Below are 236,992 nucleotides of genomic sequence, written 5' to 3'. Positions count from 1 at the left end.
ACATAATTAGACATGGTTAATTGGTTGTTTTAGGTTGCATTGGAAAAGTGACTGTCTGTCTGACGTTGGAAACTGACCTCATTCTGACATTGGGTTTTGACATAAACCCGATTGTACCACGACGTTGGGGTACAACGTCAATTTGACGTCAAGTTGATGTCCTGTGCCGGCTGGGTAGCACAGGCACATTGCAGAAAAAAACTTCTATTTGATGTTTGTTTAAAACTGGAAGAATATTTGCAAGACGTCTATTAGATATCAATTTCAGATGTCAAATAGAGGTTTAAAATAAGATGTTTAAAATATACAACGTTATCTGCAAAACGTCTGTTAGATGTCAATTTCAAATGTCAATAGACGTTTAAAATAAGATGTTCAAAATATAGAATGTTCATTCGGCACACCTTTTAAAGACATTTATCAGACATTTGAACACAGCATTTGCTTTCCAAAACAGACCAAACAATTTTTAAATTACATCTTGCATTTACAGTATGTGACCATACCCACATGGCAACATTTCTCTGGCCTAAACAATCAGCTTTTGTTTGGCCCACATGCTGCAGTGAATTACTGTACATGACTGGACCAAGTCTGAATTCTAGACAAGGGCCAAACATGGACCACATCTGGGCCAAGTTAATAACCTTTAAGTGTGCGTTAACAGGGCCAGATAAGTTGGTGGTGTGTCATGACTGCAATGAAATTGATAAACCCATGAAGCATTGCACTTTAGATCAGCTTTTTCTCAAAGTGACCAGATTGGTAGATTTTTTTTTCTTCATTCTAAAATTATTGAAATGTGGGTCAAGGTAGGCCAAACTTAAGTGGCCTACATATCAATTAATAACATCTGGGCCAAATACTACATTTGACATTTTGCCCAAGTCTTGTTTGCCGCCTTAAAAACAGTGCAACCTCTGCCAAACCCAAGCCATGTTTGCCCCTCATGCTGTATGCCAGTGCTGGATAAATGCCTGCTGTGCCAGCTTTATGCCAGATTTGGGCCAAAATTCTTTAATACCTGGGTAAAGTTATTGTCATGACGGAAAAAAAATCTCTCCTAAAATGTATTATTTGTTAAACAACATTACCATCTGAGGTGATTTGTTTCAGTTGTTTGAATAGAGGTTTTCAAATCCGATGTGCAATAATGTAAAACTCAGTCGTCACGTGAGGAAAAAGGAAATAGAATAATTGAACTGACTTGCATTTGTGTTTTGTGGTAGTAGCAGTGATTTTTCTGAGGTCAGTAAGTGCTGCAAACAGACTAATCCTGTGTCGTGTGTTAAAAGTAACATCCTCCAGCCGCAGAAATAAAAACCTTGCACAACTCTTTCCTCACTGGCCCACTTCCTCACAGAATGACTGGTAAGTTTACAAGGGCACAATTCACCCAACTCTTCGGTCATGGGATGGACAAATGAACAACTCTGTGTAGTTTGGAAATGATCAGGGGGGTATATTGGGAGTAAAGAGTGTAATCTCATTAGGAGCTCAAGCCGCTTGAGGCCGTGTGGAGAAGAGCTAGCGAGCGAGCAGAAGAAGCATTGTGGTTTACGCTGTGATTGTGTCTGTCTGTCATGTCACACCACTTTCAGGACAGGAAGGGTTGTTCTGGTGTCACTTGCGGTTGAACACCTCGACGCAATGCTGAAATGGACTGAAGTTGCAATGGGTTGAGGAGAAGTGGATTTACTGGGATGCTAAGATCCGTGTGCAAGAGTTGTTTCTGAGGTTTGTATGTTTCTGCAAAGTGCATTTGAGCAATTAAGAAAAGGTTAAATAAAATAATGTCAGCTTGAGTTATTTTAGAGTTACAGTTTTTGTAGTTTAGCTGAGATTGTGTTTTAGTTTTTTTATTTATTTAGTTGTTTGATCATTTATATAATCGTTTATATAAATACTATGAACTAATTATTTTAATGATGATGAAAAATTTGCAACTAGGTTTTTAAAAAACTATTTCAGTTCACGTTTGTTTTATTCTAAGAACATTTTTTTATATAAATATGTATTTGTTTTATTGGTTATGTAGCTACATTATTATTTTGTCTTTCGCTAAATTCAGATATTTATTATGACATTTATTAGTATTTTATTAATGTATATCATATTTAAGAGGAAATTTACATTAAAATGAATTAAAATAAAATAATAAAATAAAAAATGTAATTAATTTGTTAGTTATATATTTTATGTTATGTTATACATATTATAATATTATATTATACATTTTATTATATATCTTTTATTTACAACACATTTTTAATTATTTTAATGATATTTGTTTAAAAAGGTGTTCATATTTACTCAAAAAAGGATTTTTAATGCTTGTTCAAACAACTTATTTATATTTATACAGTAGTTGAATAAATAGTTGAATCAACACAATTATTGAGATTTTTTAGATAACTTAATTGTTTTATGTTCAATCCATTAAAATTTGTATAAACAATTAATTTAATTTAATTGATTTGTGGGTGATGTGGTGGTGCAGTGGGTAGCGTTGTCGCCTCACAGCAAGAAGATCACTGGTTCGAGCCTCGGCTGGGTCAGTTGACATTTCTGTGTGGAGTTTGCATGTTCTCCTGTATTCGCGTGGGTTTCCTCCGGGTGCTCCGGTTTCCCACACAAGTCCAAAGACGTGGTATAGGTGAATTGGGTAGGCTAAATTGTCCATGGTGTCTGTGTGTGAAAGAGTGTGTATGGGTGTTTCCCAGTAATGGGTTGAGGCTGGAAGGGCATCCGCTGCGTAAAACATATGCTAATAACATATGATAATGCTAATAAGCATATGATAAGTTGGCGGTTCATTCTACTGTGGTGACCGCTCATTAATAAAGGGACTATGCTGAAAAGAAAATGAATGAATGAAAAATGTATTTGGGACGATATAAAAGAATTTGTGTGGAACCCAGCATTTTTTTTTTGTGTTGTTTATTTCTGTTTAAGTTATTACAGTAATCGAAATAAAAATGACTATTATTATTGTTTTTAAGTCATTTATTTATGTTTTTAATTAATTATCATAAAATAACAATTTAAAAACATTTTAAAATTTAAAAAACTTTTAACATTTAAAAATCGAGTAAAAATATCTCATGGTTAAATGCAGATTAGTATTACTGTAACTAAAAGACACTTTTATAATTCTCATCCAGATGAATTATACAGTTTATTTTTCATTTGAAACTTTAATATATTGTATATGTATATATACAATACAATGTGCATATATTGAATATGTATTGTTTTTATATTTAATGTATTATTATTATTATCGAAATGTGTATGCAGCTCAATATTTTTTCTGATGTCATCTTTCTGATGTCTAAGAAAACAAAATATTCTCCACTGCAGAGATGCCTTTGTTTATAGTGGAGACAAGCTGCAGCCTGATTAGCTGGCTCTTTCTGTACCTGTTGCTGTGTCACTTGAACAGTGGGAGGGACTCTGAGTGGAACTGCAGGCTGGTCACTCTGTTTCATGGCATCCTGATTATCTGTCTGACTGCTTACATTGGCTTTATTGCTGGGCCATGGCCTTTCACACACCCAGGTAAGTTGCCCTATCTTGTGTGGAAGATTTATAATCAATGTTTGCTTATACACTCACTGGCCAATTTATTAGGTACACTTGTCTGGCAGCAACTCATAGCATTAGGCATGTAGACATGGTCAAGACGATCTGCTGCAGTTCAAACCGAGCATCAGAATGGAGAAGAAAGGTGATTTAAAAGACTTTGAATGTGGCATGGTTGTTGGTGAAAGATTAACTGGTCTGAGTATTTCAGCTGATCTGCTGGGATTTTCATGCACAACCATTTCTAGTGTTTACAGAGAATGGTCTGAAAAAGAGAAAATTTCCAGTGAGCGGCAGATCCTTGAGCACAAATCCCTTGTTGATGCCAGAAGTCAGAGGAAAATGGCCAGACTGATTCGAATTGACAGAAAGGCAACAGTGACTCAAATAACCACTTGTTACAATTGAAGTATGCAGAAGAGCATCCCTGAACGCAAACATGTCAAACCTTTTGGTGGATGAGCTACAGCAGCAGAAGACCACACCAGGAGCCACTCCTGACAGCTAAAAACTGAGGCTACGATACAACACAGGCTCATTAAATTGAACAATAGTAGATTGGAAAAACGTTGCCTGGTCCAATGAGTCTCGATTTCTGCTGCAACATTCAGATGTAGGGTCAGTATTTGGCGTCAACAACACGAAAGCATGGATCCATCCAGCCTTATGTCAATGGTTCAGGCTGGTGGTGGTGCTGTAATGGTGTGGGATATTTTCTTGGCACACTTTGGGCCGATTAGTTCCAACTGAGCATCATATCATCGCCACAGACAACCTGAGTATTTTTGCTGACCATGTCCATCTTTTTATGATCACAGTGTACCCATCTTCCGATGGCTACTTCCAGCAGGATAACACCCCATGTCATAAAGCACAAATCATCTCAGACTGGTTTCTTGAACATGACAAGTTCACAGTACTCAAATGGCCTCCACAGACACCAAATCACAATCCAATAGAGCACCTTTGGGATGTGATGGAACGGTAGATTCACATCATGAATGTGCAGCTGATAAATCTGCAGCAACTGCTTGATGCTATTATGTCAATATTGACCAACATCTCTGAGGAATAGTTTAAGTACCTTGTTAAATCTATGCCACGAAAGCAGTTCTGAAGGCAAAAGGGGGTCCATCTGGTACTAGCAATATGTACCTAAAAAAGTGGCCGGTGAGTGTATGTCCCATAATTAGAGACTTGGCAATAAATTGCATTATCATACTATTCACAACTGTCTGGAATCACAGAGGTGAGTTTTGCATGGGCATGGTTTTAACCCTTGTTTACTGTTCAAATTGACTACCCATTTGTTATGTTTGTGGCTTTTTTTGCCCCATTGACTTCCATTATAGCCATATTTTTTTTATTGCAAAGCCTTGACCTCAAATAATCATCCATCCATTATTGTAGGTGTTTTTTTTTCTTTTGGGAAGATGTAAAATGTGTACTTTTTTTGTTGATCATCAGTTGGCACAATTAACCCTTTAGATAGACCAATGCATAAAAGTTTCTGGCTGGAGTTTTGTGGCATGAAACAGCTAATTATAGTGTGTCTGTGCATAAATACACTTATTTTTGCTATGCTTTGAGAGCTGATAAACACAATATGTGTTCAAAATAAGATTGGTCAACAAAAATCATTCCATTTCCTGAAATACAGAGAATTATATGGCCAAATTAAGACTCAAAATCACAACAGAATGGATGAAAAACATCCAAAACAGCACACAAGGGTTAAACAAAGCTATAAATGAATTTCAACTGTCTGTCATATTTATAAACACCTTCAAGAATTATATGTGAATTTTGACTCTCCTTTTGTTGCCAGGCACAGAAAACACATACTTCCAAATCCTGACTCTAGTTCTCAGCTTGGGATACTTCCTCTTCGACATGGCCTGGTGTGTGTATTTCCGTACAGAGGGTCCGGTGATGTTGGCCCACCACACCATGAGCATCTTTGGAATCCTGCTGGCACTGGGACTGGGTGAGTCAGGCATCGAGACCTGCGCCGTCCTCTTTGGCAGTGAGATCACCAACCCACTCCTGCAGGCGCGCTGGTTCCTCAAGCGCATGGGATGCTATGACAGTTTAGCTGGAGATGTGGTGGACCTACTCTTCATTCTTCTATTTGCCTCTGTGAGGATCGGCGTTGGAAGCAGAATGCTGTACTGCGAATTAACATCTCCAAAGCCATCGCTAATTGTCAAAGTTGGTGGGGTGGCCATTTACACTCTCTCATGGATCTTCATGGTAGACATTGCACGGTTTGCTTGCAGGAAAACTTGTGGTAAATACAGGCGATGGAAGGAACAGTACAAGCTGGATGGTGTTAACGGACATGCTGTTAAAATAAAATAAGCCATTCTGTGCATTTGAGTTGAAAATAATTTGCATATGCTTCTGTGTGTATCTAGACTCTTTGCAATTGAACAGGATTTGTATACCTTTATTGCATTTCCAGAACTTTTTACTGCATATGAATATTTATATAGTTAGCAGTTTATATTCAATAACAACTATCTCAAAAAGATTTTCCATTATAAATAAATGTTTCATTCATTATTCATTGAAGGGGTGGTGCACTATGATATCATATTTTAAACTTTAGTTGATGTTTAATGTAGCTGTGTGAACATAAAAAAACATCTCTGAATGTAATACCCTCAAAGTTCAATGCAAAGGGAGACATTGGCTTTTACAGAGTTAAAAGCCTACCGCGAACTAAGTTTGAGGATGATAAAAAAAGACATCCGGATTAGTGAGATCACTAACGCTTCAGGTTATGCCCATTCACCATGAGCATGAAGGGGCGTAGCCAGAGGCGCTGTAATGTTATAGCAGAGAAAAGCTAAAATGCCATCCAAACACAGCTATTTCCACAGAGCTTCTTCTGTTTTTGTATTTGGGCTTCCAAAGGACACGACATAAAGAGTGCTAGGGCTAGGCGATATTGAAAATATGCACACTCTATATATTTTTTCATATTAAACAATAGCAATAAATTTCTAAATAATTTGTTAATGCTTCCAGCTTTAAAAGTTATTATGCCAACAATTACTGATGCAACAAAATTAGACGGTTTATTAAAGGGCCATGAAACCAACCTCTTTCACTTTAAGTCAATCTCAGAATTAAAAAAGGGGAAAAAGAGGGGAGCAAACAACTGTCACAAAATGAGACACAAACCATGAGGAGTGATTTTATAGCTTACAAAGTTAAAATGCAAAGAAATAAATAGCAAGTAACTTAATGTCCTGCTACATTTGTTATTTGTAATTTTGTTAACACATATACAATTTGTTAACTCATTATAAAGATGATCATGTTTATATAAACAAAAGAAATGAGAAAGACTTCTCTACTGTTGAATCCTCGAGTCTGAATGCAGAAACAGTGGAGCAGCAGCAGGTCTCTTTCCCTGTTTCAACCATTAGCCATGCCGGTAATCCAAAGGATTTTAAACATAGGCGAACACAACAGCACAGATATAGGCGATGTGTCTGAATGGTAACGAATTCAACTGATAAAAGACAAAGTCCATAATTCTCCAATTCTCGTACAGCTCTCCCGACAAATATGCTTGCTGCAAACCAACTGCTTTGCTGTATCGGCCCTGACAGCATCGTGGGATGGCTAAATATGCGAACACACCCAGTCATTGGGTCTCACAGCTTGGCAGGTATGTCTTGTCTTCGGAAAGCAAAAACTATCATGAATAATTTAGCAACAGGCTCTTCTCATAGGATAAGAAAACTCCACTATGAATAATATTGAGAAACCGACACGTCCTCACTCCACAGATGTGAGCTACGTCACCGATTTTGATCCTGCCCCAAAAATTATTTTAAACCCTGAAGAAGAAATTAGCTGACAAAAGCTTAAAATCATCCAGTTTTCCCCACATTTAAAGCTGATAGGTGCTAACGTTGTCTTAATTAATGCTCAACACACACAAATCTGTTAACATAAAAAGTACTCCAGGGTTTCTTGAACCTTTATATTACACTTTAAAAAAATTGTTTATAAATAAAAACTAATTACACATTTGACCTTGAATAAAACAAATAATAAAATACATTTTAAAAGACTAATCTGTTTAATGTCTGGCATTACAAGGTAAATTGAATGTGCAAAAAAAAAACATTACAAATTTTTGGGAGGATAACATCAATCATTGGTTATGCAAACTTTAACTACTTTCTCAAAAAATATTAAAGTGTTTAAAAGTAAGATAATATGAAAAAAAATATGTGACTTTTACATGCATTAGCACAAATTGCTTCGCATTTTGTTAGCACAACCAAGCCTTAAAAATACACCCCAGACCACCCCTTTAATTGATTTCTATAATTACTTTTACTCTTACAAGGCATTTATATGATTCCAATATACACATTACGGGTCAAAAGTTTGGGGTCTTTTTTTTTTAAGAAAATTATTCTGTTCATCAGAGCTGCATTTATTATATATATATATATATATATATATAAATATAAATATAAATATAAATATAGGTACTTTAAATTGATTCTTCTGTGACATATAAAGACTTGTATATATTCCATTGTTATTCATTTCTAACTATTTGTAAGGTATATTCAAAAAAAGTTTTTAGATGACATGTTAGTTCATATTCTTTAATTCCAACGATTTTTTTCCACAGCAAATCAAGATATTATTGTCCTTTTATAAATTCACATTACTATATTAAGATGTGGATCAATTTTCAAAACATTTCTGTGACATTTTACATCTATTCTATTAGTTTATCATGTCATGCTGTATTAAGATTGTGATACTTTGTATTTTCCATTAAATTTTTTTTTAATACTTTTGCATGACATATCAGGATTTAAAGCTTAACAACTTAGATTTTTATAAATTTAATTCATTTCAATTACTTTTATTGTGCATGTTAATGTATTGTTCACTTATGTGGCTCTCCATTACATCCAATAAACACAATTTAAGTAAAACAAATGCAACACATAAGTTCTCTGGTAAATCCTTCCACCTTGTTATCAAAGCAAAGTGCTCATAAACGATCATATCATAAGGATAAAGTGCATTCACACACAACAATAAAATGATGTTGTACTCATTTTATAACACCTTCTTCACAGTAATTTGATGCATTTCGGATTACTCCAGCTTCACACTCTTATCCCACATAGTAATTGGTTTAACAGGTTTCTCGCCACAACTTAAATTCACCTCTCACTACATAGTCTTTTGGATTTTTGGGTGCCTTTTGCTTCCTACCTGATATATACCTACAAATGCTTAAAGCTGCAAATTATCCTCACTGAATTTAAAATAAACATAATTTTTGAATGGATTTTAGTTAAAAAACAAATCATAAACACGAAACATGGAGCCTTATGTGATTACTTTTGCACACAGATGTACAGTACAAAAGAATACAGGTTACAGAAATGGCAAATTATTTTGATGCTGAGTAAATCAAATACACTATAGCTACTGTGTATTTTGGAGAGTATGCATGAATTAATAAAGCTAAATACTTCATTGAGATATTTTGATCATTAAGTGTGGTGTATAGTTTTAGAGAACAACTAGACAAACATTTTGACAAAACATATTGCCTAAAACCTATATAGCCTAAAACTTAGTATTTCTTTATAATTTCACAAATGCATTTTTGATTTATTGATTTATTTATTTATTCACTTATTGTAGCTAACAAAAAAACGCCAATATCTATGCAAAAATATATTAGGCATAAAACGTATAAGGAAAACAAACAAACAAACAAACAAACAAACAGATGTCAATATAATTTATAAATGTTTTGTTTTGTTTACGTGTTTTATTTTGTTTTATTTATTTATTTATTTACATGGCTTTATTGTAGCTAAATTTATTTGTTTTATCAGGAAAACAAACAAACAACCAAAAAAATAAATAAATAAAACCCTGCCAATATCCATTTATACATTATTTGTTTTGTTTAGATGTTTTATTTAGTTTTATTTATTTCATTTATTTGTTTATTTACATAAATTGTTTTATTGTAGCTCATTTTATTTGTTGCATCAGGAAAACAAACCAACAAACAAACAAAATACGCCAATAAATGTTCACACATGATTTGAATTACAGGGGTTACACATAAATATTGGGATCTCAACCAATAAGAAATACAATTTCCATTCACTGGATTGCAAATATTTGAACAAGAAACTTTTAAACCACTAATGAACCGCTAGGTGGTGCAAAAGATTTAAATATGCTCCTTCTTTCAATAAATCACAGGTCTTTATTAGTATCTTCCAAAACTGTTTTATTTTTTTAATTTATGTTTGTTTGATCTGATCCTAAAAAGATTCTGTGTCATACATATTAAAATATGCGTTTTAAATCAATTTACAATTCTTAATTCATATTTATTATTTTAACTACTGAGTTTGGTCAGAATACATCAAAAGAATGAATACTGTTTTTTTTCACTTTTTGTAGATCCTGAATTTAAAATGACTTATTAAAATGAGTGAATAATGTCCTTAATGTGGTCACTGACAACTAGTGGGCTAGTCTACAACATAGGGAGGTGATATTGCTGTTTGCGGAAGGATACGCCAAAATGTGGTGAAGCGCCGCGGCGTAGGAATCCGGGATGTGATTTTACCGAAAGTCAGGAATTATCTGGATTTTTGTGATTTTTTTTTCTTAATCATTTTTAATCTTCGCACAGCGCGAAACTGACACTTATGACAACACATATGTGTGTGCTTTCTTTATCTGCGTTTGTATAGAGACGGAATCCTTGGTGAGCACATTTTGGTGGAAAAAGAACGGCTAAAAACTACTGAAATTCGGAAAACATGGAGACAAGAAGGGAAGGACCCGACTAGAGCAAAGTTTCCAAACAAATTATTACAAGAAAGAGAGAGAGTCTGTGCGCGAGAGGAAAATATGTGTGGTACATCCGTCAACTTTGGATTGTATTTCATTGCCCCGTTGATACGACGCTGTTTTAAGTAGAATTCCTGAAATTGGGAACTACACCGCTGCTCCTAGCTCAAACAGCCAACTATCTGTAAAGTTTTCTCCCGGTGTTATAGCGGAAAATGTGGGAATTCTGGGAGTTGGACTAGGCTGTGGACAGAAATCACAATGATATGTTCAACACTTTGGATGCTTTAATCCAACCTTTGTACGAATTTTCCCCAGATTTCCTCACATTGGAGTGGTCAGGATACGTTCTTCTGGAGGAAAAAAGTCCATTCAGCGTGTTAGAGGCCTAAAAAGGATGTATTTTAGTTCACATACTTAACAGTTCATCATTTTGTTGCAAACTGACGTTTTTTGCAATACAAAATATTCCGCGTATGGGATTAGGTTCAGTTGAGGAATGCCGAGTTGGACGTATTTCGGTGAGGGAAATGATAGAAAGCCGTCGAGACGTACGAAGTAGCATTTGGGACTAAAATGAGCGTAGAGCTTTTGGACTGAAGCGAAATGCAGCCGGGCGGTCTCGTTTATTCCTAAAGCAACAAATTAGCGAAATAGTGTTTTTCTGGCTTGATTTACAGCGCTGGTTTGGGATTGAAAAGAGGCGACTGTATCCAGACAGAGGCGAGGGAAGCCTGTCGGTCTGTGTGGTGGCATTCTGGCTGGGAAAATGATGAAGCGCCTCAAACAGGCAGAAAGAGTTGTTCTCCATTGATCATCTGTGTTTGCGTTTCGCATCGATTTTCTTTCGCTAACTCTTGTGTTGTGTACGGTCAAATGACCCAGACTACTAAAACCAACTCAGAAAAAAACGTGGGAATATAAACCATAAGCTTTTATTTTTCATTCAAGAGGAAACATTCCCATACACATCAAGACGGAACTGTCAAAATCCATTCCGTTGTTTATTATTTTTCTTTCAAATACAAAGGTGTTTTACCATGGTAAAATGCTAATTGGATAAGAGCTGAAGAAAATCAAGAAAGGAAAGCCCAATGAGCGGCACACAGTCCACGCTTGCTGAGAGGTAAATGATGATAAAATATTCGCATTGTTTATGATTATGACAGTGGCTTGTGTATGACAGTGCTTATGCATATCCAAACATCATGTAGTTGAGCTGAATCAGATAGATATACAAATAATTTACTGACAAAAACACATTGAACATAGCAGTCATTTTATAACTATTTGAACACACAAGATAAACATTTACATACGAAAAGAGTTGTCATTTGTATCATTAGATATATCAAAATATTATGGTATTATCACGTGATCATGTAAACGTGTAGTACAGAGGGTTGGAGTTGTTACACTAATGTTTTTGAGAAATCATTTTGGTTACCATGGTTTTCATTGATATACACTGGAGTACCATGTACAGGAGCAATTTCATGCAAATAACAACCATGCCATGAAAAAAAATTTGGTTTTCACCAAAATAGAGAAACCATTTCTACAGTTTCCTGTAAGCAAGTATTTTACAGTAAATGGTCAAAATGTCTCTGTCAGTGTTCTCAAACTATTATATTTGATTTACCAAAGTCACACAAGTACCAATTTCACATCTGTCACATCCATAACAGAAAAGTGTCACATCCATAATGAAGCTTTTCCCTCATAAATGCAAAAAACAAAATCAACAATTTTGTTCTATAATAGTGAGCAACTCTTATCCTTTTGATTAGCATTGTTTCTTTTGGGTTGTGCAGTTTAATTCACAGAATTTCTACAAAGCATGTTGTATACAGTAAACTTGCATACTTCTTTGTCACATCCATGACACATGTTTATTTTCCTCATTTAAAATATAAAAAATGTTTACTGACTGATATTTTATGATCCCACTTAGTGGGTAGTTGTTTTGGAAAGTATAAACAGTTGCTTTAATATAATGTTAACGTATACTTTCTATGTGACTATGTTTTGAGTTTTTACTGAAAATATCACATCCATAATGCTGAAATCGCTCAAATACAATTATATGAAACTAGTTGACACCCATACAGCATAAGATTAATTTTAAATAAGTCTAATTTACAACACCGGTAGCACAGAAACACTTCTAAAGTGGCATTAAAGTGGCTTTACATAATTGTATTGCTCTTTAGTGGCAGATTGGTATTTTACAGTAAAACCATATACAGTGCTCAGCATATAAGTACACTCCTTATAAATCTATCTTTTAAGTTTTAAGTATCTTAATAGGAAGCTATACAGTATTATTTTTGTGAGCATGCATTAGATTAGTCAGTTTTGAAGCCAAATCTGGAGCATATCACAAAATAACTTCTGATAACAATCCAAAAACTAATACACCCAAATTTATACGTTATAGAAAAAATATTAAATACAAATTCTAAAAAAAAGAAAAAATCAAGAGAAGCAAAAAAAAAAAAAAAAATTGAAAAATTGAAAAATTTAGCTGAAATTTTGTAGGTTGTAATTTATTTTGGCAATATTTAGCTTGAATTTAATTGTATTATCTTTCAATTTGTAAATGTGTTTGGTGACTAAAATATTATTTTAATAAATATATCTGTTTAAAAATCTGTTTTGTTTAAATGCACCAAAATACAGTGCCTTTGTTCAATGAGAAATGGATAAAAATATTCATTTTCAAAATGGGGGGGGGGGGTACTCTATTATGCTAAGTACTGTATACTTAGTGACTATAGTGTCTCACACTGAATTATTAAAGCAAGCACAAAACATTGTCTTAATTGTGTACAGAAAGACATCTTTAGTCACCTGTTGAATGGTTCTGAGCATCTCCATTCAAATCCCAAAATAAAAAAAGAATATGTTTTGGATCAGCGTAATGTCAGTTCAACTTTTTCACAATTCTGATGATGCAGTTTTGTCAGTCAAGTCTTGTATGTGTTAGGCGTGCAGTCAAACCTGTTTCTCGCAAATGTCAAGTTGATGAGACGACTGATAGGTGACCTTTTGACCTTGCAACATAAACTTACTTCACTGTCTTTGAATGTAAAGTGTCAAAGTTATGTTTCTTAACAAACAAACACTCTGTAACCAGTCATTTTGCATGACAGTGTATGGTTTGTTTGTTGTTTTGGCGATGCATTAGTCATTCAGAAGCTGGAGGACTGACAGATGTGTGGTGATTACACACACCTGTGAGTGCATGCCTGTGACAGGATGCACTTTAAATATGTGGTCAGTGTGTCTGTCCCATAGATATTTAAGTTAGATGTCGCCTACTCTGTTGTTGGTTATTTGCAGGAATGCGTCAACAGAGACGCCATGTTCGTACAGGGTAGTGCTCCATTGAAATGAATGCGTGACCAAGGTGCAGTGTAGGACTGTGGCCATCCAGAGCCAGAGAAATACACAATAGATATGCATATATCTATGATCAGAAGTTTTCCTGGTGGTAATTATGCAAATATTTTTTTAAATTACTAAAATTATAAGTTTCCATCACTTTTCTATATTGATGGATAAGTGACCGCACGGGCATTCCTGACATAGAACGAGTGTTTGTGTGCATGGAAATGTACTATCCACCCTCCCTGTTAAATTTGCTTTAATCCGTGTCCTACAACCTCCTCTCCTGCTTTCACTTCTCATTCTGACGGAGGGAGAGATTTGTTTGTGAATGAATCTCCATTATGAACGACGCGTTCACTTAGCCGACAATAATACAAGTTTCTGGCACCGCAGCATCTCGTTGTCATATTTCATTTACATTTTTTGCTTATTTCATTCAACAAAACTACCATAAGCTTAGTATTTAGTGCAAGTTGGAGCTACTTTGTCTTATGGTGAACGCAGAAAGTGTCTGCATGATCAGCAATAACGCTACTTGTTTTGCACAAAACTCTCGGTTCATGCGTCAGGGCCTGAACAGGGCATTATGATGATGTTAAGTTAAACAGTAAGTAAATAGGCAAGCCAGGTTGTTTCTTTAAGAGTTAAATGGATATTTCACAAAAAAAAAAACAGTTCAGTTAAAAGAGAAATTTCAAAGAATGTTGGTAACATCAACATTTATTATAGGAAATTATATGAAAAATATACTATGGAAGTCAACAGTTACCAATGTTGTCCAACAGAAAATAAACTCATAAAGGTTTGGAACCACTTCAGAGTAAAGAAGTGGTTAGTTGATTTTCTGTTTTGGGAAAACTGTCTCTTTGAGAACAGGCCACCTTTTTTCAGGTAAACTTCACCATCTATCATCAGATGGGTCATATTTGTTTGTCATTAAGTTGCCAATTTGTATTTTTTTTGTGAAATTTTTATATGTCGCACTCAAATCTAAACCATCTACAATCACGCTATGTGACATGGATCTAATAAACATGGATTTGATTTACAGTATGTGATCCATGAAGATGACACATTTAATAGTGGAAATTGGCAACATCAACATTGGAAACAGTCTGATCTTAATTAGGGGTGGGCCAAAATATTGATAAACCATTCCAATATTTTCTGTGGCAATATTATATTTATGGACATCTATATAGATATATCAGCAATATTTTATTGCTCTGGTTGCTCTGGTTTCCTCCACAGTCCAAAGACATGCGGTATAAGTGAATTGAATAAACTAAATTGGCCGTAGTGTATAAGTGTGTGTGTATTTGTGTGTATGGGTTTTTTCCAGTACTGGGTTGCGGCTGGTGGGGCATCCACTGTGTAAAACATATGCTGGAATAGTTGGTGATTCATTCTGCTGGGGTGACTTCTGAAATAGAGACTGAACCGAAGAAAAATGAATGAATGAATTTTTTGGCCAGCAGACATACAGACTATACCGTCTGCATGAGCACCAGTAAACAATGCTGTCTTGTTCATGTAAATGTGTAGATTGTTTAAGAATGCATATCAACAGATAATATTATGTGGCAGGTTTACTGAGAAGAGTATAAACAGAGGTTGGAGTTGGACTTGTGCTGCAAGTGGGCTGGACAAACCTCCTGGAGTTTTCATTGATTTACTTCATGTATTGTACATGACATAGAGTTCAACCTGATGTGATATGATTATGATATAATATGGTGCATGGTACCAACAACTCAGGTGCAAACTGTGTTCAGACATGTTTTTTGGGATGTTAAATAATGGCGCAAAACAACAACAACAAAGAAATTGAACTGAGTCTAGAATGTATGAAATACACTGGTCCTGAAAGCCGCCCATGAGACCCAGGTATGAGGCAAAACTCCCCTCAGTTTAAAAAGCACAGTTCATGCCTATTATGTTTGACATTTTGTACATCGCTGTTCCAAAAGAGGGTTTGGATGGCATAGTTTGGAAATTGTTGTGACTTCAGCACCATTTCATATCATGTGATGCTGAATGTCATTCTATATTCATTCATAGCTCATGTATTCTCGCCATAATAAATACATTGACTAAACCAACTTGATGGGCTGACATTATGATGGTGTATAAGAGATCTTTATTTACTGGTAAACTGGTTTCCTCTTCTATACGCCTGGTCATGGTGGTGGTGTTTTGGCAGTAAGTTCCGTGGCAAGTTGGCATATTTGAGAAGAATTGTTCACCCGGCCTCTATTGAATTAAAGTTTCTCCAGGCTGTTTTCTGTAGATGTCTTACTAAAGCAAAGCTTCACTCACCTCTCATTGTTTGTCTGAATAACTGTCTGTCTGGCTGTAGCAAGTGAGTCAGAAGCCTTGTGCTTCTGTATTTCACCACTTTAATCTCCAGGCTTCACATAAGCTTTTTATGTTTTTAAATACAGTACAGATGTGAGAAGTAGGGCTGGGCGGTATATCGGGTTCTGAGGATATATCGATATGATTCCAAAACGCGTATTATTCAATATCGTTTTTACCGATATGGTTTAAGGCCACATGTGCGCATTTGCGCGAAACAGACCACTCCAAAGTACCACGCGAGCTACACTTGCACAAATGTGGGCATGTGAATGAATCATTCAAGAACGACCCATCACTGACACGACATGGAGGAACATGCAGTGCCGGTGTGGTGAGAAATCTATCTGACTCCCCGGACAAATCTGACTCCCTTCACGTGCTCACCTGTCACACAGTGTCTGCAACTGTCACAGCGGTTTATCAGAAACCTTTTATCGATCATTTCTTCCGCAATTGACAGCAAGAACGAACATAGAAGCCGTGTCAAATTGACAAGCAGCACCTGAATGCGAAAAAATTAAAAATGCCAAAATGGGATGAATTTTTCGAAAGTGAAACCACCTCATATTCACTGATTATCAGTTCAGCATTTATTACACAACGATTTCTTCTTTACATTTACATTATAACACATTTAACTCTGCGTTCAGGTCTGTTATAATGACTTTACAATGCTTAACCAGCATTTCATCACACTACTCTGAAACAATTTAGTTACTTCTCATATCTATTGTCTATTCGTTTTCATCTCCGTATTTAATATTTAGTAAAAACAAGTTTAGTCAAAACACAACAAAAGAGAAAGTGTAGGATATTTTTACATGGAGTGAAAGACTTATCTTTAGATATCTTCAGTATGTGCACTGGTTAATAATTGTGCACAATACATATATGTAAATGTGGAACTAAAAAACACATACAGCTGATTTAATTGTTGTTTGTAAATCACACAACTCTGGTATACAGGATTATTTATAACAACACTGCTATTGTGACGTAAAACACTGTTTCATATTTACATTCAATGTGGTTCTTTTCTATTCTACAATACATCTTGCGATACTATTTAAGTGTGTTCCTTTTTTGTTCTGACAATGTAGCAATGATTAATATGGTTCTGTTTACTTTGTTATTTGCACAACAGCACAGTAGTGCTGTGTGTAGTGTTAAGCAGGAAAAAACACTGTACTGTATTTATTTATCAAAGATTTTGTTTATAATTTGAAATGTTGTGCAACAGTTTATGCAGCTGTTATTTTTCTGTGCCGCTGTTTATTTGTAAACAGGAAGGGAAACCCCTGTGTTTGAACTATATTTTGCTTAAAAATGTTTAATGATGTTTTAATAACGACTTTAACTCCCAAGTAACCATTTATGGGAAAATACCGGATATATATCGTATACCGTCATTCCTCCTAAAAATACTGGAAGATGATATTTTTCCCATATCGCCTAGCCCTTGAGAAGAAATCCCAAGTTGGATTTTATAGTAATGCTGCCACTGATACTTAAACCTACGTCATTGATGACTTCACCGGTGGCAGATTTGTTTTAAAAAAGCAAAAAAACTAAATCAAATTTAATAATCTCCCAGAATTATCTAGATTACATTATAAAATAATGTAAGAATTTATGAAGAATATTGATTTGTCTTTACTTGCATGTTCTTTGTGCATTGATGTGGGGTTGGGTGATAAAATCGGTATTAGTATTTATTGATCAAACACCCCTGACAATTAGGGCTGGACGATATTGCAAAAATGCAATCTCGATTAATTATTTCAATAACTGATGCCACAAAAATTTATTAAATAAAATAACCTATTTTCAGTAGGCGATAATATTTGGTGGGCGAAAATTTGGTGCATCTTTAATATCAAAAGACTTCTAGATTCCCATTGTTGAACATTTCTGCTGTGTGTTTGGCTCTTAGATCAATATAGAGTAAAAAAAAAAGTTCAGAGCTTATCCATGTTATTGACATAAATTTTATTGCGATTTGATATAATATTGTTTATCGGCACAGCCTTATTTTAATATTGCTAAAAAAAGGTTTGGTATGAACTTTCGGTATGAAGCTCTATAGTTTATTTAAAATGTGGCTGATTAGCACGCGCCTTGGAAGCAATGCCAACAAGCTTAGGGTGTAAGTTTGTCACTTCCAATGAAGTTTGCGACTTGCAGACACACATATGAAAGCGACGCTTACATGTTTTGCAAGCAGCGTACATGTGACAGGCACACATTTTTTCAGACTTAGTTGAAAACATATGAACTTTTCTGAATGCGGCGAGCGCACCGCGGTTCATGCAAGTAGAATTAATCAATCTGCTTCACACTTTGTATGGAATATACACATTTCAGTATATGGCAGACTAATTACCTTCGACAAACATTGCAGTGCTTTTTACTTTAATCCATAAATTTGTATTTATGAGCTGCAATGGTTTGTCCATTTGTCATTCTATAAAATTTTATGGTCACCTAGTTTAGCACACTGAAAATGGTGAAAGAAACCATGCGCTTGCGCTTGTCACTTCAGGTCAGAATAACAACGCTCGTGACTAGCAGCAGTGAGTGGATTGTACATAAATAAGGATATATATATTTTTTTTTCGTGCATCCCAGCCACTTACACCTAATCGGTGAGATTTTTTTAAAGGATAAAGGATAATGTATTCATTTAAATTCAAAATTTGTAATGTTGCAGTATGTATTTGAATAATAATAATTGGTCCCTATACTTGAAAGCTCAGATTTGATTATCATAATTTGTTTTGTTTACTGTATAATTATTATTCAGACCATAACGTTTGATTTGACTGTTCAGCATTTACCATTACTCACACTTTGTAACATTTTATCAAGTTTTAGAGTCTCTTTAACACTGTTTATTTTATTTTAAAGAGATCAGATATTTTGTTTAAATATTTTTGTTTTTGAATAGTAAATGTATTGGCTTTAGTAATGTTGGTAAATGAAAGTAAAATGGTAAAATAATCCTAATATTCCTAAATGGATTCTTAAAATATATTCAATAATTATCGATACAGAATGATATGAAACATGATATAGGGATTTTTTTGTTGTTGCAATATCGCCCAGTCCTACATTGATGTCTTCCATGTACTTCCTATGAAGAAGACAGCATTTTTTAAAAGGTTTTGGCCACAACCAATGGTGTGTGAAATTGGGCAAGCATAGCACGAAGCTTAGTATGATATGCTTGTTTGATGGGAGCAGCAATTTTATTGCTTGTGAAATTCAGATGTTTACGGCTTCTTTGTTTAGATCTTAGATACAGGCTTTCCTTACAGATACCATTTTCTGTTTTAGAGTCAAAATTTTACTTGCAGACGGCACGGTGGCTAGGTGGATAACATGGTCGCCTCACAGCAAGAAGGTCACTGGTTCAAGTCCCGGCCGGGCCAGTTAGTATTTCTGTGTGGAGTTTCAAACAAAGACAGACTCCCATGTTCGTGTGGGTATCCTTCAGGTTTCCCACACAGTCCAAAGACGTGCTATAGTAGGTGAATTGAATTAACAAAATTGGCCATAGTGTATAAGTGTGCGTGTGAATGAGAGAGTGTATGGGTGTTTCCCTGTACTGGGTTGCAGCTGGAAGGGCATCTGCTGTGTAAAACATATGCTGGAATAGTTGGCGGTTTGTTTCACTATGGCGACCCCTTATAAATAAGGGACTAAGTCGAAGGAAAATGAATCAGTGGATTTTACTTATGGCAATATTTCCAAGAAGTAGTTCTCCTCAAATTTATAATTACCACCATGTCTTTGCCCTAGTGTTGTTCCAGGCTTGTATAACAGCCACATATTTAAAAAAGGAAAAGAAACTGGCTTGCCTTTGGGTTTTTTGTCACTCTCTATGTATGCATAATGCTGTCATATGCACTGTAATGTCAACTAATTAATGAGTACAAAACAATGCCAACATGGGCTTGAGTCCTCAAAGCCTCTTGGGGCTATAATCGTAGCTAAAATGTTATCGCCAGCTGCACTTATACTAACACCAACCAAACATACATTATATCAATAAAATGCATTTGTGTTTGTATTATTTGGATTCATGCAGCTTATGGCAACAAGCTGAACACTGAACATTTGCTGAAGGCTCTGTCGTACAGCTTGTTCTTTGTCACAGCATTTCGCTGATCTGTGGTCTTTTTTTTTTTTTTTTTTTTAACCCCCGAGGCCCTCTCGGGAAGTGGTGACATCACTAATAAACAATGTCTGTCAACTGGGCCAGACCACAGGCTCTTCCTGACAGAGCTGCTGGCCACCAGCAGTGCATCATGGGAAGGAATGGAGCCACTTTGTTATTTTATTTATGACATAGCCTAGTCATTCTTCATGAATTCAGAAGAGGATCATATAAAATGTTTTAAATGGGTTTTCAAAATTTTTTTAAAGCAAATTTAGTTGCTATGACTTTTTGTTTAATAAATGTAATAAAATAAAGTACTGATTTGTTTAACTACTGCTTTAATACAATTGAAATATTTTAACAAATAGATTTTTGTAACATTATATGAAAAACAATACCAAGCAGGAAGTTTAGCTTTTTAAATAATAAATTGTCTCTTCACATTCCAATAGTAATGATTAAAGCAAATAATCTACATTAAATGTATTTGTATGTGTTTTTATATTCTGGGTAAGGCATAAGACTAAAAAAAACATTTGTCCAATTAAATATTGTTGGGCCGAAAATTGCGAAAATTATAATTCTGATAATTAGCCCAAACTGTGTCAACATATGTTGATTTGTACATCTGCGCAGCAGTTCAAACAGATCCGCCATATGCGTTTTCACGTGCACATGAGGTGACAGAGGTAAAAACAAATGCTGAATCAAAACTTTTTAAAATACTGAATCAATGTTGGAGTTACTTTTGCACGCTGGAGGAAGGATGACACCATGGCTGAAGTATTTCTTTTAGGCAGGTAATGTTATGTTTTAAAACTATTTTATTCACGCAGAGCTGATGTAGATTTTGTTGTTCCGAATAGGCTGTATCATGTATAGAAGTGTTCTTCAGTTATAACACTCATAACAAACCAAAAAACTGTTACATTAAGTTAAAAATGTCAACCTTCAATGACTGTAAATAGCACTTTCCACGCTCATTTCGTTGTATAGAGAATATCACAAATAATTTTTGTTTTGCAAAACATATTCATGCCTTAATATATGGTGCAACAGGGGAACAAGTCAAATGACGAGTTGAAATACTTGTTCTCAAATTCTTGGCTCTAAGCACCTTTCTTTGGTGTGAATGTATAAGTGCGTTCGCACGCATGATCTTGCACTGATTATTTTTAAGCTGACAATGTACAATATTTAAAGCTGTTGTGAGAGAGCTTGTTAGAGGTTTTAGCTACAGCACATTTTATGCAGCTGCATTCAGCTTAACAACATTAACTCAGAGGGAGTATTAAGAAAAATAACTTATTGCTTTTTGCATTGCACTCACAATTTTTTTTAAAAAGGTTTGTGCATAAAAACAACATCTAATTATTATTATAATAGTTCAATTTAAAGCACACAAACATTTTAAATTTAAATCAATTCTTCAGATTTTGTTTGGAACTAAAGCCAATCATGAAATCAAGAAATGAAGTCTTTTCGCATGATGCTCTTATTTAAGATTTAAAGTACTATAATCCTCACAACCTGAATTTGACCCTGTATTTTTCTCTTGACTGTCTGATGTGATCTTTATCAGATAGTAAAGCTTAAGTTGTCACCAAAATATTGGGAAAACAGTTGAAGAGGGTCATGCTCAACAAGATTTTGAAAGATCACATCTCAGCACATGAGACAGGATTTGTGGGTAAGATATCATCAGGAACATACAGGTGCATATAAAGTCACATTGACACTAATCTTGCTGGTACCCAGTGTCTGACAAATCATTTTTTTAGACTCGTGTTCATGTGACAGCTTGCAACCAATCAGTTTAATCTGGCAGATTACAGAGGGTGCATGTATATCTAGTTCATCTTAAATGGGATTTTGTTTCTTCTATTTTTATGGATTTGCAATGGCATTGAGTGTAGCTGATATATTGAGGATGGATTTTCCCAGCTAGGCTGGTTTTGTTGGTGGAAGGCAGGCTTTACTCTGTTTGGTCAGCTGATGGTCAGAAGCCCTAGTCAGCAATTTATATTCCGCTCTCATTGGCTGTGCAGAAAACTGTGTGAGCGTGTTTGCCTTTTCCTGTGAGAGATTGAGAAATTCTTGAAAAACAGATGTGCTGAATAATGGCGTAATGGTGATCTTTTTAAGTGGCATGAGATCATCTTTCTCACTTTTTTGTGCTCCAAGACAGACATGAATCATAAGCTTGTGTTAGTTTCTGTTTCAACTCCTCTAGATTCTTAAATTTCTTTTCAAGCTTTTATTTGCAGTTTTGATAGCAAATAATGATATAAACTGGGCATTTATAGTTTTAATAAAAACATTAACATTCTTTAAAGCTTTATTGCAGTAGACTGTTTGTATCAGTTTCTATCACAATTATCATTTGCCAGAACAGACAACTATGGTACACTTCATCTTCTTATTGTTACAAAAAAATGGATCCCAAACAATATTACTACGAAACTGCAGCTGATTTCATTGGTCTGCTCAATCACATAATAGAGAGTTAGCACTGCAAATGACCAATAAAATCTTTAGAATTGTCTTTAAGGGTGGGGGTTTTGTTAAAACTGGTTCGGAAAAAATCCCAATGCAAATATTTTAATGTGACCATAAACATTTTAAGCCATTTTATAGGGCTGGACGATAAATTGATTGTTTTGATTAACTCAGAATGAGAAGTTTACATTAATCTAATTGAATGAAAATCGTTTTTCACTCGAACACGTGATGCTCCTCTTTGGGTTTTGGTAGTTCCCCTGCATTTGCCATAGTAACATACAAACAAGGCAGAGAGCAGGGAAAAACTCAGATAAATGTTGCACTGTGTGAAATTAAAAAGACATTCATCACTGTAAATATCAACACTCATTGAAAAAAAAAAAAAAAAAAAAAGACTATAAATCATCTTTAAAAAGGTCCTTTAACAATTTTTTTTTTTTTTTGCTTTTTTTTGGTAACAAAAATCTGGAATTTTATTAAAACGGTCATATCACCCAGCCCTACTATTATGCTGTCCATGTCAAAAATGTTGTCATGGTACTAAAATGCAGTAGTCAGTACTTTGGTTAATTCTATATCAATATATATAGTGATATATATATATATATATATATATATATATATATATATATATATATATATATATATATATATATATATATATATATATATATATATATGTATATATATATATATATATATGTATATATATATGTATATATATATATATATATATGTATATGTATATATATATGTATATATATATATATATATATGTATATATATATATATATATATATATATATATATATGTATATATATATATATATATATATATATATATATATATATATATATATATATATATATGTATATATATATATATATGTATATATATATATATATGTATATATATATATATATATATGTATATATATATATATGTATATATATATATATATATATGTATATATATATATATATATATGTATATATATATATATATATATATATATATATATATATATGTATATATATATATATATATATATATATATATATATATATATATATATATATATATATATATATATATATATATATCTTTTTTGATAATGGTGAATTTTAAGGATATTTCTGGTTTTGTTCAATATAAATGGAATGACATTCAGGATGCAGTTTTCAGACAGCTGTGACGTACACACAGACTCTTGCTATTGCTCAACAGCAGTTGGTTATAATAACTCTGAAACATTTTGGTTCTTTCACATATGACTCGAAATTAACCTTTTTGCTTGGCACCAGTGCTCCTACCTTTAAAAATGTAGGCGCATCAATCAAAATTGAGTATATATATATATATATATATATATATATATATATATATATATATATAYATATATATATATATATATATATATATATATATATATATATATATATATATATATATATATATATATAGGAAAATATGTCTCAACGAAATCCCGTTATCACAAGAAAATACATTTTATAAGATAACTGACTGACCAAAAGAAACATGGACCGCTCACCGGCCCTGCACGCACTGCTTGACATGAATGAATCTGTTAACAATATAACTGTGCTGTTCTCACAGATGGTGTCTGATATTGCACTGATGCTTTTGACATATACTGTACCTTATTATATGCATATGTCATGTTAATAGCAATAGCGGTCTTTTCATGAGTAGCGATATTAGTTTTCTCAGTGCAAGCCTGTTTTCGATGGTGTGGTGTTCAGTTTTACATATAGCTGCCACTTGCATGGCGGACAGCATCTGGCGATTATATGAAGGATTAAATGGAAGCTCTCATGCTAGATGTGACAAATAGTTACCTGATAATTCCATCCCACAGACTTTTCATAGCGGACTTGAAGCCAATGGAAGTCTTTTATCCACTCTTCGAAAAGTGTAGATGGTGGATTAACATTCAGCACATGATCACTAGTAAGATGTGTCATTATTTGTAAGTTTTGATGCCATGGTTTCTAAAACAAAATCTGTCAGTGTTGTCTTCATTCTCATCTTCAGCGCTTTACATTTGCACAGTAGAAGCTCTCCCGGTCATCCCAAACCAGAATGCATTGACTTAGTGATTGACAGACAGCTGATTTTAACCAATTTAGTTCTGGAGCAGTGGGCCAATATGAAGAGCGCAAAGGGGCAAGCATTACGAACTTGGCTTTGTTTACTGCAGCAAGTTGACATGAAAACTGTTTCAAACCATTCATGAGCGCTGCGTTTCGCGTTTCAAGTGCAAAGATGCATTCTGCGTGTCTCCCGAATCCGGCATGTGGTGAACATTTTGCAGTAAAAACTGGTCACACACAACAATTTTGTGCACTCGCACAAATGCTCCCAAATATAATTTGAGGTTGCATAGATAAAATTTCAGGCACAAATGTGACCAAAATGGTCGCAATTTCAAGCGTGTGATATCTGATTGATTACAATGTTCAGTGTACCACCAAAGCATGAATCAATGCTGCAATCAGCAGGTACCAAATAGCCAGATATTCTGTGCTATATCAGTACTATGATTTATAAATCTTTCGAAAGCTCCTAAATAAGTAATAAGCAACAGAACTGCGTATGACGACATAAAGATAGACCTGCATTTCACCTACAGTAAATACAAATGACATGAGAAAGGATGAGTAATGTATGAGCAGCCCCACAGGGTAATTTTGGCCCATTTAATTAAATACCCTCCTCTTAGTGTGTCTAACATGCCTCAGCTTGCTGAGCAGATTGAAACCTGTACTAATCATGGTTCACACAGCAGGAAGCCAGAGATTGGAATAGAAGAGTTCACTCACAAATGCTTATTGTTTATAGGTCATATTTGAATCAAGTTAGCAAGAAATGGTTCAGAAAGCATTTTAAATACTTAAGTATTTAAGTAAACGTTGTAATAAACTGTTAAAAACTGAGTTTTAATTTGTATCTGCATTCACCATACAACAGGATGTTAGTGCTGCATAATGTTGGAAATTATATTGTGATATATTATGTAAAAACAATTTCACCTGATGTATTGAATAACTCTATTTGAAAAGATTTCATTGTTTTAGATGGTTGGGGTGATTTTGTAAAGGAGCGCATCAGCGTAAAATGAAACAAACAAAGCATAGATAACCGGCAGGCCATTTTTACACAGATCGAGAGAATAAGGCTTCATCATTATCTACTTTCACTTTCGCTCTCGTGGATAGGGAAAGCTTGTACGCCCAGACATCAATTAGCCTATAATTAATATATTTTGTTTGTTAAGCGCAAAGATTTGTTTCAAAACTATTTCTAAATTCAGTTCTAATTTCCAGCAAACAAATAAATGAACAATAATAACGAAGGTCAAAAACACATGCATCCAAATACACATGCTGTGCCCCATATGCTCTAAAACCTGACAGGTTTGACATCTGACATCTAAGCTTGTTTTTAATAAAACAAATATAAATATGGATATAATAAATAATGCTGCTAATAACGATAACATTATACAAAAGCAAATTGTCACAAATAAACTGAAAAAACCCCCCGAGAAGAAGGCATGAAAGTATGGTTTTTATATTTATGTAGGCTAGAAAATAATGTTTTGTAATTATTTATTGCCTTATATATATATATATATATATATATATATATATATATATATATATATATATATATATATATATATATATATCCTTAATATTTAAATTATTTTTCATATGTAAAGGTATTTGCTTATTGCTCTACATCTTGTGTGTATTAAGCAGTGTGTAAGCAAGGCGCTCTGCGCTGAACAATAGACCGGCTTTGTCAAGTCAAGTCAACTTTATTGTCAATCAAACCATGCAACAGTACATTACACAGCAGACTGAAGTTGCGTTTCTCCCATACTCCAATGTGCAATCTAAAAACAAAAATATGACACACACTAGACATAAACTAAACATTTAACTAATATAGTACAAGATAAATTGAATAAATAGACAATAAAAAAAGTGTGAACAATTACCATATATCCTATTGTTCCAGAATATGACCAAGTTGAGGTATTTATTGTAGTGCAATTAGGTGCAGTATGGCAAAAGTGCAAAGTAGCAGCATAGAGGTAAGTGAATTTTGTAAACATGTTACACGTGCAAGGGATATCCGGTCTATTGAAAAATCTGTTATAGTTTCCCAAAATAGCAACGCGCCAGCAATGCGCCTCAACACGCCTACCTTTTTAGACCAGAACGCCTATAGGCCCCCATATGAGCGCAGATGCATTTGCTATTTAAACAGCGTGGCGCAAAACGACTCTTGCACCAAGCTAAAACTAGCAAACAACAGTTGCGTCACGCCCTGCACCACATTGCGCCGGGTGTACGATAGGGCCCATAATATGCAGAGCGCTAGACCTTTATCTATAAAGTATAATTATGGAAACTGTTCATCATAACTGAAAGCTACGTCGTGTTTGCTAGTCTCATGCATCACGCACCTGTCAGTCAGTCTGCACATAACCTTTAAGGGTTAAAAAAAATAGCGCACAGCACTACTACGATTACAGCAAAGTTTGCTCTGTTATAATTCACTTACCTTTTAATATGTTATGGTGCAGTTATAAACTGCTTTTAAAAAACACGACTGAATGTTTTAAATGAGATGCTGTAATGAAGCCGTGGCAGGATGAATTTTGATGTGACGCCCCACTATGGAGGAATGAATGTAGCGGAAACCATGGATAAATACAACAAAACAAAGGCACAAACGATATAAACAGTGCTTTTCTCGGGAGACTAACCATATTCAGGTATAGAAATGGTTAATCAAATAAACTTACTCTGTCTTTTTTGTTAAAGCTACAACTCTCATGAGCTATGTTACCATCCAAAAATGTGAATTAACATTATGGTCAAAACTGCAATGTCTCAAAAGGTATGTGTGAATAAAGCAGCGTTTCCATCCAACGAGTCAAAGAAAACAAAATAGTCACTTCCCGATAAACTGGTGCCAAATATCGGCAGCAAAAATTGAGTTTGCTGTGGTACGAGAAGCAGCGTGAATCTTTTCCTTATTTAATAAATGATTTGCACCTCAGAAGACGATGCAGACATGAACTGAATGTTGAATGAAATTCTTTTATGCACATTTTCAAAATTTATGTGCTTCTTGGAGTTTCTTTTGACTTTTTTTTTTGTGCATATCTGAAAATGCGCATAAAAATAGGTGGATGGAAATGAAGCTATGGATTGTTTACAAAGTGACAGATGAACATTCATTGTACTATGGTATAATAATAACAATTCACAAATGTTCCGAACTGTTTGCTTTGATTTCTTCTTGACATTTAACATCCAGGGCTGTGTGATTTGAGGATAATATCTAATTGCGATTTTGCTTAACAGATATTGCGATTTGGATTTGATTTGTGATTTCATTTTGTAGTCAAGCTTCTAATATTTTGTAAAGGAACTGAAAAGATATAAACCAACTCCAACTTCTAATCAAATTTGTTTATAAATATTCAGAAATAAACACAATTTTTCTCAAGAGCAAACAGCAGTGAGTTATTGGCATTAGTTATCTCCTGGTGCCTTCGTGATGTTTTTTCATGTGGTGTAACAGCGGCAAACAAAAATGCACTCTGCTGTTGCTTGCTACTAGATTGAGTGTCACTAGCAATACTTTTAGTTGACTTTTTAGCCACTCCTCATATAGCTGTCGCTGTTGCTTTTTTAGGTGCTGGTTGTTGTATTTCCTCGTTCTGTGGCAACAATTCTGCGGCAGCTCTTACAAATTACCATACTAATATACTATACTACTAGTATTGTATGGCTGGGGGATTAATCAAAACATAATAGAAATTGTCATTCAGAACCTATAATCGATTTAATTTTTCCAGGTTGATTTTTTTTTTTCGATTACGCTACCTACAGCGTGTGAAGTCAACATGTCGAGGATAGACAATGTAAACACTGAGACAACAGAGCAACAAGAGCAGCTTGGACCAAAATAAAAATTTATAGTTACTGTACAAAAATTGTCAGCAAAAATAAATAAATAAAGAAAATAATTGTTCATTAATCCTTATTAAGTTAAAATGTTCAATTAATTGAGATTTAGATTTTAGGCCAAATCATCCAGCCCTATAATACTACTACTAGTTGACAGTATGTGTTTGCGGTTATCACAGTGTAATTGATGCAAGTTTAATAACTTAACTAGTGGGTCTGTTTGAATTAAAAGCACTGTAGGATGTTAATCTCCTAAATGGCTTTGCTGCCTACAGTTCCCACAGGAAGTGCGGCTGGGAAGAGAGAGTGAACAAGAGAGACAGGGACAGGGTTAAAGACCCGTGTTGAAAAAGTAGGAAGTGGCTGTGGGAGCCAGTCTGCTTTTGGAGGCTGGAGTTATTGGGGCCAGAACAGCATACAGTCCTCGTGCTACACACACGTGACAGGCCTTTTGACTCTCCCAGCTGCGTCACCTTGGAAACTGCAAGTAATGTTGCTGTCGCTTTCCCATCCTCCTGTGCCAGACTAATAGTTAGGAAAGAAATTGACATCCTCTTATCCAGCCATTGAACATGCTTAGTGTCAACTATACGGCTGATCAACCTGCAGGCAATCTACAGTCATCGGGATGAGGTGCTTGTCTATGTTTACTATCAATCTAGAATTTTAAGTTGGGGGGTTTAAATCACTGCAAGAGCACAACATTCAGCATTTATGTATTATTCTTTTATTTATTTCAGAAAAATAACTGTTCAGTGATGAAACTTTGATCTTCTTTACATGTCATGTTTTAACTTTTTCACAATAGTGGTATTCCCTCAGCGTGCCAGACTTGTGAAAGGTCAGTTACGTCAGTCTTTTCATAGACTAGTCTTGTGTGTGTGACTAAATCTGATGCCTCGCTGTCTACTGTGACAGGATGCGTTCAGGAATATAAGAATTGAAAAAAAAATATGTAGCTTACCAGAAATGAGCTTTGAATTGCCACTTTTCTTGTCAGAAACATCAGCCTTAGAGCTAGAGGATTTACGGATTGGCAAAGGTCATCCATGCTGTATGAGACCCAAGTGCAGACAAAGCCAGAAGACTTTAGAGCCTCAGAATGCCACTATGCTGCCAAAATGACTCATGACACTGACTGACTGCATTATGCCGTTTTAGCTGTAATTAAATAGTTGAGGTCAAAACCTTAGCTTTGTGGTTACTTAACAGGGTGAGGATCTGTCAACAAGAAGCCCTGTTGATTTACTTGCTCATAAAACAATTCTTTGTTAACTCAAGTATACTGTAATTGACGTTTTCCCCTTTTAAAATGTGACATTAGAGTTTTTACATGTCTAAAGATGTGGTTTCATGGAAGTAATGCAACAGAACAACAATTTTAGGTTCCAAAAGAGTTTTAGGGGCTTCCTAAGAGACATTTTTACATTGTTTGAAGAACATTATAAAAATTCGTCAACTACTTCTAAAGGAGTTGAGTTAAAGGGTTAGGTTTACCCCCAAAAAAATTATGTTATTGATTACTCGCCCTCATGTCGTTTTAGTCCCTTGAGATCTCATCTGTTTATCTTCGGAACACAAGTTAAAGGGCATCTATGATGAAAATCAACTTCTGTAAGCTGTTTGGGGTAGGGAATAGGTATGGATTACGTTTACGAACAAAAATGATGTTCCAGGATCAGCATAGATGTTAATTCTTCATCAGATTGTACTTGGCAAAATCATGACGTGCTGTCACAGTAACCCTGTCCACACCATTAAACAGGCGGTTAAAACTGCCTTTAGTAAAGGCCCCCAAGTTGCTTCAAGCAGTCTGTCACAGTTATGAGTTCATGTTATTTGGAGACACTACAAAATAGTTATTTATTCCACAGACAGAAAAACTGGTTTCACATGTAGAAAAATGTCTTCTTTTGTTCATGCTTGAGGTGTTGATGTTGTTAGTTTTAGGTTCACCTGATCACGTTGACAGCAGGTTTTACAAAAGCATTGTATGTCATACAGGTAATTGCCTGAAAACGCAAAGCATTTTAACGGACTTAAGCTAGTGGTGAAGAGCATATTTTAGTCAACTTACCTTTGTGAAATATAGGGTTGTTATGATACTGGAGTTCGGTATCAATAGATAGTGAAATTTTAAAAACATCCATTACCTGCAAACATTTGAGGGCTCTTGGCATTGTGTTTACATGCTCAACAAAAATGACTGTAATTGGCCATGAAGGTCATCAGTTCACCAAACTCATCCCAGTTTACTATGTGTAACCACAGCTGCAGGAACACTGGAGTGTTTTAAAGCCACGTTTTAAAGCTGTGATTTACCAGCGGATCGTTCGTATGTCAGCTTATAGACAAACCAGCTGATCAACTTGACTGAAATGCTCCAATGTCCCTGTATCTGTAGTTACACCTGAGTTCAGTGAATCAATTACCTTCACAGCCAAATACAGTCATTTCTGTTGAGCATGTGAACACATTCGCAAATCAGTAGTGTTTAATAACGTGCTCCACAGCGCTTAAATGTTCAATGGACATTTTTAAAATTTTAGTACTGATTGGTATCGAATTCTCGAGTTGACAACATGACACTTCAAAACCACTGGAACATTTAAAGGAATTCACGCATTTAAAGAAATAATTAAGATTGCCATTTTTAACTTCAATTTTTTTGAGTCAACCGTAGATTTATGGTGAACATTTTAGGAAGCAGGTTAGACTTAAGTTTGAAGTTTCATAGAGGGAGAAATCTTATTATTTGTTTGCTCAGAGTATCTTTGCTACCTGTAGATTGGCCTGTAAAGCAGTAATCCTATTGTAGATTCTGCTTTTCCCTCAACCTCTCTGCTCTCCAGTCCACTGGAGCGAGTCTCAACAGGAGGCACACCCCGATCACTATCTCTGCTCCACACAGCTGGCAACATCTGCTTCTGAGAGGGAGATAAGAAGGGTTTGTCCACTCCACCCTGCCACAGATTTTGAACAACATCCGTGCCCGTCTGCTTCCTGCTCCAACAGACCATTACCAAACCCAGCCACAGAACCATAGCATTGCACGTCTGCCTGCTCCGTCACTATATGACTCTCCCAGATGACTGCATGACTCAGGGATTCAAAGTTGGCTCGACATCTGCCTGGATATCAGAGTGACAAAAATGAACAGGGAAATTTCATTGAGAATATCTACTTTTGGTTTAAGCAGCTTGTTGTCACTGTGTGAATGCAGATAAAAATGCCAGTGTACTGCTTTATGGAAAATTTGTTTCCTCTATCTTACTGCAATTATAAGGTGACTTAAATTACTTTTTGTACTACTTTGGTTCTTAGCTGCTTCTGGAACAACATTTTCAAATTTCAAGGTAAGGTATAAAGTTAGGCATTTCAAAGAAAGTTGCCACAGTTTTATAAAGATTAGTTCTAACCCTGCTTCAAAAATACTACACATGTAGTTGTCCTACTTGTTGCAGAATTGTCTTTAGATCTGGCTGAGTAGTATGTTTAAATTCAAATGCAGTGCCTGCTGAGTAGTAGGACGTTTCAAACGCAACCCATGGCTTTATCAAACTTGCCTCCAATGATTCTGAAGACTCTAATTAGTTGGTTCAGGTGGAAAATTCTGCAGATAGTGGGCTTCCAGGGGCTAGTAGTTCAGTAAGTTTAATGTGGATCAGAATGGTCTGGATTTGAAAATCCTATATTTTGCTATGCAGGATCGGGTGATTCTTCTTCATTTTGTGTCGGATTTTCAAAGTATTAATTGGTTTGTCACACATTCCGGATTAACACTTAAATTTTCGGATTTATAATACTCTAAATGTGATCATACTTCAACAGTTTTATGTTCTAGCTATGCTCAGTGGTTAGCATTGTGGCCTTACAGCAAGAGGGTCACTTGTTCAAGCCCCGGCTGGGACAGATGGCATTTCTATGTGGAGTTTGCATGTTCTCCCCATATTCAAGTGGTTTTCCTCCGGTTGCTTCGGTTTCCCCCACAGTCCAAAGATATGCGGTACAGATGAATTAAATCAGCTAAACTGTCCATAGTGTATGTGTGTGAATGTGAGAGTGTATGAGTGTTTTCCAGTACTGGGTTGCGGCGGGAACGGCATCAGCTGCGTAAAAGATATTCTGGATAAGTTGGCATTTGATTCCGCTGGGGTGACCTCTGATAAATAAAGGACCTAAGCTAAAGAAAAATGAATGAATGAATGTTCTAGCTATTAGAAAAACAACTGGTTGTACATGTTCAATGTGGGGTCACAAAGGTGTTTTTTTACATTAAATATAGTACAAATACAGTACAAATGTCACCTTTTTCAATTTCATTTCAAGATTCAAGCTTTTCATCAGATTTTAGATGACATAAACCGAGAATCTAATCCAGATCAAACCCAAGATTGGTTTGAATTCAGAATTTTTATCTTGATCAACCAGTTTTCAAGATTTGATTCAATTCAATGGCTGGAATCCGATTACTTTAGGCTCCAGAAAATGAATTAGAAACGACTGTATTTTCAGATGGATATAGATAAGAGTATGGAAATAGGTTTAGGATTTAGATAGTATTGTCATCTTCACATTGCAAACAGCAGAGAGAGAGTGAGACACAGTAGTGTTGCTATACCTGAATAGGCCCCAGCTGTAGGGCGCAGTTAAAATTTCAATGTACTCTCTCTCTAAGTAACTGGTGACAAAAGCAACTGCTGAGCCCAGCCTTTTGTTTTTGTTCTCTCAACAAAGTGCACAAGCCAACCTCCCCCGGTGTTACTGCACTGGGGACATGCCTGCGCTACTGAAATCCATCAACTAGAGGAGGCATAAGCTACTGACAGACCTAAGAGTTGCCTGGAAACTACTTCATAGCCTAGACGTGAACTGAGAGATTTTGGTATTCAGTGTAGCTCTCGCTGTTCGCAGTCTCATTCCTGCTGCAGTGCTTATCTGGTCTTGAAAGCATTATTTCCTCCTGCGCTCGGATCTCTTGCTCCCTCTTTGCTCCATCCATACTTAGGTTTTCATTCTCTTGAGCAGCAGTTGTTTTATTGGTTGTTGAAAGATTTTTTTTTTTTTGTAGTGATTTGAAACTGAATGTAATGACTACATTTTGTGAGGTCGTGAGATCGTGTTATAAAAACTAGTTAGGTGCTTCTTTGTATGCTGTGTTCACACTGTAGTATCAAAAACCATTCATCAAAGTTGTCCTAAACCTATTGATCAACCCCCATTCTTGTCTTAGGATGATCCACTTCAGATGTTGACTATTGTATACAACTGTCTTATAAGGAATGAAACCTGCTCATATGCAAAAAGCGAACAAAAGTGATTCAAAGTGCACAAGCTAAAATTAGTAGTGTAATGCAATAGAAGTACATGTAGCATTTGCAGCTACATTTTTTGTTACACCTATTTCCATTAGTTATCTAGTAAGTGTTAGGTTGCTTTCTCACCCAATAGATTGATTGTTTTCTTCTGAAAGAGGGATTAAAATTGTTACAGTGTTGCTCTTTGCTCTTGGAGAGGTTTGCTTTTACATGGCAGAGCTCAGCTGTCATGCGTCCTTATTTTCAATTATGACGATGAGCAATCAGACATTATAAGCGAAAAGTTGCAATTATGTGTTTGTAGATATTTAAGAACAATCTAGGTTATACTGCTTTTAAAATGTGCTGTTTGTGCTGGAACGTCTGTGTTGGTTTTAGTTTCTTTAACCCGCCCAATGCCAGCCAAATTTAAATATAGCCATTTAGAAGCACGGAATTTTTCACTCACTGCACTCCAATGAAATGGAAAGGTTTATGATCTAATTAATATATATTAAACCTCTGCAACATTATTAAATGTACTTGCTGAATCACTGATATGTGTTGGTTTTTTGTCAAAGATCTAAAGTTCAATTTCAAACGGTTTATTTTAATTTCATGATCTGAACTATCTGCTGCTGCTTTCAGTAGTATGGCTTTAAATGTCATGTAAAATAGCACTCAAACTCACATTGTTGGCATTTAACACTGAATAGAGCACATGAGGTGTACCTGAGGTGATCATCATTTTCTGTTGTTCAGCTGCAAGAAATAGAAGCTGTTTCTAACACAGAAAATCTCAGGTGTTGATAACAACAAAAACTCATTTTTAAAATGGAGAATATTCATTAAATTGTGTGCCGTTGCTTTTATTTAGAAAACAATTTAAATCAGCCTTTAGGCTCAATAGACAGGCACGCTCCTGTTCATGTCATCAATCTGGCAACCTGTCCTTGCGTGTGTTCAACTGCTGGGTGTCAAACTTACATACTGCACATTTAAATCCTCTGCTTTGTTAGATTTCCTGACCATGACTCTTCTTTGTTGCGTCTGTGTAGTTTTTGTGTGAGAGCGCCATCTGTCCTTTGGATGACATTTACTTGTGATCACAGAGCTGTGTTTCCCTGACAATATGTGCACAAGAATTACAGCTTTTTCTGAAACATGATCTTGAATTTATTTCAAACAATTGCTCTATTTGGTGCTGTCACCCTGTAAACAATACCTTCTAACTGTGACTGCAGTTGGCGGCTCGGCGCTGATGTGTATGTAGAATTTGTCATGTGTATAAGATGCGTCATTGTTTTGCTTTGTAATGTGAAGTAGCATTATCAAACACTTGAGCAAGCACTTTGAGACTCTTGCTTTCAGGTATGCACAAGGACACGACAGCGTCATTTTCAAATTTATGCAGTTTTGGTCACAAATATGGTGTTGTCATTTAAACAAACAGACCCAACATTTTTGACTGAAACGTTGTTGTGTAAACGGCCCCTCTATGTAACGTGTCATCTTCTATGATCAACTGTTGTGACAGACAGTATGAGAATGTTGCTGAGCAAGTCTGTTAAAATGAAGCAACATTACTAGGTAGAAATTCAGGGATGGCCCTTCTCTTAGAAAGATATATGTGATTCAGCTTTAGAACCTGGACACAATAAAATGTCTAAAATCAACATAAGCTGACTTCCTAGCTCTACTGTGTGAAATTGAGATTTATATGCTGTCAACATATGCTCCATGCAAAATCAGAGCAAATGAAAACTGTTTTGTGTTGTTGCCAATGTCATAGTTTATTGGTAATTAGAAGTAGAACATTTTTGATTTATCAGTTTTAGACAGAAGAGTTGATAAAACCACAGGACTCTAGCGCCAGGCTGTGAAAGGCCAGCGCTTGAATCACCCCTCAGGAATTGTCTGGTATTTTTGGCATTCAAGACATGAGAGCATTGTTGTTGTGCCTTTTTTTCTTTTTCGTAATCAAGCTACTATAAATAGAGCGGTGTCCTGGACACTCCTAGAGACTTTTGGAGCATTTGACTGCAGCCTCTCAGTTTGTCAGGACATGCTGGCAGGAGTAGAAAACGTTTTGGAGAATTCTGACATCAAAACCAGTATGGTTGTTTGTAGCGTTTCCAAGGGTCTTTCGTAGAATTGGCAAACCTTTTTTGACATCTTCATTCTTTGGATGTCAAGTCCAAACGTTGCAGCTTTCGCATTTAAATCTAGCCAACATAACAATCATAAGGATTGAATTTGCCACTGCGGGAAACTAGAGCCCTTATTCACTCTTTGTCCAACTGGTCATATCACAGCAAGATACAGTTATAAAACATGCATACTATTATATGACTTAGGGGTGTAAAAAATAATTGTTTCTATGCTGCGTCGCGATGCAGATGGGGATAATTTGAAATCAGTTCAGTAATAGATCATAACCGCTTATTACGTCCTGACGTCATTTATCTCCTATGCACAATGTCGCAGTAGAATACTATGGCGAAGGAGGTGAGGGCGACTAAATAAAACGTTCCTACTACTTAAAAGGTAGATAATTTTGCACAATTCAGCTGCTTGTTAGTTTGCTGGAAAGTCGTTTGTTGACACTAAAGAAGACACAGCACACAAGACGCTATTTCCCTACTAGGGAAAGATGCTGTAAAACTCCATCTCTGCCTCTCTCTCTCTCTCTCTCTCTCTCTCTCTCTCACACACACACACACTTTGGACATTTCACCCGCTGCGCTGGCCTGTTTGTGAGGTAACTTTTCTTCTTCTCTAGGCTGTTAAAGCAATACTTGTGGATCCAGACAGGAGCATGCCAGAGTTATGAGTTTTATAATATCTCTGGGGGCCCCCTAAATGTATGGGCCCTTACAATCATCCTAACTCAATTTATGCTGTGACATTCTGATGGAAAGGTCAGAATTTTCGTCAACAACATGAAAGCATGGATCCAGGTTCAGGTTTGGCCTGGGGGTGGTGGTGTAATAGTGTGGGGGATATTTTCTTGGCACACTTTGGGCCCATTAGTACTAATTGAGCATCTTTTCAATGTCACAGCCTATCTGTATTGTTGCTGACCATGTCCATACCTTTATGACCACACTGTACCCATCTTCTGATGGCTAATTCAAGCAGGATAACACGCCATGTCGTAAGTGTGAATCATCTCAGACTGGTTTCTTAAACATGATAATGAATACACTGTACTCAAATGGCCTCCACAGTCACCAACCACTGTCAATCCAAATAGAGCACCTTTAGATGTGGTGGAATGGGATATTCCTTCTTTAGATGTGAATCCGACACATCTGCAGCAACTGCGAAATGCTATCATGTCAATATGGACCAAAATCTCTCAGGAATATTTCCAGTACCTTGTTTCATCTATGCCACGTAGGTTTAAGGCAGTTCTGTAGGCAAAAGGGGTTTAACCCAATGACTGTAAAAAATATGGACGACGCGACAGCCCCTTTTCCCATTGAATGCCTTGAGGGCAAAACGCCTGCTTGACGGGCACAATCTTCCAACCAAACGCTTTATGTAAAATCAACCACGCCCCCCGAACTTCTCAGCATGCGTTTGCTGTCATATCAACACAAATGGATGTAATAACGTTAACAAATATGAGGGTTTTATATATTCAATCGCGCCAGCTCCGGGCCGCAGCGCATAACCTACTCGCGGCGTCGCGGGCTGATTCCGGCTCGCATGCGGCAGCGCCGGCTCGCTCGGCCGCCGCATCTGACTCGATTGACTCGGGCTGGAATCGGGCAGTGAGTCCAGGCATCCGGAGTAGGTCCAGCAGAGGTAAGTCAGTCTGAGGGGTAAGTCTCCGGCAGCCGAGAATCTAGCTGGAACTGGCCCGAGTGTATTTTGCTATCTGGGTGGTTAGGCGTGTATCAGCAAACTAATAAAGCCCGAAAAAAGCCCTGACCTTAGCTAATAAACAGTGTTCCACCAGTATCATGTATGTCAGAAACTATAGTTTACTGCTGAACTCATTTTGTCATGGTAAAATAACACAGAAACCGAATAATAACACTTCAGTCTCCTGCCGAAGCTCAGACGCGCTGCTTTGAGAAACTGTCAATCACAGCTGTCAATCACGATGACACGCCCAGCACTAAATTACTGCTAAAAACAAACTTTTTACAAAAATGAAGATCTGCACCTATTTCAGCACAATAACCAGTGCCTTAATCGACCAGAACCATCTTTCGGGACATTTTATTGCAAGTGTAATAAATTTTTTTATTTGGGCTCAAGTCTCCTTCATTAACACGGAGGAGGCGAGCTTTATGACTTGTACTGCAGCCAGCCCCCAGGGGGCGATCTAACGGCCGAGACCTTCACTCAAACGCAGGCTTGCGGCACACTTGGTTTAACCCGATTCTAGTTAGGTGTACCTAATAAAGCAGGGCTCGAAATTAACTTTTTTATTTGGTAGCACCGGTGCTCCCAACTTCAAAAATTTAGGAGCACCAGAAAAAATTTAGGAGCACCCACCAAAAATGATTGAGCACCGCTGCAAATTGTATTTTAAGGGACTTATTGTATTTTAAAACAACATCAATTAGGACTAACAAAAACCAGAAACAACTATCTAACTAATGCTGAGATGACATTGATATTTGTGTGCAATAATTCCAAAATGTGCATGTATTATAATTCTAGAATATTAATGATGATGAAAATGACAATAATAGTAACAATGAATTACATTTCTCATCATCATGCTGCCTTAAATGTGCTTGAATGCAAGTTTGGTGCTATAAAAAGTCTGTTACTTTATGAAAAATAAATGTATAGTTTGCATCAAAAAAAGAAGCATTGCAGTAGGAAATATTTATTTTGTACTGCTAAACAGCATATTTATGCATGTCAGTTTAATAAATATATTTCTGCTGCAAAACAAAAAAGATTATAATAAAATATTAAATTCAAGGCTGAAAGCTGCAAAACAGTCATCAGTAACTAAATAAAAAAAAATAATATACACCTCAAGAAAGAATAGGCAAAAGTAAGTAAGTAAAGTCTCACTTCTATCACTCTTTAAAAGTATTGGTTTCAGTTTGTGTCAATTTAAATGTTCCGTCTGAGCTGATTTTCATTTTTCTGTGTTTGTGGAAAAGCAGGCGAGTCAGCAGACCCAATTTATGAGCAGGTTGAGCATCGGCGCAATACCGCAGTTTCAGTGTAAACTTAGTAAAGGCGAGCTTCTTTGGCGATGATACAGTATTAGATTTGACTTTTAGCGGACATTTGCGCTGAACACGCAGTGAATGCAACGCATCGAGATTCGGCCACCTTCTCCGAAAAGCACATACCGATTGATCTCAGCTGGCGGATCAATATTCACCACGTGTCTTGATCGCTCTCATCTGCGCCTCAACTTTAGGTGGGGTTTGCACTTTGCAAACCTGCGTGCTTTAAGTTTTCACTCTTTAGCCGTTTGCATTTCCCGTGGACATAAAAGCTCCCTCCCTGTCATCTAACAGTGAAAAGCTGTGTGTGACAGCTAATATGAACTAATATAGCGGCAGAGAAGAGCGATTCAGCACGTTTTTAAAAAAAATCAAAACAGGTCGCACTAATGCGCCCAAATATATTATGATGTCGCATCGATAAATTTTCGGGCGCATATGCGACCAAAATGGTCGCAATTTCGAGCCCTGTAAAGTGACCGATGAGTGTATATAAGCATTTATAGAATGTTGCATTATAATCAGGAATTATAATCAAACACATAACATAATTATGCTGTTCTAAGAATAATTTTTAAGAGTAAATATGTTTGGAAGTTAGCCTAATGCTGCATTGCTAAATCCAAATTGATTGTTCCTATTTGTTCTCATTATTTATTATGTTGATCTGGACATGTTCTTTCTTGACATATTTTGTAAGATTTGGCCATTAACTGCATGGCATCTAAAATAGAGCTTTGTCTTCTGAAGAATTAATGTGTGTATTGTAGAAATGATATGGATTTCTGGCTTTGTGTGCTGTTGTTTGGATTGGCACTAAACGTTTTATTGAGCTCTTTGTCCTTCTAGTGACGGGTATCAAATTATTTCCCTGCTGGACACTCAATGGTTGGCTTGTCCAGTCGGTTAAATGAACCGAGCCAGTTCAGTAGGTTTGAGACAGATATAATTGAGCTAGTGTAATTGGAGCATGCTTGAAATATTGATCTGTGAGAGGATGTAGGGAATCCCATAGACTGCTGCCAACAACAGACACAGACAGCAGCACTTCTGCGACAGAGCCAGTGAGGATGGGAGCATGACTTTCTCACATTTTTGTTTCATCATCAAATAATAATTGAAAATTAAGTAAATTTAGTACATTTTTGAAGTGTATATATGAGCATATTATAAGATGTAGTTATAACTATTATTTATATCATTAAAAAAATGTATCTAGGGTAGCACCAACTAATCAACTCGTCTTGAATGCTCTGCCATAATGCTTTTTGATTGACGTTGACTAGTTGCGCTACACAGATCACATGTGTTTTGTCTGGAACTACAATGACAGCTTTACATACTTGGGTTGGATAACTGAATGAAACTGCCCTCGGATTATTTAAAGTAATTTTTTCATTGTTATTTTTCCTATGTCAGCGTCTAAGATTCACATGAACTTTAAGTGAACTTTAAATCGTCAAACAGATGCCAGTTAGATTCCTCCATGCAAATACCATAGAGCATATGCTAGCCAATCACATTTATGCATTCCTGGAAAAGTACTGTTCATAGCTGTTGCCCTTTGCGAAGTGTAGACGCGGACGTATTTTGTTAATAACCTGTGAGGCGCACAGAATACTTTAAGTGCGCAACCGCGAAGATGTGACCAACTTCACATTGTGTGTAAATATAATCCCCGGTGAACGCTGTGAAGATGTGCAGCGAGGAGACGTCTGATAACCAAGATGAGCTGGTAACCGCGAAAAACGCCTGACTTGAGCAGGATTTTGAGCAGCTTTCTTGGGCACATGACCAAAGTGGTAAAATACTGTGTGCTGAGGATGTACTGATTATTTATGCACTACAATATCTGATATTGTTACATTCTTACTAGAGCGTGCAGTGTTCAATGTGTTGACTAATGTCGTGCTAATGTTGCAATATAAATGAAATGAAAGTGTTGAGTTTTTGCAATGTGTTATGAGCTATCAAACAGCATGTGTATATATTTGTATAATTGTGGCATTGGTACAAAACATTTGCATCTTGTGTTTTATTGATGACGTCACCAGTGAGTAGTTAACGTTGAATCGACTTTGATAACATAAAAGTTGATTTCCAAAAATCTATTTGTTCATCACCTCTCTCTCTCTCTTTATATATATATTAAGTGAATGATGTAACGCTGCATTTGTAATATTGTAAATATTGTATTGTAAATAAAGTATTATATTGCAAATTTGTTATTGTTAACTAAAACAATAAAAAAAAAATATAAAGGGAAAGAAATATAAATAGTATACTAAAAATGGCAACAAAACAAACAGATTTAAAAAAAATAAATCTAATTAAAACAACTATATGAAATTGGAATTAAACTACAGTAAGGTTGAGGTATTCAAAATACCCAATATGGGAATGGTATACAGTGTTTTCTCTAGGATATTTTCCAGCTGTGGCGGCAGTCCTTTTTTTACACAGATCTACCAAATACCTGTGGAGTTATTTCATTGACAAATGTCGTGAGCGCAGTATTAGAAGTCAAGATCACATTTATGTGATAACCTATATGTACGAGCATGTGAATCTCTGCTTGCACGCCGATTTCCTTTGCTCGTGCACAAAACTTCTTGCACGCCACCTCAAATATAAGCTGCTTCAAGAGCGCGCAGATCTTCTTGTGCGCTCTCAACAAACGCTGCTGAGTGTGATTTAGTTTGTTTATGTAACGAGTATGTCTCCAGCATTTATTAGATTTGCTAGGAATGCTTATGAATGTCTCTAATAGACTTAGAGAGTAGCATTAATGTGTCCTGAAGTAAAGTGAAACGGCTGTTTGCTGGCCTCACGCATCCCTCACCTGTCAGCCAGTCAGTCAGTTAGCAAGTCACCTTAAAGGGTTAAACAAATGACGCACAGCACCACTACGGTTACAGATAAGTTTGTGCTGTTATTATTCACTTACCCTTTAAAATTTTTGGTGCGATTTTCACCCACTATTAAAAAATAAAATGTTTTGAATGAGAAGCTGTAATGTAGGATGAATTTTGGCATGGTGCCCCGCCATGGAAGAATGAATGTAGCGGAAACCATTTATTTCATGTATAATCATAATTTAATACTGATTTTTGTTCCTTGGCAATGTAATTTATCAGCACTATGAGATACTGCAATTTGTTTGCCGATTGTTTTTTTTTATGAAGACTGCAAGTCCTGTTCCAAATATTAGACACATTAGGCTTACTTTTACATAACTCACCATAACATTGAAATACCACATGATATTTTAATAACATCTCTGATAAAACCTCTTAGAAGTTTTATTCTGCTCTGAGTTGATTATTTTGAACTGTCTGATTTAATAGCATAGTGTAATTCAACTATCAATTTGTCATTACACAATTCACAGATACACTTTTTTTCGTATTTAGCACTTTTAAAGATTTTATCTATGCATCCAATTTTAACTAATAATTGTCTACCGAAAATGGCTGTTTTAATTATCTTTTATTTTTTGGCCAAAACTTCCAGAAATATGAGCCAAAAAGGCTTTGCTATGCCACATTGCTCAGTAATGTTCAGTGCTCTGATTTCACTCTCTTCAGCCATCGTCACTAAACAATGTGAAGTAGCTTTCAAACCAGAACCAGAAAGCACTGTGCCATAAAACCAATTCATTTTAATGGCTTATGCCGTGCAAGTGGAGTTTGTTGCTGCAGAGAAGTATAAATATAAATGTTTACAGTATAATTTATGCATAATACTCACATACTCAACAGACAAATGCTCAAAGTTTGCTCACGTAATAAGCAGACAGAACATTTTTATGTAATATACTTGTTCCTGCTGCTTACAGTAGCGCTGCTGTGTCATGACAATACTTGAAATAATTACGCTTCTTCATTGTCAATACAACTGACAATTATTCCCTTATGTATTTTTTTATCAGAATAATTTAAATTATTGGGTTAAAATTCAAGAGATCTTAAAAATTACTTTATTTAATAACTATCTATTTATTACAAATCACAAATCATGATTTACATATATAATAAATGATTATAACAAAGCATTTTCTGTTTTGGTTTTTGGCCAAGTGCATCCAGAATTTTTGGGTTTGACCCAGAATTTATGACCCAGAATACACCTAATGTATATATAAATGCATTTTTTTTTTTTTTTTTATCAGCGTGACAACTAGAATTTATTTTGGTTCTTTTAGCAAATATTAAAGTGAATGCATAATTAGTTTAAAAAGCATTAAAGTGGATAAACATAGCCAAAATATATTAGTTTACCTCTGTCGTCAAGAGAAATTAGTTGATTCTGTTTTACTCACTATACTGTATACTATGTTGTATAGTTGTGTAGATGTTTTAATTCTCAGAATACACTGGTGCTTTCTAGCTGTGAAAAGCTGAACAACCAACTTACAGTTTTTTTACTATAACATCTGATTATATTTGGATTATTGAACAATGATGTGAAATTGTCTTAGCTTACGTTAATATCTTTGGTTTCAGTGACTAACAGTAGCCTGAGGGCCAACATACAGTGCTAACCACAATGTGTGACAAGCTCTCTAATGACTGGCACACATGCAAGTCTCGACTTATGTCAGGCGTGTTTCATCCATGTACTCTGTCTATAGTGGAATTGATTAAGGCCTGAAGGGTCTGACCTGGGGAAACCTCTGGATCAGTCATGAATGCCGAGGTTATCATGCTCACGCAACAGTATAAATCTTTCTCACACCACTGTGACCAGACAGCAGCTTCAGAATTGTAAATCAGGATTGTTTGGAGCCCTGAAGTCATTTTTTGCACTCGCTCTTAAAATGAGTAAAGGGAGGAATTGTGTGAGTAAAGCGGGTTCGTGATCAGGGTAAAAATCCTGTTGTCTGGAGGCTGAATCTCATGTCTTAAACTGCACTGCTATGCAGCTGATGGGCAGCTCAGTTTAGCTGCTGGTGATTCAGCTGTTTGCCTCGACTTGTGCTCCTCCAGATTCTTTCAGATCTGACCCCCGACCTGCCATTAGGCGTGTGTATATTTTGTGTTAAAAATGCATTAATATACTGTTGGCAGTTTAAAATGCAATTGTAAATCATTCACTTAATGATTTTGACATTGTTAGTTGGGCTGCTCAAACATGGCAACAGTCAATACAATTTTTTTTTATTTCCTAGACTCATTTTAGTGTTATTCTCTTTCAATTCAACCAGTATTCTATTCAACCAGCATTATTACTGTATAAAAAATGTAAGATATTAAAATTATTTTGTTATATGAAGTAATTCTGATTTAAAGGGATGGTTCTTCCAAAAATGTAAGTTTCTCCAGAATTTACACACACTCATGTGGTTCTAAACTTTTATGATTTTTAATAATAATAATAAAAAATTGTTAAACGCAAAACAAAATCTTGTCAAATGTTGGGAAAGCAGCCATTAAGATCTATAGTAGAAAAAAAATGAAGGTCAATGGCTTTTTTATTTTTCAACATTCTCAAATGACCTCTAACCAGTTTTTAACAAGCTGAGGATGAGTAAACAATGACAGAATTTTCATTTTTGGGTGAACTATCCCTTTTATTCATTCATTCATTCATTCATTCATTTTCTTTTGCGGCTTAGTCCCTTTATTCATCTGTGGTTGCCGCTTATGCACTTATCCAGCACGTTTTACACAGCGGATACCCTTCCAGCTGCAACTTATTACTGGGAAACTATCACCTTTAAAATATGAATATTACATGAAAAAACTTTCAGAAAGTTTTGGAACAACTTGATAGTAATAATTTATTTATTTATTTTTTATTTTTTTGTAAAATGTTTCTTTAAATAAACAAAATGTTTTAAGGCCAATATTTTTGTTTTGTTTTTCACAAATAGTAGGTCAAATTTAAGTGTGTTCTATTACTTAAAACAAGCAAACTAATCTGCCAGTGGGTTAAGTGAAATAACCTTATTTCAAATAAAAAACAAGACTATATTACTAACCCCACTGACCTATTTAGCTTGTTTTAAGGAAAAACACATAGTCCATGTGAAATCAAAATGTATGATAGGGCTGCACAATATTTGGTTTCAGCATCGATATCGCAGTGATCATTCGCAAGTGTTCTGTGACTGTCTGAGGGTTTTAAAAGCATTCAGGCATAAGACATTGTACCGTTAGTTAGTTTGATAAATGAATAATTTATAAAACAAAGACTATGCAGTATTTGATTATTCAATTACTGTATATGTGATCACAGTTCGACTTTTTTGAAAATAATAAAATGGTGTTTATTTAATTTGTTTCTTTTTTAATGCATATAGAATGTATCTATTCTTATAGATTGTTTCTTATATTTTATGCATATGCATCCCCCTATCAAATCATCCCAATCAATCTAAAATTAAAAATTCTTTCCAAATAGTTATTTAACAAATCTAGTGAAATTGTATTGCTATTGCAATATGTTGCAAAATGAAAAAAATGTATCACAATGTTAGATTTTTCCAATATCATGCAGTCCTAATGCACAATACTTTTTCAAATTGTAATGATGGATAAACGATTAATCCAATCTTAACTGAATCCATTAAAAATGTTTGTTTTGGTAATTTTCAATCAAAATCTGAACATTGGCTTTCCCAATTAAAGTGGCATTCCTTTCTCTGTTGACGTTAGTTTCAGTTCCATTTCAGTTGCAAGTACAACATCATCATGCTGAAATAAATGTCTTGGCAAATTCCAGTTCAAGCAGTCTTTCAGAATTTTTCAGATATTTGGTCTAGAAACAAGACAAAACTCAAAGTAAGAAAAGCATTTTTTTTTTTTTTTTTTACAAAAAAAATTGTTTAAAGCCCTTATGTATCAGTGCTGTCATTCTCCACAGCTCTGACAAGGAGAACAAACTAAAAACTGTTCTAACAGAGTGTGCATGCCTCATTTACTTTTCACAGGCATATGGTATGTTAAAGTTCTTCTTTTAAGCATTTTATTGATCAGACTGCTGAGAACAAGACCTTTTAAATCTTAAACTGAATATTTTTGCTCTGTGGTCAAGTTTGTAGTTTTTGATTTGTCTCATACTGCTTGTTTTAATCTTAAGAATCTTAAAGTACCGCTTCATGTTCAGCGTCATACTCGTGTCTGTCTTCACCGTGGATAAACATTTGTTTCCTACAGTCAGAGATCTGAGAGTTTCATATAATTTCTTCAACTTCTTTCTTTATGAGCAATCCATTGTGTTTAAAATTGTTCTTGGATATGGTTTTAAAGAGTCAGTTTCTTTGAATGTGCTATAGTCACAGACAACAGCATTTAAATGTGTTGTTGACAATGGCAACAAAGGAGCTAGACAGAAAAAGCACCCAAGTCTCCTTTTAATCACAGTTCAAGTCCCAAACAACTGCCATGAGCGCATATCTAAATTCTCAAACAGTCAGTATCATGTCTAGACTTTCTCTTGCCCATTGAAAGTTTCTAAAATTCTGAAAACAGGGCAGAATCAAAAGAGCACGGGAGCATGAGCGAAATCCGCATAGTACTTTATTTTTTACAATTATTATAGGTGTTTTAAGGCTGTAACCCCTCACTACACACTTTGTACACTTTTCTCAGACAGAAAACTGTCTTGTTTAAATCCTCTCAAAGTTTAAATTTTAATAGAATAAGTGTAACATTATAGAATGAAACCAAAGATCAAAACCTGTCATCAGGCACAAACATTCATCGCTGTCAGCAAAAGGTTCATGAAGCTTTTTAGCTTTTGTGCGGATAATGTTGGTATCCATGTTCTTTTCCTGAAGTCACTGATCCACGAAGCAAAAGCAGACTCCTTACAGGGGTCGCACATCGGATGCACCACACACATGACAGTTGGAAGTAACACCCACCGGACGCGCACATTCACATGTTATTCAAAATTAAATTTTGTTCAGATGGCATTCTGTGGCACGGTAAAAATATGAATAGGGTCCTTAGTCGTAGCTGGGCACCGCAGACAGCCACCAACTTGCTGCACCAATGTACGCACCCTGATATAAACCTATGTTTAGGTCTGGTGTGCGACCCCTTTTACGATGGTCTTGGTTTGGACAGTTACAACCCTTGTTGGAACTCACACTGCTAGCGAAGATTTAAGTTAATTTGGCAAGCTGAATGCATTCTGTACTGTACAGGAGATACAGAGGAGATAGATTGACAGTGGTCTACAGACAATCAGGAAGCAGAACACAATGCACTGTAAAAAACAACAACAAAAAAAAGATGTTGAGGCTGCGCCGTTATAGTGAGGGATCACTGTACAACTATTTAAAGTGATCTCATTTTCAGTTGACCATTTAATAATGTTGCACAGCTGAATCTTTTAATTATCTTTATAATGTCTCTCTCGTTCAATCTGCAGCATTCTGGCCAAGCTCCACCTACTTAGACATTTAGCAGATTCATTTATTTTTAATTACAGTCATGCAATTACACCTATGAGTTTTTGTTAAAAAAATGCATAAGTTATGAAATGCAGCAGTTTTTTGTAGGTGGATTAAAGTGCAGACTTTTGAAAATGGAGGCACAGCTATCAACAGTCACGCTCACATCGGTCTTGAGAGAATCCTAAACGCAATAAAAACATCATTTCGGAAGAGAACCAATTATATGTAAAACACTATTTGAAAACAAAAACACACCAGTGTGAGTGTAATCTCAGTTTGCTGCTGTTACCTGATAGGAATGACACAGCTCTGCTCTTCTGCTGTTGTAGTTCATCTGCTTCAAGGTTTGTTGTGTTTTGTGTTCACTGTTCAGTGATGATCTTCTGTGGACCTTTGTTTTATAAATGTAATATTTGAGTTACTGTCGGCTTTCTCTCAGATCAAACCAATTTAGGGCTTTAAAATTTCATTTTTCATGCCTTTAGTGAAATCAATGTACCTCAGTAACCCGACTCGCCTCAGTAATGCTGTTGATTTATCATATCAAAGTTGCAAACAAGTTATGTTTTTTTTTATAATAAAGCCGTTGTAATAGGGCTGCCTGATATTGGAAAAAGTAAGTAAAATTATCATGTTTTTGTTTTGAAATGTAGATATTTGGACTAATAACAAGACTTTATGTGAAAAAAATTATATGTAAGAAATAATTATAATTTTTTTTAAATAAATTGTAGAAATGCAGTAACTGAATACAATTCTGCTGCTCCTGGTCAACTATAATCCAGATTCAGCAAAGCATATCTTGCGATGTGACTATTGCAAATACAATGTGATATTGATACTGAAACATAGACTGTAAAAGATATAGACAGATTATCCGTGACATCACCCATAGGTTTCTGAACAACGCAAAAAAAGCTTTAAGTAGGCGCGGCCAACTGACACCATTTTGTTTGTGCGTCATCACACTGACAGTGGGATACCAAACAAGGGCAAAGAGGCGGAGCATACAAATGCATGCATTTTGCTTAGACAGACTTTTCTTGGCAGAATGCTTAATACTTCATTACCTACAACTTGTTTGTGTTCTGACCACATGTGCTTGGTTGTATACTATATCAATGTTTAGACTTTTAAAAACACTGTTGTAATACATTGAACCACTAAACATTGTTTATGTTACGTTTTTCTACAGAAGGAAAACCCAAATCACTTCCAACAACTTCAGATATAGTCTGTTTTAGTAAATGTAAGGCTGTTTATAAAATTCAGGCATAACACTGTATGACAACTTTTCAGATGACTGTTCTATGGCCTACACCTAATCAATCTGTCAGATTCTGGAGTGCATTACAGGTCTAAAGAAAATTATAAATGATAAATGATCTTAAATAAAACAAATACATTTATAGATATGGAATATAGGTAAATAATTTCACTCCCCTGGGAAATGGAGGCAACCTCAATGGTTTGTGAGCACAATTAAAGGTGCAGTAGGTGATTGTCTTCAGAAACATTTTTTGTTGTGCTGGTTGAAAGTCTCTTCACAGTCGAATAGTAATGATTACAGTAAATGATCTAAATTTGTTTAAATGAATTTTTATATTTTGTTTAGAGCAAAAAAACTAAAAAATGTTTATCCAATTAAATATTGTTTACCTTTGCGTGAAATTCAGGATGATTCCCTGGTATGCTGATGTCGCTTTAGATTTGTTGTTTTTATCAGTTTTTTCCTATCCATACGGTTTACGCTCTTTTTGAAATCAAACCTTCTTGAAATCAAACCTGAATCTTTGTTTCCCTCAGCTGTTGCCATTTCATTCTAGTTTAATCCACCAGGAGCCCCTGTGGATGATGATGTAATTGCATCCTGTATCTACTGTGGATCTAATATGCATGTGCGTCATGCATCACAAAATAAGATTAATTTTTATTGGATATTTTCCAAAAAAAAAAAACGTCCCTCAATCACATTCTTGTTTAATTTTTTGAGTCAACGAAAATGTCAGCAATTTTTTTATTATAGTTTTTGTCATAATAAGTAGAAACTTGATTGTCACGAAAATTGTGACAAACATTTTTCGTTAACAAAACTAACACTGGTCTAGAAGAAATTGCATAATAATAATTGTGAAATAAAAAAAATATTTATAGTTGAAGTCAGAATTATTAGCCCCTTTAAATTATTAGACCGCTTGTTTATTTTTTCCCTAATTTCTGTTTAAGGGAGAGAAGATTTTTTTCAACACATTTCTAAACATAATAATTTTAATAACTCATTTCCAATAACTGATTTATTTTATCTTTACCATGATGACTGTATATAATATTTTACTAAATATTTTTAACACACTTCTATACAGCTTAAAGTGACATTTAAAGGCTTAACTAAGTTAATTAAGTTACCTAGGCAGGTTAGGGGAATTAGGCAAGTTTTTGTATAACAGTGGTTTGTTCTGTAGACTATCGAGAAAAAATATAGCTTAAAGGGGCTAATAATTTTGTCTCTAAAATGGTACATAAAAAATTCAAAACTGCTTTTATTCTAGCCGAAATAAAACAAATAAAACTTTCTCCAGAAGAAAAATATTATCAGACATACTGTGAAAATGTACTTGCTCTGTTAAATATCTTTTGGAAAATATTTAAAAAAGAAGAAAAAATAATCGGAGGTTGCTAATAATTCTGACTTCAATTGTATATATGGCAAGATAGGTATAACAGAGTATTTAAAGTAGTTTTAAAACCTTGACGTTTTCAAACCACAATAAACCTTGAAACCAGTTATTGTATTATGCTTATAGTCAAATAATCAATAAAATAGTCAATAGATTAATTGATATAAATATAGTTATTTGTGGCACCAGTCTAGACATTTTTCTTAATTTTCAACCACAGAACTGTAAACCTTATTTATAGTTTCTAGCACTCAGACAGGCCAGTCTGGGACCAACTATAACACTTAAATCACCTTTCTTCCTCACTCTGATGCTTTGTGTGAACAGATCTGAAGGTCTTTGACCCTTTGTAATGTAGGTTCATCTTTTGTAGTTTTCTGTTGTGTTGGAATCCTTTGGAGATTTGAGTGAACCAGATTCCCTCAAGTTGCAACAAATGTGCGCTCCTCTCACCCACCCTCAAACCCTACCCCCACCAGCCCATCCTAATCATAATAAAACACGAAGAGACAGTCTAGCGTGAAGAAATGTGCGTCCCCGAGCACACTCGTTCTGTCGCTCTCATCGGGTTTATTGGGGCAGAATGAGAGATCGCTCTGGAGACGAGACCCCATCCTTCAAGCACTTTGCGAGATTGAAAAGGGGCAATAGGACAGAAGGTGTGGCCGCTGTTACTATCACGCTTCAGGATTGTTCGGCTTTGATCATACATATTTTAAGACTTGCCAGCCAATGGGATTCAAGGATCTTGCTAGCCGCAAGATAAATGGAAACACAAAGAATGATAAACGAATCGATTCTTCAATTAAGAATTGTCCTGATGATTTAATTTGGAAAATATCTGTTGTGTATAGCGATGAGGCAAAGATTCCATCACTAACATGTTTATTACTTATGTGATTTACTGTACATGCTATTCAGTTATGTCATTTACAAAACTTACCTCGTTTTATAGGCTTATACCTTGGTAGTGTTCTATACAGTATTAAAGTATAAAGGGGTCCATGGGATGGGGAGAGGGAGAAAAGTTAATAAACAAGTGAAGTGTTCAGGTGCAAAAGCCGCTAAATGCTATTTCTGCCAAAAATGAGCTAATGACATTGAGCGAATGCTTTAGCCATGTAGTACATGTTCAACAAATAGTTTCGCTTCAAATCATCTAAAGTGCAGCGTCAGCACATTTAGAAATAACAGTTTGTTGGCAAAAGCCTCTAAACGCTACTTGCCTTTAGCAGCAAAAGCAGCTATGTCCCGAGAACCAATCAGAAGGCGCGTATTGAATCATATGTTTTTAATGTAGCAACACGCTGATACATCGGCTTTTATAAGGAGACCGATTTATTCCACTTTCGATTTTAAAAGATGGAGTTTGATGAACTGGATGAGCCTGTCCGACTGTCAGTGAATGGCAAATGAAAACGTCCCTTACCTCAAAACTATGTGCATTATAAAAAACAAAAACACACTGTACAGTCGGAAGTGTAACATCCATTTATAACGTTCTTTTGCGCTGTGACGCTACTTTGAATGAGTCTGATTTACTGTACATTACACCGCAACTCCATTTCACGAAAGACTACGTTAAGGTGCACATGGATGCTATTAGGATAAAAAAAGACAAAGACTGTGAGTTTCTAAAAGTGTCTGAAAGACATCCCCTTTTTGCCCAGTAGGCCTACCTTGTTTTTTATTTGCTAATGTAAGCAATTTTTTAAAAAGTAAATATAATCTAGAAATCTTTACATTATTTATGTTACTTTATATTACCTATACGTCTGATACGCTTTTCATATTAATGGACAATGCACTGATATTGATGTTTCACAATGTATTTACACTACATTATTCATAACTAACAGGCTTAGTTTACAGTATTTGCAATGTTTTTCATTGTTGTACTTGTATCAAATCTAAATATCAGAAATGACAACAGATTGTTAAGATTTATATAATGTCAATTTTAATGTTATTGATTAATGCTCTTGCTTGACAGATTTCATTCATATATTTTCCTTCTGCTGGTTTAATTTTTTTATTTTTTGTTTTAGGTGTTTTATGTTTGGCAAAATTATTTCTAATTGCATCTTTAGTGATCTTTAACTAATTACACTGTCTTGTCCCGATTGGTGGAATTAGAGTTTTTTGCAAAAACAGCACAAGTGGATTTAGCTGGTTTTGACGCAAAATAAAATTTAACCTGTTAATAAAAACCAAAGAATTGTCTAAAGTGACATTTAAAAAAAGCTATTTCATTTACTAGCTAATAAACTTATCATTACCTATAAAATAAAACTTCTGAACCTGATCAGAGGAGCCTGATAGAAAATGCTCATTTACAAAAAAAATAAAGGTCTGATGGATTTAGAGGGTTTTGCATCTGAACTCCTCAAACATACAAATAAATAATTATTTAAAATTAAAATAAATAACAAAATATTTTAAGAATGGTTATATATATATATATATATATATATATATATATATATATATATATATATATATATATATATATATATATATATATATATATATAAATATATATATATATATATATATATATATATATATATATAAATATATATATATATATATATAAATATATATATATATATATATATATATATATATATATATATATATATATAAATAAATTAAATAATACAAAATGAATAAATTGCATTCAAAATAAACACAATTTAATTAAAATCACTGAATATAATTTATTACAAACAAATATAATTTATTTCAAACAAAATAAAGTAAAAGTAAAAAAATATACCTTTAACAGAGAAAAATTACTGATAATGTAACTTAATTGAAGCTGTTTTGCAAATTATATATGTGAAACTATTTATTATTTAACTATTAACTATATTAACTATTTAATTTATCACAGTATAAACTGTTTGTATATAATAAACAATATATACACTACCTGACAAAAGTCTTGTCGCCTGTACAAGTTTTAGGAACAACAAATAATAACTTGATTTCTAGTTGACCATTTGGCAGTATTAGTGGCTTATATGAAAGGCAAAGGCCTCTTGATTACGCTTATTTTACCAAAATAAAATATGACCATACTTTTAATGATTTCATTCTGACATTGCTTAGACAGAAGTGTACAGTATAGAATATAAAGGGATCATGATGCAGTGGATAAATAATTGTTATTGTGTATGACTCCCATGAGCTTGGCGGACTGCATTTATACATCACTGCAATGACTCAAATAACTTAGTAATAAAGTCATCTGGAATGGCAAAGAAGCGTTCTTGCAGGACTCTCAGTCTTCATCAATATTCTTTGGGTTCATCTTCAATGCCTCCTCCATCTTACCCCAGACATGCTCAATAATGTTTATGTCTGGTGACTGGGCTGGCCAATCCTGAAGCACCTTGACCTTCTTTGGTTTTTAGAAACTTTGATGTGGAGGCTGAAGTATGAGAAGGAGTGCTATCTTGGTGAGGAATTTGCCCTCTCCTGTGGGTTTTTAATGTAATGGGCAGCACAAATGTCTTGATACCTTGTTGCTGTCAACTCTGCACACCTCTCACATGCCCCCATACTGAATGTAACCCCAAACCATGATTTTTCACCAAACTTGACTGATCTCTGTAAGAATCTTGGGTCCACGCGGGTTCCAATAGGTCTTCTGCAGTATTTGTGATGATTGGGATGCAGTTCAACAGATGATTTATTCAAAAAAATTATTTTGTGCCACTTTTCCAAAAAACTGGAAGTGAAGTTATTATTTGTTGCTCTTACAACTAGAATTGATGACAATACTTTTTGTCAGGGATAGTTTTTTTATTTTAGAGCAAGTGTCTTTCATGTAAGGAATGTAAGAGTAACTGTAATACTAACATTATACTCCTTTAAAAAAAGAAAAACATGATATAAACTTGGACCAGACTAAAGAGACTTGGTATTAACATGCTGTGTCCAGAAACTGTCATTTTTTTTCTTGCATTTTCCATTTATTTTTTACCATTCTGACATAATTGGTGCAAATTTTTTTTGAATTACACAATGTTTACAACTGCCTCTGTGTAACTTCATGTGTGCAACTCATTGATAACTTGTTTGGTTATAGTCCAGTCTCACACTAACAAGCTTAAGAGCTCAGAGAGGCAAAGACGCACAAATCATTTCAAATGCTCAAATGACTCTTTAATCCAGAGGCTGCAGTTGGCCATCAAATGCAGGAAAAATTAGGTGCTAAACGTTCTCTGAGCAGCTTAGCATAATAATTATTCCCGCTGTTACAATGGCATCAAATTACAGATCTACTGGCATTATGGAGTCATTAACAATGCTGCTATATCCGCTTGCTGATGGTGTCTTTGAGAGGGAACAATCTGCGCTTTAACTGATTTAGAAATAGTAATCTTTTAATTAAGATATTTAGATTTTTATCTTCCATTATGAGGAACTTTTATTTCAGTGTCAAACTGATAGTTTATCCCAAAATGACTGCCATTTGTAGGGCCAGACAGAACTTAAAACTTAATACTTATTCATTCATTCATTCATTCATTCTTTCATTTATTTATTCATTTATTTATTATAAGGTTTTCAATGTAAATCCAATTATAACCACTTGTTTGGTAAAAGTAATTCTTAATTCTTAATATGTCTAGAGAAGACAAAATAATTTTACAAAGTGTATTATACATAAATGAAATAAACATTTACATATCATTCAAAAATAATACAGAAATTATTATTATAACAGAAAAAAACATAAGTCAAGATTTTCACACATTATCTTAGTTACTGAAAATCTGAGGTTGCTGATTCCATATGGGTCCATTCCGACATGACTTTGCAAGCTGCTATTTGCCATATAGTCAAAATAGACTGTATTTAACGGACCAAAAAACAACCAGCAGTGGTCCATTTGTCTCGTGCAGTGTAATTCAAGGCTTGGGGTGTGTATAAATGGCACAAAACAAAAAAAAGATATGTTTTGCTTGTTTGTTTAAATGATATCATCTTTCTTTGGACTGGAAGTACATAGGGCTCTATTTTGACGGTCCATGCGCAGAGTGCAAAACGCAGGACGCAAACGCTTTCAGGGCATGTCAGGACGTGTTTTTGCTAATTTAAGGACGGGAAATCTGCCTTGCGCCGTTGCACATGGTCTAAAAGGGTTGAGTTTATTTTCTTAATGAGTTATAGGTGTGTTTTGAGAATAAACCAATTAGAGTCTCATCTCCCATTGCCTTTAAGAGTCAGCTGTGTCGCTCCAAGAGCGCATTTGCTATTTACAGGACGCAAAGTAAGTCTAAGTGGAAAAAATGAGCATTTTACAAGCAAACAGATTACAGTTAACAGGTTTTTAACAGAAAACTGTTAAACAGAGCATCTACTGCGTGAGAATGAGAGACAATGGATCACTTTCGCTCTTGGATAGGGAAACCTTTACACACAGACATCAATTAGTCTATAAAGAAATACTTTTGTTTGTTAAGCGCAAATATTAGTTTCAAAACTATTTCTAAATTCAGTTCTAATTTCCAACAAACGAATAAATGAACAATAATAACAAAACATGCTCAAAAACCTGAGTTATATCCTAAAACACATGCTGTGCCCCATATGGTCTAAAACCTGACAGGTGGGCAAATCTAAGCTTGTTTTTAATAAAACAAATATAAATATGGATATACTAAATAATACTGCTAATAATAATAACATTATACAAAAGCAAATTGTTATGAATGAACTGAAAAAACCTGCCGAGATGAAGAAGACATAAAAGCAGTGATTTTTCATATTTATGTAGGCTAGAAAATAATATGTTTTGTAATATTTTAATCCTTTATATTTATATCCTATATCTATTCTTATTATATCCTATATATATATATATATATATATATATATATATAGATCCTTAATATTTGAATTTTTTCCTATGTAAAGATAGCAGTGTGTAAGCGAGGAGCAGCTCTGCGCTGGACTTTAGACCGGGTTAGTTTTGGTCTAATGAAAAATCCATTTATAGGTTCTCAAAATAGCAACGCGCCAGCGGTCCGCCTCAGAACGCCTTCTTTTTTAGACCAGAACGCCTATGGGCGCACAAATGAGCACTAATGCATTTGCTGTTTAAACAGCGTAGCGCAACACCTCAAAACGACTCTTGCGCCAAGCTAAAACTACCAAAAGACTATTGCGCCGCGTCTTGCGCCACACTGCGCCGGGTGTATGATAGGGCCCATACAATGTAAAAACGCTGCCATTGTGATGTGCATTAACCACGAAAATTAAAGGCTTTGAAAATGTTGTGCGTGTGCATAGTATGTGCATAGGGGAAAGTAGAATAAATGGATGCATAAACACTGCATGAATAATTATAATAAGTAATGTGAATAATAATTGTGTATAATAACAGTGAAGCTGTTAAGTTTTTCCAGTCAAATTGCTCGCATTTTCCAGATGCACCAGTTGACAACCGCAAGTCACATGACAAGAACTGTCCATTCAGCTTTGTGCTTTGTTTGGAATATACACATGTGGTAGACTAACTATCCTCAAACACAGAACACCCAAACACTGGTTACAGGTATCCAGTTTTCTTCTAAATGTTCTTTTGTGTTAAAAAAGGCAAACAGGTTTGAAACAAGTGAATGATGAGAGAATTGAAAATTTTTAGGGATCTTAAGTGTTTTGAATATGTCAAGCTGCTGTGACCAACGCATTGTAATGATTTTCAGTGAATACTAAATAAATAATAGAGCTAGTATATTTTGTAATGTTTATAGGTATATTTTATATGATTTAAAAGTAACTTTAAAGTAAAGTAATTAGTAATCTGATTATTTGTACATGAATAATTAGTAATGTAATCAGATTACAATTTTCAGTAGTACTCAGTAGTAATTTGTAACCTATTACTTTTTTTAAGTAACTTACCCAACCCTGCTTCAGACTAGTCTTTTTGGTTAATAATCAGTGAAATTGTTTAATTAAACGATCAGATTCTGTTTGTTATTCAGTCTGAATCACTCAGACGAACAGCCCAGTAAAAAAGTAACCAAAGTAACAAGACATTAATTTTCTCTTTTCCTCTCTAATCTCTCCTGAACTAGATTATGAAGCATTTCCTGTTTCCAACAAGATAATTACAGATTTTACTTCTTATCAGAACTCTTTACTGTAGAGTCACTCAGCATTAAGGAAAAAAGTTTGGATTGATAGTCCCAGAGTATGTATAAGTTAAGATTTTTGTTTGTTTCCCACTGTAAGATGGTTTTCCCAAAAAAAGGGAGTCCGATTCCTTGGAAAAGAGGCTGAAGTAAGAAGCGCGAGGGAGCAATTCCCTAAGAATTTTTATTTTGGCCCAGTCCTGCCCCCTGCCTTCACTCTTAGCCACCCCTTCCCCCCTCCCTCCCTCATTCACACATTCAGGAAACAGGGGACCCTGCCAGAAGCCCTTTCTGTTTCCGGGAATCAGGCCCACAGGGCTGCTGTGTAGTGGGCCGGCTCTGACGTGAAGCCTATTGTTCCAGTGCGGAGCTCCATTGTGGAGGGGAAGGAACAGCAGCAAAAACAAAAAACACCCACGGAAGGAGCTGAGAGGAGGGAGGGAGGACAAGATGTCTGAGCTATTTCTGTAAAGAGGCTCCTTCCCCAAGAGTGGTGGCTTCGCTGATGAGATACGGCGGCTCTTGCGTGTTTGGCCGCAGAGTTTATCGCTTCAATCTATCTCTGGAGTCTGCCATGTTAAAAGCTGACGCACAAATTCAAAAATACATGTGACTCATGAGAATGGAGGATCTGATGTCCGTGGAAACATCAAAACGTGTGTGTGTGTTCGATGAAAGCCTTACTGTACGCAAGCAGTGTCTTTTCCGCTCTGTGGTCAAAGGCAGAAATCCCTGCTGGAAAAACCAGGTCACACCAGCTTAAAGTGTTCAGGCTGTTTGTGAATTGGTGAAATGCAAAACTGCAGATTTTAAAAACGGACTATCAATTGTTGTTGAACGAGACTTGTTTATCTAATGTTCAGACACCTTTGAAAGAGCAGTTGAAAATCATTTTTAACTTGACATAACTACGCTGTTTAAACAACATTGCATGATGTAATGAAGCAATGATTCTGAATGTTCGTTTGTAGTGATGTGCGAGCTGATATTAGTTGGGTTTCCAACACCCTCTGCTAATGCTCATTTTGAAGTATAAGTAACTAGTGATAGAAATGCAATATTTCAAATAAAAATACCGTAATTTGTGAAAGTTTTTACACTTGGTTGAGAGGGTTAATGTGAATAATGGGAGATCCAACACATTTCCAAAATTCTGATGTCTCCATCAAGACTGATTTATTCTTTTGCATAGTACATGTCTGCGTAGTACAGCCTTACCCCTCACTGTGGCTGATGCCGACGGTAACGTCGACGGTGAGGCACACCTTTCAAACAATGTAACTACACATCACGACAACGCGTAGTGCAAGCTCAGCTCAGCTCAACATAAAAACCCACTGCCATCTAGAATTTTAGAAGTTTCATTGCAGAGCAACACAAACAGAAAGCAGAAGTATAAATGCATGACTCTGCGCAAGACATGCGTCGTGGGTAATGGCAGTCATTCGACTCAAGAAATGTAATTCAGCCTTTATGCTTGGCTTGTTTACTGTTGGTTATTATGCAACACTACATCAGCTGCTGATCTAATGACTCAATCAAAATACACAGTTTGTCAACAAATTTTACTTTTCTAGTTTGCATTTGGAATTTTAATTTTTTATTTTTTGTGAACTTTGAAAACATTCACGTTAGGATCCAAAGCAGGCTATTAAGTATTATTATTAACATTGCAAGCAAGTTTTATGACTCTAAAAGCATTGATTAATCCTATTAGAATCGATTTAGGATAACTCTCCTGTATTAAACACCAAGTAAATCCTTTATGGGTTTTGTATTATGTAAAAGATATATGACTTGGTAAATTCATATCACACAAGCAAGAGTGAAGATGAGCATGAACTCAAATGTGATATTGATTTCGTACAGCAGTTCAATAGATACAAGTTAATACTGAGTAAATATTCTGTTTTCTTTTTTTCTGTTCTGTAATGAAAATAGTTCAACATTTGTGCTTCTCCAATCATAGCAGTCTTTCGTTCCTGAAAAAAAAAATTTTTTTTGATTCTATTATTCTAGTCAGTGATATTTAACTATGACTGTACTGCTACAGTACTACTGTAAGTTCTCACTAGAAATGACATAAGTGGGAAAAAGTTTACATGCAAAATTCAACTTTCAAATAGATTTTTATTTTTATGGTTAACTGACATGAAAGGAACTCAAAAGATTGTGGGATATCAAAGGAAGAAAAGGATACATCTGTGCTGCCTTTTCAATATCAATCTGTTGGTTTCTTAGGAGACAGATAGTACAGCTATGGGATTCAGACAGATTCTGTGTCTGAAGGATGTAATGTATCTTTTAAACTAAAGCCGCATTTTTTAGATTTTGGACACAGCCTTCCTTTGTTTCTAAAAGTATCAGTCATTTTGAACGGTTTATGTTAATAATACAATCAATAATTCTTTAGGACAGGGACTTTCTGCCACCCACTGGCAGTTTTAGTCTCCTATAAATTACATTATTAACCAATAAAACTCATGTCATAATATTGCTATTTTATTTTATTTTTTATTACTCATTTATTTTCTTTTCGGCTTAGTCTCTTTATTAATCTGGGGTCGCCACAGTGGAATGAATCACCAACTTATCCAGCAAATGTTTTCACGCAGCGGATGCCCTTCCAGCCATACCTGCCAACACTCCCCGGGAGTCTCCCGTATTTTAGACCCATCTCCCATTTTGTTCTGTCTCCCGGAAAACTCACAGAATTTCATCACCAGATTAAAGCTTTATTTTAATTCACACAAGATGATCTTTTGTTTCTGAGTGGGTTAAGATGCTCTTAGTTTAGACTTTGGGAATGCAAAAAGCATCAATAATATTCCCACACTTGTAATGGAAAGCACTTATAACTCCACTGTATACTTAAAGTATTATTTTATCAAGATGTTAAGTTTTCTCCCTGAATTATTCAGTCTTATATAATAAATAGTTTATCATATTCAACACATTTAATATTATTTCTCTCTTTTTTTTACCTTCTAAAGACTTGATAAGAATTGTTTATTGTCTCATTTCTTTAACTATTGTGTGTGTGTGCGTGCGTGTGTTTTTTTGTATATGTATATGTAGCAGTTCCACCTGATAGAACATACTGAGAGTCAGATGATGAGCATCATAAAAGTTTAAGCCAACCTGTCACCTCACCATCACTATTACCCCCCTCCCCAACACCGAAACCAGAACAGTCATAAGACATTACTGTTAATATATAATAGTAACATATTGTTAATAAGCTGAGTTTTTTTTTTTTTTTTTTTGATAGTATATTTCACATTTCTTGTTTGTAAAGGCTAAATACTAATAAAAGTGAAAATGATTTTTTTTGTAGTATTTTTATTTAAAATAAATGTTTTGGCAGTTTTTTCTTGGCTTTTTAATAGTGTCCATATTGATATTGGACTTATATCGTACCCACTGACATTAAGAAATATATCCTGATATCAGTTTTTGCCTTATCAATCAGCCCTAGTTTCAGTGCAATAACAATTGGAAATCAATCATTTTTCTTTCTAACACAAGACATCCCTCATAAATATTTGGAAACTACTCAGCCCTTAAAAAAAGCAAAAAAACTAATGTACTATTCCAGTCTATATCCTTTATTGTGTATAAAATGAGCCTGTAGTCTTTATTATTGACCATGTAATTTTGTCATTTAAAAGTCAACTGAAGTCTAACCCTGGTAAGACCAGGTCAAAAGGTATTTTCAGCTGATCCTGGTACAGCACATGAGGCAATTGGCAAGATAATTTAATCTGGGTAAAGTTTAAAAAGTTTAGGGTGATGGAAAGTCAAACACGCATTCATTATGCAACCTCACATTGTACATATTTAGTTACAACATAGCAGTGACATAAGGGTGAGCAGATTAATTCTGAAGTGTCATTTCTGCACAAACAAGACCACAAAAAGATGATGTAAAGATCCAAAAACAAATAATAATGCACTGCCTCTCTGTCTTGTTTGGAGATGTTTGGAAACAGTCATTAGTGGTGTTTGTTGTCTGTGAGTTTCCAATATAGTGTTTACCTTTGCTGCTGGATTTTAATTTATTAGAATATCAACACATAGTATGGCCATGGATTGCATAAAACATGTATGGGTTGTAATTCCTGTAGAAATAGGTTTATTTATATTTAATGTCATTAAAGTACTATATTGATAAAATGTTTTTTAGTTATTCTGCTCAGCTCAACTCTATATTAATATTCAGTGGGATGCATTTTAATATTAAATTAGGTTAATATTTTACGTTTTTACAAATTTACAAGGATTGTCCCAAAACATTCTGCTATTTCAGCTCATTTGAACAAACAGCAAACGTCATTTTTTAAGTGCAGTTTTCATAATATAAATAACCTTATCAACTGTTTTCAGCATTTATAGCAGGGTTTAACGCTAAGGATTTTTTTACTGGCCCGATTGAGGCAGTGGATTAGATTTTTACTTGCCCTGGCAAAATTTTCACTGGCCGCACCAAAAAAAATAAAATAATAATAGCTATTTTTATATTTTAAATAACATAACTGTATACATACACCTTTTTATTCAGCATAACTTTTTTTTTAATAATATTTGGATTTTTTAAAAACTACAGTTGTAATGTAACAAAATTGCAAATATAAATATATATACATACATACTGTACATATAGGGCTTGAAATAAACCCTTTTGCTTAGTAGCTCTCATATCCAGACCTTTACAATTACACGGCTGTAGCTCTCTGTCATATACATGGTCGGTTAGGCAAGGCAGGGCAAGTTTATTTATATAACATTTCATACACGTTAGTTAGTTAGTTAGTTAGTTAGTTAGTTAGTTAGTTAGTTAGTTAGTTAAAAAATTGCAGGATTCCTTACAATTATTCATGTTGTCCCAGCACAAATAAGTTAAAAGGTTTTGAACAATTTAAGTGCATTGAACAAAACAACATAGTTGTCCCAAAGAATTGTTTTGTTTTAGCGCATTCTAAATAAGTAGTTTGTATAATTATGTTTGATGGATGGATGGATGGATGGATGGATGGATGGATGGATGGATGGATGGATGGATGGATAGACAGACAGACAGGCAGACAGACAGACAGACAGACAGACAGACAGACAGACAGACAGACAGACAGATAGATAGATAGATAGATAGATAGATAGATAGATAGATAGATAGATAGATAGATAGATAGATAGATAGATAGATAGATAGATAGATAGATAGATAGATTGATTGATTTATGTATTTTATGTAAAAAGTATTCCTGTAAAAAAACTGTCATACCTTTTCATTGGTATTGTACCATCTTAAAAAAAAAACTGAATTGTTATTAAAGTATTATTAGCATTAACTAACTTTTTTGCACGCTTTTTTAAAACAACTCCTGTTTTTCTTCCAGGTTTCCCAAAAAAGCGAGCAGGTGAGTTGAGTGCCTCCTTCCTGTTGCTCTTCCCTTGTGAACAGCCCTCATTGAGGCCCAGAGACTGATAGATAGCTAATGGTGGTTTTCTTCAGACGGGTTAAGCATAGACACAACACTGATGCTCCCGCTGATATCAGCATGTGATGCAACACTCAGATTTTGATTTATTAAAAATCATACACAAAATATCATTAACAAAAAAATAAATAAATAAAAATTTCAACATGGTCGAAAATGGAGTGGGATGAAGCACAAGCTTATTATTTTCCCACCCTATTACCACATTCATCATTCGTCTAATACTTAAACTTATGTCTTCTTCAACTTATCTCTTCTTTTTACATGAGACAATTGTTGTTCTTTTGGCATCTTTGACATTATATGTTTGATTCCATTTGTACATTTACATTTTGTAACATAGACCCCATATAACATAGAGAAAAAAAACAAAAATAGTACTGCAATATACTTTTAAAACTTTTTAAAACACAACATCAACGTTTTGAAGGATAGACTGTGTATGTGTATCTGTCAACCAAAACAGAAAAAAAAGAAATCACAGGATGTTCACTTTTCATGTCCAATGAGAAAATGAAGACTTGAGAAATATATATATATATTTTTTATTAAAATAATTATGAATAATGAAACATAAAAAAATACATTGGTAACACTTTTCAATAAGGTTGTATTAGTTAATGTTAGCTAATATATTTACTAACATAAACAAACAACAACACATTTATTACATAGTTGTTCATTGTTAGTTCATGTTAACTCACAGTGCATTAACTAATGTTAGGAACTTAAGCATGAATTGTATTTTAATAATGCGTTAGGAAATGTTGAACAATGATTAATAAATGCTGCACAAGTATTGATCATCCTTAGTTCATGTAAGTAAATACATTAACTAATGAAATCCTGTTGTAAAGTGTGACCAATGTGTTTTCTTTTGCAGTTTTTTTCAAATTAAACCAGAATTTTTGAAGGGTTTTTGTTGTAAAGATGCTTGTTTCTCTGTGTAGAGATGTAAATGAAACAGCATCATTCATTCACAAAGAACCTGCAGACTTCAGACTATGTTTCCCTCTATGTTTTCAAAATCACATGACCAGTGCTTCCCATACATAGACTTGGGCGGGCAGCCCAATTATATTAACCGTCGCCCAAGTATATCTGGTGACATTTTTTTACTATTATTTTTTTTTTTTTACACTTTTTTTGTATCGGCCTAATAGCCAAACATTCACACTCGATTAACTAGTAAAAAATCTCTCATCCTACTTGTTTCCTACTTGTTGTGTATGCACAAAAAAACTGTCAACACTCCCACAGACAATCAAACAGGCTCTGCAGAGACCCACAGGACCCACAGATACATGCCTTTTTGGGACTTGCGTCCGGGGTTTTCTTGTGCGCTCTCAAATAAATGCTGCTGAAGTGCGCTTTAGTGCGTTTATGTAACAAGTATCTCTCCAACATTTATTAGATTTGTTAGGAATATTTGAATGCCTCTATTAGACCTACAGAATGGCATTGATGCATCCTGAAGTAAAGTTAAACAGGTATAAACTCCAGCAAGACAAAGTCATTGTTTGCATGAACCATAGACCTTTATCTATTAATAAAGTATAATCATGGAAACTGTGTTCATCATAACTGAAAGCTACATCGTGTTTGCTGGCCTCACGCATCCGGCAGCCCTGTCAGTCAGTCATTCAGCATGTCACCTTAAAGGGTTAAAGAAATAACGCACAGCACTACTATGATTAAAGAAAAGTTCATGCTGTTATAATTACCTTATATTTTAATACATTTTGGTGCGATTAAAATCTGCCATAAAAAAAAACAAAAAACGTTTTGAATGAGAAGCTGTAATGTTGCTGTGGCAGGATGAATTTTGGTGTGGAGCCCCGCCAAGGAAGAACGAATGTAGCAGAAACTATGCTTTTCTATATACTCGGAGAGAACGAAATTACTTCTAAACTGGCTGAAAAATATGTATACACTGTTAGAAATGCTTAATTAACTCATTTGACCTATTTAAATAATCTACACGTGTGATTCTTGCAATTATTATACTTTTAAGAGATATTGTCAATTTTTTTTGCTTTGTCATTTATTTATCATTGCTATACTTTTGTAATTTTATTATGATATTTTTATTATTTTATACATATCTAACATGCTTTGACAATACTGTACAAAATGTCAGCAGCAGGTTTTACCTGCCAGTAGGGCTGCAACAACGAATCAATTAAATAAATATAAAATCTGTTACTAAAAGCATTGACAACGAATAACATAATTAATTTGTCAGAAACGTTTGATTATTAAAAAAACTTTAGTTACCAGTCCAAACATCTAAAAAAATCCTAAATCAAGAACAGACAAGAAAAATGTCATGAGTAAATTAAGTGTTGCTTAAAACTTCTGTTTGAGATTATATCTCACTTAGATTTTTTTTCTTACCCTATTGGCAAACAATAAAGTTTTAAACAAACAAGAAATAAAGGTCACTAAATTAGGGTCACTTAATTTCTTATGCTATTTCATGTGTCTAGTATGTATCTTGAATATTTTATGTTAGATATTTGGATTAAAGACAGGACAAAACTACTAAGTTAGTTTTTTAATATTATTATTGTTTTTATTCTTATTCTTCTTCTTATTATTATAACTGCTCAGGGATGTTTAAGGACAACATGTGTGTGCCCTTTCTAAAGATTTTAGTTTTGTTTGTGAATAAAGGATTGGAAATTAATACTTTTCTTTCTTTTTTTTATTTGATTTATCAATTAATCGAAAAAAATTATCAACAGATTAATCGATTATTAAAATAATCTTTAGTTATCCCTTTCTGACAGTGGATGGACATGGCTCCTGAATAGAATAAAAGTAAAACAAATAGTTTCTTTGTTTTGTTATAACAGTGTCATAATAAATAAAAATATTGTTAAAAATCACTTTTTTTGTCGCATGTAGGTAACCATGTGTTGTGGGTAAAAGGTGTGTTTTAATCCGGCTACGAACGCAAGTATATATCAAACCCGTGGGAAGCACTGCATGACCATAATTTTTAAGTAATGATGAGCTTTATATTTTTTCAGAACAGCTAAATGATTGCAGTCATCTGGCCACCAGTAGTATTTATTTCAAATAAATGCTAAATAGTATTTATTTTTCAGTTTGCAAGCACTGTACATTATTAGCAAGCCACTCTATGAAGTGTCATCTACTGTATAAAATCATCTTAAAAGGTACTGTACAGTATTATAGCTACTCAACCCAAAATAATTTGAGAAACGACCAGTTGACCATACCTAGTAAAAAAGGCTCTTCACAATCATCAAACTTATTTATCATTTCATTAAGCAGAAATGTTTTGTCTACTCTTTCTGGGCCTGTTTTTGGACAAGGGGCATGAGTGTGACCCCTTGTAAGTGGATCCACATTTCCTGTCTAGTTTTTGTGTGCTGTTGGATAAGAATAGCATGATGTGGCGGTAATGGTGACCCTTTTCCCATTTGTGTTTACACAGGACAGGAAGTATTCTCAGCAAGGACCATCCCCCAGATAAAAAGGCCAAAAGCGACAAGGCGTCAGTCCCCCTCTCGCATGAGTTTGACCCCACAGGTAAGAACACGCCTGTTTGTCTTCTTTTAACGTGCAGCTGTTAGGCTTTTTCAGATATTACCCTCAGTGCAGTGTGTAATGTTGCTATTAAGGTATTTAAAAACTGAAGTCTGACTTTTTTTATATGTGTTTTTTCAGATTCATATCCTAAAAATTTGTCTGATGCGTATTCATTATTACACTGTGAAAAAAATAACCATGAAACAATTCCGAATCAATTCAAGCAGTGATGCTTTTGTTCTTCTCTCTTCTTTAAAAAGGAAAAAGAGAGAGATCATTATGTCAGCATTATTCCATATTTCGAAAGTTATTTCTGTTTATTTTATTAACTGTATACTGCAGCCACGTCACAAATGTCCATAAACTAAATAATCCTGAACAGAGAATAGCACCCCATTCACACAGGGCTATAGCGTCAACGTTTGACTGAAGTTGGGGCTAAAGCGATCGTTATAGCAGCTTTAGCCAATGAAATTCAGTCAGCAATAGGCTACTGTCTAGGAGGTGTATTTGCATACAGCACTCTGATTGGCTGACGCTTCCGTCAGCGCTTGAAAAGTTGATCTAGTCCCAACTTCTACAGCGAGCAACAAGTGGTGCTCACTGCAGAGCCATTTGGGCAGAGCTGAGCTCTAGCGAGGGGGAGCTTGAGCTCTTGCTCCTCCTTTCTTGCACTTCTTCTACGAGTGATGTCACTGGGGGTACGCAGTGTGTAAATGTGATTGAGACAAAGGTGAGTTTGAGTATTTTTATACATGCAAAAATGTTTATGTATATTTCGGACTTTAATGTGAAACGTTTGCAAGTTTCATAATAGTTTTAATAACTAATTTTCTCATAACTGATTTATTTTGTCTTTGCCAAGATGACAGTTAATAATATTTGACTAGATATTTTTCAAGCCACTTCTATACAGTTTAAAGTGACATGTAAAGGCTTAACTAGGTTAATTAGGTTAACTAGGCAGGTTAGGGTAATTAGGCAAGTTATTGTATAATGATTGTTTGTTCTGTTGACTATTGAAATAATAGTCCACAATAATAATAATTTTGTCCTTAAAATACAAACACATGCGTGTTGATGAATCTGAAGAGAAGCCCTTAGCGGATGTACCATGCTGTAATTTAATTCAAGTTCAGTTCAGTGTGGTTTAATAGTCACTACACAGAGTCCAAACACTGAAGAGCAATCCACAGATGCGCAGCTCTACAGATCCTGAACCATGCAAGCCAGTGGTGACAGCGGTGAGGAAAAAACTTCACCAATTGAAGAAAGTGAAGAATTAAAAAACGTCGAGAGAAACCAGGCTCAGTTGAGTACTACCATTTCTCCTCTGGCCTAATGTCTTTCAGGGGTAGCATGTATATTGTAAACATTAAAGGGCCTAAAACTGATCCTTGAGGCACCCCATACTTTACTGTGCTAACTTGTGAAGGCTGTCCAGTAATATTCACAAACTGGTAACGGTCAGCTAAGTATAACTTAAACCATTGTAGAGCCTGTCTCTGGACACTTGTAGAATTTAAGAGATTTATGAGGATATTGTGGTCAATGGTGTCAAATATCGCACTAAGATCAAGTAAAACTAATAGGGAGATGCACCCTTGGTCAGCAGCTAAGAGTAAATCGTTGATTATTTTCACTAAGGCGGTTTCTGTACTGTGATGAGCCCTGAAACCTGACTGAAACATTTCATAAACATTGTTCGTCTGCAGAAATAAACATATTTGGGCAGAAACAACTTTTTCTAGTATTTTAGACATAAATGGAAGATTTGAAATAGGCATATAACTAGCTAAGTTGCTGGGGTCCAGTTGTAATTTCTTAATAATAGGCTTTATACAAGTAGCTTGTAAGGACTTGGAACATGGCCTAATATAAAGAAGAGTTGATAACATTGAGAAGAAGTTCTCCTATAACAGGTAGCAACTCTTTCAGTAATTTTGTTGGAATTGGGTCCAACATACATGTGGCTGGTTTAGAGCTATTTATAATTTTAGCTCTTCCTGTTCTATGATTTAGAATTGGTGTTTAAAAAATTAATAGCTCCTTTTATTCTAGCCAAAATAAAACAAATGGACATTATTCCCAGAAGAAAAAATATTATCAGACATAATGTGAAACTTTCCTTACCCTGTTAAACATAATTTGAGAAATATTTAAAAAAGACAAAAAAAAATTCTAAGGGCGGCTAATAATTATTCTAACTTATGTGTGTTTATATATATAAAAATACACCCTCTGTAACATATTTGCATTATTCTGACCTATACTGTAACAAAAGGCTGAGTGGTTCCACACCATTGCTTCATGTTTTCGCAACAAAATTAATTACGTTAACTCAATAACTTTTATAAATTTATAAGTTATCAATAAAAATTTATAAGAATGCAATATATTGCGTTGTATAATTGTATTGTTTCAACTCATTTTAAATAAATAGTTTAAACAATCACCAATAGTCTTTTTGTTTGAGTGTACACTCTTCAGTGGCTGCCTGAAAACATGCCTGACCCTCCAACACTGTAGCTGGGTTTGTCTGCATCTTGTCACGGGTAAGCATTTATTTTTTATTTTAAATTGATATAGTTATATCAAGTTATAGTGATAGTTCATCCAAAAATGTAAATTTAATCATTATTTACTCATCCTTGTGTGATTTCAGATGATTATAAGTTTTCTTTTTATTTATTTTTTTTTTTTATTGAATATATTTTGAATAAAACTGAAAACCTGTAACCATTGACTTCATTAGTAGGAAAACACTATGGAATACAATACTATTGAAGTCTGTGGTTACAGGTTTTTAGCTTTCTTCTAAATATCTTCTGTTGTGCTCAACAGTAAGAAAGCTAAATATACCTTAAACAAGTGAAGTGTAAGTAAACGATAACAGAATTTTGAATTGGATTGACTATCCCATTAAGAGTAACTATCTACAGTCTTTGATGCCAAGTGAAGGAAACTGCTGCATATTTGATAATTGGCTTTCATTTCCAACATTTATTATAAGCAGTTGACCAATCACAACAGACTAAACTGTCTAACCAATCAAAGAATGAAAATTGAATGAGTCTTTGAAAAATTAAATGACCTTACATGTAAGTTATGAGAAAACGAAACTGATTCTATCCAAACCCATTGTGGGAGATTTTCAAAACAAAAAGATAAAAACAGGACTATATGGGTACTTTAAAAGTGCTTTAATCCTTTTCTCGCTTTGATATATTGTTTAAACAATACCATTTAGTCTTTTAAAGTTTAAAAACTGAGTAATTGGCTAATTAAATCAGGTTATTTATAGTGAAAAGGGAATATCCCTATTGTGACAGCTTTGATGGTGTGCAGATCTTGTGCGCGTTGCTCTAAAGAGCAGTGAACTACATGTCTGTGGATTTATAGTGGCTGAGAGATTGAACGCAGACCCACTGTGTGCTGTTGGACTGCCTCAGTGTGTATGTGGATGTTTGCATCAGGAACATGTCAAGCTGTGACATCAGAGGGACCACATGGACCTCAATCATCATTTGAATGCTGAAGTAGCACCTTATTTAAAGGCTTAACACTGACTTTGACTTTTAGCCACCACTGAGTAATGTTAGTGGTTTAGAGGCAGTGCTGCAGCCCTTATCGACATGAACTTCTGCAAAAACAGGCTCATTAATAAAGACGTGCAAAGATTTGAGGTCAAAATCAGGATGTTTGTTAAAGCAATACTAATAAAAACGAAATTATTTTACTTGTTTTTTTTTTTTTACTAAACCTTATCTTGTATTCATGAACAATGAATAGGCCTGTCACAATAATTAATGTCTTGACTTATCGCACAACACATGGACATGACCTCAATTATTTCTGGTGATGGAATATACACTAACCGGCCACTTTATTAGGTACACCTTACTAGTACTGTGTTGGACCCACTTTAATTCTTCATGGCAAAGATTTAACAAGGTACTGGAAATATTCTTCAGAGATTTCGGTCCTATTGAAATGATAGCATCATGCGGTTCTTGCAGATTTTTTCGCTGTACATCCATTATGCGAATCTCCCGTTCTACCACATCCCAAAGGTGCTCTATTGGATTGAATCTGGTGACTTTGGAGGCCATTTGAGTACAGAGAACTCATTGTCATGTTCTAGACACCAGTCTGTTATGAATCATGCTTTATTGCATTATCTTGCTGGAAGTAGCCAAGATGGGTACACTGTGGTCATAAAGGGATGGACATGGTCAGCAACAATACTCAGGTAGGCTGTGGTGTTGATACGATGCTCATTTGGTACTAATGACCCAAAGTGAGTGGTACTAATGACCCAAATTCGGTGTGGTCTTCTGCTGCTGTAGCCCATCTGCCTCAAGGTTGAACATGTTGTGCATCTGCAGCAACTGTGTAATGCTATTATGTCAATATGGACCAAAATCTCTGAAGAATATTTCCTTCTTGACAATATGCCAAAAAGCGGCAAAAGGGTTCCAACCTGGTACTTGTAAGGTGTACCTAATGAACTGTCCGGTGAGTGTATCATCCACATTGTCGTTAGATGGTCAATTGCTTAGTCTGAATGTTTATATCAGTGTGCATTTGCTTCCAGTTGTACATTCAAAATAATGATGTAAAAACCTTCTTATAATATGACTTAGTGCAAATTGGTTGTTCATGACCAAATTTTATTATTCTGCAGTAAAAAATGCACACACATCTGTGTTTAAACCTGGATTTGAAGTCATGACTCATTTATAATCTTTCTTGGGATTAACTAGACATGACTGAAGTGATCAAATCAAGCACATCGGAGCCCATGTTGCTATGCGGTATGGAAGTTTAACTCTTGAATTACCAGAGTGCTGGACTTTAGCAGCCTGGTTCAGCCATTATGTGGGAGGCCCGTCTCTCTTCCCAAGCTCCGGATGTTGTCACAGGGCTGTAATACTGTCTCTGCCTTCCTGCCGCAGAGACGCACAGCTGTTTGGCCACCAGAGAGGGAGATCTCATTTGAGGATGGAGGTTTATTTTAGTAAGGGATCTAGCCGAGTCATCAAGGAGGATATGCAGGGTGCGTCTCAGATGAGCTTGAGTCATCGTTTTATAAATTGATTCAGCAGGAAAAGGAAGTGGTGTCTGTTGGTCATAGATATACTGACTCAAATTTTGTGAAAGTGTCACTGATTTTTATAAAGTCGTGTAGGGCTGCTTAATATTGGTGAAGTGAAATGCGAGAATGTTGACATGAGTTGCTGTATCTGGAAGAAGTTCTAAAATAAAATGATTTTTGAAAATATTTTCCTTTTATTCCATAAACATCTACCTAATGTTGATTCATGCGAGTCCTCACACTTGGGTTTACTATTTATAAGAACTAAACTTAGTTCAGTAATAGTATTGCAAAAATGTTTTAAATAAAATATCTCTTCTGAGTTTACAAAATAATCATTCCTACTTGTTTTAACATATTCTAAATGGAATAATAATATTAATGGTAATATTAGTAGTATTAATAATAATAATAACATATTTATTATTAGTAGTAGTATTAGTATTTAAAAATTCTATATTTAATTAAATAAAAGTTCTATTGCAATACTGTAACCAGATAAGCACCTATACTAACTAGAGACGCTCATAATAACCGATTAACCTTTTACCAAAAGGGTGAGTTTTTCTGCATGAATGTGCAACACACATTTGCGGGATGGTAAGATGTGCAACCACATGTGCCTACAGACATATTTTGCCAAAGAAGAAAAATTAAAGATATTTTAAAAAGCCTCAAATATACATGATGTTGTCCAACAGCTGCAATATTTGTCAAACTGTAGTCCTCTGCTTGCCAGTCGTGTCGTCGGAGTAATACACAAGAGTGAAGAGGCTGTATGAGTTCTGATATTGCAGAATATTGCATAGCTATCAGCCAATCAGCAAGAACTGTTGTGTATATATATATTATATAAATAATTTTTGCTGTGAATTATAAATTAAATTAAATAACTAAAACATTGATCATAGTTTATTTTTTACAACTGCACTATACTAAAATTTATATCCTAATTTGTACATTTAAAAAAAAAAAAAATTCCGTTAATTTACATTCTAGGATGCATTGAATTCAATAAATTTGTCATATTTTGACGTTTTCTTCTATAAAATGCCTTTTTATCAGGTTTTTTTGTTTCATAATCGTATTATTTCTCTTGCTGTTTCCTGCTGTGTGTGTGTCTGTGCCTGCTTCATGTCAGATCTCTCTGTTCAAAGTATAGTAGGCGACGAGAGGCCAGAGTCATTGGTCACTGCTGCTGCTCTGGGTTTTGGTGTGGCGTTTATGTGTGTTTGAGCCTCTTACTGATGCCTGTTACTGACCATACTCGACCCACACTGATCCCTAAGCATGTCTTTGTGAAGGCAGGGAAATTGGATTCCCTCAAAGACATGTTTAGTCATCAGCCATCCTCAATCTTGTTCATTATTGAAGTGGTGTGGTGTGTCTTGTACTCACACACCTTAACCTGCATGTCTCTGTGTACGCACGCACCTTAACTTTAAAAATTATTCAAATTTTGCTGGAGGGCTTATAATTTTGCCTTCAATAGTAAGCAATTTATAAAAATCATATTTGTAGGTTTTTGATCCCTATTACAACCAATTATGACCTGAATTTTCTTGTAAAGGACTCTTTCCTTTTTTTTCTTTGGTAAAATTCATTTGTATGGTTTTGTTATATTAAATTAACATTTTAATAATATTACCATTATAATACTATTATTCAATTACTATTACTTTTTCTTCATATTGTGTCATCAACCTCTGACACATTTATACTGTGTAAATATGTTTAACAGCGCAGTATTTCTTAAACTATTTGTAGAACTTTTTTTTTTTTTCATTTTGATTAACGGGAATGAGGTCAATAGTATTAACCAATTTTATATTTATATATATATATATATATATATATATATATATATATATATATATACACACACACACACACACACACACACACACACACACACACACACACACACACACTGTTGTATAAACGCAATATCGCGTGAAGCAATGAGGCCTCGAGCCAACACACTCCTGCTCCCACCAGTGCCGACATACAGCCAAATCTCACAGTTACTAATGTGATATTGCTTACATATATATGTATATATGTGTGTGTGTGTGTGTGTATATATATATATATATATATATATATATATATATATATATATATATATATATATATATATATATATATATATATATATATATATATATATATATATATATATATACCAGTGCGATATGGCTGTATTTCGGCACTGGTGGGAAGAGTGTGTTGGCTCGAGGCTGCATTGCTTCTCATGATATTGCGTTTTTTTCAAGAGTTTGAAGGCACAATTGTGTAAAATCCCTTTTGCACTAGGAACTGTTTTCTTCCTTTGTTCATACACATCTACAGCTGACGTCAGAACAGCTGAAGCTGTTGCTACTTCACAGATGTCAGTTCAGAGCTAGTATTTGAATGATTCTCTACCGCATTGTCTAAAATGATGACAAAACAGGTGATTTTGCTCACATTTAACACTTTAAAGCTGTAGAACATGAAATGTCTTTAGTCTAGAGAAATGTCTCAGTAATACTCTGTTGAAATAGATCAAAATTATTGCAGGCGATTACAATAATTAACCCTGAAAAAGCCAGAGCAAAGCAGACACTACCAGATTACTATGGTATACAGTATGTACAGCACTACAAAATACATAAGAGAGAGTTTGACTTAGAATGTCATTTACCTGTTCTGTTGTGATTTGGTCAGCTGTAGTTTGCTAGGTGTGCTAAAATGCAATTTTTCTTCTCTAAGAGCTTTTTATAGGGTCTCTGTTGGCATTGTAGTGGAATGGCAACCGTCTGCTTAGTATGACAGGCTGATGGCCACCAACGCTTGTCTTAGAAATTATGAATTTTCTTAAATAGGCACTATTCTTATAAATATACTGCATAGTTGCTATCTAAACAACTACATTCTCCCCTTAAAAAGCTTCAAAAGTATATTATGTTGTCCGACTGCAATATTTGTCAAACTGTGGTGAGTTTATTGATCTGCTGTCACTCTATGTGGGCGGAATAATACATACGTATAAAGAAGTTAAAGTAGACCATCTAATTTTCGCAGTATTACCTATAATATTTGGAGAACTGTTGGCTGGAAGGAAAGCAATTTATAATTGAAAGAAAAAATATCTATCCAATGGTTAACTTATTAAACTACTTAACCTAATGGACTCTTTTCACAAAACGTGTTTATGACGCGTATCATATTCTTAAATCCTTGAAAGGTTTTATTATATTTATTTTCAAAATAATGTATTAACATTTATATGCATTTATCAGCATGTAATGTACTCAGTTTAGATAGTATTTAGTCCCTCTTTAAATTTAGTTAATGTTTCTCAAGTTAATGAGACAACAAAAAGGTTAATAGGGTGATAAAAATCTCAGCAGAGGATCAAATCGAACAATAAGCAACTCCACAAACAGCAGCTTTACTTATCACCAACCTGTTTGCCCTTATTTAAACAGGGACCAAATACTCTCTAAACTGAGTAAATTGTACTCAGAGGATTTTGCTGTGTGCTATATCTTCTTTGCATCAAGTTACAAAAAAACAAATTACCGCTCATGTATCTAAAGCTGCGTCTATTGGGCTAAGAGTACATTTTATGTTACTCTCTCTCTGGCTGTCGTTATTGGTCTCACAATTTTTTTTCTTTTTCTGAAAGTATTGATAACACCATTGTGCAGTTTTTCTTTAATTATTTCAGCAAATATGATTGTAAAAAAAATTTAGTTGTAATCTCCGATTCATTGCGCTTTAAGTTTACCCAACCATGACGCCTTCCGCTACTGAGAAACCCTGAAATGTAAAAAGGGTCTAATAACATAGTTAAGCTATTAATGGACTAAGCTGAATACTAATATCTTGCAAAATAAGTAGTAATGTTATGAACCGTCATCATGGCAAAGACAAAATAAAATAATTATTAGAAATTAGATATAAATGTTAAAATCTTTTAAAAACGAACTGTTAAACTGCATTTGGGCTAGAGTGTCACTTATTGTATCACTGTAACTATCCCTATTAAACACATGCTTTTGTGAAAGCACTCAAGTTCAAATTAGACACAATCCAAATATCAGTTAGGAAGGTGAATACTGTCAGTACAACACAGGATGTTTTAGTACATGAGAATGAGGAGGAATCTTTCTAACAGCTTCCAGGAGGTTTGATAGAAGCATTCCTAGAATTTATAGATCACATTTATAAAAAAAGCTAGTGTTGTTTTATTAAGTGTGCTTGTCAGACTTTTGGAGTCCATGGCTCTGTGATGTCTAGTATAATGACTCCACTCGGTCCAGGTGCGTGTGTGATGTTGTGTGCTTTTGTGTTCGAAGCACAAATGGAGGAAGATGCACTTTGTAGGTATCACACACATGAATGACTTCTGAGTGTTCCCTCTAAACACATTGCAGACAGATCCAGTCTGGTCAGATGCTTCTTATCTGTTGTTGTTTTGCCCCAATTTTTACAAAAGCAACAGTAAAAAAAAGTGTTACAGGACTGTTTGCTGAGGTGGAAAACATACTGTACATTGGCGTTAATGGAAGATGAATGACCATAAACCATAAAATGCTATTATTCATGCCTAATGGCTTTTTAATTTTTTTTAAATTATTACACAAGGGTTTTTGTATGTCCACAAAGCTTGTGCAATAACATTCAGTATGGGGGCATGCAAGAGATCTCCAGAGTGGATGGCAACATCAACAGCCTGAGGTATCAAGGCATTAGTGCTACCTATTACATTGCAAACCACCGGAGAGGGCAAATTCCTCACCAAGATAGCGCTCCTTCTCATACTTTAGCATCCACATCAAAGTTCCTGAAAGCAGAGAAGGTCAAGGTGTTCCTGGATTGGCCAGCCCAGTCACCAGGCATGAACATTATTGAGCATGTGTGGGGTAAGATTGAGGAGGAGGTATTAAAGATGAATCCAAAGAATCTTGATGAACTGGTAGTCCTGCGAAAACGCTACTTTGCCATTCCATATGACTTTATTAATAAGTTATTTGAGTCATTACAGAGATGTGTGGATGTAGTCCTCCAAGACTATTGCAGTCATACACAAAATTCTTTTCCCACTGCACCATGACTTTATATTCTATACTGTACATTATTTCTGTTCAGTGACGACTTTTGTCTAAGCAAAGTCGAACCTTACTGTCCTTATTAAATAGTTTGGTGAAATAAACATAATCTAGAGACATTTGCCTTTCATATAAGCCACTTCTGATACCTAATGGTACTTGAAGTCAAGTTATTATTTGTTGGATAGGCAACAAGACTTTTGTCAGGGTAGTATTATTGTTTAAGACTTGAGTGCTAATAGTTGAGGCATTTACTCATTTCTTGTTATGCAAACATGACAGTCATAGTCTATAAAATATCTCTTTTTTTAGAATATTTTTGCTTTTGACAATGATTGGATTTTTACATACACAATACATTTTAAATGTGTGGGGTCAGGGAGTACGAACCTTTTTTTCCTTTTTGTTTTTGAGGCATCATGTTCACCAAAGCTTTATGTAAATATAAATATAAATAATTTAATAAAATGCATCAAAACATAAGTATCTTAAAATATTATAGTTTATACATAATATTATTTTAAGTTTAAAGAAATCAATTGTTTGCCTGGAATTTCTGTATTTGTTTTAAAAAATGATAAAATAAATAAAAACATATGAATAAAATATCTTTCACCCCAGCCCCCATATATATTCATTTATTTTTTATTAGGGTTGTCAAAATTAATTGTTTTTTTCAGTTCACTGTGATGCAGATGCAGACAATTTGGTATCGGTTCAGTAATAGATCCTAACCGGTTATGTACTGACATCATTTATCTCATTCGCTATGTCGCGGTAGAATACTATAGCGTGGGAGGCGAGCATGAGTAATTAAAACACAGAAACTCAGCACAATTCACTGCGTGTGTTTGCTGGACAGTCTTTCACTGACACTGAAGTTACAGCAGAAGCCCCTATTTCACTGCAATTGAGAAACTCAATTTCTCTCTCTCACTGTGTCCCCATTGACCCGATGGCGTGACATTTCCTCTCCTCTCGACTGTTGTAGCGATATTTGTAGATCCTGACACAAGCGTGTCTTCAGAGCAAGTTATCTCCACCGTGTCTGTCATTGATCAGCTGTGAGCGCCACGTCCCTTTATCGAGTCTAACGAGTTTAACAACTCGATCGACAACGTTTAAATAGTGGGTTAATATTTCTGCTTGTTTGTTTGCTTTAAATGCTCATGTTGTTTTGTGCATGCACTTGAGTTTTTTTTTTTTTTTTTGATGGATTCAAAAAGTGTTTTCTGTGAGCAGGTAAAATTAAAGGTACAGTTCACATATCTGACTGCTTGTATTAAAGGACAACATTGTATAACAAATCCATATAAAATGTATTTTTAAAAAAATATACATTTTAATACAAGAATTGTGGTGCTGTAAAGTAAAATATCAAATTGTGTATAAAAGCATCGTCAATGCACTGTGATTCACAGAGATATCCAATTGTACTGAATCGATGGCTTGATAATCATAACCGAACCGTAAGACTAGAGTAGGTTCACACCTCTTTTTTTATACAACATAATATTTTTCATTTCATTTATTTTTATGAACTATTTATTTGATATTTATGGATTAAAATTATTTTTTGAATGTCATTTTTGACCCGCATGATTAATCTATGTGGAATAAAAGTACTAATTTGATAAAGAAAAAAAAAATCCCCATGACCCTAATCACTTTCAATACAGCCCTTATCACAACATTACTGTGTTCAGCTACTGTCCATCAACCATTACACACACAATCACTACACTGTGTGTGAGCAGGAATAGCACAGTCATCTTTATTTGAATCCTCGAGTACTACTTACCAAGTCGTCAACCTTTTCGAGTACTCCGTATCTGTCCATTGCTTTATCCTTGTTTCTCTCTCTCTTTCTGTGTGTGTGTGTGTCTCTCAGGGCTTGTGCAGCGTTGTGTTATCATCCAGAAAGATGAGAATGGCTTTGGGCTGACAGTGAGCGGCGATAACCCTGTGTTTGTACAGCTTGTAAAAGAGGGTAAGAATTCAATCAACATTGTTCATTATTATCCCTGTTTCATCTTTAATTTACAACTTTTTCACATGTGGCTTAAACACACACTTGTCTTCTTAAACTAGCTTGTCATCGATAATTATCTGGTTGTGTAACACCACACTACTGTATAATTGCGACACTGAAGGTGCTAAATACAGTACATAGTCGCTTTTTACAGTGACCAAAGTGTTTATTCAAGCTACATTTAATTGCACTCGCTTGCCTTAAATACTGTACATAAATTCAACAGTTTTATACAAATCTCATGTGTAGAATTTTTTTTCCAGAAAATAGTTATTTACTGAGTAACCAAGTTACTTTTCAGACAAAGTAATTTAATGATGCAATTAGCAATATATTACTTTTTAAAAAGCAACTTTTTAATTTCAGTTTGCTTCATTTTTTTTGCATGTAGATGGAGCTGCCATGCGAGCTGGTGTTCAGACTGGTGACCGGATCATAAAGGTGATGGTTTGATGAAATTCAGACTTATCAGAGTTTAATATGAATTTATTTCGTGTTCTGAGATTTAAAATGACAGCAGTTTTTTGACCAGTCTGTAAAACTGTTGATCAGGGATTTGAGGCTACAATGCACAGAATCTAACAGACTCACCTAATGCTGGCAGAATGCCACGTTCTGCCACCTGCTGGCTAAGAGCAGAAGTATAGATGTGTATTTTTAAATGAGTTCAGAAATCCAATTAGGGTATGGCGTAAATATTCATTTAAAAGTTTGGAGTCAGGTCCAATTTTTTAAATTTTTCTAAAGAAGCATTTATTTAATCTAAATGGCTATATTTTTATAGCAATAGTAGTATTATATGGAAATATATCTATTTTTAACATCATTTGAAGTGCATATCAAAGTGGTTGACAGAAATAAAAACATCATGTAAATCAAAAATGGTTTTGGGTTTAATAATCATAAAATATGGGAATTAAAATATAAATTTTTTTTTTTCAGATTTTGAATTGGAAAAAATGACAGTTTTATTGTTTTAAATAAATATAAGTATTGAAAGTGGTGTGCTTGGATGTAGAAATGCAAACAATAAACAGGTAAAGTATGCTGTTATAAATTATATATGCAGTGAATTATATATAATTGTATATAATAATAAAATATATATAAAATTATACAGCAGTGAAGTACTGCTTTATGTTTAGTATACAACCCTACCATATTAGTCAAACATTTTTTTATTTTAATATGATTAATATATACTATATATATATATATATATATATATATATATATATATATATATATATATATATATATATATATATATATATATATATGTATTATCATATCCTAATAAAGGTCTGAGCCCCTTAAATAAAAATCCTAGAATCGGCCCTGGTGTAATATATGATCAGTCATCCTTAGACGATATGATATTCTTAAAAACAAGATGTTCATCAAGATCAAATGTTTTGAATCAAAACACAAAGATTACAATCAAAAGTGTAGTAGACTTAGACATTCTTTTTCTCCAAAAAAAAAAAAAAGAAAAAGCTTGTAACACATTCATTTAAATTTGGGTGGTAATAGTGCCTTGCAGTGTTGCTCTTAATATTTCAATCTAACGTTTAAAGGGGACCAATTATGCAAATATTACTTTTATTAGGCTTTTTAACAGTTGTGTGATAACAGTCTGTGAATATAACCATCTTCTCATAGTAACAATATATTAATTAACTTTTTTATATTCACACTTTATAAAAACAATCTGCCAAAACACTTCGATTGACATTCTCCCTTTGTACATGTCATCAGAGTGGAAAAGCCCCACCCACTAGTGACTATTTCTACCTCATTAGGACATTAGTCTTTTATTGAATCTGCCACTATGCTGACACATTGTAGCTCTGCCCTGGGAGCCCAATCTCATTTAAATTTAAAGCGACAGTCACCAAAACAGCATAATTAGGATCAAAGCCTAAAAGGGGCAGATTCAAAGAGTTCTGAAACTTCACATACACACTCTAGGAACACCAGAGACTTGTTTTACATCTTGTAAAAATGGTCTACTATTGACACATTCTGATTTAAGCATCATCTATTAATTTATTGTGTGTGCGCATGTTTATTTATTTTTACATACAGGTCAATGGGACGTTAGTTACACATTCAAATCATGTAGAAGTTGTAAAGCTAATAAAATGTAAGTATGCTGCGTCTTTCATGTTTGATCATTTAACAAAATTTTACACGTTTACTTTAAAAAAATGCTGCGCAGTTGTTGATTTCTTTGCACTAAAAAGCTAAATTTTTGTTCAGCGGGCTCGTATGTGGCCCTGACGGTGCTGGGGAGACCGCCTGGCTTGCCTCAGATTCCCCTGTCAGACGGCGAGGGGGAAGAAGGGTCTCCGTTCTCGCTCAGTTCTCCTCACTCCCCAGGGCCCATCGGACCAGAGCGCTCCTGTTCCTCCCCCAGCCCCTCAGAGCGAAAAGCAGCCTCTCTGCCTGTATGGGTAAGAGATCTCTGATAAGTAGCTTTGATCTTCATCAGTCTTTCATAGCTCTTTATGCCTTTTACTACAGTATCTTTTTATGGGTTTCACTGGTTGTGTTTGAGTCGTCACAGCAGCAAAACTCCAGCAGTCACATGCTTGCATACATGTAACAAAACAGTCGATTTATTTAAAACAAAAGGTGATTTCTGGGTGACTAGATTAAGTATTTGGGTTAATAATTGTTTGACTTGTACACTACAATGTTAGTAAGACTTAATTTACTGTTGTTCAGCTGGAAATTCCTACAGAATTCATTGATATGATGCAGTATGTTAAATTGAAGAGTTTAGATGCAAAAAAAAAAACTCTAAATGCCATCTGAAATTTTTCTCTGGCTGTTGTGTGTAGGTTCAGTAATTTTACTCTTATAGCAAATAATAATGAGAAATAACAGATCATAAACATAAAAGGCTGAGAAAAATGCTTATTTGCTACAAAAAATTCAGACAGTACTTAGAGGTTTTTGAATTCTAGCTCTCTTTTAACTCTTCTCTGATATCTACATAGGATGTATGTAACATATTGCAGGTGCAAACATTCTGCAAACATATCTAATTACAACCCTAGAAGGTTTTTTAGAGTCTTCAATTCATACAAATTCATTTACATTGCATTTACATTTAGTCATTTAGCAGACACTTTTTTTTCCAAAGCTACTTCCAATTGAGGAGACATTCAGAAATTCAACTAATTCAATTTCAATAAGAATTTTGGCCTCTAAATAATCCAAATGTAGGCATTTCCAGCAGTCCACGTTCTCCACAAAGCACAATTTTATGTGATAAAAAAAAATCATGTAACATAACGTTTGCAGCATGCGACGTTTTGCGCGTTCATGTGAAGGGGTAGGGGTGTTTCAATTTTCTTTAGCTTGAAGGCGTAGGGCTAAGGGGAGGGGCCAGATAGCTCTTGAAACTGAGATAAAACAAAAAAGCAAAAAAAAAAAAAAACTGGCAACAGAACTGCCAACAAAAGTGATTTAATGTACAAAAGTGAAAACCAGAATAATGCCTATATATATTTATATATATAGGCATTATATATATATATATATATATATATATATATATATATATATATATATATATATATATATATATATATATATATATATATATATATATACATATATATATATATATATACATATATATATACACACACACACACACACACAAAAAAAGAGAAATTTTTACAATAAAAATTTTGGCCCAGCTCTTTCCCATTTATACTGAGCTATATCTCATCAAGTTCACTCTTTTCTCAGAGTAAGGTGGATAGAGAAGATATCTTACGATTTCCATTTTGCAAACACATAGGAAATTTGTTGCTAAAAACACCAGGTAAGAGGTGGATGGCATCTAAAGACTCTTGTTTTATTTTCATATGTTTCTTTCGAGGTGAGGGGTTATTCATGAGTAGGGTTGTAACAATATACCGGTATGACGGTTTACCACGATTTGAACGTGCACGATTATCATACCATGAACAATTGCATATCAACGGTTTTAACCCTTAAAGACCGAGACAGCCGCCCGCGGCTAAAAATAAGTATTGCTCTTAAATGTTTAATAACTTTTGATCCGCTGATCCGATTCATACAATTCAAAGATTGGCATAAAGAAGAGAATCTCAGCTTTCCAGTGCTGTATCACATAACATTCGCGGACTTTCAGAGGCTCCGGAATCAGTGCGGTTACGTCATCAACATTTGACAACGCTGATTTGACAAAGAAACGCTCGTCACTGTGTCTCCGGACAAATCAAACATGATACATTGATGCATAGTCCCTCCTCCATGCCCAGATTGGTTCAAACTCGCTATATCACAACCAATAAGTATAGGTTTCGCTTTTGTTTGTGGACCAAGCTTTTTGAACAACACGGAATGAGAGATAGGCATACATTTATGCGCGGCTAAATAAAACGCAAAAAAAAAAGTTTTTCATGAAATAATTCTCATACTAAGTACTTTTGCATCCACAGCAGCACAGAAACATGACAAAACAGTGACACAGCAAAGACGAACTGCTGCTCTTGCTGTTTTCAAAAGACGCAAATGAAGATGCAGCTGTTTGTCTGCATTGCAGACAACCATATCCAAATCCATATCGATAGACAACCATATCCATGCTGGCACATAAAACCTAAGGATGTTCCATATTGAATCTAGTTTCGTTATGTAACTATTTATAGTATAGTAAATATTTATATCTATTTTTTACTGAGGATTTGCACCATGTTTATTTGGACTTTTTTTGGACTTTGACACATTATTTATTATTTTCTTATTTTTATTTGTTCATTGTAAGTGGTGTTGTTTATAGTAACTAAAATATATTATTTGGAAAAAGTCAAATTTGCTTCACTGTTCTATTATTTTGTAACATTTGTAACATACCGTATACCGCGAAACCGTCAAACCGTGGTATTGTTTTAGACGATTATCATACCGTGAAAAATTCATACCGTTACAACCCTATTCATGAGCTAGAATTGTTTTGTTATATTTCTTTCTTTTTTTTGGCTTCACTATCGTCCTCTTACTCCGGAGAAAAGATTGAACTTAATGAGATATAGCTCAGTATAGAGGGAAAAGATCTGGGCCAAAAAGTAACAAACAAATCAAACAAAATATAAATGTACAAATATCACAAAATTCTCAAAGTGGGCAAAAGTAATGCAAAATAATTTTACCCAAACAAAGTTAATCAAAAACAATGAAAAACAAAATCATGTCTGCAAAAACACACAAAAGCTAGATCAAAGGAGAAATGCGCTCTCCCCTTCGCCCTTCCTGTTGTCCTTTTTATGTTACTGCGCCACATCGCTCAATGATGATGGACCGGTCTCCTGTCCAATCAGCTGTTGTGAAGGTGAACCTAACAGAAATGACAGGCACTGAGAAAGCGAAAGAGAAGGAAAGAGAGAACGGGAGACAAAAACACAATCAATATACAGCCATAACAACCACACTCGAAACCATGTACAAAAGATCAGATGTACAAAATATCCAAGAATACACCATCTACAACGACAATGTTGCTGCACACGGGAGTCAGGAGATGCATAAACTTTGTCATTATTACGAATTTTTACTGCAAACAAGCATATGTTTTAATACATTCAAAACAATGTTCATGTTTTACTGTCATGCTTAAAAAAAAAAAACTAAACTAAAATAAAAACCGCTAGTAACTAGTAATGTTAATGTTATTTTCTTGTATTTACATTGATGAATATGGTCACGGTGTAAATGCACAGTACAGTTACAATCTTATTGCAGCATTATATTGTTATGATAACATGATATCATTGCCTTCAGTGATTTCCTGAAGATAAATATAAACAAAATAACGCAACTGGAATAACTACAGCAGTGACGATCGTTGATCTCATATGAAGAAATTGCTATGACATATGATGATTTGTGCAGGTGTTGTAGTGGTTTCCCATTTCTTAAGGGTAAATTTTAAAGCTCTTTACCTTCATGGCCCGTTTCCACTGAGTGGTACGGTATGCTTTTATGGCCGTTTCCACTGTCAAAAGGAGTACCGAATCGTTACCATACCACTTTTTGGTCACCCTATGCAAAGGGTACCAAAAGGCAGAGCTAGAGGCACAGCTGAACGGTATTGTTTTACAGAGATACGTCATTCGCTCGCACAACAAGCCCCAAGCTCAACCAAACCTTGTCATTGTCGTGATAAACAGCCACAAAGCCAAGAAAAACAAAATCTGCTGTGCCCTGTTGTTGTTTTATGAACCCGTCTAAAAGTGCTAGCGGTTTCACTTTGTACAGAGAGCTTGCGATCACTTCTATATTTAAAATAACAAATTTTTTGAGCTCATATTAATAGCGTGTTCGTGATCATTGAAGTGCTTTGATATCCAATCCTGTCAGAAGGAGACAATTGTGAGAGTGAAGCATGAAAAAACGAAGGAGAAGCTGGAAAAAACAGCAGCAAATGATGCGTCTGCAACCTAAAACATGGACAAACTGCCATGTTTAACTATTATCATCACCTTTTGGACTATTATGAACTCAGAAAGATGGAATTACTTTCTAATAAGAGGCTACATGTGCAGCTGTAGATTACAGACACGTATGAGTGGTTTGCATTGACTGTGGGCTATATTTCATGTTGTTTTTGAACCTAAATAAGGACTAAATGTATGCTGTGTGTAGTTTTTCTGTAAGTGGTAACATATCGGAGACTGTAAGGGTCTGTATTTGTTCATATATGCTGCATTTACTTATTTATTTTATATAACTGCAGACGTTACAGTAGGCTATTTTGTCATTGATCTGCAGTTTTAATCAAATCATGTTCATAGAAAAGTTACTAATGGACATTTATACAGAAGTATTTATGTGTATAAAGCATCTGTTTTATGAGAAGTGCTTCTCATATGTGAACGTACAGCATTTTCTCGAGCGAAAACGATGTTGACTGAAACTGTCTGTCCTGTACACCATGCCCACCAAAAGAGTACCATTGGTACCCTTTTAGCAGTGGAAACGCAAGCCTGATAAAGGTGACCCATACCGACCCGTACCGTACTGTACCACTCAGTGGAAACGGGCCATCACACTCTGTTTCAAGGGGGAAGGCATATGGGTACAAAATAAAATTCTTGTTTTTAAAAGTAGGAAAGAGAACTTGTGCTGTTCTGTGAATGCACTCAGCTTCATAGATGGAACAGAACACAGTAATACAAAGTAATCTCAAGTTGTATGCGTACATGCAAAAATATGTAAAAAAAAAAAAATAAAAAAAAAAAATATATATATATATATATATATATATATATATATATATATATATATATATATATATATATATATGTGTGTGTGTGTGTGTGAGCAATATCACACGAGTAGTAGTTTGGTATGGCTGTATATTGGCACTGGTGGGAGGCCGAGTGCCTTAGTGCCCCCACCAGTGCCGATATACAGCCATAGCGCACTGCTACGAGTGTAATATTGCGTTTATACAACAGTTTGACTGCATAATTGTGTATAAAAAAACAAAATCAAACATGGAGAGTCTCAAAAACCCTTTTGTATGAGGAACTACTTTATTCCGGATTCAAATCATAAGCTGACAGTTAAACAGTTGAGTATGCATCTTTTAAACTTTAGATCTGTAGTGTCTGCTTTTTGCTGAATGTATGTGGGCGGAGTAATACACAAAGGGTAAAGAGGCTGTAGGAGTTCTGATATTGCAGAATATCGCACGGCTATCAGCCAATCAGATTTGAGAACCAGACAGAACTGTTCTATAAATATATATATACATATATATATACGTCACTTACAATTATTCAAATAAACTCTGGATTATGTAATAAATGAACATACAGAGTAACAGTAAATGGGAGCTGTGCGGCTTTGTGACAGTAGTCTATATTCCTTCTGCTGACTGTGCTTATCATTATTAATCACAACAAAAAACAAGGACAAAGTCAATCACTGCTCTTGGCTGAACAACTATTGATAAGACTAGCTTTAATGAGATGCAAATCAAGTTTATTTCTTACAGTGAAGTATTCTTAAAGCACAGTTGGTTTGATTTGTATGTTTTTAGTTTATTGTGTATAGACTGAGTTGAATAAACTAAAGCATCCGCTGTATAAAACATATGCTGGCTAAATTGGCGGTTCATTCCACTGTGGCGACCCCAGTTAAATTAAAGCGACTAGGCTTAAGGAAAATTAATTAATGAATGAATGCGTATAGACTTTTTTTGTTGTTGTTTTTTAACTTTTTTTATCTATTAACTAAAAAACTTAACTTAAAACTTAATTAACTTAAACAAATCTGTTATTATTTTAAATAACTTTACCTACAATATGGACCAAAATTATTGTAATTATCCTATTATTATCATATAATTTTTCCGTAACTGCAGCCCTGAAATGGTCTATTTTTACTTTATTTGGAAGGGTCATGAATATTAATTTCACTAATAATCATACATCAGTTGTTAAATTTAATTCATTGAAACGTTTAATTTCTACTTTATTAATAATCTTTGGTTTCACTTTTGACTTTGATGATAATAAGAAAGGCATAGAAAGCAAGAAATCAGACACTGGAAGGATTTCTGAGGGGTAATTTTATAGTGGACACTTTAAAATGTGTTTAAAATGGGATAGTTCCTCCAAAAATGAAAATTCTGTCATCATTTACTCACCCTTTGCTAGTTCAAAACCTGTTTGAGTTTCTTTCCTCTCCCAAACACAAAAGAAGATAATTTGAAGAACTCTTTAAACCTGTAACCATTGACTTTTATAGTCATTGTTTTTCCTACTGTGGAAGTTGATGGTTACAGGTTTTCAGCTTTCTTCACAACTTCTTCTTTTGTTTTCAACAGAATAAAGAAGCTCAGTTTGAAACCACACCAAAGTGAGTAAATGGTGGGTTAATTTTCATTTTTGGACAATGTATCCCTTTAAAATCAAAAAAAGTAATTTAATATTGGCATAATTATGTTGTCATTATATCATAATACTATTTTAATCATAGTACTATTTAATTATGTTGTAATTATATCATAAAACTTTTTTTAATTAAAAGTAAATGTTGCTTTTGGTGAGCATTTTCTTTTAGGGCAGTTCATAATTTTACTTCTCCAAAAAAAGTAGTACTGAATGTTATGGTGCGTATGTTTACTGTTTATTTTCGTCATTGTCCAAGTAGTTTTGAGAACTGAAACTCCCCCTAATAATGCTGAAATCATGTAGAGCTTACACATGCGCTGTGAATACTGCTATTTGGTGATGTGTTAAATTAGTTTAGAACATGAGGAAACTATTTTTTTTATAATTTGCAGAACTGAAGCTATTATTATCGACAGAATCATGCGATGTTAGGACTGAGCTCATACACATCATAACTGTACATGTAGCAACCACGACGGAAGACGTGTAAATAACCAGAGCCACTGTGATGTTTGATCAATTACAGGGCATAACAGAGGACTACAGAAACCCTACATCTAAACTACTGAAGGAAATCCAGGACATTCCACAGAACCAGAACCAAGAGCAGCTCAGCAAACCCACTGGACAGGTACATACATCGCTGTGTTCAGACATTTCGTCACTTTAGAATTATAAGGTTCTTTCTGACATTTTTGTCAAAATTTAATTATTGACATATTTTTTAAATGACATCTTATTTAAATCATGCGGTGTTTTTTATAAGTTGTTTACATTTTAAGACTTTTTATTAAAAAAAACAAATGTCACACATAATATTTGCTATATGTAATGCAAAAACTCTGAAGCTCATTATCTCAAAATCATTCAGAATGCAAATAGAACCTTATAATTCCAAGGTGATGATTTACTGAAAAAGTTTTTTGCATTACGCTAATGGTTCAGGGTTAAATGTGTTTTTTATACATTTTATAAAAATCTTTCATCTATAAATGTCAGTTCATCAAACTAGAAGCAAAGTAGAGTTCAGTACGGGTCACCTTTATCAGTCTTGTGTCTCCACTGCCAGAGGGTACCAAAATCTCACACAGCATACATTTAGGCCTAATTTGGGTTCAGAAACAGCCTGCAACATATAGCCTACAGTTAGTGCAAACCTTTCATCTGTGTCTTTAATCTTCGCCAGCACATGTAACCTCTGTTAGAGAGTAATTACGTCATTTCGAGTTCATAAAAGTCCAAAAGGCGATAATAGTTAAACATGGCATTTTGTTAATGTTTTAGGTTGCTGAAAGAATCATTTGCTCCTTTATTTTTTTCGGCTTCTCTTTTGTTTTTTGCGATTCACTCTCCCGTTTGTCCGTTTCTAAAAGGATTGGATGTCAGAAGCACTTCAATAATCACGCATTATTATCATCAGCTCAAGAAGTTTGTTATTTCAAATATAGACGCGTGGCAAGTGCTCACTAGAGAAAGTGAAACCACTCATGCTTTTAGACGCCTCATAAACAACAGGACACGCAGATTCTACTCTTCTTCTTGACTTTGTGGCTGTTCTTCAAGATGATGACAAGCTAGGGTTGACCATGGCTCATTATTATATGTGTATATTGTACCGGTGTAATGTCTCGGCTATGTATTTAAAAATGGCACTTTATTTGTTTTTATTTTTCCGGCTTGTGTACACGCTAGTGGCACATCTCTGTAAACCAATAGCGTTCAGCTTTTCCTTTTGGTACCATTTTGTTGTGCTAGGTATCCTTTGGAAAGGGTACCTAATAAGTGGTACGGTACGATTTGCTTTTAGGTACCTTTTGACAATGGAAAAGGCCATAAAAGCGTACCGAACCGTACCGCACCACTCAGTGGAAATGGGCCTTTAGATTATTTTTTTTCAGCAAAGCACTGTTATCAAGATTGTGTTATCTTTAGTTTGTGACATAATTGCTAATATCTACAATCAGTAATGCTTATAATGTAAAATGTTATTTGTATTATTAAAATATGTGGAATTTTAGACATACTGTGAAAATGTCCTTGCTCTGTTAAACATCATTTGGGAAATATTTAAAAAGAAAAAAATAAATAAATGGGGCTAATAATTCTGACTTCAGCTGTATGTCTTTAAAGCCATAGTTCATTCGAAAATGAACATTTAAATACATTAGCACATACAAAAACAGTCTCAGCTACCTGTATGCAGTAGAAAACAAATAGAACATTTACAAACCAGTAAACAGGATAATACGGTCAGGCTGGGAGTTAAAATATACACCATAGAATAGTAATCAGGTTGAATTATTAATGTTAGGCCAAAAAGGTGTCCTTAGCTGCTAAAGGTTATCTGAATTTTTATGTATGTCATAGCTGAGTTTGTCCTCAAGTGGTTTTAAATCTTTATGAGTTTCTTTCTTTTGTTGAACACATGAAGTAAGATATTTTGAAGAATGCTGAAAACCTGTAACCATTGACTTCCATAGTAGGAAACACAATTATTGTGGAAGTCAGTGGTAACAGATTTTTAGTTTTCTTAATATATATATATATAAATTTTTTATAATATTTTTAATTAACAGAAATAAGAAAATAAGGCAGGTTTGAAACAAGCGAAGGTTTACTCTCAAACAATGACAGAATTTTGGGTAGCACATATTAAACAGGAACTAGTGAAACTGTAAATAAACTATAAATAGGATTTATAATATGAAGTAAATATTAAGTATGAACTTAAATAAGCAACAAATCTGGTTTTAACCAAATAACTTAGACTTAATAAAACCTATATTTAAAAACTAATACAAATGACAAAGAAATTGTTTATAATGATCCAATTTTTAAATTAGATCGGAATGAAATAAATATAAAAGCCTAACCAAACATGATGGGATGCGAGTCCAGTCGTGACAAATTTGACACCATTAAATCAACTGCAAACGAGATCGTGGGTGAGTTATTTCTCTACAGGCACACTGCTGTCTTGATATAAATTGGATAAGTAGATAATTAAATTACTGCAAATTATACAATTTTAAAATTATACACAGACAGTTGCTGAGCTGTCAGACATGAAACCATTTCAAAAACAAAATCCATTGTTGCTAGTCGGGTCTAATCTGGTAAATATAAAAGCATAAAATGAAAGAGACACCTTTTACACCACGTCGCAGTATTGCATCATGTTTAATCTAGGACACTGTTTGTTTTGGTTTTCTCAGTCAGTTTTTCTATTTGACTTGTTTTACTTTCAATCCAGTTTTCTTGTAATCGTACGTTACAAAAGAATTTAAAGTAAATGTTGCATAAGATGAATTTTTATTATTTTTGTTTTTTACATTCAGTTGCATCAACAAATGAAGGCAGAAAATAGATAAAACCTGGCCTCTCTGGGCTTCAGTTATTATTTTTTACACTTCTGTTCATTAACCACTAGTGGTGCCGACTTTTCACTTCACTTTCTGGAAATATGTCATGATGCAACAGTCAAAACAAATGTTTGTTTATGTTGTAGGATGAATCCATATCTCCGAGACCAGGTGAAGGAGAGCTGGAGGATTTTAGTGGAGATGTGGATCGACCCCCTTCCTGGCAGGGTGATGCTGGGACGGAGCCATTATGGACCAACAATAACATGACTCCAGTCAGTACACCTCCTAAATATTTGATCTTACCACTAAGAGTTCTCCTAAAAAGCAGTAAAAGTTTTTGGATAAGAGGTTTCTCTTAAAACCTATTCACAGACAAACTTTTACCAAGGGAGAAATCAGAGAGAAGTCTTGGGTTACCGAACGCATTTCCTAAACTGCTTTTCGATTGGTCAGAATTAACGTGTGGGAAAATGCCAATGGAACTCCCACAAGTAAACAAGCCTGCAGACACAAAATGTCTGTTTTTACTATGGAGGGACGACTGCGCTGGACGATTGTATCCCTGGTCATAGTATACTATATAGTTTGTATACATCACTTTAGACAAACTATACATTTCGAGAATGAAGCGCTGCTGCAGCTGGAAAACAATGTTCTAATGCATTGCAAACGGCGAAGGTGCATTGCAAGTCACTTCAGGAGGCGTGAGTTAATTTTGCGAAACTGAGACATGGTCATCCTGCGAAAATATTGGTCTAAAGATATGTGGTATACAGGTAAATAGGGTAAGCTAAAATTGTCCTTAGTGTATGTGTGTGATTGAGAGTGTATATGTGTTCCCCAGAGATGGGTTGCAGCTGGAAGGGCATTCGCTGCGAAAAACATATGCTGGATAAGTTGGTGGTTCATTCCGCTGTGGTGACTGAGGATTAATAAAGGGACTAAGACGAAAAGAAAATGAATGAATGAACTATAATATGCAGACCCTTCAGGATTTTACGATTATCCAAAATATTTTTTTAATTTGCTGCAAATTTTCCACATATTTTAGACAGTCTGGACACTTCAAACTTCTGCTGTGCCACAGAGCAACATCTATGTAGTGTTACTTTAAAAAACATAGTTTTCACAAATAAAATAGTCTTGCCAAGTGTGCAAAGCATGGAGTTGTTAATACACGTTCATCATCTATTGTGTGATTCGCGTCATGTCGCAAAACGCATTTAAAGCCTGATTGAACTAGGGCATGTGAGTTGTATCACCTGCTAAACTTCTACATATTTTATATATGCATCCTGTTGTCATATGTGTTGTGTTGTCCCTCTCACACACACACACACACACACATTGTAAGCTTGCATGCTCTACATCATGTCCCGCAACATATTCAAATAGCCGTCAAACCACACTGAAGCATTATTTTTAAACAGTTGGTTTCATTTTCAAATGATGAAAAAGTCAAGGTTTTAAAAATGTCAAGGTTTTAAAACCGCCAAAATTTTCTGCTATACCGCTCAATGTTTCCTTTAGGATTATTTTTCAGCTGTGTCGGTAGACTCTGTTGGGCCTTTTACACAGATCTACCAACTAACTGGCGTAATTTTAATGTCAAATGTCCTGAGCGCAGTCGAGATCGCATTTATGTAATACAAGCTTGCGAATCTCTTTGCTTGCGCCCCGATTTCCTCTCTTCAAGCTCAAAACGTCTTGCATACCCTCAAATAGGCTATACACTGCTCAAGTGCAGATTTTCTTGTGCGCTCTCAAATAAACATTCATCTAAAGGGTTAAACAAATAACGCACAGCACATCTACGATTGCAGAAAAGTTTAAACTTATAATTCACTTACCTTTCTAAATGTTTTGGTGTGATTATAACCGGCCAATAAACAAAAAAATGACTGAATGTTTTAAATTTAAAGTTTAAAATTTCTCATTTAATTTCTCATTAAATTTCTCTGTAATGTAGCTGTGGCGGGATGAATTTTGGTGTGGCGCCCTGCCATAGAGTATTCAATGTAGCGGAAGCCATGCTGTTCCTACGGTACAGCAGGATATGTATGATTTTGTTTTGTTTTATTTTTTAGGACAACAGTATCTCCAGCAGAAGAATGTAAATGCTGTTTAAAATGATAAATAAATCAGTGTTTTTGAAGCTAAAAAAGACAGCAGAAGTCAATGATTAATTTGAATTATTTAGCCTGACATATTTACTGTTCCAAAATGTTTTAAATGTTTCTCAAAATAAAATATTTTGTTTTTAAAAATGGAAAAACGATTTTTTGTTTTTTACCCAGACAATTAAAAAGGCTATATTTTAGAGCAGGAATCATGATAACGTTATGTTTTTATCCAACGTTATTATATTGTCCGAATCTTATACCAGCCCATTCCTAATATAAATTACAGAAATCAATGATTGTTAAGGTTACAATATTAAACAAGTTTTAACGTGCACATTTGTGTATATTTTACAGCAAAACAATAAAATAAATTCCACAAATTTAGCAAAAGCTTTCCACATCAGGCACTAACTAACACATACTAATGAGAATTTAAGGTTACCTATTGTATTGTATCATCCTTTTTATTTTAATATTTTAATTTATATATTTTAAGTATTTACAGCCTTTGCCGTGAAGCTGTAAGTTGAGCTAAGGTACATTCTGTTTCCACTGATCATTCTTGAATGTTTCAGCAGCTTATTTGGAGTTCACCTGTGGTAAATTCAGTTGATTGGACATGATTTGAAAAGGGATACACCTGTCTATATAAGGTCCCAGGTCCCAACTGGAAGGCTAGTGAGGATAGAAGGAAAGATGAATACAGCAATGTACAGAGACATCCTAAATGAAAACCTGCTTCAAAGTGCTCTTGACCTTAAAATGGGGCGACAGTTAATCTTCCAGCAGGACCCAAGCAATGACCCAAAGCACACTGCCAAAATATCAATGAAGTAGCTTCACAACAACTCAGTGAATGTCCTTGAGTGGCCCAGCCAGAGCATATGCCTAAATCCTATTGAACATATCGAGAGAGATCTGAAAATCTCTCACCGTCACACACCGTCACTTCCCATCAAACCTGAGAGAGCTTGAGAGGTACTGTTATGGGCAAAAATTTCCAAAGCCAGATGTGCCAGGCTTGTGGCATCATATTCAAAAAGACTTGAGGCTGTAATTGCTGCCAAAGGTACATCAACAAAGTATTAAGCAAAGGCGGTGAATACTTATGTAATTGCTATTTTTTCAGGCTTTTTTTATTATTAATTCGCATTAATTTCAAAAAATCTTTTTTTCACATTGTCATTATTGGGTATTGTGTGTAGAATTTAGAGGAAATTAATGGATTCAATCCATTTTGGAATAAGGCTGTAACAAAAAATGTGGGAAAAGTGAAGCTCTATGAATACTTGCTGGATGCACTGTATATTTTGAAGTAAACCATCGAGGACAAAAACACAATAAAGCCATTGGTTTGATTCCTTTGTGGTCCTCGCGGTTAATAACAAAGTGTTGCTGCAAAGTACAGTTAATGCATAAACAGTACCTCCACATTTTAAAACTGGAACAAAAATTATTCATAATTCATGCTATAAATAAAAAAAGTAATAATTAATTAAAATGCAGATGTCTGCTGCTTTTGTTGAGTTGACATTTGCTGCCCTTTGCTCCCTGCAGGTTACTCCTTGTCTTTTCCCAGAGAGCCCATGCCAAAGAGAGACCCCCTGCCACAGCCCAAAGACCACACCTCGAGACAGCCTCAACTCCTGTCCCTCGCCGGATGCAGAAGACACACCTGACCTAGTGAGACATCTTTAAACTTCTTGACTTAATGGGTCGTTTCTCTGCACTCTGCTTAAATTGTGTATTTCTCATGTAGGATTCTCAGTCAAGTGTAGGGAGCCCTTGCTCTCGTCCTGTAGCACATATCATCGGTGCTGAGGATGAAGACTTTGGCAAAGAGCAGGAACAGGTTAGTGTGACACTGGCTTGGTTGTAGTGTGTGCTTTTTGTCCCCGCAGGATCTACTCTTAAGAACTGTATCATACACCCGGCGTAATGCGGCACAAGGCGCGATGCAATTGTTGTTTGCTAGTTTCAGCTTGGCGCAAGAGTAGTTTTGATGCTTTGCACCACACTGTTTAAATAGCAAATGCATTTGCGCTCATATGTGCGCCCATAGCTGTTGTGGTCTAAAAGAGGAGGCGTGTTATGGCGCGTTGCTATTTTGAGGATCTAAAATAAACTGTTCAATAGATCAGATCAAAGCTGGTCTAAAGTCCAGCGCAGAGCGTGTTATTTGTGTGCCTCGCTTGCACACTGCTTAATACACAGGGTGTACAGCAATACACAAAAATCTTTACAAATGCAAAATAATTAATAAAATAATAAAAGATAAATATAATGTATAAAACTATACTTTTTTTGTATTACTTTATAATACCCAAACGTCTGATTAGCTTTTCATATAAAAGGACATTGCACAGATATTGATATATCTTGATGTTTTTACACTACACATTATTTGATTCTAACAGGCTTAGTTTACAGTATTTGCTATGTTTACATTGTTCTACTTGCATTAAATCTAAATCCCAAATTTCAGAAATGACAACAGATTATTAAGATTAAGATAATGTAAATTTTATTTTATTGATTAAAGCACTTACATCCATTCATTTTCCTTCTGCTTTTTCCCTGGTTTATCACAGTGGAATGAACCACCACTTACATGAAAGATTTATGTATTTTTAATTTTAGGTGGTGTGTGTATTGTGTTTGCATCTTTAGTGATTTTCAACTAATTACAATGTCTTGTCCCGATAGGTAGATTTAGAGGTTTTTGCAAAAACAGCACAAGTGGATTTAGCTGGTTTTGACGCAAAAGAAAATCTAACTTGTTAAAAACCAAAAAATTGTCTAAAGTGACATTTCAAAAAAAAAAATTTATTTTATTTACTAGCTAAGAACCTTATCATTACATAAAAAATGAAACTTCTGAACCTAATTATAGGAGCCTGATAGAAAATGCTAATTTACAAGAAAAGAGGTCTAATATATTTAGAGGGTTTTGCATCTAAACTCTTCAAATATTAGATCACAACATTCCCACATCTTATCTGGAACACACAATGGCTCTAATAAAGCACCGACGATCATTCTGGCAGCCAGGAACAGTGAATAAAAATGTTCTGGAAAGCAATTTTTATTTTTGAAAGTGATTTTGTGTATATCCATTGTTTTAGAGGGGATGTATAATCATAAGAGCCAGGAAGAGGAGGGAGTTCTGTTTGCATACATCAATGTTTTGAACTTGATGTAGGCTGTTTGTTGTTACAGAGAGGTGTGACCAATGCCGAATCAATACAATTAACATAGTTGAACTATGCCTGAACCAATACTTCAAAAAAATAAAATAAAAATGCACAAAACATTATTGGTAAAGTTTAAAATAGGCATATATATATATATATATATATATATATATATATATATATATATATGATATATATGTTTAAAAAAATGTGAGTTAGAAATACAGGAGCATCCGATTAACAATAAAAAAATTAAATCCGCCAAGGTTTTGCCAAAAACACATATACACAAATTGAAACATCTGTTATTAATTACTTACTCTCATGTCATTCCAATTCCGAAATTTTTGTTTATCTTTGGAACGCAAATTAAGATATTTAGATACTTTTGTAAAAGTATTTGTATAGTGTTTTAGAGATCTGATCTCTCTATCCATCATCATGAAGAACAATAATAATACACAAATTTGTGCTTGTACTGTAAATAACTTTGTCTGTCTTCAGATGAATGGCCAGTGTAGCTGTTTTCAGAGCATAGACCTCCTGAAATCTCGACCTGCTCACCTGGCAGCTTTCATCCATCACGTAGTCTCTCAGTTTGACCCTGCACCGCTGGTGAGATCCATCACCCCTCTTACTCACAAACCTGAAATTTCCAGGCATATAACAGAAATGTTTATAAATGTTCCACAAATCACTCTTGCATGCTTATGGTTTGGTCTCGGATCAGATGAGTCACTTAAACGGTCTCTTCTCGCTCTGCAGCTCTGCTACCTCTACGCTGATCTTTACAAACAATCCAGCACCAAAGAGACACGACGAATCCTCATGGATACCTTCTTCATAGACAAAACAGCTGTGAGGGAACTTACGACAGCATCAGCTTGTTTTGAATGTCATAGATGATGTGGTTTCTGAACAGCTGTGTTTTTGTTTTGTTTTTTCGTACAGAATTTGAAAGTAACAGTACCTGAATCCATCATCGCTGACCTGGGTAAGTTGAGTCTTTTAAAGACTTTTTCTGTCAGTTAAATAAAAGATGTTTAATAATGGAATTGAACGCTTTATAATGATGTTTTGTCATCCTAAAACTTGACTTTCAACATAAACTGAGTCTTACAATGCATCCGGTAGGTATTCATAGCACTTCACTTTTTTCACATTTTATGTTACAGTCTTAATGCAAAATTGATTAATATAATTAATTTTCTCAGAATTCTACACACAATACCCCATAATGACAATGTGAAAAAAAGATTTTGAAAGATTTTGAAATTTCTGCAAATGTATTAAATATAAAAAAAACTAAAAAATCATGTGTACATAAGTATTTACAACCTTTGCCATGAAGCTTTAAGTTGAGCTCAGGTACATTCTGTTTCCACTTATAATGTTTTAGATGTTTCAGCAGCTTAATCGGAGTTCACCTGTGGTAAATTCAGTTGACTGGACATGACTTGAAAAGGCATACACCTGTCTATATAAGGTCCCAGGGTTGATGGTGCTTGTCAAAGCTCAAACCAAGCATAAAGGCAAAGGAATTGTCTGTAGGAAGCTGGGGAAGGTTACAGAAAAAATTCTGCTGCTCCAGTGGGCACAGTGGCCTCCATCATCCGTAGGTGGAAGATGTTTGGAAGCACCAGGACTCTTCCTAGAGCTGGCCGGCAATCTAAGCTGAGTGATTGGGGGAGAAGGGTAATCAATAATCCGATGGTCACTGTGTCTGAGCTCCAGCGTTCTTCTGTGGAGAGAGGAGAACCTTACAGAAGGACAACCATCTGTGCAGCAATCCACCAATCAGGCCTGTATGATAGAATGGCCAGACGGAAGGCATTCCTTGCCTGGAATTTACCAAAATCCATCTGAAGGACTCTCAGACCATAAGAAACAAAATTCTCTCGTCTGATGAGACTAAAATTTAACTCTTTGGAGTGAATTCCAGGCATTCCATTTGGAGAAAACCAGACACGGCTCATAACCAGGCTAATACTATCTCTACAGTGAAGCATGGTGGTGGCAGCATCATGCTGTGGGGATGTTTTTAACAGCAGGAACTGAAAGGCTAGACAGGATAGAAGGAAAGATGAATGCAGCAATGTACAGAGACATCCTCAATGAAAACTTGCTTCAGAGTGCTCTTGACCTCAAACTGGGGTGACGGTTCATGTTCCAACAGGACAATGACCCAAAGCACACTGCCAAAATATTAATGCAGTGGCTTCACAACAACTCGGTATATGTCCTTGAGTGACCCAGCTAAAGCCCAGGCCTTAATCCTATTGAACATCTCTGGAGAGATCTGAAAAAGGCCGTACACCGTCACTTCTCATCCAGCCTGATAGAGCTTTAGAGCTTGAAAAGACATGAGGCTGTAATTGCTGCCAAAGGTGCATCAACAAAGTATTGAGCAAAGGCTTTGAATACTTATGTACATGTGATGTTTCAGGTTGTTTATTTTTATTAAGTTTTATTACAATTTAAAAAAATCATTTTTCACATTGTCATTGTGGTGTACTGTGTGTAGAACTTTGAGGAACTAAATCAATTTAATCCAATGTTAAAATAAGGTTGTAACATAATAAAATGTGGAAAAAGTGAAGTGCTATGAATACTTTCGGGATGCACTGTAAAAATGTTTTCATCACACCAGACAAGACTGTTGATCCAGTAATATTCCCTACTTCGGATGATATGTGGATGTCTGTCGTGAATCTGACATGAATCTAATAAAAAACTTTTGTATAGGATCTGCTCGTGTTGAATCTTTGGCTGATACAGATAGGCTGATGATTATTTTCTTATTGTTATTTATATTATCATTGATATTAGTGCAAACAGTAATTGGTATGAGTGAAATATAATTCATGACACCACTAATAATTATAATTATCTATTGCCATATACGATCATAAATGCAATATAAATCCTAAAAAGACTGAAGCATAATCCAGCATACACAATATGCATCAGTACTATATTGGTTATCAGCTGATATTATTTGTGACCTTTGTTATTTTGTTTAATGCATTGGTATTCTCTAATTAGTAAATCAAGTGCAAGTATGGTGCTGATATAAGTATCGTGTAACTTATTTTAAGACAATCATCTCTTTTCAGTTGCATCAGTGTAACTTTTCATATGCATATGTTTGTGTGACCATAGAGAGGACCGCACACTCAACCAATGCAGAGCGGAAGAGGCCGGAGCAAATGTCTGAAGATGTACACCGACAATATGTGCAACAACTGCAGGACACTCTTCTAACTGACGTTCAGAAGAACCTAGAAGACTTTAGGTGACATGCACTCATCTAATACACATACACTGTTAGATTAAGGGCTCTGTATACTCTCTACTACTGTATGTACCAGTAAAAGTGAAACATTTTCCTGTAGGGATGCTCCGATCGTTCAGCCGAAAGTCACATTTCATGACTCGATCGGTACAATCTGGCCGATTCCATGAACCAAAAAGTTTTTTTTTTCTAATTTACAAGCTGAAGATGCATGTGCGCTCCCACATATTATACATAGCCTACAGCAGCCACAACACATGTGCATGTAAATGATGCGTGGGGGTGTGAGAGATCGATGCGCTCGCGTCACAACAGATAAAATATATACAGATGCGGTGCGACCTGTTTATAAAGTCTATTTTTGTGACTCGCGTAAGGGTCTTGCAAGTGCAAGTTGCAGTTCAACATGACAGGAAATTGGTAATCGTTTGCAAAAATCCTGATTGGAGCATCTCAATTTTCCTGTATGTTTTCTCATGTGTTTTTTTATGTTTCAGGCACAAGCGCAGTATGGGTCTGACATTGGCTGAAGCTGAACTGGCCCGTCTGGATACAGAGAGAATGAGAGATCGTGTGGCTTTGGAAAAAGAGCGATCCTGTGCAGAGCACATCCTTTCTAAGATAGAAGAAGTCCTGTAAGTGGACATGCCTGTGCTGGCTTGTTTATAAATATTCTTGCAGATAGTGAGACTTGTCCTTTATCTGTCACTTTAAGTACTCTTCTAACTCAGGGTGTCCCTCAAGGCTCGGTTCTTCATCCTCTTCATTTCAAAAGTTCAAGGTTTTTCCCAACAGATTATTAAAATAAAAGATAAAGTAAAGATAAAAGAAGAACATGTAAAATAAAGAGAAAAAAGAGAGTTCATTTTCTAAACTAAATGACTTTCAGAAGAATTTTGTTGTTATTTACGCAAAAGTATTGCACTATTTTGTCAGTTATTTACACACACAGAACGTGTGTTCCTGTTTGACTTATAAATAGGATTTATATGACGCTTTTTATATTTAGCTTTTGATATGATTTAAATTTTGGATTAAACTTTAATTATAATATTAATATTTTAAAATGTATATTTAACTAACCAGGTAACACACAGTCTCACTAGTAGCTACCTGTAGGTGCCTATTAGCATTCCTGTAAACTTAAGCATATTGACTGTTATTATAAATGACAATTTCTGCATAATCATATTTTACATCCTTAATCCTACCTTATATCTGAACTTAAACGGCGCCTCTGATGAAAATCATCTTTTGTAAGCTGTTTGGACAGAACTGTGTGTAGGTATTGTGTGTCATATTGGGATGTTATGAAGACAATAAGTCACTTTTTTATTTCCTGACATTAAAATAGGATCCAAATCTCTCCTATTTTGAGGCCCACCGCAATGTAATGTAGGAGTGCGGTTTCCCCACCCACCGAATTGATTGACAGCAGCGTAATAACATGTCTCCATAGTAATGCATGTTATCAAATCAACAAGACAGGACGTGTGCAAAGCAACTGGCAACTTAAGCAACTTAATAATCCGTTCAGCTCTCTGTGATCATCGATCATCATCAAATGTGATCAAAAATGAGTTTTACAAGTTTAAAACGGTGCATGTTTGTAATAAATTACAGCGATTTTACTGTTTTTGTCACCACAGCTGTATGTCAGTACAATTATAAAAGAAAACACTTCAATCCCAGTTTGTAGACATTAAATCAGGTTTATTTTGTACATGAACATAATGGATATCTATACAGTAGTGGATATTAACGTGTTTCCTGTCACATTTGTCATGCAAAAACAAAGTTAAACATGCAGACTGTGTGTTTTTATCTGTTGTGTGTGCGTTAACTGTGTAACAACATTGAGTGTGACTCATTGAAAGGCTTGAATTAACTCCACAACAAATTAATCAAATAATCATTGGTAAAGTTCTTACTGTAGTATTTCCCGCAAACGTTACGTGGGATCTGCTTCCTTTATGTCTGTCACTGTGCTGTTTATCTGATGCAGCTGAGAGGGGGAAATGAGGCATACTCTATCAGGCACGTGGGAACTGTGTGCGATGAGATCTAGCATTAAAGGCACAGGCAACAAAAATAATGAACACAGTGTGTTCAGAGCAGACAATTTCCAATATTCGGAAAGGTAAAATAAATAATCTGATTTGTGTTTTGAGCTGAAATTTTGCAGACACATTCTGGAGACACAAAAGACATATCCAGGGTGTCTGCGAGGTCTTAAAATGACTTAAATCTCAATAGCAAAATTTAAAGCATTAAATTCTTAAATCGACTGATGTTCTGTTGTAGATTTAAAATATTTTTTTAACAGTTCTTCATTTTCTGTAAATTTTTTTAATTTAATTTTTATTGTAGAATGAAGTCATTGACAGCTATGTTTTGTTCTATTCATGGTAAGGGTTTTAAGGTTTGTGAATGGATATATATATATATATATATATATATATATATATATATATATATATATATATATATATATATATATATATATATATATATATTTCTTTCTTTTTTTCCTATTGAAAAAGCTAAATTATTTAATTGTGTTAATACATTTTAATCATTTTTGATAGGGCAAGTGAAAATCTTTTCTAACTGGGATATTTCCCAAAAAAATCCTAAGCGTTTAGCCCTGTATTAGTTAAAACATTTTTATTCATAATGGTCTTAAAACAGTCTTAAAGTCTTACATTTAACTTAGTGAAACCTGCAGAAACCCTGTTATCTTAAATCTTGAAAAAGGGGTAAAATATTTGCCATTTACATACTACTTTTCTAACAACTAATAAGCAGCAAATTAGAGATTTATTGAGGAAAAGGTCATATTAAAAGTCAATAATTGAACCTTAAAGCATGACCAACTGTTTCTTATAGAAACATCTTTTAAATTTTAACCATAATGGACAAATAATATTTGCAGATTACTCCATTCAGATGAGCAGTAAATGTCACTTAAAGTTGTCTGTCTTTCTCACTTAAATAAACTTCAACTTGTGTTTCGTTTCAGATTGACGTCACAAGCCACAGAGGAAGATAAGTGGTAAGGGGAATTCTCATGTCCACTCCCTCTATAAACGACATGTTATATCACCCCAGATTAACCCCTGAAACACTGTCCAGCCTTATGTATTGAAACTAATTCCTATGTCATAGTGACAGTGTGAATATTTCATTAAATACAAATGTTTTTCAATGTCTTTTAAAGCAGAAAAAGAAAATCCCTATGTACTGAAAACTATCATTAAGCTTTAAATGCAGAACGAAAAGAAACAAATGGCACCAGCTGTACTTTCCTTCCCGGTTTTAGTTGCAGTCTTGTGAGTAGTGTGTAGTAGCAGCAGCATATGATCGGTCAGGAGCCCATATGGGCGGCAGCAGCAGGGACTGAGGCGTTGTGTGTCCGCCCAGATGGCGCGCAAAAGACTGGAGCCTCATGAAGCCTCTGACAGGAGCTTGTGAGGGCTATTTCTGCTCTGGCACTGACTACGGTTACACATTGTACAAGTCATCTGTTTGGCTTGTAAGTGTTTGTGAGAAAAGCTTTGTAAGTTCTTCGGATGGGGTCCTAGCTGTCAGAATAATTTTCTGCACACTGTAAAAGATTTCAGCATAGACTGAACTGTGATCTTGCTCCCCCTGGTGGAAATGACAAGTAAAGTTTTCTACAAGTAGTCTGTTTTAAGCACAGTTTAAGTCCGAAACAGGATTGGATCAAAAGATAAAAGAGCTTGTCTATTTTGTCTGAATTAATAATGTCTGGGTATACAGTGCATCCAGAAAATTTTTATAGCGCTTCACTTTTTCCATTTTTCCAACATTTTTTTAATGCTACAGCCTTATTCCAAAATGGATTAAATTCCTTTATTTCCTCAAAATTCTTCACACAATATCCCATAATGTCAATGTGAATAAAGATTTTTTGAAATTGCTGCAAAAAAACAACAAAAAAAACAACAACTGAAAAACTACGTGTACATAATTATTTACAGCTTTTGCCATGAAGCTCTACGTTGAGCTCAGATACATTGTTTTCACTGATCATTCATGAGATGTTTCAGCAGCTTTGTCAGGCCTTAGTCAGGGAGGTGATCAATACCTAATGGTCACTCTGTCTGAGTTCCAGTGTTCTTCTGTGAAGAGAGGAGAACCTTAGAGAAGGACAACCATCTGTGCAACAATCCACCAATAAGGGCCTGTATGATAGACTGGCCAGATGGAAGCCACTCCCCACCTGGAATTTACCAAAAGGCATCTGACCAAAAGGCAAACAAATTTCTCTGGTCTGATGAGACTGAAATTTAACTCTTTGGAGTGAATGCCAGGCATTACGTTTGTAGAAAACCAGACACCGCACATCACCAATTAATACCATCCCTACGGTAAATCATGGTGGTGGCAGCATCATGCTGTGGGGATGTTTTTCAGCAGCAGGAACTGGAAGGCTACACAGCATAGAGGGAAAGATGAATGCAGCAATGTACAGAGACATCCTGAATGAAAACCTGCTTCAGAGTGCTCTTGACTTCAGACTGAGAGGACGGTTCATCTTCAAGCAGGACAGTGACCCACAGCACACTGCCAAAATATCAATGGAGTGACTTCATAACAACTCGGTGAATGTCCTTAAGTGGTCCAGCCAGAGCCCAGACCTAAATCTGATTGAACATCTCTGGAGAGATCTGAAAATGGTAGTACACTGTGATATCCCATCCAACCTGATAGAGCTTGAGTGGTACTGGAATGGGCAAAAATTCCCAAAGACAGCTGTGCCAAGCTTGTGGCATCATATTCAATAAGACATGAGGCTGTAATTGCTGCCAAAGGTGCATCAACAAAGTATTGAGCTAAGGCTGTGAATACTTATCTACATGTGATTTTTCAGGTTTTTTATTTTTTAATAAATTTGCAACAATTTCAAAAAATCTTTTTTCACATTGTAATTATGGGGTATTGTGTGTAGAATTTTGAGGAAAAAAATGAATTTAATCCATTTTGGAATAAGGCTATAACATAAAATAATTTAGAAAAAGTGATGCGCTATAAATACTTTTCAGATGCATTGTTTGACTGTCAACATTTTGTCTCAAAAAATGTGTTTTGGTGTCTTGTGATCCTTTAAATAATATGTTTCAAATCAACGTTTTCTATTTTTTAAATATATATTCACACATGAATTTGGAAATTTTCTATGGGAAATTTAATGTAATACGATTCGATCTATTTAACTTCAGCCCACAGCCCTCAATCAAGTTTGGTTTTTGGCTTTTTATAAGAACAGGTTTGGGCATTACTTTTCTAGAGATTAAAAATACTTTCATTTATGCAAAATTATTACACAACATTTATGAATGACTCGATTAATAACTACAATTAATCTTAGAACTGGTAATCTGGTAATACACCAATTCTCACTATTACTTAGTTGCCTATAAGCATGAATGTAAACATTTTTCATTTTCATCTTTCTCACAGTAGCACCATGCAATTTGTGATACTATCGTATATGAAACAGCTCGGTGTGAAAGTGAAGGAGTTGCGAGGGCTGGACCACAAACCCAAGTTAATGAATCCATTCCACAAAATAAAGGTACAAACTCTAAGCAAACATCCTCACTTAGTCTTTAAAGGACATTAGTTAGACTAAAGAAACCAAACCAATGTCTCTCTGCTCCCTATACAGAAAAGTATGAAGCCTGAGAAGGATGGAATTGAGGAGAAAGCGAAGAAAACACGATTTCCTAATGTCTTTCCTCAGAGACGACCAAGCAAGATTGACGCTTTATCACGTAAGTTGATTATTCATTTCATTACGCCAATTGTTCCCAACATTTTTGACGAGGCAGATATTTTTTCTATCATTTCTTCTGCAATTAATAGACATTTACAAGTTTATCTTGAACAACTGGGAATTCTAAAATATGAATGAGTTGCAGTTCATTTTGTGACGCCAGATCTCATTTATTATGTTTATTTATTCCTCTTTTTTTTTTCATTTCAATTAAAACTTTTTCAATTATGAGGTATAGGCTCTGAATGAGAATCTCTGGATTCCACCAAAAAATGTATCTTTGTAGTTAAACTGTCATACACTCATAGACCAAACACAATGTTATGGAACACTAGATTCACGTTGGACTTAATAATATCAATAATTATCTGTGTTATCTTAATCTATCTGTCTCTGTCAAATTATTGTTGAATTTCAATGTCAGTACAACGTTAGAAACTGCTAGCTTATGTAAAAAAAATATTAGACTTAATCAAGTAAATAAGATCTACCAGTGGTATTTAGACAGGAAATTAGATAAGCTAAATAAAAAAACCTGCATAGCCTTTACTAAAACATAGTCAAATTTATTAGCCCTCCTGTAAGTTTTTTTTTTCCAAATGATTGTAGCAAAAAAAATTTCACAGTATTTCCTATAATATTTTTTTTCTTCTGGTGAAAGTCTCATTTGTTTTATTTAGGCTAGAGTAAAAGCAGTTTTTACATTTTTAAACCATTTTAGGATCAATATTATTAGCCTCCTTAAGCATTTTTTTCAGTGGTCTACAGAACAAGTGATTTTACAATACAGTGATTTTCCTAATAACCATAATTTGATCTGATTAACCTAATTACAACTTTAAATGACTCTTTAAGTTGAATACTAGTATCTTAAAAAATATCCAGTAAAATATTATTTACTGTCATCATGTCAAAGATCAAATAAATCAGTTATTAGAAATGAGTTATTAAAACTATTCTAAAAAAATCTTCTCTCCGTTAAACAGAAATTGGGGTAAAAATATAAAAGGGGTGTATTAATTCAGGAGGGCTAATAATTCTGACTTCATTTGTATATTAAGATGTACCCTTCAATCCCATCAGCCACAGTTCACAAAGTCTTTCAAGCTGACCATCAGCCATATTGTCAAGCCCTGACTCTCATTTTTATTTTATTTTTATTTTTTTGTCACACTCTAGAGCCGAAGCAGCGTACGCCAAAGCCTCAGCTGCCTCTGGGAACTGGAGAGCAGGCAGACGGGTCGTCTCTTCCTGTACGGAGCAGTCAGTCCAGCGAGGGCTCAGATGGCACCAATGCCCTGATCACATCACCGCCTTACAGCGCTCCAGCAGGACAGGGCACAGACGCCATCAGCCGAGAGACTGAGACTGGTGAGACACGCTTCACAAATCATTGCTCACAAGTGTCTGTGGTCCACTTTTTCAAGTTTTCCTCCTTTAAATCTTATTTATGCCTTTGTACACAATATGCTGACTATTAGCAAGCATGTAAGGATCAGATGAGAAAAAATATCCTATAAGTCTACATGGATGTGCTGACTTGTTTATAAATATTATTATTATTAAATGTTTGTTTATTAAAATATTTTTTTTTTTTTTGTAAATGTGTATAGTAGTTGGTTTGATTGTTTAAATCTTAGCTCACTGATTTCTGCTACTGTAAAACTCTTCTCAAACCTGACTATTGATAATCATTAACGAGTTCTACTAATAATGAGATTTGTAATAATCCTATACAATTGTAGCGTGTCAGAAACTGCACAAACATGATTTCCAGGCTACACTGTCAGATCTCATTTATCATAGGCCGCGTTTACACTGCACTGTTCAAGTGTTTCAATTCCGATTTTTTTGCTCCCATGTGGCACAAATCGGATATGGCCCATGTACGTGTAAGCAGGAACAAATCACATGGATTCCGATTTACTCAAATCAGATTCAGGCCTTGATCATATGTGGAAATTTATCCGATATGAATTGGATCTGTGTTCTTGTGTCTGCAGTGTAAGCAGGTAGATCAGATTTTCACCTGTCAATGCAAGTCACGCGTCATTAAAAACTGTAGCGATTGACGTCAAGTTTGACTCTTTCATTTTAGAACAGACATCAGCAGAGTCCCACACCTTAAATCTCATACACGAGGACTTAAACAGCTTTAATATTGTCATATAGCAGAGGTATTATAGCATGTTAGCGAGAGCGAGAGAGTGCAATGTCCGCCACGTAACCAATATAAACATATAAAACTAGTGCATAGCTACATCCCGTGCATAAACCACGCCATGGACATTACAGTAAGATTCCTAAAGGTTTAAAAAAAGCCTGTAGATCAAAAGAAGATGGACAAATGAGAACCTTTCTGTCATAAACTATAGTAAAACAGCTTGTCAATAGCTGCAAACAGATTACATACAGCAATAGAGAAAAGAGCACTCTTTAATTATCAGCTGTTAGTCAGCGCCTGCTCTTTTTTTTCCTAGTCGTAGTGCCTTCGCCGTGTGCTGTGTAAATGCAGATGATCGGATATGAGTTACTTTTAAAAGATGATGTAAGCAGGTCATCAAAAACGGATACAGTCACAAAATCGGAATTGACCATCAAAATTTGCAGTGTAAATGCAGCCACAATGTCACACTGAGGCCCTATTTACACTAATACATTTTAGTTTTAAAACGCATTAGTTTTGCTATGGTTGCGCCTTCCGTTCACATTACCCCAGAGTTTTCAAGCTCAGAAAGATGAGCATTTTGAAAACGCTGAAGAGGCCATTTTTATTTTAAACCTCTTCTGCTCCATATCAGTGTGGATGGGGGAAAATGGAGACAACTGATTGGGGCTTTTACCTCAATATTAGGCTAATGCACAAAGTTCAGTTTTGCATCCTTTCCTTGTAAGTTCAAACTTTGCAAGTTTGATATGGAAAACAAACTTTACAATCTCATTTACATTACCATGGCTATGCCGTTTCACTTAACAATAAAATAAAAACATAAAAAATTTATTTTGATATTAACAACTTAACAGACACCAAAAACGTTGAGGCGTTGTGTAGCTGCTTATTTATATGACCATGATCTTTACTGTATGCATATTTATAACAAAACGGAGCCTATGACATTAATGCCTCCTTTCATTCACATTAAAAAATATGAAACTTACCATGTCTCTTGCTGAATAGCAGTTTTAATAATCAATATTGGCCATTCTAAACGTATAATGTACAAAAAAATTATAGGCTACAATATAGGCAAGCAATCGGTCAAATTGGCAGAATCAGAGCGGTTACATAAATTTAAATATATTACCTTATCTATGCGCTATGCCAAAGAGTCGTTAAATAGAAAGAAGATTATTTAAATTAAATATCACGTTTAACAACTATAGTGGATTAAAATCTAGCGAAAGATCCTTGGTGAACTGTCCAACGTCCGTGACTCTCATCTGGGGAGGTGTGCTCAAAGCAGCCGCTGACTCCCTGGGGCATACGCTGCAGCACATGACTGTGTGTGTGTGCTCGCGTAATGTGCATTTTCAGCAGTGTAGTGTGGACGAAGAGCTGTTTAGAAATGCTTGGTGAAATGCCAGAGTGAACATGGATCGTTTTTGTGTAAACAGGCCTGAATGACTATCAAAATCCAGCCAGAGTTTAACATAATCTATCCGTGACTTATTCAATAAACCTGTTTTGAAACAATTTCTCACAGCAAACATGAACAATCTGTAGCTTTAATTTGTTTGCAGAAAAATCTTCTGCAAACACCACAAGAACTTCATTGAAGTGATTTATTATTTTTTGGCCAATAAGGGGCTGTCCGTGAACATCTCAAACCAATTATCAAAGACTACAAATTTTATCCTAGGACTATAGAAATCTTTTTAGGACTTTTCAAATTTGTCTCAAACGACCAAATCGTGGCTGAATTTACATTGTGTCCCTCGGGGCTCTGTAATTGTTCCTTGTTTTTTAACATTTTGAACCTTTCCCAACTGATTAATATAATTCAATTTAAAGATTAAAAGATGAAAAAGAGGATCCATTTAATAAACATTGAGGGCTCTATTTTGACGGTCCATGCGCAGAGCGCAAAACGCGCGCTTTCAGGGCGTCAGGACGCGTTTTTGCTAATTTAAGGACGGGATATCTGCCCTGCGCTGTGGTGCATGGTCTAAAAGGGTTGAGTTTATTTTCTTAAAGAGTTATCTCCCATCACCTTTATTAGTCAGCTGCGTCGCGCCAAGAGCGCATTCGCTATTTACAGGATGCAAAGTAAGTCTAAGTGGAAAAAATTAGCATTTCACAAGCAAACAGTTTACAGTTTTTTAACAGAAAACTGTTAAACAGAGCATCTACTGCGTGAGAATGAGAGATAATGGAACTACTTTCACATTCGCTCTTGGATAGGGAAACCTTTCCGCACAGACATCAATTAGTCTATAAGTAAATACTTTTGTTTGTTAAGCGCAAATATTAGTTTCAAAACTATTTCTAAATTCAGTTCTAATTTCCAGCAAACGAATAAATGAATAATAATTACAAAATGTGCTCAAAAACCGGAGTTATATCGTAAAACACATGCTGTGCCTCATATGGTCTAAAACCTGACAGGTGGGCAAATCCAAGCTTGTTTTTAATAAAACAAATATAAATGTGGATATAATAATTAATATTGCTAATAATAATAGCATTATACAAAAGCAAATTGTTATGAATGAACTGAAAAAGCCTCCGGAGATGAAGAAGACATAAAAGCAGTGATTTTTCATATTTATGTAGGCTAGAAAATAATATGTTTTGTAATATTTTAATCCTTTATATTTATATCCTATATCTATTCTTATTATATCCTATATATATCCTTAATATAAAATTTTTTTCATATGTAAAGATATTTGCCTATTGCTCTCTTGTGCATATTAAGCAGTGTGTAAGCGAGGCGCAACTCTGCGCCGGAGTTTAGACCGGGTTTGTTTTGGTCTAATAAAAAATCTATTATATTTTCTCAAAATATCGACGCGCCAGCGGTCCACCTCAGAACGCCTTCCTTTTTAGACCAGAACGCCTATGGGCGCACAAATGAGCGCTAATGCATTTGCTATTTAACAAGCGTAGCGCAACGCCTCAAAACGACTCTTGCGCCATGCTGAAACTTCCAAAAGACTATTGCCCCGCGCCTTGCGCCACACTGCGCCGGGTGTATGATAGGGCCCTGAGACTTCATAAAGGATTATGATGTACTTTTGTCTAAACACTTTAGAAAGGGGTGATGATTGACCTATGACATTGGCCAATTTTATCATCACTTACACACATGGGACACAGCTGGTTCTTATTTGACAAAACGTTGACTAGGAATAAATTAAGGAGTAATATGATAACATTAAAATTAAAGTATTTGTAATAGGAATATTTTTAAAGTTAATATAATTTTAAGTATTTTTGATCCTTTTCATTTTAAAGTAGATAAACCGCCCAGTTCAGTGTTATAGTTACTAGGGTCTGGGATCTACTGATTGATAATTTTTTAAATGATCAAATTTACTTGAAATGTGCCTTTTAATTGAAGATTTTCAGAGTGTATCCACATTTGGAGGATGTATGTATGTTTTTTGTGAGAAAAACTTTTCATTGTGTGCATAATTGAACTTTTTGGATTTTTGTAATATATATTTATTATTTTGATGTAGTGTTTATTGTCAAAACTAATTAGCAGATGTCAGTATTTAAGAAGCCTCTTCTGTCCAGCACTGATTTCAAGAGTTTTATTTTTTTATTATTATTTTTTTTTTTTTCTAACTGAAGTATATGTCTCTGGTTGTGGATTAGGGGGACTTCCCTCTTCTGCCCTGCCCAAATTGGGAGAGGGTACTGTCTCAGGGGATTTGCAGGACTCCTCATCTACAAACACTCACTTTGACTTCAGCAATTGCATGCTGGAGCATTTACAGGAGGAAGAAGCTGAGACTGAAAAGTGAGTAAAGCCATTACAGTCCAGACTCACTTTAAAGAAAATCACTTTTGACACCGCACACAATCTGTGTTTATTAAATGTATTTTTGCTTAGTCAGGAAATGACTGGGTTTGTTCAAGCTGAATAAATTTTTCATATGATCAGAAATAAAACTTTATGCATCTTTTTAATTTTATAATACAAAAATCTAAACTTCAGAGTCTTAACTGCAATCAAAAGTTTGGATCCAAAAGCTGTTCTTTAAAAAATACATTTTATTTTATTAACATAGATGATCATAAATACATTAGTATTGTTTGATGTACATATACAGTGGGGAAAATAAGTATTCAACGTGTCACCATTTTTCTCAGAAAACATATTTCTAGGTGCCGTTGACTTGAAATTTTCACTAGATGTTGGCAACAACCTAATAAATCCATATATGAAAAGAAAATAAAGCTAATTAGTTTACAAATTAAGTTACATGTAATAAAATGAAATGACAGAGTCCAACATCTACATTAAAAGGATGAGAAAAATGAAACCAGAGTGGACATTTCAGCAAGACAATGATCCAAAACACAACCAAGGAAACTCTTAAATGCTTTCAGAGAAAGAAAACGGAGCTTTAGAATGGCCCAGCCAATCACCTGACTTGAATGCAATACAAAATATAAAATAATGATCAGTTTGGATAGACGGGACCCACAGAACCATCAAAATCAAAATTTTCACACTTTGTTGAAGTCTGTGAGAAAACTTACACCTGAGCAATTCATATGACTTCATTCTCCATATAGGAGGCATCTTTAAGCTGCCAGCACCAAGAAAGCCTTTATTATAAAGTGTTACATACATTTCAGTACTTCCATTGTTATTACACACAACATTTTTTTTAGCTTTCATTGTTTTGTTTTATTTTTATGTTTGTATTGTTTAGGTTTTTACCAAAATCTGGTTAAATTTCATGTCAACAGCTTTTTTAGAAATTTTATTCCTAGAAAAAAAACATGACGTGTTCAATATTTCTGTTTCCCCACTGTATTTAATAGCTAAGGAAAAAAAGGAAAAGTTTTTGATATGGTAATTAGTTTGAGTTTAAAAAATCAGTTTGATTTTTTTTTTATTAAGTGATGCACTTTAGAGCTTTTCTGTTAATGGAAGAAAAAAAAACGTATCTCGCATTGTTTTCTCAAAAAATGATCAGCACAGCACTGATAATTAAAAGCATGTTACTTAAGCACTAAATCAGAATAATAAAATGATTTCTGAAGGATCGTATGATGCTGAAGACATGAGTAATAATGCTAAAAAATCAGCTTTGCATCACAGTAAAATATTAAAATTCAAAATATTACAATTGTAAACCATCATTTTAAATTTTAATTACATTTAATGGGGAAATTAAGCTCTCATTCAAGTTTACATTATATTGTACATTGGATTCCATTTTAATAGAAATATATTAAACAAACTTGATTAATGTATTCCTTTAATTTTAAGCGACATGTTTTACTATAGCTTTTAGATCCAGAGCACCGCCATCTTGGAATAATTTTGTCTGAAATCACGTGGTTCCATTCCCTCAGCTGAACAGATACAGTGGAAGTAATGGACTGAACACAGAGACTGCAAAGCCTTATTTAACCCAATGAGTGAATTTGTGGATGTAGAGCTGATGTAGATACAAGCATCAGATGTGTGTTTAATTTAAAAAAATATTGATTCTATTTTTCTTTTTTCCCCATTAAATTACCGATCATAACGGACTGAACACGGAGACTGAATAGCCTAATTTAACCCAATGCATAAAGTTGTGGACGTGCATCGCAGAGCTGGTGCAAATACAACAAATACAAATATTGAAGTGTCTTAAGTTGTGTATTTTTCTTGTGTTAATACCTTTCATGCACTGTAGTCCACTGTCTCTTGGTGCTCCATTGCTGCCTGACGAGGGGATTTACATTCAGACTAATGCAACAATTAAAATGATACATGACTTCACGCTATTCTGAGTGATTAATTTCCCCTTTAATAATTTAAATATGTTGTAATAAAAAATAGAGCTTTTTACAAAAAAATCTTATTTTCTAAGATGTCTGGATTGTAGTGCATAATATAATTTTTTATAAATCTTATAAAAGTTATATGAATCCTCTATTAAATCCCACAACATTCATCTGCATTAAAGATGGAGTTTTGTTCAAGGAGATGTTGAGCAGACTCTGTTTTATAATCGGGCTGTTCAGAGTAAGAGTGGTCCGTCTGTCTCAGTTGCCACATTTCAGGCCTCACAGCTATTTTTGTTCTTAATGTCTCTAGTGATGATGCTCATGCAGCGTCTGAAACAAAGCTTGGCTCTGTGGAGCAGTTCTCTGTAAATCATCCTGCTGGGACAGACAGAGATTAAAGTGCGTCATCACTGGGGAAAAAAGCAGTGCTGATGACATGTGCCTTTTAAGATATTGGGATGTTAGTAATGTGTGATAATTAATAGGAATGTGGTTTACCTTTACAGGACGCAGGACTCTGGCACCCCCAGGCCTGACAGGAGGTAAGAATTCAATGCTTTCATGATCATTCATTTTCTTGTCAGCTTAGTCCCTTTATTAATCCGGGGTCGCCACAGCGGAATGAACCGCCAACTTATCCAGCAAGTTTTTACGCAAAAAAAACTTGCGCCACTGCCTCGCCGCTTTCATGATCAGCCAGTGTTTTTTCTTTTTTTTTTTTCAGTAAATAATACTGATGTCTTTTGGCTATTGTGGACATTGATGTGGACAATACTCCTAAGACATTTTCAGTATATATATATATATAATCTAAACATACTGTATATCAAACCTGACAAAACTATATTCCAATCATTACAAGTACTGCAGAAGACCTATTGGAACCCTCATGGACCCAAAATTCTCACAGAAATCAGTCAGTTATGCGGAAGGAAAAATCATGGTTTAAGGTTACATTAAGTATGGGGGCATGCAAGAAATCCGCTGGGTGGATGGCAACATCAACTGCCTATAGTATCAAGATATTTGTGCTGCCCATTACATTACAAACCACAGGAGAGGGCAAATTCTTCAGCAGGATGTTGCTCCATCTCATACTTCAGCCTTCACATCAAAGTTTGTGAATGCAAAGACGGTCATGGTGCTCTAGGATTGGCCAGCCCAGTCACCAGGCATGAACATTTTTGAGCATGTCTGGGATAAGATGAAGGAGGGATTGAAGATGATTCCAAAGAATCTTGATGAACTCAGCAATGGTTTCTTTGTCATTCCAGATGACTTTATTAATAAGTTATTTGAGTATTTTCTCTATTTTTGGCTCGTGGAGTCATACACAATATTAATTCTTTTTCCACTGCACCATGACTTTGTATTCTATATTGTGCTGTATTTCTGTTAAGTGACAAGACTTTTGTCAAAGCAAAGTCAGACCTTACTGTCCTAATTGAATAATTAAAACTCAAGGCATGATAAAAATTTTATTAGCATGATCAATGATCAGGCATGATCAAAATTTTTATTTTGGTAAATTAATTTATAGGCCTTTGCCTTTAATTTAAGCCACTTCTGATGCCAAATAATCAACTAGAAGTCGAGTTATTATTTGTTGTTCCTAAAACTTGGATAGGTGACAAGACTTTTGTCAGGTAGTGTATACTTGCATAATAGCCAAGAACATTATTTGTAGTTTAATGAAGTACAATAAAATGTATTGCACTTATATTGATTATAAAAATCTATATAAAAAAATATTAATTAAATGGTGCTCTTAGCTAGCATCCATGTGACATCTCTTACAGTTTGTTTTAGTTAGTTTAATGGACACTTGGTCTGTTTTTGTAACGAGATGATTACTTTGTCAAATCTTTAAAAAATATTATTGCAAAAAAATTTTAAGTGATGAACAATATCTGTGTTAGGTGATATTCCTTAAAATTATAATTTAATGAATAGTGAAATTTTATTTGAATTTGTTTATTTACGTAGTAATATGCGCTACTGATAATACTACTAATATTAATAGTTTAATTATAACAATAATAATTATTATAGTATATGCAATGTTTAGTTAAATTAATATATTTTCATTCATTATTTAATGTATTAATAAACAAATATATAAAAAAATAGTTTGGAAAAGTAAAACAATATATATATATATATATATATATATATATATATATATATATATATATATATATATATATATATATATTAAGGGTGGATCCGAACCCGAATACGGTATTCGGAAAGGCACGAATAGCGTGTTTTTACGAATACTTATTTCGAACAAATACTTGAAAAAATATTTGTATTCGGGAGCAAGAAAAGCATTACATCAAAAAGCTGCGTTTCCTCCTGAGACCACAGTGTGTGAGTGAGAGAGAGAGCGAGAGAGAGAGAGCGAGAGAGAGAGAGGCGCTCAGTCGGAGGGCGGGGCGGAGGTAAAAGGTCTCTCTCTGGCACAAGCTTCTCCACAGCAGCAGACAGAGAAGGCTCGGCTGAGCGAAAAAAATACATCTCTGCATCACTATTTTTGTTAAATAGATTTTTGTACCTTAATTGGGTTCCAGATGCAGTTTATAAACTTGTAGCGGAGATTGTTCGGGATTTTCCATTACGCTGCATTTTTGACCTTTGCAACCGGGTGCTCTTTTTACGCAACATTAGCTCTGTTAGCGCGGTAATTTAGACAATAGACTGTTGACAGAGTAACGTTAACGTTCGTTTATAAAGGTTAAAACGATGCTTTTGCAGTTGTGTCAAATAGTATATACTTATGGGAGTTATATGGTACGTCTAAATAACTCTTTTGCAGACAGCAAGATATATGCTATAGGCTAGTTAACCTTAGCATAGCTTCCCGTCACTTTTTATAAACTTGAAACTCCTCAAATACATTTGGGCACCATGAAAAAGAGTGAGACTGCTGCTGAGCCATTTCTTGGTCCTCCACCAGTAAAAAAAATAAAACTTCATGTTCTTTGTGAAAGCATCTTACAGTCAGTGGTGCTGCAGATAAAACAAACAGATACTGTATAATGTGTGCAAAAGTGAAATCAGCAGAGGCAGAGATATTAAACATCTGTCAACATCTTCTATGCATAATCTGATTAAATCATTCATTTTCTTTTCAGCTAAGTCCCTTTATCAATCTGGGGTTGCCACAGTGGAATGAACCACCAATTTATCCAGCATATGATTTACGCAGTGGCTGCCCTTCCAGCTGCTACCCAGCACTGGGAAACATCCATACACTCTCTCTCACACACATACAATAGGGATAATTTAGCTTAACCAATTCACCTGTATTGCATGTGTTTGGACTGTGGGGGAAATCGGAGCACCCGGAAGAAACCCACGCCAACATGGGGAGAACCCAGTCGGGGCTCGAACCAGCAACCTTCTTGCTGTGAGGTGACAGTGCTACTCACTGTGCCACAGCGCAACTTTCTATGTAATGTATTATCACATGCACTAAAAGCATCCTCTCCTGATACTGTCTGTGAACACCCCACAATCATCAATCCCGTCAATCAGCACAGCTATGTTCTGCTAAATCCTCCACAAGCACCAAACCATCAACACAGCCACATTCTGCCCCAGCAAGTCAGTTTCAAACATAAAAACAAAAAAAACAAACAAACTTTGTGTCTGTTTTGTGGCAGGCAGATGACAATAGCAGTGCTGTATCTTTTAGTATTATATAGAATACTTTTGTTCTGCCAGATCTCCCAGGCAGGGTTTTATTTAGATTTATTTAGTTAATTTTAGTTTTTGGAATTCTGTGCATTGGAAAAAAGTTCTTTCAGGAGAAGAACAGTTTTTTTGAAGTATTATTTGTTTTTATTCTGTCTATTCAGTGTCCTTCAACAGGAACGGTGGTGGTGGGGTTCATAATATTCACAATGGTATTTTATTAGTTGTTGGTTTAACCATGGATGAGATAATGGCTTCTATGTTATTTTCTTTTCAATGACGTTTCTTGTCACATGTTCAATAACAACAACCAATATTGCATATCTATAATTTATATAATGGGTATAATTAAACAATACTTTCACTATAATGTAAATTAGAAGTGTAATAGAAAAAATATATATTTTTGCGCCATTTTGAATTTTACTTGAATACAAATACAAATACAAATACTTTTCCCCCCTCAAAAAATACAAATACAAATACCGGCTGCTCCGCACATCCCTAATAGATATATATATATATATATATATATATATATATATATATATATATATATATATATATATATATACATTTTTAAAGATTAAATAAAGTGTGATTAAAGTTTTATTAATTAATTTGAACAGTTTTTTTTATTAATCATAAAACACAAGAAAATTAGAACAAAATACAGAATATTGTGAAAAAACTGCATGAAATTTGGTTTGGACATTTGGCTTTTTTTGTTCACATGCTAATAAGTTATGTTGAAGTTTTCTACATTGCGTTAGGCCTGTTTTAATCAATTTGTGGTGTGTTTGAGCAGCAGGATGGATCCGCTGGGCTCTGGAGAGGTGCAGAGTGAAGATGATCAGTGTGTTGAAGCCGAACTCGAGCCTCCAAACTGGCAGACACTAGTGAGCAGAGACGTCCTGTCCACACTCACTCCTCAGGAAATTAAGAGACAAGAAGTCATCAATGGTGAGCAACTTTCTGAAATATTTAGTTTAGATTTGATTTATGTATAATTTTATATAATGTTACATAACATTTTATATAGACAACCATATATGGTGTACCCGCTTCATAATATGAACTATATTTTAGTTTATCTTTGTTCTTTATAAATGTCTACATGAAATCAAAATTCACCGTGTTCATTTTACTATCTGTGCAAGTAAGTTCACTGAATTTATTTATTTTTTCAGCGCTTAAATCAAAATCTTATCAGTGGCAGTAATCTTCTGATGATGTCAGTTTGACGGCTAGGGCGAAATATTCTTAGACACACCCCTCCAGCCATTAGTTTGCTGCGAATTAAAAATAAGAGGAGGTGCTCCGAAATAGCCCCGCCCTTACTCAATATTCCATCTCAGCTGGAAATGCGTCATCATACTTAAATGAAGATCTGCAGTATATCCGGTTCACACTGGAAAATCTTTAAATATGAGATTGCGTTATCCAATATTTGCCACAACATTCATGCTTATAATTAGTTTCATTTTTGTAGCTTTTTTTTTTTTAATTAACATTTTTTAGTGCTATTACAGAGTAAGTATATTTTAAAAGTGTATTTCAAATAAAGTGTTATAAATATTAGTACACTAACATAATGAACTTTGTCTTATTTAAGAATTCTATAAATTTCAATGGCATTTAAAGATGATCAAATTCTTTTTGCATACATGTGATCTCAAATAGTTTGTCTGACTTAATATAAGATGCATCTGGTCTGTTTTCATACCTCTGGCTCTATGATTTCATCTTCAGTTGTTGTTATTGTAGAATTCATCAGAATTGTTTTGTAAATTCCATAATTGCAAATGTGTGCCTTATTTGTTTTTGTGTTTATTTAAATATCAATTTATTGTTACGTATATTTTAATTAAACTGAAAAACTGTCTCTGTAATATCTCCCTCAGAGCTGTTCTACACGGAGCGAGCACACCTTCGAATGATGAAGGTTCTGGAGAATTTATTTTACCAGCCGCTGATCAGAGATGCCATCCTTCCTCCTGCAGACATCAAAAACATCTTCAGCAACCTGGAGGAGATCGTTCAGCTGCACTGTAAATCTTCTCAGAACACCGAAAATCAGTGAACATCTGAAACAAACACTCCTTCCTAACACAGTCTTCCTTCTTTTCTCACCTCAGTGTCTTTAACCGAACAAATGGCCGCCGTACGGAAGAAGAACGAGACCGCTCTCATTGACTCAATAGGAGATGATCTGCTTTCCTGGGTAAGACGGCAGAGAAACTGCAGCAAATATGTGTTAAAGAGAGATCCATGATGCAAAAAAAAAAGTTTTTTTGGACATGTCATATATTCTATGAACTGAATTAAGTAATGCAAACAGTAAAATAACTGTGTTTGCGCGAGCAAAAGAAAGCAGGTGAATACCGAATGAGAGGATGATGAGAGTATGACTGTGTACGTGATCATCCTTTCATTATGACTCACGGTATGTTTTTCACCTGCTTTCTCTTGCTTGCAGTTATTTTATTTTTGTAATATGGTTTAATTATTTTTTTTACAATAACATTGCTTTAATATGAGATTAACTCCTCATTTTTGTGTAGTAAACTGGTAATCTGGGAACTTTAGCCTGCTGAACAGATTGCTGTGCTTTTTTAATTGTAATTTTTTTAAGAAAAAGAGCATGTATACAGCTATATTTTGCTTGTTTTGACATATTTAAAATTTGTGCCTCAGAAATAATTATTTATTTTTGGTGTGGTCAGAGATACATTTGGTAAATCCTTAATTTTGAGCGCTGAAAAGTCATGTGAATTAAAAACTAATTGCAATATGACACATTTGCTCATGCACATTGAGCAAGCTGAAACACAACACACACAAAAAGTGTAATGAATGAGGGGGCATGTCTACATAACAAAATCTAAATCAAGTCATTTTTAGCATGCCTAAGTTTAATTTATGCATATAAAATATATTTTCCTAACAACAAAATTGTGGCTAGTAAAAATTGCGAGTGGCTAGTAATGTTAGAAATCTACTAGCTACAGTGGCTGGTGATCAAAAAAGTTAATGATGATAAATATTATGAAATAAATTGTTTTATGGGATAGTTCACTCAAAAATAAAAATGTACTCTCTCTCAAGTGGTTTTAAACCTTTATGAGTTACTTTGTTTTTCTTTTAAACTCAAACAAACCTTTTGAACAATGTTAGAAATCAGTAACTGCTGACTTCCATAGTAGGAAAAACATATATATAATGGAACTCTGGTTTTTAACATTTTTCAAAATGTCAGCCTTTGTGTTGAGAAAAGAATCGGAAAAAAAAACTACTTAAAAAAAAAACAATAGCAAACATGGTGTGTTCAAATACATGAAATAATAATACCTGTCTCCACATATCTCTTTATTTATTAAATACTAATTATTTTTATTGCACCACTAAAGTTCTTTGTGCTCTCCTTAAATTATCTTTTAAATTGCGAGTGAATGAACTTCTTACAGACAGCATGAGCATCATACTCGACTAAAACCAGTTAGCATTAGTTTCACATTCACCTATGTCTTTATCCACAGTTCAGTGAAGAAGAGGAGGATAAGATCAAGAGAGCGGTGGGCACCTACTGCAGTAACCAGCCCTTCGCCCTGGAGCTCATCAAGAGCAAACAGAAGAAAGACCAGCGCTTCAATGCCTTCATACAGGTCAGATGATGCTGGTTTAATTATCCTTGTGTTTCCTATCTAGCCATTATATCTTTAATGTCGAAGTGTTTTATTGTAGGAGACAGAGAGCAACCGTCATTGTCGCAGGCTGCAGTTGAAAGACATTATTCCTGTGGAGACGTTACGACTCACAAAGTATCCTCTTCTGCTGGAGAACATCGCCAAATACACAGGTTCATCAGCTTTATTTAGCACTCATTTGAACTTGTGTTATATTAAAAAATGTTGGTACATTTGTTGTTTAGTGTGACATTAATACAAGAGATTATAATTATTCATTTCATTTTCTAATATTGAAATGTCTCTAATTGTGGCAGATTTATTTTACGATGTTGTTTTTTCCATCAGTAAAAAATACACTTAATTATTAATAATATTTTATATATTATATGTGTTCGTTTTTTCCACTTTTTAAATAAGTTACACATAAATTTAAATATTGAAATCTCTGCTTAATTGAACTCTAGATTGAATCCTATACAGTGTTGTTTATTTATCTCAGCTAAAATGAATATTACAATTAATAATATTATTTGAAATATTACAGTGTAAATCTGTAATTCTGATAAAATAACAATTTTGTTTTGGATCCTATTTGAAATAATATTTCAAGCATTGATATATCTGCTACATTAACAACTATTTACTGCTGTCTTTTGATGATCACAAATACATCATTTAAGTAATGAAATATGTTCAAATATTACAGCATCTGTACATTTCTTAAATGTCTTTAAATAATATTAATAATAATAACAACAATTAATATGCTGAGATATTTTCCCAGAGATGGGTTGCGGCTTGAAGGGCATCCGCTGCGTAAAAACGTGCTGGATAAGTTGGCGGTTCATTCCGCTGTGGCGACCTCGGATTAATAAAGGGACTAAGCCGACAAGAAAATGAATGAATGATGAGATATGTGCTAAATTAACAACTATTATTGACCATGTCCTCAAAAAATAAAATGAGTAAAATTGCATAATTTGTTAAACTGACAAACTTCCTTCACGCTTTTGTCGTTTTCATCAGTAAAAATACAAATAATAAACATATTATAAAATATTAATATTGTCCCCAGTTTAATTTCATTTTCATTATGACTACATTATAATACATACTAATAATATATATATATATATATATATATATATATATATATATATATATGTGTATATATATATATATATATATATATATATATATATATATATATATATATATATATATATAAAATACAATTTTTGCATTATAATAAATAATATACACTATACTACTATATTATATTATTAAATAAAATATTTGATATATTTTAATCAAATCTGACATATTTTATTTACCATTTAAATCAGTTTTATGAGGAAAAAATGCATGGTGCCATATGAGTCTCTAAAACTAAAACTCGTCTTCTATTACAGTGACAGCACAGATGTCTGTATCGCGGTCTGTTTTTGCCAGATTGATCTTAAGACCCTTTTCACACATCCTGCATCACACATTCGCAGAAGTACTGATTCTAGTTGCCTTCAGAGGAAAAACTTTGCTAGTGTGACTGTGTAAGGAAAGACTTGAGGACATAAACATAACACATAACAGCCACCCATCATACAACTGTCATTTAAAGCTGTCTGGTAATACAAAGAACATGAAATAAAAAGAGAACAGATTCAAGAGCCATGTATATAAAATGTTAGATGCAATAATGCAAATTCCATCACAAACTTTAGTTTGTCACAATTTGTGCTAATAACTACTAGCTTATTACCTGCCCATTATTAAGATATAAACTGTTTAGTAATATTTATAAAGTATGATCTTAATCTACATCCCCAATCCTGCCGATTACCTAAACCCAACTACCACATTACTAACTATAAATTAGCAGCAAATTAGTAGTTTATTGAGCTAATAGTCTTAGTTAATGGTTTGTTAATAGTGTGAATTGTGACTTAAGATAAAGTGTTACCTAACATTGCGTACTGTTGAATGAAAGTATTCGATTGTGGATTTAAAACTTTTTAGACAGATTGATGTAATAAACTGATTGTGTAATAATGGTGGCAGGCTAAATGACAGAAATATTTAGCTGTGTAAGTCTGTAATCCTTCAATGATTCTTGTTGTTGGATGGCAGAGGACTCTGAGGAGAGAAGTAAAGTGAAACGGGCTGGCGAATGCTGTAGAAAGATCCTCACTCACGTCAACCAGGAGGTGAAGGAAGCCGAAAACAAGCAGGTTAGCAGATAATACAGTGGAAAACCTGACTTTAGCTCAGTCCACACAATCTGACACAATCAAACCATGATTCTGACTTTCTGCTGCCCCCAGAGGCTGGAGGACTACCAGAGAAGACTGGACCTGTCCTCACTGAAGCAGAGCGAAAACCCCATGATAGCAGAGTTCAAGGTCAGAGCACGCTTATTAACCTAGAACCTATAAAAAAAAAAAAAAATGTACAATAAGGTGCACAAGTGTTCTCCTATCAACACAATAATAAATAATAAATAATTATCTTTAAATATTAAGATATTTGTAAATTTTACCAAATTGTTGACTATACGACATATTTTTCTACCATGTTACTTTATTTTTGTGTTTTCATTAGCAAAAATACAAATATTATATCAGTAGTAATATTTTACATATTAATATCTACTGATCTGGCAAATATTATTTATTCTTTGTCTACAACTTACAGACAATAAGACTAAACTTAGTTATTTATATATTTATTTTTTTTTAAATATCAGTTTACATTTCCAAACATTAGCTTTGAAATTACCTACAGTGGGTGACACTTTAAAATGACCATTAACGCCACGGTATTAAGGGATTATGAATGTGTTTTAAGGTATAAAAGCAGTTTGCGACTATGCCGTCAGTGTGCACAAAGGGACGGGATGCGAATGGACAGAAATATACAGTAGCTGTATACACTCGTACTTGTAAATGAAAATGAAATAATGAAATAAAGCATTACAATTCCTTCATTAATCATTAAAACTTGTTAACAAGCTTTATTATCATTGTAAACTGTGCAATGTGCAATGAGGGTTATATTTGAAAATTAAAGCTAAAGAAATAAAAGACGTCTAAAATAAAAGTACAAACATGCAAACATACACAAATAAATAAATAAATAAATAAAGCTGGGTTTTAGCCTAATATAGAAAGATGTACGGTGTTTGTTAATTTAAAGTGATAGGACTAAGACAGCCAATAAATAAGCTTTTTCATTTACAGTTTTCATTTACTTATATTTTCTGTTGATTTTTATTTTTCTCATTTTTTGTCTTAATGATTGTACATAAATAAATAATTAAATAGGCCTAAATAATTATTTATTTAAAGACATTACCAGCAAAACACAGAGCAATGGTCCTTTGCATGGTCCAAAGGGCGCTTAAATTAAAAGCATGAAAATAAATTGACCTTTCTCAAGCAGATCACTAAAATAATAATAGAAATAATTTAGCTCCAGGACGTAAATTAACTCTAGCAAGTTTATTTGTAATTTAGTTTCAGTTCAGTTTTTTTTAAACGTCAATGTCTTCCTTCGAATTATAATTTTTTTTTTTTTTTTTTTTTTTTACTTTTTAAACTATTATTGTTCCAGTATCTTTTGTGTTTTAGGGTGTTTTCACACCTAGATTTTTGTTTCAGAACCTGTCTCAACTGCCCAGTTACCGCGGTTTGTTTGGCATATGTGAATCCAGCAATTGCACTCAGATCCCTGCCAAAACAATCACTTCGAGATCGCCTGAATGAAGTGGTCTCGGCTCCATTAAAGCGAACTCTGGAGCAGATCGATTGTAGGAAAAAAGTAATGCGATACGATCCGAGCCCTGCTATATCACAGTGTATTAGGAACATGTAATAGGCATATATACGGCTATATAAAGAGAAAATGATGAGTAGGGCGGAATGTCATTTCTACCGGTAATTGTGCGTTTCGTGTAAAATACGATAGTCAAAGCATGCTGAGCTATTAACGAGAGCTGTTTATCCGTTGACCTAAATTGCAGTAGTTTATCTGTTATTTCTCTCTAAAATGTAAAGCCTATAATGCATAAACCAATTGCTATGTATGAAAAAAGTCTTACCTCTTCTCTATATTGAGTGACTTTAGGCAAGGGTTGTATGTGCAAAATGTGGTCATACCAAATGTTGATTTGATTTAGTTAATATAAGTTTGTAATGAAGTTAGATGATCACTTGGCCATCACAAAGAAGGAGCTCTGATGAACTATTAAATAATTTATTAATAAAAAATAAAACAAACATGGAGACAAACATCTCCTCGTGGAGACTTGCGCCAACTAAAAGCAAATGTAAAACAAAGTGTCCAGGCCTGATCCTCTCTCGTCATTCACTGCAGTCTCTCTTCCTTTTAAGATCCAGAGCTACTCCGTGAGACTTGAGTTAGGTGATGTGTGCAGGTGTTGTTAATTAGCACTCACACCACCTGCCCGTGTGCCCTCACGCTACAAAGTTAATTGATAAATAAAATGTGTTTTCGCATTGTTTTTGAAAGCATCATCATTTTACAGCATTTGAACAGTACTGTTGCTTTACAGGTAGGTTTTTTTAAAGCATCTTAGAGATGTCACCAAAGTTCTTCTGGATTGATTTTGTCTTAGTTTGTTGTTTTTTCATGTCATTCCAGACAGACAAGATGATGGTCAGAACACATCTTTGGCTGTTGTCAGACTCCTTGTGCAGACAATAATCTCGCTTTATAATTACAATTAATGACAAAACTAATGTTTGAAATTGTAAATTGATATTTCAAACTGACATGCCACAGAAAAATATAGAAATAACTGACTTTTTTTTTAACTGCCCTGTACAGTTTAATTACAACTCTGCTCCAACACATATAGCTGTAGGTTTCAAACGAGCCTAAAGTACTAAGTACAATTACTATGATCAGGTGTGTTTACTTAGAGTTGGAACTAAACTGTGCAGAGCTGCGGCCCTCCAGGAACAGAGTTTGACTCCCCTGATTTAGAATGTTAATTGTTCTCCTCCTGTTCAAATTCTACATTGAATGGCGCATACAACATATATACATATTCAAATATGTGTATATAGCGGTAATACGGTAATATGGTATACTGTGGGATCTAAAAATAGCAACGGTGTCAGTTTCAATACCGTGATACCGTCATAAAAAGCAGTGCTCTTATAGGAGACAACCACTAAATATAATTTATTTAATGCCAACAAATGCGTATGCGTGATTGTCATCACGGTACAGTGTGGAGGAGAGAGAGAGAGAGAGAGGTGAGGTAAGATGGTGAGTCGCGCACCAAGCAGTGTGTGTGTGTCTGTTTGTGTGTGTAAATAAGAGAGCATGCTGTGTGTCTGGTGCTCTCTCTTTCTGTGTGTGTGTGTGTGTGTGTGTGTGTGTGTGTGTGTGTGTGTGTGTGTGTGTGTGTGTGTGTGTGTGTGTGTGTGTGTGTGTGTGTGTGTAAATGAGAGAGAGAGAGACAGCACCAAGCGACGCACGATTGTTAGACTGCGCGACTGCTCTCTTTCAAGTTACTGACTGCTCCTGCGCTTTATTTGGAAAAACCCAAACATACACACACACACGCACAGAGAGAGAGAGACGGTGGAGAGAGAGAGAGCATCCCACGCAGATCTCTAAAATGAACAAGACACACAGGTGAACGCAAAGGTCGCATATCCGGTATTCAGTTTCTGAATGGTTTAGGCACAAGCCAACAGTTTGGTGACGCTGTTTGAGCCTTACATCATATATTTTTTTATTATGCATGGTAATACCGGACACCAGGGTAAAATAGGGAGGAGGTTTGGCGGTATCAAAATTTGGATACTGCCCAAGCCTAGTTTGTATAGGACAATGTTAACAAGGTTACATGCATGAAACTATTTAGAAAAATGTCGTTGCACAAACAGGTTGAAAAGTGTTTTCTTATTAGCTTTTCTAAGCAAATTACTTTTTTATTGATACTTTTCAGAAGCCACCTGCTAACAGTAAAATAGCATAAAAACTATGTAAAAACTAACTAACAATAGTTATTATACCCTTTTATGTGTTGCAGGCATATTTAAATGTTAAGACATCTGCTAATTTAACAAATATCATTTACCATTTTATATCTATTTCATGATTTTTTTTTTCTCTCCATGTCCAGAGCTTGGACTTGACCAAGAGGAAGATGGTGCACGAGGGGCCGCTGTCCTGGAAGGTCAACAAAGACAAAACCATTGGTGGGTGTGACTTTTTTACAGAATTAATATATATAGACCAAACTCACAGTAGGTCAATATCCTAAAGATCTCTTACAGGTGCAGTAATTCTGAAGAAGAAAATCACTTTTGACTGTGTTTGCCACAAAGCGACATCAAGGCAAAACCGAATGCTGTGAACAAGTGATGTCTTGTAATGTCATTGTGAAATGATTTCATGTGCGTGTGTGTTTTCAGAGCTGTACACGTTGCTGCTGGAGGATATATTGGTGCTACTTCAAAGGCAGGATGAGAAGCTGATCTTAAAATGCCACAGTAAGAATCTGGCGGGCACCGCTGAGACCAAACACATCTTCAGCCCCATCATCAAGCTCAGCACTGTGATGGTGCGCTCCGTTGCCACCGGTACGATAACAGAGATGTTAAAATCTGACAATGTGAATGCTTAAAGCTGTAGTTCACCCCAAAATGAAATATGACTCATTTGTCAAAAATGCACAGTGTAGTAATTTACAATTAAATCAAAGGTTTCTGTTAACGGAACAATTTTTCAAATGATCTTATAATTATCAAAAAACAGAGAAATATTCTGTAGCATTTTTTTTAAAGGTGCAGTAGGTGATCTGCCAGAATGCTAGCGTTAGCATAATAGCTTACGTCCCTTCACTGCCATCAAATACCATGGAACCCGCACCGAATAGATGATGAACTGATGATGATAGACAACCTTATATAGCTCTAGACCATGTCATTCACCAGTTAGAAAAATCTTTGAAGACACACACTTTGTCCAGCATAGTTGTTGACAGCCCGGGGGGTGCAGGAAATGTATTTCCCCAAAACTGGCATTGGGGTAAAGTTGGTTTTATATTGGCACAATTACAATAATATCAATTCGGAAAAGTATTGTTTGCAAACTCTACATAGTGAAATCATATAATCAGCCAATGACTATAAAATACAACATCGTTTACTGTCAATAGTGCTAATGGTGTTTAGAAGCCATTCGTATACACTATTTCAGACCCAATATTCAAAGTAGCGTTATAGTGAGAGCTTGTCACAAGAATGTGCAAGGATAAATCAAACTACACCTCAGTAAAGCTGGTTAGGCGGAAGAGCACATTTACTTCTGTTTTGTTAATTAACTAAATAAAAATCAGATCTGAAAAAAATGAGTTCTAAAAACAGAAATACCCTGTCATCTTTTTACATTACATTGACGTCAAGACAACGAGTGACTTTTTATTTTGAATTGTGCTCACTGCACAAAATCTCCTTTTACACTTGAACAACTAAATGAATGCTTAGATCTATCAATTATTGTTGCTGTAAAAGATACTCCATGAACTTAAACATAGTTGATCTTTCACCGGATGTTTTCAGCCACTTAAATGGCATAACGTCATTTCCCTCCAGCGTACAAAAGTATCTTTAACATTGATTCAAGATTTAGAAAAATTTTGAATTTGCATTTTGGGCAGAAGCCCTTTTAAAAAACAATGTTTTCATGGATACAAGGTCACGTTGGTCTTTCAGAAAGAAGTTCAGGTTGATGCTTGCTGAGTTTACCTGATGTCACTCTCTGTCAGCTGTAGATCTGACAGCATGACGGGCTGCACAGAAACGGTTTGAGTTACCTGTCATAATTGAGTTATTTGTCGGCCCGACAATATTTAATTGGATGAACAGTTTTTAGTTCTATGCCTTAACCAGAATATTAAAAATACAAATAAACACATTTAGATTATTTACTTTAATCATTACTATAAGAATGTGAAGAGACTTTTAACCAGCACAACAAAAAATGTTTCTGAAGACAATCTCCTACTGCTCCTTTAATTCAGCATGAATACATATTAATAGTAATATTTTATGTATATTATTACTGCAGATCTTACTAATAGTCTTGGTAATAATAATAAAATAATAATAATAATAATAGGAAGAAGAAGAAAAATAGGCTCTGTATTACTATATTATGTATGTATGTTATGCATATGTATTTAGTTTTACTGTTTGTCCTTTTCATACTAAATTATATGTTTGTATTTCTGACCTTTTTTTTTGCCATCATATGCTCCATTCATTTATAATGAATTTATGAATTTGTGGTTTCTTTTCTCTGTTCAACAAAATTTATTTTGGGAAATATTTGACCGACAAATACCATGAAAAATACCATGGAAGTCAATAGTAGTCAACATTCTTCTAAATATCATCTTTTGAGTTTAGTAGAGGAAAGAAACTCAAAAGGATTTAGAGCCACTTAAGGGTGAGGAAATGGTGACAGAACTTACTTTGTGGGTGAACTATTCCTTTAAGAAGGGTCAAGTCTTTTTTTCTGAATCATGTTATGTATGAAATTTGTTCTTGATGAAGATAAAGTTAAACTAGCATGAAATGACTGTGTTACAGACAACAGGTCGTTCTTTGTGCTGTCGATGTCTGATAATGGAGCCCAGATCTATGAGCTGATGGCCCAGACCGTATCAGAGCAAAAGACGTAAGTGTTGAACGTAAAATTTTCATCTGCCAGGTTCAGAATGCAACAGTTCACTGTAAACAGCAAAAGTCAGTCCGAGGCACTCAAAAAATGTGGAGAAAATATTAAAAAGCCTTCTTGACATGGATTTTCCTTCTAATAGCCATGTCAATAAAGGCTTTTTAATATTTTTCCACATTTTTTGAGTGCCTTAGACTGACTTTTGCTGTTTATTCTGATGAATCTCTGACACAAAGAGCAGCAACACATTAATTAAGCTATCCCTGAGCACTTTTTGAATGATTTTGGATTGACCTCACTATGTTTAGCCTGTAAAACATGATTAATAGAGAATATCTGAATGCATATGTATGTTTAACCGTGTTATTTTTTATATATGTATTATTATAGTAAATATTTTTTATTTGATGACACTATTTAAGTATCACAAAGCAGCAACAAAATAAATGTGCCGCTATCTTTCAATTCTGTTTGTTGGCCATTTGTCAGCAAGAAAGTAATCTTAAAATAAAACGAATTTGATCGAAAAATTATTACTTATTGAAATATTTTTTTACTTAAAGGTGTAGTAGGTGATTGTCTTCAGGAAAAAAATTTGTTGTGCTGGTTGAAAGTCTCATTTCATTGCAAAAGTAATGATTAAAGTAAATGATCTAAATGTTTTTACATGTATTTTTATATTCTGGGTAAGGCATAAAACTAAAAAATGTCTGTCAGCAAATGCAAATTTGAACTACTGCGCACCAGTTTATATGCAGCTCTGCCGTTTGTACGTACACGCGCTGCGAGTGAGAGAGAGAGCGAGAGGGAGAAAGAGAAAGATTATATTATGTATACTTTTTTTTTTAATACTACTATTTACTTTGTTTACTGTGTTTTTTAATAAATATGTATGTTCTTTTATTTTTATGTAAACTTTATAAATGCTTTGGCAATACATTTGTAACATTTGTCAAATTAAATTTTATAAATTATATTAAAATTAATTGAATTGAGAGAGAGAGAGAGAGAGAGAGAGATAGAGAGAGAGAGACAGAGAGAGAGAGACAGAGAGAGAGAGTTAGTTTTGCATGCTAGAAGAAGGAAGACACCATGGCTGAAGTATTTCTTTTAGACAGGTAATGTTGTGTTTTAAAACTATTTTAGCTTCACGCAAAGCTGTTGTACATTGTTATGAATGGGTTATATGCACTGAAGTGTTGTTCAGCCACTGAAATCTTTCATCGATAAATTGATGTGACTATTTTCAGTTTCATAAGGTCCTTTTACAGCATCGATAATGTAGATTTATATTTAGTTTAACAACAAAACATCAGTAAATAACGCTATTTCGCCTAGCCTGCTTTACTGAGCTAAAGTTGGTTTTATATTTACGTCACATTGGTTCATTTTTGAACAATGACAACCAGTGGCTCGTTCCCTATATTGTTTACCATGCTGCTCTGAATATTCGGTCAGAAATAGCATGTAATTATGGCTTAGTAATAAGTGTAATTCCTGCACGCCGCTGGCCAACCACTAGTTGCTTTAGCTCAACACATAAGAGAGGGTTCTGCTGTCATCTTTAAGGTGCACACGCTCGTGTTTCAAGACACGTGGCTTTGGACGACAGAGGAGGGATTGTGTTTCAGAGTTTTATGCTAACCGATTAGCATTGTGGCAGATCGCCTACTGCACCTTTAATATTTTGGTATTTAAAAAAAATTAGAGGTCTCAGTAAATGTGTTGTGTTTTATTTTTACATAAATAATATATTAAAATAAAAAATATATTTGTTATCCTGAATGACGATAGATCATTATTTCCATTTATTTTTCAATATTGGATTTTAGTTTTGAAACATTAACATGCTTACATTGCATGTGCTTTGTATGTGAATAAAGCCAAGTTGTTTATTTGGTAATGTAGACAACAAAATATAAGTTAAACATCTTTCATTTTATGTGCTTTTGTGATTTTTATTAGTTCTTGAATTTGTAATATTTCTATAGGTTTGTAGATGTTATATAAAGTATATTATAGAATATTTTAATTGTATTTTTATTGTTGTTGGTGTTTACATTTCTAATCAAAGTTTTCCATTAAATATGTATTTGTAACTTTATTTTAACTTGTTTTTGTTTATTTTTTATTAAATGTTTTACTTTTAGCTATATTACAAGCATGAACAGATTTTTTAAATAGCTTTAATTTTACTTGTTTGTAAAATAGTCTGTTGTTCGCTGCAGGTTTTGATCATTTGTGATTTTCTTCTCACTAGGTGGCAGTGTCTAATCACACAAAGAGCAGACTGCATGAAGACCAAACTACACAACATCATTCCATTACCTCAGACCGAGTGAGTTAAAGCTTTCAGGTATTACCAGAGAGGTACTGTAGTATTGCTTTGTAGGCAATAAGGTGATGTTATAAAACATGTTTTACAGTGGGGAACGTGAAGAGGTGGAGATGATCAACTCTGGTGTTCAGAAGCTAAGCAAAGACACTGAACCGATTACTTTAGCGAGCATCCAGTCTCCAGGTAAACATTTGCCTTCATTTGTTTTTATTAAAGGATGTTTGAGCAAATATTAAGCAGGTAATCTGGAAATAAAGTACTTCATATACATACACTACAGAAAATATTAATAGATCACTTAAAAATAATTAAACATGATTTTAATTTATTATGACATTTCCTCAAATTTAAATAAAAAATGTTTTCATTCGTTGTTGCCTAAAATAAAAAAGAGCTTTTGGACTTGTTTAATAAGTGTTGATGATTGAACATTTTATTTTAAAATGGGAAGAAATGGAATCAGTAGTTTACAGAATAAACAAAAATACACTTAATTATATGCAAATAAATGCTCTAAATGACAGTTAATTTACATAATATGATGATCTTAATAAATCTAATAATGAATATAATGTTTTAGTGTACAGCTCTCATTCAGTTTAACAGATATAGAATATTTATGTAAAAATAAGACAGCATTTATCACTTATTAAACATAAAAGCATGGTATATTTTGTGTTATTCTATGCTACATGCCTACAGCAATATCACCCTGTAGCTCAAGACTGGTAACTCACTGAAGCTAAGCAGAGTTCAGTCCTAATGGCCCAGTAAAGCAATAGGGACACTATGAGACGTTAAACTGAGGTCCTAAAAGTCCCATGACACTTCTCTTATAGGGGTTGTAACCCCAGTGTCCCAGCACTTAGTAATCATAGCCTCCCAATCATGTCCATCCAATTGGCTCTATCTCTATCTTTCCACTCCACCTATAGCTGAAGTGTGGTGAGCGCAATGGCACTGTTGGTGTGTGGAGAGACCCCCTCTCATGATTGTGATGGTTGTATGCCCATACATGATTAATGCGCTATATAAATACACATTCCTTAAATAAACAAAACTTTTTTATTTTAAACTGGGAAGAAATTAAATCAGTAATTTACAGAATTTAAAAACAATTACATTTAATTATTCAATACTCTAAATACTCTAAAAAATACTCAAAAAATGACAATGTTAATTGACATTGATGTTCATAATATAATAATGAATATAAAAGATAAAATGATAAAAAAATGTTCGGCCATCATTCAGCATAACAGATATATGTATGTAAAAATAAAACATCACTTATGTTTATTATTAGGCAACATTATACAAATCTAGCACTTAAGAAATCAAGCAAATGCAAACATTAATCTGACCAGCTGTCATTTTCTGGGAGAAAACCCCTCACTGAATGACAGTACCTACTAAAGAAGTGTCACCAGACTTTTATAGAATAAAACAAATATTACAATTCTCACATTTTTATTTATTTATTTTACAACAGATACCTAATAAATCCAGAGAACATTTTCTAATGGTCTCTATTTTTACTATAGTACTTGTTTAACTGGATGTAGCTTTGGCACTAGCAAAACATACATTATCCATCCTCAAAAACATTATAAAAAAATTAAAAAGTGAGTTTCATTCTATATTTTCAGTAGAAAAAGACGACACTGAGGTCATCCCAACCCCAATACCCAGCACCAACCCCTTTGAGAACAAATCTGATGAGGAGGCTGAAGAAGAGGAGGAAAACTCTCTACAGGACCAGGCTGAAGACGATGAAGCGTTTGTTGTGGCAGATCTGAGCGATCGACTGACGTTCCTGAAACAGCGCTCCAGACTCGGCATCGCCATCGATGAGGACGAGGCCGAAGTCTTCGAGCTGCAGCCGCTCATAGCTGATGAAGCTCTCAGGACATGTGAGTAGAAAACACTGCTGTTGTCTAACTATGAGCTTTCCTGTCATCGTACTGATAATCAGATACAAACATTACAATTGAATATAAAAAAAATTTATACTGTTGAAATGGTGGTCCTTGATAACTCATAAAATGCACATCAGTGGCTTCCAGCACTGTCAGAAATAAAGCAAAAACATTATTGACGTTACCTTTCACGTATGAGCGGGTGCAGCCATCGGAATCACTTTGTCTTGAGATTTCCAGTTTCATTCACTTCCATTGACTTTTAGACGTTAAAAACAGCTCGTTATGCTGCTTGATGTTGCAAACTAATATTATCTCATTATATTATTCAAGCCTTCAAAAATGGTGCACTTTTTATCAAATCACTTCTATTGTCACATCAGCAGCAGCACGTATGCTATGATGAGTGAAAAGCTTAGGTGCTGGCTCCAGACGGTACAAAATACAACGACATGCAACAGCATACTCCCACAAAAAACAGGACAGTGTAAAATCGGTCATGTTGACAGCAATACGTACAATGAATAAGTGTACACATAGTTGTAGGCAATATTGTAAGTATGGATTGGTTAAAGTGCAGTGCATGCTACATCTTGATGGTGTGCAGTGAGGGTATGGAAGAGTTTGTGTGGGGTGTGTTAAGTGTTCATCAGCCTGATAGTCTGAGGGAAGAAACTTTCCCTCAGTCGGCTGGTGCATGACCAGATGCTGCGGAACAGTCTGCCTGAGGGCAGCAGAGAGAAAAGTCTATGGCTTGGGTGGCTGGAGTTGCTGATGACCCCAAAAAATACTGTTTTAGATTTCATCTCTTATATATTTATTGCAGTTGATGTATTTTTATTGTTCTATTTTTATTATTATTATTATAGAAAAAGTGATAGTTATAAAATGCTTTAAGTATGATCATGATTGATGGTTTTGCCATGAAATGGTCAGAGAAGCTGAAATGGCAGTGAATTCAAAACTCTCTATATTATATTCTTTTTATGTATAGTCATGAACACACGTTTGCAGAGCAAGTAGTCTGACCATTTTTCTGCTGTTTTATTTTCCTATTCATTTCTAAAGTTCTGAAATAATCATAAAAACAAAGTCAATAGGCATACCTGTCAACACTGGAATGCGAAAACAAGGGATATGCCCACCATAATAAGGGATACCCCCCCAAAAAAATCCCCAAATTAGTATCATTAATATGTTTTAATATTAATATTTGCTATATACATATATATATATATATATATATATATATATATATATATATATATATATATATATATATATAGTATACATTAGCAGCAAATAAATTAACAAACAGTTCAGCTTATTAAAATAATAGCTATTAAAAAGAAATAGAATTAAGTTATTAAGTCTTTTCTGCACTGTATAACCTACACAATGCACACATCTAACATTATGCATGATGCAAGCATTTGATTGCTTTCCTAACTCATTTAGGACAAAATTAGTTGTGTTTGGAAAAAAACCCTCCAAGTTCGACATCTTTAGATGTTATCATTATTAATTATGTGTATATGTCTGTTCAAACATGTACCCAAAACCCAGACTTTCGCTCTGCTTCAAATCGCGTGTACATAATCTAGCATCTATTCATCCCTATGGAGTGCGTCAGCTGACACTCATGCACCGCTATATGATGGTTTTGAGAGTGCATATGAGGGGCAACAGCACCTGTCATGTAAAGCAAAGGAATCCTGCCATTTTTATATTTCTTTCAAAGTGTTTTCTTGCCTAAATAAAATGAAAGCATTGAACAGACTCACATTTAAGAGCAACCTGGTGGTTCGGCGGTATGGGTTGCATATAAGGAGGATTGACTCTTTTTTGCCACCTTCATAGAAAGATTAAAAATACAGAAGAAATGCGGGAAAACACCTTTACGGGATGATAGTAAAGGTGTAAACTAGATAGAACTGTAAAATACAGGAGAATCACAGGAAAAACGGGAGAGTTGACAGGTATGTCAATAGGTGCAGTATGTAGGATTGACAACTAGTGGTTGAGCAAGGTATTGCAAAACATTGGAGAGGGTTTTTTTTTTTTCACCCAGCCCCTCCTCCTACAACTCAAAGCCGGTTGCCAGATTTACAACACAAACAGGAGTGAGCATGCCTGATGATTGAGCCTCACCATGCAATCTGCTCAGCTCCCCCTTCTGGAGTTTTGTTTCTCTGAATCTGTGTTTTATTTTGGAGGCTGCTGCTGACATTTTTGGATGTGCCCACACTTACTGAGACTGACTGAAATGAAATACGATATGTTTTCCACCAAGGCAACCTGAAGTGCTGAAATATAATTCTGGCTATAGGTGAAGTTACTCAGACCTAAACAAAGACCACCAAATCTTTAATCAAAGTCTGACCATTTACTTTTGCGTTTGGAGCGGCGGTTCCTCTCTGATGATGTCATTTTGACAGCTTCAGTCACCATTAACCACGCCCCTCTTACCATTAGTTTGCTATTAGTAAATGATGTGCACAAAGAAAGCCCCACCCACCTCATACTCCCATCAGTATACTGAAATAAAAGTCTTAGCACTTTCCGGTTCATGCAGACTTTAAATAAAAAAAAAATATATATATATTAAACTTGATCTGTAACCGTATAAATCCTCTTCATTTCTGTCTTTCAGTGGCGACATTGAGGCAACTCCTGATCAACCAGTTTTCCGGTCAGGAGGACACAGACAGAGAGAACAAGAGTGAAGATCAACAGGAGCATATAGAGATGACGTGCCCTCAGCAGGGCTCAGACGACAGCGCTGCCATCCAGTCTCCGCTTGAGAACGGCTCAGACAGAGGAGAGAATCCACAGGAACTACCATCCGGGGACACCGGCTTCTTTGAGACGTCTGAAGATTGTGGTGCGTGTTTGGCCTGTTTCTTTAAAAATACTTTCCTTTATTCTACAATAATGCCACCCCGACCCTCTAATACCCTGTTTGTTACATTACTGTTTGACCAGTTAAGAAGTGGATCATTTAGTAACATGAATAGAATGGCTGCGTCTGTAGTATGTCTAAATTCATAGTACTTGAAAAACATTAGGCAAGATGACCAACGACTTCCGGTAAGGTTTTGTAGTGTGCATGCACTGGATTCTACAGTATAATATCCCATAATGCCATGTGAGATTCGTGAATGGGAGTCAAATGACCCAACTATTGTGTAGTAAATTCAAATGTAGTACCTACTTGAGCGATTTCAAACACAGCCAATGACTGCAGAATACAATAAGGCACATGACATTAGCATGTATTTACGGTCTTGGACAACCATCAAGTATAAAGTATAATGGTCATGTTAAAAAAAAAAAAAAGATTTTGAGAAAGATGTGTATACATGTGGTAAACCATATTATAACATGGCTCTCTGAAAAACTTCATTCTGATTGGTCAATTGTGACATTACAAGGTATGCTATTCCTCGATTACAACTAATTACACGGGCTCTTCCGGGGACTTTAAATGGTTCAGTGGTTGCCCCTTTCTGATTCCTTAGTTTTTTGCATGTTTGCCACGCTTTACTGTTTCAGAGCATCAAACAAATTGAAATACTAGTTAAAGATAACAAAAGTAATCCCATCATGAAGATTTCGAATTAAGGTTTTTGTTATTATAAAAAAATCAGAAACTACATAACCCTGTATGAACAATAATGTTTGCTTCTCTTGAAAACTGACGTCTGGTTTATGTAAACCTTAACTTCCGGTTTATCTTGGTGGATAGTTTAAGCAGAGGTTTTCTTACTATAGGGAGGTGAAAATATCTGCATCACCAACAACACTACTACATGCTCAGGCATTGTTGTGTGTTGGTTTTGAATTGCCTTTAATCTACACTCCTCTAAACATGTACTGTACGCACAAGACAGGCATTTTCATAGACTCTTGTTTTGGGGTGTTTACACTCGCTACGCTTCCAGCCACCTTTTTTTTGCGGATTTTGGATATGCACATAAAACAACAGTTGATAGAAAAATGCCAAGATGTGCATGTAAAACATCTGAAATGTTGTTTTGGTAATTCTAAAATGCCTTAATCATTTCAGTATTGGTGTTATTATATTATTAATGACTTCCAGAATAGTCAAGAGTGTCTGAGCTTCAAACGCCAACACGTGTACATTGCACAACAGTCATTTATTAAATAAAGAAAAGACTGTTGCAGCTTCTACTACCACAGCAAATTGTGGTTTTACATTTAATATTTGGGGACAGTTTATCAGCAAGTGACCATTTTATTCTCTTTGACTTCTTGGAAGGAAACTAATTTATTTGCACGTCTTTTATGCAATATTCCAGTTTTGCGCATTAATTTAATTAGCATCTTTGGATGATAACAGCTACAGACACAATAGCGACAGCATTTTCCTGAAACTTTCAGATGCATTTTCTGTAAAAAAAAATAAAAATCACATGGTTGTTGTGCAACCAAACAGGCAAAATGAATAAAAAGTTCAGTTTTTGGCTGAAAAATTGTCTAAACGGCCCGTAGGCTGGATAGTGATTTTAGACATGGTATAACCCTTAGAGGACAATTTCCTTACTGTGGGCAAGTGAAAATGTCTGTATTCCCAACGCTACCTCACGGCAAGTTTTTGATTTTTGGGCTAATTCGCATACATTTTTGCAATCTTATTTGTTCAATTGGCTCATCCACTTATGATGATTGCGTTTAGGGGTGGGGTTTGGTGCCACACCTTCTATTAAAAATCTTACTGATCGAAAGAACTAAACTGACAAAAGGTAAAATAGTTACGTTTCCTCATAAAATTAGGCTGATATTCCCAAAGACTATAGAATACAAAAGATGTATCACTTGTATAATTTTAAATGGGGAAAAGTGTAACGATCAATGTGGCGAATGAAGCCCCACCTGATAGTACAGGAGCCAATTGTTGATTTCTATAGACTGATTTTGAGGGGCTTGGACCAGACGTAATGTTTAGAAATGAAACTGAAGAGACGGTCGTTGTTTAATCTTATTGGTGATTCCTAATATGAACTTTAATCATAAGCTTAGCAAGCAATTTTGGAGAATAAAATGTTTCCTCATTCAAACAGAATGCCCAATCATACTGCCCGAAAGGCGCTTCAGAGATGGCCGCCATGTGAAATGTCTTGCCTTAAAACAGATTTTAGTATTACTTGCCATTGGACAAGCCATAACTCTAACTTTAGTCACAGTATGCATGTTTTAGCCAATCACAAAGCAGCTTCTAGTGTCCCTCCCCATTATATGCGTACTGCCATAAAAGCCACATTAGCATTCGCCTTTATTCTTTTTAGGCTAATTTCACCAAAGACTTGAGTTTGTAGCATGTTTGTGAGGTGTCGCTGTTGTTGTGTCAGTGTCTGCAGGCAGTTATATGGTGCTGGAGGTGTTTGCGGGCTCAGGAGAGAGCAGCACAGATGACGATGCGCAGGGCTGCAGTGTGGAGCCTGTGGCTGGTGGAGATTCAGGCATCGACTTGAAGAAGCTCCTGTCTTCATCTTCTCAAAGCACTGGAGGACCCAACATCAACAGACAGATCATGACACACTTACGTCTACTACAGGGCAACCTGCAGCAGCTGAAGGTGACGCTTCACCACCAACACAACTCACAAAATATTTTTATGCAGTGACCAAGAAGTATTCAGGCACTTACAATGTATCAGGGTTCATACACATTTGTTCTTCTGAAATTCCATGACTTTTAAAAGTAAAAGTACATTTCCATGACCTAATGATTCATGTAATGTCTTCACACACGTGGTAAATAATAAGAAAAACAATTCAGCTTCAAATTTATTAAAGCATTTTATAAAAAAATTTCTAAAACTTGTTTTTTTCAACTTCAGAAGAAATAAGGCAAAATTAAAAAGTTTTTCCATAAAACAAGTCAAATTATCTGCCAGTGTTATAAATTAATCTTATTTTATGTAGATTTTACTAGAAACAAGACAAAAATTCTAAATTCTAAGTAAGAAAAACTTTTTTCCCTTTTGCATAAATCACATACAGTTGAATTATTAGCCCCCCCTTTAAAAAATTTTTTTATTTATATATTTCCCAAATTATGTGTAACAGAGCAAGGACATTTTCACAGTATGTCTGATAATATATACTTTTTTTGTCTAGAGAAAGTCTTATTTGTTTCATTTCGGCTAGACTAAAAGTAGTTTTTAATTTTTTTTTTTTAAATTTAAGGTCAAAATTGTAACCCCTTTAAGCAGATTTTTTATTATTATTATTATTATTTTGATAGTCTACAGAACAAACCATTGTTATACAATAACTTGCCTAATTATCCAGACCTGCCTAGTTAACCTAATTAAGCTTTTAAATGTCACTTTAAGCTGTATAGAAGTGTCTTGTAAAATATTATGTGCTGTCATCATGGCAAAGATCAAATAAATTAGTTATTAGAAATGAGTTTGTTAAAACAATTGTGTTTAGAAATGTGTTGAAAAAATCTCTCTGTTAAACAGTAATTGGAAAAAAATAAACAGGGTGCTTAACAAATCTGACTTTAACTGTAAATGCAATAATTAAATACAATTCTTTAGCTCTTGGTCAACTATAATCCAGACTCAAAATGCTGAAACGATATATTGTGCAGCCCTAATATATATATACAGCTTGAGAGCCACGTATTTTTGGACAAAGCATGATAGATAGGTTCCGTACCACTGTGCTAGATCTTTTACGTTTCAGTTAACAGATGGTAAAAAAAAAAAAATAAGATGTACTTGCTGAAAGGATCGTGTGAAGTTTTCCCGGTGCTGTTCTAGGTACTCTAGTAGTAAGTTCGAAGCATTTATTATAAAAAAGAAGCAGAAAAACAAAAAAATCCAAAGCACTTTGTCTTATCCAAAAGAGCGAGCTAAAAAGCCTTGATTCATATTCTTATAAATAGGCAATGTAGGAATATTACAAGCTTAACACATCTTTATTAAATCTGCTTGTATTAATATTAATATTGTATTTCTATTAATATTATGTTAATAGAGGATTCCTGAAGAGGTTGAGACAGAACATATGAATAGAGAATAACATTTAACAAAACATAATAGTATTAAGTAAAAAATAGTTTACTGTAGTTTATTTACCATGGCTCTATTTGAATTTATATTTCTTAGAAGACAAGTCATTTTAGAAAGAACTTCAAATGGCAGACACTAATGTTCTATTAATGTATATGTGCTGGTATTAGCTATTAATCACATGTTCTTGTTTTTTCTCCAGGAGACCGAAATCAAGTATAACCAGCTACGCCAAAGGCTATCAGAGGAAACAGCTACTGACACAGAGGAAAACAAAGGTAGAGCAGCTTTTGTTCTGCCATGAAACACCAAAGTACAACAGAGATTTAACAGGCCAGCAAACAATTGTTTAATAGACGTCTAATAGACATCTAAATGTAGACAGCTTGGCTAAAACAAGGCTAAACTTGGGCTGTCAGTGAAAATCTAATAGACCAAAACTAGACTAGTCGTCAAATAGACAGATTAAACAGACTTTATATGTGTAGTCTTTCATTTATTTGATGACTAGTCTAGTTTTGACTATTCTAAGACGTCTATTAGATTTTTATTGACAGCCCAAATTTAGCCTTGTTTTACCCAAGCTGTCTACGCTTAGACGTCTATTAAAAACAAAAAATACTTGCTGGGAGCAATCATCGCTAACTGTGTTCTTGCCTCCGTAGGTGCATAAAAGCCTGTACCAATACACACCACATTGACTAGCAGTGAAAGAAAATATCTCTTTATCTGTGTCAATATATCCATATTATTGTTTTGATTGGTATAAACAGTCCATATTAATATATTTCTTTTTAATAGTATCAAGTTTAACTCATTATTATTTGTTTGTTGTGTTTTTATCTCTTTTTTCTCATTATCACAGATTATTTTATGAACATTATTATTAGTAGTAGTACCTGGCCACTGTGAATTCTTCCTTAATATTCCTGCAGGCTACATTTATTATACAACATAACAGACATGCTTGTGTAAACACTGTTATTTTTATCAATTAACAAAACATGCCATGCAATGGAACTCGTGTTTAATTTGCGTAGTATTATTTGCGTAGAGCAGCAGAGTCGAGAAATGATTGCAGACGTGCAACACGTTAAGGGCATTTAAACAGAATAGACTTATAATAATATTGTTATTACACTTCATGATTATAATACATTTACATGTAGTCCCTCACTCTATATATTTAGCATAGTTTCTGACTTGTGCAAAATAGGTTTGTTACATGTATCATTTAGATTATGAAGAATGTAGGTCCTACTTTTGCTTTAATGAATACTGTTTAATAAAATACTGTGCGTTTACTGCTTCTAATCTAGGATTGCCTCTTATGCCGAATAAGCAGAAAAAATAAGTTAACTCATGAAAACAGATTTTGTCATGTCGATATAAAAAGAAAACAACTTTTATTATGTTAGGGTTAGAAAATTTAAGATGCGATCACAGTGGGCTTTCCTCCCATAGACTTCCATTCATACACACGCGAATGTAGTGTAATGAGTGTAATGTTCGTGACTGGTTTTACCACCTTGACTTCTATTACAATGACATTTTTTGATTGCAAAGCTATGACAGCAAATAATCATCCATTCTTGATTGTTGCTGGTTTTCCTATTGGGAAGAGGTTAAATTGGCAATTTTTACAGTTGATCATTAGTTGATATGTCTAAGAAAAACTAAATAAGCAGCTCAGCTGTCACAACATGGTAAACTTAGTAAGTGTATTTATGCACACACACTATAATCTGCCCTTTTACTCCACAGAACTCCATTTAAAATTTCAGAAACTTTTTTGCACAACCGCTGAAGAGTCAATGCTGCCAACTGATGATCAACAGTAAAAAAAAATACTCAATTTACCTCTTACCAACAGGGAAAACCACCTACAATCAAGAATGCATGATTATATGCTGTTGTGGCTTTGGAATTCAATAGGCCACAAAAATAACAAAAGGTTACACAAGGTTTAACATACAAAAAAAAAAAAGAAAATAAAGCTTTACAATCACTTGAGGGTGTTTTAAATTGAGTAAATGCAGGGTTTCTGCAGATATCATAATGTCAAATTTAAGACTTTTTAAGACCATTAGGTATTAAATTTAAGACCTATATCACAACGTCATTTCCCAGAGATTTTGCTGTGTAAAAATGTGCTGGATAAGTTGGTGGTTCATTCTGCTGTGGTGACCCCAGATAAATAAAGGGACTATGGCGAAAAGAAAATGAATGAATGAATCACAACATCAAAAAAAAAAAAAAAGCGCATACACATAAAGAGAAAATGCAAAAATCAAATTAGTGATTAGAAAAATTAATTCAAATTGAACAGTACTGGAGACAGGTTAGAACATCTTAAGGCTTATTTATACTTTCGCCTGAAGCTGCATCAGCTCTTTAAAATGACAGGGGCGGTAAAAAGAAAGCCACCGTAAAGTCAGACGGATAAACAGAAGTGAAAATTTCCAGAACTACATCATATTAATATCCTTCAATATTTTTTAACTGATTATTTTTTACAATTTTTTATAATGACTAAAAAGATTTTTATAACATTCAAGATTTTTTTAATAAAACTTTGATGCATCACTTGCTTTTGTTCATACCTCAGACAGTTTTACCTATTAATATTAAATATTAATGGCAACAGAACATGGGTTGCTCTACAATTATATTTTTTATTATGGCAAGAATAAAAGCAAAAAAAGTACTCTTACTAAAAAATACTGATGTTTTTTTTATTTTGCTCACTCAACTATTCTCACATTACTGGCTGGTTAGTTTCTGCCCTCTAATTATAAGCTAAAAAGGCAATGGACATCGGAAAAATAAAACCTGTGCAAAAATATTTAAGACCTAGAACAGCGAATTTAAGACTTTTTAAAACCCAGATATGTCATTATCATTGTAAAGGCTTGGCTTGCCAGAGCCTTGAATTTTCTAACTTTCTGTTCTTTTCTTTATTTCAGATAAAAGTTAGTGAAGCGAAGCTGTCCTTCTGTTTATTGAGATTGGAGGACACACAGAGACACTCAGCTTCTCCTCCAACTGCAGACAGACAGACTGAGACTGAAAGACCTGGAGATCTAGAGTTTGTTCGCTCCAAACATCTGTCCATCTGCACACCAGCATAGAGATGAGCGCATATCATGCTGCTCACAGAAACAAGTTTCATCGCCTCTCACTTCACATTCAGAGGATAAAGAAGAAAAAAATAGTGCTGTCCTGATGAAGCAGGCTGAATGGAGAAGAAAAGCACAGCATTTGAGGGCAAACTTGAGCATTGATCTGTAAAACTCCCCAGTTGAATGATTGTTTTTCCTGAAGTTTGATTGGGTGGCATTAATCATTATTAGCCAATGAAAGTCCAGCATGAGTGGTTGGTAAGGTAGTGCCACAGATCTCACAAGCAGTTAGTTCACATAAACTGAATGCCAGACTAGTGTTAGGCATGCGGTGTATGTGACGGTGCCTGATTTGACAGGTGCGGCGAGTGGTGTTGAAAGTCCTGTAATGCTAGAAAAGGTGATTAAATGCATGTGGAGAATACTAACGGCGAATGAAACTAGCGCGAGGATGATTGTGGTGGTGTCTCTCCTCATTCCTCCTCTCTTAATAAACCACATGCTATTTAATGAAGCTACTGAAAGCGTTTTCTCGGGCTTGTGGCCATGGGAAAAAGCAGACCTTTTGTAATGTCGTCGGGTTGGGGCTGATGTGACACTTTCAGCTCTGCCCGTCTTTCAGATTTACTTGGTTTTTAAGAATGAAGTTAAATAGAAAGAAGCTTCAGTGCAGGAACTTGATGAAGACCCTTAACGGTCAATTTTAAATGTAATGTTTTGTACAATTATGACCAACACTGCATCTCTTACAGAGACTCAATTTATTATTTTGTTTTCTTCTTTTGCATCTAAAGCGTTCAGTCATGTATTATTTTAACAGAAACTACTAAAAAAAAGAAAGGAGAAATAAAAGACTGCAAGGTATCCTTTAATATTAATGTAATCTGTATTTTTATTCTGTCTAGACGTTTGAGGTATTTTATTATATTATTGAACATTAATATGGTCTTGGCTTTCTGTTGAGAACATGAAATAGCTCTAATAGACAAGATTCTATTCAATTTGACTGAACTGATGGATTGTTCAAAATGGAAAGAAGATATTGCACATTGTGTCTACATTTTATCACATTTACCTTTTGCGGAGAGTGGGAAGGATGTTTTGGATTTTTGACCAAAAAGGAAATTACACAAACATCTGTAGCAAAAATGTATTCAATAAACTGGAAACACAAACAGTGCGTTTCATTTTTTTTCTTCTCACAAGAACACTAACCTACCTTAAATAGTCCTGGTTTTTAATTGAGGCGAGTTGAAAAGTCTCAATATGAGAAAGACAGTGCATGCTGTTTAAGTCCCCCCTACTGGCGATGTAGACTTCATTTCTCTCCGTTAGTGAGGTCTTTTGGCTTCTTTGTGAATTTCCCATCATCTCTCCTCTTCCTCTTTCCTTTAGTGTTTGCCTCTTCTTCTCTGAACTGATGCCTGAGGAGAAAAAAAAAGGGTCTACATGGGCATCAAATTGATGGTGTTAACTGAATCAGTTGACATACATTAGCCTGCGCATATTGATAAATGCATTAAACTGCTAGCTGGATATTTTCATGTGGCTGCTTAATAAACAACAAGCCTTAAATTTAATAAAATGTCATTCAAGACTATTAAATGTTAAATTGTAATGAATTTATAATGTGCATACAAAGAAAGCACGTGTGCAGAATGTTTCCAAATTAAAACCAGTATTTCCATTTTCAAACAAATAACATGGTTTAAAAAAACATTTCAACTAAACTTTATCTATCAAATTATTTATCGTCCACATATAGAAAGAAATGCTTAACTTGCACACATAGTCTTTATGTATGTTACATTTATTCAGATTTATATTTACAAACAATGAATAGGAATGTTTAGAAAACAAACACATATTTGAATAGGATTATAACGTTTAGTACATGTAAAAGATTTTGCTATCGGATTTAATCCATTTCACAAACTGGTGCATGTAAACACAGCCAATGAAAACTACATCAGGGTATCCAGTCCTGCTCCTGGGATCTGTTCTTCATACTTGGATCTTTTAATCTTGATAGCTGATCTTTGGCTAAATTAGTTCTTCAAACAAGTTTGTGAATCAGATTAAAATGTCTGGATGAACTGATCTGAGATTGCTGCGTGTGTTGTAAAGGACTGATCTATCAATCTTCGGCAGAGCAGTGTAATGACATCATTGATTAATATTCAATTATCCATGTTAGCAAAATTACATAAAATTGGTAGTAAATTAATTTTATGTAATACACAATAACTTTACACCTTTGTTGTGAGCTGCAGGCTTTACACTTTCACATGTCAAGTAACTCATAGTAATTTATTTAGTTTTACATTTAGAGCAGATTTTTTATTATAGTAGCCTAGCTATTCAAGTTTCTTAATATATGGTTGCCCCCGTGACAAACGAGATATTGAATGAGAGTATGAACTGCTGGAAGAGTGTTGTTTTAATGGATTTTAAATTTAGTGATTTGTGTGTGTGTGTGGTCCTTCACTGACTTGGTAGGTGCAGAGAAACAGCTGTGTGTGTATAAACTATTCTGTCCAAATGCGGCGAAAAATCCTACACGACGCTAGTAGTTTGATTGCGGCGTTTACATGTTTGTAAAGCACTTCAGTAATGCGACTAAACAGAAATCGAATTAAGACATGTAGAGTATGATGATTTTAGTTCCATTAAGGCCTTAATCAAATATCACTGTTTACATGGTAGACTCTTAATCAGAGTATTGTCTTTATCGTATTAAAATCAGATTATTGGTGTCCCTATAAACCTCCTCAATGTTTACCACCAAAATGTTTCAATTAAACTCTGTTGAAAAGAGGCCTTCAGGATCAGGTCTACACACCCCCAGAACTAATAGATAAAGCTGCTCTAGAGCTCACCGAGACTGCCAGCGCCTGCCGCTGTTCCACACTCGTCCAAAAGATGGCAGCCAGTTGGCATCAGTATGCGAGCTATGGTCGAAGTTTGCACCCACACGATTAGGCGGAAGCTTTTTTAGTTTCTCCTGCTCCTCTGTGAATCCAGAGCATTTGTAACACTCAGTTATATACAGAACACTTGCAAGAAAACAAAATACATGAACAAAAATTGCACTAAAGAGCTAGCTGTCACCCTCATGTCATTCCTATCCCGAGACCTTCATTCATCTTTGGAATTTAAAGTTTATATATTTTAGATGCAATCCAAGAGCTCTCTGATCCTCCATATACAGCATGCTTAAAACTGTATGGATTAAGTAGCTAGTAGTGTATACTCCACATTATTCAATGATCAGAAAGACACTATTGAAATAACTGTTTTCTTCTACATGTGAAAAGGGTTTATTATGGGCAATTTGATACCTGTGTGTAGTGCTTCTGATTTTAACTGTTACCCATAGTAAATATATAATATTAAATAGTGACCCATAGTAAACGCAAACCCTTAGCTGTCATAGAGGGTAAGACAAAAGTTAAAGCAGCTGTTGTTTTTTTGCTTCGTATGATTACAGTTGAACCACTGGAAGCTATGGAAGATTTAATCCAAATAATCTTCATTTGTGTCCTGAAGATGAAGGTCTCAGGGAATGGAAACAGCATGATCCTAATTAATTTGGGTGAAGAAACCTTTTTATTTGATTTGTTTACTTGTTAGCCAGCTAACAATGAAAAACCCTTGTTTATGTGTTAGATTCTTAAGGGTGTTGTCTTACAGCAATTGTGTTAATACCAGAATATTGTCATGCACTTTAACATACTGATTGATAGAGAATGGTTTGATGGTGAGGCTGAAACACATACTGTGTTTGATAAACTCCTGCACTGAGGGCTTCATCTCCTGCTGTCCTTCTGAAGCTTCATCACCAGGGTCATCCAGCAGCCACGGCGGTACTGCTCCTACAGTTCAACACAACCACCTCTCCAAGTTAATTTAGCTTATTTCTACAGTGTTTTAACTAAAGCCATGTTTCTATCCATTTATGATTACAGACATTTTGGAATGCTGCATAAAAAAAGCTTTATGAAAACGGCAAGATGCGCGTAAATTTTGAAAATGTGCATAAAGAAACATGGGCACAATAGAGTAGGATACACTTTATCTGTGTTTATTCCTGTCATTTTTCTCATTTTTTAATACAATATCCTAGGCTGCAACATGTGATGCGTCAGCCATTTGCTATTAAAGGAAGGTGCAGCAGAGACTATTATGTATGGGACTTTGTCAGTAACTGTTACAGTTCACATGGACCAGTTTCTTCTTCCTCCGGATCAAAATTGTTGCCTTGTTTTCTGTAGCTTGCACATTATGTATATAATTGTGTGTTGTAACTTCCAATCACTTATATATTTTAGATCATTTGGCTCTCACTCTGTGCTACTTCATAGCCGTTTCTCTCTGTCTCACACTAAACCCAGTCAACCAATCACAATAGACTGGGTCATCGCAGATTAGCCTCACACAAAGGAGAGGTTTGGGTACAAATAAAAATCGCAGAAGAATTCATATGGGAGTCGTTGGGATAATTAAATAAAAATAAATGCATATTATAAGACAAAAAAAGTGTTTTTGACCATGCATGCATATCAGCCTGTTTTGGAGACCCCCAAAACCAAAATATGATCTTTGCATAATAGGGGCTCTTTAAGTAAATCCGTCATCTTAGTGGTTCCGCATTATTACCTCCAAGAACAATCTTGAGCAAAAGAGCTCCTAAAGAACAATCTTACGCCTCCAAAAGCCACTGCACATTCACTATTTTGCTCCTTAGTTATCTGAGGTGCAACTAATTAATTATAGTAAAAAAGGCCCACAGTGACTTCTCCTAATGCCGTAAATGGTGACAGTTTATCAATAAGTGACAATTTTATTCTCTTAGTCTGGTGCTTAGCAAATATTTTATGCACTATTCACGTTATAAATATATAAATATAATTTGGATAGAAACAGTTAATGTCAATAATGTCAAATCTACTTTACATAAATGAACAGAAAAAGAACAAAAGCCATAACAATATTTCAGATTATGGACCATACTCTGCATGAGGCAGGAAGCGGAGTACATGCACTTTACCTCCTTAAAGATTAAAAGCAGAATTTTTTCATTTACCTGTATGAACATTTCCACTGCTGGAAGAGTCCTGCAAACAGACACCAAACAAAGATGATGCTTATCTTTGTTTATGTATCTACTCAATAGCTGTTGCCTGTATAAAGTGTTAAACTGATCACCTGGTAGCCAACGAAAGTTAAGCCGAGTCCTGGTTTCCTCCACTGACTGTGCAGATCCTCATGGCTCGGTCCGGCCTGTGCCTCTGGTTCATAAGAGCCTCTGTGGGAACTTCTTACCAAACATCAAAACTCATACATTAGACATTACAAGCCCTATGAAAAAAAAATTACAACACCAGCATTTAATCACAAAGTATTTCTGCTCATCAGTACTGGAAAAGTAAACATTAGTGCCAGCCAGAAGTTGACATATGCATATCTATAAATGTATCACTCCGAAAACAATAACTATGAAGAAAACAGAAATTGAAACAAAAATAGAGACATTTAGACATTTGGTTGGTACCCTTTTGTTAACAACAAGTAGGGGGATGCACAAATCATTAAATAAAAATGATAGACTGATCCATTCTGCAAAGTCTAACAAATATCAAATACAGAAATCTACTGAACATGCCAGAGATTCTAAATCATTCAAGTCTTATATGGAAAATGTATTATGTCTTTCATTGATTCTAAGTTTTTTATATATATATATATATATATATATATATATATATATATATATATATATATATATATATATATATATATATATATATATATTTATCACACAAGTCTCTCTGCCAACTAGGTCTGAAATGACAATGAAAAATACAGTAAAGCAATGGTTCTCAAACTTTTTTTATCAAGTACCACCTGAGATGACTCTCCAAGTACCACCATAATGACCAGTATTAAATTACGTAGTGTAGCAGGCCCAGTAAAGCAGCAACAGCTCTGCACAGTTTAAAAACGTGGCAGATTAACTACTATTATTAAGAATATATATTATTATCAGTCACTTTAAACATTATAAATAGTTTGAACATTAACATTGTACTGTGCTTATATGTAAAAAGACAAACAAACAAAATCAAACGTTAATTTTTAAATTAAAAATTGCTTTTATAAATTCATTAAAAATGGCAGGCTACTATACCATATACTATACCTATTAATGGTATAGCGTGGACTGAGATCTGTTCAAAAACGTTAGGTGAAACGCCAGTGTGGATGTGGATCATTCTTGTTCTAAAATACGGTTTTAAAACTAAAACATATTTGTATAAACGGGGCCTAAAATAGCAGTTATTCTGTGATTGACAGCCTGGGTTAGAGATACGCAATAGATTTTAACCTAAACACACTGAAATAAATCGTCACCTTAGAATTATAAGGTTCTATCTGACATTTTTGTCAAAATTGAGTTTATTGACATTCTTATAAAATGACAACTTATTTACATTATGGGATGGGTTTTTTTAAGTTTACATTTTAAGACTTTTTATTTAAAAAACTCATCATCTCAAAATCATTTAGAATGCAGATAGAACCCTGTAATTCCAAGGTGACGAAGTGTCTGCAGCAACTACCAGTTCACACACAATTTAATATTTTGAAATATTATTACAATTTCACTAGTCTTCAGAGTCACACAATCCTTCATAAATCATTCTTACATTCTGATCCAATGCTTAAAGTATTTTTTTCCACAAACTTACCATTTATCAATTTCACAAACTGTTAAAATTTCATCTGAAGAATTTGGTAATATAAAAAAATGCCATTGCTGTTACTTTTGATGATTTTAAATGATTACTGTTGTATAAGAAGCATTCATTTGTTTAATTGTATATACATATTCTTTAAACTTCCTAAACTGTCTGCAGACTTGCTATAAATGTTGGAGAATGTTTAAAATTATAGGAGTATTGGTGCATCCCTAAACTCAGGATAGCATTGATAATTCTAACATAGATTTTACCTGGATGTGTGTGCATTGCTGTAGTGCTCCAGTTCAGCAGGTTGCTCCAGTTCTGGATCAGGCTAAGTTTGATTCAGGAAAAGTCAACAGTAATGGTCCATTTGTCTTTTTAAGAATTACTCTATCAAACATGCACTCTTTTTTTAAAAATAGCAGAGCCTAAAAATAAACATTTCTCCATCAAAATAAACCAAAAGAGAAGATTAGTGAGATGTGGATACGCTTGGAGCATCGCAGGAAAACAAACCTCTGATAGTGATTGGAGGAGCTCCAGCCTGTGCTGCTCCTGAGAGCGAATCACCACAGCCTGCTAAAGATCAAGAAGAGTACAAACTTTTACTTATACATTAACCTTTACTGTTCACAATGTGCACAACAACAGCTCTCTTTGTTTCAGCAGCACATTATTCTGGGTTAATATGCTTCAAATTACATCAATGCTTTTCTTAAGCAATGGCAAAAATGCTCAAATGGACCATGCAACTTTTACTGCAGAAAATTCAAACATATTTTCATTCTTGTTGAGTAAATTTTACTAAAGAAAATGCTTTTACAGTGAGTATTGGTTAAATGAATAATGAGCTGATTTATTACAGTACGGAAGGGTTTTTTTTTCGACTGTGGACAGAAAAAACATAGTTTTTTTTTTTTTTTTAATGATCAATCATTGGTAAATGTAAATACAAATTAAGACTTTAAATTTAATTTAAAATATGAAATTAAAGGAACAGTTCACACAATGATCAGAATAATTTGAACACAAAGGATATTATGAACAACTTTGGTAAATGACAGCCATTGGGCTAAATCATATACCCAGCGCAATAAGGCGCAAGACGCGTTTCTTTGACTTGTTGCTATTTTTAGACCATAATTTTCCCGTTTTCCCCCACGTTGTTTTAAATTGCAAATCCATTTGCACCACTTTGTGGACTAATGGGATAAGAGGCGTGTTAAGGCGCATTGCTGGCACCTTAAAATAGCAAAAGTCGATTCAAACACGCCCTTAATGCTTTTGCGCCCTGCGCTTTGTGCCTAGGTCGTTAAATAGAGCTTATTGACTCTTTTTATTTACTACTGTGAAAGTTAATGGCTACCGGTTTCAGATAAAGACAAATACGAAAGATTGGAAGGTGAGTAACTCAAGTACTCACTTTAGAGTGAGAAAACTGAATGAATTTTCAATTTAGGGTGAAATATCTTGTTAACAATAATGTAAAGCTAAACATTGATTAGAAGAGCAGTGTGGAAACGTTTGAAAAATCTTTACCTGTTTAATAAAAACATCCTCTTTTTCCTCAAACTGTTTAAGAGCTTTGGAAACCTCAGACTTGAATCTATAAAAAAAGAATGCCCCATTAATTTAGATTTTACAACATAATTTACAATATCAATTTATGAAAGCATTGTTTTCAAACACAAACTACCTCTCAGTGTCCTCTTGTGTTATGATAAACTTGTCTCGTAGTTTGGGATCTGCTTTATTGTCCCACCAGAACTTGTGTGTGTTTTTGCGGTGCTCTGGGCTGGAATGAGAAGCGCTTGGTGAAATCTCTGCAGAGTCTGTATGTGTTTTTTCAGTATTTTCAGGCATGATCTTACGTGCTCATGTGTTCTAGCAGTCCTCCATAAAGCACAGTGATGTTACTGTCAGTCACGTGTTTCTGAACCTCCAGCGTGCAGCAGTAACACCAGAACTTCACGTCATGATGAGGACCGTACTTCTCCACCTGAGGACTTTTAATAGTCCGCCTTGCTTCTTTGACCTGGAACAACATCAGATAGTGTTGAATACATTTTGGGGGTAAAAAAAAAAACATGAGAGATCACATTAAAATTACTGTCGGCTCTCTAGATTTAAATGAATAGGTATGTCATATGTGTTTTGAGTAAAGTGTTAACTTGTGTTAGATTTAATATATATATATGACAACATGTATTCAAAATGTCAAATAAGAATAGTATCATTTAGATCATTTTAATTATAGACATAATTTTGTATTAAACAAAAATGAAATTATTCAGTAATAGGTTTCAGTAACCAATATTAGGTATGTGTTTTAGACAAAACTCTAGAAAAGTATTTGTAACTGACATTTAATAGAAATGTTATCATGCCTTTATAGAATTCATATCTAATAAATTTAAAGAAGTGATAATGAAGAACAGTTGCTGTTATTTAGAGCCGTTTATTAATAAAATAACAAGAGTTACTTTGTTTTCTGAGGTGCTATTCATTATTACATGATACAACTAATGTCACTTTATTACAAAAAAAAAAAAAGAGTTTTTTTTATAATTAATAAAGTCTGAAACTATGGAATTTTATATTGACCTATCGTCATATTAGACAGTGGCTCCAAATAGATTCATTAGTTAATTTGTCCAATTTATAGTTAATGTGTCTTTAGCAAAGGGAAAAGGTCCGTGTACGTTTTGTTCATTTGTTTTCCATTTTCAAACGGAATAAAGGAAATGGAGAAAACGGCCTTACGAGAAAACGAAAAAACGAGATTTTGGCTGGATTTTCGTTTTTTGGTTTAGGGTAGGACAACGGATAAACGACTTTAAATTTCATTTTACACATGTAGGCGGTGCTGAAACGCCCACTTTCCTCTAATTGGTCAACCAAATCTGCACTCGTGACGTCGTCCTCAAAATAACAGCCTTACACGCAGGCTTTTAATTATTATTATTTAATTATATATATAAACAAAGTTTACATATTCTATCATTTGAACCACACACAGCTAGCTGGCTTACATTCATTGCGTATGTATAAATTAAATAAAAACGTAAATTAGCAGTATTCTTAGACATTTGTCATTAAAATAAGGTCATAGTTCACTGCCAAGCTTCTTGCTGCTGTGCACCAGATGCTGAGCAAAGATGGCCGTTTCCGAGCAGCACCTGCTTACATGATTGTTTCAGAGCTATTGTAGGCCTAAATAATAGCCTACTCTGTATAAAATAATAATTTATTATTATTATTATTTACTTAGTTATTGGTTGTAAGAACACATTGGACCCTGCATGGGGCTAAAATAAATGGTACCATTTGTTTCTATTGGATTTTCTCCTATTTTAATTTAATATATGCCTTTAGCCTATTGTAAATATTTATTTGATAATTAATACTTTTTTATTGCAACGTCAAAGTAGGCCTGCTTATTATTATTATTTTTTGTTATTATTTTGTTGTTGTTGTTGCTGTTGTTGGTGTTATTATTATTGTAGCAGGCACATAGCCACAGGTGTGGCAGAGTGTGCTGGTGCCACCCAAAGTGGCATCTTACACCTGAAAATAGATGCCTTTGCGCTCAAGCGCGCGCAAAAAAACTTGCACAGGCAAAAGTAATGATGAATGTGTTGAAGGAAAAAAAACATTCAAATTATTTGTTAATAAAATAGTGCAACATTATTCTCAGTCAGTGTAGGCTGAAAAAATTAAGATCGCCAGCATTTCAAGGGTGGTTTTATTTTCAGTTCATTGCTGTGACGCGCTATATTTAACTAAGGCTGCATGAGACTGCGCATCTTGCTTATTTTCTCTATTTTACATACAGAACATATCATACAGTCCAGGTTCTACCGTTCTAGTGAGTGTGGGGCATTGCTTTACAGTGGTAAAGTGGATTATTTCTTGGCAAATTCATAATGATTCACTTTGTTTAGTAATAAATTTCATAGTTATAAAATAACTAAATTTTTTCAAGAATATGTTAACACTTTCAACTATTTAGGATTATTTATTGCATCAAAAGTAATTTCAAAGTAACATTAAATATACGTATAAACTGCTTAATTTGTGTGTAAACACCTAAGATGCAAAAGGCTTATTTAGACCAGAATAGGCCCACTAAATGCAACGTGCAAAGTATGTAAACTTATGACTTGAAATGTCTTAAATGACTAAATGTAAGTTAAGTTTTTAAATAACTTAAGTTTAACTTAAATTATTTAACTTAAACTTTAAACTTCAAATTAACAGAGTATGGCAAATAAAGTGTTTATTAAATGGAGATCAGGTGTCTATCTTAATTATAATTATTAAATTATTAGATATTATGACACTATAATTCAGTGGTGTATTGGAGAGTATGCAGGCAACCTTTTAATTAATTAATTTTAAATAAGTGGTTTATCCTAAATAAAATACAATGGGATCGGTGGATGTGCAATGAATAGTTTGAAAACCCCTGGTTCAGACTAACAGAAAAGTTAGCTGTCTGTGCGCTTCGCTAATAACTTGCCATTTGCTCTTTTTGGTGCTGCCAGATGCATTTATATTGCATAAAAAAATAATAAAAAAGGTAATTCGGTAAAGCGCGCGATGTGCGCAGAAATAAGCGCACTATATGCATATGTCGAATTGAGTTCTCTTTTTCTTTAATCAAGACTTTTCCATTCGAGGAATTACAGTTATTAATAGCTTAGTCCTTATAAACGATCAGTTTATAAAATACACAATTTACGGATCAAGCCTAATGAAGAATAAGAAGAATATGCAACGCATTATGATCCTTGAATGATCAGAGCGCATTTATATAAACTATATATTTTATATAATCCATAAATATTAAAAAATATTATACATTTAAAGTAATGGAACATTATATGTTATAAAATCTAAACTATTATTTAGGCTACAGGCTAAATAAAGGCGCCTTTTCGGGGCCGTCAGCGCGTGCGTCAAAGAAAAGACATGACACAATCTCAATAAAAACTTGTTGTTTATTTACAATATCTAAAGGGATATAAAACATCTAACATGCATCTCCATTGTCAACGAGTTTCTGTGTTCTGCATCCTTCACAGACCGAGGTCTTATTCCGAGGTAATCTGTAAATATTCTCATTTGGTTCTGGCACATTCTTGATTAAAGATGAAACTGACCGGCGCAACGGATGATTTGTCATTTAGAGTGAATACAGTTATAATACAGGTTATGGAACTATGAATATTTCACTTTAATTTCACATTATTATTTTATTAAACAAACAAACCAGTTTGTGTTTTGGCGCTGCATGCAGCGTATTGTGGATCTTATTTTGAAGCATTGCACTTCAAATGTTATTCCTTCTTTTTATTTTTATTGTATTTTTAATATTTTTAATTATACAAAACAAAATTGGTTCTAAACAGATACATTTTCCTATAGGCTATGATGAAGTGTATATTTTTGTTCACACAGGTCCTATACAAAACTGTGTGGATGGATGATTTGTTTCTCTGTGAAAATCACTCATTTAATAAGCAAAACAGGCCAAAATGTTGTTTAGCTTGCGTCAAACTGGATGGACAATTTACAATATATTGAATACAAAGGCTGGTTATTTTATGCAATGAGGGACAATAGGCCTATTACAAATTAAAGAAAATTATTTGCATATTAAAACGAAAATATATAATACAACAACAGATCCTACCTCGTAAGAAATGACTTCAGATAATGAAAATAAGCATCAAGTTTTTTTGAGATTGTGTCCTCTAATTCAGTAGTGTAGTGCATTCGCGTGAGTTTCCTCCGGGTGCTCCGGTTTCCCCCATAGTCCAAAGACATGTGGTACAGGTGAATTGGGTAGGCTAAATTGTCCGTAGTGTATAAGTGTGGGTGTGTATGTGTGGATGTTTACCAGAGATGGGTTGTGGCTGGAAGGGCATCCGCTGCGTAAAAACAAAAGTTGGCGGTTTATTCCGCTGTGGCGACCCCAGATTAATAAAGGGACTAAGCCTACAAGAAAATGAATAAATAATGTGCAATACTATTTTAAAATACGTATCAATAACCTTATATGTGAAATAGCAGGGCCCGCTGTAGAACTTTCTCAAGAAGAGCAAATGTCAAATTATTAGCACAACGCACATGCAGCAAGCTCATCTATTGTGTTGGTTTGTCGGAACTACTAGACACTATTTTTTATCAACTATAATGTGTTTAATTAGTTAATTTGAAATTAATTTAATTATTCCAGCAATAATTGTTGAGTGAAAGAACAGGCTTATTGCACTTAAACTTTTTTAGGTTCGGCTCTCAAATTAGTAAGGTTATGAGTAAATGTGATTTAAAATATTTTGCAAAGCCTGCCATGTAGCCTACAATAACAATAACAGCAAATTACAAAAAATAATTAAACAGGTCTTTGGCGTTGCAATAAAATAGCATTATTTATAAAATAAATAATTACAATATATAATTAAAATAGGAAGAAATAAAATAAAAACAAATGGTACCCTTTGTTTTTATAGCAGGGCCCAATGTGTTCTTATTCTGGTTCTGCTAACAACTATTAAAAAGAAAAAAAAAACGAAACAATAAAAACACTAGTAAGTGATAATAATAATAATAATAATAATAATAATAATAATAATAATAATAATTGTTATTATTATTATTATAGTAATAATAATAATAATTATTATTATAAAGCCCTTGCTCTGAAACAATCATACAAACCAGGTGCTGCTCGGAAATGGCTTTCTTTGCTCAGCATCAGGTGCACAGCAGCAAGAAGCTTGGCAGTGAACTATGACCTTATTTTAATGACAAATGTCTAAGAATACTGCTAATTTACGTTTTTATTTAATTTATACATACGCAATGAATGTAAGCCTGCTAACTGTGCGTGGTTCAAATGATAGAATATGTAAACTTTGTTTATATATATAATTAAATAATAATAATTAAAAGCCTGCGTGTAAGGCTTTTATTTTAAGGACGACGTCACGAGCGCAGATTTGGTTAACCAATTAGAGGAAAGTGGGCGTTTCAGCACCGCCTACATGTGTAAAATGAAATTTAAAGTCGTTTATCCGTTTTCCTACCCTAAACCAAAAAACGAAAATCCAGCCAAAATCTCGTTTTTTCGTTTTCTCGTAAGCAAAAGAAAAACGGCCGTTTTCTCCATTTCCTTTATTCCGTTTGAAAATGGAAAACAAATGAACAAAACGTACACGGACCAGAAAAAGAAGCATTAAGCGTCGTCACCAGCGCCAAACCATTTCTTGTGAAATAAATCACTTACCCGACCTCGCATAGACACAATCATCAAAAATAACTGTTATGTTGCTTAATGCCCGTCAGAATTGGGAAAATAAACGCTACCGTTAAGTTGAAATTGTTTAGAGCCACTGTGGCTGCATCTTTAGCTAATAGCTGGCAGATTAGCACACTCACCTTCTCTGTGAATTTGACAAGAATTATTTTAAGTTTGCTCTGGTGGCTTTTCCCATAAATGTGTCCTTTTCCGGAAAAGTCCGTTTTTCCGCAGATTGAGCAATAAAATGGACCCATTTGTCTGCAAAGAGTTCGTTTCTTCAGCGAAAGCCCACGCTAACATTCGCGTTGTGTTTTCCAAACAGCGACGTAATGTGCCGTTCAGTCTGTAATAGCGCCATCTGGTGGTTGGGATGAAAAAATGCATTTTCCCCTTCAAGGGAGAAGGGTAATCCTGCACAACTGGAGTGGCTGCACTCTCAGGACCGCATTTTTAGGACCGCATCTTTAGGACCCTATTTTTTTGTGACAGCGCCAACTGTCGGATTGGATCAAGGATGCGCTAATGGACGACACGGATGACAAGGAAAGTGTAAGTACCGATTTTCTATTAAGTTTTATTTTAAACTGTTAAAGTATGTGTTTATTTTGTAATGCTGCTGTTTTATACTGTAAAGTTATGCAGAAATGCCTGCATTTACCCCAAGGGTCTGGGGACTGGGACAAAAATGTTACGTGACGAGTTTTTTTTTTCCAGAAGAATAAAATATGATAATAATAATTATGGATAATTTTACACAGCCAGAGTAAGAGCTGCTATAACTGTTAATAATTTTCTAGAGTTCGTTTTCTAGTTTGATTAAATGCTACGACGATCGTAGTTCGTGACAATGGTTTATTGAAACATTGTTGATTTAGGCTTGTTGACTTAACGGCGGTCTAATACGCTTAGTGACACATGCATTAAACTAAGATGGTAAAAGCACGTTGATGTGAGAGTTTCAGATTTATCTATATTTTGCTATATTCGTGTAAAAACCATTACTCAACGTTGTATTACATTAGCACATTAAAAATTGTGCTGACTGCCTGTTAGCCCCACAATGTGTTATTAGCCTGATGTTTTGTCATCGTTTTACAGTGATGAATGAGATGTTTGACGGTTTTAAAAGTTAGGCTTATTCTGCAGGCCTTAACCATATAAAGTCTCATATCTTTAATGTATATCAGGTATGTTTTACCTGGCGAATAAGAAGTGATGGCCAATGTGATTGGATTGCCTAGGCCCATTGTAGGAAGAAAAGAAAACAAACTACAGGAATATTTTCATTGAGGTTATCTCAAACTGTTGAGTAACACTTTATAACATCTGCATACTATAAATAATTTATTAAGCATTTAATAACTAGTTAATTTATTAATATTTTATTTGTTTAGCATTAACTCTACATTTAATAGACATTGATAAGCAGTTTATAAATACAGTTACAAATGCTAGCTGTGTTCTTGAGTTTATAGCATATCTATGAAGAAGTGCAGCTTATCTGTGGTGTTCATTTTCCAGAGGAATGTCTGGCCAAATAAGTATATAAACTGCATGGTGGGTGCTACTCATTTATGAACCCAAGTAAAATGATTTGCTGTTCTGTGGTGGTATTTTAGTCCATATTTAAATGATTTTATTTTATTTGTTTCATAGGACATCGTACATGCTCTGGGTGTCTTGAGGAGCTGGTCTTTGGATGATGCTGAGCAGGTCTTTCTTTCTGGTAACGGCTATCATTACAGGTCAGAATATGGTTAATTTTGCACAATGCTCAAAGAGCCTTTTTGTTACTGGTATATATGTTAACTCAACAGTGATTGTTCTCCATTGCAGTGAAGTAAAAGAATTTAACAGACAGATTGACAAACAACTGACGAAAGAAGAGAGACCATTCAATAGGTGGGTATTGCTCTTATATACTAAAAAATATGGAGTTGGCAGTAAGGTTTCCTGTTTGGTTCTCCCAACAGTGCATATATATATATATATATATATATATATATATATATATATATATATATATATATATATATATATATATATATATATATATATATATATCTCTGTGTGTATATATATGTGTGTGTGTGTGTATATATATTATAGCTAACACTGTAAAGCAAATGTTTGTTATTATACCACTTATATTAAATATTAATCTAAATTTAATTGCATAACAATTGATTAACCTTTTGAGTTTATATACATGATTTTACATATTCAAGAATATCTATATACATTCATTTTTCTTTTCGACTTAGTCCCTTTATTTATCAGGGGTTGCCACAGCAGAATGAACCGCCAACTTATGCAGCATATGTTTTACACAGTGGATACTCTTCCAGGCGCAACCCAGTACTGGGAAACACCCATTTACACTTATATACTTGAACATGGGGAGAACATGCAAACTCCACACAGAAATGACCACTGGCCCAGCCGGGGCTTGAACCAGCAACCTTCTTGCTGTGAGGCGACGGTGCTAACCACTGTGCTGCCCCATGTGCTCTATGCGGGTGAGTGGGATTGACAAACCACCTGGAGGACACACTCTTGCTGTCTTAATGCACCAGACATTTTGTTATAAATAATCATGTGCGTTTCATGTTTATTTATAAAACTGCTATTTTATCTCATAGCACTTCATTTTTGTCTTGATATTTAATATCTTTTGTTTAAATACACTCTGAACAGCAGCTGCGCTAATTATTTTCCTTGTTCCCTATTTCCACCTGGGGATATTTATCTAGAGGCCTCTAGAGATCGTGACCTGTGAAGAGATGATGCCACCATAGAGGACTTCTAGATGTATCCATAATCCTGGACCAGACCGTATCATGAGCAGATGCAGTGGTGGTCATGGAGAAGTGGAGAGCATGATACTGATTAATGAAAGACCCCAGCGACAGATGAGTGCCCACATTGATCCTGTGGTCCAGCCTGAAAACCCGCTGGTGCCCTACTCACACCAGCAGCTTCTCCACGATGGATGCCCAGTGTTCTTCAGCCTCCAGCGCTTAGACTGCAGCTCTACACGTGAAGTGTGGCCAGAAGAGAAATGGTTGTGCCCAACTGAGCCTGGTTTCTCTCAAGGTTTATTCCTTCACTTTCATCAATTGGTAAAGTTTTGTTCCTCCACTGTCGCCATTGGTTTGCTTGGTTTAGGACTTGTGGAACTGTGCATCGATGGATTTGCTTTTCAGTGTTTGGACTTTCAGCAGTGAAAACTAAACCACACTGAACTGAACTGAATTTAATAAATGTTAAGCTGCTTTGACACAATCTACATTGTAAAAGTGCTTTAGAAATAAAGATGAAATTAATTGAAATTGAATTGAATATTCAACACGTTTCCATTTTTCTCAGAAAACATATTTATAAAGGTGCTGTTGACATGAAATTTTCACCAGATGTTGATAACAATTTGTAAAGTAATTAGATTTGTTTTCTATTCATATATTTTTTTCTTTGGTTTTCAGGTCAATAGCACCTTTAGAAATATGTTTTCTGAGACAATTGGAAATGTGTTGAATATTTATTTACCCTACTGTGTGTATGTATGTATATATATATACATATATATATATATATATATATATATATATATATATATATATATATATATATATACATACATACATACATATACTTGAACTCTCTTCTTCTCTCTCATTCACAGGAATAAAAAATTGAATGCAGCAACTGAATAAACAGTGGGGTCATTTTTGTGGTTGAATTGCATTAATACAGAAAGACTGTGTGGATATTTATATAAATGTACATTCTTGAATCATTCTTGTGTCTTGACTCTCTACAACCTTTACAACCTGGTATTAAATTAGTAACTGCAAATGCTGATCCCATTTGATTTCAATTTATTTTCCCTAATACTGAGCCAATTAGTTCAATGTAACGGGTTCATCAATATACAGTATTTTTCAAGGAATTTAAGACTTTTAAGGCACTAAACTCTATTTATTCATTTATATTTTAGGTGTAAATTCATTTGTTTCATTTTAAAATTGTTATTTAAAGCAGGCGTTTTACACTTTAACCTCTGGAAAAAATGCCTGAAAACGGGTCCTAGAAATGCAGTTTCACTATGTCATCCAATCCGGTAGGTGGCGCTTCCGCAAAAAACTAGGGTCCTAAAAATGCGGTCCTAAAAATGCGGTCCTGAGAGTGCAGCTACTCCAGTTGTGCAGGATCATACTATTGGCTTCAAGGATACTATTGCCTAATAAAAAAATAATAATAATAAAATAAAAAATAATTTTTTTTTACCTACATCTATATTCTTTTAAATCCTGTTAATTAATCCTGTTTTCCTTAGATATTTTACTAAACTATCATTGTTATCGTTTCCAAGTATAATTTTTACGCTGATTTCTGAAAAGTTTTGTTTTATAATTTCTTTCTTTAATATTTCTCTTTCTATTATGAATTTCTTGCAGCAACATAAAACATGTTCAACTGATTCCTCCTCCTGACAATCATCACACAATCCAGTTGGATGTTTTCCTATTAAATGTAATGTTTTATTTAAGCCTGTGTGTCCCATTTTTAACTGTGTTATTATTCCTTCTATTTTATTATTTCCTTTACCTTTCCTCCAATTTCCTACTTTCTCTTGTAATCTATAGTAATGTCTACCCGTTATATCCCTATCCCAATTATACTGCCACTGTTTTAATATATTCTTCTTCACTATAACTTTTGCTTCTGTTTTACTTAACAAGATATTCATAATTTCGTCTAGTTTGCATGCTTCCTTAGCTAAAAAATCTGCTGTTTCATTTCCTTTAATTCCTATATGTGCTGGAATCCACATAAATACTGTTCTAATATTTGCTCTCTGAAGTCTAAATAAAATTTCATATATTTCATATATGCAATCCTGTCTGTTCTTTGATGTCATTGACTTGATTGATCTTAATGCTGAATAGGAATCTGAACATATAACTACTTTCTTTAATCCACTTTCCTCTATCCAATAAAGCGCAGCAATTATAGCCATCAGTTCTACTGTATATATTGTTAGGTAATTGGTTGTTCTTTTCTTAATTGATATGTCTAATTTTGGTACAAATACACCAAACCCTGTTCTGCCCAAATCCAAATTTACTGACCCATCTGTGTATATTTCTGTATATTTTTTATATTTTGTCATAATTTTATCTTCAATTATTCCAGACATATTAGCGATGTTTCTATAGTCCTGGCTATTGCTAAGTAATTCCAAATCAACTAATCCTAAAGGATATAACCATGGTGGTGTTGTTGCTATTGGTACTGTTTTGTTAAAGCCTTTATCAATTAATTCCATCTCTTTAGCTACTTCCATGCTATCTCTTCCAAAAAAGAGAGTTTTGTTTTTTTCATATTCCCATCTTGGAATAAGAATTCTTTTTGCTGGATTACTATTTATTTCCTGCCCTTGTAGATTTATCCAATAATTCATCATTATTTGTTTCCTTCTTAGCTCCAGTGGTATTTCTCCCATTTCTACATGAAGTGCTGAGATTGGAGTAGTTTTATAAGCTCCACAACATATTCTTAATGCCTGGGCTTGTATAACTTCTATTTTTTGCAGATTAGACTTAGAAGCTCTTCCATATATGAAACACCCATAGTCTAATACTGATCGAACCAATGCTACATATATGTTTCTTAACGCATTTCTACTCGCTCCCTATTCAGTTCCAGACAGACACCTCATTATATTTAATACTTTTTTGCATTTGTTAACTAGCTGGTTAATATGTTCATTCCAAGTTAGTTTTGTATCAAGCCACATTCCCAAAAATTTAAATGACTTTACCTGCTCCAGTTTCTGTCCATACATATTAATTTCTATGTCGCAGATTTTTTTCCTAGTAAATAATACAGTTTTTGTCTTTTCAACTGATAACTTGAAACCCCATGAATATGACCATTCCTCCACTAACTTTACAGCTTCTTGTATCTTTTGTTTAACATGTTTAACATTCCTTCCTCTCTTCCACAGAGCTCCGTCATCTGCAAACAGTGACCGTCCGATATCACTTTGAATATTGGAAAATATGTCATTTATCATTATTGTAAAGAGAATTGGGCTTATTACACTCCCTTGTGGGGTTCCATTCTCTACCACATATCTTTTTGATAATACCTTACCTATTCTAACTTGAATAATTCTTCCAAATAAAGTCTTTTATCCAGTTAAATATTCTTCCTGTAATTCCTAATTTGTTTAATTTAATCAATACTCCTTCTTTCCATACCATATCATATGCCTTCTCTATATATCAATAAATACTGCCAATACTACCTCTTTGTTTACCTGAGCTTTTCTAATTTCTGTTTCTAAATAAACTATAGGATCCATAGTACTTCTTCCTCTTCTGAATCCACTTTGATACATTGATATAAAACCTCTGCTTTCTACATAATGGTTTAGTCTTTCTGTTATCATTCTTTCCATAATTTTTCCAATGTGAGAAGTAAGTGCTATTGGTCTATAATTACTTGGATTTGTAGCGTCCTTTCCTGGTTTTCTAATAGGAATAATAATAGCCTCTTTCCAGCTCATAGGAATTTTTCCTTCCTCCCATACCTTATTATACAATCCTAGCAACTTACTCATAGCTAATACATCTAAATGTTTTACCATCTCATAGCATATATTATCTTTACCTGGTGCTGTTGCCTGAAATGTTTCTAATGCCCTCTTCAGTTCTCCTAAAGTAAACGGAGCATCCATTGAACTATCTGTTTTCTCTTTTTTATCACTTATGCCTGGATATTTTGCTTTTGTTCTTTTTCTACTTCTCAGTCCCTTTTCTGTCAAATTATTTGAACTATATACTTTAACAATTTCTTTTGCAATCATTTCTGCTTTTCCTTCTTCTGTACTCGCTAATTCCTCCCCTGCTTTTAACACTGGATATTGCCATTGTTTTTTAATTCCTCGCAGGAGTTTTGGCCATTTCCAGGCTGGTTTCCAGCCATTTCCAGCCTGGTCTTAGCTGGTCAGGCTGGGAGATGACCAGCTAAAACCAGCTTGACCTGCCTAGCCAAGCTGGGAGTCCAGCCAAAACCAGCTATATCCAGCTTAAACCAGGCCGGTCAAGCTGGCTTCAGCTTGATTTGGCTGGTAATTTTCCAGCCTGACCAGCTAAGACCAGGCTGGAAATGGCTGGAAACCAGCCTGAAAATGGCCAAAACCCCTCTAAAACCAGCCTGGTCAACCAGCTAAAACCAGCCAACCAGCCTAGGCTGGTTTAAGCTGGATTTTTCAGCAGGGAGCTCTGCAGTGTTTAGTTTGAACACACACTTACTAAATAATTCAGCAGGCTTGTTGAAAACCTACAGGTAAAGCTGCGGTCACATATACTGCACTGTTCTCCCCATAGACTTCAGTATCAAAACATGACCTCTCTGTACAGAAATTAAAAAAATGAAGCAATCGCTCACTTTTTTTAAATGTCTAATCATCTTGTTTTTTTGTGTTTTTTTTTTTTTTGAGGAAAAACAATACTGGCATTTAACTATCGATATTTATTTATTTTAACTCATTAATTTGACATGTTTATTGGTGCTTATATTTTCTATAATTTAAACCATACAACAGTACATTGGACAGCTACAGTGCCAGTAAAGCTTTCAAATAAAAGTCCAAAAAAGTAAAGGAAGATTTGACTTTCTTTGGTGATGGCCGACATCACATGCCGAAACTGTCCTTCAGGTGGTATAGCCGGCATTAAAACAAGCCTTCTGGCTTGACTGAAATGCAGTTATTTCCTTGTCGTTATTGACAGTTTGTGTTTCATTAATATAGGATGTTGTGGATTGTGGACATCGATGATGTTAAGCATGTGTTTATTCAATGTGCAGCAGAAAAAAAAGTCTTTCAGTAGTGCATGTAGCTGTTGGTAAAGTTCTCGCCCAGATCAGAGCGAGTTTTTGTGCCAAATACAGCGCTGCATGCAATAAACTCACACTCAGTCAGGCAAAGTAAAGGTCTTATTGCCTAGGATATTAATCAAATTAATCAAGCTCTAGCCACAAATAAAATAGGCTATTTTATTATTTTAAGATTTTAGATAACGGGTTAATAATTTTTTATTATATATAGTTTTATCCAAGTCAATGAAATAACTTTAATAAATAAAATATGTTCATAAGAATGTGGTGGGCCAGTGAGACTGCTCTATGGTTTCAAAACCCTTTTTAAACTGTATTGTTTAGACCTGTATAATTTTTTATATTAAATTTTGTGTTGTTCACTTGTGGATGTCTGATAACTAGCGCGCTTCCGCTAAGCTAGCTGTGGTAGCTTGGCAACAGAGCCACGACGTCAACACACAGGATCTGTTGGCAAAGTTCAGCACGGAAAATTCCAGGCCGAGAATGGTTTGCAATCGTAACATGCCGTTCCAGGGTCAGTGGAGAAACAACCATAACCATACCGAACTGTTCTTAGAATGATTTTGGCATGATAGTGGAAAAGCAGGCAGCTGTAGTGTATCCTGTATAATAATCTATTTAAATTGTGTCTTAAATAAATAAATAAAAAGCGGCATTAATTCTAGCCCTCTCAGGGTAGGTACACACAGTGCGTACAGCTGTAAAGCTGCCAATAGTATCTGGATGCAGCCTTTATGATGCAAGCTGCATCACTACCCATAGACTCCCATATAACACACACAACTGCGTCAAACCGGAAACGCAAGCTTGTGCAACAAGTTTTGCAGTTTGCTGCGTTGCAAAGTTCAAACTTGGTGAACTCTGACCTGCGAAATCACATCACTTGACTGCATGAGACCAATCGAGGATCAAAACATGACCTCTCTGGACAAAAATTTAAAATATAGAACAATAGCTCACTTTTAAAAAGTCTAATTATCTTGTTTAATTTTCCCCGTTTCGCAGCGACATATGCAGAATTATGCAATCTAAGAAGCAGCTAGGGTTGGATCGGTTTAGGGCTGCGGCCCTCCAGGAACTGGCTTTGACACCCGTGAACTAACACATAGAATATCAGGAAGTGGCACAATCATCCCCATTGGAAAATTAGTCCAACATTAGAACCGATAACTCCTCCCCTTCATCATCAGCTTCTTTGTGAGCAAATCTGCAACTGTTGTGAGCAAAAATGCTCAATAATCCACACATTTTAAATTTTAAGTGTGAATGCACTACTTACTGTATTCCATTTATACTACAAAATGGTGAAGAATAGTGCATAAGTACAGAGTTTGGGACACAGCTCTTGTTTTGTGTTTATTTAGAAGAAAAAAAATCATAAAGTTTAGATCTACTGATTTCAATTAAATAAGGAACTTTTCGGGTGAACTATTCTATTTGAAACTTAAACACTACCTTCAAACAGCGCATCTACATTCCACACACACACACACACACACACACACACACACACACACACACACAAGCTTTTGGAAATCATTATATCTGGTTTGATGCTCTGGAAAAATATTATTATTATCAGCAATAACTAAATCAAAAGTGACAGAAACAACAGGTATAAAAGTTAAAGACACTAAATCCTAAGAACACATTAATAAAACACACACATATGCACATAGACCACTCCTTTTTGGCTACATTAACAAAACACAAACTACAATAACATGTTGATGCATTTATATTTATTTTATAAGGCATTTAAATCACAGAGGAAATGAAAACAGACACAAAAAAAAATTACATAACAATAATAGTAATAATAATAATAATAATAATAATAATAATAATAATAATAATAATAGAGGAAAAGATGCAAACATTCACAAGCTTGTGAAGGGGAAAAAAACGTTGGCAGGTTCAGTTCTCCAGCCTGATGATGTGATTGGTGGATCACAGCTCTAACAAGGCTGGAATCATATCTGTAAGACAGAGATTGTGTGTAGAGTGAAATGAGTTCAGCATCAGCTGTGTGCTTGTGTGTGTGTGTGTGTGTGTGTGTGTGTGTGTGTGTGTGTGTGTGTGTGTGTGTGTGTGTGTGTGTGTGTGTGTGTGTGTGTGTGTGTGTGTGTGTTTGCTAAAGACTGACCGGGGTAGTTCATACTCCTCCTGAGTAACCTAAAGGAGTCCTCAGTCAGAGTGTGGATCTCGTCTCTCAGTCTCTGCCGGCCATCCAGCGTCAGGTGCCACAGACAGGACTTCCTCTTTCCATCTCCAGAGACCTGCTGCGGTGTCTTCTTGAAGCTGTTGCTGAAGCAAAGATTATGGCGGATTGTGTTCTTCCACCCGTCCGGAGCAGTCAGAAAAAAGGGGAAGTGCTCTCTAGAAAGACAGAGCAGAAAAAAAGAATGATCAGAGGCAGGGAATTAATTGGTGATTTTTTTTTATAACAATTTTTTGTGTTTTTACACTGTATTAAAAATGAAATTTAAATAAATGATGATTAAAACTATTTATGCACACCCACAACTTGTACAACTGTTACATTTTATCTGTATTGATTGTTTAATTCATATGAATTGTATTTTATATTCATTTACTTACCTATTTAAATATTAGTATAGTAATAATATCCTATTTTAATATATTAGTATAGTAATAGTATTATATTTAAATAATAATTAATATAAAATAAGACCAAATACATTTCTCAACTATCCTACAAATAAGGTTAAATAATAATTTAATAATAATAATAATAATAATAATAATAATAAATATTATTAAAAATACAAAGTTATTTATTTTTAAAGTATGTTTGTCCTCCTTTAAAAAAGTATTATGAAACGGAATTGTTTTATTTGAATTAAAATTAACCAAACATTTGGTTTTAATTATTATAATAATTTTATTAAATATATTAACATAAATATAAAAAAACATAAATAAAGTAAAATCCAAAGTGAATTTATTAATTATAATGTACACATTTCATTCTTTTCAAAAGATTGAGTTTTTATTTTATTATAATATGAAACATTATAATAAATATTAAATATTGTAATATTATATTATATTAATTGGGGGACCAGTTAAAATGCTTAAATGGCAAATTATTTTTAAATAAATAAATAAAAGAACAAACAATTGAATAAACTACAACAACAACATATTTTACAAATTAGAAATAATAATAAATTGATTTAACTTAACTTTGATTATTGTTTGATTCGAATACAAATATAATAAATGATCTAAATATAAAAAACGTGAAAGGTTTTCTTCAATTATTATTCACACACACACTCCACTGTACCCTGGATCTCTGTTTAATCCCCTTAGTTTAGTGTTTATGTGTAAGCATATGTGTGTGTTTGTGTATGGAGCGCTCGGAGACCTGGTGAAGTTGTAGATCTGCTGGACGTTGAGGCTGCCGCTGCGGCTGCTGCTGAGGGCCATGGCGATGAGGATGCAGTAGTTGACAGGAGGTCGAGGCCAGACGCCGCTCTTCAGGCTCATGCTGTCCTGCAGGGCTCTCTGGAGACGTCGGCTCTGAGTCAAACCCAGCCTACGAGTGTTTGCCTTCGGGGTCCTTCCCTTACGAGTGCCCTTCACCTTCCGGCAGATTGGCACATCCACAGACGAAGCGTCATCTTCATCTGTCAGCTGAGGTGACATAGTGGGGATGCATTATAGACTAGCTACACTGTGATTCCACATAATTCCTTTATGTTGTCTTAACCAACCTATTAAGTTAGCTTGACTGCTTTTAAATGAATGGAACATAAAACAATTAAGTTGTCCTTCTTCTTTTCGGCTTAGTTCCTTTATTAATCAGTGGTTGCCACAGCGGAATGAACCGCCAACTTATCCAGCAAATGTTTTACGCAGCGGATGCCCTTCTAGCTGCAACCCGTCAATGGGAAACACCCATATACTATACAGCCAATTTAGCTTACCCAATTCACCTATACAACATGTCTTTGGTATTGTGGGGGAAACCTGGAGGAAACGCATGTGAACATAGGGAGAACATGCAAACTCCACACAGAAATGCCAACTGACCCAGCCGGGACTCGAACCAGCAACCTCCTTGCTGTGAGGTGACAGCGCTACCCACTGCGACACTACGTCCCCACATAATAATAATAATAATAATAATAATAATAATAATAATATTGATAATAATAATAAAGGGCAGTTCATTCCGCTGTGGTGACCCCTAGATGAATAAAGGGACTAAACCAAAGAAAAATAAATGAATGAATAAATGAATGAATTATAGAATTATAATATTAGAGAAACACATATATGCAAAAAAAGAAAATAAAACCAAATCAAATGAGTAAAATAAGCAAAACTAAACAATTCAAAATATAATTAAATAAAACAAATGAAATGAATAGAAATGCTAATTTCAGAAATAAAATATAATAAATAATATTATCAATAGCTAAAATATAATTATTTAAAAAATCAAACTCTAAACTCTAAATATAAAACAAAATCGAAATAAATACTAAATTTGAACTATAAAATCAAACTAAATAGAGGCAAGTGTGTAAACAAGCCTTCTAAAAAATTATACTAAATACATTTTAAAAAATCCACACTACTCATTATCTAATAAATCCATTATTTTTACAATGCAGTATTGGGCAAGTTACTGCCAAACTGTAATATTAATAGTTACTGTCAAATTAATTAGCTACTTTACAAAATTACAGTCTCGGAATAATGTAAAATAAATAAATAAATAAATATAAGCTTTTTGTCAGTGAACGAGTGTAATGTAGTGATGGCTGTGTTTACGGTTTCACCGCACAGTAACATTTATTCAGCATCGAGGGTGATTTGAAACCTGTATTTTCTTTATTGTTTGCAACTGAAAGAATGGATTGTTAAAAGTATTAAGTTGAAAGAAAGATTGTATTATTTATTGAGATTATTTGATTTAATCTCCAAAACATAATATCAACATGACCTTATTTTCTGGGGGGTAAACAATTATGTGGAATGAAAATATGTGCAACTACAATTCAATCCTTATCATGTTTTAAAAGAATACCTAGTGGTATCATTTTATTTCACTTTAAAGTATTTTACTTCATCCTTGACACAATCTGCATAAAACAAAACTTTAAACTGATCTAACCTTTTTACAAACAAAATTGAAAATGTACAACTTACTTATAAAAATTAGTACCAAACCATTAAATAAAGCTGTAATGATAAAAACAATAACTAACATAAAGCCTGGCAAGTTAAATAATTATGATTTATTATTAAAATATTTTAAACATGGTTTACTTGTGATTTATTGATTTGCAGTTGAAGTCAAAATTATTAGCCCTCCTGAATTATCAGTCCCTCTGTTTATTTTTCCCCCAGTTTCTGTTTAATGGAAAGATTTTTTTTCAACATTTCTAAACATAATAGTTTTAATAACTCATTTCTAATAACGTGATTTTTTGCATCTTTGCCATGATGACAGTAAATAATATTTTTCAAGACACTTCTATTCCAACGCACGTGCAATTTAAAGGTTAATAAGTTTAACTAGGCAAATTAGGGTAATTAGGCAAGCCACAATGATTTTTTCTGTAGAAAGAAAAAAAGATTGCTTAAGGGAGCAAATAATATAGACCTTAAAATAGCTTAAAAACCCATTAAAAACTGCTTTCATCCTAGCTGAAATAAAACAAATAAGACTTTCTACAGAGGAAAAAATATTATCGAAAATACTGTTTTTAATTCTTTGCTCTGTCCAATTTTAATGTGGAAATATTTAAAGAAAAAGACATTTACAGGAGGCAAATCATTTTTAATTCAGCTATATGGTTATTTCAAGAAGCTGATTTTATGGAGTTCTGGGTGTGTTTGTGCATTTAAAAACACACCTGGTATTCGCTGGAGACAGAGGTGTCCTGCACAGACTCATTCAGACAGGTCTCGTCAGGCAGCAGCGGCGGGTCGGAAACAGGTGTGCTGCTTCTTGGCACTGCTGGTTTTGGTGGGGTTGTCATTTTTGGTAGGTTACTAGGGTATTTTATGGGGCAAGCTAAACTAGGATTCACCATCAACCATAGATTTGGCTGGATTTCAGGATCTTTAGAGGACAAAAATGGCAAGAAACAATGAAAATACAATGTTTGAAGTGCACAGTAACAAGATGTTTAGGGGGATTAAACAAAACTAGAAAATGTGCAAACAGCATTCTTATATTCTTTCTTAGAGAATCCAGTGCGATTTTACAGGATAATTTGTAATTCTTGAAGGCCTAAAACAGAGTTTTATACATATAGTTTATAGTTTACAGCTAACCAAAATATTTACAAATGATAAAAATAAAATAGGAAACAACAACAACAAAACTAAATAAATGAAATACATAAATATAACACAACTAAATAAGTATAAAAATAAACTAAAGTTAATTAATACAATTTAAAACCATATTATTACATATACAAAAAAATAAAGCATTTAAACAATAACTGATTTTTTTAAGTAATATATTTATAAAGCTCGTTTCAAACTAAATGACCAAAATAAAAACACTCAAATAAAAGCTAAAATATATAAATAGAATTCAAATAGAAACAAACAAATTGAACACTCACAGATTAAATTCACTACAAAATATAGAAACTTTCAAAGAAAAATTAAATATTTATTAATTAAAAGCCTAAATAAATAAACAATCTTCGTAAGTGAACCATCATATTTGCGCCTCATTATAAAAATTAAATCCTCTGACATAAGGAAGAAATTGCTTTGGGTGATTTGTGTATGATAAACTGCAGAGGTGGTGCAGTGATTTTAGCCAACAGACACACACCTCTGTGGGGGAGTTCGAGGCTCCTGTGCGCGGCTGGTAAAGAGGATCTTCTCGAGATTCTGGCGTAATGCCACTGCGCCAAATACTGGTCAGTCCGCTTCTCATCTGACAAGGCCACACACTTCATTCAGACAACTGGAAATCACACACACTTCTAACGCAATCACTCAATGGGTTAATTTACCGTGGTAAAATTGATCGGTCGTCGTCGTCAGCTTTATTTCCTCATTCATATCCCAGTCGTGTAAGCCGCTGGTTAAATGAAGTTCGAGAAACTTGCTTTTAGACTGAAGTTGTAAAAACATTTTATCGACTATGAAAAAACATTCAGCAAAACGTTCGCTAACTTATAATCTCTTTTATCCAACGATATATGGTTATTATAGTATTAAGAAAGATATGCGATGTTGTGGTTAATTTCCACAGGTGGTAATCATTAAGCTTCATTAGGATTCAACAGTATTCGACAAGCTTTCGCTGATCACAACGATTCAAAAATTTCTCATAGTGTTTGTAAGATGTTTTTTTGTATTATTATTTTTGGATTATTTTAGTACTAGGTGTGTTATAAAACGACCAGCTTTTTTGTGGTGATTTGCACTGGTTTTGCCTACTCCTAAGAGTTAGAAAACATGGCAAAATGTAACTCGTCATGAAGCCGATTCGCATGGTCCATATTACTCTTTTAGAAAACAATGGCAGCTTTAAAAATCTTTGGCAGCTTAACTTGTTGCCTTGTTTTTAGGCAGTGCCTTTGCAGGCAGCATGAAGGCACCAGGCTCAAACTGATTTTAGACAGACTTCTGAGGCAGCATAACTCAGGTCAGATTGCATTTTTTTTACTGAGTTTTTGTGGTACAGCAAAAAGTTAAGACTTTATTTTACAAAGATTGAAAGCATAATACGTTATGGATTTACTGCCTGGTATGGAAATAGTTCAATCTAAAGCCAATCTTTGAAGGTTTGGTGGTTTTGAAGTCAGCAATGAGAATCATTGGGAAAAGGTAATCATTGGAATTGTCCTATGAGCTATCAATTCTTGATGAAACTATTCAAATGTTATTTGTCAGTTAGACTTTTAAATATGTAATATTTGTGTTGATTAAATGTTTGTGTCGTCTGTTTTTGTTCGGTGTATGCAAATGTGGGCCTAGGGTCCAAGACAAATTTCCCCATTGGGGACAATAAAACGTGTAAACAAACAAACAAACAAACAAACTAACAATACAATTTAATTATGTTCTTTTCAGCTGTAGAGACTTTCGTGATAACTAAGGGAATATATTCTCACTACAAAACTAATTACAGCTACTAATTATTACTACTAATTTTTAGGTCAACTGTCAGAAAAGATCAAACTTTATTTTGATGGTTCGTTTGTTGAATTTAAGTTACATTGCATTTACATGCCAACTAATTCTCAATAGATTATAATTAAACTGTTAGGTTGGGGTTAGGGTTAGTGTATGTTGACATGTACTTGCAAAGTTTCTTATAGCCAGTTAAATGTGTGTTGAAGGATCGTTATCAACAGATATTAGGCATACAGTCTACTAATACTCAAATGGACAATCAAAATAAAGTGTTACCGAAAAGAAATTCACTGGATTGTGGGATATGAAAAGCAGTGAAGGACATATGATAACTTCTAAATTCAATCAAAAGAAAAAAGCTCCAGTGATTTAAGTGGTGCAGTATTTGGATTCTGACCCTTTATTGACGCCTTCCTCCCTTTGAATGCTGTCTCTGAAGGCAAAGTATTTAATGTAATCAATGAGCAAGTTTTTTTTTTTTTTTTTCTCGTTGCTATATATTTTTAGCTGAAAGAGTAAAAAAAAAAATACTCTGTGTGGGTTCATAAAAGATTTGGAGCCCTGCTGCATGAAATCAAAGTCATAATCTCTATATTTAAAACTTAATTGGATTGTGTCCCTTTTCGCTGAACGACTTCTAACTGAATGTGCTGGAAATTTGACTTTATATTTTCCTCACTACCTGCATCTCTTTGTTTTACACCAGTGTTTCTCAATGTGGGTCCTCATGCCCAGGATTGAGAACCTTTGTTTTACACAAATGCTATTTTTCTAGTTAGCAGACAAACAACATTTTTTGTGACCTGTAAAAATGATGAAAATGACTTGTGAAACTCACTAATTTTTTAAGCTTTGTGTTGTATATACCATGATTTACCTACAATAGCCATATTTTTAATGTAAAACCATGATTTCTTTAAATAAACTGTCTCTCCTGTACAGATAAACTTTTCAGTTCAAATTATTTTGCCAGTTATGGCATAGAAATGCATTTATGTGTAAAAAAAAACAAGTCTTGAAATCTATATCAAACAACATGATTTATTTAATTAAAATGTGTCGCAGCATTAGAATTCTGTGGTTGTCCTGTCTCTGAGATTTCAGTTTATTTGAAATACATGTCTATTCTTAAAAAAAAAGAAATAACTTGATAAAATATTGATCATGTTCAGCTCAGCCAGAGAAGAAGAAGAAGACGAGAATAATGCCAACCAGGAGGAACACCATGGCCAGAGACAGGATGACAGTGATCACCACCATTGCTCCACTGCGTGCCCGAAGACCAGTGTCAATCTGCTGGTAATCATTGACTGAAAAAAAAAAAGACTAATTAAATTACTATCATAGGCCTATATTACAAGACACTTATTTAAAATCTTTTTTATTAATGCAAAGCCCTTACCATTGGTAGTTGTATTAGTCAAAACTGAGCTTGTGTCATTTCCAATTTTATAAGACATGCTGAAGGAGAATAACATTTGAGTTTATTGGTTAATCTTCAAGTAACTGCTCTGATATAATGAGACAAACAGATATAAACAGATATAAATCTCATATGGGTTTTTATACTAATGTTTTTTTAAATAGTGGATCCCTATAAAGTCTCCATAGAAGCTAGTTTCTATCTATTTTTAAGCTTTGAAATTGTGAGAAAAATAAATTCCAGAAACAACTATACACTCACAGTTCTGACTTTTGCCTAATATAAATGTATATCTATATTTATCTATAGAGTTTGTCATATTAATATTTTTTAAAACATAGAATCAAAATTGCAACAAAACATTTGTTGCCAGAAAGTTTATGAAAGCCCACATCATTTTCTAAAAACAACGATACACATAAAAATGCCAAATTAAAATAAAAATATATACACACTTGTAAAAAATAGTTGCAGTCCTGACTATTTCTAATAATTCTAAGTTTTATATCTAGTGCAAGGGTGTCCAAACTCTGTCCTGGAGGGCCAGTGTCCAACATATTTTAGTTACAACCTCAATTAAACACACCTGAACCAGCTAATCAAGCTCTTCCTTGGTATACTAAAACTTCCAGGTCAGTGTGTTGAAGGAAGTTGGAGCTAAGCTATGCAGGATACCGGCCCTCCAGGACCAAGATTGGACACCCCTGCTCTAGCGACTGTGATTTCATATTTCACAATATCTCTGACAGTTTGTCTTGTAAGTCTGACTCACAATTCTCATGATATTTCAGTATATAGAATCAGAATAGATTCACAATTATGACTCTTTCAGTTTATATCTCACAAATGATACTTTTTAAAACAAATATGCATTAACGCTGTGTTTTCCCTCCAATTCTGCCTTTTCTTTAAGTTGTAAGTTCACGTGTTAATGTTAATTTATGCATTTGCTCTGAATTGAATGAAACTTGTGAATTCTAAGAATTGTCAACGTCCAGGTTTGAGATAATTTAAGCTACCTGTATTTTTAAATGTCTTATACTCAGGGATGGCAGTATTTATGATACATGTATTTGAAATAGTTATTTTAAATGCAAAATAGTATTTTGTAATTTAGATTTGATGGGGTTAATGAAAGTGGGTTAATATTTTGTAATAAAATTAGTAGTGGGCCGTTATCAGCGTTACCGTGCTGTGTTAACTCGAGACTTATCGCGGGATTAAAAAAAAAAATCTATTTTATTCGTTAATCTATTCTCAAAGTTCGGTTCGGAGCTGGGTCTATTCTATGCAAGCTATGATGACTTTCACCTTGATATTTTAGCACGGATGTATACCTGATCGGTGAGCCGTCTAACAAAAAAAAGTGTCCTTCTGAATCAAATCAGCAAGATGTCCTTCTGGATCTTTCACTTACTTCTGACTTTGTTTACATGGACATCTGTTATCTAGTTATTTGCCTTATTGGCAATTATATAATTAAGGTGTTTACGTGAAGTGCTTTCATGTAAGAGTTTCCTGTCATTTTGGCTGACTTAACTACAGTTTAGCAGTTTCACTTTAACTCATGAACATTTCATTCATGCCCTGTGACAAACTTGGGTATTAGACGCAATGAGGAGTAAGGTAAGGACTGGTGAGAGTGTTATGGAATTTAATAACACGTCAAATGGAAAGAAAAAAACTTCTGCATTTCGCGTTTTTGTGCGGTCCTTTACTGACAGCCGCATGTATGGATCTTGTTGGAAAATACAGTGAAAACTCCTACATGACGGTACTAGTATGACTGCGGTGTTTACTTTAATAATGTCACTATACTATATGCCCACTCCACATCTTAATTCCATTTCTGTTTAGTTCAGTTTTGACTTTAGTTATCAAAAATCGCTGTTTTGAGCTTATGTAGGCCTACAGTTTAAAATTAATGTTTAAATGAATAAACCGTTAGTAAAAACAAGTACATCTTATTGAACATCCCCAATTATCATAGTAGAACAGTTTCTCAAGCAATTTGTGATGCATTTTGGAAACAGGAGATGAGCCCCTGTCCTAATGCGGCACCAGGCACACATATTCTTAATGCCTTTTGCAGAATTTAAATGAGCCATTTTAATCTAGATTAATGTAGATTAATTTCAAGATTACAGTGAGATTCATCTAGATTTAAAACATTATCAATACCCACCTATAATCAAAATACTTTAGTGTCTTGTATTTTTGTATTTTGAAAATAATGGAAATACTGGAAAATAATGGAAAATACTTTGTAAGAAGTCTACATGATGACAAATACTGTATGCGGCCTCTAATTGGAGCTTTTTCAGTTATTTGCCAAGAATTAGATCAAAACAGAAAATTGATTTATATTAAAGAAGGTGGATAATGCTTAGACTATGGAAGGAAATTATGCATCACATCATGGCGATACTTACAATAATTCACAGCTGTTTAAATTGGCAGTGGTATAGTCAATAAAGAGGAAATCTGCCTAAAGGTGTTAAAGGGACTATGTATGATGCACTAATATTTAATAATACAGCAATTTAGTCTATACAGACTAGTCAGACTCCGGTTATATAGCATGAGCAGGATATATATGAAGAGTTTATTTACAAAAAGTGATAACTCAATTTTTTGTACTTTTGAGATTCCATGTTTTTATGTTGAGGGAAGTAAACAAAACAAAGGTGCATACTCATCCTGTGTTTAACTGCCGCCACCACAACAATGATATACTACTGTGTTTGATGTGAGTTTGCACACGCACAACATCTCTGTGCTATTTGTTATTAAACTGTGTTTAATAAAAATACTGCAAATGGATCCCTCTGTGTCAGCCACTTCACTACAGAAGACTTCGCCAGACATGGATCCCGCAGCCCTGCAGGTCCTTTCCAACGAACTCACAACCCAAGCTCAAGTTCTAGCGACCCACCAGCAACAGCTTGCTCATCTCACGCAGCTAACGGAGGAACTTGTGAGTACCATGCGAAATTTGAAAGTTTTTACCCCAGCGCAACCCACCGCCAGTTAATCAACTCATCAACCTCCGGTAACCTTTACTCCTCATCATACCAGTCCCCGTCTGGCATTCCCTGACAAGTTCTATGGTAACCCTTCCAATTGTAAAGGTTTTTTGCTCCAGGGCAAGCTGTTTGTCGCACAACAACCCCATATTTTTACTGATGAAAACAGCAAGATCGCCTTTGTTTGCTCGTTGCTCTCTGGAAAAGCCCTGGATTGGGCTACTGCAGTCTGGCCGAATAACACCCCCACTTTCCCAACATTCAAAGAGTTTCTCCAGCGATTTTGTGTGGTCTTCGATCATCCCGAGGGAGGTCGAAACGCAGGCGAAGAATTCTTATCTATCCAGCAAAATTATCAACCAGCGGCGGAGTACAGTCCTCAATTTTCACACTTTGGCTGCACAAATTGGCTGGGCTGACGATCCTTTAAAGACTCTCTACCGCATAGCATTGAACCCTGAATTACAGACCGAATTAGCGTGCAGAGATGATGGCAAATCACTCGACCAACTTATTAAACTTTCAATCAGGCTGGATAATCTGCTTCGCACCCAAAAACACTCACCTGTCGCTCTCTCCTGTCCCAGCCAGGAATCCACTCCAGTTTCCTCCAGTTCAGGTGAACCCATGCAACTGGGTCGAGCCCATCTGTCCCCGGAAGAGCGTGAGAGATGCATTAAGAGTAACCTCTGCCTGTATTGCGGTCTTGGTGGTCATACGAAGCTCAAATGTCCAATAAGCCTCCTTCCAAACCAGAATCGGTTAGTGCAACCTCAGTTCTTGCCATTAATAAAAGCGCTATGGTTGTCCACATTGTGATATGTTACAGGAACACCAATATTAACACTGTCGTCTTAGTTGACTCAGCTTCATGGATGAGGCTTTCGCTCACAATAACAACATCCCACTAACTTCCTGTGATTTTTACCCCTAGCAGTCACGGCAGTAGCCGACGCCCCCTAGGGGATGGAAAGATCACTTACCGCACAGTTCCTCTATCATTACAAACTGGCTCTCTTCATAAGGAAGAATTGGATCTGCTAGTCACCAAATCCCCGCAACATCCCATTATTCTTGGTTTACCGTGGCTGCAGGCACATAACCCATTCATTTCATGGAAAACTGGTGAGATCACAAAATAGAGCGATTCATGTATTGAAAATTGTTTGTGTTCTATCGTGCCTGTTCAGCTCAATAATATGGTTACCTGCCCTGATACCTCTGAGATTTCTATGATTCCCGATGAGTACAAGGCCCATGCATCGACTACAGAGGTTTGAACGAAATAACAGTGAAGTACAGGTATCCTTTGCCTCTAGTCCCTGCTGCTCTGGAACAATTACGCTCAGCCAAATACTTTACCAAGCTTGATCTTCGCAGTGCTTATAACCTCATACGCATCAGGCGGGGCGACGAGAGGAAAACCGGGTTTTCAACGACCACCGGGCACTATGAATACTGGATGATGCTCTTCGGCCTGGCAACGAGGTATTTCAGGACATGTTGAATCAATGGGTCATTGTGCATATTGATGACATTCTAGTCTACTCAGAGACGCTTGAAGACCACCATAATCACGTGCGAGCTGTCCTCCAGAGGCTAATCAAGAACCAGCTTTATGCCAAGTTATGCAAATGCGAGTTTCACCAGACGTGCACATCCTTCCTGGGGTACATAATTAGCACAGATGGAGTCGCTATGGATGAAAGCAAGGTAAATGCTGTGTTGAATTGTCCAAGATTGAAAACTGTGAAAGAGATGCATCGCTTCCTGGGATTAGCGAATTTTTATAGAAGGTTCATTCGCAACTTCAGTTCAGTAGCTGCACCACTCACCTCCCTGGTTAAATCAAGCAACCCCAGACTCAAGTGGAATCCAGATGCCGAAAGAGCATTTAATCTCCTGAAGACCCGATTATCCTCAGCACCCATCCTCTGTCACCCTGATCCAAAGCTCCCTTTCACCCTTGAAATTGACGCCTCCAATACAGGCATAGGCGCTGTATTATCTCAGAAGCAAGCCACATCCAACAAGCTTCACCCGTGTGCTTTCTTTTCCCGAAAGTTAAACTCAGCCGAAAGAAACTACGATGTAGGAAATCGAGAACTTTTGGTTATAAAGTCAGTCTGAAGAGGATCCCAAAATTGAAGATGAGCAACCCATTATACTCGACTCTATGATTTTCGCACCCATCTCTTGTGATATAGAGGCTAAAATCGCTCAATCCACAGCTGAACATCCTCTTCCGTCCAACTGTCCAGCTGATAAGGTCTTCGTCCCACCACCACTCAGGTGCAAACTAGTTGAAAAGGTTCATACTAACCCCAGTTCCGGTCATCCAGGCATCGCAGGCAACCTTGATCTCATTCTCAATCACTACTGGTGGCCCGACGTGAGAAAGGGCGTTATTAACTTTGTGAAGAATTGTACACCCGTAACATGAACAGGCACTCCCGTCAAAGTCCAGCCGGCCTTCTACAGCCTCTTGAGGTTCCCCGTCGCCCTTGGTCACACATCGCCATTGACTTTATCACCGATCTTTCCCTTTTATGGGTCACACTACCATACTCTCCGTTATCGATTGCTTTTCCAAGGCTTGCAGGCTGATCCCCATACCTAAGCTTCCCACAGCATTAGAAACCGCTGAGCTCCTATGCAACCAAGTTTTTCGATTCTATAGACTTCCAAAAGATATCGTGTCTGACAGAGGTCCCCAATTTACCTCAAGAGTATGGTCTGCATTCTTCAAAAACCTTGACGTCAATATCAGCCTAACTTCCGGCTATCATCCCAGTCCAATGGTCAGGTAGAGCGGCTGGATCAGCAAATTGGAAGATTCCTAAGAACTTACTGACATCAACATCAAGCAAATTGGTGTCGTTTTCTGATGTGGGCTGAATACGCCCAAAACTCCTTGTGGAAAGCAGCCACTGGCCTAACGCCCTTTCAAGTCATCCTAGGCTTTTAACCCCCCCTGTTCCCATGGTCTGGCGAACTATCCGAACTCCCAGCCCTCAATCACTGGTTTCAACAGTGTGAGACAACTTAGATCGCAGCCCATACACATCTCTCCCATGCTGTTCGAAGATTTAAGGAGCAGGCCAACTGTCATCGCCGCCCCAGTCCCACTTACACTCCTGGACAATGGGTTTGGCTATCCACTAAAGACCTTCGTCTTAAACTCCCCTGCAAAAAGCTCAGTCCAAGGTACGTTGGTCCATTCACGATTGATTGTCAAATTACACCTGTATCCTATAGACAAAACCTGCCTAATCAATATCGCATCTCTCCTACCTTCCATGTATCACTGCTCAAGCCAGCTGCTGGTCCAGCCGAGGTGGATAGGGAGGTGGCAGCCGGTGATCAGGGTCCCCAACCAATCATCATCGATGGAGAGGGGGCGTACCAGATCCGTGTGATCCTGAGGTCCAGACGCCAGGGGGGACATCTACAAGACCTAATCGACTGGGAGGGGTACGGCCCGGAGGAACAATCGTGGATCAACCGCAAGGACATCCTTGACCCAACTCTGCTAAGTGAGTTTCATCGTCTACATACGGAAATGCCGGCCTCTCGTCCCCGTGGTAGTTCCCGGCATCGTGACGCCCCTCACTTCAGGAGCCGTTCGCAGGAAGGGGGCTCTGTCACCGACTCGGTCCCAGTCGTTCCCCTCACTGGCCAGCAGAGGTCATCATCACCGGACTATTGACATTACGTCATCCACTTACACTGATTGCAGACACACCTGAAGCGCATCCAGTAATCACTCCCCACACACATATAAGCAGCACACACACGCTGCTTCATTGCAAAGTCTTGTTCTGCCCCAGCTAACACTACTGAGCGTTTCTCATCCTTGTCTGCCTTCCCGTTGTGATCCTGCTTCGTTTACTCACCCAGTCCTGCCTGTCGCCTGCCTTGTACTTCAGCCTGTATCACGACTTTGATCCTCGCCGCCTGCCTCTGAACTCTAGCCTGCTTACCGACTCTGATACTAGCCGCCTGCCTCTGATCCATGCCTGCATACTCATCCTGTGTTTACCTGGCGCCAGCCCAACAACGATATACTACTGTGTTTGATGCGAGTTTGCACATGCACAACATCTGTGTGCTATTTGTTATTAAACTGTGTTTAATAAAAATACTGCAAATGGATCCCTCTGTGTCAGCCACTTCGTTACACTTTCTCAGAGATGGGTTGCGGCTAGAAGGGCATCCGCTTACTGGATAAGTTGGCGGTTCATTCCGCTGTGGCGACCCTGGATTAATAAAGGGACTAAGCTGAAAAGAAAATGAATGAATGAATTTCTATAGCTCTCAAGAATCTAAAAAGAGCCGTATATTGATAAATAATACACGATAGCGGTTTTAACATTGAGTTATAAAATAGCTTGATAACAAGCAGGAAATGTTCATGGGCCAATGACATGACCACATCGAAATGGTCTATATGGAAATTACTAAAACTGGAATTTCTAGTTTTCAGAAATCATGAATTACGTTAAGTAGGCTTATTGAATAGTTCCATAAAACTAGATTTACGAAAGATTTTGTAAAAAATAAAAATGTATTAACACTTTATACATATTTTTTAAATATTTAATTTTTTAAGAGGTTGAAAAATTCTTTTACCAAGATTATATCAGTTTTCACAATGGGTGGAAACATAATCAACAGATAAAATACTACATTCTAACTTACTATCTGCGTTAAACAGGGCTTTCTGTATGTTTTTTTTTTCACAAAAAATATACCTAATAAACAAAAACAAGTAAAAAATGTGCAGATGGCTACTCATGTACAGGAGCAGAGATGAACGAGGTGGCAGAGAATCTGTTAAACTTGCTCAGAGAAAAGCTGTTGCTATCAAATTTGCTACACGTTTATCAGGAACAAGGGATTGATAGAATAGGCCTATTCATGGAAGGTTTGGGAAAAAGGTTCATGCATACTTGTAAAAGTATTTTGTAGCATTTTCATAATACAAAAATACCGAACTTTATTTAAATAAATTTGTGGCTGCTGTAATTTTAGTTTATTTTGATACACCTAAAAAGGAGGTATGTGGTATTTTATTTTAACATTTCAATGCATTTTGGCCCATCCCTGCACATATTACAGTTAATTAACCCCCCCCCCCCCCCCCCCAAACACACAAACACACACACACACACACACACATATATATTCTTACCTGTATGTTGTGCCATTTTTGAGGTTTCCCAGAAGGTACCACGACTGACTAACAGGACAAGGCTGAACGGTGAAATTCACTGTATCTGCACAACAAGCAAATCATGATGCTGTCATGAGGCTATATAACCACTGGAATATTACAAAACACAATCAGTATACAAAGTGATGCATACTGTTTAGATTGGTGGGCGCTTCTGTGTACAGCAGTAAAACACTTTGGTTTCCATAAATTGAGCAGTCAGGCATTTGGAGTAGAAAAGAGTTGGGGAATGTACTCGCCAGCACCCCATCAGTGTTGGGATTCAGCAAACTGATTGGTATTTCTAAAAAAAAAAAAAGAAATTAATAATAATAAATAAATATATCTATATCTATCTATCTATCTATCTATCTATCTATCTATCTATCTATCTATCTATCTATCTATCTATCTATCTATCTATCTATCTATCTATCTATCTATCTATCTATCTATCTATATATATATATATATATATATATATATATATATATATATATATATATATATATATAATTGTAACATGCATGCCAACATAATTTATTGCACAAATTTAGGTGATGTACAGAAAAAAATATTCTTTTTACCTGCAAAGGTTAGGGGACACAACACCCCCAAGATGAAAAGTAAGGCCAGCATTTTGTCCTTTAGAATTCCCTTGTATGAATGAAGAGTGTTCTATATGTAACTGTTGCATGGGAAATTATAAAATAACAGTAAAGCTGAAACCAGACAATCAGGAATGAACTGAATGATTGAGCCAATCACTGGGCACACATAACCGGTTTATCTAGGCGCTTATAAAATAACAGCCCTTCCCTGTGATACACCTTTGGGAGGTCCTCAATCAGGAATGTGTGCTCTAACTGACAAGGTAAATCCTTTTATATTAGGAGTAGGTGAGGAACAATGACTAAAGTTTGGCTAACATTCATGCTTTCCAAACCTATTTGACTTTCCTTCTTACTTCTTTTCTTTTTCATGTTTTTGAAACACAAATGTGCTGTCTATTTTTTAAAGAAACCATTAAAGACAAGCAGTTATGTATAAAATGTTTAATTTACATTTTATTATTCTTTGAAAACAAGATGTAAATAACCTTGGACAGGATGTAAATTTATAAACTTTTGAATTACTGTACTGTTCTGCTACTTTTTTATTCTTTCTCCTTTATATTATGTATTTGTTCCCGTTCTCATTTTAAAACACATTATGCTATTGTACAATCTTCACTCACTCTTCAAGTTGGTTGATTACTGATATAAGCATTCATTCATTCATTCATTCATTCATTCATTCTTTCATTCTTTCATTCATTGATTCATTCATTTGTACATTCATTTGTACATTCATCGATTTTCTTGTCGGCTTATTCCACACACACATTCACACACACACTCTTACACTACGGACAATTTAGCCTACCTGTACCGCATGTCTTTTTCCACACAGAAACGCCAACTGAGCCGAGGTTCGAACCAGCGACCCAGTGACCTTCTTGCTGTGAGGCGACAGCACTACCTACTGCGCCACTGCCTCGCCAGATATAAGTATTAAAAGTGTAATTTGCAAATGATTTGGACTCTACATGTCTGTTGCCACCTACTGGACTTATTTGAAATCTAATTTAACAACCTTCCGATATTCTTCATGGCATCGTTTCATTCATTCATTCATTCATTCAATCATTCATTTTCTTGTTGGCTTAGTCCCTTTATTAATCAGGGGTCGCCACAGCGGAATGAACCACCAACTTATCTAGCACATTTTTACGCAGCGGAATCGGATGCCCTTCCAGCTGCAACCTATCTCTGGGAAACATCCACACACACATTCACACATGCACTCATACACTACGGACAAATTAGCCTACCCAATTCACCTGTACCGCATGTCTTTGGATTTTGGGGGAAACCGGAGCACCCGGAGGGAACCGGAGCACCCGGAGGGAACCCTCGCGAACACAGAGAGAACATGCAAACTCCACACAGAAATGCCAACTAAGCTGAGGTTCGAACCAGCAACCCAGCAACCTTCTTGCTGTGAGGCAACAGCACTACCTACTGTGCCACTGCTTCGCCATGTCCAAATCAATAAAAGTGAAAACAGAATGAAAATGGTTTACATATTATTTAGACCTTTAAGTTCTGCAGTCTGAAAATGTGGCTGGTAGAGAAAACAGACAGATTTTATGCGTCCACAACCTACAGTATGCAACTAAAGACTTTGCAACTTCTGCAAAAACACAGACGTCAACATCATCCACTTGTTTCCAACCTTTATGAATTTTTTCTTCTGCTGAACACAAATAAAATACGCAATATAAAGTAAGTATATACATGATATTTTCCACACTATGAATGTCAATAACTTAATGTTGCTTTGAGGATTATCAGTCTGTTCCTACTCCAACTGTCCTGGTTATTTTCAAGTAGTGTTTGGATATTTTGAGTTATGTGTTGTCTAAAATGCTGCTATACTGTCTACTTTTCAGGTGTTAAAAAGTATTTGAAAATTAAACTTTTAATTACAAGTACTAACTATTTTATGGATTGTCTATATAGAGAGAGAGCATGTCAATAAGCATATCTGTCACCTAAGGGTCTGGGATAATAGAGGTGAGGATCCACATCCAGTTTTATTAAGAACAGTAGTCAGGCAGGCAACGGTCAAACAGGTAGCAAACAGAAGCATAAAGGTCATCCTAAATTGTAGTCAAAAACACATATAAGATCATGTGGAAAAGAATCAATAAAAACGATAAAACAAGGCAAGGGTCAAAACACAGCTAAATAAAGCAAGGAAACCGCTTACGAGATGCTCTGAAACAAAAACAAAAAAATAAAATACTGAACAATGTGTCAATGTGAGCAGTTTATATAGTCTGTGTAATTAGTCCTTGTGCAGCTCCCAGCTCTGTGTGTGTAATCAAATGAGAACTGGAACCACTGTGTGTATGGTGCATGACAGAATTTGTAGTTTCTATTGGCCCGTTTCCACTGAGTGGTACAGTACAGTACGGGTCAGTTCGGGTCACCTTTATTGGGCTTGCATTTCCACTGCTAAAAGGGTACCAGTGGTACTCTTTTGGTGGGCGTGGTGTACGAGAGAAAGTTTTAGACAATGCCATTTTCACTTGAGGAAATGTCTACAGTAGAGCTGCACATGTCATTACCATATCATATGAGAAGCACTTCTCACAAAACAGATGCTTTATACACTTAAATACTTCTGTACAAATGTTTATTACTAACTTTTTTATAATCATGATTAGATTATAACTGCAGATCAATGACAGTGTGAAATACTGTAACGTCTGCAATTAAATGAAATAAATAAATGCAACATATATGAACACATACAGACTTACAGTCTCCAATACCTTACCAATTACAGATAAACTACACAAAGCATACATTTAGTCCTTATTTAGGTTCAAAAATAACATCCAACATAGCCCACAGTAATTGCAAACCTTTCATATATGTCTTTAATCTTCAGCAGCACATGTAACATCTTGTTAGAAGGTAATTCCATCTTCTGAGTTCATAATAGTCCAAAATGTGATGATAATAGTTAAACATGGCAGCTTGTTCATGTTTTAGGTTGCAGACACATCATTTGCTGCTGTTTTTTCCGGCTTCTCCTTTGTTTTTTCATGCTTCACTCTTGCGTTTGTCTCTTTCTGACAGGATCGGATATCAGAGTGCTTCAATGATAATGAGCACATTATTAATATGAACTCAAAAAGTTAGTTATTTCAAATATAGACACGATCGCAAGCTCTCTGGTCAGAGTGAAACTTCTTGCACTTTTAGACCCAGTCGTAAAACAACAACAGGGCACAAGAGATTTTGTTTTTCTTTGCTTTGTGGCTGTTCATCAAGACAACGATAAGATTTGGTTGAGCTCAGGTCAATCTTTAAAATTTTTAAAATATGACGGTTCCTTTGATTTCATTCTGGCTATTTGCTCGAACAAATGACGTATCTCTGTAAACCAATAGCATTAAGTTGTGCGTCTAGCTCCGCCTTTTGGTACCCTTGATATCCTTTGCAAAGGGTGCTGCAAAACTTGCTCGGTACGGTTTGGTTCGATACGCCTTTTTACAGTAGAAATATCTATAAAAGCGTACCAAGCCATACCGTACCGTACCACTCAGTAGAATTGGGCCATATGGTGACAGTATTGTAGTCTATCTATAAGGGTTAGATTGCTGGTGTTTCACATTTGACTAATGTCGGTGTAAACAATCTAGCAGTTTTTAATTTTAATTTAAGGCAAAAACACCATCTTTTTAATGAACCTGTCACGAAAATACCCTCAAAGATCATTGCAGAAATCTGAGTGTGCTACAAACAGGTCAGTGGGCTTAACAAACCACATGTAGGAAACACATTCTTTCCTCTCTATACCCTTTCCCTCTATACCCTGTCCCTTTTTTTGTTAAAGAAGTACATTATATTGTATAACTGCAGATTATATTTAAATATGTACACCAATGATGGCTGTACTGAGCACCCTATGCATGCCTTAACTTTTTCTGAGTTTGATTGTGACGTAGTACACAATCTGCACCTTTTGTAAATCTGCTTATGAACCATATATAAATATATATATATATATATATATATATATATATATATATATATATATATATATATATATATATATATATATATATATATATATATATGTATATATATATATGTATATATATATATATGTATATATATATATATGTATATATATATATATATATATATATATATATATATATATATATATATATATATATATATATATGGTTCATAAGCAGATTTACAAAAGGTGCAGATTGTGTACTACATCACTATAAAATTGTAAATCACTATAGAATTAAACAACAATTATGAACCTCACTTTATCCAAAGTTCGAAGTTTATGCAAATTGGTGCAAATTTAATGAGATAATAGCTTATTTCTTTAGTTTGTACCTTCAACTACATTGTTTAGACTGTAGTACCTACAGTGCACAGCATAATTGAGAACACCCTATTAAAAATTGATTTTTTTTTATCTATTTCTCAGTGAATAAAGGTGATGCATTTTGGTGCATTTAAACAGCAGATTTATTAAACAGACATATTTATTAAAATAATATTTTAGTCTACAAACATCTTTAGAAATTGAAAGATAATACAATTAAATTTAAGCAAAATATTGCAAAAAAAATCTACTAAATTTTCCATTTTTTGCTTCTCTTGATTTTTCCTCTTTTTTCAAAATTTGTATTTAATGTTTTTCTATAATATATAAATTTTGATGTACTAGTTTTTGGAACGTTATCAAAAGTTATTTTTGTTACATAAGCTCCAGATTGTTTCCTATTAAAAATATGAATTTAAAAGATAGATTTGTGAGGGGTGTGCGTATATATATATTGAGCACTGTATAAACTATGAAGAAATGAATGCTTTTTAACTTCCTAAAGATATTCCGTCACACGCATTTCTACTAAAAAAATTCATACTCAGGGGTGTACATTGGTTAACACAAAATGGTTTGACTTTGTGAAATTAAGTTACATATATCCCATTCATTCATTCATTCATTCATTCATTCATTCATTCATTCATTCATTCATTCATTCATTCATTTTCTTGCCAGCTTAGTCCCTTTATTAATCAGGGGTTGCCACAGCGGAATTAACCGCCAACTTATCCAGCACATTCTTATGCAGGGAATGCCCTTCCAGCCGCAACCCATCTCTGGGATACATCCACAGACACATTCACACACACACACTACGGACAATTTAGCCTACCCAATTCACCTGTACCGCATGTCTTTGGACTGCGAGGAAACCCACGCGAACACAGGGAGAACATGTGAAAGAACATGTGAGAACTCAGAAACGTCAACTGAGCCGAGGCTCGAACCAGCGACCCGGCGACCTTCTTGCTGTGAGGCGACAGCACTACCTACTGGACCACTGCATCGCCCTACATAAATCCCACCTTCAGAAAAAAGACTGGCTAAATCATTCTCTGCCAGTAGGTGATGCTGACAGACCTGTTAAAAACTATGACAATCATTGAGCTGTTCAATCACAGGTGCCATATTACGTTTCAAATATAAACACATTTTGCAGCACATTAGATCAATTCAGCTGAAGTACAATTATATTGAGTTAAGCCAACTATATACTATATATATACTTACTGTGACTTTAGATGAGATTACATCCTGCTATTTTTTCAGACTTTCTGAAGTATGAAAACCCAAATTTGCCTAAACTCGAGTTAAAAACTGCTGTTATAGGCTATTTAATGTTGAAACCAGGTTCAGTTAGATTACATTATCTAATGTTCCCTGTCTAATGTATTAATTGTATTTAATATTTTATACAAAATTATGAGCAAGAGTTGGACATTTCCATTTTTGAGCAATGTAGGGGTTCTTACCGTTAGTACGTTAAGCAAACTCGCAATGGATTCAGAGTGTATTTGAAAATAAAGTTGTAAAATATGCTAATTCTAAACAATTTATTATGATCACGTTAGATATAAGTGTTTTGTAATTAAGCGTTGAACACTGGGGTGATCTCTGATGGTTACCTCCTGCCTAACTTATCCCTCTGCAAACTACGCATTTGGTTGTATTAGTTTTGGCCAAATTAGACTATTGAACATGGAAGAAAGACAAAGATCAACAAAATAGATGATTTTCATTATTTGTTCATTAATTTTGTTTATTTATTAAATTATTTTGGTTAATGTATACATGTTGAGTTCCTGGAACATGTACCACGTTCTAAAACAGTTCGAGAAGTGTTTCTGCAAAGCGAGTGGTCATTTTCACAGCTTGATGTAACTATGTGGTTAAGGTAAGGAAATTGCAGTTTATCTGTCGTTTTTATGTATATTTTAATGTTTACGGCTTTGTATATTGCAAATTTGACCACTTTTATTTGGAGATTCAAGAACTAAGGTAAAAATAAATTATCGTTCAGTCATTTTGAATATTACTATCAGTTGGTCGATCTAAGCTTTTCAGTTGTGTTTGCTTCCTTTAACCAGCTTCTCAAATCAAGCTGTGACCTAAAGGAAAATAGCATCAAGCAGTTCACGTTTCACAAGCTTATATCTTTTCACTGTAATACAATTTTTGTAGTTTACAATATAGTCATAAATTTGCTGAATGTGCAAGACAGAAGAGGATGGGCTCCATCCCTCTGGTAAGTGTGGTTCCTCTGAGCCCAAACTGCAAGCCCAAGGAGAGTGGCTGGCCCCTGGGGCAGCTCGCTGGGCCAGAGAGCCTTGGGGTGAAGAGCAAGGGGCACTCAAGAGCCAAGATTGCAAGACTAGGGAACGTGGCTGGCCCTTAAGGACCCAAACAGTAAGCCCAGAGAGAGTGTCTGACCCCAGGGACAGCTTGATGGGTCAGAGGACCTCAGAAGCCAAGAATGTAAGCCCAGGGAGAGTGTCTGGCCCCTGGGGCAGCCCACTGCAGTCAGAGACCCTGGAGCTGGAGTGCAAGGGAGAGTGTCTGGTCCCAGAGAAAGCTTGGTGGGGTCAGAGAGCCTTGGAGGGCAAGGGGCCCTCTTAAGAACAGAGTGCAAACCCAGGAAGAGTAACTGGCCTCTGGGGCAGCTTGCTGGGGACAGAGACCATTGAGCTGGAGGGCTCAATGGTCCAAACTGAAGAGGCCCCTGAAGAGACCAAACTACAAGCCCAGGGATAGTGACAGATCCCTGGGAAAGCTTGCTGGCGTCAGAGAGCCTAGAAGTGGAGAGCAAGGGGCCCACTGAAACCCAAACTGCAAGTCCAGGGAGTTCGGGTGGCCCCTGGGACAGCTTGCTGGCCCAGAGACCCCGGAGGTGGAAAGCAAGGGGCACTCAAGAGCAAAAACTGCAAGCCCAGGGAGAGTGGCTGTCCCCAGGGGCAGCTCGCTTGGCCAGAGAACCTTGAGCTGGAGGGCAAGGGGCCCTTAAGGACCCAGATTGCAAGCCCAAAGGGAGTGTCTGACTCCAGGGACAGCTTGATGGGGTCACAGGACCTGTAGGTGGAAGGCAAAGGGGCCCTCAAGAGCCCAGACTGCAAGCCCTGGGAGAGTGGCTGTCTCCTGGGGCAACCCACTGGGGTCAGAGACCCTGCAGCTGGAGTGCAAGAGACCATAAAGTGCCCAAACTTCAACCCAAGGAGAGTGGCTAGCCCCTGGGGCAACCTGCTTGGGTCAGAGACCCTGAATCTGGATGGCAAGGGGCCCTCAAGAGCCCTAGCTGCAAGCCCAAGGAGAGTGGCTGACCCCAAGAACAACTCGCTGGACCAGAGAGCCTTGAGGTGGAGGGCAAGTGGCACTCAACAGACTGGACAGCAAGCCCAAGGAGAGTTTCTGTTCCCTGGGGCAACCCGCTGGGGTCTGGGATACTGGACCTGGGGGGCAAGGGGCCATCAAGAGCTCAGCGTGCAAGCCCATGAAGAGTGCCTGGACAATGGACAGCTTGCTGAGCCAGAGAACCTTGAGTTGGAGGGCAAGGGTCGCTTAAGAGCCCAGACTGCAAACACAGGGAGAGTGTCTGGTCCCGGGAATGCTTGCTGGGGTGAGAGAGTCTGGAAAAGGAGGGCTAGGGGCCATCTAAAGCCCAGAGTGCAAGCCCAGGGAGAGTGGCTGGCCCCTGGGGTAGCCCACTGGGGTCAAAGACCATGGAGCTGGAGGGCAAGGGGCCCTATAGAGCCCAAACTGCTAGCCCAGAGAGAGTGACTGAACCCTGGGAAAGCTTGCTGGGTTCAGAGAGCCTGTAGAAATAGAGCAAGGGGCCCTCTGAAGCCCAAACTGCAAGTCCAGGGAAAGTGGCTGTCCCCAGGAGACCCTGGGCAAGGGACCATAAAGTGCCCAAACTACAACCCATGGAGAGTGGCTGGCCCCTGGGGCAACCTGCTGGGGTCAGAGACCCTGCAGCTGGATGGCAAGGGGCCCTCAAGAGCCAAAACTGCAAGCCTATGGAGAGTGGCTGGCCCCAGAGACAGCTTGATGGGCCGGAGAAGCTTGAGGTGGAGGGCAAGAGGCAATCAACAGATCAGACTGTAAGCCCAAGGAGAGTGGCTGGCCCTTGGGGCAACCAGCTGGGGTCAGGGACACTGGAGCTGGAGGGCAAGGGGCCATCAAGAGCCCAAACTGCAAACTCTGGGAGAGTGGCAGGCCTCTGGGGCAGCTCGCTGGGCCAGAGAGCCTTGAGGTGGAGGGCAATGGGCACTCAAGAGAACTGACTGCAAGCCTAGGGAGAGTCGCTGGGCCCCGGTACAGCTCTCTGAGTAAGAGGGCCTGTAGTTGGAAGGCAAGGGTCTCTCAGGAGCTCAGACTACAATCCAGGAAAAATGGCCGGCCCCTGGGGCAACCCGCTGGGGTCAAAGACCTTGCAGCTGGAGGGCAAGGGGCCCTCAAAAACCCAGACTGCAAGGCCAGGGAGAGTGGGTAGCCCCAGCGACAGCTCGCTAGGCCGGAGAGCCATGAGGTGGAGGCCAAGGGCCCCTCTTGAGCCTAGGAGTGGCTGGCCCCAGGGACAGCTTGCTGGGGCCAGAGGCCCTGTAGCTGGAAGGTAAGAAGCCCACAGGAGCCCAAACTGCAAGCTCAGAGAGAGTGGATGGCTCCCAGCAAGCTTTTCTTGCAGTCTTGGCTCCTGAGGGCCCCTTTCCATCAACCCACAAGGCCTCCGACCAAAGCAAGCTCTCCCTGGGGCCAGCCACTCTTCCTGGACTTGCTGTTTGAGCTCATAAGGTCCCCTTGCCCTCCAGTTGCAAGGTCTCTGACCCCAGTAGGTTGCCTCAAGGGTCATCCACTATCCCAAGGCTTGCAGTTTTGCTCTTAAGGGGGTCCATTGCCCTCCAGCTAGAGGGTCTCTGATCCCAGTGGGTTGCTAGCTACCCTGGAGCCAACCTCTTTCCATACCCAGAGGCCAACCTTTCTACCAGGATTTGCAGTCAGGGCCCCAGAGGACCCCTTGCCCTCCACCAAAAGGGTCCCTCACTCCCTCATGTTACCCTGGGGCCAACCTCTCTCCCTGGACCTGCAGTTTTGGCCCCAGAGGGCCCACTTGCCCTCCACCAAATGGGTCTCTGACCCAGCAAGCTACCCAGAGGCCAACCTCTCTCCCGGGACTTGCAGTTTGGGCTCCTTAGGGCCCTGTTTCCCTCCACCCAAGGGATCCCTGACCCCAGAAAGCTACCCTGGGGCCAACCTCTCTCCCTGGACTTGCAATCTGGGCCCCATAGCGCCCATTACCCTCCACATAAAGGGGCCCTCATGAGGGCACTGACCGAGGACCCAGTCCCACAGGGCGCTTAATGGGGCTTGGCGGATGGCTTGTCTCAGACCACAGCAAGCTACCCAGGGCCCCACCTCTCTCCCTGGACTTGCTGTCAGGGCACCAGAGGACTCCTTGCCCTCCACCTAGGAGGTTGCGGACCCCAGCAAGGTACCCAGAGGCTAACCTCTCTCTCAGGACTTGCAGTCTGGGCCCCATAGCGCCCCTTACCCTCAAACTACGGGGTCCCTTATAAGGGCACCGACCGAGGAATCAGTCACACAGGGCGCTTAATAGGGGCTAGGAGGACTGCTTGTCCCTGACACCAGCAAGCTACCCAGGGGCCCACCTCTCTCCCTAGACTTGCAGTCTGGGCCCCAGAGGGGCCCCTTGCTCTCCAACTAGGGGTCTCTGACCCCAGCTAGCTACCCAGGGGAAAACCTTACTCCTTGGACTTGTCTGGGCCCCAAAGGGCCCCCTTGCCCTCCACCCATGTGCCTCTGACCCCAAGCAAGCTACCCAGGGGTCCACCTCTCTCCCTGGACTTGCTGTAAAGGCCCCAGTGTGCCCCCTTGGCATCCGTCTAGGGGCCTCTGACCACAGCAAGCTAACAAGGGTCCACTTCTCTCCCTGGACTTGCAGTAGAGGCCCCAGGGTGCCCCCTGGCCCTCCACCTAGGGGCGTCATACCCCAGCAAGCTACCCAGGGGTCAACCTCTCTCCCTGGACTTGCAGGATAGGCCCCAGGGTGCCCCCTGGCCCTCCACCTAGGGGCCTCTGACCTCAGGAAGCTACCCAGGGGTCCACGTCTCTCCCTGGACTTGCAGTATAGGCCCCAGGGTACCCCCTGTCCCTCCACCTAGTTGCCTCTGACCTTAGGAAGCTACCCAGGGGTCCACCTCTCTCCCTAGACTTGCAGTGTAGACCCTAGGGTGCCCCCTGGCCCTCCACCTAGTTGCCTCTGACCCCAGCAAGCCAACCAGGGGTCGACCTCTCTCCCTGGACTTGCAGTAGAGGCCCTAGGGTACCTCCTGGCCCTCCACCTAGGGGACTCTGACCCCAGGAAGCTACCCAGGGGTCCACCTCTCTCCCTGGACTTGCAGTAGAGGCCCTAGGGTACCCCCTGGCCCTCCACCTAGGGGCCTCGTACCCCAGCAAGCTACACAAGGGTCCACAAGTCTCCCTGGGATTGCAGTAGAGGCCCCAGGGTGCCCCCTTGCCCTCCACCTAGGGGCCTCTGACCCCAGGAAGCTACCCAGGGGTCCACCTCTCTTTCTGGACTTGTAGTATAGGCCCCAGAGTGCCCCTTGGCCCTCCACCTAGAGGCCTCTGACCCCAGCAAGCTACCCAGGGGTCCACCTCTCTCCCTGGATTTGCAGTAGAGGCCCCAGGGTGCCCCCTCGTCCTCCACCTAGGTGCCTCGTACCCAAGCAAGCTACCCAGAGGTCCACCTCTCTCCCTGGACTTGCAGGATAGGCCCCAGGGTGCCCCCTGACCCTCCACCTAGGGGCCTCTGACCCCAGCAAGCTACACAGGGGTCCACCTTTCTCCTTGGACTTGCAGTTGAGGCCCCAGGAAGCCCCCTGGCACTTAACCTAGGGGCCTTCGATCCCAGTCAGCTACCCAGGGGTCCACCTCTCTTCCTGGAATTGCAGTAGAGGCCCCAGGGTGCCCCCTGGCCCTCCACCTAGGGGCCTCGTACCCCAGCAAGCTACCCAGGGGTCCACATCTCTCCCTGGACTTGCAGGATAGGCCCCAGGGTGCCCCCTGGCCCTCCACCTAGTTGCCTCCGACCCCAGGAAGCTACCCAAGGGTCCACCTCTCTCCCTGGACTTGCAGTAGAGGCCCTAGGGTACCTCCTGACCCTCCACCTAGGGGACTCTGACCCCGGGAAGCTACCCAGGGGTCCACCTGTCTCCCTGGATTTGCAGTAGAGGCCACACGGAGCCCCCTGGCCCTCCACCTAGGGGCCTTCGATCCCAGTCAGCTACCCAGGGGTCCACCTCTCTTCCTGGAATTGCAGTAGAGGCCCTAGGGTACCTCCTGACCCTCCACCTAGGGGACTCTGACCCCAGGAAGCTACCCAGGGGTCCACCTGTCTCCCTGGATTTGCAGTAGAGGCCACACGGAGCCCCCTGGCCCTCCACCTAGGGGCCTTCGATCCCAGTCAGCTACCCAGGGGTCCACCTCTCTTCCTGGAATTGCAGTAGAGGCCCCAGGGTGCCCCCTGGCCCTCCACCTAGGGGCCTCATACCCCAGCAAGCTACCCAGGGGTCCACATCTCTCCCTGGACTTGCAGGATAGGCCCCAGGGTGTCCCCTGGCCCTCCACCTAGTTGCCTCCGACCCCAGCATGCTACCCAGGGGTCCACTTCTCTCCCTGGACTGGCAGTAGAGGCCCCGGGGTGTCCCCTTGCCCTCCACCTAGGGGCCTCAGACCCCAGGAATCTACCCAGGGGTCCACCTCTCTCTCTGGACTTGCAGTATAGGCCCCAGGGTGCCCCTTGGCCCTCAACCCAGGGGCCTCTGACCCCAGGAAGTTACACAAGGGTCCACAACTCTCCCTGGGATTGCAGTAGAGGCCCCAGGGTGCCCCCTTGACCTCCACCTAGGGGCCTCTGACCCAAGCAAGCTACCAAGGGGTCCACCTTTCTCCCTGGACTTGCAGTAGAGGCCCCAGGGTGCCCCCTGGCCCTCCACTAAGGGGCCTCTTACCCCAGCAAGCTACCCAGGGGTCCACCTCTCTCCCTGGACTTGCAGTAGAGGCCCTAGGGTACCTCCTGGCCCTCCATCTAGGGGACTCTGACCCCAGGAAGCTACCCAGGGGTCCACCTCTCTCCCTGGACTTGCAGTAGAGGCCCCACGAAGCCCCCTGGCCCTCCACTAAGGGGCTTCCGACCCCAGCAAGCTAACCAGGGGCCCACCTCTCTCCCTGGGCTTGCAGTAGAGGCCCCAGGGTGCCCCCTGGCCCTCCAACTAGGGGCCTCGTACCCCAGCAAGCTACCCAGGGGTCCACCTCTCTCCTTGGACTTGCAGGATAGGCTCCAGGGTGCCCCCTGGCCCTCCACCTAGGGGCCTTTGACCTGAGGAAGCTACCCAGGGGTCCACTTCTCTCCCTGGACTTGCAGTGTAGAACCTAGGGTGCCCCCTGGCCCTCCACCTATTTTCCTCTGACCCCAGGAAGCTACCCAGGGGTCCACCTCTCTCCCTGGACTTGCAGTAGAGGCCCTAGGGTACATCCTGACCCTCCACATAGGGGACTCTGACCCCAGGAAGCTACCCAGGGGTCCACCTGTCTCCCTGGATTTGCAGTAGAGGCCCCACGGAGCCCCCTGGCCCTCCACCTAGGGGCCTTCGATCCCAGTCAGCTACCCAGGGGTCCACCTCTCTTCCTGGAATTGCAGTAGAGGCCCCAGGGTGCCCCCTGGCCCTCCACCTAGGGGCCTCGTACCCCAGCAAGCTACCCAGGGGTCCACATCTCTCCCTGGACTTGCAGGATAGGCCCCAGGGTGCCCCCTGGCCCTCCACCTAGGGGCCTCTGACCTTAGGAAGCTACCCAGGGGTCCACCTCTCTCCCTGGACTTGCAGTGTAGACCCTAGGGTGCCCCCTGGCCCTCCACCTAGTTGCCTCTGACCCCAGCAAGCTACCCAGGGGTCCACCTTTCTCCCTTGACTTGCAGTAGAAGCCCCAGGGTGCCCCTTGGCCCTCCAACTAGGGGCCTCGTACCCCAGCAAGCTACCCAGGGGTCCACCTCTCTCCCTGGACTTGCAGGATAGGCCCCAGGGTGCCCCCTGGCCCTCCACCTAGGGTTCTCTGACCTTAGGAAGCTACCCAGGGGTCCACCTCTCTCCCTGGACTTGCAGTATAGGCCCCAGGGTACCCCCTGGCCCTCCACCTATGGGCTACAGACCCCAGCAAGCTACCCAGGGGTCCACCTCTCTCCCTGGACTTGCAGTATAGGCCCCAGGGTGCCCCTTGGCCCTCCACCTAGAGGCCTCTGACCACAGCAAGCTACCCAGGGGTCCACCTCTCTCCCTGGGCTTGCAGTAGAGGCCCCAGGGTGCCCCCTCGCCCTCCACCTAGGGGCCTCGTACCCCAGCAAGCTACCCAGAGGTCCATCTCTCTCCCTGGACTTGCAGGATAGGCCCCAGGGTGCCCCCTGACCCTCCACCTAGGGGCCTCTGACCCCAGCAAGCTACACAGGGGTCCACCTTTCTCCTTGGACTTGCAGTTGAGGCCCCAGGAAGCCCTCTGGCACTAAACCTAGGGGCTTCTGACCCCAACAAGCTACCCAGGGGTCCACCTCTCTCCCTGGACTTGCAGGATAGGCCCCAGGGTGCCCCCTGGCCCTCCACCTAGGGGCCTCTGACCTCAGGAAGCTATCCAGGGGTCCACCTCTCTCCCTGGACTTGCAGTATAGGCCCCAGGGTACCCCCTGTCCCTCCACCTAGTTGCCTCTGACACCAGCAAGCTACCCAGGGGTCCACCTCTCTTCCTGGACTTGCAGTAGAGGCCCCAGGGTGCCCCTGGCCCTCCACCTAGGGGCATCTGACCCCAGTAAGCTACCCATGGGTCCACCTCTCTCCATGGACTTGTAGTATAGGCCCCAGGGTGCCCCCTGGCCTTCCACCAAGGGGCTTCCGACCCCAGAAAGCTAACCAGGGGCCCACCTCTCTCCCTGGGCATGCAGTAGAGGCCCCAGGGTGCCCCCTGGCCCTCCAACTAGGGGCCTCGTACCCCAGCAAGCTACCCAGGGGTCCACCTCTCTCCTTGGACTTGCAGGATAGGCTCCAGGGTGCCCCCTGGCTCTCCACCTAGGGGCCTTTGACCTGAGGAAGCTACCCAGGGGTCCACCTCTCTCCCTGGACTTGCAGTGTAGACCCTAGGGTGCCCCCTGGCCCTCCACCTATTTTCCTCTGACCCCAGCAAGCTACCCAGGGGTCCACCTCTCTCCCTGGACTTGCAGTAGAGGCCCTAGGGTACCTCCTGACCCTCCACCTAGGGGACTCTGACCCCAGGAAGCTACCCAGGGGTCCACCTGTCTCCCTGGATTTGCAGTAGAGGCCCCACGGAGCCCCCTGGCCCTCCACCTAGGGGCCTTCGATCCCAGTCAGCTACCCAGGGGTCCACCTCTCTTCCTGGAATTGCAGTAGAGGCCCCAGAGTGCCCCCTGGCCCTCCACCTAGGGGCCTCGTACCCCAGCAAGCTACCCAGGGGTCCACATCTCTCCCTGGACTTGCAGGATAGGCCCCAGGGTGCCCCCTGGCCCTCCACCTAGGGGCCTCTGACCTTAGGAAGCTACCCAGGGGTCCACCTCTCTCCCTGGACTTGCAGTGTAGACCCTAGGGTGCCCCCTGGCCCTCCACCTAGTTGCCTCTGACCCCAGCAAGCTACCCAGGGGTCCACCTTTCTCCCTGGACATGCAGTAGAGGCCCCAGGGTGCCCCCTGGCCCTCCACCTAGGGGCCTCGTACCCCAGCAAGCTACCCAGGGGTCCACCTCTCTCCCTGGACTTGCAGGATAGGCCCCAGGGTGCCCCCTGGCCCTCCACCTAGGGGCCTCTGACCTTAGGAAGCTACCCAGGGGTCCACCTCTCTCCCTGGACTTGCAGTATAGGCCCCAGGGTACCCCCTGGCCCTCCACCTATGGGCTACAGACCCCAGTAAGCTACCCAGGGGTCCACCTCTCTCCCTGGACTTGCAGTATAGGCCCCAGGGTGCCCCTTGGCCCTCCACCTAGAGGCCTCTGACCACAGCAAGCTACCCAGGGGTCCACCTCTCTCCCTGGGCTTGCAGTAGAGGCCCCAGGGTGCCCCCTCGCCCTCCAACTAGGGGCCTTGTACCCCAGCAAGCTACCCAGAGGTCCACCTCTCTCCCTGGACTTGCAGGATAGGCCCCAGGGTGCCCCCTGACCCTCCACCTAGGGGCCTCTGACCCCAGCAAGCTACACAGGGGTCCACCTTTCTCCTTGGACTTGCAGTTGAGGCCCCAGGAAGCCCCCTGGCACTAAACCTAGGGGCTTCTGACCCCAACAAGCTATCCAGGGGTCCACCTCTCTCCCTGGACTTGCAGTAAAGGCCCCAGGGTGTCCCTTGGCCCTCCACCTAGTTGCCTCCGACCCCAGCATGCTACCCAGGGGTCCACCTCTCTCCCTGGACTTGCAGTAGAGGCCCCAGGGTGCCCCCTTGCCCTCCACCTATGGGCCTCTGACCCCAGGAAGCTACCCAGGGGTCCACCTCTCTCTCTGGACTTGCAGTATAGGCCCCAGGGTGCCCCTTGGCCCTCCACCCTTTGGCCTCTGACCCCAGCAAGCTACACAAGGGTCCACAACTCTCCCTGGGATTGCAGTAGAGGCCCCAGGGTGCCCCCTTGACCTCCACCTAGGGGCCTCTGTCCCAAGCAAGCTACCCGGGGGTCCACCTTTTTCCCTGGACTTGCAGTAGAGGCCCCAGGAAGCCTCCTGTCCCTCCGCCTAGGGGCCTCTGACCCCAGCAAACTACCCATGGGTCCACCGCTCTCCCTAGACTTGCAGTAGAGGCCCCAGGGTGCCCCCTGGCCATCCACCTAGGGGTCTCTAACCCCAGCAAGCTACCAAGGGGTCCACCTCTCTCCCTGGCCTTGCAGTAGAGGCCCCAGGGTGCCCCCTGGCCCTCCACCTAGGGGCCTTGTACCCCAGCAAGCTACCCAGGGGTCCACCTCTCTCCCTGGACTTGCAGGATAGGCCCCAGGGTGCCCCCTGGCCCTCCACCTAGGGGCCTCTAACCTTAGGAAGCTACCCAGGGGTCCACCTCTCTCCATGGACTTGCAGTATAGGCCCTAGGGTACTCCCTGGCCCTCCACCTATGGGCTTCAGACCCCAGCAAGCTACCCAGGGGTCCACCTCTCTCCCTGGACTTGCAGTAGAGGCCCCAGGGTGCCCCCTGGCTCTCCACCTAGAGGCCTCTGACCCCAGCAAGCTACCCAGGGGTCCACCTCTCTCCCTGGACTTGCAGTAGAGGCCCCAGGGTGCCCCCTGGCCCTCCAATTAGGGGCCTCTGACCCCTGCAAGCTACCCAGGGGTCCACCTCTCTCCCTGGACTTGCAGTAGAGGCCCCAGGGTGCCCCCTGGCCCTCCACCTAGGGGCCTCGTACCCCAGCAAGCTATCCAGGGGTCCACCTCTCTCTCTGGACTTGCAGGATAGGCCCCAGGGTGCCCCCTGGCCCTCCACCAAGGGGCCTTCGATCCCAGTCAGCTACCCAGGGGTCCACCTCTCTTCCTGGAATTGCAGTAGAGGCCCCAGGGTGCCCCCTGGCCCTCCACCTAGGGGCCTCATACCCCAGCAAGCTACCCAGGGGTCCACATCTCTCCCTGGACTTGCAGGATAGGCCCCAGGGTGTCCCCTGGCCCTCCACCTAGTTGCCTCCGACCCCAGCATGCTACCCATGGGTCCACTTCTCTCCCTGGACTGGCAGTAGAGGCCCCGGGGTGTCCCCTTGCCCTCCACCTAGGGGCCTCAGACCCCAGGAAGCTACCCAGGGGTCCACCACTCTCTCTGGACTTGCAGTATAGGCCCCAGAGTGCCCCTTGGCCCTGCACCCAGGGGCCTCTGACCCCAGGAAGCTACACAAGGGTCCACAACTCTCCCTGGGATTGCAGTAGAGGCCCCAGGGTGCCCCCTTGACCTCCACCTAGGGGCCTCTGACCCAAGCAAGCTGCCAAGGGGTCCACCTTTCTCCCTGGACTTGCAGTAGAGGCCCCAGGGTGCCCCCTGGCCCTCCACTAAGGGGCCTCTTACCCCAGCAAGCTACCCAGGGGTCCACCTCTCTCCCTGAACTTGCAGTAGAGGCCCTAGGGTACCTCCTGGCCCTCCATCTAGGGGACTCTGACCCCAGGAAGCTACCCAGGGGTCCACCTCTCTCCCTGGACTTGCAGTAGAGGCCCCAGGGTGCCCCCTGGCCCTCCACCTAGGGGCGTCAAACCCCAGCAAGCTTCCCAGGGGTCAACCTCTCTCCCTGGACTTGCAGGATAGGCCCCAGGGTGCCCCCTGGCCCTCCACCTAGGGGCCTCTGACCTTAGGAAGCTACCCAGGGGTCCACCTCTCTCCCTGGACTTGCAGGATAGGCCCCAGGGTGCCCCCTGGCCCTCCACCTAGGGGCCTCTGACCTTAGGAAGCTACCCAGGGGTCCACCTCTCTCCCTGGACTTGCAGTAGAGGCCCCAGGGTGCCCCCTGGCCCTCCACCTAGGGGCGTCAAACCCCAGCAAGCTTCCCAGGGGTCAACCTCTCTCCCTGGACTTGCAGGATAGGCCCCAGGGTGCCCCCTGGCCCTCCACCTAGGGGCCTCTGACCTTAGGAAGCTACCCAGGGGTCCACCTCTCTCCCTGGACTTGCAGTGTAGACCCTAGGGTGCCCCCTGGCCCTCCACCTAGTTGCCTCTGACCCCAGCAAGCTACCCAGGGGTCCACCTTTCTCCCTGGACATGCAGTAGAGGCCCCAGGGTGCCCCCTGGCCCTCCACCTAGGGGCCTCGTACCCCAGCAAGCTACCCAGGGGTCCACCTCTCTCCCTGGACTTGCAGGATAGGCCCCAGGGTGCCCCCTGGCCCTCCACCTAGGGGCCTCTGACCTTAGGAAGCTACCCAGGGGTCCACCTCTCTCCCTGGACTTGCAGGATAGGCCCCAGGGTGCCCCCTGGCCCTCCACCTAGGGGCCTCTGACCTGAGGAAGCTACCCAGGGGTCCACTTCTCTCCCTGGACTTGCAGTGTAGACCCTAGGGTGCCCCCTGGCCCTCCACCTAGTTGCCTCTGACCCCAGCAAGCTACCCAGGGGTCCACCTTTCTCCCTGGACTTGCAGTAGAGGCCCCAGGGTGCCCCCTGGCCCTCCACCTAGGGGCCTTCGATCCCAGTCAGCTACCCAGGGGTCCACCTCTCTTCCTGGAATTGCAGTATAGGCCCCAGGGTGCCCCCTGGCCCTCCACCTAGGGGCCTCATACCCCAGCAAGCTACCCAGGGGTCTACATCTCTCCCTGGACTTGCAGGATAGGCCCCAGGGTGCCCCCTGGCCCTCCACCTAGGGGCCTCTGACCTTAGGAAGCTACCCAGGGGTCCACCTCTCTCCCTGGACTTGCAGTGTAGACCCTAGGGTGCCCCCTGGCCCTCCACCTAGTTGCCTCTGACCCCAGCAAGCTACCCAGGGGTCCACCTTTCTCCCTGGACTTGCAGTAGAGGCCCCAGGGTGCCCCCTGGCCCTCCACCTAGAGGCCTCGTACCCCAGCAAGCTACCCAGGGGTCCACCTCTCTCCCTGGACTTGCAGGATAGGCCCCAGGGTGCCCCCTGGCCCTCCACCTAGGGGCCTCTGACCTTAGGAAGCTACCCAGGGGTCCACCTCTCTCCCTGGACTTGCAGTATAGGCCCCAGCGTACCCCCTGGCCCTCCATCTATGGGCTACAGACCCCAGCAAGCTACCCAGGGGTCCACCTCTCTCCCTGGACTTGCAGTATAGGCCCCAGGGTGCCCCTTGGCCCTCCACCTAGAGGCCTCTGACCACAGCAAGCTACCCAGGGGTCCACCTCTCTCCCTGGGCTTGCAGTAGAGGCCCCAGGGTGCCCCCTCGCCCTCCACCTAGGGGCCTCGTACCCCAGCAAGCTACCCAGAGGTCCACCTTTCTCCCTGGACTTGCAGGATAGGCCCCAGGGTGCCCCCTGACCCTCCACCTAGGGGCCTCTGACCCCAGCAATCTACACAGGGGTCCACCTTTCTCCTTGGACTTGCAGTTGAGGCCCCAGGAAGTCCCCTGGCACTAAACCTAGGGGCTTCTGACCCCAACAAGCTACCCAGGGGTCCACCTCTCTCCCTGGACTTGCAGGATAGGCCCCAGGGTGCCCCCTGGCCCTCCACCTAGGGGCCTCTGACCTTAATAAGCTACCCAGGGGTCCACCTCTCTCCCTGGACTTGCAGTGTAGACCCTAGGGTGCCCCTGGCCCTCCACCTAGTTGCCTCTGACCCCAGCAAGCTACCCAGGGGTCCACCTTTCTCCCTGGACTTGCAGTAGAGGCCCCAGGGTGCCCCCTGGCCCTCCACCTAGGGACCTCGTACCCCAGCAAGCTACCCAGGGGTCCACCTCTCTCCCTGGACTTGCAGGATAGGCCCCAGGGTGCCCCCTGGCCCTCCACCTAGGGGCCTCTGACCTTAGGAAGCTACCCAGGGGTCCACCTCTCTCCCTGGACTTGCAGTATAGGCCCCAGGGTACCCCCTGGCCCTCCACCTATGGGCTACAGACCCCAGCAAGCTACCCAGGGGTCCACCTCTCTCCCTGGGATTGCAGTATAGGCCCCAGGGTGCCCCTTGGCCCTCCACCTAGAGGCCTCTGACCACAGCAAGCTACCCAGGGGTCCACCTCTCTCCCTGGGCTTGCAGTAGAGGCCCCAGGGTGCCCCCTCGCCCTCCACCTAGGGGCCTCGTACCCCAGCAAGCTACCCAGAGGTCCACCTTTCTCCCTGGACTTGCAGGATAGGCCCCAGGGTGCCCCCTGACCCTCCACCTAGGGGCCTCTGACCCCAGCAATCTACACAGGGGTCCACCTTTCTCCTTGGACTTGCAGTTGAGGCCCCAGGAAGTCCCCTGGCACTAAACCTAGGGGCTTCTGACCCCAACAAGCTACCCAGGGGTCCACCTCTCTCCCTGGACTTGCAGGATAGGCCCCAGGGTGCCCCCTGGCCCTCCACCTAGGGGCCTCTGACCTTAATAAGCTACCCAGGGGTCCACCTCTCTCCCTGGACTTGCAGTGTAGACCCTAGGGTGCCCCTGGCCCTCCACCTAGTTGCCTCTGACCCCAGCAAGCTACCCAGGGGTCCACCTTTCTCCCTGGACTTGCAGTAGAGGCCCCAGGGTGCCCCCTGGCCCTCCACCTAGGGGCCTCGTACCCCAGCAAGCTACCCAGGGGTCCACCTCTCTCCCTGGACTTGCAGGATAGGCCCCAGGGTGCCCCCTGGCCCTCCACCTAGGGGCCTCTGACCTTAGGAAGCTACCCAGGGGTCCACCTCTCTCCCTGGACTTGCAGTATAGGCCCCAGGGTACCCCCTGGCCCTCCACCTATGGGCTACAGACCCCAGCAAGCTACCCAGGGGTCCACCTCTCTCCCTGGACTTGCAGTATAGGCCCCAGGGTGCCCCTTGGCCCTCCACCTAGAGGCCTCTGACCACAGCAAGCTACCCAGGGGTCCACCTCTCTCCCTGGGCTTGCAGTAGAGGCCCCAGGGTGCCCCCTCGCCCTCCACCTAGGGGCCTCGTACCCCAGCAAGCTACCCAGAGGTCCATCTCTCTCCCTGGACTTGCAGGATAGGCCCCAGGGTGCCCCCTGACCCTCCACCTATGGGCCTCTGACCCCAGCAAGCTACACAGAGGTCCACCTTTCTCCTTGGACTTGCAGTTGAGGCCCCAGGAAGCCCCCTGGCACTAAACCTAGGGGCTTCTGACCCCAACAAGCTACCCAGGGGTCCACCTCTCTCCCTGGACTTGCAGTATAGGCCCCAGGGTGTCCCTTGGCCCTCCACCTAGTTGCCTCCGACCCCAGCATGCTACCCAGGGGTCCACCTCTCTCCCTGGACTTGCAGTAGAGGCCCCAGGGTGCCCCCTTGCCCTCCACCTAGGGGCCTCTGACCCCAGGAAGCTACCCAGGGGTCCACCTCTCTCTCTGGACTTGCAGTATAGGCCCCAGGGTGCCCCTTGGCCCTCCACCCTTTGGCCTCTGACCCCAGCAAGCTACACAAGGGTCCACAACTCTCCCTGGGATTGCAGTAGAGGCCCCAGGGTGCCCCCTTGACCTCCACCTAGGGGCCTCTGACCCAAGCAAGCTACCCAGGGGTCCACCTTTTTCCCTGGACTTGCAGTAGAGGCCCCAGGAAGCCTCCTGTCCCTCCGCCTAGGGGCCTCTAACCCCAGCAAACTACCCAGGGGTCCACCTCTCTCCCTGGACTTGCAGCAGAGGCCCCAGGGTGCCCCCTGGCCCTCCACTTAGGGGCCTCTTACCCCAGCTAGCTACCCATGGGTCCACCGCTCTCCCTAGACTTGCAGTAGAGGCCCCAGGGTGCCCCCTGGCCATCCACCTAGGGGTCTCTAACCCCAGCAAGCTACCAAGGTGTCCACCTCTCTCCCTGGCCTTGCAGTAGAGGCCCCAGGGTGCCCCCTGGCCCTCCACCTAGGGGCCTTGTACCTCAGCAAGCTACCCAGGGGTCCACCTCTCTCCCTGGACTTGCAGGATAGGCCCCAGGGTGCCCCCTGGCCCTCCACCTAGGGGCCTCTAACCTTAGGAAGCTACCCACGGGTCCACCTCTCTCCATGGACTTGCAGTATAGGCCCCAGGGTACTCCCTGGCCCTCCACCTATGGGCTTCAGACCCCAGCAAGCTACCCAGGGGTCCACCTCTCTCCCTGGACTTGCAGTAGAGGCCCCAGGGTGCCCCCTGGCTCTCCACCTAGAGGACTCTGACCCCAGCAAGCTACCCAGGGGTCCACCTCTCTCCCTGGACTTGCAGTAGAGGCCCCAGGGTGCCCCCTGGCCCTCCAACTAGGGGCCTCTGACCCCTGCAAGCTACCCAGGGGTCCACCTCTCTCCCTGGACTTGCAGTAGAGGCCCCAGGGTGCCCCCTGGCCCTCCACCTAGGGGCCTCGTACCCCAGCAAGCTACCCAGGGGTCCACCTCTCTCCCTGGACTTGCAGGATAGGCCCCAGGGTGCCCCCTGGCCCTCCACCTAGGGGCCTCGTACCCCAGCAAGCTACCCAGGGGTCCACCTCTCTCCCTGGACTTGCAGTATAGGCCCCAGGGTGCCCCTTGGCCCTCCACCCAGGGGCCTCTTACCCCAGCAAGCTACACAAGGGTCCACAACTCTCCCTGGGACTGCAGTAGAGGCCCCAGGGTGCCCTCTTGACCTCCACATAGGGGCCTCTGACCCAAGCAAGCTACCCAGGGGTCCACCTTTCTCCCTGGACTTGCGGTACAGGCCCCAGGAAGCCCCCTGGCCCTCCACCTAGGGGCCTCTTACCCCAGCTAGCTACCCATGGGTCCACCTCTCTCCCTAGACTTGCAGTTGAGGCCCCAGGGTGCCCCCTGGCCCTCCACCTAGGGGTCTCTGACCCCAGCAAGCTACCAAGGGGTCCACCTCTCTCCCTGGCCTTGCAGTAGAGGCGCCAGGGTGCCCCCTGGCCCTCCACCTTGGGGCCTTGTAGCCCAGCAAGCTAACCAGGGGTCCACCTCTCTCCCTGGACTTGCAGTATAGGCCCCAGGGTACCCGCTGGCCCTCCACCTATGGGCTTTAGACCCCAGCAAGCTACCCAGGGGTCCACCTCTCTCCCTGGACTTGCAGTAGAGGCCCCAGGGTGCCCCCTGGCCCTCCACCTAGAGGCCTCTGACCCCAGCAAGCTACCCAGGGGTCCACCTCTCTCTCTGGACTTGCAGTTGAGGTTCCAGGGTACCCCCTGGCCCTACAACTAGGGGCCTCGTATCCCAGCAAGCTACCTAGGGGTCCACCTCTCTCCTTGGACTTGCAGGAAAAGCCCCAGGATGGCCCCTGGCTGTCCACCTAGGGGCCTTTGACCTCAAGAAGCTACCCAGGGGTCCACCTCTCTCCCTGGACTTGCAGTATTGGCCCCAGGGTACCCCTGTCCTTCCACCTAGTTGCCTCTGACCCCAGCAAGCTACCCAGGGGTCCACCTCTCTCCCTGGACTTGCAGTAGAGGCCCCATGGTGCCCCCTGGCCCTCCACCTAGGGGCCTCGTACCCCAGCAAGCTACCCAGGGGTCCACATCTCTCCCTGGATTTGCAGGATAGGCCCCAGGGTGCCCCCTGGCCCTCCACCTAGGGGCCTCGTACCCCAGCAAGCTACCCAGGGGTCCACCTCTCTCCCTGGACTTGCAGTATAGGCCCCAGGGTGCCCCTTGGCCCTCCACCCAGGGGCCTCTTACCCCAGCAAGCTACACAAGGGTCCACAACTCTCCCTGGGATTGCAGTAGAGGCCCCAGGGTGCCCCCTTGACCTCCACATAGGGGCCTCTGACCCAAGCAAGCTACCCAGGGGTCCACCTTTCTCCCTGGACTTGCGGTACAGGCCCCAGGAAGCCCCCTGGCCCTCCACCTAGGGGCCTCTTACCCCAGCTAGCTACCCATGGGTCCACCTCTCTCCCTAGACTTGCAGTAGAGGCCCCAGGGTGCCCCCTGGCCCTCCACCTAGGGGTCTCTGACCCCAGCAAGCTACCAAGGGGTCCACCTCTCTCCCTGGCCTTGCAGTAGAGGCGCCAGGGTGCCCCCTGGCCCTCCACCTTGGGGCCTTGTAGCCCAGCAAGCTAACCAGGGGTCCACCTCTCTCCCTGGACTTGCAGTATAGGCCCCAGGGTACCCCCTGTCCCTCCACCTATGGGCTTTAGACCCCAGCAAGCTACCCAGGGGTCCACCTCTCTCCCTGGACTTGCAGTAGAGGCCCCAGGGTGCCCCCTGGCCCTCCACCTAGAGGCCTCTGACCCCAGCAAGCTACCCAGGGGTCCACCTCTCTCTCTGGACTTGCAGTTGAGGCCCCAGGGTACCCCCTGGCCCTACAACTAGGGGCCTCGTATCCCAGCAAGCTACCTAGGGGTCCACCTCTCTCCTTGGACTTGCAGGAAAAGCCCCAGGATGGCCCCTGGCTCTCCACCTAGGGGCCTTTGACCTCAGGAAGCTACCCAGGGGTCCACCTCTCTCCCTGGACTTGCAGTATTGGCCCCAGGGTACCTATGTCCTTCCACCTAGTTGCCTCTGACCCCAGCAAGCTACCCAGGGGTCCACCTCTCTCCCTGGACTTGCAGTAGAGGCCCCATGGTGCCCCCTGGCCCTCCACCTAGGGGCCTCGTACCCCAGCAAGCTACCCAGGGGTCCACATCTCTCCCTGGATTTGCAGGATAGGCCCCAGGGTGCCCCCTGGCCCTCCACCTAGGGGCCTCTGACCTTAGGAACCTACCCAGGGGTCCACCTCTCTCCCTGGACTTGCAGTGTAGACCCTATGGTGCCCCCTGGCCCTCCACCTAGTTGTCTCTGACCCCAGCAAGCTACCCTGGGGTCCACCTCTCTCCCTGGACTTGCAGTGTAGACCCTATGGTGCCCCCTGGCCCTCCACCTAGTTGTTTCTGACCCCAGCAAGCTACCCAGGGGTCCACCTCTCTCCCTGGACTTGCAGTAGAGGCCCTAGGGTACCTCCTGGCCCTCCACCTAGGGGACTCTGACCCCAGGAAGCTACCCAGGGGTCCACCTCTCTCCCTGGGCTTGCAGTAGAGGCCCCAGGGTGCCCCCTGGCCCTCCACCTAAGGGCCGCGTACCCCAGCAAGCTACACAAGGGTCCACAACTCTCCCTGGGATTGCAGTAGAGGCCCCAGGGTGCCCCCTTGCCCTCCACCTAGGGGCCTCTGACCCCAGGAAGCTACCCAGGGGTCCACCTCTCTCTCTGGACTTGCAGTATAGGCCCCAGGGTGCCCCTTGGCCCTCCACCTAGAGGCCTCTGACCCCAGCAAGCTACCCAGGGGTCCACCTCTCTCCCTGGACTTGCAGTAGAGGCCCCAGGGTGCCCCCTCGTCCTCCACCTAGGGGCCTCGTACCCAAGCAAGCTACCCAGACGTCCACCTCTCTCCCTGGACTTGCAGGATAGGCCCCAGGGTGCCCCCTGACCCTCCACCTAGGGGCCTCTGACCCCAGCAAGCTACACAGGGGTCCACCTTTCTCCTAGGACTTGCAGTTGAGGCCCCAGGAAGCCCACTGGCACTAAACCTAGGGGCTTCTGACCCCAACAAGCTACCCAGGTGTCCACCTCTCTCCCTGGACTTGCAGTATAGGCCCAAGGGTGTCCCCTGGCCTTCCACCTAGTTGCCTCCGACCCTAGCATGCTACCCAGGGGTCCACTTCTCTCCCTGGACAGGCAGTAGAGGCCCCGGGGTGCCCCCTTGCCCTCCACCTAGGGGCCTCAGACCCCAGGAAGCTACCCAGGGGTCCACCTCTGTCACTGGACTTGCAGTATAGGCCCCAGGGTGCCCCTTGCCCCTCCACCCAGGGGCCTCTGACCCCGGCAAGCTACACAAGAGTCCACAACTCTCCCTGGGATTGCAGTAGAGGCCCCTGGGTGCCCCCTTGACCTCCACCTAGGGGCCTCTGACCCAAGCAAGCTACCAAGGGGTCCACCTTTCTCCCTGGACTTGCAGTAGAGGCCCCAGGAAGCCCCCTGTCCCTCCGCCTAGGGGCCTCTGACCCCCAGCAAACTACCCAGGGGTCCACCTCTCTCCATGGACTTGCAGTAGAGGCCCCAGGGTGCCCCCAGGCCCTCCATCTAGGGGACTCTGACCCCAGGAAGCTACCCAGGGGTCCACCTCTCTCCCTGGTCTTGCAGTAGAGGCCCCGGGGTGCCCCCTTGCCCTCCACCTAGGGGCCTCAGACCCCAGGAAGCTACCCAGGGGTCAACCTCTCTCCCTGGATTTGCAGGATAGGCCCCAGGGTGCCCCCTGGCCCTCCACCTAGGGGCCTCTGACCTCAGGAAGCTACCCAGGGGTCCACCTCTCTCCCAGGACTTGCAGTATAGGCCCCAGGGTACCTCCTGGCCCTCCACCTAGTTGCCTCTGACCCCAGCAAGCTACCCAGGGGTCCACCTTTCTCCCTGGACATGCAGTAGAGGCCCCAGGGTGCCCCCTGGCCCTCCACCTAGGGGCCTCGTACCCCAGCAAGCTACCCAGGGGTCCACCTCTCTCCCTGGACTTGCAGGATAGGCCCCAGGGTGCCCCCTGGCCCTCCACCTAGGGGCCTCTGACCTTAGGAAGCTACCCAGGGGTCCACCTCTCTCCCTGGACTTGCAGGATAGGCCCCAGGGTGCCCCCTGGCCCTCCACCTAGGGGCCTCTGACCTGAGGAAGCTACCCAGGGGTCCACTTCTCTCCCTGGACTTGCAGTGTAGACCCTAGGGTGCCCCCTGGCCCTCCACCTAGTTGCCTCTGACCCCAGCAAGCTACCCAGGGGTCCACCTTTCTCCCTGGACTTGCAGTAGAGGCCCCAGGGTGCCCCCTGGCCCTCCACCTAGGGGCCTTCGATCCCAGTCAGCTACCCAGGGGTCCACCTCTCTTCCTGGAATTGCAGTATAGGCCCCAGGGTGCCCCCTGGCCCTCCACCTAGGGGCCTCATACCCCAGCAAGCTACCCAGGGGTCTACATCTCTCCCTGGACTTGCAGGATAGGCCCCAGGGTGCCCCCTGGCCCTCCACCTAGGGGCCTCTGACCTTAGGAAGCTACCCAGGGGTCCACCTCTCTCCCTGGACTTGCAGTGTAGACCCTAGGGTGCCCCCTGGCCCTCCACCTAGTTGCCTCTGACCCCAGCAAGCTACCCAGGGGTCCACCTTTCTCCCTGGACTTGCAGTAGAGGCCCCAGGGTGCCCCCTGGCCCTCCACCTAGAGGCCTCGTACCCCAGCAAGCTACCCAGGGGTCCACCTCTCTCCCTGGACTTGCAGGATAGGCCCCAGGGTGCCCCCTGGCCCTCCACCTAGGGGCCTCTGACCTTAGGAAGCTACCCAGGGGTCCACCTCTCTCCCTGGACTTGCAGTATAGGCCCCAGCGTACCCCCTGGCCCTCCATCTATGGGCTACAGACCCCAGCAAGCTACCCAGGGGTCCACCTCTCTCCCTGGACTTGCAGTATAGGCCCCAGGGTGCCCCTTGGCCCTCCACCTAGAGGCCTCTGACCACAGCAAGCTACCCAGGGGTCCACCTCTCTCCCTGGGCTTGCAGTAGAGGCCCCAGGGTGCCCCCTCGCCCTCCACCTAGGGGCCTCGTACCCCAGCAAGCTACCCAGAGGTCCACCTTTCTCCCTGGACTTGCAGGATAGGCCCCAGGGTGCCCCCTGACCCTCCACCTAGGGGCCTCTGACCCCAGCAATCTACACAGGGGTCCACCTTTCTCCTTGGACTTGCAGTTGAGGCCCCAGGAAGTCCCCTGGCACTAAACCTAGGGGCTTCTGACCCCAACAAGCTACCCAGGGGTCCACCTCTCTCCCTGGACTTGCAGGATAGGCCCCAGGGTGCCCCCTGGCCCTCCACCTAGGGGCCTCTGACCTTAATAAGCTACCCAGGGGTCCACCTCTCTCCCTGGACTTGCAGTGTAGACCCTAGGGTGCCCCTGGCCCTCCACCTAGTTGCCTCTGACCCCAGCAGGCTACCCAGGGGTCCACCTTTCTCCCTGGACTTGCAGTAGAGGCCCCAGGGTGCCCCCTGGCCCTCCACCTAGGGGCCTCGTACCCCAGCAAGCTACCCAGGGGTCCACCTCTCTCCCTGGACTTGCAGGATAGGCCCCAGGGTGCCCCCTGGCCCTCCACCTAGGGGCCTCTGACCTTAGGAAGCTACCCAGGGGTCCACCTCTCTCCCTGGACTTGCAGTATAGGCCCCAGGGTACCCCCTGGCCCTCCACCTATGGGCTACAGACCCCAGCAAGCTACCCAGGGGTCCACCTCTCTCCCTGGACTTGCAGTATAGGCCCCAGGGTGCCCCTTGGCCCTCCACCTAGAGGCCTCTGACCACAGCAAGCTACCCAGGGGTCCACCTCTCTCCCTGGGCTTGCAGTAGAGGCCCCAGGGTGCCCCCTCGCCCTCCACCTAGGGGCCTCGTACCCCAGCAAGCTACCCAGAGGTCCATCTCTCTCCCTGGACTTGCAGGATAGGCCCCAGGGTGCCCCCTGACCCTCCACCTATGGGCCTCTGACCCCAGCAAGCTACACAGGGGTCCACCTTTCTCCTTGGACTTGCAGTTGAGGCCCCAGGAAGCCCCCTGGCACTAAACCTAGGGGCTTCTGACCCCAACAAGCTACCCAGGGGTCCACCTCTCTCCCTGGACTTGCAGTATAGGCCCCAGGGTGTCCCTTGGCCCTCCACCTAGTTGCCTCCGACCCCAGCATGCTACCCAGGGGTCCACCTCTCTCCCTGGACTTGCAGTAGAGGCCCCAGGGTGCCCCCTTGCCCTCCACCTAGGGGCCTCTGACCCCAGGAAGCTACCCAGGGGTCCACCTCTCTCTCTGGACTTGCAGTATAGGCCCCAGGGTGCCCCTTGGCCCTCCACCCTATGGCCTCTGACCCCATCAAGCTACACAAGGGTCCACAACTCTCCCTGGGATTGCAGTAGAGGCCCCAGGGTGCCCCCTTGACCTCCACCTAGGGGCCTCTGACCCAAGCAAGCTACCCAGGGGTCCACCTTTTTCCCTGGACTTGCAGTAGAGGCCCCAGGAAGCCTCCTGTCCCTCCGCCTAGGGGCCTCTAACCCCAGCAAACTACCCAGGGGTCCACCTCTCTCCCTGGACTTGCAGCAGAGGCCCCAGGGTGCCCCCTGGCCCTCCACTTAGGGGCCTCTTACCCCAGCTAGCTACCCATGGGTCCACCGCTCTCCCTAGACTTGCAGTAGAGGCCCCAGGGTGCCCCCTGGCCATCCACCTAGGGGTCTCTAACCCCAGCAAGCTACCAAGGTGTCCACCTCTCTCCCTGGCCTTGCAGTAGAGGCCCCAGGGTGCCCCCTGGCCCTCCACCTAGGGGCCTTGTACCCCAGCAAGCTACCCAGGGGTCCACCTCTCTCCCTGGACTTGCAGGATAGGCCCCAGGGTGCCCCCTGGCCCTCCACCTAGGGGCCTCTAACCTTAGGAAGCTACCCACGGGTCCACCTCTCTCCATGGACTTGCAGTATAGGCCCCAGGGTACTCCCTGGCCCTCCACCTATGGGCTTCAGACCCCAGCAAGCTACCCAGGGGTCCACCTCTCTCCCTGGACTTGCAGTAGAGGCCCCAGGGTGCCCCCTGGCTCTCCACCTAGAGGACTCTGACCCCAGCAAGCTACCCAGGGGTCCACCTCTCTCCCTGGACTTGCAGTAGAGGCCCCAGGGTGCCCCCTGGCCCTCCAACTAGGGGCCTCTGACCCCTGCAAGCTACCCAGGGGTCCACCTCTCTCCCTGGACTTGCAGTAGAGGCCCCAGGGTGCCCCCTGGCCCTCCACCTAGGGGCCTCGTACCCCAGCAAGCTACCCAGGGGTCCACCTCTCTCCCTGGACTTGCAGGATAGGCCCCAGGGTGCCCCCTGGCCCTCCACCTAGGGGCCTCGTACCCCAGCAAGCTACCCAGGGGTCCACCTCTCTCCCTGGACTTGCAGTATAGGCCCCAGGGTGCCCCTTGGCCCTCCACCCAGGGGCCTCTTACCCCAGCAAGCTACACAAGGGTCCACAACTCTCCCTGGGACTGCAGTAGAGGCCCCAGGGTGCCCCCTTGACCTCCACATAGGGGCCTCTGACCCAAGCAAGCTACCCAGGGGTCCACCTTTCTCCCTGGACTTGCGGTACAGGCCCCAGGAAGCCCCCTGGCCCTCCACCTAGGGGCCTCTTACCCCAGCTAGCTACCCATGGGTCCACCTCTCTCCCTAGACTTGCAGTTGAGGCCCCAGGGTGCCCCCTGGCCCTCCACCTAGGGGTCTCTGACCCCAGCAAGCTACCAAGGGGTCCACCTCTCTCCCTGGCCTTGCAGTAGAGGCGCCAGGGTGCCCCCTGGCCCTCCACCTTGGGGCCTTGTAGCCCAGCAAGCTAACCAGGGGTCCACCTCTCTCCCTGGACTTGCAGTATAGGCCCCAGGGTACCCGCTGGCCCTCCACCTATGGGCTTTAGACCCCAGCAAGCTACCCAGGGGTCCACCTCTCTCCCTGGACTTGCAGTAGAGGCCCCAGGGTGCCCCCTGGCCCTCCACCTAGAGGCCTCTGACCCCAGCAAGCTACCCAGGGGTCCACCTCTCTCCCTGGACTTGCAGTATTGGCCCCAGGGTACCCCTGTCCTTCCACCTAGTTGCCTCTGACCCCAGCAAGCTACCCAGGGGTCCACCTCTCTCCCTGGACTTGCAGTAGAGGCCCCATGGTGCCCCCTGGCCCTCCACCTAGGGGCCTCGTACCCCAGCAAGCTACCCAGGGGTCCACATCTCTCCCTGGATTTGCAGGATAGGCCCCAGGGTGCCCCCTGGCCCTCCACCTAGGGGCCTCTTACCCCAGCAAGCTACCCAGGGGTCCACCTCTCTCCCTGGACTTGCAGTATAGGCCCCAGGGTGCCCCTTGGCCCTCCACCCAGGGGCCTCTTACCCCAGCAAGCTACACAAGGGTCCACAACTCTCCCTGGGATTGCAGTAGAGGCCCCAGGGTGCCCCCTTGACCTCCACATAGGGGCCTCTGACCCAAGCAAGCTACCCAGGGGTCCACCTTTCTCCCTGGACTTGCGGTACAGGCCCCAGGAAGCCCCCTGGCCCTCCACCTAGGGGCCTCTTACCCCAGCTAGCTACCCATGGGTCCACCTCTCTCCCTAGACTTGCAGTAGAGGCCCCAGGGTGCCCCCTGGCCCTCCACCTAGGGGTCTCTGACCCCAGCAAGCTACCAAGGGGTCCACCTCTCTCCCTGGCCTTGCAGTAGAGGCGCCAGGGTGCCCCCTGGCCCTCCACCTTGGGGCCTTGTAGCCCAGCAAGCTAACCAGGGGTCCACCTCTCTCCCTGGACTTGCAGTATAGGCCCCAGGGTACCCCCTGTCCCTCCACCTATGGGCTTTAGACCCCAGCAAGCTACCCAGGGGTCCACCTCTCTCCCTGGACTTGCAGTAGAGGCCCCAGGGTGCCCCCTGGCCCTCCACCTAGAGGCCTATGACCCCAGCAAGCTACCCAGGGGTCCACCTCTCTCTCTGGACTTGCAGTTGAGGCCCCAGGGTACCCCCTGGCCCTACAACTAGGGGCCTCGTATCCCAGCAAGCTACCTAGGGGTCCACCTCTCTCCTTGGACTTGCAGGAAAAGCCCCAGGATGGCCCCTGGCTCTCCACCTAGGGGCCTTTGACCTCAGGAAGCTACCCAGGGGTCCACCTCTCTCCCTGGACTTGCAGTATTGGCCCCAGGGTACCTATGTCCTTCCACCTAGTTGCCTCTGACCCCAGCAAGCTACCCAGGGGTCCACCTCTCTCCCTGGACTTGCAGTAGAGGCCCCATGGTGCCCCCTGGCCCTCCACCTAGGGGCCTCGTACCCCAGCAAGCTACCCAGGGGTCCACATCTCTCCCTGGATTTGCAGGATAGGCCCCAGGGTGCCCCCTGGCCCTCCATCTAGGGGCCTCTGACCTTAGGAACCTACCCAGGGGTCCACCTCTCTCCCTGGACTTGCAGTGTAGACCCTATGGTGCCCCCTGGCCCTCCACCTAGTTGTCTCTGACCCCAGCAAGCTACCCTGGGGTCCACCTCTCTCCCTGGACTTGCAGTGTAGACCCTATGGTGCCCCCTGGCCCTCCACCTAGTTGTTTCTGACCCCAGCAAGCTACCCAGGGGTCCACCTCTCTCCCTGGACTTGCAGTAGAGGCCCTAGGGTACCTCCTGGCCCTCCACCTAGGGGACTCTGACCCCAGGAAGCTACCCAGGGGTCCACCTCTCTCCCTGGGCTTGCAGTAGAGGCCCCAGGGTGCCCCCTGGCCCTCCACCTAAGGGCCTCGTACCCCAGCAAGCTACACAAGGGTCCACAACTCTCCCTGGGATTGCAGTAGAGGCCCCAGGGTGCCCCCTTGCCCTCCACCTAGGGGCCTCTGACCCCAGGAAGCTACCCAGGGGTCCACCTCTCTCTCTGGACTTGCAGTATAGGCCCCAGGGTGCCCCTTGGCCCTCCACCTAGAGGCCTCTGACCCCAGCAAGCTACCCAGGGGTCCACCTCTCTCCCTGGACTTGCAGTAGAGGCCCCAGGGTGCCCCCTCGTCCTCCACCTAGGGGCCTCGTACCCAAGCAAGCTACCCAGACGTCCACCTTTCTCCCTGGACTTGCAGGATAGGCCCCAGGGTGCCCCCTGACCCTCCACCTAGGGGCCTCTGACCCCAGCAAGCTACACAGGGGTCCACCTTTCTCCTAGGACTTGCAGTTGAGGCCCCAGGAAGCCCACTGGCACTAAACCTAGGGGCTTCTGACCCCAACAAGCTACCCAGGTGTCCACCTCTCTCCCTGGACTTGCAGTATAGGCCCAAGGGTGTCCCCTGGCCTTCCACCTAGTTGCCTCCGACCCTAGCATGCTACCCAGGGGTCCACTTCTCTCCCTGGACAGGCAGTAGAGGCCCCGGGGTGCCCCCTTGCCCTCCACCTAGGGGCCTCAGACCCCAGGAAGCTACCCAGGGGTCCACCTCTGTCACTGGACTTGCAGTATAGGCCCCAGGGTGCCCCTTGCCCCTCCACCCAGGGGCCTCTGACCCCGGCAAGCTACACAAGAGTCCACAACTCTCCCTGGGATTGCAGTAGAGGCCCCTGGGTGCCCCCTTGACCTCCACCTAGGGGCCTCTGACCCAAGCAAGCTACCAAGGGGTCCACCTTTCTCCCTGGACTTGCAGTAGAGGCCCCAGGAAGCCCCCTGTCCCTCCGCCTAGGGGCCTCTGACCCCCAGCAAACTACCCAGGGGTCCACCTCTCTCCATGGACTTGCAGTAGAGGCCCCAGGGTGCCCCCAGGCCCTCCATCTAGGGGACTCTGACCCCAGGAAGCTACCCAGGGGTCCACCTCTCTCCCTGGACTTGCAGTAGAGGCCCCGGGGTGCCCCCTTGCCCTCCACCTAGGGGCCTCAGACCCCAGGAAGCTACCCAGGGGTCAACCTCTCTCCCTGGATTTGCAGGATAGGCCCCAGGGTGCCCCCTGGCCCTCCACCTAGGGGCCTCTGACCTCAGGAAGCTACCCAGGGGTCCACCTCTCTCCCAGGACTTGCAGTATAGGCCCCAGGGTACCCCCTGTCCCTCCACCTAGTTGCCTCTGACACCAGCAAGCTACCCAGGGGTCCACCTCTCTTCCTGGACTTGCAGTAGAGGCCCCAGGGTGCCCCTGGCCCTCCACCTAGGGGCATCTGACCCCAGTAAGCTACCCATGGGTCCACCTCTCTCTCTGGACTTGCAGTATAGGCCCCAGGGTGCCCCCTGGCCTTCCACCAAGGGGCTTCCGACCCCAGCAAGCTAACAAGGGGTCCACCTCTGTCCCTGGGCTTGCAGTAGAGGCCCCAGGGTGCCCCCTGGTCCTCCAACTAGGGGCCTTTGACCTGGGGAAGCTACCCAGGGGTCCACCTCTCTCCCTGGACTTGCAGTGTAGACCCTAGGGTGCCCCCTGGCCCTCCACCTATTTGCCTCTGACCCCAGCAAGCTACCCAGGGGTCCACCTCTCTCCCTGGACTTGCAGTAGAGGCCCTAGGGTACCTCCTGACCCTCCACCTAGGGGACTCTGACCCCAGCAAGCTACCCAGGGGTCCACCTGTCTCTCTGGATTTGCAGTAGAGGCCCCACAAAGCCCCCTGGCCCTAGACCTAGGGGCCTTCGATCCCAGTCAGCTACCCAGGGGTCCACCTCTCTCCCTGGACATGCAGGATAGGCCCCAGGGTGCCCCCTGGCCCTCCAACTAGGGGCCTCGTAACCCAGCAAGCTACCCAGGGGTCCACCTCTCTCATTGGACTTGCAGGATAGGCCCCAGGGTGCCCCCTGGTCCTCCACCTAGGGGCCTTTGACCTCAGGAAGCTACCCAGGGGTCCACCTCTCTCCCTGGACTTGCACTATAGGCCCCAGGGTACCCCCTGTCCCTCCACCTAGTTGCCTCTGACCCCAGCAAGCTACCCAGGGGTCCACCTCTCTCCCTGGACTTGCAGTAGATGCCCCAGGGTGCCCCCTGGCCCTCCATCTATTGGCCTCGTACCCCAGCAAGCTACCCAGGGGTCCACCTCTCTCCCTGGACTTGCAGGATAGGCCCCAAGGTGCCCCCTGGCCCTCCACCTACGGCCCTCCGACCTTAGGAAGCTACCCAGGGGTCCACCTCTCTCCCTGGACTAGCAGTATAGGCCCCAGGGTACCCCCTGTCCCTCCACCTATGGGCTACAGACCCCAGCAAGCTACCCCTTGGCCCTCCACCTAGAGGCCTCTGACCCCAGCAAGCTACCCAGGGGTCCACCTCTCTCCCTGGACTTGCAGTAGAGGCCCCAGGGTGCCCCCTCACCCTCCACCTAGGGGCCTCGTACCCCAGCAAGCTACCCAGAGGTCCACTTTTCTCCCTGGACTTGCAGGATAGGCCCCAGGGTGACCCCTGACCCTCCACCTAGGGGCCTCTGACCCCAGCAGGCTACCCAGGGGTCCACCTCTCTCCCAGGGACTTGCAGTATAGGCCCCAGGGTACCCCTGTCCTTCCACCTAGTTGCCTCTGACCCCAGCAAGCTACCCAGGGGTCCACCTCTCTCCCTGGACTTGCAGGATAGGCCCCAGGGTGCCCCCTGGCCCTCCACCTAGGGGCCTCTGACCTTAGGAAAACTACCCAGGGGTACACCTCTCTCCCTGGACTTGCAGTGTAGACCCTAGGGTGCCCCCTGGCCCTCCACCTAGGGGCCTCTGACCTTAGGAAGCTACCCAGGGGTCCACCTCTCTCCCTGGACTTGCAGTGTAGACCCTAGGGTGCCCCCTGGCCCTCCACCTAGGGGCCTCTGACCCCAGCAAGCTACCCAGGGGTCCACCTCTCTCCCTGGACTTGCAGTAGAGGCCCCAGGGTGCCCCTGGCCCTCCACCTAGTGGCCTCTGACCCCAGTAAGCTACCCATGGGTCCACCTCTCTCCCTGGACTTGCAGTATAGGCTCCAGGGTGCCCCCTGGCCTTCCACCAAGGGGCCTCTGACCCCAGCAAGCTACCCAGGGGTCCACCTCTCTCCCTGGACTTGCAGTAGAGGCCTCAAGAAGCCCCCTGGCCCTCCACTTAGCGGCCTCTGACCCCAGCAAGCTACCCAGGGGTCCACCTCTCTCCTTGGACTTGCAGGATAAGCCCCAGGGTGCCCCCTGGCTCTCCACCTAGGGGCCTTTGACCTCTGGAAGCTACCCAGGGGTCCACCTCTCTCCCTGGACTTGCAGTATAGGCCCCAGGGTACCCCTGGCCCTCCAACTAGGGGCCTCGTACCCCAGCAAGCTACCAAGGGGTGCATCTCTCTCCCTGGACTTGCAGTAGAGGCCCCAGGGTGCCCCCTGGCCCTCCACCTAGGGGCCTCGTACTCCAGCAAGCTACCCAGGGGTCCACCTCTCTCCCTGGACTTGCAGGGTAGGCCCCAGGGTACCCCCTGGCCCTCCACCTAGGGGCCTCTGACCTCAGGAAGCTACTCAGGGGTCCACCTCTCTCCCTGGACTTGCAGTATAGGCCCCAGGGTACCCCCTGTCCCTCCACCTAGTTGCCTCTGACACCAGCAAGCTACCCAGGGGTCCACCTCTCTTCCTGGACTTGCAGTAGAGGCCCCAGGGTGCCCCTGGCCCTCCACCTAGGGGCCTCTGTCCCCAGTAAGCTACCCATGGGTCCACCTCTCTCCCTGGACTTGCAGTATAGGCCCCAGGGTGCCCCCTGGCCTTCCACCAAGGGGCTTTCGACCCCAGCAAGCTACCCAGGGGTCCACCTCTCTCCCTGGACTTGCAGTAGAGGCCCCACGAAGCCCCCTGGCCGTCCACGTAGGGGCCTCTGACCCCAGCAAGCTACCCAGGGGTCCACCTCTCTCCCTAGACTTGCAGTAGAAGCCCCAGGAAGCCCCCTGGCCCTCCACCTGGGGGCCCTACGACAACAGCAAGCTACCCAGGGGTCCACTTCTCTCCCTGGACTTGCAGTAGAGGCCCCAAAAAGCCCCTGGCCCTCCACCTAGCGGCCTCTGACCCCAGCAAGCTAACCAGGGGTCCACCTCTCTCCCTGGGCTTGCAGTAGAGGCCCCAGGGTGCCCCCTGGCCCTCCAACTAGGGGCCTCATACCCCAGCAAGCTACCCAGGGGTCCACCTCTCTCCTTGGACTTGCAGGATAGGCCCCAGGGTGCCCCCTGGCTCTCCACTTAGGGGCCTTTGACCTCAGGAAGCTACCCAGGTGTCCACTTCTCTCCCTGGACTTGCAGTATAGGCCCCAGGGTACCCCTGTCCTTCCACCTAGTTGCCTCTGACCCCAGCAAGCTACCCAGGGGTCCACCTCTCTCCCTGGACTTGCAGGATAGGCCCCAGGGTGCCCCCTGGCCCTCCACCTAGGGGCCTCTGACCTTAGGAAAACTACCCAGGGGTACACCTCTCTCCCTGGACTTGCAGTGTAGACCCTAGGGTGCCCCCTGGCCCTCCACCTAGGGGCCTCTGACCTTAGGAAGCTACCCAGGGGTCCACCTCTCTCCCTGGACTTGCAGTGTAGACCCTAGGGTGCCCCCTGGCCCTCCACCTAGTTGCCTCTGACCCCAGCAAGCTACCCAGGGGTCCACCTCTCTCCCTGGACTTGCAGGATAGGCCCCAGGGTGCCCCCTGGCCCTCCACCTAGGGGTCTCTGACCTTAGGAAGCTACCCAGGGGTACACCTCTCTCCCTGGACTTGCAGTAAAGGCCCTAGGGTACCTCCTCGCCCTCCACCTAGGGATCTCTGAACCCAGGAAGCTACCCAGGGGTCCACCTCTCTCCCTGGACTTGCAGTAGAGGCCCCAGGGTGCCCCCTGGCCCTCCACCTAGGGGCCTCGTACCCCAGCAAGCTACCCAGGGGTCCACCTCTCTCCCTGGACTTGCAGGATAGGGCCCAGGGTGCCCCCTGGCCCTCCACCCAGGGGCCTCTGACCTTAGGAAGCTACCCAGGGGTCCACCTCTCTCCCTGGACTTGCAGTATAGGCCCCAGGGTACCCCCTGGCCCTCCACCTATGGGCTACACACCCCAGCAAGCTACCCAGGGGTCCACCTCTCTCCCTGGACTTGCAGTATAGGCCCCAGGGTGCTCCTTGGCCCTCCACCTAGAGGCCTCTGACCCCAGCAAGCTACCTAGGGGTCCACCGCTCTCCCTGGACTTGTAGTAGATGCCCCAGGGTGCCCCCTCGCCCTCCACCTAGGGGCCTCCTTCCCCAGCAAGCTACCCAGAGGTCCACTTCTCTCCCTGGACTTGCAGGATAGGCCCCAGGGTGCCCCACTGACCCTCCATTTAGGGGCCTCTGACCCCAGCAAGCTACACAGGGGTCCACCTTTCTCCTTGGACTTGCAGTTGAGGCTCCAGGATGCCCCCTGGCACTAAACCTAGGGGCTTCTAACCCCAACAACCTATCCAGGTGTCCACCTCTCTCCCTGGACTTGCAGTATAGGCCCCAGGGTGTCCCCTGGCCCTCCACCTAGTTGCCTCCGACCCCAGCATGCTACCCTGGGGTCCACCTCTCTCCCTGGACTTGCAGTAGAGGCCCCAGGGTGCCCCCTTGCCCTCCACCTGGGGGCCTCTGACCCCAGGAAGCTACCCAGGGGTCCACCTCTCTCTCTGGACTTGCAGTATAGGCCCCAGGGTGCCCCTTGGCCCTCCACCCAGGGGCTTCTGACCCCAGCAAGCTACACAAGGGTCCACAACTCTCCCTGGGATTGCAGTAGAGGCCCCAGGGTGCCCTCTTGACCTCCACCTAGGGGCCTCTGACCCAAGCAAGCTACCCAGGGGTCCACCTCTCTCCCTGGACTTGCAGTAGAGGCCCCAGGAAGCCCCCTGTCCCTCCGCCTAGGGGCCTCTGTACCCAGAAAACTACCCATGGGTCCACCTCTCTCCCTAGACTTGCAGTAGAGGCCCCAGGGTGCCCCCTGGCCCTCCACCTTGGGGTCTCTGACCCCAGCAAGCTACCAAGGGGTCCACCTCTCTTCCTGGACTTGCAGTAGAGGCCCCAGGGTGCCCCCTCGCCCTCCACCTAGGGGCCTCGTACCCCAGCAAGCTACCCAGAGGTCCACCTCTCTCCCTGGACTTGCAGGATAGGCCCCAGGGTGCCCCCTGACCCTCCACCTAGGGGCCTCTGACCCCAGCAAGCTACACAGGGGTCCACCTCTCTCCTTGGACTTGCAGTTGATGCCCCAGGAAGGCCCCTGGCACTAAACCTAGGGGCTTCTGACCCCAACAAGCTACCCAGGTGTCCACCTCTCTCCCTGGACTTGCAGTATAGGCCCCAGGGTGTCCCCTGGCCCTCCACCTAGTTGCCTCCGACCCCAGCATGCTACCCAGGGGTCCACCTCTTTCCCTGGACTTGCAGTAGAGGCCCCTGGGTGCCCCCTGGCCGTTCATCTAGGGGCCTCTGACCCCAGGAAGCTACCCAGGGGTCCATCTCTCTCTCTGGACTTGCAGTAGAGGCCCCAGGGTGCCCCCTGGCCTTCCACCAAGGGGCTTTCGACCCCAGCAAGCTACCCAGGGGTCCACCTCTCTCCCTGGACTTGCAGTAGAGGCCCCACGAAGCCCCCTGGCCGTCCACGTAGGGGCCTCTGACCCCAGCAAGCTACCCAGGGGTCCACCTCTCTCCCTAGACTTGCAGTAGAAGCCCCAGGAAGCCCCCTGGCCCTCCACCTGGGGGCCCTACGACAACAGCAAGCTACCCAGGGGTCCACTTCTCTCCCTGGACTTGCAGTAGAGGCCCCAAAAAGCCCCTGGCCCTCCACCTAGCGGCCTCTGACCCCAGCAAGCTAACCAGGGGTCCACCTCTCTCCCTGGGCTTGCAGTAGAGGCCCCAGGGTGCCCCCTGGCCCTCCAACTAGGGGCCTCATACCCCAGCAAGCTACCCAGGGGTCCACCTCTCTCCTTGGACTTGCAGGATCGGCCCCAGGGTGCCCCCTGGCTCTCCACTTAGGGGCCTTTGACCTCAGGAAGCTACCCAGGTGTCCACTTCTCTCCCTGGACTTGCAGTATAGGCCCCAGGGTACCCCTGTCCTTCCACCTAGTTGCCTCTGACCCCAGCAAGTTACCCAGGGGTCCACCTCTCTCCCTGGACTTGCAGGATAGGCCCCAGGGTGCCCCCTGGCCCTCCACCTAGGGGCCTCTGACCTTAGGAAAACTACCCAGGGGTCCACCTCTCTCCCTGGACTTGCAGTGTAGACCCTAGGGTGCCCCCTGGCCCTCCACCTAGTTGCCTCTGACCCCAGCAAGCTACCCAGGGGTCCACCTCTCTCCCTGGACTTGCAGTAGAGGCCCCATGGTGCCCCTTGGCCCTCCACCTAGGGGCCTCGTACCCCAGCAAGCTACCCAGGGGTCCACCTCTCTCCCTGGACTTGCAGGATAGGCCCCAGGGTGCCCCCTGGCCCTCCACCTAGGGGTCTCTGACCTTAGGAAGCTACCCAGGGGTACACCTCTCTCCCTGGACTTGCAGTAAAGGCCCTAGGGTACCTCCTCGCCCTCCACCTAGGGAACTCTGAACCCAGGAAGCTACCCAGGGGTCCACCTCTCTCCCTGGACTTGCAGTAGAGGCCCCAGGGTGCCCCCTGGCCCTCCACCTAGGGGCCTCGTACCCCAGCAAGCTACCCAGGGGTCCACCTCTCTCCCTGGACTTGCAGGATAGGGCCCAGGGTGCCCCCTGGCCCTCCACCCAGGGGCCTCTGACCTTAGGAAGCTACCCAGGGGTCCACCTCTCTCCCTGGACTTGCAGTATAGGCCCCAGGGTACCCCCTGGCCCTCCACCCATGGGCTACACACCCCAGCAAGCTACCCAGGGGTCCACCTCTCTCCCTGGACTTGCAGTATAGGCCCCAGGGTGCTCCTTGGCCCTCCACCTAGAGGCCTCTGACCCCAGCAAGCTACCTAGGGGTCCACCGCTCTCCCTGGACTTGTAGTAGATGCCCCAGGGTGCCCCCTCGCCCTCCACCTAGGGGCCTCCTTCCCCAGCAAGCTACCCAGAGGTCCACTTCTCTCCCTGGACTTGCAGGATAGGCCCCAGGGTGCCCCACTGACCCTCCATTTAGGGGCCTCTGACCCCAGCAAGCTACACAGGGGTCCACCTTTCTCCTTGGACTTGCAGTTGAGGCTCCAGGATGCCCCCTGGCACTAAACCTAGGGGCTTCTAACCCCAACAACCTATCCAGGTGTCCACCTCTCTCCCTGGACTTGCAGTATAGGCCCCAGGGTGTCCCCTGGCCCTCCACCTAGTTGCCTCCGACCCCAGCATGCTACCCAGGGGTCCACCTCTCTCCCTGGACTTGCAGTAGAGGCCCCAGGGTGCCCCCTTGCCCTCCACCTGGGGGCCTCTGACCCCAGGAAGCTACCCAGGGGTCCACCTCTCTCTCTGGACTTGCAGTATAGGCCCCAGGGTGCCCCTTGGCCCTCCACCCAGGGGCTTCTGACCCCAGCAAGCTACACAAGGGTCCACAACTCTCCCTGGGATTGCAGTAGAGGCCCCAGGGTGCCCTCTTGACCTCCGCCTAGAGGCCTCTGTACCCAGAAAACTACCCATGGGTCCACCTCTCTCCCTAGACTTGCAGTAGAGGCCCCAGGGTGCCCCCTGGCCCTCCACCTTGGGGTCTCTGACCCCAGCAAGCTACCAAGGGGTCCACCTCTCTTCCTGGACTTGCAGTAGAGGCCCCAGGGTGCCCCCTCGCCCTCCACCTAGGGGCCTCGTACCCCAGCAAGCTACCCAGAGGTCCACCTCTCTCCCTGGACTTGCAGGATAGGCCCCAGGGTGCCCCCTGACCCTCCACCTAGGGGCCTCTGACCCCAGCAAGCTACACAGGGGTCCACCTTTCTCCTTGGACTTGCAGTTGATGCCCCAGGAAGGCCCCTGGCACTAAACCTAGGGGCTTCTGACCCCAACAAGCTACCCAGGTGTCCACCTCTCTCCCTGGACTTGCAGTATAGGCCCCAGGGTGTCCCCTGGCCCTCCACCTAGTTGCCTCCGACCCCAGCATGCTACCCAGGGGTCCACCTCTTTCCCTGGACTTGCAGTAGAGGCCCCTGGGTGCCCCCTGGCCGTTCACCTAGGGGCCTCTGACCCCAGGAAGCTACCCAGGGGTCCATCTCTCTCTCTGGACTTGCAATATAGGCCCCAGGGTGCCCCTTGGCCCTCCACCCAGGGGCCTCTGACCCCAGCAAGCTACACAAGGGTCCACAACTCTCCCTGGGATTGCAGTAGACCCCAGGGTGCCCCCTTGACCTCCACCTAGGGGCCTCTGACCCAAGCAAGCTACCCAGGGGTCCACCTCTCTCCCTGGACTTGCAGTATAGGCCCCAGGGTGCCCCTTGGCCCTCCACCTAGAGGCCTCTGACCCCAGCAAGATACCCAGGGGTCCACCTCTCTCCCTGGACTTGCAGTATAGGCCCCAGGTTTTCCCCTGGCTCTCCACCTAGGGGCCTCTGACCCCAGGAAGCTACCCAGGGGTCCACCTCTCTCTCTGGACTTGCAGTATAGGCCCCAGGGTGCCCCTTGGCCCTCCACCCTTTGGCCTCTGACCCCAGCAAGCTACACAAGGGTCCACAACTCTCCCTGGGATTGCAGTAGAGGCCCCAGGGTGCCCCCTTGCCCTCCACCTAGGGGCCTCTGACCCCAGGAAGCTACCCAGGGGTCCACCTCTCTCTCTGGACTTGCAGTATAGGCCCCAGGGTGCCCCTTGGCCCTCCACCCTTTGGCCTCTGACCCCAGCAAGCTACACAAGGGTCCACAACTCTCCCTGGGATTGCAGTAGAGGCCCCAGGGTGCCCCCTTGACCTCCACCTAGGGGCCTCTGACCCAAGCAAGCTACACAGGGGTCCACCTTTCTCCTTGGACTTGCAGTTGAGGCCCCAGGGTGCCCCCTGGCACTTAACCTAGGGGCCTTCGATCCCAGTCAGCTACCCAGGGGTCCACCTCTCTTCCTGGAATTGCAGTAGAGGCCCCAGGGTGCCCCCTGGCCCTCCACCTAGGGGCCTCGTACCCCAGCAAGCTACCCAGGGGTCCACATCTCTCCCTGGACTTGCAGGATAGGCCCCAGGGTGCCCCCTGGCCCTCCACCTAGTTGCCTCCGACCCCAGGAAGCTACCCAAGGGTCCACCTCTCTCCCTGGACTTGCAGTAGAGGCCCTAGGGTACCTCCTGACCCTCCACCTAGGGGACTCTGACCCCAGGAAGCTACCCAGGGGTCCACCTGTCTCCCTGGATTTGCAGTAGAGGCCACACGGAGCCCCCTGGCCCTCCACCTAGGGGCCTTCGATCCCAGTCAGCTACCCAGGGGTCCACCTCTCTTCCTGGAATTGCAGTAGAGGCCCTAGGGTACCTCCTGACCCTCCACCTAGGGGACTCTGACCCCAGGAAGCTACCCAGGGGTCCACCTGTCTCCCTGGATTTGCAGTAGAGGCCACACGGAGCCCCCTGGCCCTCCACCTAGGGGCCTTCGATCCCAGTCAGCTACCCAGGGGTCCACCTCTCTTCCTGGAATTGCAGTAGAGGCCCCAGGGTGCCCCCTGGCCCTCCACCTAGGGGCCTCATACCCCAGCAAGCTACCCAGGGGTCCACATATCTCCCTGGACTTGCAGGATAGGCCCCAGGGTGTCCCCTGGCCCTCCACCTAGTTGCCTCCGACCCCAGCATGCTACCCAGGGGTCCACTTCTCTCCCTGGACTGGCAGTAGAGGCCCCGGGGTGTCCCCTTGCCCTCCACCTAGGGGCCTCAGACCCCAGGAATCTACCCAGGGGTCCACCTCTCTCTCTGGACTTGCAGTATAGGCCCCAGGGTGCCCCTTGGCCCTCAACCCAGGGGCCTCTGACCCCAGGAAGTTACACAAGGGTCCACAACTCTCCCTGGGATTGCAGTAGAGGCCCCAGGGTGCCCCCTTGACCTCCACCTAGGGGCCTCTGACCCAAGCAAGCTACCAAGGGGTCCACCTTTCTCCCTGGACTTGCAGTAGAGGCCCCAGGGTGCCCCCTGGCCCTCCACTAAGGGGCCTCTTACCCCAGCAAGCTACCCAGGGGTCCACCTCTCTCCCTGGACTTGCAGTAGAGGCCCTAGGGTACCTCCTGGCCCTCCATCTAGGGGACTCTGACCCCAGGAAGCTACCCAGGGGTCCACCTCTCTCCCTGGACTTGCAGTAGAGGCCCCACGAAGCCCCCTGGCCCTCCACTAAGGGGCTTCCGACCCCAGCAAGCTAACCAGGGGCCCACCTCTCTCCCTGGGCTTGCAGTAGAGGCCCCAGGGTGCCCCCTGGCCCTCCAACTAGGGGCCTCGTACCCCAGCAAGCTACCCAGGGGTCCACCTCTCTCCTTGGACTTGCAGGATAGGCTCCAGGGTGCCCCCTGGCCCTCCACCTAGGGGCCTTTGACCTGAGGAAGCTACCCAGGGGTCCACTTCTCTCCCTGGACTTGCAGTGTAGAACCTAGGGTGCCCCCTGGCCCTCCACCTATTTTCCTCTGACCCCAGGAAGCTACCCAGGGGTCCACCTCTCTCCCTGGACTTGCAGTAGAGGCCCTAGGGTACCTCCTGACCCTCCACATAGGGGACTCTGACCCCAGGAAGCTACCCAGGGGTCCACCTGTCTCCCTGGATTTGCAGTAGAGGCCCCACGGAGCCCCCTGGCCCTCCACCTAGGGGCCTTCGATCCCAGTCAGCTACCCAGGGGTCCACCTCTCTTCCTGGAATTGCAGTAGAGGCCCCAGGGTGCCCCCTGGCCCTCCACCTAGGGGCCTCGTACCCCAGCAAGCTACCCAGGGGTCCACATCTCTCCCTGGACTTGCAGGATAGGCCCCAGGGTGCCCCCTGGCCCTCCACCTAGGGGCCTCTGACCTTAGGAAGCTACCCAGGGGTCCACCTCTCTCCCTGGACTTGCAGTGTAGACCCTAGGGTGCCCCCTGGCCCTCCACCTAGTTGCCTCTGACCCCAGCAAGCTACCCAGGGGTCCACCTTTCTCCCTTGACTTGCAGTAGAAGCCCCAGGGTGCCCCTTGGCCCTCCAACTAGGGGCCTCGTACCCCAGCAAGCTACCCAGGGGTCCACCTCTCTCCCTGGACTTGCAGGATAGGCCCCAGGGTGCCCCCTGGCCCTCCACCTAGGGGCCTCTGACCTTAGGAAGCTACCCAGGGGTCCACCTCTCTCCCTGGACTTGCAGTATAGGCCCCAGGGTTCCCCCTGGCCCTCCACCTATGGGCTACAGACCCCAGCAAGCTACCCAGGGGTCCACCTCTCTCCCTGGACTTGCAGTATAGGCCCCAGGGTGCCCCTTGGCCCTCCACCTAGAGGCCTCTGACCACAGCAAGCTACCCAGGGGTCCACCTCTCTCCCTGGGCTTGCAGTAGAGGCCCCAGGGTGCCCCCTCGCCCTCCACCTAGGGGCCTCGTACCCCAGCAAGCTACCCAGAGGTCCATCTCTCTCCCTGGACTTGCAGGATAGGCCCCAGGGTGCCCCCTGACCCTCCACCTAGGGGCCTCTGACCCCAGCAAGCTACACAGGGGTCCACCTTTCTCCTTGGACTTGCAGTTGAGGCCCCAGGAAGCCCTCTGGCACTAAACCTAGGGGCTTCTGACCCCAACAAGCTACCCAGGGGTCCACCTCTCTCCCTGGACTTGCAGGATAGGCCCCAGGGTGCCCCCTGGCCCTCCACCTAGGGGCCTCTGACCTCAGGAAGCTATCCAGGGGTCCACCTCTCTCCCTGGACTTGCAGTATAGGCCCCAGGGTACCCCCTGTCCCTCCACCTAGTTGCCTCTGACACCAGCAAGCTACCCAGGGGTCCACCTCTCTTCCTGGACTTGCAGTAGAGGCCCCAGGGTGCCCCTGGCCCTCCACCTAGGGGCATCTGACCCCAGTAAGCTACCCATGGGTCCACCTCTCTCCCTGGACTTGTAGTATAGGCCCCAGGGTGCCCCCTGGCCTTCCACCAAGGGGCTTCCGACCCCAGCAAGCTAACCAGGGGCCCACCTCTCTCCCTGGGCATGCAGTAGAGGCCCCAGGGTGCCCCCTGGCCCTCCAACTAGGGGCCTCGTACCCCAGCAAGCTACCCAGGGGTCCACCTCTCTCCTTGGACTTGCAGGATAGGCTCCAGGGTGCCCCCTGGCTCTCCACCTAGGGGCCTTTGACCTGAGGAAGCTACCCAGGGGTCCACCTCTCTCCCTGGACTTGCAGTGTAGACCCTAGGGTGCCCCCTGGCCCTCCACCTATTTTCCTCTGACCCCAGCAAGCTACCCAGGGGTCCACCTCTCTCCCTGGACTTGCAGTAGAGGCCCTAGGGTACCTCCTGACCCTCCACCTAGGAGACTCTGACCCCAGGAAGCTACCCAGGGGTCCACCTGTCTCCCTGGATTTGCAGTAGAGGCCCCACGGAGCCCCCTGGCCCTCCACCTAGGGGCCTTCGATCCCAGTCAGCTACCCAGGGGTCCACCTCTCTTCCTGGAATTGCAGTAGAGGCCCCAGAGTGCCCCCTGGCCCTCCACCTAGGGGCCTCGTACCCCAGCAAGCTACCCAGGGGTCCACATCTCTCCCTGGACTTGCAGGATAGGCCCCAGGGTGCCCCCTGGCCCTCCACCTAGGGGCCTCGTACCCCAGCAAGCTACCCAGGGGTCCACATCTCTCCCTGGACTTGCAGGATAGGCCCCAGGGTGCCCCCTGGCCCTCCACCTAGGGGCCTCTGACCTTAGGAAGCTACCCAGGGGTCCACCTCTCTCCCTGGACTTGCAGTGTAGACCCTAGGGTGCCCCCTGGCCCTCCACCTAGGGGCCTCTGACCCTAGGAAGCTACCCAGGGGTCCACCTCTCTCCCTGGACTTGCAGTATAGGCCCCAGGGTACCCCCTGGCCCTCCACCTATGGGCTACAGACCCCAGTAAGCTACCCAGGGGTCCACCTCTCTCCCTGGACTTGCAGTATAGGCCCCAGGGTGCCCCTTGGCCCTCCACCTAGAGGCCTCTGACCACAGCAAGCTACCCAGGGGTCCACCTCTCTCCCTGGGCTTGCAGTAGAGGCCCCAGGGTGCCCCCTCGCCCTCCAACTAGGGGCCTTGTACCCCAGCAAGCTACCCAGAGGTCCACCTCTCTCCCTGGACTTGCAGGATAGGCCCCAGGGTGCCCCCTGACCCTCCACCTAGGGGCCTCTGACCCCAGCAAGCTACACAGGGGTCCACCTTTCTCCTTGGACTTGCAGTTGAGGCCCCAGGAAGCCCCCTGGCACTAAACCTAGGGGCTTCTGACCCCAACAAGCTATCCAGGGGTCCACCTCTCTCCCTGGACTTGCAGTAAAGGCCCCAGGGTGTCCCTTGGCCCTCCACCTAGTTGCCTCCGACCCCAGCATGCTACCCAGGGGTCCACCTCTCTCCCTGGACTTGCAGTAGAGGCCCCAGGGTGCCCCCTTGCCCTCCACCTATGGGCCTCTGACCCCAGGAAGCTACCCAGGGGTCCACCTCTCTCTCTTGACTTGCAGTATAGGCCCCAGGGTGCCCCTTGGCCCTCCACCCTTTGGCCTCTGACCCCAGCAAGCTACACAAGGGTCCACAACTCTCCCTGGGATTGCAGTAGAGGCCCCAGGGTGCCCCCTTGACCTCCACCTAGGGGCCTCTGACCCAAGCAAGCTACCCGGGGGTCCACCTTTTTCCCTGGACTTGCAGTAGAGGCCCCAGGAAGCCTCCTGTCCCTCCGCCTAGGGGCCTCTGACCCCAGCAAACTACCCATGGGTCCACCGCTCTCCCTAGACTTGCAGTAGAGGCCCCAGGGTGCCCCCTGGCCATCCACCTAGGGGTCTCTAACCCCAGCAAGCTACCAAGGGGTCCACCTCTCTCCCTGGCCTTGCAGTAGAGGCCCCAGGGTGCCCCCTGGCCCTCCACCTAGGGGCCTTGTACCCCAGCAAGCTACCCAGGGGTCCACCTCTCTCCCTGGACTTGCAGGATAGGCCCCAGGGTGCCCCCTGGCCCTCCTCCTAGGGGCCTCTAACCTTAGGAAGCTACCCAGGGGTCCACCTCTCTCCATGGACTTGCAGTATAGGCCCTAGGGTACTCCCTGACCCTCCACCTAGGGGCCTCTGACCCCAGCAAGCTACACAGGGGTCCACCTTTCTCCTTGGACTTGCAGTTGAGGCCCCAGGAAGCCCTCTGGCACTAAACATAGGGGCTTCTGACCCCAACAAGCTACCCAGGGGTCCACCTCTCTCCCTGGACTTGCAGGATAGGCCCCAGGGTGCCCCCTGGCCCTCCACCTAGGGGCCTCTGACCTCAGGAAGCTATCCAGGGGTCCACCTCTCTCCCTGGACTTGCAGTATAGGCCCCAGGGTACCCCCTGTCCCTCCACCTAGTTGCCTCTGACACCAGCAAGCTACCCAGGGGTCCACCTCTCTTCCTGGACTTGCAGTAGAGGCCCCAGGGTGCCCCTGGCCCTCCACCTAGGGGCATCTGACCCCAGTAAGCTACCCATGGGTCCACCTCTCTCCCTGGACTTGTAGTATAGGCCCCAGGGTGCCCCCTGGCCTTCCACCAAGGGGCTTCCGACCCCAGCAAGCTAACCAGGGGCCCACCTCTCTCCCTGGGCATGCAGTAGAGGCCCCAGGGTGCCCCCTGGCCCTCCAACTAGGGGCCTCGTACCCCAGCAAGCTACCCAGGGGTCCACATCTCTCCCTGGACTTGCAGGATAGGCCCCAGGGTGCCCCCTGGCCCTCCACCTAGGGGCCTCTGACCTTAGGAAGCTACCCAGGGGTCCACCTCACTCCCTGGACTTGCAGTGTAGACCCTAGGGTGCCCCCTGGCCCTCCACCTAGTTGCCTCTGACCCCAGCAAGCTACCCAGGGGTCCACCTTTCTCCCTGGACATGCAGTAGAGGCCCCAGGGTGCCCCCTGGCCCTCCACCTAGGGGCCTCGTACCCCAGCAAGCTACCCAGGGGTCCACCTCTCTCCCTGGACTTGCAGGATAGGCCCCAGGGTGCCCCCTGGCCCTCCACCTAGGGGCCTCTGACCTTAGGAAGCTACCCAGGGGTCCACCTCTCTCCCTGGACTTGCAGTATAGGCCCCAGGGTACCCCCTGGCCCTCCACCTATGGGCTACAGACCCCAGTAAGCTACCCAGGGGTCCACCTCTCTCCCTGGACTTGCAGTATAGGCCCCAGGGTGCCCCTTGGCCCTCCACCTAGAGGCCTCTGACCACAGCAAGCTACCCAGGGGTCCACCTCTCTCCCTGGGCTTGCAGTAGAGGCCCCAGGGTGCCCCCTCGCCCTCCAACTAGGGGCCTTGTACCCCAGCAAGCTACCCAGAGGTCCACCTCTCTCCCTGGACTTGCAGGATAGGCCCCAGGGTGCCCCCTGACCCTCCACCTAGGGGCCTCTGACCCCAGCAAGCTACACAGGGGTCCACCTTTCTCCTTGGACTTGCAGTTGAGGCCCCAGGAAGCCCCCTGGCACTAAACCTAGGGGCTTCTGACCCCAACAAGCTATCCAGGGGTCCACCTCTCTCCCTGGACTTGCAGTAAAGGCCCCAGGGTGTCCCTTGGCCCTCCACCTAGTTGCCTCCGACCCCAGCATGCTACCCAGGGGTCCACCTCTCTCCCTGGACTTGCAGTAGAGGCCCCAGGGTGCCCCCTTGCCCTCCACCTATGGGCCTCTGACCCCAGGAAGCTACCCAGGGGTCCACCTCTCTCTCTGGACTTGCAGTATAGGCCCCAGGGTGCCCCTTGGCCCTCCACCCTTTGGCCTCTGACCCCAGCAAGCTACACAAGGGTCCACAACTCTCCCTGGGATTGCAGTAGAGGCCCCAGGGTGCCCCCTTGACCTCCACCTAGGGGCCTCTGTCCCAAGCAAGCTACCCGGGGGTCCACCTTTTTCCCTGGACTTGCACTAGAGGCCCCAGGAAGCCTCCTGTCCCTCCGCCTAGGGGCCTCTGACCCCAGCAAACTACCCATGGGTCCACCGCTCTCCCTAGACTTGCAGTAGAGGCCCCAGGGTGCCCCCTGGCCATCCACCTAGGGGTCTCTAACCCCAGCAAGCTACCAAGGGGTCCACCTCTCTCCCTGGCCTTGCAGTAGAGGCCCCAGGGTGCCCCCTGGCCCTCCACCTAGGGGCCTTGTACCCCAGCAAGCTACCCAGGGGTCCACCTCTCTCCCTGGACTTGCAGGATAGGCCCCAGGGTGCCCCCTGGCCCTCCACCTAGGGGCCTCTAACCTTAGGAAGCTACCCAGGGGTCCACCTCTCTCCATGGACTTGCAGTATAGGCCCTAGGGTACTCCCTGGCCCTCCACCTATGGGCTTCAGACCCCAGCAAGCTACCCAGGGGTCCACCTCTCTCCCTGGACTTGCAGTAGAGGCCCCAGGGTGCCCCCTGGCTCTCCACCTAGAGGCCTCTGACCCCAGCAAGCTACCCAGGGGTCCACCTCTCTCCCTGGACTTGCAGTAGAGGCCCCAGGGTGCCCCCTGGCCCTCCAATTAGGGGCCTCTGACCCCTGCAAGCTACCCAGGGGTCCACCTCTCTCCCTGGACTTGCAGTAGAGGCCCCAGGGTACCCCCTGGCCCTCCACCTAGGGGCCTCGTACCCCAGCAAGCTATCCAGGGGTCCACCTCTCTCCCTGGACTTGCAGGATAGGCCCCAGGGTGCCCCCTGGCCCTCCACCTAGGGGCCTTCAATCCCAGTCAGCTACCCAGGGGTCCACCTCTCTTCCTGGAATTGCAGTAGAGGCCCCAGGGTGCCCCCTGGCCCTCCACCTAGGGGCCTCATACCCCAGCAAGCTACCCAGGGGTCCACATCTCTCCCTGGACTTGCAGGATAGGCCCCAGGGTGTCCCCTGGCCCTCCACCTAGTTGCCTCCGACCCCAGCATGCTACCCATGGGTCCACTTCTCTCCCTGGACTGGCAGTAGAGGCCCCGGGGTGTCCCCTTGCCCTCCACCTAGGGGCCTCAGACCCCAGGAAGCTACCCAGGGGTCCACCACTCTCTCTGGACTTGCAGTATAGGCCCCAGAGTGCCCCTTGGCCCTGCACCCAGGGGCCTCTGACCCCAGGAAGCTACACAAGGGTCCACAACTCTCCCTGGGATTGCAGTAGAGGCCCCAGGGTGCCCCCTTGACCTCCACCTAGGGGCCTCTGACCCAAGCAAGCTGCCAAGGGGTCCACCTTTCTCCCTGCACTTGCAGTAGAGGCCCCAGGGTGCCCCCTGGCCCTCCACTAAGGGGCCTCTTACCCCAGCAAGCTACCCAGGGGTCCACCTCTCTCCCTGGACTTGCAGTAGAGGCCCTAGGGTACCTCCTGGCCCTCCATCTAGGGGACTCTGACCCCAGGAAGCTACCCAGGGGTCCACCTCTCTCCCTGGACTTGCAGTAGAGGCCCCAGGGTGCCCCCTGGCCCTCCACCTAGGGGCGTCAAACCCCAGCAAGCTTCCCAGGGGTCAACCTCTCTCCCTGGACTTGCAGGATAGGCCCCAGGGTGCCCCCTGGCCCTCCACCTAGGGGCCTCTGACCTTAGGAAGCTACCCAGGGGTCCACCTCTCTCCCTGGACTTGCAGTGTAGACCCTAGGGTGCCCCCTGGCCCTCCACCTAGTTGCCTCTGACCCCAGCAAGCTACCCAGGGGTCCACCTTTCTCCCTGGACATGCAGTAGAGGCCCCAGGGTGCCCCCTGGCCCTCCACCTAGGGGCCTCGTACCCCAGCAAGCTACCCAGGGGTCCACCTCTCTCCCTGGACTTGCAGGATAGGCCCCAGGGTGCCCCCTGGCCCTCCACCTAGGGGCCTCTGACCTTAGGAAGCTACCCAGGGGTCCACCTCTCTCCCTGGACTTGCAGTAGAGGCCCCAGGGTGCCCCCTGGCCCTCCACCTAGAGGCGTCAAACCCCAGCAAGCTTCCCAGGGGTCAACCTCTCTCCCTGGACTTGCAGGATAGGCCCCAGGGTGCCCCCTGGCCCTCCACCTAGGGGCCTCTGACCTTAGGAAGCTACCCAGGGGTCCACCTCTCTCCCTGGACTTGCAGTGTAGACCCTAGGGTGCCCCCTGGCCCTCCACCTAGTTGCCTCTGACCCCAGCAAGCTACCCAGGGGTCCACCTTTCTCCCTGGACATGCAGTAGAGGCCCCAGGGTGCCCCCTGGCCCTCCACCTAGGGGCCTCGTACCCCAGCAAGCTACCCAGGGGTCCACCTCTCTCCCTGGACTTGCAGGATAGGCCCCAGGGTGCCTCCTGGCCCTCCACCTAGGGGCCTCTGACCTTAGGAAGCTACCCAGGGGTCCACCTCTCTCCCTGGACTTGCAGGATAGGCCCCAGGGTGCCCCTGGCCCTCCACCTAGGGGCCTCTGACCTGAGGAAGCTACCCAGGGGTCCACTTCTCTCCCTGGACTTGCAGTGTAGACCCTAGGGTGCCCCCTGGCCCTCCACCTAGTTGCCTCTGACCCCAGCAAGCTACCCAGGGGTCCACCTTTCTCCCTGGACTTGCAGTAGAGGCCCCAGGGTGCCCCTGGCCCTCCACCTAGGGGCCTCATACCCCAGCAAGCTACCCAGGGGTCTACATCTCTCCCTGGACTTGCAGGATAGGCCCCAGGGTGCCCCCTGGCCCTCCACCTAGGGGCCTCTGACCTTAATAAGCTACCCAGGGGTCCACCTCTCTCCCTGGACTTGCAGTGTAGACCCTAGGGTGCCCCTGGCCCTCCACCTAGTTGCCTCTGACCCCAGCAAGCTACCCAGGGGTCCACCTTTCTCCCTGGACTTGCAGTAGAGGCCCCAGGGTGCCCCCTGGCCCTCCACCTAGGGGCCTCGTACCCCAGCAAGCTACCCAGGGGTCCACCTCTCTCCCTGGACTTGCAGGATAGGCCCCAGGGTGCCCCTTGGCCCTCCACCTAGGGGCCTCTGACCTTAGGAAGCTACCCAGGGGTCCACCTCTCTCCCTGGACTTGCAGTATAGGCCCCAGGGTACCCCCTGGCCCTCCACCTATGGGTTTCAGACCCCAGCAAGCTACCCAGGGGTCCACCTCTCTCCCTGGACTTGCAGTAGAGGCCCCAGGGTGCCCCCTGGCTCTCCACCTAGAGGACTCTGACCCCAGCAAGCTACCCAGGGGTCCACCTCTCTCCCTGGACTTGCAGTAGAGGCCCCAGGGTGCCCCCTGGCCCTCCAACTAGGGGCCTCTGACCCCTGCAAG

The 236,992-nt window shown here is 40.5% G+C and overlaps 5 protein-coding genes across 18 annotated transcripts; 2 read left to right on the top strand and 3 right to left on the bottom strand.

Moving 5' to 3' along the window:
* Window positions 1-1,614: 1,614 nt before the first annotated feature.
* On the top strand, window positions 1,615-6,154 carry tlcd5b (TLC domain containing 5b). Its single transcript, NM_001002701.1, is given in 3 exon segments — window positions 1,615-1,737; window positions 3,364-3,561; window positions 5,414-6,154. Coding segments are annotated over 2 exon segments (729 nt in total). The 5' UTR covers window positions 1,615-1,737; window positions 3,364-3,365; the 3' UTR covers window positions 5,947-6,154.
* A 4,055-nt stretch (window positions 6,155-10,209) lies between these two features.
* On the top strand, window positions 10,210-145,330 carry arhgef12b (Rho guanine nucleotide exchange factor (GEF) 12b). 8 transcript variants are annotated; one of them, XM_009301886.5, is made up of 39 exons: window positions 10,210-11,590; window positions 63,043-63,063; window positions 66,611-66,705; window positions 78,794-78,892; window positions 79,326-79,375; window positions 81,023-81,080; window positions 81,197-81,390; window positions 88,406-88,510; window positions 91,388-91,516; window positions 94,925-95,050; window positions 95,127-95,219; window positions 97,066-97,176; window positions 97,327-97,419; window positions 97,513-97,555; window positions 99,724-99,856; window positions 100,354-100,491; window positions 102,879-102,911; window positions 105,344-105,458; window positions 105,552-105,657; window positions 106,839-107,030; window positions 111,484-111,628; window positions 114,129-114,164; window positions 118,130-118,284; window positions 119,226-119,372; window positions 119,460-119,545; window positions 120,861-120,986; window positions 121,066-121,180; window positions 123,138-123,238; window positions 123,332-123,409; window positions 127,168-127,243; window positions 127,460-127,627; window positions 129,641-129,728; window positions 131,989-132,066; window positions 132,155-132,249; window positions 133,719-133,979; window positions 136,639-136,869; window positions 139,358-139,584; window positions 141,236-141,311; window positions 144,000-145,330. In XM_009301886.5, exons 1-39 carry the CDS (start codon window positions 11,559-11,561, stop codon window positions 144,008-144,010), a joined length of 4,266 nt encoding a protein of 1,421 aa, XP_009300161.2. In that variant the 5' UTR covers window positions 10,210-11,558; the 3' UTR covers window positions 144,011-145,330. The 8 variants fall into 8 exon arrangements, with proteins under 8 accessions (XP_009300161.2, XP_009300160.2, XP_073807615.1 ...); XM_009301885.5 differs by having other exon boundaries at window positions 133,716-133,979; XM_073951514.1 differs by lacking the exon at window positions 63,043-63,063.
* On the bottom strand, window positions 144,900-158,552 carry cenatac (centrosomal AT-AC splicing factor). Of its 7 annotated transcripts, none has more exons than XR_012406083.1 (11): window positions 158,348-158,533; window positions 152,773-152,936; window positions 152,598-152,696; window positions 152,441-152,507; window positions 151,392-151,480; window positions 151,171-151,232; window positions 149,364-149,516; window positions 149,242-149,272; window positions 147,935-148,030; window positions 147,035-147,167; window positions 144,900-145,579 (listed from the first exon to the last, which is right to left on the bottom strand). XR_012406083.1 is itself a non-coding variant. In XM_009301864.5 (11 exons), the coding sequence occupies exons 1-11, from the start codon at window positions 158,462-158,464 to the stop codon at window positions 145,474-145,476; spliced, it is 1,047 nt and encodes a 348-aa protein (XP_009300139.2). In that variant the 5' UTR covers window positions 158,465-158,533; the 3' UTR covers window positions 144,900-145,473.
* A 9,296-nt stretch (window positions 158,553-167,848) lies between these two features.
* On the bottom strand, window positions 167,849-173,311 carry foxr1 (forkhead box R1). Its single transcript, NM_001103124.1, is given in 6 exon segments — window positions 167,849-168,100; window positions 168,268-168,500; window positions 169,516-169,784; window positions 172,019-172,227; window positions 172,960-173,064; window positions 173,144-173,311. Coding segments are annotated over 6 exon segments (966 nt in total). The 5' UTR covers window positions 173,265-173,311; the 3' UTR covers window positions 167,849-168,071.
* A 2,108-nt stretch (window positions 173,312-175,419) lies between these two features.
* Window positions 175,420-184,552, bottom strand: upk2 (uroplakin 2). The gene is given in 5 exon segments (NM_001135982.1): window positions 175,420-175,582; window positions 175,675-175,733; window positions 183,916-184,000; window positions 184,091-184,240; window positions 184,524-184,552. Coding segments are annotated over 4 exon segments (354 nt in total). The 5' UTR covers window positions 184,164-184,240; window positions 184,524-184,552; the 3' UTR covers window positions 175,420-175,445.
* Window positions 184,553-236,992: the final 52,440 nt, after the last annotated feature.

This window comes from Danio rerio, chromosome 5 (assembly GCF_049306965.1).
Source record: "Danio rerio strain Tuebingen ecotype United States chromosome 5, GRCz12tu, whole genome shotgun sequence".
Lineage (NCBI taxonomy): Eukaryota > Metazoa > Chordata > Actinopteri > Cypriniformes > Danionidae > Danio > Danio rerio.
This window is presented reverse-complemented; position numbering and strand designations above follow the sequence as displayed.

What these genes read in the sequence shown, in the direction of transcription:
- arhgef12b (XM_009301885.5), top strand. Translation starts at nt 11,559, where the DNA reads ATGAGCGGCACACAGTCCACGCTTGCTGAGAG. An exon ending in TTGGCAAAGAGCAGGAACAG is followed by an intron (nt 95,220 to 97,065) that starts GTTAGTGTGACA and finishes GTCTGTCTTCAG; the next exon opens with ATGAATGGCCAGTGTAGCTG. An exon ending in GCCACAGAGGAAGATAAGTG is followed by an intron (nt 102,912 to 105,343) that starts GTAAGGGGAATT and finishes TCTTTCTCACAG; the next exon opens with TAGCACCATGCAATTTGTGA.
- cenatac (XM_009301864.5), bottom strand. Translation starts at nt 158,464, where the DNA reads ATGGGTCCATTTTATTGCTCAATCTGCGGAAAAACGGACTTTTCCGGA. An exon ending in TAACTTTCGTTGGCTACCAG is followed by an intron (nt 149,273 to 149,363) that starts GTGATCAGTTTA and finishes GTCTGTTTGCAG; the next exon opens with GACTCTTCCAGCAGTGGAAA. An exon ending in GGCAGGCGCTGGCAGTCTCG is followed by an intron (nt 145,580 to 147,034) that starts GTGAGCTCTAGA and finishes TTTTCTCCTCAG; the next exon opens with GCATCAGTTCAGAGAAGAAG.